This window comes from Tenrec ecaudatus, chromosome 1 (genome assembly GCF_050624435.1).
Source record: "Tenrec ecaudatus isolate mTenEca1 chromosome 1, mTenEca1.hap1, whole genome shotgun sequence".
Classification (NCBI taxonomy): domain Eukaryota; kingdom Metazoa; phylum Chordata; class Mammalia; order Afrosoricida; family Tenrecidae; genus Tenrec; species Tenrec ecaudatus.
Window position 1 is genome coordinate 22,550,151 of NC_134530.1, and position 227,996 is coordinate 22,778,146.

The 227,996-nt window shown below is 56.4% G+C and overlaps 8 protein-coding genes across 17 annotated transcripts; 5 read left to right on the plus strand and 3 right to left on the minus strand.

The window, feature by feature from the left end:
* Window positions 1-529: 529 nt before the first annotated feature.
* On the plus strand, window positions 530-23,175 carry SIN3B (SIN3 transcription regulator family member B). 2 transcript variants are annotated; one of them, XM_075548653.1, is made up of 19 exons: window positions 530-658; window positions 910-1,016; window positions 2,754-2,907; window positions 8,430-8,630; window positions 10,020-10,163; window positions 11,872-11,994; window positions 12,597-12,686; window positions 13,008-13,126; window positions 14,525-14,732; window positions 15,918-16,034; window positions 17,178-17,416; window positions 18,092-18,275; window positions 18,542-19,187; window positions 19,470-19,639; window positions 20,708-20,881; window positions 21,043-21,135; window positions 21,219-21,313; window positions 21,690-21,894; window positions 22,001-23,175. In XM_075548653.1, the coding sequence occupies exons 1-19, from the start codon at window positions 551-553 to the stop codon at window positions 22,229-22,231; spliced, it is 3,408 nt and encodes a 1,135-aa protein (XP_075404768.1). In that variant the 5' UTR covers window positions 530-550; the 3' UTR covers window positions 22,232-23,175. The 2 variants fall into 2 exon arrangements, with proteins under 2 accessions (XP_075404768.1, XP_075404771.1); XM_075548656.1 differs by having other exon boundaries at window positions 18,542-19,130.
* Window positions 23,176-28,118: 4,943 nt separating this feature from the next.
* F2RL3 (F2R like thrombin or trypsin receptor 3) lies at window positions 28,119-30,082 on the plus strand. The gene is made up of 2 exons (XM_075537772.1): window positions 28,119-28,236; window positions 28,752-30,082. Exons 1-2 carry the CDS (start codon window positions 28,119-28,121, stop codon window positions 29,813-29,815), a joined length of 1,182 nt encoding a protein of 393 aa, XP_075393887.1. The 3' UTR covers window positions 29,816-30,082.
* Window positions 30,083-49,376: 19,294 nt separating this feature from the next.
* Window positions 49,377-80,348, minus strand: HAUS8 (HAUS augmin like complex subunit 8). The gene is made up of 11 exons (XM_075548664.1): window positions 80,201-80,348; window positions 73,653-73,717; window positions 72,919-72,974; window positions 57,228-57,315; window positions 56,281-56,373; window positions 56,088-56,182; window positions 55,079-55,144; window positions 54,747-54,905; window positions 53,587-53,728; window positions 51,701-51,842; window positions 49,377-49,755 (listed from the first exon to the last, which is right to left on the minus strand). Exons 1-11 carry the CDS (start codon window positions 80,227-80,229, stop codon window positions 49,551-49,553), a joined length of 1,140 nt encoding a protein of 379 aa, XP_075404779.1. The 5' UTR covers window positions 80,230-80,348; the 3' UTR covers window positions 49,377-49,550.
* A 162-nt stretch (window positions 80,349-80,510) lies between these two features.
* Window positions 80,511-180,910, plus strand: MYO9B (myosin IXB). 9 transcript variants are annotated; one of them, XM_075548672.1, is made up of 42 exons: window positions 80,511-80,634; window positions 105,823-106,727; window positions 128,594-128,688; window positions 133,068-133,130; window positions 134,165-134,264; window positions 138,527-138,627; window positions 141,513-141,642; window positions 143,015-143,104; window positions 144,479-144,595; window positions 145,003-145,137; window positions 148,506-148,627; window positions 151,608-151,749; window positions 152,433-152,637; window positions 153,420-153,501; window positions 155,177-155,266; window positions 156,356-156,469; window positions 159,342-159,381; window positions 160,247-160,369; window positions 162,298-162,378; window positions 162,811-162,921; window positions 164,029-164,151; window positions 165,323-165,472; window positions 165,554-165,720; window positions 166,348-167,187; window positions 168,455-168,518; window positions 168,646-168,770; window positions 172,103-172,224; window positions 172,377-172,567; window positions 174,560-174,658; window positions 174,741-174,914; window positions 175,064-175,105; window positions 175,243-175,354; window positions 175,672-175,745; window positions 176,158-176,350; window positions 176,458-176,586; window positions 176,883-176,988; window positions 177,176-177,307; window positions 177,465-177,588; window positions 178,079-178,126; window positions 178,529-178,690; window positions 179,512-179,635; window positions 179,737-180,910. In XM_075548672.1, exons 2-42 carry the CDS (start codon window positions 105,885-105,887, stop codon window positions 180,147-180,149), a joined length of 6,498 nt encoding a protein of 2,165 aa, XP_075404787.1. In that variant the 5' UTR covers window positions 80,511-80,634; window positions 105,823-105,884; the 3' UTR covers window positions 180,150-180,910. The 9 variants fall into 9 exon arrangements, with proteins under 9 accessions (XP_075404787.1, XP_075404790.1, XP_075404795.1 ...); XM_075548675.1 differs by having other exon boundaries at window positions 175,067-175,105; XM_075548680.1 differs by having other exon boundaries at window positions 153,423-153,501.
* Window positions 180,911-188,878: 7,968 nt separating this feature from the next.
* On the plus strand, window positions 188,879-192,425 carry USE1 (unconventional SNARE in the ER 1). Its single transcript, XM_075548723.1, has 8 exons — window positions 188,879-189,425; window positions 189,695-189,744; window positions 189,844-189,922; window positions 190,022-190,174; window positions 190,593-190,605; window positions 191,010-191,037; window positions 191,293-191,467; window positions 191,717-192,425. The coding sequence occupies exons 1-8, from the start codon at window positions 189,180-189,182 to the stop codon at window positions 191,897-191,899; spliced, it is 927 nt and encodes a 308-aa protein (XP_075404838.1). The 5' UTR covers window positions 188,879-189,179; the 3' UTR covers window positions 191,900-192,425.
* A 2,481-nt stretch (window positions 192,426-194,906) lies between these two features.
* Window positions 194,907-197,802, plus strand: OCEL1 (occludin/ELL domain containing 1). Its single transcript, XM_075555766.1, has 7 exons — window positions 194,907-194,912; window positions 195,612-195,785; window positions 196,135-196,311; window positions 196,447-196,655; window positions 196,810-196,975; window positions 197,199-197,252; window positions 197,398-197,802. Exons 1-7 carry the CDS (start codon window positions 194,907-194,909, stop codon window positions 197,518-197,520), a joined length of 909 nt encoding a protein of 302 aa, XP_075411881.1. The 3' UTR covers window positions 197,521-197,802.
* Window positions 197,803-200,072: 2,270 nt separating this feature from the next.
* NR2F6 (nuclear receptor subfamily 2 group F member 6) lies at window positions 200,073-209,022 on the minus strand. Its single transcript, XM_075548731.1, has 4 exons — window positions 208,494-209,022; window positions 205,265-205,359; window positions 201,697-202,275; window positions 200,073-200,670 (listed from the first exon to the last, which is right to left on the minus strand). Exons 1-4 carry the CDS (start codon window positions 208,775-208,777, stop codon window positions 200,396-200,398), a joined length of 1,233 nt encoding a protein of 410 aa, XP_075404846.1. The 5' UTR covers window positions 208,778-209,022; the 3' UTR covers window positions 200,073-200,395.
* Window positions 209,023-213,869: 4,847 nt separating this feature from the next.
* Window positions 213,870-226,422, minus strand: USHBP1 (USH1 protein network component harmonin binding protein 1). Its single transcript, XM_075537774.1, has 12 exons — window positions 226,200-226,422; window positions 225,948-226,102; window positions 224,890-225,325; window positions 222,843-222,968; window positions 222,536-222,678; window positions 222,244-222,384; window positions 221,689-221,862; window positions 218,400-218,649; window positions 216,544-216,765; window positions 214,629-214,726; window positions 214,345-214,467; window positions 213,870-214,116 (listed from the first exon to the last, which is right to left on the minus strand). The coding sequence occupies exons 1-12, from the start codon at window positions 226,251-226,253 to the stop codon at window positions 213,927-213,929; spliced, it is 2,112 nt and encodes a 703-aa protein (XP_075393889.1). The 5' UTR covers window positions 226,254-226,422; the 3' UTR covers window positions 213,870-213,926.
* Between the last annotated feature and the right edge of the window lie 1,574 nt (window positions 226,423-227,996).

Here is a 227,996-nt window from a genome sequence, read left to right on the forward strand (position 1 = left end):
TGCTCAGCTCTGCTCTTCCCGCCACGGGCGGAGGATAAACGAACAGGCTTGGCATCCCACAATGTCCCCGCGTCACAAAATACTCTTCTTCATTGCGTGCCCTACGAAGGGCTTGACCAGGTGGTGGGAACTGGAATGAGAGGCTACCGAACACTTCCACGATTGTCTTGCAGCCGCTTCCATCTGAGCATTCCAAACCCCTGCTGAGGGCAAAAGCAGAGGGTGGGGTCTCGGTTCACCCAAACTCCCTGCCAGCGGGTCAAGGTCCGCGTCTACACAGCAGGGTTTCCGAGCCGCAAACGCCCTTCAAGGGCGTCGAAAGCCCCACCGTTCTCCCACCGAGCAGCGGGGGGTTTCGAACAGCCGCCCACCCGACGGCCAGCGGAGGGATTAACCGAGACGCCGCCCCGCGGAGAGCCCCAGCCTCGCCCCACCCCCGGCCCCCTTAGTCCTGACGTCACGCGTTCACGCCCCGGGGCGGGGCCACGCATGCGCGGCCGGGGCTGGTCCGGGGGAGGGGGCGGGGCGGGCCGCGGCTCTGACTTCCAACATGGCGCACGCTGGCGGCGGCGGCGGCGGCCCCCCCGCGGGCCGGGGGCTGAGTGGCGCCCGCTGGGGCCGCTCGAGCTCCGCAGGCCACGAGAAGCTGCCGGTGCACGTGAGTGGCGCCCGCCCGCCCGCCCGCCCTCGGGACCCCGTGTCTCCGGCCCCCGCAGGCCGGCTCCCCCTCACCAGGGCCCCGCCCGGCCCGGGCCCCCGCCCCGACTCCGCTTCACCCCCGGAGCCCCCGCACCCAAGACCCCCTTGCCTCTCACCTCGGCCCCGCGCAGGGTGCCCGACAGGGACCCCCAGCGTCGGTCCCCTTCCTCCTCTGACCCTGGCCCCCCGGGACCCTCCCCTCCCTGGCAGGTGGAGGACGCCCTCACCTACCTGGACCAGGTGAAAATCCGCTTCGGCAGTGACCCTGCCACCTACAACGGCTTTCTGGAGATCATGAAGGAGTTCAAAAGCCAGAGGTACCCGCGGGACCCCTCCCCACCCCGGGGGCCGCCCCGGAGCCGAATCGGGGGCTGCTGGGGTGCGAGACCCCGGCTCGTCCGCAGCCCCTCAGCCAGGTGACCTTGCGAGGGCCGTTGAACTCCCGAAGCCACCGTTTCTTCGCGGACTGCAAACTGGGAATGGGGTTGGAGCAGCCTTGTGGAGGGGCGGTGGGAGTCTCGGAAGCCAGCTGGTGGGCGGGAGATGAGGGGCTCCGGCCTGAGAGATGACGGAGGGCAGGTGCAGGGTCGGGCCTGCCTTGCTCCAAAGTGCGGCTTTTCAGGAAAGTTTTTCCTCAGGCTTGATTAATATTGATGACTGAGTTGTCTGGGTGCCCCTCCCCCTGAAATTGTGCATCCCAGTCGACGGGCCTCCCTTGTGTCTGCAGTGTTGAGCGAGGAGGGACTGAGTGACACAGCAAGTGTTGGAAGACTTTCCCCTAGTTTTGTAGGGCGGACATGGAGCACGGACACCTCCAACCGTGAAATAAATTCCTGCTTGACGCCGGCCGACCCCTCTCAGGAGGTGGCCGAGCTGGCTTGCTCTCGAAGGTCCCTGGGTGTCACAAACGGTCTGCATTTGACTACTAACCTAGAGGGGGTGGGGTGAGGGTGGTTGGAACCCACAGGGCACCCACAGGGAAGAAAGGCCTGCCGTCTGCTTCCATAAGGAGTACTAGCGTCGGTGCACAGTCCCACGTGTCGGCCTTGACTTAACAGCAAGTTTGGGGGTGATTTTGGTGGGGAGGAGGGGACCTGGCTTCCACCCACAAGTATTCCTTACTATCAGCCCGTGCTGGGGACACAGTGATGAAGGAGGACACACACGCACTCACTCAGCCCTCATGTTTGCATGATCTTTGGCATGGACACCTTGCTATCCGCTCCTTAGATCAAAACCCATGTCCTGGTTGGTCCTAGGTTAATGCATTGCTTGGAGAGGGTGGGCCTCCTGCCACTTGCGGGGGGCGGGGGGGAGGGAAGTGCAGTGCTTGCAGTCTAAGCTTCTGACATTTTCAGGAATTGCTAGGTGGCACTGACAGTTACACCCTCATTCAGTAACCAAAGGTTGGAGGTTGAGGGGCGCCTCAGAAGACAGGCCTGGTGATCGACTTATATTGAGGTGCCCTCTGGAGCACAGTTCTATTCTGACACACAAGGCGGTTGCCATGAATTGACTTCAGCTCAATGACAACTTTGAGTTTGGGGGGTTGATATCTCTCGTACCTGGCACAGGTTCCTAGAGCTTTTGGGGAGCCCGGCTGGGTAAATGTCGAGCAGTTCTCAGCAGGAGGGTCCAGGGAGCCCAGACCCCGAGGCTCGGGGCAATGGTGGTTGTCTGATGTTGTCCAGTTGATTCCGATTCTCTTTGTGGTCCCATGTGATAGTAGAACAGCCAACGTAGAAAACCGGATGCTGAGTTTGCTTACCTGTGTCTCTGCAGTGGGGGATTGCCAGGCCTCCCTTCTAAAGAACCACTGGGTGGGCGATAACCATCAACCTTTTGGTTAATAGCTGAGTGCTTAGCCAGTGTACTTCTGGGCCGCCTTCCTGGCCACTCTGGAAATTGACACTGGCCCAGAGGAGTCCATGTTAGGTCGCCTGTTGCCAGTCAGCGGCTGCATTAGGTGACCCTGTCCAGAGACTGGAAAGTACACTTTGCTTCTGCTTTGTTCCCCAAGACCCTCCTGCCCACTGCGTCCCACTTTGTTGTAGCATCGATACCCCTGGAGTCATTAGACGCGTGTCCCAGCTGTTTCACGAGCACCCGGACCTCATCGTTGGATTCAACGCGTTCCTCCCCCTTGGGTACAGGATAGACATCCCTAAGAATGGCAAGCTGAACATACAGTCGCCGCTGACCAGCCAGGTAGGCCCTGTCCACCCCCCACCCCCCAGGTTCAGTTCCTGGGTGTTCCTGCGCGGGTCCCGGGACCTGGGAGGGATGTGTTGCATCCTGCAGCCTTCCAGGCAGGCCGTTCACTGTTTCTGCCACAAACCAGACTAGATCACAGCCTGCCAGTCGGGGAAGCGGGGTTCTGTCTGTGTGGATTTAGAAAATCCGCAGTGGGTCGTGGTCATGGTTGCCTAACAGGACTGGTGGAATCGGTGCCACCAAATTGTACACAGGGAACACAAGGAATCAGCAAACGTGTCATCTGAAAGCTCTGGTAGCTGAGAGAACCGAGGTTCAAGCCCATTGGCTGCTTCTCGGGAGAAAGGTGTGCCAGCGCGCTGCTATAGAGCCTTCTAGAGGCTTAGAAACCCTCGGGGTCAGTGCGTGTCCATGGTGGCTGTCGGCCGAGAGCCAGCCCGGGCGTTCCCTGAATCTTTACACATATGTCAACAGTGACAGTGACATCGGCGTTGGCAAAGATCTGGGCGGGGGCTCTCCCTGAGGGTGTTGCAGGCAGCCCCCCGTTTGTGTCTGAGCCATTGTGGGCGAGATGAGGGTACACAGAGCTGTTTTCGTGGTGACGTTTCACAGCCGCCCCGCTCAGGCTCGCGTTTTGTGGTCACCACCCTTCTTTGGCTTCAGGCAGCTGCTTCCTTTCCCTCCGCTGCCACTTTGCCCCTTCCTGTCAGCGCCTCGCCATGCTGCTCTCCTCTCCCTGTTGTGACCCATGGTCACCCTGGGGACTGTCTCAGCTGTCATCGGCACAGAAGCAGATTGCTAGGCCTCTCTTCTGCGGGGAGGCTGAGTGAGTTCAGACCGCTCGCCCTTCAGGTGAGCAGTGAAGCTGGTCACTGTTGACCCCAGCAGGGCTCCTTGGGCTTTGCTGCCGCACTGCCCGACCCGGACCAGCCCTCATGTCCTGCTGCTTCTGCAGATGAGCCCTGATCCAGTTGCCCCACGTCTGGGCCCAGGGGTGTAGGCGGGATATGGAGGCTCCTTGCAGCCAGCCCCCAGCTGCTTCCAGTTCCTTTTGAACGTGGAGATGAGCCCTGGGCTTTGAGGGGCCCCGTGCTGATGGCAGACCTTTCCTCAAGGGGAGACAAGGCACTGGCTGCCCCAAAGAGGGAGGCCAGCCACTCCCACAGCACCTGCCTCTGACCCTTTGCTTGCTGATCCCTAAAGCGGTGATTCTCAACCTTCCTCACGCCGTGACCCTTTCATACAGTTCCTCATGCTGTGCTGACCCCCTTCCAACCATATTATTATTTTCATTGCTACTTCATCACTGGAATTTTGCTACTGTTATGAATCGGGCGACCCCTGTGAAAGGGTCGTTCAACCCCCAAAGGGGTTGTGACGCACAGATTAAGAACAGTCCTAAAGCCTGCCCCCTGCTTGCCCCCACACCCAACTTGGAGATCACTGGGAGACCCCCTCCATCAAAGGAGGCCCCTCCACGGCACTTTTTCCACAACTGATGTTTACTAGCCTGCTTGCCACCTCTGGCAACCTAATACAGGCGAGCAGTCGGCGCCTGCCCTGAGGCACCAGGAAGGAGGCCTGGTAATCTGCTTCCATCGAGATGCTAACTCGTCTGTAGTGCATAGACCAGCAACGGGTTAGCCCAGTGGCCGAGTGGGTTACAGGTTGGGCTGCTAACCTCAAACAAGATCAGCAGTTCAAACCCAGCAGCGCCTCTGAGGGACAAGGATGAGACTTCCTTAAGCTCACAGGCAGTTCTACTCTGCCCGACAGCATTGCTGCCTAGGGCGGCGAGCTGGGTCTGGGTTTGTGGCGTGTGTTGTTTGCGCTAATCCTAGGGGAAGGGGAACTTCAGGGCACGGAGGAACTGGGTGACTAGACCGGAGCCCAGATGGCATCACCAGCCTGGTGGGATTGTGGGTTACAAGTTGGGGTGCTAGCTGTAAGGTCAGCACTTGGAGCCCACAAACCACTCCTTACAAGAAAGGTGAGGCTTTCTGTACCTGTAAGCAGTTGGAAACCCAAAGAGGCATTTAAGCTGGCCTTGGAGGACCATGCACTGAGAGGTGAGAAATGGCCTGGCCCTGTGCTTTCAGATTGATGACAGCCCAGAACGCCCTGTAAGACATTTCTGTTTTGTCCCTGGGATGGCTGGGCCTCAGAATTCACTTGGTGGCATATAGCCCCGGCAGCATCTCATTTGCCATAAAAGACCAATTGCTCTCCCAGGCCTAGAGCTTCTGCAGCCCGGCCTGCTGACGGAGGCACTGGGCACAGGGACCCAGAGTGGGCTCGGGAGAAGACACTGCAGTCAGTAGTGATGGTCTGGACGGGGTGACTGGTGCCCCCTAAAGTCCCTGATAGAAACTTCCGTTGAGCAGGGGTGCCAGGCTCCATTGAGCCAGGTGGGCACTCGGCTGGGGACCAGGTGAGCAAATTGGAAAGGCATGTGGGAGCTTAGGGGCCGGCTCTGAATGGCCTCAGGGGTGCCAAGGGCAGGTGTGCTGCAGAGGACGGGGGAGGGCCAGAGGGCTAGGGGCTGTGAGGCAGGCGGTAGGGAGCCCAGGGAGGTCCTGAGTGGTCGGCAAGGGGTGGGCAGCGGTGGTGAGGGGGTGCAATGAGAGAGGAGAAAGGTGAGCTGGGGTGGAAAGTTTAGGGAGGGTTTGGCAAATGACAGCCCACAGGTCAGTGCTGGCCAGATGTGGGGCATAGCGTTTCCAGTGGATCCATGAAAACACAGCTTGTCCCCGAGACAAGAAGGACCCCGTCCACTTTGGCGGCCTTTGTGAAGGGCCAGTGCGCCCTTCCCTAGGGCCGCCCCCTGACCCCTCCTCTCAGGCCTTGCTCTTGGCAGCTTGGCTTAGGACTCATCATGTGCCCACGCGCCGTGCCGTGTGTAGGTGGGCTCAGTGTCCCTTTGTGACCGGATTCTCGCACTGAGCATCAGGGTTCAAAGTGCATCCACTGCCTGGCCGGCCATGTCGTGTGTGTCACCCACCCTGGGCTGCTGACCCGTGGCCCTGTGAGGGCTGCGCAGTCATGTTGGGGTCCCGTGCTCCTGGCTCTCCAGTGGGCTGCCAGGAGGGGACCACTCTGTCCAGCTGTGCCGTGCGAGTGTGAGGAAGCCCCGGGCGCTGCTCCAGGCGGGTGTCGGGCTTGTTGGTCCCCCCCTAGGGACAAGGTGGCTGGGTCTCCACTGCCTCAGCCACACGTGGGCCGCCCTGCTGGTGGACAGGCGGGTCTGAATGGAGTTGTCTGGTGTCCGTAGTTCTGAGCACCTGCTGCACTCTGCCTATTTCAGAGAAGGGTGGGTGGAGCAGAAAGACTGAGTCCCCCCCCCAAAGCAGCCATAACCCCCCTGCCATTTCTCTTCACCCGGGGGTGCACCTTGGACTGGAGTGGGGGCCAATCTTGCTGACCCCCTTGCTTCAGGTCTCAGCCCCCGGGCTGTGTGTGAACTGAAGCCACCCTGAGGGAGGGTGGGGTGGGGTGGGGTGGAAGCGCCCGTCTAAGAACAGGAAGTGCTTGTCTCTTGGCGCTGGATCACAGCTGGGCTGTTCCCTTGGGGATTGAGTGGGCAACTGTCCGGCTAGGGTGGCATGGGGGGGTCTTTTCTGGTTTGTCACTGGCGTACTTGTGATGCTAAGGCACCCCCACCACTCCAGGGCACTGAAATGCAGACCCCCTAGAGGCTCCGTGTCATGGGGAGACCAAAACACTCATCTACAGCCTAGCCCCCTGCACCTGTGAAGGTGACCGTGCCAGGTGGGCCTGAGTCATCCGAGTGCTGTCAACCTGGAATGGGGCGGGGCCTAGCCCTTGCCCTTGGAGAGGTGGTGTGCTAGGGAGACTGCAGTCACAGTAGTCACCCGGGGAAGACAGCACAACGGGATGCAGGTTGAAAGGACACCAGGACTGCCACCAGATGTGGGGAGGGGCGGCCCCCAGAGGGAACAGCCCAGCCAAGATGCAGCACTAATAGGGACCTCCTTTTGTTAGCGCCCCCCCCCCCCAGACATGTGAACTTCAGGTCACAGCCCCAGGGACCTGAGGTGCTCAGCAGGGCATCAGCAAGAGTAGCCCCCCAAGTCTAGGGTGGACCCCACTGAGGAGAAATGGCAGGGGGGTTTCGGTTGCTGGGGTCTCTGTCTCTCTACCTCTGTGGGTCAGACTGTTCAGAGGGGCCTCAAAAAGCACCCAGACAGCCAGTTGGCATGGAGCCCCGCATCACAGGCTGGCATCTGGGTGGGGCCGGGCCGCAAATCGCGCAGCGCAGGCCCACTGGCAGACCGCTGGCTCACCTTCTCGTGGAGTGGGGGCAGGCAGCAGATGCACCAGTAAAGGGCCTCCCTCCCAAGTGCAGAGGCGGGGAGGGCAGATCATGCGCTTTGACACAGGACGTCCCGGAAGGCTCACGGAGACAGTGGCCTTGAGCAGGGCTAAGCTGGGAGGGGCCCGGATGCTGGGGACTGGGCACTGGGGACAGTACAGTCTGTAACCTGTCGGGGGAGACTGGTGACCACTGTTTCAGGTCAGAGAGCTGCAGGGCCGTCTGTGGTCCTGCCCTGGCTGGAGTTGGAACTCCCAGTGCACAGGAAAGGGCACTTGTTCCGTTTTTATTAGTGGTGAGCAGAGGGAGTATTTGGGTGCTACACGTGCTTCACAAACAAGGTGCGCTGGAAGAAAGGCCCGGCCATCTACTTCTGAGAGGCCACAGCCCTGAAAGCTCACGGAGGAGTTCTGCTCTGCTCTCCTGGGGCCCCGGGCATCAGAATTGACTGACAGGACAGTGCACAGGCAGAGGACCGTCCTGGGTGCTCAAGTGGCTGACTTCTGCTGTCCTTTAAGATGACCACCTCTTCCCAGTGGGCAGGGTCAGCACTCAAAAGCCCCATGTCTTTCGAACCCTTGCGGTTCCAGGCAGCTGGATGATGGGTTGAACCTCCCACCCCCCATCACCATTGTATAGCAAACCAGTTGCGGTGCATCCATCCAGGGTGGGGCGACCCCGTGTGTATCAGTACAGGTGCGCCCCTTAGGTGGTCAGTGACTAGTTGAGGGAGGAGGCCATCACGCCTTTCCACAGCTGAGTGTGCTCCCCGTTATACCACCCAGGGGCTACCATCATTGGAACTGAGCTCAGCCCCTCCCAGCTCTGCTGGGAGCAGGGGCTTGCCCACCCACAAACCAGCCTCTGAGCTGGCATCTCAAACAGTGAGTGCTGGGCTTTGGAAGTACCTCATTAGTTACTCAGTCCCCCTCCTTTGCTTTCCGTCGCTGAGGAAGGAGCTGTTGGGGGCGCTGAGAGGTGCTTGCTTCCCAGGGGTGCGCAGGGACTCAGAGTGCTGGGGGAGGGGGCAGTTGTGTGTGCTCCCAGTGCTCTTCAGGCCCCAGAAGCAGCTCCTGAGCCCTGGCTGTCCAGGACAAGCTCTTCTCTGTTCTCATCCGGTGGCAGTTTTCCCATCTGTCCCCAGTGTCCCTGGTCCGCCCGTGACCTGTCTCTTTCCTCCCAGGAGAACTCGCACAACCACAGTGACTGCTCGGACTCCTTCAGGCAGCAAGTGCTGTACAAGGAGGACAAGCCCCAGGTGCCCCTGGAGTCGGACTCCGTGGAGTTCAACAACGCCATCAGCTACGTGAACAAGATCAAGACCCGTTTCCTGGACCACCCGGAGATCTACCGCTCGTTCCTGGAGATCCTGCACACGTACCAGGTGGGAGCTGCTGGTGCCAGGGGCACCAAACGCGTCCAGATTGCCTAGTCCTGACTCGGGGGGGTTGTGTGAAGTCCCCTCGTGTCCCGGAGGAGCTCTGTATTAGAGCGCAGGAGGAGGGAGCGCTGTCCCTGGCGTCACTGTTGGCCATCGAGTGAAGCTCTGTCCTGTCCTGCTCTCTCCCTGTAATTGACCTTGGACCGTCGGACCATTGTGTTCCATACAGTCTTCCTGGGCTAATTTTCAGAAGTTGGTGGCCAGGCCTTCTTTCCTAGTTCTTCTCAATCTGGAAGCTCCCTTGAAACCTGTTCAGCATCCTAAGAGCCGCTGAGCCCCATGCCTGGGGCATGTTTTCTGGGAGTGAAGCCTAGGTCTCCTGTGTGGTTCGGGGTTCTCCCACCCAGCCACCGCTGTGTCTCATGTCTAACGTGGACAGCTCCTGGAATGCCATCACCCCGGCAGGGACTAGTGTGGTCACCATGCACAGTAGCACTGGCCGCACGTTACCAAAAGGGTGGAGGGTGGAGCTTTCCCAGAAGTGCCTTGTAAGAAAGGCCTGGCAGTCTCCTTCTGGAGAAACCAGCCATTGCAACTGCGGGCGCTGGCTCTAGTCTGCACACTGGTTGACGAGCATGTGTATGCTCCCCACGGCGAGGCTGCGCCTCCTTGGAGGACAACTGATCTCTCCCCCACCCTCACCCCCCAACGTCAGGGATGCTGGTGGTGTTTTGGTTGCGTGTTGGGCTGCGATCCAGATGGTCGGCAGTTCGAAACCACCAGCAGCTCAGCGGGAGAAAGATGAGGCGGTTACTCCTGGAAGAGTCCGTTTCAGAAACCCACAAGGGCTGTTCTGGGCTGTCTTGGAGGGGCCCTGCATGTCGGCGGCCGCTCTGTTACAGTGAGTTGAGAGAGAGAGGAGTTCAGTGGTACCAGTAGGATTTCAACCCTGGCTCGTCATTCATCCTCTGAGGCTGCACTGGGCAGCCCTGGGATGTGAAATAAGGAACTGGCCAGGCCTCCTCCACCCTGACCCCAGCTCCATCACTTGCTGGCTGGCACACTGACCCAGACGGCGTCAGCAGCTGCCTGGTGCACTGTCACTGCGCCAGGTCCCGCTGCAATTGTCCTCATTTCGCCCTGGATGCCCCGGGGACCCCGGCACCAGCGGAAAGTGCTACCCACCTGTACAGCTGCTTAAGGGGCCCCACGCTGCACGGCCCTGTGCTCATGTGTGAGCCCTTAGGCATGCTGGGAGCAGAGTCAGACACAGCAGCCCGGGATTGTGGCCAGGCCTTGAGGCCCAGGTGCTTTGAGGGGAACCGTGGGCACAGGGGGACCCTCTGTGCTCTGCCGTCCTGTGCTGACCTTGTGTCCCCTCCCACCGCGCAGAAGGAGCAGCTGAGCACGAAAGGCCGGCCGTTGCGAGGCATGTCCGAGGAGGAGGTTTTCACCGAGGTGGCCAACCTCTTCCGGGGCCAGGAGGACCTGCTCTCCGAATTTGGCCAGTTCCTGCCTGAGGCAAAGCGGTCCCTGGTGAGTGTGGGGCCTGGCCCCCAGGCCAACAGCTCCCTGAGCTGACTGCCCTGCAGCAGGAAGGCCAGGCCTTCAGAGCCCTGAGACCCCCAACTTGGAAGTAACCTTTGACCAAGGCTAGGAGGTACAGGAGGGCGGTCAGACCAGGGCTCCAGCAGGTGGGGCTGCAGGGGTCGGTGGGGTCGGTGCGGGGAGCTGTGAGGTGGGTGAGAAGGGCCTGATCAGGGGCACTGCTCCCGTGTATTCCCACCCTCACCCCACCTCCTTAGGGCCCCAACTGCCCGCCCCACTCCCCTGGTCTTTCCTTTCCTGGGAACTTGGGGTTTTAAAGTTTTTATGTAACATAAAATTAGCCGTTTTGAAGTGAACACATTTTGGTCTTAAAGGAACTCATAGTGTTGTGTGGGTACCAGTTGTTCCAGAATGTTCTCCTCAGCTCCAAAGGAGACCCTTCTCCCAATACTGTTAGCAGTCACTGCGCACACCACTCATCCCTACCCTGGCCCCAGCCTCAGGTCTCAATCCTGTCTCTGGGAAGCCCTGCTCCGCCCCGGGGCATTGCCCTGTGCTGGCCTCTCACTTGACTTCAGGGCACGGGGTTCATCCACACCCTAACGGGAGCCTTGTTCCACTGCCGGGTCCCTTTACATTGTATTTGGTCATTACACGTTCTTTTAACAATTTTGACACATGCCGTTCAGTGACATGGATTCGATTTTTAAACTCTTGACATGTCATAGTAAATGGTCTCTATTTCACTCCTTTGGGTTCTGTCCCTACACTGACAGGCGAGACAAAATCAGTGGTTAGAGGTGTGTTAAGGAGGTGGTAGGAGCCCTGGGGGTGTAGAGGTTACACACACGTTAGGCTGAAGTCATTGTGTGGCCAGCATTTCAAACCACCAGCAGCTCCACGGGAGAAAACTGGGCTTTTAACTCCGGTAAACGGCGACGGTCTCGGAGGCCCACAGGGACTGTGGGCATTGTCCCGATGGGAGTCTCTTAAGGAAGGTCATAAGCCGCAATGCCGTAGGAGGCAGTGGAAAGTACCGTGGCTTGGGTCAGGCGCATCTTAGTCCTCAACATGACATGCTCGCTCCTCAACACTAAGGGGATCCTGGGCAGCAGATGTACTCCGCGCAGTGCATCATTTGATCTTGATTGCCGCCGCCACGAGCATGGGTCGTGGATCGAGCAAGACGAACTCCTTCACAACGCCAGGGTTTCAGGGCTTTCTAAATCTAAGGCCGTGCCATGTGCAAAAAGAGAGTCACCTGTCTGCCATTCTCTCTGCCTGCTGGCTGGCACTTCCAGGTGATGGTGGGTCGCGGTGGTAAGAGGCAGGCCCCACCTTTTTCCGATCTTGGGGAGGGGGCTCCCTCCCTGTGGAGGGAGTGTGGCCTGAGCTGTGGGATTTGACCTGCGTCATCCTCAGAACTGTTGGTGTCTTTCGGCCCCTTGGCCTGGCTGTGGGGTCGCCCCGCATTTCCACAGACCTTCCTTGACTAGCCGTGAAGCCCTTTTCTGGAGATCGGTCTTTTCTAACAACGGACCAGGGTCTGGAAGTCAGAATCTCGCGTCTCTTTTGAGGAGCACACGGGCTGTGTTTCCCCTTCTCGGCGTGCTCACTCACCTGTCCCACTCCACCAGGACCTGGAGCTCCGCACGCTCCGGAGAGTCCTGGCCGCTGAGCCCTTATCTGTGATCAGTTCACAGGAAATGGGCCCTGCAGCATGAACAGCACCCCAAAGGGTGAGCCAGAGAAGATTCCAGAACACAGCAAGAAGCGTGCCCGGCCCTCACTGCTCCGCCCCGTGTCTGGGCCAGCCAAGGTAGGCAGACAGACATCCATTGAGCGCAGACACAGACCCCTGCTGCCCCTCCTCCGCTGCTATAGACCTCACTGGAAGCCTCTCTGGCCTGGCCTCAGGTTCCCCAGCTAAGCCGCCACTCATTCCCCTCCCTCATGAGACGGTGGCATGAGAGGAGAAGGGCAAGACTGCCATGTGCTTGGGCCCAGTGTCAGCACATCAGTCCCTCACCCTGCAGGGACCACCATATCCAGAGGCGAGGACAGAAACCGGAGAAGGCCAGAGGAGAGGAGGCTGCGTGTCAGCACCAGAACAGGGGACGGGGTGGGGGTAGTGGACTTGAGGGGTCAGGTGAGCATCCACTGGGCTTTGGGCCACCATCCTACAGGTTGGGGCTGGGCTGGGGCACTGCAGTCTCCAGAGTCCCATCCCTCATACTGAGGCCCAGTGTCCAGTCTATAAAGTGAGGGTCACTGCACAGTCACTGGGGGGCCCCTTGAAGCACATCCCCTGGTGGTGCTGGGACCAGGCCACCTATAGGGCCCTGGCTGCCGTGCTGGGTGTGCACCTGGTTGGCACAGGAGTGCCAGGGGAGCAGAGGGCGACTCCGGTTCTCATCGCAGAAGAAGATGAAGCTCCGTGGGACCAAGGACCTGTCGGTCGCGGCCGTGGGCAAGTACGGCACCCTGCAGGAGTTCTCCTTCTTCGACAAGGTGAGGACCTGTCCTGGGGCCCATCTTGAGGACAGGGTGATGCCCTCACCCTGCCCAGGCCGGGCAGCCACATGGAGTGCAGTGCAGAAGCTGGGGGGCAAGGGAGCAGCATGAAGCAGGAGTCCGGGCAGGCCTGGGGACCATCTGTATCTGCAGGGACGTTTCACACTCCCCCCCCCCCCCACTGCCCAAGTGGTCAGTGGGCAGGAAGACGAGCACACCCAGCCGTGCCTCAGACCACAGCTGGCCACAGGGGGGCGGGGGCTCAGGAGGTGCAGGGGTGGTGGTTTGCCGGACAGGCTCTGAGTTGTGCTCCTGCAGGTGCGCCGCGTCCTGAAGAGCCAGGAGGTCTACGAGAATTTCCTCCGCTGCATCGCACTCTTCAACCAGGAGCTGGTGTCGGGCGCCGAGCTCCTGCAGCTGGTCAGCCCGTTCCTGGGGTGAGGCCCTGCTGGCGGGACTGGGCGGGACTTTGGGGCATTTGTATGAGAGCGTTGTAGTTGAAGTGCTGTCATGAGAAGCGATGCAGGATGCCCCCCTCCAGCCCTCGGAGTTGAAGCCCCTAGGAGGTGCAGTGACCGTGCTTGGCCCCCTGCCGGGGAAGCTGGAAATTCAGAGGCACTTGAGAGAAAGGCCTGGCAACCCACTTCCCAAAGCACAGCCGCGTGTGACCCTGTGTGTGACCAGTGACGGCCACGCTGCGCTGAGACCCACCGGTCAGCCACTTCGAGGCAATGGACCCGGGTGTGTTGGCATCCTAATCCTGCCCGGTGGCTCAGATCCCCATGAGGAGCGGGACTTCCTCCGATAGGGGAAGGTGGCTGCAGCAGGGCCAGGTGGGGGTGGAGCCCCCTTGGCTCTGGGCAGCCTAAGGAGCTAGAGACCCAGAGACGGGCAAGCACGCAGGGCAAGAGAGAAGCAGGAGCAGTGTGCCCCCGCTGGCAGGAAGATCAGGTTTGGAAGCAGCCAGGAGCCAGGCCTGCCCTCCAAGGCGCTGCTAGGAGCTGGGTCATGGGTACCACCCAGGGACTCCTACCTACCAAAGAGGGGAGGAGCTGGGGGCGGGGGGTCAGGACCTGGCCTCTCCTGGCTCTTTGAAGGTGATGTCCTAGCTCGGCAGTGGTCCCCTCAGGGCCCTCTCCATGTTTGTCCCTGGACACTCTAGTTGGGGACTTTCTCCACCGCTTTTGTATACCGAGCAGGCTCAGTGTCCCCCAAGGATGAAAGCAGGCCCCCACTGCAGAGGGGTCGAATGGATATGGGAGAGGCCTTACTGGGGCCCGGCAGGACAGCCCTGAGACTGCCCCCCTATCTGTGGGCTGACTGTTAGTAATCGCAGGTCCAGGTCACAGGCTGCACGGCGAGTCCCCGCAGGCCTGCTGATGACCTGTCTGCCGACTGAGAGTCTGTCTCCTGGGGGATTCCAGGACGGGGGCCCTCGGGATTTGGGCCATGGAGAGCAGGGGTAACAAGTTTCTATTGGGAGGGCCACACAACCGCCTCATGCCACGTGAAAGCAGACAGTGCGTGTGCGTGCTCAGGAAGCTTTATTGACAGAGGGCGACATTCAGTTCCAGGTCTGTTTGCTAACCCCTGGCCTCGTATTCTGCCTGTTCTTTTCCTAGAAGGTCACCCTCTGACCCCAGCAGACCCCCTGGAGCCCTGACTCTTACTGAGCTGGCTCACCTGGGTGGCATCTCTCAAGGTCTTCCTGTGAGACAGGAACTGAGGAAGGGTCCCCACTGGGCCCATGGGGGGCAGCTCACCCAGGAGCTGCCCTGATGCCTTGCTCTCCGAAGCCTGAGGTGCTGACTTACCGCTGACCCTTGCCTTTGAAGGAAGTTTCCAGAACTCTTTGCCCAGTTCAAGTCCTTCCTGGGCGTAAAGGAGCTGTCGTTTGCCCCGCCCTTGAGTGACCGGTCCGGGGATGGCATCAGTCGGGAGATCGACTACGCATCCTGCAAACGCATTGGGTCCAGCTACCGGGCGCTGCCCAAAACCTACCAACAGCCCAAGTGCAGCGGGAGGACGGCCATATGCAAAGAGGTAGTGCTGCCCGGGCCTGAGGGAAGTGTGCCCCGAGGACAGGGAGTGCTTCTGGGCCACTCACCCCTCCCCTGTCCAAAATGCCCCTGGGGTCTAAGGTGGGCTTGTCCCCAGATTGTCCCAGGCAGGGAGCGGGGCATGGCTGGGGCAGGGGAGCTCGGAGCGGCGCCCTGCAGTGCTCATGTGTTCAGTGTGTGTCTGCTCAGCTTCACCAGGGACTGATGTTCAGAGTGGGAGTGTGCCCATGCCCAGTGGTGCTCAGCTAATACCACTTGAAGGTTGAACCCCCCAGTGGCTCCCCAGAGTCGCTCTGAGGACCTGCTCCCTAAGGGGCCTGTCCGGTGCAGCACTTCTGTTCTGCACCACATGAGGTTGCTGTGAGTCTGAACCGCACACAGCACTACTGCCCCGCCGCAGCCGGGCTCCGAGGGGGTGGGGGGCCAGTGGCTGTTGGGCACACTTCCCCCCCTCTGTCAGAGGAGGTGGAGGTGCAGCTGCAGTACAGACCAGGAAGAAAGTCCTGGTGCTGATTTCCTAGCGAACTCTCCGTGGATGACAGTAGTCCATCTGCAGCCCCTCATGGGGCTTGCGCAGAATCCAGACCGAGGGACACTGGCCGAATTCAGACATGCTGCTTGGTACAGGGTATACTTCAGGGGCTGCAGACCACGGCCCTGGGCCAAACCCAGATGACCAACTTGCGTTTGTAAAGAAAGCTTTGGGGGTGCAGTGACACCCCTTTATCTGTTGTCAACGGCCATCTTCTAGCTCTAAGGGCAGAGCTGAGTGGATGGGACAGAGCCTGGCAGGCCTCAAAGCCTAGAATGCTTCCCATCTGCCCTTTACAGAGAACAATCCCTGGCCCTTGAAATACTGTGCCCATTTGGCCATAATCCGCTGCCTTCTAATCAATTCCAACTCATAGTGACTCTCTAGGACAGAGCAGAACAACCTATCCAATGAGCTGGCAGCCTCTTTCTCCCACGGAGTGGCTGGTGGCTTTGAACCACCGACCTTTCAGCAGCCCAGTGTGCTTTATGTGAAAGCTCGTTTCACTGGCATGTGACATAGGGGTTTTCCCTAAAGTCAGGTGACCTTGCTTGTGCGGGTGTCTGCCACACCGATTAAGGCAGGAAGGTGGTACGATCGGCGGGGCCTCGGCTGCTCACCGTCTCTCCGGCACAGGTACTGAACGACACCTGGGTCTCCTTCCCCTCCTGGTCCGAGGACTCTACGTTCGTCAGCTCCAAGAAGACACCCTACGAGGAGCAGCTACACCGCTGTGAGGACGAGCGCTTCGAGGTGCGAGGGGGCCGGGGGGGTCTCCTCTGAGAAAGGGGGTTTCTCAGCAGCAGGCCACGCTGAGGTGCTTGCTCTTGCCCGTCCTGTGCCCCGACATCTGCTGAGATGGCTCTAGGTTCCCACGCCAGCTGTAAAATAACCCCGAGAGAAAGTGGCCCCCCTCAGTCCCCCAGGGGGCTTCTGCCACACTCTAGTGCCCTCACAACCAGGACCCGATCCAGTGGCCTGACTCATGGCTCCTGGCTGTGATGTGTACCTGTGTGTGTGCGTGTGTCTGACTCATGGCTCCTGGCTGTGATGTGTACCTGTGTGTGTGTGTGTGTGTGTGTGTGTGTGTGTGTGTGTGTGTGTGTGACTCATGGCTCCTGGCTGTGATGTGTACCTGTATGTGTGTGTGTGTGTGTGTGTGTGTGTGTGTCTGGCTCCTGGCTGTGATGTGTACCTGTGTGTGTGTGTGTGTGTGTGTGTGTGTGTCTGACTCATGGCTCCTGACTGTGATGTGTTCCTGTGTGTGTGTGTGTGTGTGTGTGTGTGTGTCTGACTCATGGCTCCTGGCTGTGATGTGTTCCTGTGTGTGTGTGTGTGTGTGTGTGTGTGTGTGTGTGTGTCTGACTCATGGCTCCTGGCTGTGATGTGTACCTGTGTGCGTGCGTGTGTGTGAAGTGATAGAGTGAGGAGAAGCATGGGTGTGGGCATGTGTACACGTGGTGTTCCTCTGGGAGCCCGATTAAAGCGTGTGAGGCTTCACAAGCTTGTGGTCAGGTAGAGTTTAAAAGGTGTGAGAATTTTTCCACAAAATTTTTGGAGCCCCTGTATGTACACATTTGTGTGTATGAGGATGGGATCGCGCGTGTGCGCCTGTGTGTGTGTGGCCCTCTGTGTTACCAGAGGTCCCACCGTGCACCCAGCAAGGCCTTGTGTGCACGGAGGAAGGTTTGGTCTGGCTAAAGGCCACCGTCTCCTCTCCCCTGCCAGTGCTTGCTGGTCTCAGTACACCCCTGCCCCACCACCCCACCACCCCCAGGCTCTGTCCCCACTCCCATGTCCACACTGCATGCCGCCTCAAAGCCTGGGGTCCTGCCCTGCTCCCCATCCTGCCCCACGGCCCTGTGTCCCTGCAAGGCTGACGCTTCCTGCCAATAGCTGGACGTCGTCCTGGAGACCAACCTAGCCACCATCCGCGTGCTGGAGAGCGTACAGAAGAAGCTGTCGCGCATGGCCCCCGAGGACCAAGACAAGTTCCGCCTGGACGACTGCCTGGGGGGGGCCTCCGAGGTCATCCAGCGGCGTGCCATCTACCGCATCTACGGCGACAAGGCCCCCGAGATCATCGAGAGCCTCAAGAAGAACCCCGCTACCGCAGTGCCCGTCGTCCTCAAAAGGTGGCCTGTCCATGGGCCTCGTCCACTCGGGGGAGGGGGGGAAGGACGGGGGATGGGGCGGGACAGGAACAGCTGCCTGTGCCCTCCTAGAACCTTCCTCGTGTGTGTTTACACGCACACACAGGCAGATCACTCCTCTCCAGCACAGAGCAGCCCCACGTGGCACCCAGCTCCCTCTCTTTCTATCTCTCTCTCCCCACCTTGTTTCTACCGCCCTGCAATTGTGATAATGGTTCTGTGTTTGAACTTCACGGGCTCACCGGGTGCTGTCCTGCCCTGGCCACCATTACAGCAGCAGAATCATGTCGCCAACCTAAAAGTGCCCTTGTCTGCACGGAACATCCATCCCTCTCGCCATCTCCAGCACATGCTGTGGGGGGCTCTTGGGCCTCTCACAGGGCAGCACGTGGCCATGTCCCCCTTCCCCGGCGGGCCAGCCTGTCTGCCCTGTGCTCCATCCCAGCTTGCTTTTTTTTATCAGACGGCCCGCCTGGGCTCTTTCCCTGCTTTGCGCAGGGCTCAGCCAAGGGCCCCCCAAGGTCCACGGGGTGGTCGGCACAGGACTGGGGTAAGAGGGGCTAAGGAGGCCCCACCCACTGTGGCCCTGTGGGGTGGGCACTGTCAGGGCTTCCCATGCCCAGGGTGGCCCTGCTGAGCCCAGCCCTTGGCCCGCAGGCTGAAAGCCAAGGAGGAGGAGTGGCGGGAGGCACAGCGCGGCTTCAACAAGGTGTGGCGGGAGCAGTACGAGAAGGCCTACCTCAAGTCCCTCGACCACCAGGCCGTGAACTTCAAGCAAAATGACACCAAAGCCCTGCGCTCCAAGAGCCTGCTCAACGAGATCGAGAGTGTCTACGACGAGGTGGGCCGCAGCGACTGCCTGTCCGTGCAGACCACAGAGCTCTGTCCCCGTGCGTGCTCGCATGCCATCCCTCTCAGTGTCTGTCTGTCAGGTTCTCTGGGTGACTTTCTGTCTCCTCTCTCCCTGTCCCCTGCTCCCCTGCCATCTCTCCCTGTGTCTCTGTAGGTAGAGACTGGGTGGGTGGCCGTTGTGGGCGCTGCACTCGGGTCCTGCCGGTCACTGGCTGCTGGCCTGCCTCATACCGCCCTCCCTACCCCACTCCCCAGCACCAGGAGCAGCACTCAGAGGGCCGGAGCGCCCCCGCCAGCGAGCCCCACCTCATCTTCGTGTATGAGGACCGGCAGATCCTGGAGGATGCCGCGGCTCTGGTCAGCTACTACGTGGCACGGCAGCCAGCCATCCAGAAAGAGGACCAGGCCACCATCCAACAGCTGCTGCACCAGTTCGTGCCTGGCCTCTTCTTCTCACAGCCGCTGGAGACTGGCGCCTCCGAGGAGTCAGCTGATGAGGACCGAGAGGCCGCCCGGGGCCCAGGGGCCGAGCCCGGTGAGCGGAAGCGGCCTGGGGCGCCCAGCGGCCCCCCCGAGGAGAAGGGCCCCCCTGGGGACAGCTCAGCGGCAGGGCCCCAGCCAACAGCCCTGGACGATGTGTACAGCCTCTTCTTTGCCAACAACAACTGGTACTTCTTCCTGCGCCTGCACCAGACGCTGTGTGCCCGGCTGCTCCGGCTCTACCGCCAGGCGCAGAAGCAGCTGCTGGAGTACCGGGCCGAGAAGGAGCGCGAGCAGCTGCTGTGCGAGGGCCGGCGTGAGCGGGGCAGCGACCCTGCCATGGAGCTGCGGCTGAAGCAGCCCAGTGAGCAGGGCCCAGGCCTGGCAGGCCGGGGTGCCCCTGGGAGGCCCTGGCCATTGGGTAGCTTACTTCAGAAGTGGTTACTTGACCTTGAGCTCAAATCATGGGGCATCTGGAGGGTACATGATCCTCAGGGTGGGGACAGACCGGCTGCCCTAGGTGGGCACTGTGTCCCGGGTGTTGGTCAGGTCATTTTCCCCCAGCCGGCGGCCCTGGCTGGTCCACATAGGTCCCAGTCATTGATCATATCACCACCACCTCGGGCAACTGCTGGATGGCCCGGCCAAGGGGGGGTGGGGGAGCACTGGCCCCAGCTGACCAAGGACGACATGGCTTTCCCAGGTGAGGTGGAGCTGGAAGAGTACTACCCGGCCTTCCTGGACATGGTGCGGAGCCTGCTGGAGGGCAACATGGACCCCACGCAATACGAGGACACGCTGCGAGAGATGTTCACCATCCACGCCTACATCGGTTTCACCATGGACAAGCTGGTGCAGAATATCGCGCGCCAGGTGCGGGCCCGGCTGGTGGCCACACGCCCCTTCCCAAACCTCACGTGAACCACAGGACCACTGCCGTGGGGTGCCTCCACTGCCTCTGTTCAGGTCCAGAACTTTCTTAGTAGCCCTCAGCATGAGACCCAGTTGTTAGCATTCACTCCCCTCCCCCGCCAACCCCCAGCAGCTCGGACTCCCCTTCTCTCTGGATCCGTCTGTTCTGGATGAGCCATGCCGCTTGCGCTCCATGTGGGGGTTTCAGGGTTCCTCCACATTGAAGCTCGGCCCCCAACACCGTGACTTTTTAAAACTGTAGTGTCACCTCTCAGCCTCGGGCTAAGATCGAGTGCTAAGCACAGCATTCCATGGTGTAAATGACGCGCTGGGCATCACCACTGTCTGTGTCTGAACCTTTCCTTCACCTTCCCCCGGTCACCTTCCCGTGGCAGGCCGACTCCGTGTTTAAAGTCAGTGGACAGGCCTTCGCCTCTGCTGCGTGCTTCCTTCGTAAAAAGCCTCACGGCCCGAGTGTCAGTGCTTCACCCCTCTCTGTGGCTGAGCACTACTCCATTGTTGGCCCCGGTGGCATAGTGCCAACCTCAAGATCAGCCGTTCAGGCCCAGGAGCCTCTCTCGGGTACGGGGGGTCGGGGGAGAAGAAGTTTCCGGCTCCCATGAAGAGTCATGGTCTCTCAAACCCTCAGGGACAGCTCCGTCCTGTCCGGTAGGGCTGCTGAGAGTTGGAATCAACTTGTTGGCCGTGAACTGGGTTTGGGGTTTGACTGCTCCTTCGGGACCCCTGGGGCATAGTGGGGGCGTGTTGAGCTACCATGAGGTCAGCAGTTCACAGCCACTGGCCAGTCTGCTCTTGAAAGATGAGGCTTTCTGCTCTCACTAACCTGACAGCACAGGGCAGTTCTACACCGCTCTTACGTTGGGTGGCCTGGATGGCAGGGGATTGTTGGTGCTGTTCTGGTCCAGTTTGTGGACGAGCCACATTGTGTTTGTCCATCTGCTGTGGGTGCCGGCTACGTGGCCCTGTGGCCCCCTGTGGCTGTTATGACGTATCCTCTCTGCCCCGCAGCTGCACCATCTGGTTAGTGACGACGTGTGTCTGAAGGTGGTGGAGCTCTACCTGAACGAGAAGAAGCGCGGGGCCGCCGGCGGCAACCTCTCCTCACGATGTGTGCGTGCCGCCCGGGAGACCAGCTACCAGTGGCGGGCAGAGCGGTGCATGGCTGACGAGAACTGCTTCAAGGTGGGCAGGGAGCAGGGGTCAGGGTGGGGATGGACCTAGCCAGTGGGACCCTGTGCTCCCCGTGTCTGGATGATAACCGCCTTGGGTGGTCTCAGGAGGACAGGGTGGGCCCTTGTGCTGCCCAATCTGGGGGCTTCAGCAGGCTTGGGTGGCCCCGCCAGGTGATGTTCCTCCAGCGCAAAGGGCAGGTGATCATGACCATCGAGCTGCTGGACACAGAGGAGGCCCAGACGGATGACCCCGTGGAGGTGCAGGTCAGCACAACACACTGGGTCCGCCAGGAGGGTCGGAGCCCTGGCCGGGGAGTCACATGCACCTTCCCACCTCCCTCCCACAGCACCTGTCCAGCTACGTGGAGCAGTATGTGGGCACGGAGGGGACTGCCAGCTCGCCGAGTGAGGGCTTCCTGCTGAAGCCAGTGTTCCTGCAGAGGTGAGAGCCGGAGGGACAGGAGACAGCAAGTAGAGGGAGGACAGGCTAGCAAGGGATCCGTGGGGCCTCCGTGCCAGGGGTCCCACAGGTGAGAGGGTAGAGGAGACGCCAAGGGGCTGGGGAGAAACGTGTGCTGGGGCAGAGGCATGGGGCATTGGGGGTGTGGGGCTGAGGTCCCAGTGACTGGGGGCAGGAGCGATAGTAGGGCTTTGCTTGCGTTTTCTTGACTCCTGATGTTGGGCGTTTGACGTGTCTTACGGTGGCGAGGTCCGCAGCCCTGCCCCTCCCTTGGTGAGACCTCGTGTGTTGTGGGGGTGGGGGGCGGGGGTAAGCTGGGAGGCACTGGCACCGCCCCCCTGAGTGCCTCCCATTGCAGGAACCTTCGGAAGTTCCGGCGGTGGCAGTGTGCGCAGGTGCGGGCCCTGCGGGGCGACGCCAAGGGTTCGTGGAAGCGGCTGGTGGGCGTGGAGAGCGCCTGCAGTGTGGACTGCCGCTTCCGGCTCAGCACCCACAAGATGCTCTTCATCGTCAACTCGGAGGACTACATGTACCGCCGCGGCGCCCTCGGCCGCGCCAAGCAGGTGCCCGCCTCGCGCCTCCGGGGCCCTGCCCAGCCTTCTCTCGCCTAACCCCCCTCCACTTCGGGCCGGTGCCCTGCTGCCCTGACCTGGTCGCCTCCCCCTGCAGGTGCAGCCCCTGGTGCTGCTGCGGCACCACCGGCACTTCGAGGCATGGCACGGGCGCTGGCTGGAGGAGCACGTGCCGGTGGAGGCAGCCAGCCTGGTGCAGGACTGGCTGATGGGCGAGGACGACGAAGACCTGGTGCCCTGCAAGACGCTGTGCGAGACTGTGCGCGTGCACGGGCTTCCCGTGACCCGCTACCGCGTGCAGTACAGCCGGCGCCCCGCCTCGCCCTGACGGCCTGGGGACACCGCCCGGGCGTCTCCACAGCCACTTGCCCCAGCAAGGGATCCAGACTGTGCCAAACCAGAGGGGGCCCCACCCTGGGGGTGTCGGGTGACTGCCTGAGGGGAGGAGACCCCAGAGCGACTGCGGGCTGAGCCGGGGCCCAGTCACACGGATGCCAAAAGTGGGGAGGGCAGCGCCGACTCCCTGCAGCTGGCCTGCTGGGCCTAGCAGCTCGACCTGCTAAGCATCTGCTGTGCGTGGGAGACCCAGCCGGCGAGGTGCAGCTAGCGCCCCCCCCCCACCCCCCTGCCGTGCACTTAACGTGGGTCTTACTGAAAGATGCACAGGAGCACGGGTCTTCTTCCCGGTCTGCCGAGCGCGGGCGCCCTGGGGCTGAAAGCCATCGGTGGCAACTGCTGCCTGCCCTGCAGCCCCTTCCTGGAAAGCCCCCCGGGGGGGGGAGGGGGGAACGGACCCTGAAGGGGGCGGGCCAGTTCCCTGAGTGCCCCACGCTCGTGCACTCTGCCCCCAGTCTCTAGACTCCCACAGCAGAGCTGTGCCAAACGCGGTTCCGGGAAGCGGACTTGTATTTCTAGAAGCTTCCTGTGGAACTTTGCAATGCCTTTGACTGGAGGCCCGAGGGTTCCAAGGCCAGCAAGTCCCCACCTGAGGTCTGGTGGCCCCTGTGTCCCGAGTGCAGTGGGCACGTTGTGAGCCCATGGTTCTCTGGAAGAAGTTTGCCGTCTGGGTTCCTGCCGGCTGGGCCTGCTCTGCCAACTCCACCCTGGGCAGGTGGGAGGGGGTGCCCACCCTGCATGCTCTGAGGGGCATTTGCCCCTCCTGGACACCTTCCCCCCGGGCTCATCCTTCCTTTGCAGCTGTTTTGAATGTATATTTCCTTTTCTATTTATTTGCACATTAAAGGTAAAAATTAAATATTGCTGTAAAGCCCAGAGCTCTGCGAGTCATTCTCTGCAAGGAAGTCAGATGAGTCTGTATACTCCTCGGGCCCACACAGCCCTCCCTTTATGGCAGGGAGTGGGGGTAGGGTGGCCTCTGTTTCCTCAGGCCTCTGGGATGGCATCCATCCTACATAGGGCAGGATAGAACTGCCCCTGGGAGTTTGAGACTGATTATTCAGGGGAGTAGAAAGCCCCATATTTCTCCCTGGAGCCCCAGTTGGGTTCAAACTGCCAACCTTGCATTTAACAGCCCAATGCGTAACCACAATGCCATCAGCACCCCTCCCCTAGGTGGTCTTGCCCAAATGTCCCTCTGTTGGGTAAGGGCGGGTGACTGCTGAGCACCGAGTAGGGCAGGTTTCCAGGGACCAGCCCTGGGTGTAGCTGACCAGATTCCACATGCCCATCCCCCCAAGACTACCACATCTGTGCCCCTGTGTTCTGCCCTGTGACCCCCAGCCAGGGGCCAACCCTGCCTCCTCCTCTGCCACTGGGTTGGTGCCCGTTGGGGGACCTGTCCCTGTTGCTGTCCTTTGGGGCAGGACACTCCTGAGATCGCAGGCATCATCCCCTGTGCTGCCTCTGCCCAGCTCACCCCGACTGCTTCCAAGAACCCTGCACCCTGTGCTTCCCTGCCCTCTCCGCCTCCGGCATCGCATGCCCCCCAGACCACTGGGTGGGCAGCCAGGACTTGGGGTGACTGGGACTCCAGCCACCCTCGATTCTACTTCAACCGAGATGTAGACACAGCAGCCACCAGGGGAGGTGCCAGGCTCATGGGGCAGACGTGGGTGACAGTCCAATGTGTCCCCAAGATCCCCTCTCCCAGGTGGGCCAGGCCTGTGACCTGACGGTGCCCCAGAGACGAGACCCATCTGAGTGGCAGGAGGAGCTGGTTTCCAAGCCGCCTCGGTAAAAGGGCTGCAGGGCCATGAGAGCAAGGGACCCTCACAGGGACCCAAGATTGCCAGCCGCCCTGGAGAGAGCGAGCCCAGAGGGACCCTGAACAGAGGCCGCTGCTCAGCCTGCGCGACCCCTGAGCCACAGCAACTTGACAGAGAAGTGGTGCCGTGCTTCGCGCTGCTTGGTTCCTTTCATCAGCCTCATACAACAGGGGGTGGGGACACCCTCTGCCGGACACGCGCCTGCCTCCCACCAGAGGCGCCCCTCGCGGCAGGCTCGGGGAGGACATGGGGCACTCCGCTGGACCACCGGTCCTGCAGATGGAAGGGTTTTACAAAAGCGGTCATGTGGGGCTGACAAAGCGGGGTCACTTGAGTCCGGGGTGAGCGACAGACTGCAAAGGGCGCTTCCGCCCCGTCCAGCGAGCCCGGGGCCTCGGGGCTGGGTAGCAGGAGGCAAGGGGCCCAAAGCGTGGGGGGTGCGGGCAGGCGTCGCTGACTCCGGAAAGGTGCACCCTCCAGGCTACGTGACATGTGGCTGAGATGGCTGACGCCTTGCCTCTCGGATGGTCGCGGTGTTGCTAAGAGCTGCACAGCAAGGCCCCTGGCTCGCGCCTAGTGGAGAGTCCGGAAGCGCAGCGGCCGCACGCTGCCTGCGGGCGCCTTTCCGGCTTCAGCCACGGCGCTGACGACGGGAGCGGTTTCCACAGCAACCGCGAGGCGCCGGGCGGGCGGGGACCGGTCGCTAACTCCTCCAGGTCCAGAGCTGTCTCGGGAAAGCGGAGGAACCAGGGCCGGGGGCGGGGCCAGGCCGGGGCGGGGTTACAGCTGGGGGCGTGTCCGTGGGAGGAGCCAGCGCCGGGGGAGGCCCAAGTTAGGTCAAGGAAGGTGCCCGGAAGGGCCAGGGCGAGGTGGCCAGAGCTGCAGTGACTGAGAAGCAAGGGAATTCAGGGCGTGCTGCCAGCCCTGTGGGTTTGCCCATCTTTGTTTTTGTTTCTTAGAATGTTTACAGACAGTACTTTGGCTTGAATTTTTTCCGCAAAGGGATGTGCTCACACCCACGTTCACCGTTAATAGCAAGGAGATAGCCCCACCCAAATGCCCATCCCAGGGGGAACGGCCTCCGGCACTTTGGTGCGGACAGGAGCCCGGGCACCCTTCAAGCATGATGACGAAACTGCCCACCTCTGACATGGATGGACTTCGAGGACATCGTGCTGGGGACCCTGCACAGCAGAAGGAGACTGCCGGTCCCGCTCCATCCTCACCATTTTCTTAGGTTTGATCCCGGTGTCCGCAGCTACTGCGTCCACCCACGGCCCAGGGTCTTCCTCTTTTCGCCTGTCCACTATGCTCCCAAGCATGATGTCCTTCTCAACCACAAAAGGACAAATACTGTATGAGATCATTTTGTTTTTTACATTATAAAATTATACGTATGATATCACGCTATATTTATGGACTTGTATCATATTTTTTAAATCAAGAAAAGGTTTTCTTTCCTTTTTTGTATTCATTTTATTGGGGGCTCTTACAGAGGGAAAGGTTTTCATACCAGAAGAAACAGATTTTGATGACGACATCTAGATGTGGGAGGGGAGGGGAAACAGGTTCAAAACTCACCGCCATCGAGTCAATTGATTCAAAGTCACCCTCCAGGACAGGGCAGAACTGTCCTGAGTTTCCAGGAGTAGAAAGCCCCATCTTTCTCCTGAGGAAGCAGCTGGTGGTTTCAAACTGCTGACCTTGAAGTTAGCAGCGCAATGTGTAACCACTACCCCACGAGTGTAGCAATACACTAGACAGGTGTGAACTTGGGTGATAATATCCTAACAGAAAGAAATGGGGAAGAAAAGCGGGGGTGGGGGGCTGGGAGGGGTTGGGGGGGGTTAGGGACCATGGGGCAAGCCACTGGGAGATCTGTTACATTGTTTACATTGTTGAATGGAAAAATGATGAACTGATATGGAAACCCCAACTTAATTCACAATAAGAAGTTTGAGATGGGGGGGGGGAATGTGCTCAGATCCTACCCCACAATCTGATACTGTGGCCTTTTTTAGAAATAAGGTGCCTGGAGTTCTCATCCAGCTAAAATGGAGTGGCACCAGCCTCGGGGGAGCCCTAAGTTGAGTGTCCTTTTAAGAAGAGGGACATTCGGACACCAAGATTCAGCCACAGTGAAGGCCACGGGATGACGGAGGCAGACTGGAGTGAGCCAGCCACCAGGGCAGTCCAGGCTCCAGCCTGGAGGCCCCAGAAGCTGGAGACGGTGAGGAAGGCTCCTCCCCAAAAGGAAGCCTCATATGTGAACCTGGTCCTGCCAACACCATGAGCTTGAACTTCCAGTCTCCAGAATTTAGGGAGACGAGATGGCTGCTGTCTTAAGTCCCGGACCTGTGGTTCTTAGGAGCCCTGGTGGCACAGTAGTTAAGAATTGGGCTGCTAACCAGAAAGTCAGCGGTTTGAAACCACCAGCTGCTCCTCCGGAGAAAGCCGGGACTTTCTGCTCCGGAGAAAGCCAGGACACTGACCATCTTGGAAACCCATAGGGATAGCTCTACTCTGCCCTAGAGGGCTGCTGCGTGTCAGCACTGACCCGACGGCAGTGAAGTGTGGCAGGCCCAGACCTCAGGACCTCCCGGCAGCGCACGGGGAGAACCTGTGCCCAAGAAGCTCCCCCTCCCACCAGCCAGTGACCTGGGAGAGGGGTGGGGGCTGGTCACCCACGAGACCCCCTGATCCCAGTGTCTTTAAGCCTTTCTCTGCTGTCTGGGGACACACACACACACACACACACACACACCACCACCACCCCCACCACCCCCCACCCCCGGCACAGTAACAGTCCCCGTGGGAGGGGCTGGCGGCCCACTTTGTGCTGCAGCAATGTCCTGCACAAACATCTTCCCATGGATGTCCAGGATGTGAGTCAGGAGAAGATACCAGCCACTCCCCCCGCCTGCAGACGGTGGCCAGCAGTCTCCGGCGGCATGTGTGCCGGAGTCTACACGACATGGGCGTGAACTGCCCTTGTGTGACTGGAGGCAGGGCCTGCCTATCTCCACCTGGGCTGGCAGATCGGCCACTGCATGGATACTGTCCAGGCCTCTGCTTCATCATTTCCTGGCTGGTCGTCAGGACCCCAGCTGTTTGCCTAGATAGAGCTGCCCCTGGGGGAAACGGTTCCCTCTGACCCCAGGCCCCCACCTCCATCCGCTAGGCCCTCCTGCCACCAGTCCCTTGGTGGCCTAGCCCTGACCACAGGGCTCTTGGGCCAGGAGAGACACTGAGCACCCCCATTTCTGCCTCTGCACAGAGGACATCTCCCACCCCAGGTAATGCGTATCCCATCCCCACAGGGACCTGGCTGCCAGTGAGGGGTGGGGGGTGGGGCACTGGTGCAGGAAGGGACTCCCTTAGTCTGACACCCAGCTCTGAGCCCCACCGCCACCCAGGGGCTAGCGTTCTGTCAGTCCCCAGGGCTCACTCAGCAGACCCCAGACTCACCAGGTGTCCCCTACCCCGCACTGGCCTGGTGCAGGGCAGACACGAGGGGCCCCCAGAGACCTGGGGGCTATGGGGGCCCCTCCCTGACCTTCAGCCCAGAGAGGGGGAAGGGAGGCTTCAGGAAAAGCCCCTGACGCAGGGGTGGGCCTGTGGGACTCGGCCCTCAGGAAAGCAGGGACTACAGACAGAAGTGTTGGGCAGGAAGCAACCAACCACTTGAACCACAGATGCTTCCTGGCTCGCAGTAGTGAAGTGGAGGCAGCAGTCTCGGTGGGTCACTAGAAGAACTTCAGTCTTTGAAGTGACTTGGGCTAGCCAGGGGTGGTTGGGGCAAGGGGTGTCCTGGCCCTCCTTCATTCAGGATTGGGACCAGGGGACAGCAAGGGGTCTTCCTGGTCAATCTCCCAGCCAACGCCTTCCAAGGCCCTCCAAGGCCAGCCCAGGAAGCTGGGGTGGTGGTGGGGGGCTCTTGGGGCAGGCAGGAACTGCAAGGTTCAGAGCACCGAGCCTGTCAGCAGGGACATGTTTGGCCTCCTGCTGCTCGGGGCCCTGGTGCTGGGGCTCATCCCTGCTGGCAGCACCCGCACCCCCAGCATCTACGACGAGCTCTTGGAGAATGGGAGTGCCAGCGGGACGGACGGTGAGTGAGGGGCACAGAGAGACTGGGGGCAGAGGGAGAAGGGGAGCCCCCAGGGCAATCACCCACCCTAGGGAGGTGGGGACAGCTGGAGCCTGAACTGCAGTCTTTGGGGAACCAGGTCCCCCTGCAGATACAGGTGGGGGGTGGGCAGCTGGCACAAGGGAGTCACTAGAGGTGGACTCCGAGGGCAGTTGAGGGATCCATGGGGATGCAAGGGACAGACGGCAGGGAGTAATGAGAGGTGATATGAAGGGGAGCCAGGGGGCAGCTGAGAGACTCAGGGGGACACAAGGGACAGGAAACGGGTTCAAGGCCACTCTAAAGAGGGCAGCTGAGGGGTCTTGGCCGAGGCTTGGACAGCTGGAAGGCAGGGTGAAATGGGGGGACACCGGGGCAAGCCCCAGGGAAGGGGGCAGGAAGGGCAGACATTTGAGTCCCACAGCCTTCCCTCCCACTGGGGCTGATGCTGCTCTCCCCTCCAGGTCTCCAGCCGGGGCCAGAGGTCAGACCAGCAGATAAGACAGTGGGGCCTCGCCCCTGCCCTCGGAGCTTCGCGGGCCAAGTCTGCGCCAATGACTCCACCATCCTGCTCCTGCCCAACAGCTCAAAGGCACTGTTGCTGGGTTGGGTGCCCACGTGCCTGGTGCCCGCCATCTACTCGTTGGCTTTGGTGCTGGGCCTGCCGGCCAACGGGCTGGCACTTTGGGTGCTGGCCACTCGGGTGCCCCGCCTGCCCTCCACACTGCTGCTCATTAACCTGGCGGCGGCCGACCTGATGCTGGGCCTGGCGCTGCCGCCGCGCATCGCCTACCATGTGCGCGGCCAGCGCTGGCCCTTCGGCGAGACCGCCTGCCGCCTGGCCACCAGCGCGCTCTACGGCCACATGTACTGCTCGCTGCTGCTGCTGACGGCCGTCGCGCTGGACCGCTACCTGGCCGTGGTGCACCCGCTGCGCTCGCGCGCCCTGCGCGGCCTGAGGCTGGCCACGGCGCTCTGTGCCACCGCCTGGCTGGTGGCCGCCGCGCTGGCGCTGCCGCTGGCCCTGCAGCGCCAGACCTTCTGGCTGGCGGGCGACGGGGCCGCGGGCCGCCTGCTGTGCCACGACGCGCTGCCCCTGGACGCGCAGCTCTCGCACTCGCGGCCCGCCTTCGCCTGCCTGGCGCTGCTCGGCTGCTTCGCGCCGCTGCTGGTGGTGACGCTGTGCTACGGCGCCATGCTGCGCGCGCTGGCCGCCAGCGGGCGGCCACACAGCCACGCGCTGCGCCTGGCCGCCCTGGTGCTGGCCTCGGCGCTGGCCTTCTTCGTGCCCAGCAACGTGCTGCTGCTGCTGCACTACTCCGACCCCCGGCCGGGCGCGCGCGGCGACCTCTACGCCGCCTACCTGCCCAGCCTGGCGCTCAGCACCCTCAACAGCTGCGTGGACCCCTTCATCTACTACTACGTGTCCGCCGACTTCCGCGAGAAGGTGCGCCGCGCGCTCGGCCGCCCGGCGCAGGGACTCGCGGGCCACACCTCCAAGGCCTCGGGGGAGGAGGGGGCCGGCGCGGGGTCCCACACCCGCTCCACCTCGCAGGTGTAACGGCCTGCTGATGAGCCCCGCAACCAGCTTTGTGGCCCCGTTAGTCAGGTCCCCTGGCCCTGCTGCACTCCGGGCCCAGGCGCAGGCCCCAGACCAGCTCCCGTTAAGCCTCTGGGGTCCAGAGATCAAGGTCCCTGGCCTCGACCAGGGGCCTGTGGGGGAGGAGGCGTGCCGCCCCACCCCGCATGGCCCCCGTAGCTGCTCTCTCCCCCAGATTCCTCATGCCAAATGTGGGGTGGGTGCAGCGTGGGGGGAGTCTGGGGAGCAGCCAAAGCGGAGCGTGGACACTGCCACCACTGTCGCTGGGCAGTGCCTTCGAATGCCACGATGGGACGCTGGTGATCCCGTGTGGGTGTTTGCCCCTGAATAAATACAAACATCCAAAGCTCCTCCCTCCCAACCTCCACTGCAGTGCATCAGAAGCGTCACGGGGACACAGGACCCAGACTTCCCCTCCTGCCTGCTCCAGGACCCCAGGGATTTCTGCACTTGAAGTGAACATTAGGTGGGGGCCCTGGGCAGCCTTCTTCCCCTATGTGCCTGTCTTCTAGGCAGCCCCTGCCCCATCCACCCCAACACAGGGAGCAGCCCAGACTACTGTGCCTAGGGTGCCCGCCCTCAGGGGCGGGTTCTTTCTGAGCTGTGTCTTTGCAATCAGGGAATGGAGTGACCCTGGGCCAGGGGATGAGGGCGACTGAGGGCACACATGCACACACGCTCCTTCTCAGGCTGGCCCGCCGCCCTACCCCCACCACCGGCACAAGCCCATCTGTGAGAAACTAACTCTGAGGGAGATGTGACGAAGACCATATTCCCTAACTTCCAGAACCTGGAAAGCTGGCATTCCACAGTAGGAAAGCCTCCACTGTGGTAAGTTAGAGATAAAGTCCAAGTACATTATCCTGCTTTAAATATCATCCCCACAGATTCTCCCCATAACAGCGATGCTGCCTTAAACTGAGCACGTGGTTGATTTTATCTCCCTATAGAAGGGGACATTATTTTATTATCTCCTCCCACCCCTTCATACCTTCCTCCAATGCAGGTATTAGGTTTCCTCACCTGTGAGTTCAGGGACCTTACTATAGCTACCACCCACCTTATGATGTATGTAACTACTGAATATGCATGTCTTGTGCCTACCTATAAATATCCCAAGATAGTAAAGACTCCCTCTCTCCCACCTCCACGTGGACCCTCAAGAGGGACTGAGGTGAGCATGCTACTATGAAATGAGTCTGACTCCTTTATTTTAGCCCTCTCCTCTCTCGCCTATTGTCTATGAGTTTACTATAACCTTTATATAGTATTGCCATACAGTTGCGCCTACGGACCCTGTGGTTGTTAGAGGCTGGTTTCCTCTGACACCCATCGGAGTAGGCTGCCATTGGGTGGACGCTGATTTGCGGCAACCCCAGCCACACCTGCTCCTCATTGGTCAACCGGGTTCATCTCCAAAGACCAAGTCACTATGGGAGATGCGATCAGCATGCCCTCTGCCTCCAGGGACTTCCATCTCCAGCCTCAGGCAGGGCTGGTGGGGTTCAGACTTGCAGCCTGGAAGAGGGCACCCTCCTGAGTTCTTGCTTTCCCCGGAGACCTTGCCCGCCCAGCGCCCAGCGCCTCAGGAGCTCACAGCTGGTCTCAGAGGCTGCAGCGCATGACTGCCGCTGCGGGTCTCTCCTGAGCTCCTGGGCCGCCTTCCAGAAATGCAGCTCAGGGGCACAGCTCAGCTCCATCTCAGTGGGCAGGGGAGGAGTGGGGCTTTCACGTGGAGCCCTGATGGCATAGTGGTTACACATGGAGCTGCTAACGAAAGGGTGGCAGTTTGAAACCACCAGCTGCTCCAGAGGAGAAAAGCGAGGCTTTCAGCTACTCAAGAGTTGGAAACTCATAGGGGTTGTTCTACCCTGTCCTACAGAGTCGCTGAGCCGGCATCCCCTCGGTGGCAGTGAGTGGAGGTGGTGGACTGAGGTCTGTTACAGAGGACGGTGCAGATCCACAGGTCACCAGGGCCTTGGCCCGAGACCTTGTGGGTTGGTCCACACAGCCAACCTTGCCACTAAGCAAGCAAAACACTCACTCACTGCCATCCAGTGGAGTCCAATTCATAGCCCCTGGGTCAGTTACGTCATCTGTTGTCCATTGGAGGATTCAGAGTGAAGGGGTGGGGTTTAGCCTGTCAATCAGATCGTAGCTTGATGACCTCATATGCAGGCACTAAGGAGATAAATAGCTTGCTGGGGGTGGGACACATGCTCAGTCCCTGGGAGACATTGCGGCTGACAAACCACATGGAGACTCCAGGCTGATGCAGCCAGAGCCTCAGAGCTGGAGGAGCATGTGGAGACCCCCTGGCCAGCGCTGAGATGTTTCCACTGCCACTGGATCCACAAGACTTCCCACCCACTGGCCTGTGGTCTTCCTGCATTCAGCGTCATTGCATGTGTTTCATAAGTCTGAAGAGGAATTTATAGATTGGTATCAGACATACGGGCTAATATGGAATTTCTGAACTCGATCTGGACTGGGATGTTGTCTCAATATTCAGTGGCTCTTGTATATAAAGCTCTTTCCTATATACACATGAGTGTCTATGAATTTGTTTCTCTAGTCTACCCGGATTAACACAGTCACCCTATAGGACAGGGTAGAACTGCCTCTGTGGGTTTCCAAGGCTGTAAATGTTCACAGGAGTAGAAAACTAGGCGGCTTCTCATAAATCGAAAAGGACCCACAGCATTGGAAGGGGATAGAGCTCTCCAGAGCTACAGCAGTGGGCCTGTCCTGGGCCTGGAGACCACGTGCCTCCCAGCTTGCCCCTGTACAGCTACAGCCAAACGGTGGGGGTAGGGGGATCCAGGAGAGAGAGAGAGAGAAGGGGAGGGGAGAGGAGGGCAACTCAGGTGATGGTGAAGTAGAGATGGAGGCTGTAGTGAATGAAGGTAGGGAGTGCCCATGGTGGGTGGAGGTGGCAGACTTGGGGCAGTCCGGGTGCCCCGCTGTGGAGGGAGGCAGCATATTGAATTTCAAAGCCTGCTGGTGGTGTGGAGAGATGGTGCTGGCTCCTGAACCTGGCCCAGTGCTGTGAGCACTCTACAGAAGTTCCTCTTCCTGGGGCAGACTCCGGTTTGGCAGCTGCCAGCTCCCGCCAGGGACCACGGAGCGCCAGGGCTGGAGGGGCCAGGAGCCCCACCTGGAAGGAGTGGGGTGCCCACCCCCAACCAGCCCCTGCACTCTCAGTGCCTTGCTTCCACCAGGCCAGAGCAAGGAGTCCTGGGCTCAGCTTCTCCTAACAGCTCAGCCGCTTATATGGGACAGATCCTCCCATGGCGGATCATTGGGCAACTCCAGATAGAAGCAAAGCCCACCTGCAGAAAACTCCTCCCTTGCCCTGTGTCCCGGCGGGTGGGGGCATGCATGGAAGCTCAGCCTGGCTCGCAGCACTTACTGCCTGTGTGGTAGTTCCATGGTTTGCCATCAAGGGCATAGAAGAGTTCAGGGGTGGTATTTAACCTGTCGGGTCACAGCCTGAGGGTGGCCTTCTCGTCAGGAGGGCCCTGGGAGCCTCCCCTGGTCTCTCTGCCCTCACCTGCACATGGGCAAGCCACTCTGGGACCTGCCGGAGCCCTGGAGGTACGTCCACTACCATTGCATCCATGGGACTTGGTGCCCACCGGCCTGTGACTGTCCTGCATTCAGTATCATTGCATGTGGCTTCCTGAGTCTGCGGAGGGACTAACGGGCTAGTATTGGACTCGTGAACTTGAGTCGGACAGTGCTGGGATGGTTTCCTGATATACAATCACTTCTTAAACTAAAGCTCTTTCTTACACTCTCTGAGTGTCCCTGGATTTGTTTCTCTGGTCAACCGGGCCTAACGCAGCTCTCAACCCGAAGAAAATTCCTCACAACTGGACCGAGAACCAGCATCATGATCCACGGAGAAACGGCGGACACTGCCCAGGATGCTGTTCCACCTGGATCCACCGCCAGTGCTCCTGGAAGCAGCAGGCAAGAAATCAGACGGCGCACTGCACTGGGCAGATCCACTGCATAAGATCTCTTCCAAGTGCTTATTTTTAAAAAAGGTGCCATTATTGTGCTGGACCTGACTCAGGCCAGGGTATTTCCAGTTGCCTCGCCTGCATGCATATGAAGTCACCTCACCTGGCATTGGTGCATTTAAGCCAGCAGTTCTCAACCTGTGGGTCGTGACCCACTTGGGGGTCGAATGATCCTTTCAGAGGAGTCGACTGATTCATAACAGTAGCAAAATGACAGTGATGAAATAGCAACAGAAATAATTTTATGGTTGGGGGTCCCCACCACATGAGGAACTAGATGAAAGGGTGGCGGCATGAGGAAGGTTGAGAACCACTGATTTAAACGATGATGTTCACAAAGAATATTGACTGGCCCATGGACTTGCAGAAGCGGAAACACATGTCTCTTAGAAGTCCGACCACGGTGTGAGACATGAACAAATAATAATAATAATTTATAAATTATCAAGGGTTCACGAGGAAGGGAGGGAGGGGGGAAATGAGGAGCTGATACCAAGGCTCAAGCAGAAAGCAAATGTTTTGATTATGATGAGGGCAACCAATGTACAAATGTGCTTGACACCATGGATGGACAGATGGATGGATTATGGTAAGAGTTGTGTGAGCCCCCAATAAAGCGATTAAAAAAGAAGTCCGGCCAGAAAGCTCTTTAGAAGGGAGGCTGATGAGACTGGTCTCACATCCTTTGGGCGTGTTATCAGGAGAGACCAGTTCCCAGGGGAAGGGCTTCGTGCTTGGTAAAGTAGAGGGGGCAGCACAGCAGAGGAAGACACCCCCCCCCCAGATAGACTGACCCAGGGGCTGCAAGGATGGCCTCCAACAGCCCCCCTGTGAGGCGGGGGCGGGCCAGGGTGGGGCAGTTGCGCCCCTCTGTGCCAAGGGTGGCAGTGGACTGGATCCCACTCAATGGTGCCTGACCACGGACACTTCCACGGCTGGGACACTGTGTGACCCGGCCTGCGGCCACGTGTGCCACCTCACCAGCCAGCCTCTCCTGGTTGGCCTGTGAGCCACACAGCTTGGGCACCTGGATGACAGTCCTGTCGGAGGACCTACCGTAAGGGGGCCATGGCCCCTGCCATCCCAGCAGCTTGCCCCCCACTGCCAGACTGGCCCCTGTGCACATCCAGCACCGTGCCCCCAGCCGTGGTTGGCCTGTTTGTAGATAGGCCACTGTAGCCCCAGGAGAAGGGTCTGTCCCCGACACCGTGTCCCCACTGTGGTCCAAGCTTGGGGCCTGGCTCCCGGGGAACCCTTGGTTGGAGCTGCCCACAGTTTATCCTTCCGTGATATAGGGGGTTGGTCTTTGGGTCAGGGGTGTAGCAGGCCCTCCCTGAGCTGCGTGTTGGGGAGACATATGGGGCGGGTAGAAGCTGTGGGCTGGAGGAGTCCCATGTATGGCCCACATCTGGGGGCCCATAAACCTCCCTCCCTATCTTCCAGCTGGCATGCCATCCTCTGGGCAGCAGGAGCTATGCCCCCATGGCCCCCTCAGGGCCTCTGGCCAGCCTTCCTCTGTTTTCCTCCTCCCCAGAGACCTTGGACTTCCGGAACCAGAAGCTTACAGACTGAGGGCAGCTCCAGGGACCCATGCTTCCTGTGGCTACTGCCCCTCTCCACCTCCGCTCTGGGCAGCAGTCACGCCTCCCAAGGCCCAAGGCCGGTCTGGTTCCTTCCTTCCGGGAAACCAAAAGATCTTCTGAGTCAAGGCTGGTGTGTGGGCCCAGTGTCAGGCAGGCAGCCACTCTGGCCATCCCCGCCCTGTCCGCGGGACTGGCTGTGCCCACGCAAAAGTGTCCCCATTTCCACCCTCGCTTCGTAACGTGTCCTCAGGCTCCTGGCCCCTGGAGTCCTACCCTTCTCCTAAACCACTCCCAGAGCAGTCCAACCGGGGTCAGGCAGAGGGGCCGGTGGCCTCACTGGGTATATGCCTCCAGTGCCACCTCGTGCATCCTCCAAGTAATGCGGGTTGGCCCTCCCTGGTGGCTCCTGGGGACTGGGCAGGGGCTCTGGGATGGGCTGCTGGGGCAGGTGGGTCCCCAAGTCAGGCGGTGTCCCTGCCTCCAGGCTCTGGCACTCCGGTCCGCTGGTTTAAGGAAAGGATGTCCCGGGGGCCTGGGGGACCCCCCAGATCAGCTATATCACACACACACACACACACACACACACACACGAGGCCCAGGGACTGGCATCTGACAGACATGCAGATGGGTGTGCACCAAGCATGCGCAGTAGCATGAGGTTTCTTGAGTGGGTAATGCCCCAGTTCCTGGCCTCCAGTGAGAAAGAATTCACACCGAAGCCTGTTTTGTAATCCAAGGGAGTTTTGGGGGGGGTTTTTTGTTTCTATGAAGGATGGGAGAAGTGTCAGGCTTTACACGCTATCTCAGGGAACTGTGCTGACTGGACAGGAGCTACCTCGTGGGACAGTGGCCCCACGTGCGGCACTGAGACCAGAGGTGGCCCAGGAACAGGGTAAAAGAGGCCGGCCTTCCTGTTGCCAAGGCATTTCAAACCTCATGCTGGGGGGCCGTGGTTGAGGGTATTGGCTGACCCCCCCCCCCATTGGCCGTGCTAATCCCTCCTGAGTGGGGTCACAAGCCTGGGCCTCGTTTGGACCACCCAGGTGTACCGCCCACTATGGGAGCCTGAAGTCTGAATTTGAGTATGTCCAGTTTTGTTGGGGGGGGGGGTTGTCTTCATTGGAGTTTAATGATCACCTGAGTCCCTTCCAACCTCCTTATTGGGGGTCTTCGCAGGCATGGGAGGGCCAACCCCCTGTTTCTTGTCTCTAGCTACCTACCAGTAGATGGTTCACAGAAGCCTAATTCTTTTTTTTAATAAATCATTTTATTGGGGCTCATACAACTCTTATCACAATCCATACATACATCAATTGAGTAAAGCACCCTTATACATCCGTTGCCCTCATCATTCTCAGAATTTGCCTTCCACTTGGGTTCCTGGAATCAGCTCATTTTCCTTTTTCCCCTCCCCCTCTTTCCCCGCTCCCTCACGAACCCTTAATACCATATAAATTATTACTCTGTCCTATCTTACACTGCCCGGTGTCTCCCCTCACCCACTTTCCTGCTGCCCATCCCCCAGAGAGGAGGTTACATGTAGATCCCCAAGATCGGTTCCGAAGCCAAATTCTAAACGGCTCCCATAGTCACCAACAGAGACGCAGACACGCCGACTGGGGTTCTCTGACACGGGTGGGCATGAGCGAACCATGCTCCCCAGAGCTTCGAGGGCAGAGCCTACAGCCACAGCCCAGACAGGGGTACCCGCTCTAGGGCACCATTTCTCAGTTGGTCGCCACCATCACAGCTGTGCTGCCACAAGGCGGGAGACGGAGCCCCAAAGCCGACCCTGACCGGGGCTCTAGGCAATGGTCTTCTGACTCTAATATGCATTTTTATGACATTGTCGTGAAAAGAAACGGCATTTGAAAAATACTGCTCCTCTTCCAGCAGGGGGCCCGCTCCCATCAGGCATTGAAGAGAGACTCCTCTCCAGTGGTCTGTTGTGCCCACTTCCTCCTCGGCCTCTCCCCCTCTCCTCCCCTCCCCCAGAAGCTGTGTTGGCATCTTAACCCACCGGTGCCTGTGAATGCGCTGGACAGTCAGGGTCACTCCCTCCAGATTGCTCTTCCCGCTTCTGATCCGTTCGCATTGCTAGGAATGTTTTCATCCGATCCGACTGGTGGTGTGCATGTGTGTCACAGTAGAGCCAGGCTGGGGCGGTTTCTTCATGTGCAGTTGCTCTTGTAGATAAAGCTCTTTCTTAGACACATGTGAGTGCCTATGAATTTGTTTCTCTAGTCGACCCGGACTGACGCACCAGGTTAGCCATTGCACTGATGGTCGTCCCAGGATCTTCCTTCCACCCCCACCCGACCCCCGCGTCACCACCCCCCCGCACCCAGTCTTCATAGGTCAGCCTCTGGGATATACGTCAAGCTGTACTGAAGACAGAAATGTGTAGCTTTAGAAGCACCTCCTCGGGGTGAGGTGGGAGGAAGGGGAGGCAGAAGCTGGGGTCTGTAAGCCATGTGGTGGTTGGTTGGTTGGCTGGTTTTTTAAGTGGACTTTCTCTCAAGGAGTCTCTAAATAGACTCGAACCACCAACCTTTGGGTTAGCTTCCAAGGACCTCATAGTTTGCCCCACCCAGGAGCTTCTGAAAAGGTTCTCTTCTCTTTGATTTCTGACTTCCTGTACTTACCTCCCTTGCTGGGCCATCTCCTGGAGCTTGCTGCTCACAGATGCTGCTCAGGGGCCCTCAGGGCCTCTGCTGTCCCCCAAGCACGCCTCCCATGCGTCCTCAGCCCAGCCTCTCTTGATGCAGCCACCCTGCCACTGTTCCTGCCAGCTCCTCCCGTGGCAGGGCCTGCTTGCCTGCCTGGGTCCTATCGCCCTCCTGTGGGTTTCCCAGGCTTCTTCATAGCCCTTCCGCCCAACGCCCGGCAAGTCCCAGCTTCGGCCTCCCCTTCAGGTGGATTCCGCCTCATAGTGACCATCTAAGAGCGAAACGGCCCCTCTGGGTTTCCCAGACTGTCAATCTTCACGAAAGTAGAAAGCGTCACCTTCCTCCCCTCAATCCCTGGTGGATTCCAAGGCACCAAATTCAAAACTCTCTGCTGCCGAGTCGATTCCAACTCACAGTGACCCTGCAGGACAGGAGAGAACCTCCCCTGTGGGCGTCTGAGATTATAGCTCTTTACAGGAGTGGACAGCCTCATCCTCCTCCCTCCGAGCCGCTGGCGGTTTCAAACGGCTGACCTGGCAGCCAACAGCCGAAGGCGTAGCCCACAGAGGAAACAATGGTTGTAACCGTGAAGTCAGCCCAGCACGCGGCGGACACGTGGAGAAACCACAGTTTGCTGAGCCAGGGCCTTGTTTCGAGCACGGAACAGGACAGGCGCAGGACAGACACAACACAGGACAGACACGGTGAAGTAACGTGTGGCCCAGTTAGCTCCCTGAGGACCAGCCACCGGAGAGATCACGTGCTGCTTCTCGGAACCATGAAGTGACCAAATATGACGGTTCCCATCCTAACTCGGCGGAGTTCGAAGAATAAAGGAGTTGGGCTCCTGTCCAACTAGTTATAGTAGGTTTCTGGAGTGGTTTTTCTCAGTTCTGGCTTCTCAAGGCTGAAAGAATTCACGCGCAGAAGCACGTTTGCAAACCCAAGTAACTTCTACGAGGGAAAGGGAAGTTTCGGGATGGAGTCTCGACACACGCTATTTCTGGAACGCTTGCAAGGCTGCGTGGGGGGACCTGGGGAGAGTTGGAGACTGAGAATGGCTGCTTTGGGGGATTGGGAAAAAGTCCACTGAGCCAAAAGAGTACCTGAACCCAGAGCAGGGAAATCCAAGAGGGGCGGGCCCTAGAGGGCATGTAGGTGCCTGCACCCAGCACACCTGGAGAAATCTCACCCTCGGGCCTGAAAGAGATCACCTGAACAAGAAGGGGCCTGAGAGAAAGTGAGGGAGAGAGAGAGAGAGACAGCCCTGAGTGGGCACGGGGCCTGTGTGCACCCCACCCTCCAACCTGCAAGAGAGCACCCCAGCAAGAAGCGTGGCTGGCCCTCCGTCTGCTGCCCATCCCCTCCTGGCCCCACTGGCTGGGGAGGCGTGGTTGAGGGTACTGGCCGACCTTAGTGGCTGAGTTTAGGTGCCCCTGTGTGTTGTCATGTGCCTAGGTTGTGGCCAGGTTTATCTTCACCTGTGCCTCGGTGGCCTGCCTTTCCCATAGGCGTCCAATGCGTGTGCCTGATTTCTTTCCGACCCCTCCTTTCTTGTGGCAGTGACAGCTGATTTTTATTTTGGGCAAGCATTTGGTGGAGACAAACACCCCCCCCCCCTTATCTCTAATTGGCTACCTGGCACAAGAACATTTACTAGAATACTGCTCCCTCGCTTCTGCTTAATCATGTGCCCCAGAGACCAGTCAGCCTGTCGAGTCAAAGAACAAGCCTGGTCGGTCCCTGAAATGTGCACCATCTCCCAGGTTTCTTTTCCCAGAGCAGAGAGCACAGAGGGTCTTTGCTTGTCCCTGGGACGAGCGTCTGCCTCGGCCTCCAGCTCAGGTGCAGGGACGTCCCTTCCTGCGCAGCCCTCTTTGCCCAGCGCGCCCCTGAGGTTGCCCGCACCTCTGGCCGCATGCCCCAGTCACAGGGGCCTCCTCTCCTAACGCCCTCCTCCTCCCAGATCCCCCCCACCCCCCCCGCAAACCCTGCCATGTGTGCATGAAATATGAAACGAGGTTCCCTCCGGCCTCATACAACCCCTCCGGGGGTAACTCTATCCCCTCTGGTTTCCACTGTGAGCTCGTTACAGCCACTGCAGTTCCTTGGAACATGACACCAGGCTCCTCTCCCCTGACTCCTCGGCACGTTTTCTTTGCCTCCACATTTCCCCTTTCTTCCTCCTTATAGCTGGCACACTGGCTCCACACGTCTGCAGGACGCAGCATGACGGCTTTCTTGTCTCAGTCCCTGGCCCAGAAGGCCAAGGGCACTGCCGGAGGTTGGGGTGGTCTGCTCTGGTGACACCAGATGGGCACAGAAGTTCTGAACAACCCCCGTGCCCCCAGCTTCCCGAGCCCTGCAGGGCCAGCGGGCAGGCCAGTAGATGCAGAACAGGCTTCTCCTTCAGGTGCCAGGCCCCAGGTCTGTGCTCAGGGCAGAACCAGGCAGGCAGAGGTGTCCCCCGAAGCCTCATTATGGGCAGGTGGGAAGCCTGATACAGCAGTTTCTGGATTATTGCTTGGATGCGTGCTACACATGCACAAAGTTCAGTAAAAAACAAACAAACAACAACAGCATGGCTACCCAAACCACAGAAACCTTTATTAAACCAAAGTAATCTGAATGTCAAGGGGCCTGGTGGTGCAGTGGTTAAGCACTGGGCTGCCATCTGCGTGGTGGGCAGTTTGAAACCACCAGCTGCTCTTTGGGAGAAAGACGAGGCTTTCTGCTCCCGTAGTTACCGCATTGGAAACCCACAGGGGTCCCTCTGAGTCAGCGTTGACTGGATGGCAGGGAGTTTGGTCTTGGGCTGTCAACACGTGAAGTTATCGCATCTCCACACCTGCTCCATCTGACTCTATGCGCCCACAGGAGGCATTGTTCGCACAGACAGGTGTGGACCAGAAGACTGGAAAATCAAAATTGCTCTAAGGCATTTATTAAAGAGTAGACTCCTGCAGGTCTTTGTAGAAAAGATAGGTGGGATAAATAAGCTGGAGGAGAAAACAATGGGCCGGACAATTCAGGGGGAACATGAGAAAGGGGGAGATGGGGGAAAGGAAGTGGGTGTTAACAAACCCAGGGACAAAGGAACAAGTGATCTAAAATTGATGTCGAGGAAGGTGTAGGAGGCCTGTAGGGCTTGATCAAGGGCAATGTAACCAAGAGGAATTACTGAAACCCAAATGAAGGCTGAACATGACAGTGGGACAAGAAGAAAATAAAAGGAAATAGAGGAAACTAGGAGGTAAAGGACATTTCCAATTGCCTATAGATGGGCTTTGGGTCTCCACTCCACACTCTCCCTCATTCACGATGATATGATTTTTTTGTTCTGGTCTTTGATGCCTGATACCTGATCCCTTTGACACCTCGTGATCACACAGACTGGTGTGCTTCTTCTATGTGGGTTTTGTTTCTTCTCAGCTAGATGGCTGCTGTTTATCTTCAAACCTTTAAGACCCCAGATGCTATATCCTTTGATAGCCAGGCACCATCAGCTTTCTTCACCACATTTGCTTATGCACCCGCTTTGCCTTCAGTGATCGTGTTGGGAAGGGGAGCATCATGGAACCTGCACGTGATTCCTAATTAAAGTCCAGTCATGTAAGGTTTCATTATCTGGATAAGGGGTTACACCAAGTTGTGTAGTGTTCCAGTCACATGCTAGCATCCGTTGATGCTGCAAGTCCATGATCTTGATCTTCTAGCCAGTGAACAGTCTGCAGTAGCGCAGCCCCTTCTGCATAAACGTTCCCTTTTGATGGAGTCCTGGAGTTCCCCTCCGGCAAAACCAACAATGGCGGAAATGATTGTGAGTCTCAGAAAGGCAACAATTGCCATTCTTATGAATCATCAGTATATTTGTGATGTTTCTGACCTCATGTCTGTAACAGGAAAGAGGTCTCTGGGCTGTCTTCCCAAGCCCCGTGTCACACTCACACTGTCTGTTCCTCTTTCCCTCCTGGGACGGATTCTCTGAAGGGAAATTCTTTACCTGAGAAAATACAAAGCAAATGGCCCTTCCAATGGCGGTTTGCAGACCTGGATTCCAAAGGCCACTCATTCTTCCATCAGATCATCCCTGGATTAGCTTTCTCTGCAGGGGTACAAAAGTGTTTCTCTTACCTACTTATTTTAGAAGCTTTCGGTAGAGAGAAAACACTTAGGAGTTAACAAAGCCGAGTGAAATTTATTATGTATGGTATTGCCCTTCCTCTCCCCCTTCTGTTTTCATCTTTGAGATTCTAAAATGCTGTGAGCAATTGTGGCGTTTGGCCTGAAACCAGTCGAACCTGCTACGGGCTGCATTGTTATGCAAATTTAGGCAACAGCCCCAGGAGAACTGGGAGAGCAACACCTGCTGAGCTAGCCCCCCCCCCCCACCAAAACTGACACAAGATGGCGCTGTTGAGCTTTCTTGACTCATGGAAGTCCTAGGGCCCAACGTTTTCTCAATCCGTTTGTTCAGCTGTTTTTAACTCATTCATGTGACAGATCTTTCCCATGAGTGTTTAAGTGTGATTAGGGGCTTAATTAAGCCGGACTGCCCTTCAGGCTCTGTGCCCGGTAGGATTTTACCAGTTTGCCACACCTTTTTCTGGTTAACTTCTAACCCCTCCAGGTCGACAGCAGGGGCAGTTAGTGGTCACGACTTTGCATATTGTTGACGACTCACCACAGTGAGGTCAGCTCCTGAATCTGAAAGTTTTTCTTTTCATTCTTAGCTCCACCTGGGGGTGCTGTTGCCGGTGCAGAACAGCCTTCCAAAATACTCCAGGACCCACGGGGCCTTTCCCAAGCGGTGTTTATTCTGCCAATAGGAATGTAAGAAAATAAAAGTAATTGGCCTACACAATCTCACTTCTTTATTTATTTACAGCTTTTAAGTTCCCTTCATCGTCCTGATCGACAACTCCAGTAGCGATTTGAATATCTGAGGCTAGATTTCCCTAATAAAAGTTCTACGTCTCTTTCTGGCAGGGGGCCCCCAATCCCGTTTTAACAGACTGCTGGGACACTCTGGAACCTTTTTTAGCGTCATTATGTTTCCAGAACACAGACTGGGCACATTGAAACTGGTTCCTTGCTGCCAACACACTTTATGAAACTGTCAGCTCTTTCTACAATGAACATTTTCCCTTTGGTCCAGGTTCGAAGTCTTTTTAGGGCTACCCCTCTCTCTATTCTTGAAAGCGAAGGCTACTTTGGGGTTTGTTTAACAGCAGTGATCTTATCTTTAGAATAAAGACTTCTCATTAGACTGATGATCCCTTTTCTTTCTCCCTCTCTTATCTGCAGAGTTCTAGAACCACTTTACCTAGTGCCCACGGTCCCTGGAGTGCCATCCTGCTGGGTATAAAATGAGCCACCACCCCCCGCCCCCCAAGCAGAAGGGATCTCAGGACCAGCAGGAGCCAGGAGTGGAGTGATTCCTGGGTAGTGAAACCTCCGGATCCAGATGACAGCTACACCATCAGAGGAGCAGTGGCAGAACCAGCTCACAGAGCAAATTAAGATGAGTGCTTGTGGGCAGGAGGCTGGCTTGTGGAGTGGGGTGCCCCTGGGCTTGTAACTGGGGAAGTTGGACTTGCTGATCCACTGGAAATAGAGCTGAGGGCCTCTGGGCAGTTACCCCAGGGAGCTGTGTTAGCTGACCCAAGGAGCCTGGGCTGAATGCCTCCAGGTTGAGGCTGAGAGCAGGGTGGTGTGCTGGGCGTTTATCAGCAGACCTAAACTCTGTACCATGCCCTGGGAAACAACTGCCCTGAGCATTTTCCCCTGGCATCGTTATGTGTTACATTACCACTTGTTAACTTCCTAATCGACCCTTTAATCATGACTTTTGTCTGTGAGTTCTGCATATCCATTTCAATGGATATTACAATCCAGGGATCACGGAGAGGAGCACAGCATGGCAATTAAACCAGGCCCGCTATACTCTGGGACAGACCTCAGTAGTACGCCAAATCTGGTGCCAAATCCCTATGAATTCTCAGTTCCTCACAACAACGGCGACTGCCCGCCTTACCCTTCAATGCCCGCCTTGCCCTTGAGGCGTGGGAGTACACGGTCCCTGGCTGAGCCAAAGGTGTGAGATGTTTTAGGGCTCGCTGGTCATCAGGGTTGTGGCTATGGTCTTCAGCCGTGAAGAGTGGACTTGGCAGGATCTTGTTCAGAAGAAAAAAAAAAAACCCTCTACAGGGAGTAAAACTGGAAACTTTCAGAAAGCTGGGTGAGAATAGCATTTGAAATGTTTTACTTCAAGAACAAAAAGATTTTCCGTGTCTGCATTGCTCCGGGATCCGGACTGAGGAAGAGGAAGGCATCCAACAAAACAGGCATGCCCCCTGGTCTGTACGACCTCCCGGAGCCAGGTACCCCACGAACATTAAAGTGCATTAAAGTTTTCACTTCTCTTGGATGGAAACCCCTGAGGCTTGTGAAGTGGTGTAAGCAAGCACTGACTTCAGGGGTCCCTTTGGGGGCAGTAAGATATGTGTGCTTTTGACCTGGTAGGGTGTTTTACTGTTGGGCCTGGTTCTCTTGCTGCACATAAGCAGTACCTCTAGGGTGGCTGGGCTGCAATGAAGAAGCTGATGGCAGAGTTTGGGTGGGGTCTTGGTCCATCCTCAGAGACCCCGGGGAGCAGAAGGCTGGCTCAGTGTCAGGGGAGTGGTCACTGCTTTGTACTGTCTTCCAGGAGCACCAGGCCAGGGCCATCATGTAGTCACCAACACGCAGCGACAGTGGACACAGCACTCATTCAGGATTTTACTTATTTTTTTCAAAGCACGGAAAGCAAGCATTTTTGGAATGCCCAGTCCTGCACAGAGGAAATTACATTAAAAACCAGCCAGTAAGAAAATCTCTCTTGGGTTGAGGATACAACTTCCCAGACGCCTAGACTTACTCTTCAGCCTTTAGCATGTGTGTTGTGTTCAATTATCTTCTAATTCCCCCATTTTTATTTTTTTTAATTCCACGGATTTCTGTCACCGTCCCTCTCAATCCTCTGGGAAGCATTTCCTAGCAAACGGTGTTGTAACCGTTGCCAACGTGCGGAAACAGCAGCATGTCAGGAAGTCTTCCTTTGTACACAGTAGCTTTTGTCCCAGAATGATTCCTGTTTCATATGTAAACCTCGCTGTGAATGATCGAGTCAGCCTCTGGAGACCTGAGTGATGGACAAAAGTCCTCCAGGGAACCTGTAATGGTGTGATTCCTGAAGAACTCCTGGCCTCTCTGTTAGGAGAAATCTCAGGATGTGCTGGCAGTCAAGATCGGCGTTTGAGCTGCCTGTCATTCATAAAAGAGAAAACCAGGAGAAAGTCCTACGGTGTGTCAGGACATCACACACGCGTTTGTATATGGAAAATAGTATGTGCATATACTATTTTGTTCCATGTTTTTCTCCTAGTCTATCCAGGACCTTCTAGTGAGATCTTCTTCAGAGTAGTTCATAGTAACTGGGTGCCATTTGGTCCTAGTCTCAGGGCCTTGGAGAATGAGGGTCCATTAGTCCATTGGACTGTTTCTTGCTTTTTTTGGTTTTCTTTTTAATCATTTTATTTGGAGCTCATACAACTTTTTAAAAATAGTTTTATTAGGGGCTCATACAACGCTTATCACAATCCAAATATACATCAATTGTGTAAAGCACATTTGTACATTCATTACCCTCATCATTCTCAAAACATTTGCTTTCCATTTAATCACCTGGCATCAGGTCCTCATTTTTTCCCCTTTCCCTGCTGCCCCCTCCCTCTTGAACCCTTGATAATTTATAAATTATGATTTGTCATATCTTACACTGTCTGACATCTCCCTTCACCCCCTTTTCTGTTGTCCGTCCCCCAGGGAGGAGGTCACATGTAGATCCTTGTAATCGGTTCCCTTTTTCCAACCCACTCTCCCTCTACCCTCCCAATATCGCCACTCACACCACTGGTCCTGAAGGGATCATCTGTCCTGGATTCCCTGTTTCCAGTTCCCCTCTGTACCAGTGTACATCCTCTGGTCTAGCCAGACTTGCAAGGTAGGATCCGGATCATGATAGTGGGTGGGGTGGGGGGCATTTAGGAACTAGAGGAAAGTTGTATTTTTCATTGTTGCTACATCTCACTCTGACTGGCTCGTCTCCTCCCCAAGACCCCTCTGCAAGGGGATCTCCAGTGGTCTACAAATGGGCTTTGGGTCTCCACTTGGGACTCTCCACCTCATTCACTATGGTAAGTTTTTTGTTTTGATGATGCCTGATACCTGATCCCTTCAACACCTTGTGCTTCTTCCATGTAGGCTTCTGAGCTAGATGGCCACTTGTTTACCCATACAACTCTTATCACAATGAATACATCCATCCATTGTGTCAAGCACATCTGTACATTTGTTGCCATCATCATTCTCAAAACATTTGCTTCCTACTTGAGCCCTTGGTATCAGCTCATTTCCCCCTTCCACATGAACCCTTGATAATTTAAATTACTTTTCCTTATCTTACACTGTCCGATGTCTCCCTTCACCCACTTTTCTGTTGTCCGGCCCCCAGGGAGAAGGTTATATGTAGATCTTTGTAATCAGTTCCCCCTTTCTACCCCAACTTCTCTCCACCCTCCTGGTATCAGCACTCTCGGCACTGGTCCTGAAGGGATCATCTGTCCTGGATTCCCTGGGTCTCCAGTTCCTATCTGTACCAATGTACATCCTCAGGTCTAGCTGGATTTGTTTGGCAGAACTGGGATTACGATAGTGGGGGAGGGAGAGGAAGCGTTTAAGAACCAGAGGAAAGGTGTATGTTTGATCGTTGCTACCCTGCACCCTGTTAGTCTTCCAAAGTTCGTCACTGTTCTTTCCTCTGGATGGGAAGAGACCAATGGGTGCACGATGTACTGGACAGCTGCTGGTGAACTTTTAAGGCCCCGTCACCTGTCACCAAAAAAGGATGTACAACAGTCTATGTGTAGTTATACCAATTGATCTTGGTGTCCCCAGAGACTGTGGCCCTGACCCCCAGGACCAGTGATTCATTCCATTAAGGTGTCGAGTCACGTCAAACCGTTCTCATAAGCTTCCCTCCTGTGTGCCCCACCACTTCCAGATACATTTGCAGCAAAGGTAGAGGCAAGTATCCTTTGTCAGATTCACATGGTTTTGTGAGTCCCACAGCTATTGAGCTTGCCCGACTATCCAAGCAACTACCGGGAGATCATCACTATGTCAACTTGGCCTCGGTGTTATCTGCCGCTGTTGTCTTCAACTCTGGTATGTCTTCCTTTACCCAAAGGAACGGCAATCTACCCTCTAGCCAGTTACTCTCGCTTCCCATCCCATCCCACCCCTGAGGATCATCAAAGCATGTTTCTTTTAGTGTGAAAGCCCTTTCCCCCAACTTTTATATAATGGTGGCCTCATACCATATTTGCTCCTTTATGATTGATAAGTCTCATTCAGCATAATGTCTTCCAGGTTCATCCATGTTATGTTTCAAAAATTCATTATTCTTCAACATTGTGTAGTCTTCATTCATTCTTCCACTAATGGATATTTGTTGTTTCTTCCCTGGACTTTTTGAAGATCCCTCATTTAACTCTTGATAGAGGGTCAATAAAAATAGAAAGACCCTTGGTGGTTCTCATAGACTTGTTTTAATTTTTAATCTGAACATACATATAAGCCAGTGGTTCTCAGCCTTCCTAATGCCATGACCCTTTAATGCAGTTTCTCATGTTGTGGTGCCCCGCCCCCCCCAACCATAAAATTATTTGCGTTGCTACTTCACTACTGTCATTTTGCTACTGTCAGGATTCGGGTGACCCCTGTGAAAGGGTCGTTCGACCACCAATTGATGGCCTGTTTCACAGTCGGTCCCTGGCCTCATTTTAGCAGCTGATCTCGAGCTTCTCCGTCATCAATTCCCACAGGTGGAGCCAAATTGATTTCTGTGTATTCTATCTAGAGAAGTCCATGTGTGCGGTTGTTTGTTGTCGAGTAAAGGTATTTGCGATGAAGAGGGAGGTGGTGTGTCTTGAGAAAATCTGTCCTGTGATCTCCAGGTTAATTTCTATCACCAAGGCCCTATTTCCCTACGACTGTTCCTTCGTTTCCAACTTTTGCATTCTAACCACCACTAATTACCAATGCATCTTGACTACATGCTTGATTAATCTCAGACTGAAGACGCTGGCGGAGTCCTTCGATTTCTGCATCACTCGTTGAATAGTTGTACTGGCTGGAGTTCCTTGCACACGGACAGTTACTGTCCTGCTACAGAGAGGCGTCCGCTTAAGGTGGATCTTGAAATGTCCTCTTTGAGGATGAACGCAACTCCATGCCTCTCGAGCCTGTCATTCCCGACACAGTGAACCACATGGCTTACTAAAAAATGGCCAATACAAGTCCATTTCGGCTCACCAATGCCCAGGATATCGATCTTCATGTGCTCCATTTCATGTTTGACAACTTCCAATTTTCTGAGACTCATACTTTGTATATTCCACGTTCAAATTGTTAACAGTTGTTCGCAGCTGTTCCTTCTCATTTTGAGCTGTGCGCCATCAGCGAAAGATTATGATGATCGAGTCCACCTTGAGAAGGCAGTGAGTGCGTCCTCAGTCAGTTTGAGCGGCTTCAGGCCCCGGGCTCATCTGCGGGGCTCTCTCTCTTAAAGTGTTCTGCTGCTGCTCGTGAGGCTGCAGCATCTGCCCGTGTTTCGTGTTATCTAGAAGGGCTTCAGGGGCTGATCCTCTGAAGTGCACAGCCCAGTCCTTCCTCATTCAGTTCTGAGTCCAGCACTCGGCGGACACCTGTTTGCTTTGGGTCGTCTGCTGGTGTTTGAAAACAGCAGTGCCATAGCTTCCAGAGACAGCTACACTCAAGCCACCAGAGGACAACGAACTGCCACACAAAAGGTGTTGCATCCTCGTGGCACATAGGTCTTAAAGTCTCTCCCCTGCAACTGTTTCTCCTCCTGCCTTCTGATTCCCTGACTGCGACAGTCCTTTCTCCCGTGGCTCAGCCTAGCAGTGTCAGGGAGTGAAAACGCACAAGTGGATGTGGGCACCCTGCCGGTTCAGGGGGGTCTCCTGCCTCTCAGCCTTCATCCCGACAGGAGCAAGTGCAAACTCGCTCCAGAGCAGAGTGGCCACCCTCGAACCCCCAAACTGAGGCTCAGGGCTGGCTGTCCAGATCCGCAGACAACCTGTGCCCCCACCGCCCCTGTAGAGAAGCAGACCAAGGCTGCAACTACAAAATAGCTTTATTTTAAAAGACAGGACAACACAGAGAAGCAGCCACAACAAGTAGATAAAGAGCTCGAGTTCCCGGGGCAGCTTCGTGTCTCCCAAGGGGAGCAGCACAGGATGTATTTCTTCCCAGCGAGCCTTGGGGCGCCGCCGCTGCTTAGCACAGGAGCTTACGGTGCACATGGCTCAGCGTCGATGAGGAGCGGCCGGCTCTGAGGCGCTCCCCCACAGGGTTCCTCCACACCGTCACCCTCACGTTGGAAGTACCACTGGCTCGGTGCCACAGGGCCCTGGGCCTCTTCCCACACGTCCTGGTTGATTAAGGCTGCCTCCTTGCTGGCTTCAGCGGAAAGTTCCAGCACCTGGGTGAAGCTCCTGGGGACACAACAGAACCCGTGAGCACTGCTACCCTCCACCCCAAGACCCGTGTGATCTGCGGGTCCAAGAGCTTCAACACGTCTGTGGGAAACCAAGTAAAAAGCGAATGGGGCTTTTCCATCAAGGCTTTACAAGCTCCTTCTTGTGAGAGACCCCAGGTTGGCACAGTGGTCTGAAGCCTGACAGCTCTGTCTCGAAACTGAGAACACACCCACAGTCGTCACGACCAGCCTGGTACTGCTACAGTGACAGACACACAGAGAAGACCTGCGAGCCCAGAGGGAACAATTCATCCTCGCCCCGGCAGCTCCTCTTTGCCAAAGGCCCCAAACCCATTCAATGGGGCAGGGAGTCTCTTGAACAAGTGAATGGGACTGGTACAACGGGACAGCCACGTGCAGGAAGATGAAGCCGGATCCCGAGTCCCCACACACAAACCTAAACGTCCCCAGAGACCACCTACAGCGTTCTCAAAAGCTGTGAACAGCCACCTGTGCCGCCACCCCTGGTCTGGCCCAGCCCCGAGCAAAGTGACGCAAACAGAAGACGCGTGAAAGCAACGAGTCCAACGGACCACGCAGCCTTCAGTCTCCCGGACGCCAGAGCAGAAGGGCTCGAGGGTGCCTGGCTGCCACCACAGGCTCTGACAGGGAGCCCATGGGAAGGTCCTGGGTAGAGTCAGAGGAAACTGTGAACTAAAACTCAAGGTTGTAGAAAAGGTCTGGCTTACTAGTCAGCTAGAGACTGCTGGGACCCCAGGGTCAAGGGGCCGACCTCATCTCTGGGGCTCAGGCTCCAGCCAAACAGAGCAGGTCTGTGCGGGCGGTGGACGGTCACACTAGAGAGGAGCGCTTGCTGGAACCAGCAACCACTAGCGATCAGAGGGACAGCATCTGTCCAGGGACAGAGCTCAGAAGGCAGGCAGGCTCAGGACAGGAGGAGGCAGGAAAAGTGGGGTCAGTGGTATTACCATGTGGGGACTGCGGGCAAACATGAAGCAGCACGGCTCTAAGCTGCTGAATGGAACACGGACTTGCCCTGCAAACCTTCACCCAATCCACCACACATTAAACAGGAGACAAACCATCCCTGCACGCTCACCCGTATGGGCCCAGCATGCCATCAACTTCTCAGCATAAAGGTGAGAGGCACGTATTTCCTTGGAAAAGGCCAAGACTGACGAAGACTGGTGTCTTCAAACAGAGGAGAAGCCCTGGGCACCAGAAGCATGCGTAGACAGCCCGCCGCACCAGAGCTGTACGCAGACCGCTCCTCTGAAGGGGGCCTGACAAGACCTGGACGGCCGTCAGGGAAGACCAGTTGCCAGAGAAGGGCATCCTAAGTCATGGGTCAACAAAAATGGAGGTGACCCTTAATGAAGTGGGCTGAGACAAGTGGTGACAACAGCAGATTCGAGCATGACGACAGGGCGGGAACAGGCAAGGCTTTGTCCTGTTGTCCCTAAGGAGGCTGGCGCTGACTTGAAACAAGGAACCACCACCACTTAGCTGCCCAGGGAAGGGAGACAAGCCAGACACACAGGCGGGCTCTGCAAACAGGAGGAGGCGGAGTCAGGATAGCAAAGAATGGACTTAGGGTTCGACAGATATTGAGGGAGCCCCGAGGCCCACTCAGAGGCCCTGTGTGGGGTGGTCAATTCTTAGGCGCAGCAGTGCTAACAAAAAGGCTGGAGGTTCAAGTCCACCCAGAGGCACCTGGTCACTTAGAAACTTCAGTCATTAAAATCCTACAGCGAGCAGCTCTGACGCCCGGCAAGTCAAGTCGACAGTGACCAGCCACCACCCGTAAGCACACCGCAGGGTCTTCGTCTGCTCCCAGCTGTCTGAGGGAGCCCCGATCCCCGGGCTGATGGTGCCTGAGTACCTAAGCGAGGTTCCAACCAGCCCCGTGAGGCCCGAGCAGGCCTCCGTCTCTGAAATACCTTTGGAGCTCCACGTCCTTCTTCACAGTCACGTCTTTGAGCTCGCTCAGGAGGCCCAGGGCCTTCATGCTCTCCTCCGATTGGCTGACCCCGAGGTCGCCCAGCAGACAGTGTGTGGTGGCCAGCTCCTTGTGCAGGTCATCTGCGGGGAGGGAGGCTCGTGAGCAGTGGGTTGGGAGCATTGGCGGCAGTCCAGGTTTCACTGGAATGCACTGATACTGAAGGAGGAAATTCCTGGGTGTCCCTCGCCTGAGATGAGGATGGCTAATCTCGTGGGACAGGCGTGTCGTAGCCTGGGAGTCATCAGGACAGACACTGGCCACCATTCAGTACCTTCAACAGACTCAAAAAGGCAAAAAAGCCTTGTGGAGAAAGGGCGGGGGTGGGGTGGGGTGTGTCTCTGTCTGTCTCCACAGCGCTTCTGCTCCGGGGTCTCTCGAGCCATACACAGTTTGGGAATTACAAACGTGCAGCCTCCTGTACTCCTGGTGGGCCTGCGTGTTGTCCTCTCTTAGTCATCCAGAGCTGCTCTAACCGAAATACACAAGTGAGTGCCCATACCACAGAGCAATGTGTTTTTTCTAAATCACAGGCTCTCAAACACACTACCTACTAGTAACAAGCCAGGCAGGAACCTGCCCTGGGCCTGTGGACAAGCCCAAGGCTGGCCTTTGGGCCTCTGACCTGAGTTCAAGCCTGATCGAGCCACCAAACTCCAGACACACGGGCGCACAGGCAGCCCTGGCACATTGAGGGTGGGGCTGGTCGATCAGTAAGTTCAACACAGAATCACACCAACTCAGAAAGGCCGCTCCTAGGCCCAGGCCCAAAGGAACCAGAAGCAGGGACTTGAAGGGACGCAGGTCGGTCCACAGAGGACAGAGCAACACCAGGTGGAGCTCAGCCATGAAAAGGACGCTGCCTGACACGTAGGGCAACATGGACCAATCTGGAAAACAGTCCAGCGAGAGGGAGGCGCCAGAGAGAAAAGGACAGATGCGGCACGCCCCCACTTCATGAACTACCCAGAGCAGGGGCAGGTGAGGGCCGCCATGTGCAGTTAGCTGCCAGGCTCAAGGTGGGAAGTTCACACCCACGCCGTGGCCACCAGAAAGAGAGGCCTAGCAATCTGCTGTGTACAGATGGCAGCCAAGAAAAGCCCACGGAGCAGCTCACGGGGCCAATGGGAGCCAGAACCAACTTGCCGGCAATGGGTGTGTTTGCTTTCACCAAGAGGAAGACTGTGGGGACCGGGGCTGGGGGAGTGGAGGGGAGTCACTGCTTAGCGGGCACTGGGTTTTTGTTTGTAGGCGAGACAACACTTGGGAACAGGGAGTGGGGGTGGCTGCAGCCCAGCGTGGACGTCACTCACAGCACTAATTGTACCGGCAAAACAGTCAACTGCCGTCTAGAGAAGCAGTTCCCCAGCGCCGGGGACCTCGCTTTTTATTTGTATGATTCACTTCAACATCAGCCAGGAGCTCTGATGGACTAGTGGTGATGTGCTGAGCTGTGACCTGTAGGGTCAGCAGTTCAAAACCACCAGCCACTCTGTGGGAGAAGGACAGAGCTTTCTACTCCGGTTCCCAGTCACTGTCTCGGGTGGTTCGACCTTGTAAGGAGTTGAGTGTGGCTCTCTTTCTCATGATCAGTCTCTTTATAAAGAGCGAACCTTTGTGCACGAACAGCTGAGCACGAGACCAGCAGGTTGAGTGTTGTGACGCTGTATGTAGCACACACAAGGTGGACAAGCCTAGTTTCTGCCAATTCCATTTTCCCACGAACTCTTTGAATACAGAAATAAGATGTGAAAAGGAGACCCAGATGGCCGTAAGTGTGGGTCGTCATAACCTGAGAACACTGTATTTGACCACAAAGAAGGGTACCCAGAAAGCATTGGCTGCCACCCTCCAGGTGGATGGCCGTCACCGGTAGCTCGTGTCGCGTGGAGTCCAGGGCTGTGGCAAAGGTCTTGTACTGCTCCTTGAAGCTTCCGGCCACTGCTGTGAAGGGAGCCAGCAGCTCAGCCTGCAGCAGGGGGGAGAGGGCTGCTAAGGAGAGGCCCAGGGACCCTGCCCTTCTCACATGGGAGAATGGCCAGGGCTCCCCTGCCACCTGCCCATGACAAAGCAGCCAGCACTAGACAGCAGAGGCCGCCTGCTCTCCATGAGCATGCTGTTGATTTCCAGCACGTGCCGGGGCCGGGCCCTGCCTGGGATCATGCTGGCCCACCAGCATGAATATGGCTGGCCCACTGCCTGCCTTCCTCCACGCCAGCTGCTCTGACCCTGGTCTGGGTTTAATAGGCATTTCTTCACTGGAGTTCCTGGCAGTGCAAATGGTCAATGTGCCCCTGGACAGGCTAGAGTAGAGGGCCCTGGGAAGAAAGGCCTGGCGATCTGCTTCTAAAACATCAGCCCTGGACAACCCTATGCCATGCGTTCTACAGTGATGCACGTGAGGCTGCCGTGAGTTGCAGGCGACTCGGCGGCACCTGGCTTAGGTGGGGAGAGGCGGGACAGGGAGGGGGACCCAGCAGTATAGCCAAGCTGTGTGTAGCACCCATTTATTTCTCCATACCGCTCGGTCATCTGCTTAACCTGCTACATTTACCTTTATCTTCTATAAAGGAGCTGGTGCTGCTGCCAGGCCAGGGTCGGACCACTAGTCACGAGGCCAGTGGTTCAAAGTCACCAGCCATTCCTTGGAGCAAGACAAGCCTGTCTGCTCAGATCAAGAGTTACAGCCTCAGAAATTATAGTCACTCTGGGTCATAATCAACTCAATAGATTATCTACAGGGACAATCAAAAAGTTCACAAGTGGAATGAAAAAGTAGTCATATTTCCCCATAAATGTTTCAAAGACCCCTCATTATCTAGCTACCTACCGACTGACCTGTCAGCCACTGCTCTCTCTCCCCGGCTGTTTCCTGCAGACCCGAGGCCACCTGCGCAGCAGCCTCCACAGCCAGCCCAGGGGCGCAGGAGTGAGGAGGCCGCCAGCCCGCCCCCTAGTGGCTGAGTCCTCATGTGCTGCCCACTGACCTGCGTGTCCAGGGTGCCTGCCAGCTCCCGGGTCCTCTGCCCGACCAGCCGCCTACGCCGCAGTGCCTGCACCTTCTTCTGCAGAGTCTCCTGCTCTCGGCACATGGCCAGCAGACAGCGCTCGGCCTTCTCCTCCAGCCGAGCCAGGCTGTTCTCCATCTGGGACAGGCGGAGGGTAGAGCCACTCAGGCCACAGTCTCACTGCCCGCCCCACGGTCTCCCGGTCCACAGCCCGCTTCTAAGGCCCACCAGCCCACTCCAGAATCTCACTGCCCATCCCACGGTCCCACAGCCACTCTTAGGCCCCTCCCACTGGGGTGGGGAGGTTTCACCTTAACGGTCAGCAGCATGAAGAGCAGCGTCTGTGACTCCATCATCTCCATCGATTCAGACAAATCCTTAAAAACAAAGACCCTCTCAGGTGGTCTGAACCCAGCTCCCTAACCTGCATGTATTTCTTGTCTCAATTAAAGCACTCAGTACTTCACCCAGTCCCTGCCGGCTGCTTCTCTGGTCTCACCTAGTCTTGTCTGAGATGGGCCCCTTCCTGCACCATGCAGAGGAGGTGGGCACGTGCAGGTGAAGGGCCAGAGCTGGGGGTGGCCAGTGAGTCAGAGCTGAGCCAGACCTCAGCCCTCCCACCCTGGTCCTACCTCGTCCCAGGGAGAGCACAGCCACCCCGGCCGGGAAAGTCCCAGGTCTCTATCTAAAGCTCTTGGGAAGTGCCAACGACCAGCACCAAGTGACTAACCTAAAGGTTGGCAGTTTGAATCCCCAGCGAGACCATGGTGGGAAGATGTGGCGGTCTGTTTCCACAGAAATCACTTCCCCAGGTGCCCCTCCCCACAGAGCAGTTCTCCAACACCTGGAGTGGCCATGACCGAGTTGAGTCAAGTTCATGGCAACAGGCTTGGTTCAGGTGTTTGTCTACTCCTGTGGGTGCGCCCAGGCAAGTTTCAGCTCCACGAACGACTGAGAAACGTGCGTCCTCTTGGCTCGTCTCACAGGGAGCGGCTGTCTCACTGCTTTTAGACCCAGGGCCTTCAGCTCACCGCCCCGGAGCGAGCATCCTGTCTCCTCACACACAGCTGCTGACGATTCAGCCCCGACCCCACAATGGATAAAGCACTGCCTGTTCCCAGGTCACCCCTGTGGTCAACTGCAGGGCGAGCCATCAGGATTCCTGGGATTTTCAGAATTCCATGGCCAGGCCTTTCTGCCCAGTCGGCTCAGTCTGGAAGCTCTGCTGGCACCATCCGTCAGCAGCTGGACACAAGCCCCCAGGGGCAGACTGCGCGAGTGGAAGCTGAGACCCCCACTGGTCCCTTTTCAGACACTTACCGGTGTCCTTTTCCGAGAGGAAGAAAAGGAGCCGGACTCGTTTTTCTGTAGCATCGTCCTCTCTAACTGCGGCGCCTTTTTGACCACACTCTTATCTGACAGACAGAAAAGCCTTTCAGCAGAGAAGAGACTTTGAGGCCACAGAGGCCGTGTGCCAGGGCCGCTGCTCTAGGGAGGCTAAGGCGTCCCTCACCATTGATGGCGGAGAGATCCAGGTCCGGTGGGGCAACCCCATGCCCTTCCAGCAAGGTGGACTGCAGGTCGCCCTTGGCAACACCACTCAGATCTGCGGACCGAGCAAGAATTCCCACAGGTCAACACAAGAGGACTTTGAGGGACTCCACTGGTAGCCAGGAAATATGCATGTCTGTGCACGCACCAAGTGTCTTATATGAACATCAGGAAATATGGATGGGCCCTGACACATGTCAACTACATAGGACTATCGCCTTCCCCTGGGCATACCAGGCTTCAGACACATACCCGCCAGTCTGGGACAGACAGACAGTGTCAGAGGGGCACTCCCATGAAGGACACGAACTTGCCATCCAGCTCACCAGGGGGCCCAGCAGACGTGCCCTCCTGGGGCCTTCCCCAGGGCACGGCGGCCACGAGGGGAGGATGTGGCCCTCCTCGGAGTCCTCCAGAGAGGACACTGGGGGCCCCAGAGTGGCCCCATTGAAATGACATGGAGCATCCCGTCCATGGCCATCGTGAACGGAATGTCTCCCAGGATATGTGGGGGCGATGCTGAGCCCCAGGCCCATGCCTCAGTGAGTGAGGCAGGATGAGTGTGGGGCATTTGTAGTGGGTTTCGCACGAGTGTAAAACAGACGGAGAAGCAGAGAGGAAGGGAGGGAGGGAGAGATGGGGTAGGACAGATGCCGAGCCATGTCGTGATTTCTAAGGAGACGTGGAAGCTGCAGAAACAAGGACCTTTTCCCCAGAGCCTGCCCCTCGCACCGATGCCTGAAGCTGGACTGGTAGAAAGTGCGTGCTGCAGCTCAGCCTGAAGCGCTCCTGTGCTGCAGCACTGGCAGTGGATGGCGAAGACCAGCACGTGTCAACTATCACAACAGCACGCGGCCCTTCAGTGGGCCCAGCAGGGCTCCGCGCCACCCGCCCTCGGCGGTCACACACCTGCAGTGCCTCGGCTTCTATGCAGCAGGGTCTTCTTTCCGCCTTCCGGCATCTTCCCTCCAGCTTTCGATGCATCTGCTGCAGGAACCTGTCAGGGGACACGTGACAGAACCAGGAACAAGGTGCTGGGCTTGATGCATTGTGAAAACAGACAGGCAAATGAGCCCATCACCATCAACCAACCCCGACTCCGGCGGCCATGCACGTTGCAGGAGAACCGTGCCACTGGATAGCCACAACTGTAAATGCCACTGAAGCCAACTGCCTCCTCTCCCTCTCACGGAGGGATCAAAACACCGCGCTGTCCTTCTGTGTCCAGTGCTTACGACTGGGCTCCGTATTTTAAAAAAAATCAATCATATTTCTAGCAACAAGCAATCTTGAAAATTGAAGTTTAAAAGGATGGCAGACCATCTCTGGGTGGTGAAAACTGTTACCATGCTTGCCTCATTACCAAGAGGTGCCTTGGAAGCAAGGCCTGGTGATCTGCTTCTGAAAACTCAACCCTTACAAATGCAGGTAACCTGCCACCCCACCAGGACCCCAACACACACCCCAACTGATTGTCAGTCAAAGAGCAGTGCCGCACAAGGAAAGGCCTTCCAACAGTGCTGGGAGAACTGACCGTCCATGTGAGTACCAATTCCGACCTCACCCCAGACACAAAAAGTAGCTTAAAACGGGCCACCAACCTACACACAAAACCCCAAATTCAAACTCCTAGAAGCAAACCTTCAGAGTCTGGCGCTAGGCAAAGACCTGGGTCAACCCCAAAAGCACAAATCAGGGAAGAGCACAGTCACAAGCTGGCTTCCTTCAAACCAAGTCCAAAGAGACGGAGGGGCTGGAGAGACAGGTCACTGCCTGGGGGACAGGGTGTGGAAATCTATGTGAAGGGTTGGGGTGAAAATCCCTGAAAGACTTCCCTAACTCAGTAACAAGAAAACAAATGATCCAGTTTAAAAAAAGAGCAGGGGGGGGGGGGGTGGGAACAACACAGAAATGTGAAAGGAGACATCCCAAGCCACAGGGAGGATGCTCCCAGGGCCCAGGAATGAAGAGTTTGGTAACACAGCACTGCACACCCAGGGGACTTCCAGTGTATCTTTAAATCCCGTGGGAACCCTGGAATGTACACTGGTATGGCCCCGCTGAATGGGGTTGGCAGATTCTTATAAAGGTGAACACACGTCTGCTAAGGTCCAATATCCTTCTCCAGGGTTATCTACACGAGAGAAGAAAGCCCACGTCCCCCAACAGCCCCACTAGGCGTGGGCCTGACAACTGTCCTTCCACCATGACGGACACAGTAAACCGCGGTCCCTCAATCTGGAACAACGTCTGGAAAGAAGTATGGCCAGGGTGCTGCTCAGAGGCAAAGCGAGCAAGCCTCTGTTGTACTACTGTGGACCTGTTGTCGAGAGCAGTCCCTGGAGGACAGCATGCTCGGTAAAGCAGCGGGATGGCCAAGGAGAGGAAGGCCCTCAAGGAGCTGGGTCGACACTGGCTGCGTCCATGGGCTCCGTCCGGCACAGGGACAGGGGTGAGGACGGTGCAGGACCGGGCACCATCAACAACATCCAATGGAACATTCGGTAGCTGGGACGTGTGGCACACATATCGTGGATGAGCCTCAGATTGCAGGTTGAAGACCACCCTGCTTCGCAGTCTGCCGTACTGAGATGGTTTACATGCTGCTGTGATCCTGGAAACTGCCGGCGGCACGCCAGATACCAGCAGGCTCGCTTGTGGGGGACAAGTTTTAGGGGCCCCTCCAGACTAAGACACAGAAGAAAGGCCTGGCAATGTCCTTCTTAAAATCAGCCAGTGACCCCCCACAACTATCACAATCCGAATTCTATCTTACAAGTCTGGATAGAGCAGAGGATGTACACTGGTGCAGATAGGAGCTGGAGGCACAGGGAATCCAGGGCAGATGATACCTTTAGGACCAGGAGTGTGAGGGGCGATACTGGGAGAGTGGAGGGTGAGTGGGTTGGAAAGAGGGAACTGATTACAAGGATCTACATGTGACCTCCTCCCTGGGGGATGGACAACAGAAAAGGGGGTGAAGGGAGACGTCGGACAAGGTAAAATATGAAAAAATAATAATTTATAAATTATTAAGGGCTCATGAGGGGGGAAAAAAGAGGACTTGATGCCAAGGGCTTAAGTGGAGAGCAAATGCTTTGAAAATGATGAGGGCAAAGAATGTACAGATGTGCTTTACGCAATTGATGTATGTATGGATTGTGATAAGAATTGCATGAGTCCCTAATAAAATGTTTAAAAAAGAAAAAATAAATCAGCCAGTGACCCCCCTATGGAGCACAGGAGACCCCTGTGCACTGACGGCTTGCTCTAGACCTGTCATCAGGAGGGTCCATGGCTCGAAGAGGCCATCCTGTTTGGTGGAGTAGAGGGTAGGTGAGGGGGAGGGGGAGTCTTGTGGCTGAGAGGGGCTGGCAAAAAAGCTGCAATGATGATGGAAACCTCCGGCAGGGAGGGGAAGGCGCAGGTGCGGCTTCATGCGGCTGTGGATGAAGTCGCTATGCGCAAGTCCAAAAAGGCATATGCAGAGGTGGTTCACTGAGCGGTCCAACCTACATGGCACTTTGGAAAAGACAAAAGCACAGGGACATAAAAGAGGTGAGTGGTCACCTACGGCTGGCAGTATCTCAGCCTAAGGAGACTTGGGGCACGAGGGGAGTGTACATACTGTGATTGCACCCGTTTGTCAAAAGGCACAGAACTAGCTGATGGTGCCCCGCTGTCAAGATACAGCGTCGGGGGTCTTAAAGGCTTGAAGGTAAACAAGCGGCCATCTAGCTCAGAAGCAACAAAACCCACATGGAAAAGCACATCAGCCTGTGCGATCATGAGGTGTCGAAGAGACCAGGTATCAGGCATGAAAGAAAAATCAAATCATTGTGAATGAGGTGGAGTGCAGATTGAGAACCCAAGACCCATCTGTAAGCAACTGGACACCCCTTACTGAAGGGTTGTGGGGAGGAAATGAGCCAGTCAGGGTGCAGTGTAGCAACAATAAAACATACAACTTTCCTCTAGTTCCTAAATGCTTCCCCGCCTCCCCACTATCATGAACCCAATTCTACCTTACAAATCTTGCTAGACCAGAGGATGTACACTGGTACAGATAGGAAGTGGAAACACAGTGAATCAAGGACAGATGATCCCTTCAGGACCAGTGCTGAGAGTGGGGATACCTGGAGGGTGGAGGGAGGGTGGGGTAGAAAGGGTGAACTGATTACAAGGATCTACATATAACTTCCTCCCTGAGGGATGGACAACAGAAAAGTGAGTGAAGGGAGACGTCAGACAGTCTAAGATATGACAAAATAATAATAATTTACAAATTATCAAGGGTTCATGAGGGAGAGGGGAGCGGGGAGAGAGGGGGAAAAATGAGGAGCTGATACCAAGGGATCAAGTAGAAAAGCAAATGTTTTGAGAATGCTGATGGCAACGAATGTACAAATGTGCTTGACACAATGGATGTATGTATAGATTGTGATGAGTTGTACGAGGCCCAATAAAATAAATTTAAAAAAACCCACAGAACTGTATACTCACAAGGGTGAGGCGCAGTCCCTGTAGGCAGAAAACAAACAGGAAAGCCCTATACCTAGCAGAAAGGCAGGCACACACTCAGACAGAGACTTCCACAGCACTGTGCACTGCAGCGCTTTCTACAACAATCCAAGGGTCCATCCACACATGAACAACTGCCCAGTGGCCCGTCTGTACCATGGAATATCGTTCTGCGGCCAACCCTACCGCCATCGAGCCCACTGCGATTCATGAGACCTCGCAGGACAGAGTGGGACTGCGCCTCAAGGGCTTCCCAGACTGCAAATTGTTTCTCTCACGGGTCAGACAGGGTGAACTGTCCGCCCTGCGGGGTCAGTCCAACAACAGGTGGCCCGCTGAGTCACCGGGGCTCTTTTGCCATTACTGTTAGGTGCCATCAAGTTGTTTCTGTCACAGCGACCCTACGTACGCCTGAAAGAAACACGGCTGGTCCAGTCCCGAGCCGCATCACTGCTGTCACAGCCCATCGCTGCGGCCACTGTCACTCTAGCTCACCGAAGGTCCTCTTCTCCGCTGACCGACACGATCTAGCAGGATGTCCTTTTCCAGGTGCCATCCCTCCTGATAGATAACACAGGAGGCAAAGCCTCACCACCCTTGCCTCCAAGGTGCATTCTTCCAAGACAGATGGACTCGTTCTGCAACCACGCATGCTCAGTGCCCCTTGCCAAGCCCATCACTAACAGGCACCGAGTCCTGCTCGTCCTCCTCACCCACTGCCCAGCCCTCACACGCCCAGCAGACCACTGAAAATACTGTGCTCAGCCTGCACAGCAAGAGCGGCCACGCTTCAGAGCAGTGGTTCTCGACCTTCCTCATGCAGCGGCCTCATGTGGTGGGGACACCCCCCAACCATAACATTATTTTCGTTGCTACTTCATCACGGTCATTTTGCTGTTATGAATCGTCAAGTCAATATCTGATATACAGAATAGATTAAGCAATCCTGTGAAAGGGTCGTTCGACCCACAAAGGAGTCACGACCCACAGGTTGAGAACCACTGCCTTAGGGAGACCCGTTCTAGATCTGCCTGGCTGCTGCATCATGTCCTCTTTACCTGCCTGTTGCAGTTTGGTGAGCCTTCTTCCTGTCCTGATACTACATTCCTCATCTAGCTTCTTGGCTGATTTGCTCAGGGTATAGCTTGAATAAATACTTCATCGTTAGTGCACACCTTGTCTGATTTTTAACAACATGCTATCCCCCTGCTCTGTTGTTTGCACGGTCGACGTGAGTCTAAGTGCTACAGGAGCACAAAGCGTTGTTGGATCGGAACTCCAGCTGTTCTTCTCAGTGTTATTCACAGCTGGTCACGATCCAGTCGAGTGCCTCTGCATAATCAATAAAACCCAGGTCAAGTTATCTTTCTGGGATCCTCTGCCTTCAGCCAGGATCGGCCTGACAACAGCGATGACAGCCCTCAGCCTAGGTCCTCTCTAAAGCCGGAGTGACTCTTCGCAGTTACCCGTCAGTGTGCTGCTGCAGCTGCTTTTGAAATGACCTTCATCAAAGTTTTACTTGCATGCAAAATTAATATTGCTCTATCGCTGATGCCATCTGTTGGATCACCTTTCTTTGGAATGGGCGTAGAGATGGATCTTTCCCAACTGGCTGGTCAACTTTCTCAGCACAGATGCGGGAGCACCTGCAGTACGGTGTCCGTTTCTTCAAATGTTCCGAATGCAGCCCTAGTTCAGTTCCGGGAGCTTTGCTGTTACAGGCCCGAGGGCAGCGCGGCTGGACACTCTCCTTCAGAACCATTAATTCAGGGTCGGGGAATTCTGACGCATGCCACGGCATGGACAAGCTTGGAAAGGGCGGTACTGAGAGAAATCAGTCACAAAACAGCAAAAACTGGAAGATCTCACGTGTACTACAAAGCCAAACAGAAGGACAGGGTCTTCTTCAGGTTAATGAGCCTTCCTCCTGGCCTGGCACTACATTCTTTTTCTTTTTATTCTTAAAAAAAATTATTTTTGCATTCTTCATATAGCTGCTCAGAGGATTTTCTCAGGCTGTAGGTGAGTAAATAGGATCACACCCCTAGTGCACACTTTTCCCAATTCTAACGCACACACTATCCCCGTGTTCTGTTTGGACGACTGCCTCGTAGTCACTGCAGAAGGCAGGCAGAGAATGCAGAAAGTCATTGCAGGGGGCAAAGGGGAGGTCTTGCTAAGGGTGGGTGGACGGCAGAGACAGTGGTGGAAGGATTTGGAAAAGGAGACAGAGAAGGGCTGCATAACCTGAGGACGACGGTCACCAAGGGCAAGGGCTGGGACGTGTCTGTTTCCTGTCCATCTCCCCCTATTTATGCATGACTTTGTCTCACATACGTTGGACATCTTGCCAGGAGGGACAGTCCCCAGAGAGGGGCCTCTATGTACGGTCAAGATGGAAGGGCAACGAGAAGGAGGAAGGCTCTTGACGATATGGAGCGACCCCGTGGCTGCAGGCGTAGTGTTTCCTTCTGCTATGCAGCATCGCTGTGGGTCTGAGCCGACTCGATGGCACCCGACCACATGCACAGGAGAGCCTGCAAAAGCCAGAATACCCCCCCACCCGCCCCCCCGTGAAAGCGGAATCCTGTCGGAGCAGAAGAATGTTGAGCCAGCGTCCTGGCACAGGGGAAACGAGGGCCCTGGGAGACAAGGCTGTTACACAGGGTGCAGTCAGACTACGGCTCCACCTGTTGTAGGTTTGAGACATGCAGCAAATCCAGAGGAGTGTCTGATTACACAGTGCCGTCGCCAGGCGGTGGCGCTGTAGCCCAGCTCTCACGGCAAAGTTAGGAAGGGAGGCAGGCAGGCAGGCAGGCGCTCCCTCGGAGGGGGATCCTGGGGGAAGTTCAGCCCAGCCAGGAGTCCTCTCCCTGAAGCTGGGTCTCTGGTCACCTTCACCAGAAGCCACTGCCTGCCCCACTCGGAGGATAAGGCAAGAGGTAGCAGAACTGAATACACCATCGAATTGCCTGAAACACACGATGAATTGGGAAAGAAATGGAGTAACCATGCCCTGTCCTCAGGGCGTAATCAAGGAAACAAACAGGAAACGTTTTTTTTTCTCAAGTTACTCTTTCAAGTTATTCCTGGCTTTTTTTTTTAAAGTGGGCTCTGAGTTCTGACACTTGTGCACAGCACCCTCTTAATTAGGACACAGAACACTCCCAACAAACACATCCACGTGCCATCCAGTCGTCTGCCCCTTTCTTGGCTGCTATCTTGAAGGAAGCAGATTGCCAGACTTTTCTTCCGCATTCCACTGGACGGGTTGTCACCCAAGAAGCTCTTAGAATGTTACCTTGCTCCAGAAAGTGCCTGCGTGCTTCCTCCCAATCGCTGCTTGACACACAGACCCCGCCCCGCTCGTTCTCACCCAGTGTGGGTGGCTTCCTTCAGAACCCCTGCAGCCCACGCCGTCCTTGAAGGGCTCTTCAAATGTGAGGCATGGGTGGCCTACCAAACGCACAGTCAGTCACAGTTACAGCACTACATTGACAGGGAGCTGCCAGAGCTTCAGGCTGGATTCTGAAGGGGACGACAGGGAGCGAGGGTGTGGACTCAACTGCCGAGGTCTGGTGGATGTAGACTCAAAGCACAGAACACCAGAAGGATGTTTATTTGTTTTATTGACTATGCTAAGCCATCTGACTGTTGGGGTCAGCACAAACTTGGCATTCCGGAACACATGGTTGTGCTCAGGGGGAACCTGTCCGTGGGTCAAGAGCCAGGTGCATGAACACAGCGATGGCATACTGTCTGGTTTAAAATCAGGAAGGGTGTGCATCAGGGTTGTGTCCTCTTCGTCAATCCGTGTGCTAAACAAATAACCAGGGAAGCTGGATACTATGAAGGAGAATGTGGCATCAGGATTAGAGGAAGGCTTATTAACCACCTGCCGTATATGAGTACAGATGACACAACCTTGCTCGCTGAAAGTGAGGGAGAATCGAAGCACTTGCTGATGGAGACCAAGGATGGCAGCCTTCACGGGTCTAGGACTCAATATGAAAAGACCCAAATCCTCACAACGGCATCAGTGGGCAACAGTTGTCAAGGATTTGGAATTAATGCTCATGGAAGCAGCAGTCAAGAGATCAAAAAACGCGTTGTATTGGGTAAATCTGCTGCCGCAGACCCTTCTAGTGTACTGAAAAGCAAGGCTGCTACTTCGAGGACTAAGGGGCACCTGACCCAAGCCATGGCATTTTCAATTGCCTTTCAGTGTGAAAGGTGGACATTGAATATGGCAGGCTGAAGTGATGCAGTGGATGGTGGTGCTGGAGGAGACGGAGAGTACCATGGACTGACCAATCTGTCCTGGAGGCAGTAAGGCAGAGTGCTCCTTAGAGGAAAGGATAGCAGGACTTTGTCTTACACGACTTTGGACATGTTGACCAGTCCTTGGAGAAGGACGTCATGCTTGGTAAAGTGGGGCAGTGAAGAGGGGAAGGCCCTCAACGAGAAGGACGGACACAGTAACTAACAATGGGCCTGCTAGAGTTTATTGTGCCAGCCTGGCCGATAAACACAAGTCGGATTAACTGAAGGGCAGAGGGATAAATGGCTCGGTGAGCCTCACCTTGGTTGTTCTGTGCCTCAGTTTAAAGGGGTACACTACCTGTGGGATGCCTAGCCTGTGGACTGTGTCGCTGTAAGTTGAGGTCCCTTTAAGCCCACACGATTGGAATGTTCATCTCTGGAGCTGGGGACTGACAGTTGATGACAGCTGGGGACCTGCCTTGCTGCTGTTTGCTGCCTGAGTATCTATAGCCCAGCTCTCTCTACAGAAGGGGACTGGCACCTGGCAGCTCTCAAAACTTGAAGGACTGCTAGTATCTCACTGCTTTATAATTTAACTGTTAATTTCTTGTATTATCTATCTGTATATTATTTAACGGTTTATTTCTTGAATTATATATCTATCTTTATAAATATATTTATATATAATTACTAGCAATCTGGTTTGTCTCTCTAGAGAATCCTGTTGAATACATTTTGGTACCAGGAGTGCTTCTAGAGAAATAAACTATAAATATGGATTTCTTAAATTGGTTTTCCAACCTATTTAGTCTTGACGGGGATACGTCTGCTACCCTTACTAATCCATGGTGTGAAACAGCAAAGAAAATACCTAAAGTAGCACCTAAAGTAGATGGCGTGCTGGATAAAGGAGATGCTCTAGGCAATCGTATATTTGATATTTTCCAGGAGTTTTGTGATAATGACAAGTATAGGGAAGCTGGTTGGCTGGTCCTTCGTATAACAGACAGTGTGATTAAGGAGAGGGATGATCTCAGAGCCTCAAAAGCACGCCTCAGGTGCAGACTAACAGATTTGAAAACTTCCATCTGTGCTACAAAGGAGCGCCTTCTCTCCTCTAGTAAAAGAGCTGACATTGCTGAGAACCAGGTCCAGAGTCTCATTATACGAGTGGCTGAATTACAATGGCAGCTGAATTACAGATCTAGAGCAGTGTCTGATACCAAAGTAAGGGCATTAATTGGGAAAAGTTGGGACCCTGAAACATGGGATGGGAACATATGGGCTGATGATTCATAAGAAGAGGATATTGAGCCCTTAGAAACACCTGAGCAGATTAGCCAAACTATTCAAGTTGATATGCCAGGTGGGGCTGCATCAGTAGCATTACTGAGGAAGATGCCTCGCAAGATATTACTGAGAGCACCCAGGAAACACCCTCACCACCCATTATTTCCGCTAGACCTGTCACTAAAATTAACCTCAGAAACCTCCTAAAGGTGAGGTTGAGAGGATTATCCAAGAAGTGCGCTACACACATAAAGACCTGCTCGAGTTCTCAAATACGTACAAGCAAAAGCCTGGAGAGTACCCCTGGGAATGGTTACTCAGGGTGTGGGATACTGGTGCACGAAATGTAATATTAGACCAGTCTGAGTTTCTGGATATGGGACCCCTAAGCACAGACTCTTCTTTCAATGTCTCTGCGAGACAGGCTAAAAAAGGATCTAAGTCTTTATTTGGTTGGTTCAATGAAGCATGGACTGCCAGATGGCCTAGATTAGACCAACTTGAAGTACCTGACCTACCTTGGTACACTGTAGAGGAAGGCATCTAAAAGCTTAGAGAAATTGGTAATGTTAGAATGGATCTATCAAGATATTCCCATAGATCCAAAAAGGGGGTGTCCTGAAGGCATACCCTTTACCACAACCATAAGGAACAGGTTTGTGAAGTGGGCCCCAGCATCTCTTAAGACTCCTGTAATTGCTATTCTATGTGCACCAGGATTAACAGTGGGCTCTGCCCTAAGCGAACTCCGACATTTGCCCACAATGGGGCTGATTGGTCCCCGTGATGGTAGAGGGCAGGTGTCAGCACTGAATCAACAGAGACAGGGTGGGCGTGGTTATAATAGACAACAAGTTTTCAATAATAATCAAAGCAACCTGTCTTGTGTGGAATTATGGCACTGGCTACTTAGCCACCGTGTCCCTAGGAATGAAATAGATGGGAAGCCTACTAAATATTTACGTGATCTGTACAGGCAAAAGAATGGTAGATCAGGTGAACAGCAGAAAAGACAGTCACGATCGCTCAATTCCCAGACCTGAGCCAGTTTACAGACCCACAACCCCTTGAATGAAGGGGAGGCCGGGTCCCTTGTAAGGAGGACCCTGCTACATCACTGAAGGTTTATACTGTTAGTCTTTCTTCTAACCTTCCCCAAAGGGACCTGCGGCCTTTCACGAGAGTGACTGTTCATTGGGGGAAAGGAAATAATCAAACTTTTCGGGGATTACTAGACACCGGCTCAGAACTGACACTAATTCCAGGAGACCCAAAATGTTTTGAAGGCCCACCAATCAGAGTGGGGGCTTATGGAGGTCAAGTTATCAATGGAGTTTTAGCTCAAGTATGCCTCACTGTGGGTCCTGTGGGGCCCGGGACCCATCCTGTTGTTACTTCCCCAGTTCCAGAATGCATCATTGGAATAGACATACTTAGTAACTGGCAGAACCCCCATATCAGATCCCTACAATGTGGAATAAGAGACTATCATGGTAGGAAAGGCCAAGTGGACACCATTAGAATTGCCATTACCTAGAAAAATAGTAAACCAAAAGCAATACCGCATTCCTGGAGGGATTGCAGAGATCAGTGCCACCATCAAAGACTTGAAAGATGCAGGGGTGGTGATTCCTACTACATCCCCATTTAATTCACCAATTTGTCCTGTGAAGAAGACACATGGATGCTGGAGAATGACAGTGGATTATAGTAAACTTAACCAGGTGGTGACTCCAATTGCAGCTGCTGTCCCAGATGTGATTACATTGCTTGAGCAAATTAATACTTCTCCTGGTACATGGTATGCAGCTATTGATCTGGCTAATGCCTTCTTCTCCATACCAGTCTCAAAGGACCACCAGAAGCAGTTTGCCTTCACCTGGCAGGGGCAACAATATACTTTCACAACTCTCCCCCAGGGGTATATCAACTCTTCTGCCCTGTGCCATAATTTAGTCCGAAGGGACCTTGACCACCTGTCTATTCCACAAAATGTCACACTGGTCCATTATATTGATGACATTATGCTGATTGGACCCACTAAGGAGGATGTATTAAAGACTCTAGATTCATTGGTACAATATCTGCGTACAAGGGGTTGGGAAATTAACCCAACAAAGATTCAGGTACCCTCCGCATCAGTAAAATGTCTAGGGGTCCAGTGGTATGGGGCATGTAGAGATATTCCTACTAAAGTGAAGGATAAGCTATTCCACTTAGCTCCCCCAGCGACTAAAAAAGAGGCACAACGCCTAGTGGGCCTCTTCGGATTTTGGAGGCAACATATTCCTCACTTGGGTGTTCTACTTCGACCTATTTATCAAGTGACACGAAAAGCCTCCAATCTTGAGTGGGGCCCAGAACAAGAAAAGGCTCTTTAACAAGTTTAGGCTGCTGTGCAAGCTGCTTTGCCCTGAGACCATATGATCCAGTTGACCCAATGGTGCTAGAGGTGTCAGTTGTAGATAAAGATGCAGTGTGGAGTCTTTGGCAGACCCCTATTGGTGAATCACAGCGTAGACCGTTGGGATTTTGGAGTAAAGTCTTGCCATCCTCTGCAAACAACTACTCCCCCTTTGAAAAACAGCTGTTGGCATGTTACTGGGCCTTGGTGGAGACTGAACGCCTCACCATGGGCCACCAAGTCACCATGAGGCCTGAATTACCTATCATGAACTGGGTATTGTCTGACCCACGTAATCATAAAGTTGGATGTGCGCAGCAACACTCCATTGTTAAATGGAAGTGGTATATCTGAGATCGGGCCAAAGCAGGACCTGAAGGAACAAGTAAGCTGCATGAAGAAGTGGCCCAAATGCCAACAATCTCCACTCCTGTCACATTGCCTCCTTTCTCCCAGTCTGCACCTATGGCCTCCTGGGGAGTTCCTTACCATATTTTAAGTGAAGACCAAAAAAGGCATGCTTGGTTTACTGATGGCTCTGCACGATATGCAGGTGCCACTCGTAAGTGGACAGCAGCAGCACTACAGCCCCTTTCTGGGATCTCACTAAAGGACAGTGGTGAAGGGAAATCTTCCCAATGGGCAGAACTTCGAGCAGTGCACCTGGCCGTTCAGTTTGCATATAAGGAAAAATGGCCAAATGTGAGATTATATACTGATTCATGGGCTGTGGCTAATGGCTTGGCTGGATGGTCAGGGAACTGGAAGGACCATGATTGGAAAATTGGTGACAAGGAGGTGTGGGGAAGAGGTATGTGGATAGACCTCTCTGAATGGGCCAAGAAAGTAAAGTTAATTGTATCTCACGTGAACGCTCACCAAAGGTATTACCTCTGAAGAGGAGGACTTTAATAATCAAGTGGATAAGATGACACGCAATGTGGAGACTGGTCCTCCTCTTTCCTCTGCCACCCGTTATCGCCCAATGGGCACGTGAACAAAGTGGACATGGCGGCAGGGATGGAGGTTATGCATGAGCACAGCAACCTGGACTTCCACTCACCAAGGCTGACTTGGCCACTGCCACTGCTAAGTGTCCCATTTGCCAGCAACAGAAACCAACATTAAGTCCAAGATATGGGACAATTCCTCGGGGAGATCAACCAGCAACTTGGTGGCAGGTTGATTACATAGGGCCACTTCCATCATGGAGGGGACAGAGTTTGTTCTTACTGGAATAGACACATACTCTGGATATGGATTTGCCTTCCCTGCATGTGATGCTTCTGCCAAAACTACTATTCGTGGACTTACAGAATGCCTCATCCAACAGCATGGCATCCCACACAGCATTGCTTCAGATCAAGGAACACACTTTACAGCAAATACAGTGCAGCAATGGGCCCATTCCCATGGAATCCACTGGTCGTATCATGTTCCTCATCATCCTGAAGCTGCCGGCTTGATAGAACGATGGAATGGGATCCTAAAGACACAATTACGGCGCCAACTAGGTGGCAACAACTTGCGGGGTTGGGGCAATGTTCTCCAGGAAGCTGTATACGCTCTAAACCAGCGGCCAATATATGGTGCTGTGTCTCCAATAGCCAGAATTCATGGGTCCAGGAACCAAGGGGTGGAAGCTGGAGTGGCACCACTCACTATTACTCCTAGTGATCCCCTTGCAGCACTTTTGCTTCCTGTCCCAGCAACCCTGTGCTCCTCAGGCCTGGAGGTCCTGGTCCCGAAGAAAGGAACTCTCCCACCTGGAAACACAGCATGGATTCCACTGAACTGGCAGCTGAGAATGCCCCCTGGGCACTTTGGACTTCTCATGCCTTTGGATCAACAGGTCAGGAAGAGTGTCACCGTACTAAGTGGTGTGATTGATCCTGATTACCAAGGAGAAATTGGACTGGTACTACATAATGGAGGTAAAGAAGAATATGTCTGGAATCCAGGAGATCCCATAGGCCGACTCTTAGTGTTACCATGCCCTGTTATTAAAGTAAATGGTAAGTTGCAGCAACCCAATCCTAACAGGACTTATAATGACCCAGACCCTTCAGGAATGAAGGTCTGGGTCACCCCACCAGGCCAAAAACCACAGCCAGCTGATGTGCTTGCTGAGGGCAAAGGTAATACAGAATGGGTAGCAGTAGAAGGAAGTTCTACCTATGAATTACGACCACGTGATCAATTGCAAAAGCGAGGCTTGTAATTGTCAATGTATTTTCTTTGTATGTGATTATTGCATATATTTCCTTTGTTCAAGTATGTTATATCAGATATAATTTGACTCAGTGTGTTTTCATCTATATGTATGATAGATGATTGATGATAAGTATAAGTTGATTACATTAATATCTGGAAATTATATAAGTATGTATTGGTAAAGAATTGTGTACAGGTGCCAGGCTAGCAAGGGGTGGATTGCTATAGTTTATTGTGCCAGCCTGGCTGATAAACACAAGTAGGATTAACTGAAGGGCAGAGGGATAAATGGCTCGGTGAGCCTCACCTTGGTTGTTCTGTGCCTCAGTTTAAAGGGGTACACTACCTGTGGGATGCCTAGCCTATGGACTGTGTCACTGTAAATTGAGGTCCCTTTAAGCCCACACGATTGGAATGTTCATCTCTGGAGCTGGAAACTGACAGTTGATGACAGTTTGGGACCTGCCTTGCTGTTTGCTGCCTGGGTATATATAGCCCAGCTCTCTCTACAGAAGGGTACTGGCACCTGGCAGCTCTCAAAACTTGAAGGACTGCTAGTGTCTCACTGCTTTATAATTTAACTGTTAATTTCTTGTATTATCTATCTGTATATTATTTAACGGTTTATTTCTTGAATTATATATCTATCTTTATAAATATATATATATATATATAATTATTAGCAATCTGGTTTGTCTCTCTAGAGAACCCTGTCCAATACAGGGCCCAAGCACAGGAACAATGGTGAGGCTGGCACAGGACCAGGAAGTGTTTCGTTCTGTCGCACAGAGGGTCGCTGTGGGTCAGAGCTTACTCGATGGGACCTAACAACAACAAGAATTGGATTCATTCAACTGTGTGGAGCACAGAAATATTGAGTAGCACTTTAGAAAGAGAATTCTAGAGCACTTGGTGGTGCTGGGGTGGAAGCTGTACATGGGTCAAGAGGTTGTTATATGAACAGAACGAGGGAATACTACATGGTTTAAAACAGGAAAGCTCTCGTCACACGTATTCAATCTGTAATGCCGAATAAACAACTAGAGCAGCTGGAGTATATGAAGAACACCGGCGTCAGGGGCCGAAGAAAGCTTCTACCATCACCTTCAATACGCAGACGGCGCAACCTTACTCACTGAAAGCAAGGTGTTGATGGAGATCAAGCAGTGCAGCCTTCAGTGAGGAAGACCATCAATGTAACGAGAACCCAAATCCTCACAACCGGGCCACCGGTAACATCATGATTATCTAGGATTTCAATTTGCTTGGGTCCACCATCGATGTTCTGGCAACAACAGTCAGCAGATGGAATGACGTACGTCGCCACACCGGGCACGCCTGCTGCTCAGGACCCCTAATGTGCTGAGAAGCAAGGGCTCTCTTGGAAGATAACCCAAACCATGCTTTTCTGTAACCATGCTAGTCGATCACCTCACATGCGTGTGACAGGCGGACGCTGAATAAGAATGGAGGCGTTGGAATTCTGGGCTGGACAAGAACAAAGAGGTCTGTCTCGGCAGAGGTACAGTCAGAAAGCTCCTTAGACACGGCTGGTGGGATTTTGCCGCATGCACTTTGGACAGGTTATCTGGGGGGACCGGCGCTGTTGTTCCCATTGCCTCTGCTGAAAACGCCAAACCCGTGCCAAGTGCGGTCAAACGCTGAAGCACCGGGTAGACTGTCTCCTGCTGAATTACTGGGGTGAGAAGAGGATCGAGGTTGGGTTTCAGTTGGGGCGGCAGCCTTGACAGTGCAATGTTTACTCCTCAGCATGAAGGGCTGATGCCTCAAAGGTGCTGGAGCAGAGAATCCGTGCCCCCCATCCAGCCCACCCCATGCTGCGCCTGGCCCTGCGGACTTTTCTGGGACCCACTTTAAGAACCGTTTTCAACTGACACTGAGGGTTACCTTTCTGGTTGTTTTCTTCTCATACTGCAAATACCGGGGCTCAACTATTCTTCCACCTGAGGGAAACACACACAATCCATTTGTGATACAAACCATAAAAGAATGACCCTGCCCACTAAGGAAAGAGTGAACACTTTCTCCCAGACACCTTGTCTGTCCTTTCAGCAGCCTCAGGCGTTTATAGGTCCGCCTACATGGGTCACCAGGTGTATGCAAAGAGTCCCTGGTAAAGCACACTGCAGCTCTCAGCTCCTAAATAAAAGGTCGGCGACCTTGAACCACCCAGGGATGCCTAGGAAGACAGACCTGGTGATCTGGTTCCAAAAGGTCACAGTCCGTAAGTCCCGGTCACCCTGACTCCAGATGAACCGACAGCGGCAGGTCTGACATACGTACGCATGTTATAAAGCATCTCCCGCAGGGATAACCTGAGCCAGGAGCCCAGTTAGGTCAACAGGGAGCCCCTTGAAAGAGATTAACTGGAAGGCAAATCTGAAAGCAGACTTGGGACAAGGCCAGGGGGGACTGGATGCCTTTGCCCCGCCCCGCCCCACCCCACAGCAGGAGCCCCTCACCTAGCACACTTCAATTTTCCTCACCTGGCCTTGCCCACTTCCCTGCTAACCTGCCACCTGGTCTACGTGGGATGCCCACCAGGCAGCAGTGAACGAAAAGCCACCTTTTAAATAAAAAAAAGCAACGGGGGTCTCAAAACAGACCCTGGCTCTGCTTACCTTGGACTCGTTTGCTTTTTGGTTTAGCGCCACTGGGGGTGCTGGGGCCTGCAGCATGCGACTTCCTAGAGAGAGAGAGAGAGAGAGAGAGAGAGAGAGAGAGAGAGAGAGAGAGAGAGAGAGAGAGAGAGAGAGAGAGGTGCGTACATCTCATTAGGATGAAACTGTGTGCCCCACAGGCTAGGCTGAAGTCCTGACCCCTGTACCAGGAGTGCGAGCCTGTCCGGAAGCCATGACTTTTGCTGTTACCTAGCTCACACCTGAGTGGGGGGTGCCCTATAAAAATGGTCAAGCAGACCAGCGTCCGAGACACAGGGCCACACAGGGAAGCAGCCACTCAAGGGCCAAGAGGGATGTGTGTACAAGCCAGGAGCTCCACAGCCGATGGCCAGCCCGCCCCTACAGTCCCACCCTGAATGTGGTTGATGGCCTCCCTGAGGTACAGTTCTGTCCTGTAAAGCCACCACGAGGCCCGGTACAGCAGCCCCAGGAGACTAAGGCCGACCAAGTGAAGGGCCTCTACCATCCCAAAGCTTGCTTCTCAGGACCCTGTCCTGATGCACTGGTCTCTATGGGGTTCCACCTGACAAGAACAGCGCCCCCCTCCCCCCGGGGCAACCTGAATGCCCTAAGTTGAACAAAGATATGTTCCCATTCTCACTTCTGATGCCTGTTTGGAAACGGGACTAGACCACCACCCTCTCTCCCCGTGTGTCGGTGGAGGCTTGTGCGCTGGGGTGCTGAGCAGGTTTCAGCAGAGGGACTAGGAAGAGAGGCCTGGTGCTCTTACTTCTCTACTAGGCTGGGTTGCCTAGAGAAACAAAAGCAGAGACACTCGGCCACGGCTAAGAAGGAGCTTTAGATCCAGAAGCAATCCTACAATGAAAAGACATCCTGGCTAACTCAGGTCCATGGCTCCAAGGCTAGCCAGAGCCATCTGCAGACTCTCGCAGCTGCGGGCCGAGGGCACAGTCAGGTGAAGCAGACTCAGGGTCAGTGGAGACATGGCAGGGCACCAATAGTTCTCAGGGTCTCATGGCCCACCAAGGGCCATCCCTGGAGGCAGACAGAGTCCCAGTGGGCAGGAAGGCGAAAGGGCAGAGAGGAAAGAGGGGCTCCCGGTGTGTATCTCGGGAGGCATCACCAAGCTGACAGATCAGACTGCATGCACCTCCACACTTTCACACAATCCACGTTGAAATAACATCAAATGACAACTTCCAAAAGCCAGCCCATGACGACACTAGGGATCACATGGGCGATGGCGCACAGCCAGTGGAGTTTCATCTGCCCGGCACAGGGACGCATGAATCAGGTGCCAGCTTGATGACAACTAACAACAACAAGCGTTTGGCTGGAGAAGGTGGCTGTGGGGGAGGAGGAGGAAGCTGGGTCAAGCCAAAATAGTCCTGACCTGCTTAACACTAAGGTTATGGACGAAACCTCACGTTTTCTTTAAAAACTCATTTTACAGCATTTGACGTAAAATATCGTAAGAGTCACTTGGCTTGGCATCAATGCTAGGAGGTAAAAGTGAACGCTGCTCTAATGTTTGTTGAGAAAACCGAAATGAGTCCAAATGCCACGTCCTATAAACCTCGAGTTAAGGAAGGGCTCCGATCCATTTCTCTAGCCCAGGGGCCGGCACTGTTTCGAAAGTCTGGGGCCAAGAATCAGTACCAGGGAACCACAGGCTGTGCTGTGACCTCTCAGCTCTGTCCTCAGTCTGACCAAAAGGGCGTGGTTCCGTGCAGCCACATCTGAAGTCCATATGTGTTCCACGTGTCGCTACGCCATCTTCTTTTGATTTCTTCACACCCCTCTGAGTACGCCAACACAGTTCTCAGCTCATGGATGACATGAAACCAGGAGATGTCCCTGCTCCCTGCTCCAGGCAGTGGGGACCAGGAGGGCTTGTCACAGGAGACAGATACAGTGGGCTGGTCTTCAGAAGCCCTGGAACGGTCAGCAGGAAGCCAGGCTCCCTCAGTCTGGACAAGCAGGCACCCTGGTTGAAGCCTGCTCTGTTCACTGCAGCATGCCTGCCACCTGCACGGGGTGAAAGCCTAGTCACCATCCAGCCAATCCCACCTCTTGGCAACCCCTGTGTGCCAGAGCAGGCTTGGGCTCCACAGACAGGGCTTTCAGTGGCTGGCTTTTAATCAATAGCACACCAGGCCTATCTTCTGAAGCACCTGGAGGTGGGGTGGATTTTAACCTCCAACTCTTCAGTCAGTATCCAAACATAAGTCTCTGCGCCCCCTCCTCGAACTCCTCAACCAGTTGCCTCTGAGTTGACTCTGCCCCCCCCCCCGCATCATGGTAGAGCTGGCTCCATCGGGGTGGTCCACGGTGGAGTGTCCACACAATCACCAGGCCTTTCTTTCAAAGCAGGGTCAGAGCTGGGTGTCTGCAGAGTGGGGAGGACTCTGTGGACACTAATGGGGGCATTTGTCAGCATCCCCTCTTCACTGATGTGCTCCCAAGCTTGACTGGTATCTCTCATGGGAGGTCTCAAGCCTGGAGGAGGAAGAGGAGGAGGAGAGGGAAGAGGAGGAGGAGAGGGAAGAGGAGGAGGAGAGGGAGGAGAAGGAGAGAGAGGAGGAGAGGGAGGAGGAGGGGGAGGGGGAAGGGGAGGAGGAGAGGGTGAAAGGGAGGAGGAGGAAGGGGAGGGGGAGAAGGAAAGGGAGGAGGAGGCAGCAGGCAGGAGGCAGCAGGGCTGCTCTGAGGGGACTCCCTTTGCTGTAATGCCTGAGGCTGCATGCAGTGCAGCGGGCCGGGTGAAAGTGCCAGGCTTGGTCCCCACCCTGGGCCTGCCCTGCCCTCGCTGTGGCTGTGTGTCCTTGGCATCCTCCCTGCCCACTCGGCCCGCCCGGACTCTCCCGCAGCCACTGGTGACTCAGAAGTCTCTCTCCGAGTCCGAGTCCTGGAACCACAGTATAGTGGAACGATTGGCAAGAGGGCAGCGAGGAGGGTTGCATGGCGTGGAGCTCAGAATCCACGGCACCGAGTCGGACACGTGGAAAGTGTTGAATCAGCACTTCACGATGTATCACTGCACAGCCAGACACCAAGCAACTCACCCGCTTACAGTGAATGATCCCATGGCATTTAGGGCATGCATTATGTTGTGCCACCCCCGACTCCCCTTATAGTTAGTTCCAGAACATTCTTCCCACCCACACAGAAACCCTACACCCAGAAGCAGTCAGTCCCCTCCCTGCTCGAGATAGGGCTTGTGCAGGAGGTGGCTGGACAACCATCAGTCCACTTCCCGTGTCTGGATTCACCAGTTCTGCACATCACCCATCAATGGACTCAGTCGGGGGTGGGGTGGTGTTGTGTCTGGCTTCCTGCACTGAGCAACTGTCTAAAGCAGTGGTCCTCAACCTTACTAATACTGCGACCCTTTCATACAGTTCCTCATGTTGTGGTGACCCCAAGCCAAAACATTATTTTCCTTGCTACTTCATCACTGTCATTTTGCTACTGTTATGAATTGGGCGACCCCTGTGATAGGGCCATTGGACCCCCAAAGGGGCCACGACCCACAAGTTGAGAACTGCTGATCTAAAGCTTCAGCCACATTGTAGCATGTGGCTGTTATGTGGTGCCACCCAACTCCACTCGACCTCATGTGCAACAGAATGAAATATTGCCCCGTCCTGGGTCATCCTCACAATCCCCTGTTGCGGCCACTAAGTCAGTCCACTGACCCTGTTCCACTTGACCAGGTACAAGCTCCTTCTCTAGGGGCTGGTCCCTCCTGAAAATGCCCACAATTCATCAGACCAAGTCTTGTCCTGGTCACCTGTAAGGAGCATTCGGGCTGTACTTCTTCAGAGACAGAGCTGTTTGTTCTGGCAGTCCGCGGTACTTCCAGTACTGCTCATCAGCACTGAAATTTAAACGCACTGATTCTTCCGGGACCTTCCACACATGTGTCAGGCTTGATGCCTTTTTTTCCTTTTTTTACATTTTATTAGGGGCTCATACAACTCTTATCACAATCCATACATATACATACATCAATTGTATAAAGCACATCTGCACATTCCCTGCCCCAATCATTCTCAAACCATTTGCTCTCCACTTAAGCTCTTTGCATCAGGTCCTCTTTTTTTTCCCCCTCCCTCCCCGCTCCCCCATCCCTCATGTGCCCTTGGTAATTTATACATTGTTATTTTGTCCTATCTTGCCCTATCTGGAGTCTCCCTTCCCCCCTTCTCTGCTGTCCATCTCCCAGGGAAGAGGTCACATGTGGATCCTTGTAATCAGTTCCCCCTTTCCAACCCACTCACCCTCCACTCTCCCAGCATCGTCCCTCACACCCTTGGTCCTGAAGGTATCATCCACCCTGGATTCCCTGTGCCTCCAGCCCCCATATGCACCAGTGTACAACCTCTGCCCTATCTAGTCCTGCAAAGTAGAATTCGGATCATGGTAGTTGGGGGGAGGCAGGCTTGATGCCTTTACTGAGATTTCTTTCATGACAGTTTGCATCAGCCTTCTGTCTTCAGGCCCATGCTTCTAGCCATGGCCTGTGTTACTCCCACCCAAACCACCTGCAGTTTCCTGGTGGATCTGGGCAAGAGGTGGGGGTGGGAGGAGATACTGATGGGAGGTTATGACTCAGCTGGGAGTAACTGCCATCTTGCTGGGTATAAAGTGAGCAACCTGAGCAGAAGGCAGGGGGATTCCCTAGGAGAGAGAAAAGAGAGAGAAGAGCCAGGATCAGAACGTACCTTTCACACCCCAAAATCTCTGCTCAGTGACCCTCCTTGATCCAGGAGACAGCTGTACACCTGAGTGGCAGAGGAGCAGCAGCAGACAAGGCAGGAGACAGAGCACTGGGCTTTCCAGCCCATAGAGCAAGTTAAACTGAGTCCTTTTAAGGAGGCTGGCTTGTGTACTGGGATTCCTCTGAGCACTTAATTGGGAGAGCTAGGTTTGCTGACCCACAGAACAGGAGCTGAGTGGCTTCAAGTTGAGGCCTATAGAACCCTGTGGCCATTTCTTGGCAGCCCTAAGAGAGCTTTATAATATTGCCTGTAGGGCAGTGGCCAGGTCAAGTGGCTGAGGCCCCGAGAAAGAGATAGGTCTGCCTGCGGGCAGGGCAGAGATGAGGCTGTCCTAACTAAACAATTGTATCCTGAGCATCTCTCGCCTGAATTGTAGCTCATTAACTGCCCCTAATAAACCTCCTAGTGGCGAGTACGACCTATGATTTTTGTGTGACCACAGCAATGGATTACAGAACCCAGTAGAAAAACCAGAACTGTAGGACGGTTAATGTCAAAAATGGGTACAAGGGGATGGAAAATGGAAGCACATCTGACCTCGGCCTTGGGAGCTGGAGGTTGTCCATGGTCCCCAGTTTCTTCAGGGAGTTAGCAAGATCACAAGTGAGCCCCTGGATGGGGCACAGTGGAGTATTTGGTGACCAACCAAAGGTTGGAGGTTCAAATCCACCACCAGAGTGTCTAGGAAGAAAGGCCTGGCAAACACTTTTGGGAAATCAGCCCCTGAAAAACCCAAGAGAGCACCGCTCTACTCCCTCCACATGGGATCTGTGCCACCCACAGGGTCCCTGTGAACATGTAAAACCAAACTAGCTGCCACTGAGTCAATTCTGACACTGTCATGGGCCCTGTAAGGCAGGGTGGAACTACCCCATTGGGTTTTGGAGACTAAATCTTTAAGGGAATAAAAAGCCTCATCTTTCTCTGGAAACGTGGTGGCTATCTTGGGTTGCTAACTATAAGGTCATCAGTTCAAAACCACCAGCAGCTCCTGGGCACAAGAGGTGGCTTTCTACTCTCTGCAAAGGACTGGACACATTTCAGGTGCTTAATACACCGTGGCCACATGAACGAACTTGGCAAACGCCAGAACTCGACTTTAAGGTGCTTATCTTTCTCATTTGCAAATGATTTCCCTAAACCTTGATCTTTGAATCTGTTAACGGTTATAGAATTACGGGGTTGGGCGGATCAAAAGAGAGCGATAAAAAATAATTTTACTGATAACTACCAGACGCATTTTCCGGGCCAGTGCAACTCTTCACAAGAGCCCTGGGAAATGAAGCGGCTTCATCAGTCCGATTTCGCAGGAGAGAAAAGCGAGGCAGAGAGCGTGGAAGCAGAGCCTCAGCAAGCCTGGGATTCGAACTCGCACCGCTGTATTCGTATTCGCGGACCGCGGATATGAACTCACGACCCGGGATCCCAATCTATGGACCTGAGGCATGAGCTCGCGGCGAAGGATGCCAACTTGCGGCACCGGCAGTCGAACGCCCTCGGGATTCGAACTCGCGGTCCTGCAGGAGGGTCTCGGCGCCCCGGAACATGCGCAGAAAGTGCAAGACGGCCTGGGCCTGCGCGTACCAGATGGCCCCTGAGAGGGCCGCAGTGGCCTTGCCTCGGGGACGCCCCCTACTACCAGACTCTACAGCACACACACGCACGCGCGCGCGCGCGCTCCCAGCTCTCGGATGCAGCCGTCCCACCGAGCCCCCCAAAATCCCATCCAGCGGCGCCTCCACTCACCCGCCACCGCGGCCTGAGGAGTCCGCCATTTTCCCGCCCTCAGCTCGAAGGCCCGCTCCGGGCGGCCCGGCACGCCCCCACGCCCATCGCGGAGCCGCCAGAGGGGTGGCTGTGCAGCCCTCCGCCGGGAAGCACGAGCCGCAGGCGCAGTTCACGGCCTCCACGTGCGCATCCCCCCCCGCCGTCCTTACCACTTGGTCTGGCCCTGGAGGAAGGGAGGCCGCGCCGGAGGGGGCGGGGCTGTCGGGGGCGGGGCTTATTTCGCCCCGCCCGGAGGTGCGCTGGCGACCGCCCCCCCGGAACCCGGAAGCGGGCGCCCGCGGGGGAGCGGCGGGCGCGGCGGGGCGGAGCGGCCGAGGAACGGCGGGCGGCCGGCGGCGGCCGGCGGGCGGGGAGCGGGCCCGGGACCACGGCGCGCGGCGGCCGAGGCCCAGGTGAGTGCCGCGCGCGCGCGCGGGGCGGCGGATCTAGTGCGGGCGCGCGCCAGCCGCGGGAGAATGGCCAGTGATGGGGCCAAGGCTACGCGCCGCGGGAGGACGTGGAAGCCGAGGCTGGGGGCGGGAACGAGACCGGGGGTCGCGGAGGGGCTGTGGGGTTCACGGAGCGACCAGGGGGGGAAGGAGGAAGTTGGTGGGGACCGGGGTGGCTCCGATGGAAGTGGGGGCGGGAGCTGAAAGGTGGGGAGGGCTGTGGCTTTGAGCAGTTTGGGGAGGAGGACGTGGCTTGAGGGGGGAGTCGGAGGGTCGCAGGAAACGGGGCTGGGAGGAGGAGGCAAGGAGGCGGGGTGGAGAGGCCCGGGTTGGGGGCGAGGTACTTGGCGACCGGGGGAAACAGCCGGGGTGCTAGGGGGAAGGGGGACAGGAACAGCCTGAGGGCACTGCCGCAGTGCAAAACTGGAGGCTGGGTGAAAGAGGCTGAGGGCGGCGCCTGCACCCCGGAGGTGCGCAAATACGGGAGGTCCCGCGCCTACTGGGGTGGCCTGCTGTTCACCGGGACGGGACAAGTTAGGTAGGGGTCGGTAGGAAGGAAAGGGTAGAAGCTGCGTGGGGAAGAAAGAGAAGGGCTAACGTGCTCCTAGAATTTGGGTGCAGCCCCGGGGGATCGGACCCCTCCCCTCTTGATTCATCCTCCACCTCCGCATGATTGGGGTGCCGGGAACTTGAGTGGCCACGCCATTCCGCTCCTGAGACAGTTCTGGCCGGAGACTAGGCTTCCAGTCTGGCTGCAGAGGGAAAAAGCAGCCCCAGGCAGAGGGACGGATCCGGCTGATCTGGGGTTCCAGTCTCGCCGGCGGTGAGAAGGGAGCTGCGCCCCCCCTCCTCCCCCCACGGAAGGGCCGGAAGTGGGTTTCAGAATGGGGGGGAGCGGGCGTGTCTTTACCTCCATGTGGTTGCATCCTTGGACTTAAATGGGCAAAATGTCAGAGACAGGAAATGTGTCCCTGGTGTGAGGGCCAAGCTCCCCAAGACTCAGCGGCCAAGCCTGCCTTCCCGGGTGCCTACTGAGGCAAGGGGGTCCAAGTGGGAGCTGGCAGGGACAGACACTGCCTTCAAGAGGGACGGTCTCACCTTCCCCACGTTGTCTTCAGGAGCCCAGGAAGAGCAGTTAGTGGCCCAAACAACTTGAAAAAAGTTGTCGTCTCTCCCGGGATAAGCCCCTGTGGGTTACAAGACATCCTCAGATTTTCCTTGCTGGGGCCTGGCTGGCTCTGGCTGGGGGCTTTGTGGGCTCCCTGTGAATGTCTCTTTCCTTGCCTGTGGGGATCTTGGGTAGAGCACATTGTCAAAGTGTTCAACAACTCACCCAAAGGTTGGCAGTTCGAGCCCACCCTTGAAGACAAGTGTGGCTATTTGCTTTCTGAAAGATCACAGCCTTGAGAGCCCGTGGAACAGATCTCCCCTGTACACATGGAGTCACTAGGAGTCGCAGTGGGCTCCACGGCTAATTAATAGCAACAGAAAAGAGAACTTGGAGGACTTGAACCTGGATCCTTGAGTGTGAATCGCTCCCCCTTCCCCCCACCAGGAGGTGACTAACTAGACACCTGTTTCCCAAGTCCTGTGGCTCTGGGATGCATGGTCAGCCTTGAATCGTGCGTTCTGCACATACTTGAGTATAGAGCAGGACACCGTGGAAAACATGACCTATGAGCTTTCTGCCTTCACCAACCTCATCTTCTCATCCAACAACACCCCCTCTCCCAGCGCCACCGGGAGCGTGGTCTGGTGGGGGCCCTGAGGAACCACTGTGCGGAGAGTCCACGTGTTGTACTTGTGTGCCATCAAGTCAATTCCAACGCATGGTGGCCCTCTACGATGACAGTTGGAGCCCTGGTGGTGTCGCGGTTACTCGTTGGGCTGCTAACCACAAGGTCAGCAGTTCAAAACCACCAGCACTCAGCAGGAGAAAGATGAGGCTTTCGGATCCCTTAAATAGTCTCCTAAACCCGCGGGGGCAAGTTCTGCCCTGGCCTAAGGACTCACTGAGCAAGAATCAACGCTCTAGTGGTGGTTGGCTTCTTTTGTTTGGGGTGAGCCTTGACCGGTGAGTAGAACGACCCCTTAGCGTTTCCAGGGCTGTGATCTTGGCCAGAGCAGATGCCCAGTCTTTTCTCTGTGGGGTCCCTGGGTCGGTTCAAACCGCCAGCCTATCAGTGAGCAGCAGAGCGCTTGACCACTGAGCCATCGTGGCATCCTTGGGAGATGCTGGCCACGGGCAGACCTCTTAGGCTGTTCTTTGCCTGGAAACCATGTGGCTTGGCCTTGATCCGTGTTTCTCACCTTTGCAACCCAGTCACAGAGAATGTCTCTCAGCCAGCCCCCTCTCTCCGGTTCAGCAGCCCCTCACCCACCAATCACCGAATTGCTGATACAAACGATCCCAGGTCGGTTCAGCTACCGGTTCTAGAGTGAATGTGCCAACAATGGATTTTTATATTGCTTCTGACGTTTCCCAAGTAGAAAATCGCCCCGTTGAACATGGGTTTTGTTTTTGTTTTTGGCAAATTGCACCTGCTGCTAATGCTAGGCTGTTTCTTGCTGGCTGGAAATCCCTGGGTCAGACCCTCCCAGGGGCCTTTCCAGCCTCCGTTCTCAGCGCCGTGGGGAAGCAGGCTGGGGCCCAGGAATCTCCCTTCACTCTTTGGCTGTCGGAGGTGGTGTTTCTCCCCTGTGGGGGGGCCTGTTAAGATGCATCTTCTCTGTCATCCTCTGCCCAAAGGGCCATGATGTGCCTCAGAGGCTCCCTAAGGTCAGTGAAGCAAGGGTTGGTTGCACCTGAACCTGGGTCTCCAGGACACTGATGGGCCCTCCAAAGGAGGGACATTTAGATGGAGACCCCCTGGGAAATCATCGAATTTCCAGAGATGGCTCAAGGTGATGTGAGGGCCAGGCTGGGATGCCCAATGCAAGCATCAGGGCAAGGGAGATTCCAGCAGGTTTCCCCGGAAGAGGTGGCTGGCTCCAAGCCAGGCCTGGAATGATAAACTTGTCCTTTGAGTCCCTTGACGCTTGGTGTCATGTGTTACAGAGGAGACCCAAACTCCATGGGGTTTGACTGACAACAGTCACCAGGATTGTCTCCTGAGACACCCCCCACCCTGTGTTAGTTCTTGAGTGTAAACCATTAAGGGCCACACCAGGGCTTTAATCCTGTTGCTGCTAAATCAGTCGTGGGGCAGTGCTTTGTGTTAAGAGGACCGGCTGTAATCTTTACACAATGCATATTTCCAGACCTTTCCTCCGTGCAGCTACTGAGTGGGTTTGAACTGCTGACGCTTCAGTTAGTGGTCAAGCCTTGAAGGATCACCGGAACCACCCCTGCCGTCAAATCGCTTCCAAGTTCTAGTAACGAACAGGACAGAGTAGGACCACCCCCACTGCCTGACCATCCAGGGTTGTGCATCTTCTGTACGGAAGCAGACTCACATCTTTCCCTTGGAGCGGTTAGTGCGTTTGAACCACCAACCTTTTGATTAGCTGCCAAGCACTTAAGCATTGCACTCACAGCCCTCCTCCCCTTGTCTGTAGGGTTCCTTCCTTGAGGGAGAAGGAGAGGTTCACTAGTACGTGGCACTAACCCCTTACAATGCCACATTTCTCCAGTGCATTCTGTAGGGTAGCTTCAGTAATTCTTATCTGTAGGGAGTGTATCTTGATGAAGCCAAAACAAGAAAACAAACTCACTGCCATCGAGTCAATTCCAACACATAGTAACCTATAGGACAGAGGAGAACTGCCCTTGTAGGTGTTTGAGACTATAACTCTTTACAGGAGTTGAAAGCCTCACTGTTCACCCACAGAGTGGCTGGTGGTTTCAAACTGCTGACCTTGTTACATAGCCCAGTGTGTTACCGCTATGCTATAAAGGAACCATCAACACAAACTGCCTTTAAGTCAGTCTGATCCACCTACAGGCCAGAGTTGAGTTGGCCCTTTGGGTTTCCAAGGATGCAAATCTTAGCAGGAGCATCATCTTCCCCCCTTGGATTCAAACTGCTAACCTTGACCTGTGACCCATGGTCTTTTATACCCAGCTCTTTGATCCTGCCAACCACCCAGCAAAGGGGCACAGTCCCAAACATCAGAGAACAAGGCCCAGGCAGCAGTGGCTTCAGAGACGGCTGCTCAGGCCTTCTGGAAATGTGGTGATCACCAGCAGCCATCAGGTTGACTCCTACTGGGGCAAACCCCCATGGGTGTAACGTTTTCAGTGGCTGTGACGTTTCAGATGTTGATTGCCACGTATTTCTTTTGAGGTGCTCCCGGGGGCTTCAAACTGCCACCTTTTAGGTTAGCAGGAGAGCGCTTAGCTGTTTCCACCACCCAGGGACTCCTGAAGGCCTGTGGTTGTGGGTCGTAACTGTCGAATAGAGTGAAACAGGCCAGTCCTCGCCACCGCTACATCCTTTGGTCTCCTTTGGGGCCCATTGTTGCAGCCAAGCCAGTGCAGTCATCAAGGGCCTTGCTCGTCCTTTTCTAGCGATTGGTCTCTCCTGAACCCTGGTGGCGTTGTGGGTTACACGTGGTTATGCATTGGGCTGGTAACCCCAAGGTCAGCAGTTCAAAACTACCAGCCACTCTGAGGGAAAGATGGTACAGTTACGGAAACCCGTAGGGGCAGTTCTACACTGCCCCATGGGGTCACCAGGAGTCGGCATGGACTTGATGGCAGAGTTTGGTCTGCTTTGGCCTCTCCTGAAGGGGTAGCCCAGTAAGCAAGGTGAAGTTTTGCTGCCCTTGCTTCTAAGGAGAGTCCCGACTAGACGGTCTTGGCAAACTGCTGAGGTTTGTGCAGCATGCATGTTGCCCATGACTCCACTGACAGTTGGTTCCAGAACGTTCTCTGTGGTGCGGGGAGGGGTGAGCCCTGCACACTGTGGGATGTTGAGCAGTGCCCCTGGTCTCCACTCCATCACCCCCCCCCGCCTCCCTGATGCCAGTAGTAGGCCACCACCCCTAGGCATGACACCCTCTAAATGTCTCCAGGTGTGGCCCAGTGTCCCCTGAGTACAGACTCACACCTCCAAGAGACCACGCTCTGTGATCAGTGCTGGGTCTCTTCTCAGTCCCACTGTGGCTCAGCAGGTCTCCAGGGAGTCCCTGATGTTGCAAACGCTTAAGTGCTCGGCGGCGGTGTCGGCGAACGAAAGGCTGGCCGTTTGAACCCATCTAGAGGTGCCTCAGAAGAAAGGGCGGGCAAGCCATGTCTCAAAGGTCAGCCCTCAAAGCCCTGTGGAGCAGTGCTGCTCTGAAGACCGGGGTCTTCATGAATGGGAGTTGTCGGGGAGGCTCCTGGCCAAATGCCTTCTCTGGGCCATCTTTAATCTTCAGGGCGCGTCTTGATAAAGAGGACCGTTAGGAGCAGGCCACGGCGGAGTTCGGCAGCCGGTGCAGAGAGAAGAACTGGGGGGACCCGGCTGGGCCCTCCTCCTCGAGGACAGTGGGGACCATTGTGTCTCTTGCCTTTGTGCTGGGCCTGACCTGGATTTGGAGAAGGTCTGTCCTTGCCCCTCATCTTGGAATGAATTGTTGCTTTTTCCTTCTGAGATTAGAGGTATTCGATTCTCTCCGCCAGAGCCACCCCAGAGGGCGCAAGGAATAAATGCGGCTTTGTGCACCGGGCTATCGCCTCTTGGGAGCCCAAGCTGCCCACGGGCACTGACTGTCCCGTGTCTGCCCCTCCAGCCTTCCCTGCGACATTGCTACTTACCTGATAAGGAGCATACCCCACGTTCGGGGGCTGTGGGAGTCCCCAGCCCACTGTACCAGGCAGCCCCTTCCCTGCCCCATGGCCCAGACACCTAACAAGGACCCAGTCTGCGCCCCGAAGGGGCCTTAGCGGCCCACCCCTGCTGCTGTCCAGGGGCCACCTCCCCAGCACCTTCTGCCTTTTGTTCCAGAACACAGAGGGCTCTGGGAATTAGCTGTGGTCCCGCAGATGAGTTGGGGTTTTATCATTTCCTAGTGGAGACCTTTGAATCCTGGCCCAATGAGAAAGAAAGTAGTGATTCAGGTTAGCGAGGCTGGTGGGTTAGTCAGCGTTCTGAATAAACTGTCCTCATCTGACTCACATATTGGAGGGGGTGGTGTGTGTGTGTGTGTGTGTGTGTGTGTGTGTGTGTCTGTCTGTCTGTCTGTCTGTGAGAGGGAGTGAGAGAGAGAGGGCTAGTACTACTGCTGGTGCTAGGCCCTGGACAGATTCCGATTGTACACCATGAAGGAATGGGCCTGGTGTTCCACTTCTGGGGTGATGCCGGCCGAGAAAACCCTGTGGGGCAGGTGTGCTCCGTCACTTGGAGACACTGCGAGCCAGAAGCAGCTCAATGGCACCACCACCAACAGCCAGGCCCTTGTCCAGCTCCTGGCGACCCCTCATGTCACAGCGAGTGCCCAGCAGTTTCCCAGAAGCAGATCACCAGGCCTTTCTTCCGTGCCACCACTGGGTAGTCTCCAGCCACCCACCTTGTGGTCACCGGCCATGAGTCAGGTGGACGAAGAGACGACAAATCCTCCTCCTCACAGTTGATTTTGTTTCAACCCCCAGAGTGTCTAAATCAGCACTAGAAGGGGTGGGCCAATTGGGAAGCACACTGCCAGGTAATTTTCCAGGTGCCTGCTTAGTTGGAGAGGGGCAGGGATCCAGCTCAGAGAGTAGTGGAGCTTGTGGAATTTTCCAGTGGTTGTACCTGAGAGCTCTTCACGGGAGTAGAAATCCTCTTTGTCCCAAAGAGTGGCTGGTGGTTTCGAACTGCTGACCTTACGCACCTCAGCCTGATGGATAACCAGCCACTAGAGCTATCGTCTCAGAAACCCACAGAGGCAGTTCTGTCCTGTCCTCTAGGGTGGTCATGAGTTGGAATCGACTGGACGGCACTACGTTTGGTTTGGTTCGGTTCGGTTTGGTTCTGAGAGCTGGGTCTCTGAGCAGCACACACAGTTTTGTGGTACTCTGAGCCCGACGCAGTGCCACAGGAGAAAGACCTGGTGGTCGGCTTTCGCATACAGATTACCGCTCAGAAAGCCCTGTGGAACGGTCCTTCCCGGCGACACACAGGGTGCCCATGAACCAGACTCAACCTGGCAGCAACGGGTCTGGTTGCTCGGTTGACTTTGAGGTTTTAGAGCTGAGCCTGGCCGGCTAAGACACTGCCACTTGGTCCTGCCCAGGGAGCTGATGACATCTAAAGCAGGGTATGCCAGGGCCTCTGTCCTTCATGTTCCCTAATTAAGGGCCAACATCAATAAACCAGGCCTGTAGCCTTGGAGTAGGTGCTGATTCGGGTGACCCGGCTGAGGCCAGAGAAGAAGGGTGCTGTGCAGGGTCTCCTCTTGGGGCTGACTTTTTGCAGGGTCTGTGAACCACCAGCCTTTCAGCAGCCAAGGGTGATTACAGCACCCAGAGCCTCCAGGCCCCCTTGAGGGTAGGTGAATCTGCCCCGTCAGGCTGGGAGGTAGTGCTTGGGGTTCGTACCCAGCCCCGGAATGTGTACCTCATTTCCCAAAGCCCTGGGACGGCAGATTCAGGGAGAGTTGTGACCTCTAGGTACCAAAAGAAGCACTTGACTTCCTTGTCCCTTGTGGGCACTGCGGTTTATTGAGGGTGGGTGTGGGTGTAGGCAGGACCCAATAATGCTTTGGAGCCCAGCCTCCCTCCTGGTCCTAGGGTACACATGAAGGGTGGGGGAGGGGTGCTGTGACGGGGGCCAGGTACCTGAGGAGCATGAGCTGGGCCCTTCCTTGGGACTCAGAGGCCTCAAGACTGGGGAGACCCTCCAGTCTGTGAGCGTTGGTTTCTTGTTGATGTAAAGCCAGCTGTCTCCACTCAACCCAGCTGACACTTGGTTCTGGACCCTTCTATCCCGTGCCCTCCAGGATGTGTGTGTGTGCGCGCGCGTGCGTATGTGTGTGTGTAGGAGGGCATCCCAGCCGCCACCCACTAGATGCCAGCAGCAACCCCTCCCAGACATGGTGACCCGACAAGGGCCCTAGATATTTCCTGGGGGTGGGCTCGCCCTGATTGTAGAACAGCCCCCAAGCTGGTGGGGTGCAGGGGGTGTCCTGTGGCTGCTGTGACAAAGGACCCCAGGCTCGGGGGCTACACAATGTTGGCACTCTCACACCCAACACGGGGGTGGGCAGGACAGCGCTCCTGTGGTTGGCTCCGGAGGAGGATGCACTGACTGGAACGTGTGAGGGCGGGCGTCCGGGACATCTCTGGTGAGTGGGGCACTCCAGCAGGAAGAGAGCCGGAAGTGTGGGGTGTGTGGCTCCGTGCAGTGTGGTGACTGCGTCCTTTCAACAGGCTGAGGGCGGCAGGGAGCACCGTCCTGTGCATTGCGTGCAGGCTCACTGAGCCCATCATCATCCTCTTCAGCAGTTTGGACCCGTATGGTTGCCTTTCCTTTGTTGTTGCCCCCGCCACGGAGCATCGAGCATCGCTCGCCTCTTACTCCCGTTGCCCGCCCTCCTCAGCCCTCGGAGCTGTGTCCTGGGGGAAGTGTTCACTATTCTGTGGGGCACGTGACTCCTTGGTTAGATTCTAATTTCTTCTCAGACCTGAAGGGTCGGGGGAAGGGGGAAGTCTTTCTGACCAGTCAGCTTGCTTGTTATGTCGTTGGTTGTGATTTTGAGTTTTGCTCCACGTTTTTCTCTCACTCAATCCAAGACCTTCCATCGGGAGCCCTCTCAGAGCAGTTGGTGGTAGGTGGTCTCCAGGCGCCCTCTGGTTAGCTCTTGTGGCCTCGGGGTCGTGGAGACTGATATCCGCATGGTCCATGGGTCCACCAGCTTCGGCTTGCGTGGCTGGCCTTTCCTCCAGGCTGGGAGAGGCCAAAGGCTGCGCTGAGCTTTGAAGACCCCGGTCTCTGCTCACTGCAGCCAGATGCAGGACATTGTCTTTGTGGAGTGGCCACCTCTCAGAGGGTAGCGCCAGGTTCTGGGGGCTGCCCAGACCCTGCCTGGGGGTGTCGCAGAGGGGCCATTATTGCAGAACACTGAAAGGGCCATGGGCACAAGGCACTGAAGAGACATCGACAGGGTCAGCCCATGCTCAGAGAAGCCACGTTTGCCTCTCTCCTGACTGGGCAGTGGGAGGATCCCATTCCCGGCCAGCGTACCTTATGCTCAGTCTGCCTGGCTGTCTGCAGAGGTGTATACACACGTGGCCGTGAGGCTCAGCAGATTCAGCAGAGCTTCTAGGCGAAGGGAGACCAAGGAGAAAGGCCTGAAATTGACTTTGGGCATCAGCCCGTGAAAGCCCTACAGGGCATACTGCGGGGATACAGGACTGGCAGCATCTCGTTCCATTATGTCAGGGTCCTCAGGAGTCCGAGCAGGCCCACTTCCTTCCAGAAGCCTGAGTGACAGCTCTGTGGGGCTCCGCCACCAGACAGGACCCGCTCAGGAGAGGTTTCTAGGGACAGGGCAGGAAAGCTGCTTGGGGCCTCTGCCACCACGTGCCTTTCTCTGCTGTCCGCATCAGTCTTACCAGGATGCCTATCTTTGGATTCAGACAAGAATGGCTGGTGCTCTGAGTGCCCAGGTATTGGCTTGTGACCCAGACAGTCCAGGTGCCTCCCGGAACCTTCCTGGAATCCCCATTGACCCACCTCCCACCAAGGGTGGCTTCTCCAAGCAATATTTTCCTGCTTTTCCCAACGGTAGATGGTTTTCAGTGGCTCCTTCCACCGAAGTGAGCACCCGACTCCTTCCTTAGAGTCTGTTCTTAGTCCGGAAGCGCTGCTGAAACCTGTTCACTTTCAGTGACCCTGCTGAGACTTGAAAGATCAGAGACAACGCTTCCGGCATCACAGCCCATACACGAGCTGCCGCCGTCCGACAGACTGGCAGATGGACTGCTGAAGTAGACCGCTAGAAGGACTAACCACTCGGTCTCCGAGGAAGCATGGCCAGAGCCCTCCTTAGAGGCAAGAATGGCCAGCCTTCGTCGTACTTGCTTTGGACCTGTCATCAGGAGAGAGCAGTCCTTGGAGAAGGACATTGTGCTTGGTGACGTGGAGCAGCAGCCAGCCAGACAGAGAAAAGTCCTCAAGGAGATAGATGGAGCCCGTGGAATGCCCTGGGTCCCACAGGGGCCGAGAGAGGCTGCAACGAGCAGCTCACAAGGACCTCTGGGCCATTTGGTTGGAAGAGGGCGACCCGAAGGGCATATCAGTCACCATCCAGAACCCTCACCCTGACCAGCTACCCCAATGCCCCGACCCTTTAGTACAGTTCCTCCTGTTGTGGTGACCCCCCAACCATAACATTTTCATTGCTATTTCATCACTGTAATGTTGCTACTGTTATGAATTGGGTGACCCCTGCAAAAGGGTCCTTCTACCCCCAAAGGGGTCGCAACCCACAGGCTGAGAACTGCTGGCCTACCCCGTCTTTGTTGACAAGCCCACCCTTCGCCTCAGAAAGTTCCAGAGCCTGGGCTTCTCGGCTCTCCCTCCCCTTTGCTACGTGACCAGAACTCACGCTTCTCACAGGCCTGATCTGAACTGCCGGCATCTTCCCGACGGGCTGGACGGGACATCCCCTCCCCCACCCCCTGTCCACCAGGACCCCTATACACACACACAGTGTCCCTTCTGAAACCCACCAGGACCTGGTGCCCCTGCCCCATGACTCCCACGCCCTTGCATGAAAAGCCACACACACGTTTACAAAGCCAGGTGTATCTAACCTTCCCTGACTGGGCAGCTGCTCCCTATCCCCATCTCACGGCACCAGCCATCTGGCCACGGTGCCCTCCCTGTGCTTCCCCCCCACCCTGTCCCAGGCTCTGTACCAATGGTCCCATTCTGTCCTGGCTTCCCCGTGTCTGCGTGGCTGTTCTTTGCTCAGGTTGGGGTGGCCCTGTGCCCTGTGGGGTGTTAAGCAGCAGCCCTGGCATCCACCTCCCAGATGCCAGTAGTAGCAGCTCTTCCCCTCCACCCCCCAGGGGTGGCAACCCCAAAACATCTCCAGATGTTTCCAGAACCGCTACTAGAGAACCACTGCCCTGACTAATCCTACTGGGCTTTCTCCCTGAAGTGCCACTGCCTGCCGGCCAGGTGCTGTCCATCTCCCACCACCTCCTAATGGCCCAGACCCCACTGGCCCCTCCTTGTCCACATGTGCTCCCTCCTATGGCTGGACCAGGGGAGCAGTCACGGGAACAGAGACCAGCCAGCTGATGGACTTTGGTGTCTGGGAAGATGTGCTGTGCCCCCCAGACCTGGACTGTGCCAGAGCTATAGGGAAGGGAGAGGTGGGGGGAGCACCTAGGGGGAGGAGATGGGAAGAAAGGGGTATCTCCAACGCTGGGAACTAACAAAACCTTGGCCAGCGAGTCCATCCCAACTCAGGGCAGCCCCACATGAGTCAGAGCGGATGGTGCCCCCGGGGCTTTCCTGGCTGTGTTCTGCAGGGAAGAGATTGCCAGGCCTTTCTTCAGCAGCACCACTGGGCGGGCTCACATCACGAGCCTCTTGGTTCGGAGCTGAGAGCAAAGCAGTGTGCCCCACTAAGGGACCTACCAGGCTCACAGGCTTACCAGGCCTGTGCTGATCGCTCACGTAAGGCAGAGAAATGTCTCCTGTGACCAAAGGACGGCCCCCAGGACCTTCCTCGGCCCAACGAAAGCCCCTTTAAGGAAGGCAGGAGCAAATGACCATCTTCTCATAGCCCGGAGGCCCACATCAAGGGGTCCTGAGCTCCCTCCTAAGGCTCCGCATCCCGTTTAATATCAGATGGTCCCAGGCATGCCTGGGTTTCTAGCTGCATTACTTAATCCAATCCCTGCCTCTGGGCACATGACCTCAGGACCTTCTCTGTGTCTGCTCGAAAGGATGGCCCTCACCAGGTTTAGGGCCCCACCCTACTCCAGTGTGACCTCATCCTAAATTGTCCTATCTGCCAAGAGCCCACATTCCCAGGTTCCACATGGACATCACTTCCTTCGGGGACACTCCTCCCTCCACCCAGCACAAACCCATGCACAGACCCACTGACTGATACAGTGACTGATTCAGGGCCAACGCGCAGCTCCTGAGTGTCACCCGACGGAGCTGAGCTTGCTGCAGCCTGCTCGGCAGCGATCTTGATGGACGGATGCAGATTGCCAGGAGTTTTTTCCCACAGTGTGGCCGGCCAGGTTCAGACCACCAGCCTCTAGGTTAGGACTCAAGGGCAAATTATGTGGCCCAGCACCCACCATTACAAGCCCACAGCCACCTGCCTGCCGCCACACTGATTCCGCCTCATAGAGCTGCTCCAGAGACCTTCGGAGACCCTGAACCTTCCTGGAAGAAAGACCGCCTCCCCTTTCTCCCGAGGAGCAGCTGAGGGGTTCGGACTGCCGACCTTTCACTTAGCAGCCACAGGCCTGACCCAGGCCCCCTTTGCCACTTTCCCCACAGACTTTCTGAAAGAGCAGGCTGTTACGGCTGCCTGTTTCTGCTCCATCCCAGCCCTGTGACCAGCGTCCTAGGATGTCACCGTATGGCCATGACATCCAGCTCCTGACACGGGCCCTCAGTACAGGGACACGGTGCTGTCAGACTCTGGAAAATGCAAAATAATTGGATAGGTAGATAGACAAACCCACCCCAGGCCCAGCCTGGCCCCCTCCCGGCAGCCCCTGGAGGGCAGTAGAACTCCTAGTGAAGAGCCCTGGCATTGTTTTCTCCTGGGCACGCACTCCTCCCCTCCTGGCTTGGCCCAAGTCTCATTTTGAAGTCATTCGGTGGCCCTCCGACAGCCTCAGGATGCCACAAACTCCCATGCAAACGCAGCGAGTGTGGCCAGCAGCTGGGCGAAAGGTTGGCGGCTCGAGGATTTTGAGGTACCTCGAAAGAAAGGCCTGGTGAGCTGCCTCCCCAACCCCACGGAGCACCGTTCCGACTTGACCCTCGTGCCCACTGCAGGGTCAACTCGACGACAGACAGACAGCCACTCGTCCTCCTACAGCTTCCTCCTTAAAAATCTATACCGAGCACAGCCTGGCCAGGTCTGGGAGGCGTACGTGCACATGAAAAGTGGAATCGTGCAGCAAGACAAGCGGCAGCCCCCAGAGGAGGCCGCCGTCATGCCAGCCTTCTCCTTTTAGCCGAGGAATGATTTCATCCGACAAACATGTGGCTTCAAATTATGGCCTTGCCGAAATGGAACAGCTACACTGCCCTCCAGGGAGGCCCCCCACTCGCCTCGTGCTCCGGATCCACAGAGCCCTGCAATTCATCCCACCAGAAGCCTCCACCAGGGCCAACTATGAAGGAGTCCCAACTCCAAACCGCGTCAGAGCCTAGTTTCTGGCCGCCGCTCCTTTCCCTGCGCGCCCCCTTCTCCCCCCCACTGGAGAGCCTGAGGCAAGGCCCATGAACTGAGACCTTTCTGTGTTCAGCGGGACGAGGGGCCACGGCATCATTTCAGAGAGCCTTCGAGCCCAGGGGCTTTTCAAGCACTGTACAGCCACTGTTCCCCACTGTCCAGATGTTGCACGTTACGCGTTGTCCCTGCAAAGTGGGCAGTCCGGTAGCATCGAGTGCCTTCGCTGTGTGCTGCAGCCACTACCCCCGTCTGAGCCCCCTCCAGCTCCCAGTGACCCCCTGGACAACGGACAAACGCGCTCCCGGTCCTCTGGCACCTTCCTGCATGACCATTGGCTGGATGCAGCCGCTGTGCCCATCCACCTCACAGAGGGTGGCCTGACCCTCGACTTCATCCGCCATGGTGCCCTTTCTCGCAATCCGGGTGTCTGTCCTGGGGACGCATCCAAAGTGAGCGAGCGAGCTGAGAACCTGTCATCTTTGTCCTTGTAAAGAACGCTTCACCGGGAATTGGATGAACGTCGACGAACAGACCATCAGTTTTACTCCGTTCATCCCATCCCCTGAGGGTGACATTGCTTGTCCCATTTCCTTTCTTCCACCCCTCCTCTTTCCCTTGCTTTGCCGAACTTTGCCCTCGAAGACCTGCGGCCCTGAGGGCCTCCAATGGTTGATTATTCTAATGAGCGCCTACCTCACTGGTGTTATTATCCCCCTTACACACCTGTCTGCTGTTGGGCTTACAGTTGAGCCACTGGGGTAAGGACGTTTCCAGATCTAAAGAGTGACGAAAGTCTGTCTTGGCCTTGTATGCCCCACTAGTCTCTATCTGACCAGTGAGCCTCTTCTCTTTCCTGACTTGGAGTTGTATTCCACAGTTCGCTCCCACTCTACCCAGGACCTTCTGATGCCGATCCTTTTGGAGCAGTTGGTAGTGGTGGCGGCTGGGCACCATCTAGTTCTTCTGGTTTCTGGGTCGTAGAGACTAGTGTTCTTGGTCGGGACCCATTAACCCACTGGGCTTAATTGTTCTCATGGGTCTTTGGTTTTCTCCACTCTTCTTCCCCCCGGTTGGAGAGACCAAAACTTCCCGTTAGATGGCTGCTCGTAGGTTTTTAAGCCCCCCAGTCTCTACTCAACAAAGTGGGATGTAAATGCGTTTTTCTTGTCTTTTGGGGTCTGTTATAGACCGCGGTGCCCCCAGAAACCATGATCCTCAATCCCCAGACCCCACTCTTCCCTCTGGTGACATTCCTTCTAGGATAGATTTACCCGGCTCGCCACAGTAGAGTCCGTATTCTTGGCCAACATCCCAGGTCCAACACATCGAATCTTTCTGTCTTCCTTTTTCCACCCGACCCTTTGCATTCCTGAACAATGGAAATGACCTTTACCTAGCTCCGCAACATTTTAACCACTCACAGAGGAGAACCCCACCCCCACCCAGCCCTGGAACCAGGAATCCGCTTTCTGTGTCTGTGCACATGCCTGCTTGGGGCATCTCGTGTCAGCGGGATCACACACCCCGTGGCCTCTCCAGTTTTGAGTGTCCTGGAGTCCTAGCATCTAGCAGAGCTCCGTTGTTTCTTTTTACAACCAAATACTGCTCCGCCATGTGGAAAGACCAGACTATGTTTATTCCCCTTTGGCCATGGTGAAGCGTGCGGAGAGGAGTGCTTCTGTACCGGGTTTGTGTGGATTTGTGTCCTCCTTTAGCTCGAGGCCCCGTAGCAGAATGGGTTGCACATTGGGTCACTAACCTCAAGGTCAGCAGTTCAAAACCACTAGGAGAAGGATGAGGCTTTCTACTCCCATACCAAGGAGTGACAGTCTCGGAAACCCACAGGGGCAATGCTGCCCTGTCCTGTAGGGGTTGCTCTGAATGAGCATCAAGCCAGTGTCAGGGAGTGTGAATATGTATCTAGGGGTGGAATGTCTGGCTCATCAGCCAGGCTGCCTTCCAGGAGGCTGCTCCAGTTTACATTCCCCACCCCACCCCTGCCCCCAGGGCAATGGCAGGAGATTTCCAGTTTCTCCACATACTGGTCAGCACTTGTCACTCTTTCTGATTCCTGCCACCATCACCATCCTCCCACCCCCTCCCCTCCCCTCCCGGGTGTCCAGTGGTCTCTCTCTGGCTCTGGTGGTCATTGGCAGCTGACGTGTTGTGGCTCCTTGCATGGGCTTGCTGGCCCTTTGTGTCTCTCCTTGGGGGAAATGCCGGTTCGGATCCATTCCCTGCCTTCTAGCTTAGGTTGTCTGTCTTTATAGTTGGATTGTAAGGGTGCTTTGTATATTCCAGGCACAAGTCCCTTCGAGGCTATGTGATCCGAGCCGGGTGTGCCTGTTGGAGACATGTGATCCTAGACTGGCGTGGAGCCTGTGGGAGCCTCGGGACGCCCCTTTGTGGGTCTCCCCCATTTTTTCACCTCTGGCAGGGTGGGGTCTGTCACACCTCGTTGATGGGAAAGACGCCTTTCCATCTCAGGCTGGCTCCCACCTTTCACAGAGCACAGTGTTCTCCATCTCCATCCACGTTGTGGCTGGTGTCTCGACTCCATTTCTCTTTGTGGCTGGATGGGCCACACAGGGGCTATCCGTCCCTCCTCGGTGGACACTGGGTGGTCTCTGCCATGTGACCCTCAGTGGGGATCTTCAGCATCTGCCGGAGTGCTTGCCCTGCGCTGGTGGAGACGGCTCCTCTTACACAAGCCCTGGGTGGGCTGATTGTATCAGGCAGGGGTAAGGGTGGGGGCTTTGTTCACCACACACAGGAGGGCAGGTTGGGTGTGCCCACTCCTGAGCAGCTGGTAGGAGTTAGGATTAAAGGACACCCATGGTTTCCAGACCTGCTGCCCAGACCTTGCCTCTCAAAGGCCTCTAATTCCCAACGCCCCCTGGCATCCAGGGGCCTGGCTCCTCAGCATGCCCTCAGCCTTCTTCCCAGCCAGCTGCTTTGAAAGCCCCTCTCCACGCTGGCTCGCCCCCTCCCCAGTGTGCAGCAGGTTCTGGCCCACAGGATGCACACCCACATGGAAACAGGATCATGAACCAAGGAACTGAGCACAGCCCGGTAAGAACAGAAGCGAAAGACTCCGAAGATGGCTGTGTGAGGGTGGGGGCAGATTGGAGTGATGTGGCTACAAGCCCAGGACACCTGGGGCCCCCAGACCGCTGGGACGGACAAGGAAGGATCCGTCCTAGAACTGAGGGAGAAGAGATCTCCGTGGATTTTTTTTTAAGCTATCCACTTTGTGGTCAGTTGTTTACAGCACCAAAATCACTTCCTGATGGGGAAAAGCGTCGATCCAAAGACCATACCGGGATGGGGGATGGGAACAGAAAGTATAGATTGGCAGGGAATGTTTTGGTGTGTATGTTTACACTGTGTTAAAAAAATGAAGGAAGGGGTGGGGCTATATAGATTGGTATTTGAATTCCTGATAGGAAGAAGCTTCTGGACCCCCTAAAGGAATGCCCCCACGGGTCTCCCTGCCTGAAATGCAACACTTGCATCAGAAAAGTACCATATGATCACACTGGTGTGGATTCGTTTTGGCAGAGGCAGCAGCGCATTAACATCGGCTTTAGCTATCTAGCGCTGGTGTGGATTCGTTTTGGCAGAGGCAGCAGCGCATTAACATCGGCTTTAGCTATCTAGCGCTGATGGCATGGTGGGGATGCACCGGGCTGCTAACAGCAAGGTTCAAAACCACCATTCGCTCTACAGGAGAAAAATGAGGCTTCCTACTCCTGTCGACAGTTAGTTACACTTGGAAGCCCACCGGGGCAGTTCTGCCCTGCCCAAGGTAGGTTGTCGTGCGTGGTCCTCGACGCCATGGCAGCGAGCATGGGTTTGGTTTGGTTTGGTTTGGTTTTGGAATTTTTCGAGTGCTGCTATGGCAGAGATACCACCAGTGGGTGACATTAGCAGACAGATTTGTCTCCCACCGTTTGGGAGGCTAGTAATTCAAATGCAGGGTGTCAGCTCTGGGGCAGGCCGCCCCTCTCTGTTGCTCTGGGGGAACATGCTTGTCTAGTTTCAGCATCTGTGCACTTGGCTCTCCTCAGGAACCTCCATGTGTCTTGGCATCAGTCTTGCTCTGCTTGGGGCTCAGAGGCACATGTGGCCCCCGGCTCTGCTTATTTGGTGGGCCTGGCGTCCCTGAGATCTCTCCTGTGTGGTTAATCTCTTCTCTGTCTCCAAAGAGATCCACTCAAGATTCCACCTCACCTGGAGATTATATCTTCCTCTTAGCACAACTTCCCGATAGCCTTGCCTCATTAGCATCATAGATATTAGGCTTCATAACACATAGGATAATTAAATCAGATAATTACATGATGCTGAGAAGCAGAGTACAGCCAAATTGACATACATGCTTGGGAGACACAATTCAACACATAAGAATGTCTTTTTTTTTTAAACATTTTATTAGGGGCTCATACAACTCTTATCACAATCCATACATATACATACATCAATTGTATAAAGCACATCTGTACATTCTTTTCCCTAATCATTTTCAAAGCATTTGCTCTCCACTTAAGCCCTTTGCATCAGGTCCTCTTTTTTTTCCCCCTCCCTCCCCGCTCCCCCCTCCCTCATGAGCCCTTGATAATTTATAGATTGTTATTTTGTCATATCTTGCCCCATCCGGAGTCTCCCTTCACCCCTTCTCTGCTGTCCTTCTCCCCGGGAGGAGGTCACCTGTAGATCCTTGTAATTGGTTCCCAAGGATCTCTTTCTTATATAAAGAGTTCTTCTGAAACAACAAGATAAACCAGCCAGTGGGTCAACAGAAAAGAAGAGGGGGGCCCAACCAAATGAACAGGTTTTTTAAAAATCATTTTATTGGGGGCTTGTACAACTCTTAGCACAATCCATCCATCCATTGTGTCCAGCACACCAAATGAACAGTTTACTGAAAAGTGAAATATGGATTCTCAGGAATCTTTTATGTGTATAATATATTTGTTGTTGGGAATACGCACAGTCCACCTGCAGAACATACTTCTACACACTAACTCCGTGGCGTGGATGACATTCAAGTTGTATAGTTGGGCTCTCCCTCCTTGCTAAGTGATTCCTCCCCCATAGACTCGGGCCTCCTGTTCTACCCCTCGTTTGCCAAGCAGTGCCTGGGACTTCAAATGCTAGCCAAAAACCAAACTCACTGCCATCCAGCCGATTCTGACCATACAGGACTGCCCTTCTGGGTTTCCAAGAAGGTCACTGTTTATGTGCGGAACCAGCCATGACTTTCTCCCACGGAGCAGCTGGTGGATTTGAACTGCTGGCCACATAGTTAGCAGCCCAGTGCATAACCCATTCCGCCCCCGGGACTCCCCTGTCAGTCTCTTCACCTGGAACCACCAAGGAAGGAGAATTGGGAGGAGGAATGACTGCCTCCTTTGCCATGAGACCAGAAGATCTGGATGGTGCCCAGTTCTTGTGCCTGGGGCCCAATGGGCAGCTGCCACCTTTCATGTCATCCAGTCAAGGGCTCTGAGGCCTGGAAGGATGGAGTTGGCAGCAGGGTTCTCCTGGGCACGCTGTGTGGCCTCCCACATCTAGAATGTGCTGAGAGAATGGAGGCCCGGCTGGCTGGCGGTGACAGGGTTGGCTGTCATAGGGACACTGATGGCAGTCCAGAAATGGTGCATGGTCCTGGGAAGGGTCCTTGCTTCCAGGATCAGGCAGGGGCTGGAAACAAGTGGGCTGACCAGGCTGTGGCAGGGGCTTGTTGAGCATTGGTGGGGAAAGGGGGAACGGGCAATAGGGTTGGTCTTAAGGTGACCTGGGGAGGAAACTGCCAGGTGGAAGTGTGCGAAGGCCCCAGGAGAGTTTTGAGGCCAGTTGTGATCGAGCAGTTCTCAGTGTTTGTTGTTTGTCACATTGGGAGTGCCCGCTCCTGAGCTCCGCTATTCTGTGGAGGTGTGTTGGCCGTCAGCCTTCCAGGTGCAGATGGAAGACCTTTCTCCTGAGGGGTGGGCTAGAACTGCCAACTGTTAGCAGCCCAAGGGCAGAGACCCTCTTTTATCCCTAGTTCTAAAGTGAGGGGCACAAGAGCCATTTCCAGGAGGGCACCTGCCCCAGGCGAATCTGGGCCTCCGCCTCTGTGGCCCAGGAGCCAAGGAAAAGGATTCTGGGGAGAAGCTGGGGCGAGGCGTCCGTGCACACCCTCTAACCTTAATGCTCCCCACCACCAGAAAGAGCCATGGTCTTGCAGGGTAGCTGGAGCAGGTGGGTCTGGGAGCCTGCAGGCCAAGCCCCGGGGCTCCTGCGCGTGGCTTCCAGCTGACCCTGCCCCAGTCATGATGGGGGAAGTGCCTACTCATCACCCCTCTCCCCGAAGTCCGGAAGGTCAGCCCTCCTTGAGCAAGGCTTATCCACTTCCTCCTGTACTGGGGGTGGACGAGGCTACAGCCTTGTGGGGCCAGGCATGTGCCGGGCTGGTCCTGTGACTGCCCCCAGCCCCCAGAGCTCACACAGGGGCCTCTGTAGGAAACCCTGGAGGCACAGCGCCCCCCCCCCCCCCCGTGCCATGCTCCTCCTGCCCAGCCAGGGAGCCTGGGGCTGGGGCACTTCAGGGCAGCTATGGGGGGACCACAGAGGCCTGTGAAATCAGGACAGGCCAACATAGGTCGAGGAGCAGGTGTGTGATCTGAACCTCATAAGACAATGAAGCCTGCCTGCAGCTATGTGTCTGCACGCGTGCACACACACAATCCCATGTGCTCAGCCCCAGAGGCTGAGTCTGAAGTCTGCCTGTGCGTGTGAGCACACACTGTTCACATTTGTGTATGTGTAGTTGCAGATGCGTGTGCATATGTGTATCCATGTGTGTTGGATGTGTGTATGTATGAGCATGTGTGCTTCTGCACTTGTGAGCATGGGGTGCATTATGTGTGTACATATGTACGTATATGTGTGAGCAGGTAGATATGCTGCTGTGCACAGGGGTGTTGTGTGTGCATTTATTTGTGTGTCTGCATGAGCATGTACTCTTACTTACACCCGCGTGCACATGTGTTTCCATGTTGTTTATGCATGCCTGTATCTCTACATAGTCCAGCTGCATGGGTCACCGTGCGTATGTGTGTCTGCGCATGTGTCTGCATGAGTATCTGCACACATATATTTGTGTACTGGCACAGGAGTCTTATGTTCTCCAGTGTGCATACATGAAGTGCGTGCGCATGTTGTGTGTGTGTGCTTCGGCATGTGCCTTCATGGATGTGCACACAAACATGGATTTCTGTGGCTATAGCCAGGGTGTGGCTCTGAAGCCCCATGGTGTCTGCAGATGCCTCGGGCCCCGCAGTGTCCCCCACGGTGTGCCACAGCTTACTCACGTGGCTCCTTACTATACTGACCCCGTCACAGATTTCAGACCATTTCCTCGGATTGGTGTCCTAGCAACAGAGAGAGCTTCACGTTTTGAAAATAAGAGACATATACATAGAATCTTACAAACACACACACGTGTGTGTATATATGCTTTTCTCTTTTTTACTGAACTCCAGGGGGAATGAGTCTCAGATCCACATGAAAAACCAAACTCACTGCCATTGAGTTGATGCTGACCCCTAGGGACCCCTAGAGGACAGGGCAGGACTGTACCCTATGAGTTTCTGAACCTGTAGCTCCCTTTACTGAAGTGGAAAGTACCATCTTTCTCCCAGGAGTGGCTGGTGGTTTCAAACTGCCGGCCTTGCAGATTACAGCCCAAGGCATAACCACTACACCACCAGGGCTCCTCGCAACCCACGTCGTGTTTATTTTAAACCGTTTTAATGGCACTTCATCCGCATACCGTGCAATGCCATAGTTCAACCATTTCAAAAAGAGTTGTACAGTCTTCACCACAATCCGCTTTAGAACTCTCTCTTTTCCTCCGTACTCATTCTTATCGCATAGTTATTTTTAAGCCGCTTTCAAACACAAAAACAAGACTCGCTGTCATTGAGTCGACTCTGACTCATGGCAACCCTGCAGAACAGGGTAGAACTGTTCCCTGGGACTTTCCGAGTCTGTCATTCTTCACAGGCGTTCCTTAAGGAGGTGTCACTGCTGCACAAGAGTCCTGGTGGCGCACTGGCTAAGCACTCAGCTGGTAACCGCAAGGTCAGTGGTTTGGGCTCACTCAGTGGTGCCAAGGAAGGAAAGCCCGGCAATCTGCTGTGGTAAAGGTCACCACCTAGTAAACCCTGTGGTGCGGCTCCCCTGTGTCCCATGGGTGTGCGTAGTCTAAATCCGCGGCACCTGACGCTGATGATTTGGTGGCATTTAGTCCATCAGTGTTGTGCAGCCACTATTTCTATCTGATTCCACAGCATCCTCATCCCCCAAAGGAAGGCCCACGCCCATTAGCATTCACTCTCCACCCCACTCGTTTCTTCCCTTCCCCAAGCCGCGCACCCATTCTCGGAGGATTGGGATACGGTGCTGCCTCTTCTGCCTGCTGCTTCCGCCAAGCATTGCCCTCTCCAGGCTCCTCCCAGGGAAGCGGAGTCTGGGCCTCGTTCCCCTTTCGGCCTGAGTTGGGGGCCATTAGGAGCCTTGGTGGTGTGGGAGCTGTCTGCTCACTGCTAACCCCATGGTCAGTTCTGCGGGAGAAAGACGTGGCAGCCTTCCCTCGGGGGCAGTTCTAGTCCGCCCCGTAGGGTCGCTGTGAATCAGCATCCACTCCTCGACAGTGGCTAGTGTGTGGACCTTTGGGGTGTCGCACTGTGGGGGAACACTTTGTTGGCTGTCCCCACCTTGTGCTGCTGTGGACACTGGTGGACACACATACCTGAGTCTTTGGGTACACATGCCTCCTCCCAGAGGAGGGCCGGCCTGTGGGCCTCGCTGCAGCTGTTCTAGCACAGCTGGGAAGGGGGAAATAGGTACATGGTGATATGTAAATGAAGGAAAGGGGCTGCACGTAAAGCTCTGAGGACAACTGATGAACCTGCCACAGCCTTCCCCCACTCCTGTGTGCTCACCTGCTGCACAAACTCCTCTTCATCCTTCAGAACCCCTGTGAGATGTCCCTGCTCCCCTGAAGCCTTCTCCAGCATTTATTGGCCTATTTGACTTCACTCTCATGCTGGGCCCTGAGCCCTAGGAGTGATTCTCTCAGGGCTCTTGAAGAGTTCTCCCCAGCCCTGCCTTACACCCCCAGGAGCCTGGCAGTTCTCCCATCTCGGGACCTCTCCAGCACGGTCCTCTTCCTTGCAGGTAACAGGGCAGGCTTTGGTCTGGCTTGCAGGACTAGGACCTTTAGGTGAAGTCCCAGGAGTCCTGCTGTCATTTCCAGCCTCGGGGAAGTGTTTGGCCAAGGCAGGGCCTTCCAACCCAGGGCCCCATGTCTGCAGGACCTGCAGCTCATTCAGGGGCTGGCATCAGGGTCACCTCTTCCTCCACTGTCTCAGTCTCTCTCTGCTCTGCGACTTTAAAAAACAGACCCATTGTCCCATGTCCTGGACACACTCAGAGCACGGCCCCTGTGTCTATTTCAGCTGCCATTAGCAGTTAGTCCTAGGCTCCTTGACTTCTGGACACGGCATCTGCCCTGCCCACTTTGCCCCCGCGTATGTCTCTGTGTCTAGTCAGCGTTTTTTTCTGAAGTGACTGGCTTGAGTACCCGCCCTCTCCTGGCTTGGCCTTCTTAATGCCACAAGGAAACCCTTATTTCCCAGTAACCTTAGCACTGCGCAGTGCCCGAGTCTCCTGGAGCTGCCGGAACATGCACGCCACATGTGGGTGGCTTTGAGGAACAGAAATTCACTTCCTTGCAGCTCAGAGGTCCTGATTCCGGGCCCCAGCCCTCTGTCTGCTGGGGCGGGGGTGAGGCCCACTCAGCCTGGCCTCCCCATCACTCCCCACGTGGCATGTGCCCTCCTGTCCAGGGCAGCTGGCATCTCCGGCTTGGTCTGTTCTTTGTGTATCTTGAAAGTCACAGGTTTGGGGCGAGAACTAGAAGGGCAGGAGGGGCCTCACCGTAGTCTGACATGTCCAGTTCTCAGAGGTCTGTTGCCTGTGCTCTTGTTGCTTGTATGTACCTGTGCTTAACCTACCTTGGCACCCACCGTCCTGGGCAGAAATAAAACCGGAATGTCGGGTAGGTATGTTTTGGAAGCCTTGCCAGTTTGGGGGTGACTGGAAGAACCCTTCGGTTTCAGGGTGCTGTATAGTGATGGCCTACAGAATCCTGTTCACACACTAGCTTGGGAAAACCCCAGAGAGATTTCAATATGAATAAAAAGCATGTGGCAGCGGAATATAATGGGAAGAATGGTTAACCCTTTGTCTCCCTAAACGCTGAGTGAGGTTTGTTTCCAGCTACTAGCTCCCCTTCTAGAGTATCGACCCAAGGTTCTGTGTAAATAAGACTCGAAGAGTTCTACATGTCTACAACAGTCAGCCTCAGCATTGTCACTACCAAAGGGAGGAATCAGCCAGTGGCTTAAGGTGCGCCCTGTAAGGCTGCTATGAATGGGCTCGATAGCATCTGTGCTGATGATGATGTCACCAACAGAGCCAAGGAAACCACTTACCAAACAGGATTATGCCCACAGATACAAAATCCCCTTCCGACGCTTGGCAACCCTGTGTTCCAGAGTAGGACTGGACTGCCTCATGGCTTCCTTGGCCGTAGTTGTTCTGAGTGCCCGGCCTTTCTTCCACAGCATTGCTGAGTGGGCTCACACTGCCAGCATGTAGGTTAATACCCATTTCTGTCAAGTCGGTTCTGATGCACGGTCACCTCAAGTGCTCCAGAACAGACCTGCACTTGGTTAGGGTGTTTTTGGCCATCATCTTGCCAGAACCAGGTTGTCAGCCCTTTCTTCCGCTGCAGCTTCAAACCACCAACCTTTGGTTTAGTCCAGCCCAAACCTTCTATTCTTCCCCAGAACCTTCCATAGGTAGAGAGCGCAGGAGTCCTGCCCCAGTTATATTTTTACTGTTGAGAGTTTCCATTGATCGGAATCTGGCGTGTGGCCACCCTGCGTGTGAGAGAGTAGAGCTGCCCTCCGGGGTTTGCCGAGTAGCAGTTGGTACACGATAACCAACAGCGTGACAGATGCAGATGACCAGTCCTTTTTTCTAGACACCCTGCCATCCGGTTGATGCCAACTCACAGGGACCCCATGCCACAGTGTCGAACTGCCCCGTGCATATCTGAGACTGTCGCTCTTTTTTTATTTTTAACAGTTTTATTAGCACTTCCCTCACAAATCATACAAATTCAAAATAGCTCAACCAGATCAAGAAGAGTTGTATAATCTTTACCATGGTCACTTTTAGAACCTACCACCACCCCCCCACCCCCGTTGTTATTAGTGGCCTTTTTTTTCCTATGGTGGCAAAAATATACACAACAAAACATTCACCAATTGAACAACTTCTTGTACAATTCAGTGCCATTGATAACACTCTTCGTGGTGTACAACCATTGATGTTATCCCTCTCCACATTGCCCCACCCCTGTTAAAAGGAGCGCAGTGCCCCTCAGCAAGACTATAACCCTTTGCAGGACTAGACAGCCTCTTCTTTCTCCCTCGGAGCTGCTGGCGGTTTGGAACTGCTGACCTTGCTGTTAGCAGCCCCCTGCACCCACCACCCGCGGAGTGGTTTTAAACCAATCTCCAGGCGGACAGCTGGGCGCAAGCCCTTTTCTCCAACTGGGAACTGCTGCAGAATGCTACACCCGTCTTTGGGAGGGGACCCACACTTCAAGCCCTAATACAGGTTGGAGGCCAGGGTTTTACAGGTGAACACGCCCTAACCCCGCCCCTGCTCGCTTCCCTGCAGATCCCGGGAGGCGCGCCCCGAGCCCTGAGGCATGCGGAGGCCAGGCCGGCGGCCGCAGCAGGATGAGCGCCAGCGAGGCGGACGGCCGGGCCGCCCCCGGAGCGGAGCAGACGGCCTACCACCTGCACATCTACCCGCAGCTGTCTGCCGAGAGCCAGGCCTCCTGCCGCGTGACCGCCACCAAGGACACCACCACGTCCGACGTCATCCGCGCCGCCATCGCCACCTTGCGCCTGGACGGCTCCAAGCGCTACGTGCTGGTGGAGGTGAAGGAGTCGGGTGGCGAGGAGTGGGTGCTCGACGCCAATGACTCGCCTGTGCACCGCGTGCTGCTGTGGCCGCGCCGCGCCCAGGACGAGCACCCGCGCGGCGACGGCTACTACTTCCTGCTGCAGGAGCGCAATGCCGACGGCACCATCAAGTACCTGCACATGCAGCTGGTGGCGCAGGCGGCGGCCGCGCGGCGCCTGGTGCAGCGCGGCTTCCTGCCCTGGCAGCAGGCCGACTTCGACGACCTGTGCGACCTGCCCGAGCTGACCGAGGCCAACCTGCTGCACAACCTCAAGCGGCGCTTCCTGCAGCAGAAGATCTACACCTACGCCGGCAGCATCCTGGTGGCCATCAACCCCTTCAAGTTCCTGCCCATCTACAACCCCAAGTACGTGAAGCTGTATGAGAACCAGCAGCTGGGCCGCCTGGAGCCGCACATCTTCGCCATCGCCGACGCCGCGTACCACGCCATGCTACGCAAGCGCCTCAACCAGTGCATCGTCATCTCGGGCGAGAGCGGCTCGGGCAAGACGCAGAGCACCAACTTCCTCATCCACTGCCTCACCGCGCTCAGCCAGAAGGGCTACGCCTGCGGCGTGGAGCGCACCATCCTGGGCGCCGGGCCCGTGCTCGAGGTAAGGGCGGCCTGGGGGAAGGGCGAGCGCTGAGGCCCGACAAACCTGGGCACGCCAGTAGGGTGGCGTAAGAAAACGAGCAGGGGGAGCCGGGAGAGAACACCCTAGGCAGGTAGGGTTGGGCCCTGGATTCTATAGAGGCAGCGGGCAAAAACACCCCAGCTCCTGGGCCCTCTGGCTGGTGCCCCAATCTCCCTGGGCACTGTGGATGCCCTCCCAGGAGAGCATTTCGGGTGTGGTTCTAGAAGAGCCCACCCAGCATCTGTTACTTATCAGGGGTCGGAGGACACGGTCAATTGTATACCACCTTCACCTGGGAAGGGCTGTGGGTAGTGGGTTGGCCAAACCCTTGGGAGCTATTGGTGTGTTGTTGAGGGTGAACCTTCTGAATGTGGTCTTCCAAATGAGGGTGGGGTGGGGGCAGGCCTTAGGATGAGCTACTTGTATATTTCAGAACAGCTGTGCAGGGTCACTTGGTGATGGCTGGGGTGTTGTGTTAGCCAAATGCCTGGAAGCCATTCATGTCTTTGGGGGTCAGCCTTCTGAAGACTGATCTGGGAGAGACCATTCTGCATCCCTCATTCAGAGAGGTTTTAGGGCAAGGCGTGTTGTGTGTTGAGCCCTGTGGGCATAGTGGTCATGCATGGGACTGCTAACCTTGAGGGCAGCAGTTCAGAACCATCAGCAGCTCCGTGGGATCAATACAAGGCTTTCTACTCCCATAAAGAGTTTGAGTCTCGGAACCCCACAGGGGCAGTGCCACCTTGCCTTGTATAATCCCCATGAGTCAAGAATCGCTTTGATGACAGGGAGTTTGGTTTTGGGTTGTGGTGTTTGAGAATAGTGTCGTAGGCCGTCACCTAGTGAGGCCCAGGGGTGATGGACTGGCTCAGGGTCTGGGTGTGGAGTCCTAGTCGCAGACTGCGCTAGCGGGTGGGGGGTGGGGGTGGTAGTGTGTGTGTGTGTGTATGTGTTTTGTATACACACCCCAGATGCTCTGAGACCCTCAGCAGAGTGGACACAGTGGGTGTAGAGTGACCACATTATTCCCTGGCTGCCTTTGACTTCAAGCCTTCCCTGGACCCTGGGCTCGGGGATAGACAGACAGCCGGAAGGCTGCCGTGAGAGTCCCTGAGACTAACCAGGCCACACCTGCTGTACACCTTTCTGTTCCTCTGCGTCTCTAGGCTCGTTTTCAAAAATGAATGGGGAACGTAGGATTTGGACCTGAGCCAGCATTCGGAGACTAGTTTTCACTTCTGTATGCTGTTGTCAGCGGTCATCTGGCCGGCTGTGATTGTTTGGGTTGGCCCCCGTGCACAGTGGTGTAAAATGTCGGGTCCTGCGCCATCCCCATAGATCGGTTGCAGATCAGACCGTTGGAGTCCGTGGGGTTTCCATTGTCTGGTTCTGGGATGTGGCTTGCCAGGCTTTTCTTCCTCGTCTGTCTCAATCTGGAAGCACTACTGAAACATGTTTAGCAACCTAGCAACATGCCAGCCTCAGCGTGAGCATGGGTGCACCAGCCGGGAATTGAGCCTGGGTACCACAGGTGGGCAGCTTCTAAGAACAGCTGAGAGTCCCATGCACCGGCTTGCATTCCACAGCGAGAGGCAGTGGAAACAAAGATGTACTCTCTCCCAGGCCTGCAAACCAGAACTCTGAATTCTCCCTCAGGCTACCCCCACCCCCACCCCGTGGCTCCCGGTCGGTATCCCTAAACTCACGACCTCTGCCTCGGTCCTCACATGGCTTCCACTTCTGGTCTCTGACTTCTCATTTCCTTTTTTAATTAGGAAAAAAGTAACAACAATGTTCATTATATGGACCTAAAATTCACACATAGCCTGCAATTCAGTGGTGTGAATATATGAAAAAGAGCTGGGCAGTCGTGACCGCGGTCGATCCTGGAACCTTCTTCATTCTTGTGCTCATTGTCGGCACCCCAGGGCCCTTTTTCTCCTAGAAGGACACTTGTCACTGGGTCTGGTCCCAGAATGAGCTCTTCTAAGAATCCTCAACTCGACCCGAACAAGGTCGCCCCCACAGGCTGCAGGGGTCAGGACGCCCCGGCCCTGCCTTCAGAGGACACCACTCGGCTCTCCCCATCACCCAGAAAGCATAACAGCTGGGGGGGTTAGGTGTTGCCCACCTCAAGGGCTGTCTCCCAGTGGAACTCGTGACTGCTCTGGGGACACAGGCACAGCTTCCCCACCTGGCTCCCTTGGGAATCTGGAGTCTCACTGGTTGCTCACTGGTTGCTCTGCTACCACTGTCCGAGCTGAGCTCTAAACCCAGAGACTGAGTTCATCCCATGGGGCATCCTTTTAATTGGACTGAGGTGATTTTAACTCAAAGCAGTGCTGCTTAGCTTTCTCTAGCTCTCTCTCTGCTGTGGAGCTGATTCTGACTCAGTGACCCTGTGGACAGAACATTGCTGCCCCTGTGGGTTTCTGAGTCAGCACATTTTTCTAGGAGCAGAAAGCCTCATCTTTCTCTCAAGGAGCAGCAGGTGGGTTTGACCTACTGGCCTTGTGGTTGGCAGCGCAATGCATGACCTCTAAATCTCCAGGGCTGCTTCTCAACCTTGTTAGGTTCCAACTCATGGTGACCCTGGAGCAGCAGAACCAAGCACCGCCCAGTCCTGGGCTATCCTCACCATTGTCTGTACGTCTGAGCCCCTCGATGCGGCCACTGTGTCAGTCCGTCTTGTTGAGGGTCTTCCGTGTTCTCACTCTACCAAGCAGGATGTCCTCTCCCAGGGACCGGTCCTTCTCTGCTACACGTCCAGAGACACTGATGAGACAGAGTCTCATCAGAAGAGACTTTGCATTCCCCTCCTGTAAAGAGTGACAGAAACCCACAGCGGCGGTCCTACCCTGTCCTAAGGGTTGAGATGAGTCAGAATCGATTCCATGGTTCTGGGTTTTAGGTTTCTCCTTAGCCTTATTAGCACCATTGCTATTTCGTTCCAGAATGTTCCCTGTGATGGGACTACCCTGTGTTCTGCAGGATGTTAAGCATCCCTGGTCCCCTCCATTCAGAGCCACTAGCACCACCCCACCCCCTTTATGATAGCCACACATGTCACCAGACATCACCCAGTGCCCTTAACACACTAGAGCTCACTCGTGCGGACGCTCACAGGAACATGTGTCCCACGTGGGGCCGTTCAGGCATGGCCTTTACCCCCCAACTCTAGCAGCAGGTCTGCATGCAGGGAGCCAGCAGGGCTCCTTGGAACCCTTTATCCAGCATCCTAGCCTCAGCACTGCGCCAGCATTCGGTTCTAGAACGTTCTCAGGGTGGACCTGTCGTGTGCACCTGGGGTGTTGATCAGCATGCCTGCCTGCCTCTGTCTGCTCAGAACCAGCAGCACCTCTTCACCCAAGTGCTACCACCAGAAAGTGTCCCCAGACATTGCCCAGGGTCCCCACCCCTCCAGTGAGGACCCCGCCCCCAGGTGTTGTCGACCTCAGGCACGCACCTCTTAGATGTGGTCTTAAGGGAGCTCCCGGGATTCTGAGATGAGCCACTCCCAGGTCTCCACTCCTGAGAGGGCCTCATTCTCAGCGAGGTCAGACCGTGGGTCCCGAGGCACTGATCCATCCTCTCTGAGCCGCCCACAGCCCTGCCCATTACACAGATGAGAACACCGGAGGCGCCTGGTGTGTTCACTTCCTGTGGCTGCCTTAGCAAATGACCACAAACCACGCGGTTCACGACAACAGGCATCTGCTCTCAGCGTTCTGGGGACCAGAGGCCTGAAGCAAGGTGGTGGCAGGGGTACCCGGAATAGGGCCCTTCCTTGCTTCTCCCCTCCTGGTGGCTGTCGTGGGTCTGGCCGCAGCTCTCCGGTCTCTTCCTCTGCTCCTACAGAGCCTTCTCTTCATTCTTCTTAGGTCTGTTATAAGGACGCTGGCTTTGGGCTTAACGCCCACCCAGCATCAGCCCTGGGTGCTTTGGGTTAAACCGTAGACTCCCCACCTTACTTGATCTACTGTCCACTTTACAGGAAAAAGTACTCAATGCTCCCTGCTCCTGACCCTGAAACTCGGTTACACACATAACCCAGGATAAAGTGTAGGTATCCGCTTTGCATTTCCCCACCCCATCCCCCAGTCGGTCCAGCACCCCTCAGGAAATACTGCCTCCCCATTTGGGAACATACTGAGTTAATTAGTCCTGTTCCTAACTTCTAGAAGCCCTGGTGGCATGGTGGTTGCACGTTGGCCTACTAACAACAAGGTCAGCAGTTTAAAACCAACAGCCCCTCCGCGGGAGAAAGTTGAGGCTTTCTACTCCCTTAAAGAGTTACAGCCCTGGAAGCCCACAGGAGCAGTTCTACACTGCCCTACTGGATTGCTATGAGTCACAATCGACTCATCGCCGTGAGGTTTTGTTTTGTTCGGTGACTTCTGTGAGGTCCCTGTATGGTCAAACAGATGCTGCTCCATTAATCCAGAAGCTGGCAGTCAGTGTGAGCCAACACAGCAGCACTGCAGAAGCAAGACCTGACAGTCTGCTGCTCTAAAGGCTTCAGCCAAGGATGCCTGATGGAGGCAACCTAGTTGGTAGCACACAGGGTCAGTCACGAGTCAGAACCCACGTGAGTGACAGCCATGGACTTCCAATCCAATGGGGACTCATCTTAATTTGATCACATGCACAGACCCTCTCTCACAAGAAGGTCCCGCTCACAGGTTCAGGACACAACCATGGACATGTCTTTTTTTTGGGGGGGGGGGGCAAGTTTCATTGCTGCGGTGGGGTTGTCCCATACCACACCGCAGGCAGCGGTGGCAGAGCCGGGGTTTGGACCCAGTGTACCCCAGGCCTGCCCATTGTCCATCCCCGGGCCCCATGGAAGATTCCTCGGAGCTCTGCACAGCCCTCAGCTTCTGGGACTTTATTCAGCTCTGCAAAAGGAGAAGTTTTGTGGTGGGGAGGCCAGGCGCGGTGGACGCCCGGCCGGTGTGCAGCCCTCACCAGAAAACAGGAAGGGGCACATACGGAGCCTGCTGGGGTCAGCTGATGACAGTGGGGCCATCCCCCACACCCCGCCAGGCTGGTGCCAGCTCACTCCCCATGGGGGGGGGGGTGCCCTCTGTCTTGGTTACTTATTGCTGTTCTAACAGAATGACCACAAGTGGTTGGGGGGGGGGCGGTTTAAGAGACAGAAGTGTATTTTCTCAGTGTGGAGTCTGAATGTGAAGCCTTGTTTTCTGGGAAGGCTTTTTCTCCTTGTCAGCTGGGGGCTGGGGGGCAGGGTTCCTGTCTCGTTTGAGCTTCTGTTCCTTGAGGGGGCAGGGGCTGCCACACGACATCCCGCTTTCGCCATTGTCCTTGCTCCAGTGCCCCCTGCCTCTGCTCTTCCCCGGCTCCAGAGCTTTGGCTTGAGACACACCCACCTCCAGGACGACCTCTTTGACAAAGCAAGCCCTGTTTCCACATGGGCTCGGAGCCCACAGGTCTGTTGCTGCTGCTGTTGCTGGGCCCATTGTGTAGACTCAGGCATGACGACTACACACCCCCACACCCCCACCCCCGGGTACAGAACAGCTCCACGGGGGTTTCCAAGCCATGACTCTCCGGAAGGGGACAGGCAGGCAGGTCTGTCTTCCGCTGCACCTCTGGATGGACTTGCACCGCCAGCCTTCCGTCAGAGCTAAGGGAACTGCCCGTGGGTGTGTGCTGTCGGTGAGTACTGTCCAGGACAGAGCTAGAACTGCCATACCTTTGTCCCACGGGGCAGCTGGTGAGACTGGACAGACAAGCACAGCAGCTGCTGTGGCCCCAGGGCTCCTGGCCTCGTGGACTGGGGTTAGGAGGCCACCCACGCCCGGAGAGCACCTTTCAATCCATCGCGGCCTGGAGAGCACCTTCCTCACCCCCGCTTGCCACCCAGAAGCCTTGCTTTCAGGGCTGTTGTTTAGCTGAGGAGCCCAGGTGGCTTAGTGGTGCCACACTGGCCTGCTGACAGCAAGGCCCATGGTTCTACATCATCAGTGGCCCTGTGGGAGAAGGACAGGCTTTCTACTCCTATAAAGTGTCTGTCCAGGAAACCCACAGAGGCAGCTCTGCCCTGCCCTGTGGGCGTCGCTGTGAGTCAGAATCGACTCATAGCAGTGAGTGTGGTTTCCTTGTTTAGCTGGAGTCCCTTGGTGATGCAGTCTGTTAAGCGCAGCATTGTCAACAGAGTGATCGGAGCTCTGACTTCACCCAGAGGCACATGGGAAAACAGGCACCTGTGGAGCACAGTCCTACGCTGCACCCATCCTCCTTAAGCTCCCAAAGTACCTGGGATCCGGAAAGCACGTTTCCCAGCATGTTGCCGGGCCCAGGCCCCAGCCTCTGCAATAACCCAGAATCTACCATTGACTGAGGGTCCTCAGTGTACCACACAGCGCCACTCAGCACCCATTCCTCCGGTGGCCCCTACACCAAGATGAGCTCAGCAGGTGCTGAGGGGCTGGGTGGGGGGGGTCTTTCCAAGCCAAGAGCCCATCCCCTGGGTACGTAGGTCCCCATTCGGAGTTCCACTTGGAAAGCCGAAATGAAACATGGCTCCCTCTCACCAGCTATTTTTCTAGTGGGAGGGGGGCAGCTGGGGGTCGCAGCCCCACATCGCTAAGGTCCATCAGCGTAAGCTGCTCAAGACCCAGCAGAGCCGAGGAGCAGCGCCCAGGGGCCAGAGCGAGCCTGCCTGCAGCCTGGTCCAAGACCTGCCCGAGCTACTGCCTTCCTCAGCCCCATGGATCCTCCCGCCTCAGGCAGTCATGAGAAAGTACCATGAAGGGTGGGCGTGCTTGAAGAACTGGGGCTGTTTTCTTTTCAGTCTGGAGGCTGGGAGTTTCACAGAGCGCCTCAGGCTTCCGGATTCTTCCTGAGGCTCCAGGAGGAACTGACCATGCCTCTCTCCCAGCTTCTGGCAGCTTCCGGTGAGCTGTGGGTTGTAGACAAGCCTTCCCATAGCCGTGGTGCCCCTCTGCCCAGGTTTCTCTCATCTCTGTTTATGATGACACCTGTCAGGCTGGATTAGGGCCTACCCTCTCCGTGACTAATCTAAAGTTGGCCGTTCAGATGTACCTCCACTGCACCAAGGAAAAAAGGCCTGGCTAGCTGAACCCTGGGAAGCAGTCCTGCTCCGTAACATAGGAGGTCGCCATGAATCAGAGTTGACTCTGGCGAGGGGGCTGGTTCTCTTGATTTCTTCTCCAGGGCGACCTCCTGTAAGCTTCACTGGTAATGCCTTTAAAGACCCTCTCTCCAGAGAAGGCCGTTCTCACGGGTGTCAGAACAAGGACTTCACTGTGCCTTTGAGGGGCCCTGGATTCAACCAGAGCGCCCTTCCTTCCTCTGCATCCGGGCTGTTGGTCTACTCCCACTCCCCTCAGCCAGCACAGGGCCACCCCCACACTGGGCAGACCAGCCTGAACTGTGATACCCACCTGGGCTGGACCCTCAGGAACACCTGCCCATGCCACATCAGCCCCTCCTGAGTCTGAGAGGTGGGACGCGTCCAGATGTCCACAGACGGCCCACTCCCGCCTGACCTACAGGGAACCCTGGTAGCCGAGTGAAGCCACTCAGCTGAGGTGACAAAGAGAAGGTCCCTGAGTGTGGCAGCCTCCCGTGGCATCGTTTGAACAGCTTAACTGAGATGAAGTTCACACATAGCAATTCACCCACGTGAACAGGACATTCCTGTGACTCTCAGTATGCCTACAGAAGCTGTACAACCAGTTAACTTCAGACTATCGTTCTTAACACCTTGGAGAGAAAACCACCCCTAAGCCATCGTCCCTCAACCCCTCCCCAGCCCTAGACAGCTATTCATGACTTTGTTTAAATCTCCGTCATTGGTTCAGCATCTGCCCACCCCCACCCCCGCCACGAGCTGCTAGTGAGTTCTCTCCGGCTCCCAGCCACCCCGTATGGGTCAGCACGAAACTGTCCAGGGGCTGATTTTTCAGAAGGTGCTCACCGGGCCTTTCTTCCAAGGCACCTCTAGTCCGCCGCCCCCACCCCCGACAGCCTTATAGAATGAACGTCAGCGTGTGCCCCCGTGGAGCGCCCTCTCCTTTTCTGCCTGGCCCCCCCCTTCCCACATCTAGCAAAATGGGCTCATCACCCTTGCTTCCGGCCCACCAGGATTGCCACCGTCCATCTGTCTGCATCTGTGACCACATGACGTATGTCATCGTCATCATTCTTAGCTGCCATTGGGCCCCTGCCTCAACAGAAGGAAGCCCCCCTCCGCCCCCTCCTCTGCCGGCACTGTCAACCAGACAGCATTCTCTGCCGCCCATTGCATTCCCATGGGCCGATTTTCAGAGAAGGTTGCCAGACCTTGCTCCCTAATAAGTCTTGGGCTAGAAATTCACTGAAACCTTTCCGCTGTGGGTGACCGCCTGCTGGTGTTTGAAATACCGGTGGCCTAACTCCTGGCAAGCAGTGAGGTACACCGAACCACAAGATGGCCAGCCGGAGCCTACCACCCGCTTCTTAGGGGCAAGAAGAGCCTTTCTGCTCCCAAAGACTCGCAACTCCAAAAACCCAAAGGGGAAGTCCTGCCCTGTCCTGTAGGGTCGCTCTGAGTCAACGTCGACTCTGTGGCAGTGAGGTCAGTCTTTCGGTTTAGCTTCCGGTGTCACAGCAACCTGACACAATGACCAAACCAAACCCACTGTCCTTGAGCCGAGGCCGGCTCACAGCCACTATAAATAAGACAGGGCAGAACTGCCCCTGTGTGCTTCCGAGACTAACTCTGTACCAGAGTAGAAAGCTGCGTCTCGCTCACTCGGAGCCGCGTGTGGTTTTGAACTGCAGACCTTGTGGCTAGCAGCCCCATGTGTAACCACTATGCCACCAGGGCTCCCGACACTGACAGACTATGTTTGCTCACAAGCACACGCTCCCCTGCAGGGGGTCTGCTGGGGAGCTTCGGCAAGCAGGACTTGGGTGTGATGATCGGGGGAAGAGGGCGGTGGCTCAAGGCTCTTTGCCTGCCAGTTCTGTACCGGGCTTACCCTCTGAATCCACAGGCAGCTGGGACATAGGTTGTTTTTGTTTTGTTTCCTAAATCTGCTTCATCTTGTTGCTGATGTTGAACGTATACACAGTACAGCAGTCACCAGTCTGTCCGTTTCCACGTGTAGTGTCACGGCATGGACTGCATGCTTTGAGTCGTGCAGCCGTTCCCACGCACCTCTTCTGAGCTGGCCCTCCCCACCACACACACACACACACACACACACACACACACACACTCCCTGTCCTCAAAGTTCTCATCTAGTCTTTTGAGTTGCCTGTGGCCCATCAGTGGGATCCCATGCAAATAGTGCTTCAAAAAAGGGCGAGGTTCTCAAGGCAATCTTTACCAGTCAAGCTCCACTGCCATTCAGTTTTTAAAAGACCCCGCGGGATCTTTCTGTTTAAGGTTTAAAGATTCTTCAGGGCAATCGTGCCAGGGGTAGGAAGTGGTTTTGCAGCCAACACAGATCCGGCTGAGTGATGCCCCCCCCCCCTTGCTCTGTCTTGCATTGTCATGGGGTGGACCTGGGCATTTGGCCACCTGCATGCTGCCTGCCAGGCACAGGGTCAACTAGGGGCACAGTGGAGTGAGGAGCCGGCCAGCAGGACCCCATTGCCCTGGGACCCACCACTCAAGACCTGCATTCGCAGAGCTCACCTCCAAGTTCTGCTTGGGTGGCAGTGGCAGGGGGTATAAATGGGCAGATAGGGCTGCGTGCCCAGGACGGGCAGCAATAAGATAAAGGGATGCCAGAAGTGCCCATCCCCAACACCAAAGACAAGCTAGCTGGGGCCCTACCTGCAAGGAAACACTCCTCAGGGGTAACAGCCATGAGACCGAAAAGTAGGGCCAGACCTGGGCCAAGGGCGATCCAAGGACAAGAGGGGAAGTAGAGGAGGCCAAAGAGTTAAGTAGGGCTCCACAGGACATCAGGGAGAAGACGGTCACTTGGTAGCGGGGAGGCCAGCCTGGGAGCTGGGACTCGCCCTGTTAGAACCTCCCAATGCCTCCTTCCTCCCTGGTCCTCCCCAGAAACCCTGTGGCTGCCTCCCGGACTCTGACATCAGCATGCAGCAGAGCCCTGGGATGACTTCAGCCTATTTCAGGCCCCGGGGAGGTTATATTTTGGGGAACAGTGATTCTAAGGGCAGAGCAAAATTACGGGGTATATTTTAAGCTCCCAAAAGTCGGCACCAGGCTTTGGAGAAAGTTGATTACAAGCTGGAGGCCGCTCTGGCACCATTTCTAAATGCTCGGGTTGGCCTGGGGAGAGTTAAGGGCCTGGTGTTTCTGCTACTGGGAAGCCCCCTAGGTAGGGCCAGTGTTGAATGTGTTCAGCTGCTGCCCAGAAGGGTAGGGGTTGGAGCCCCGGGGCGCCCAGTTCAGCTGTGCACACCTAGGGCACCGTGGGTCAGAATGAACTCAGGAGCCACCAGCACCAGAATTCACTGCGATTAGAAGCAGGGAGGACACTCCTGACTTGTCAAGTCAAAATGGTTTATTGACCCACGTGTGTATCCAGGCCCAGGTGGCAGCTGATCCCAGGCCCTCACCTCGCGTCCTCTGCTCACGCCTCCTGGCCTCCCTCCCCACCCACCGCTGTCCCCACTTCCCCATTTGGTCAGCGCACCGCAGCGAGTGCTCTTGGGTACTTTCCTCCCGTTCTGCATGCTCACTGTCACCATATCCTGTCTCTTCTTTTGAAAGATTTCCCACCGCCACCCTACCCCTGCATGCTGGGACCCAGCGTGAGAGGGTGGGGGGTGGAGCACTGACTTCCACATTGGAACAGGGCACTGCCCCCCGGTGCCAAGGCTGCTTCCCCATCTTCTCAATAGTCAGGCAAGCGAGCCCTCTCTTCTCAGGGCTGCGGGGTGCAGTCAGATGAGGTGTACCTCCTTGTGTAATCTTCGCTACCCCATATGTTACAGAGTGGAGCTCCTCCCGAGCATGCGCTTGGCCAGAAAGTGCCGGCAATTTGTTCCCATGAAGACTGCAGCCTAATTTTGGAAATGTTGATGGCAACATAGGTGAAATTATACTTAATATAATAGAATGATGGATTGTTAAAAGATTTTTAAGAGCCCACTCTCACAAAATGTTTTTTAAAAAAAAAAAAAAACCAACCTGTAGCCTAAGACACCCTAAGGGGACAGTTCTGCTGTCAGGTGGTGACAATGTGGCTCAGAATCAACAGCAACGATAATCTGTCCATCCATCCAGAAGGAGACTGCCAGGCCTTTCTTCTGCAGCACAGTGCCCAGTGGGTGGGTTCAAACCGCCTACCTTTAGGTTCGTAGTTGAGCACAAACCATTTGCGCTGCCCAGGGACCCCATACAAGGAGCTGGCTCTCCACCACGATTGCCTCTTACATGCCTGCTCAGACACCAGCCCCGGGGCTGCCTCTGTGGTCTTGGGTCTTAACGGCACCTGGTGGGACAGGGCAGTGAAGCAGCCGGAATGGTGCTTGGACCTGCCTGGAGTAAGGGTGCTGGTGCAGAGGGGAAAACTCTAGGTGAAGCTCTGGAGTATTTTCTCAGGACTCTAGAGAAACAAAATCACTAAGAGGATATAGGAGGGGGTGGGGTACCAAAAAAACCTGCATTGCACCGGACGGAGTGGAGCTTTCGTAGTACACATTTTTCCTGCTAGGCAAGCAATGAGCTACTCACTGAGTTGGTGTACCCGGTGGCGTTGCCTGGGAAGGTTCTCTCTGGTCACAGTGAATTTTTTCGTAAAAGCTGTGTGCTTGAACCTTGTTTTTGTGATGGCCAATTTAAGAGAGCAGCATGTTGCTATGAAGTTCTGTTTCCTACTCGGCAAAAATGCCGCAGAAACGGTTGTGATGTTGAGCAACGCTTACAAGGACAGCGCTATGGGAAAAACTGGTGTACGAGTGGTTTTCTCGTTTCCAAACCGGTGAAATGTCGATTGATGACAAACCTCGTTCTGGAGGTCATCAGCTTCCCGAAAGACATGGATTTCTCATTCCACCAGGTCAGACTGTTAATCAAGCTTTATGTTTAGAAGGTTCTGAAAAGATTGCATAACAATGTGTCCCCCAAAAGGCCTGGTTTGTGGCAGATGGGGACCTGGTTTTGCCAACACGACAATGGACCTGCTCACACAGCCATCTCAGTGCACCGGTTTTTTGGCAGAAAACATCATGCCTCTCTTGCCCCACATGCCTGACTCGCCTGACCTCACTCCAGGCAACTTCTTTTTGTTTCCGCCAGTAAAGTGGGACATGAAAGGACAGTGATTTGATGACGTAGAAGAGGTAAAGAGGTGCTATCAGCCATCCAAACAGATGAGTTTGAAAAAGGTTTCCAAGAATGGAATCACAGATTTGACAAATGTATTACTATATGTACTCATGTATAAGTCGAGCTTTTTAGCACATTTTTAATGCAGTTTTTGTGGTAAAATTAGGTGCCTCAGCTGACATTCAGGTCAGCTTATACTCAAGTATATACGGTAGGTGTACTGGAGAACATTTTGGAGGTGATTAGGTTGTTCTGTTAAAATTCTTAAAAAGTAAATCTATAGCTTTGAAAAAAAATTCTGGTTTTATTTTTGGTACCTACTTGTATGTAAGGGAGCTTCAAGAAATTCATGGGAAATTTTCCTTTTTATTCCACTTTTTGACTGCCAGTAACTTTTTGAAGCCCCCTTGGACGTGTTATTGGCAATCTAGTCGATCCTGACTCCTGGCAACCCCATGGGACCGAGTAAGGCCAGGCAGGTCTCTCTCCCAAGTTTGAACTGCCAGTCTATCCTTCCGTGACTGAGCACTTACCCATTGCACCGTTAGACTCGGTGTATAGAAGAGAGGAAAGGTCAGTTTCTTTAAAGCATGGACCCTCTGTCTTAAGCTGAGTTCTCCGGAGAAGCAAAAATCAAAGTCAGCGACACGATACACCTAAAGAAACACAGATGATGCCCACTGCTATCAGGTCAAGTGCAAGTCCTAGTAGATCCCAGCGGTGTAGAGCTAACTGCTCCTGAAGGTCTCCAAGACTGTGACTCTTCACAGCAGCAGACAGCCTCATCTTCCTCCTGCAGAGTGGCTGCTGGGTTTGAACCACCAACATTGGGTAGCATGCCGGAGCTTAACTCCCTTCTCCAACCAACCCCCCCCCCCTTATTTATCTCATGGAAATGGCTCACACCGTTGGTGAGGTGGCAGGCCGTTAGTTCACAAGGTGCAGGAGGTGACGGTCCTCAACGTCAGCAGATAGTCGAGCAGGCTGCTGGCTCACGTCTATAGAGAACCAGCGGTCAGATGATGAGGTGCCAGGAGCAGGATCCAGATCAGGCAAACACCCAGACAGTTCGTCAGAGTGTCCGTATATACCGGATGCAGTCACTCCCTAAGGAAGCTTTCCTCCAACTGATTGACAGCTCAGCGCAGATCTCATCGTGGAGATGTCTGTATTATGTCGCATCTCATCATGCGGGGTGACTGCAAGCTCATGCCAGCCTCCTGAGCATGATGGCTCAGCCATGTTGACACACAACCTTAGTCATCACACCCTCCCTTTCCTTACCTGTGTAGCTGTCTAGCTGTGCCACATACAGAAAAAACAAGTTCTCACTCTTCTTTTCAGTATATTAGATACCAGGCAGCTTGAGAATTGTGTAGGGAAGTAGATGACATCACAGTGGGAACACTCATAATGAAATGACCCCTTATAGAACTAGTTCCCACGTAAACTCCGCTCCCTGCTCAGCCTGAGGGTGGCTCTTTCCCACCCTCCCTCCGGTATCCATCTCACCACACCAGTCCAATACAGTAAGACGTAAAATCTTAAAAAGCACAGGGTTTCAGGAAGTCAGCCAGAGTGAGTGCTGGGTGGTCGCTCCGCTCACCAGCACTCAGAGCTGAAGGTGAGCCTGGTCAGGAGCTTAGCAGGTAGGAGGGGGAGGAGGGTGGCAGGCTGAGGTTCAAAGGGGTGCATCCATCATGCCGTAGGTTGCAGACAGGCCGAACTCACCAACTTACAAAGGAATTTGCACCTGACTCACAAGGCCTGGCTAAGGCCACGCTTTAGATTCAAGGATCACAACGTGGTTCAGAAAACTAAAAATACACAGGATACCAGGTGTGCCCGTTGACAGGAACAGGCGAGAACAGGGCTACAGTTAGGACGTCAGAGAAGGCATGTTGTCAGCTGCCAAGCATCACTCCATGGGACAAAAGAGGGTCTTTGTAATGCCAAAGCCTCAATTTACAGTGAAAGGACGGTAGTTGGGGACAGCTATGCACCAAACAACATAGCCACTTCCCTTAAGAGCAAAAACTACAGGATATATGAGAAGAAATAGATAAAGACACACAGTATAAAGAGGCCAGTCAAGTGGATGGAAAATAGGCAAGGAAATAAGATACTCAAGCCATATACTTAAGGGAAACCTGTAGGCATATATATGGTGAGGCTTTCACTCTGATACTAGAGAGTAACTTGCTTAAGTACCTCCATCAGACATGCACAAAAATTACATGCCCAATCACAGAAAAAGTATCCATTTCAAAAGCAGGAATATTACAAGCAGCACTCTGACAACACAGTAAATCTCAGGGGTGGGGGTGGGAGGGGGAAATGCAAGACTTTTTCCAAAAGATTTTTTTAAGGTAATGTCTTAACAGTTCTTGGATTAAGAAGGATATACCCAAATCTAGGCCGCTGCATCAATTCCAAATCACAGTGACCCTCTAGGGCAGAGTAGAACTGCGGCATAGGGTTTTCAAGGCTGTGCAGCTTGATGAAAGCAGATTGTTACCATTCTCTTCCCAGGCAGCCGGTAGATCCAAACCACCGACTCTTTCTTGAGCCACTGTGTCACCAGGGCTCCTAAGGGGATATGTAAACAAGAAATATAGGGTTCCCCCCATAATTTAATAGTAAAAACAATATGCATAAGAATCTATAAAAAACAAGCTCCCATGGGATCGGCCCTGACGACTCATAGGGACCTTGTATGGGTTTCTAGCACTGTAAGTCTGTACAGTTACAGACAGCCTCTTCTTTCTCCCCTGGAGCAGCAGGTGGGTTTGAGTTGGTGGGCCCATGGCATCACCAGGCTCCGCAGGAGCTGGGTGGGATGCATCTAAAGCAGTAGTCAGAGGAAGATTCGTAGCCGTAAATGCTTTGCTATTCATAGATATGAGAGTTGAAAGAGTTAAGTTTCCAACTCAAAAAAAAAGTTTTAAGAACAAAATAGAGGGGGGCTTCAAAAAGTTTATGGGAAATTTAGTTAAAAGATAATGTTTCCTTGAACTTTTGGAAGTCCTCATAAATCCAAAAGAGAATGATTTGGAAAGTGATGCATTCCTCTAATATAGTCCCCCTCCATCAGAACTGGATTTGTTCTTGATTCTTCCTATGAGCAATCACTTGGTTTCTTTATAACCAAAACTGAAATTTTGTGAAAAGATGAGATCCAACTCACTGGTTTTATAACGGTGCTTATCTTTTTAAGACCCACCCTCATGTTCCCCCTCCCCCCCCGCCCCAACACACACATACACGCACACACACTGGGGTTATTCTGAGACTAGCCCTGGGTGGGCATCTGCCTGTTTCAGGGGGCTTTGGCTTGGCCCCAGAAGAACTCGGCGGTACAAACAGGTTGCTCTTGCCCACGAACTAAGAGGCTCAGCTCCACCCATCAGACCACAGAAGAAAGACCTTGGCCTTTTACTTCTGTAAAAAGGACCTAAAAAATATTTATATATAAAAAACACCTCCATCCAGTCTATTCTGACTCCCATGGGCCCTTTAGGACAGGGTAGAGCCACCGCTGTGAGTACCCAAGACTGTATCTCTTTACAGGAGTTAAAAAGCCCCATCTTTCTTCCACGGGGTGGCCGGTGGTTTCGAACTGCAGATGTTGCAGTTAGCAGCCCAGCACATCACCACCCAGGCTCCTCTCTCACGCAAACCCTGTGGAGAGCACAGTTCTTTGACACATGGACTGACTTGCTAGCATCGGGTTTGGCTTGGGGTTTGTCCTGCTCCCAGAAGCCCTGGCCGCGTGACCCAGGTTTCCTCCTCGGCTGCGGCTGACACTTCTGCTGTTCGAGCTCTGAGTGACGATGATGTCTCTTGTGCTCCAGGACCCAGGGAAGGGGAACGAGCTCAACATCCTGCCTCTGCTCGGGGCGCGCCTGCTCTGTACACACCTGCCCCCACCCAACTGACTGTACCGCGGGGCAGCAGACCCTGGAGGCTGGGTTTGTGCCAGGGCCCCCAGAGCCTCCGCCTCCCCATCTGTGGAATGGGGAGCAGTGGGGGTGGGTGTGACAGCTCCACTTCCTCCTCCCTCACCCTCATTCCACCCCCCTGCACCTACCAAGAGTGCAGGGTGCAGGGAGGGGGGTGTCTCATTTCCCACCCAAGGCTGCTGCCCCTTTCCCATCATACCCCTTCCCCTGTCCTCAGCTTCTCCATACACACACACACACCCCCTTCACTTCTGATCATGACCTCTGGCCCCCTTCCCAGTCCAGCAGCTCAGCCAATCAGAAGGCAATGTTCTCACTTCCTCCCCTTCTTCCTCCACTGTCTGCTCCCAGCCCCCATGTGGTAAGCCCCCGGGGTCCCGGTCATCTTTCTCTAGACTAGAGAAACAGGACAAGTGAGATCTAGCCTGAAGTGACCTCCAAGTTGCTGGCTCACAGGACTGTGAACCAGGAGGCAGGCTAGAGACCTCCGCAGGCTCCAGGCTCGCCTCCTAAGGTCAGGTGACAGGAAGAGAGCCGCGAGAGGAGGGAAAGGGAGGGGGCAGGAGGGTAGAACAAGCACTGCCACATTATCTATAGGCCGAAGCCTTCAGACCCCCCCACCCCCACCCCGTCAGCTGGGTGCGTGCGTGAGGTTGCATTTTGGGAAGTAGCGACGTGAGAGGTGACGTTACAGAGCAGTGACTCCTCTGACTGCTCAGCCAAACCACGGAAAAGGAGCTCAGCCAAGTTGACACATAGAATTAGCCGTCACCTCCCCCACATCCCCCAATGGGGTTTTCTGTTCTTGCTCAGTCCCATGCCTCGGGGTCCTGCTTCTCCAGGCCACACCCACTGCCCTGGCTTCAAGAGACCCAAGCCAGTCACCCCCAAGTCAAGTTCGACTTAACCCGTGCCCCACAGACTTTTCAGTGTCTGGATTTCGCAAAAGTAGATCCCCAGATCTTGCCTCCAAAGCGCCCCTGAGTGAACTCAAACTTACGACCTGCTAGTTCACCACTGAGCCTGTTCATCACTTGTGCCTGCGTTCAAACAAACCCAGCGGTGTGTTGGCCACCCACTCTGCAGTCTAAGGAGAGGGTCCCCAGGATTCTCAGTGCCTCCGTTTCCTTGCCTTTGGCAAGGAAAAATGGTGATCGTGAGCCTGCCTCTTAGGGGAGCATCGTGGAGCCAGGGGAGGACGGCGTGTCCTTACACGTCTGTGTCTCCTCCCGTAAGCTGGCCGCTTCAGAAAGCCACCTAACTGCAGGTGGGAGAGGGATCTAGTTCCTCCCATGGGGGATTCCTGTGCAGCCGAGGGTCAGGCTCGCCTCCTGTCTCCCATTGTTTGCACCAGTTCTAGCACCGAGGAACCCTGGTGCCATAGAAAGCACAAGGTCAGCAGTTGGAAATTACCCGCTGCTCCAAGGGGAAAGGGTGAGTACCCACGGGTGTGCCCATAGGGCCACTGCGAGTCAGACTGGACTCGGTGGCAGTGAGTTTATTTTGCCCTGATGCCCGCTGGCCCCCCTGTTGCCCTTTATGTCTCTAATGAATTCAGTCATTTGTTGTTGAGGACACAGAACTCTGGAGACCACACTCTCCATTACGTGGTTTGTAAGGGAAGCCGTTCCGAGTCAGGACTAACTTGCAGATAATTGGATACAAGTCAGGAAACAATACTCTTCAACCAGCAGAGCTTCCAACCTGGACCATTCCCAACTTTTCTCTTTGCCATGCCCCCAGGTAGGCCTCGCTCTGGGCCAGCTAGCGTAGGCCCTTCTCTTGGCATGGTAGCCTCCTCACAGCCTCTGCCCTGCCCTGGCAACAATGACAGCCCTTTCGCTCTGCCAACCAACGCCTGGAGGCGCACGACTCCGCCAGAAGCTTCCGGCCCCACAACGCTATGGGCCCTCCCTGCGAGGGCCAGCAAGTTGGTCTCTGGGTTTGTTAACGGTATTGCCCCTCCTCTTGTACCACCTCCTCCTGTCTCGTGTCATCTGCAGTGGTGCAGCTCTCTGGCTGCGGGGTGTCGGAGGTCCTCAGCACAGGGGCCCCAGCTTCAGTCCACTTTAGGCTCGTTATGGTCATGAGGTCCCATTCCACCTCTTAGGGATCAGCTCATTTATAAGACTGCTTCTCTCACCAAAGCCACAAACTAGCCCATCCATTTGATAGTCCACAGTCACCTCATTTGCTTAACAATCAGCCAATCCTCACAGGAGTTTTACACACCTCATTTGCATATAATGACGGTCCAATCCCTTTTGCAAGCTTGTGATTGACACCTGGCACCACAAACACAATGCTGTCCCTTCTGACCCAGAGAGACTGGAGAACACTCGCGTGTCGGGAGCTGTCATCCTGGGAGCTCTGCCATCAGGAGCCATTCTGCTGCGGGTCGCAGTCAGATGTAGCGCATGGCGACCCACAGACAACGGAAGGAAAGGCCAGCCCGGCCTGTGCTGAGCGTGCTATCTTCAGATCAGTGTTGGGGGCACGTGTGTGCGTGCGTGCGCTCAAAACCACCAGGTGCTCCATGGTAGAAAGATGAGGCTTTCTACCCTGGGAAGATCGACAGTCTCAAACCCCCAGGGGCAGTTCTGCCTTGCCCTGTAGGGTGCAGAGAGTTGGAATCTACTTGACAGTGAGGCTTTTTCAATTGGGGTAGGAGGCTTGTCTTCCAGCACAGCGTGAGACAATATTCTCTCACTCTGGCATGTGCGCGCACATGTGTGTGTGTTCAGGTGTGGGATGTATGTACTAGCCCCTTCCAGTATGTGTGTGTGTGTGTGTGTGTGTCCAGGTGTGGGTGGCAGGTACGGGATGTATGTGCTAGTCCCTTCCAGTGCCTCCCTGCTTTACAACTGCCAGTGTTCTCGTGGGATCCAGGTCAGCGGCTGGTATTCGGAAACAGACCACTAGGCCTCCCCTCGGAGTCTGCCTGGCTCAATCCGTAAACTACTGAGCCCTGCCCACCGTGGGTCGCCCAGTCTGTACCTGGGCCTAAGTGTACCTAGAGCCCATGGCCAGAGCAGGGCTCAATCATGGGGTCATTTTTGTGTATGCCTTGTCCCCTCCCTTCTGTAACTCTTTGGTCACCAAAACACCAGTGGCCACGGCAACAGCCCCCCATTCAGGTAGAGGACAGCTGCTTCGTGGGGTTTCTGGGACTGGTGTCCAGGGAGCGGGTTGCCAGGCCTTTCTTCTAAGGTGCCTCTGGAAGGACGCAAGCCTCCGAGCTCGGTTTCACCGTTTGCAACCACTCAGCGACTCCCAAAGCCTTTAGGCAGGTTCAGTTTGGTTTCATTCCGATTTGTGTTCCAAGGAGTACAGCTTAAGCTGCAAACATAATTTTTTTAAATTGTGCTTGATATTCTGGAAGAGGAAGAACAGGTTGCCTGGCCGTCTCCTGCAGGAGCATTTTGCCAGAGCCCTGCGGAGATGGCGTTGCTGGCACCTGGCCCTCCCCAACCTCACACCCGGGCCACTTCCTCCCGCCGCACCCCACTGCTCCATCAGGGTCTGGTGGCTCCCCCGCAGCCCACTTGGGAAGGACGATAGCTCCCCTCGCCGTGCGCCCCGGGGCCAGCCTTTCCTCGCTGGCTGAGACATGTAATCATACAAACCGGATATTTTTAGACCAGCTGTTGAGACACGCTGCGTGCTGGGACCAAATACCAGACGTGTGAGGTCACCCCTCCTGGGAGCAGTCCTTGAACTCGGAGCCAGAGCCCAAAAGGGACCATGACTGTTGGCCACACCTCCCTTCCACCCCCACCCCTGCTACATGCCTCCAGCCCCCAATGCCCCCTGGTGTTGTAGAAATCGCTGCTCAGGCCCATCCCCAGGGTGGACGGCTAGCCAGACAGGAGCCATCACCACAGAAATCCCACCCGGGCAGCCTCGCAGCTCAGGGGCCTGGTGAGCTGCTTCCCCTGGGTCACAGCCATTGACAGTTGGCCCCGAGCGCTGGGGACACCAGGATAAGGCAGACAGTGCACAGCACCGAGCGGAAACCGGCCTCGTTGTTTGGTTTTTCTTTGCGGTGATCTGTGAGGTCAGGAGTTCTAAGCCACGCCAGCCGCTCCAAGGGAGAAAAATGAAGCTTTCTACTCCTGCAAAGAGTTACAGACTCAGAAACACGGGCAGTTCTAAGCTGCCCTGCATGGTCACTGAATCAGAATTGATGGCAGTGAGTTTGAGTTGAGCTTTGTGTCCCTGGAGTGGCGGAGGCCACGCCCCCCAGCCTATCTCCTGGTTTCACCATCCAGACGGACTCCTTCCCTGTCTGAGTCCCCGCCAGGACCCTGCCACATCCTGTGCTCTTAAACCCCCTGGGGTGGTGGGTGCTGGCAGGGATGGGGCTGGCGGGAGATGGGAAGGTCTATGTTGTATCCAGTCTCAGGTTGGTTGGCTTCTGGGGGTAGTGGCAGGGATGAGGCTAGCCATACTCTACCCAGCACTTGGGTTTATAAAACCTGCCCTGCTTGTCTTTCTGCTGAATCTCAGGACTCTGGCGGGAGGGGGGAAGGTAGGGGGTAGGGGAGCTTCACTTCCGCACCCCTCAACCAACCACATCTTGAACTGGGACCAGGCCCCAGGCAGCCAACTCCTATCAGGAGCGCAGGGATTAAGTGGGCAGGCTCTGCAGGCCCAGCACCCTCTCTCACAGTAACTGTCTGCCATCGGGGAAACACCCACAGACCACACGTGAATCGATGGGCGTGACTGTGTGCCGATCGAACGTTACTGACAGGCAGCCACATTTCACAGGAGTTCTCATGGACACATTGTGCTAGTTTTTGTTTTCTTGCAAAAGAGTCGCGTGTGACCCTTGAAAGCAGGGACCGAGACGCATGCTTGTCCACCGGTGTGGTGCAGCACTGTCTACCATGGTGATCCCAACCCAGTGCCTGTCCTAAGGTAGTGGGTAAGCACACAAGGCCCATTTCCACAGTGGAATATGAAGAAGTCAGGCTCATGGCCTCCGAGTTCACCCCGACTCACAGCAACCCTACAGGACAGGGTAGAACTGTCCCCGTGAGTGTCCGAGACTGTCACACTGGACAAGAGTTGAAAGCCTGTCTCTTTGGCAGAGCTGCTGGTGGTTTTGAACTGCCAACCTTGTGGTTAGCAGCTCCACGCGTGACCCAGCACACCGTCATCACTCAGCCCTAAAGTGAAGGGGTGTCCTGGAAAGCAGGAGCTTGAGTGAGCAAAGGGCCAGGCACAAAAGGTCCCATGGGACCTCAGGACGGTCCAGCACAGGCAAATCCAGAGACAGAAAGTGGCTTCGTGTTTGGCAGGGGCTGCTAAGTGGCCCAGGTTCCCTTTTGGGTGGTGAGAATGTTCTGGAATATCTAGAGAGGTGGTGGGCGCACAGCACAGCCACTGAGTCTTACATTTATAAGAATGGTTTCAACGGCAACCGTTAGACTGCGTGTCCATCTTCACCGCAATAAGCCTTCAAAGGAAAGAGTTCCGGGCACTGCACCCCGCCCTCCCCTGCACCTGGGGTGACCGGCCATGGCCCACGGGGACACGTGATGTTGACTGCTCAGACGGGGCACTGTCTGACCCCCTGCTTCTGTTTCCCGCAGGCTTTCGGCAACGCAAAGACGGCCCACAACAACAACTCCAGCCGCTTCGGGAAGTTCATCCAAGTCAACTATCTGGAGAGCGGCATCGTGCGAGGGTGAGGGCGGGCCCTGCGGGGGTCACCTTCCCCGGGTGCCTTGCAGGTGGAGGTGCAAGGGGGGACAGCTTGGTTGGGCCCCCAGCCTCGGTTTGGAGTCTAGGGGCCAGGGCCCTGTAGGTGGAAGCCAGCCCTGAGTGGGTGTTCAGGGGTCAGACGGTGGCCTCATGAACATTTAAGAATCGCACAGTGAACCAGCCAAGTGTGGTGTTAAGCCTTAGACTTGAAGGTCTGAGCCAGGTGTCTGTGTCAGACATTTGATGGGTGGGGCAGCTCTCTATGAACCTGTCCCAGAGGTCATCTGGAGACCCGGGAGCCCAGGCTATGTTGGAATAGGTATACCCAGGCTGAGGCATGTGTATGTCCAAGATTCGCCAAGAACAGGCAAAGACAGCTAGCTTCCTCTCGTCTCAATGTGATCTCCCGTCCGGTCTGTCTGGGGTACCACAGACATCTGGTGTCTTACTGAGCATGTGCCCTTTACCAGGGAGACCTAACCCTGGGCAGCAGAGTGAAATAGATGTCCACGGAAGTGCTGAAGAATTCGAGGGTGGAGTCATGAGTGGGCGGATGAGTGGGGTGAATGGGTCATGAGTGGATGGGTGCATTCATAAGTGGGTGGATGGGTGGATAATGTACGGATGGTTGGCTCCATGAGAAGATGGATAGATGGGTGGGTGGGAGGTAGATGATTGAATTTTGAGTAGATGGATGGATCATGAGATAATGGATGGATGATTGGATTCATGGGTGGGTGGGTGGATGGGTATATAATGACTGGAAGGGTAGATTGCCCAGGATGGTGTCGGGGAGACTACCAAGGGGGTGTGTTCTGGCTTATTGGGGGCATAGAACTGGCAGGTGTTCTCACGGAGTAGCTAAGAGTCTGGAGGGACTTGGCATGGGTTGATGGCCACCATCCTTGACCAGGGCACGAGGGTGAGGATCAAGAGTCGGGTTTTAACTTGCTGCATTTGGGGTGCCCTCAGGCCACAGGCAGGGCCAGGAACAAAACATGTGGGGTGTCGTGTTTTCATCATATTTAGAGCCATAGGATTTCCGGGCACCGCCCTCCCCCCCCCACCCGCTGAAGAGAGGCAGCTGCAGTGGGAGTCAGGTGTTCTGGAAGGTTTGTCCGCCTGGCCACACACAGGAGTGCCTTGTACCCACCTTCCCCTGACCCCCATTGGGTTAAGTTTCTTGATTGTGGTTTGGATGGAGGTTTACGGAGAAAACTAGTTTTCCGTTCAACAGTTTATGCACCCTGTGTTTCACGATGTTAACTGGCTCCCCTTGGCCTAACAGCCCTATCCCTTCTTCCCTGGGTTCCCAGGGCATCTGTCCCTCGGTCTGTCCATCTCTCCTGCCCCTGCCTGCCTCCTGAGCTCTGTTTTCGGGCAAACGCTCCTTTTGGCACACGTGGTGGTGGTTGCGAGGACCGCATCACTGTTCACTCCTCAGGCCGGAAGAAGACCCCGAAACTTGGGCTTGACTCCAAGTTTGAAGGTGTCTCAGGTCCCACTAGTTTCTCCCAGACCAGTTAGTCTAGGCTCTTGTGATTCTGAGTCGTTTCCCCAACTCTATCTGCGACCTTCCGACATGCCCCCTTGAAAAGCTGTCGGCCCTGGTAGCTGGGCAGCGTCTGGTTATGGTCTCAGGATCGCAAAGGCCAGATCATGGTTTACCTGGTCTGTCTGCCCTCTGGGCTAATCGTCTCCCTTCGCCTTGGGTGCTCTTGACCCTGCCTTGCCCTGAATGGGAGAGGCCAATGGTTGCATGGAGATGGCCAGCCCAGAGCTCTGAAGGTCCCGGACAACGCTGTAGCCAGGTACAGCAGGGCACGGAACACCCACTCTCAGCAGCTGGGCAGCAGCCCTTCCGGAAGGAAGAGGAGACCGTCAAGGGCAAGAAACGGAAAATTGATCCAGATTCTTCAAGATTCTTCTCCCTTGCTTCAGCACACTATTTATACTCACAGCATGACAGGAAGTTTGTTTCCTGAGTCCTACAGCCTCTGGCCACCACCCAGCTATCAGTGTGTCATACTGTGTGACTGGTGCCTTGCTTGCCGGAGGTTACCCCATCAGTATTCAAAAATAGCAGCAGGCGGCCACTGAGCTGCCGGAAGGAGACGAGGAAGCAAGGGCTGGCGCTCTCCTTCCAACAATGTAGAAAGAGACCACAACGGGACGTTGCCCAGCTCGCGTGCTTTGGGCCTGTCCACAGGAGGGAGTCTTCGCTGGCGGAGACCCTCATGCTTGGCATTAGCCATAGTCAAGAGTGGTACTGGGCCCCTTAAGGTCTTCAATGGCTGGTGAGCAACAAAAATCCGTGTAAGAAAGAGCTTTATACTCAGAAGTGACTTCATGTCAGGAAGGCAGCCCAGTCTAGTCCAACGGGCCGATGCTCCCCAAGACCCCCTTCGGAGTCACCTGGCTGCAGGCCGGCACGTCTGGAGGCTTTTGGATCCAACGTTGGTGGACACCAGACAGGGTGCCGACGGCTAGCTCCCAGAGTCCTCGGCCCACTTGGAGGGCGACACAGTCCCAGCAAGCAGGGAAGGTGACGGGGCAAAAGAAGGAAGCGCACGTCTGTCTTCCTCAGGGAAATGTGACCACACATTGGTTCAAAACCACCTGCTGCGAAAGATGGGGCTTTCTAGTCCCATCAAGTTCTCAGAAACTCACGGGGGCAGTTCTTCCCTGACCTCTAGGGTCATGATGAGTCGGCATCAATTTGATGGCAGTGAATTTGGGGTGTTTTTAGCAGCCACGGCTGTCCGTACCCCCTGCCCACCCCCCAGCCCCCACCACCGTCAATGCGAACGATCACCAGACCTTTCTTCCAAGGTGCCTCTGCGTGGGCAGGGACCTCCAGCCTTTCCGTGGGCAGCCCATCTCATTCCCCATTTGCACGGCCCAGGCACTGTCTCCTCCTTCCAGCTCCTGCCTTTTCCTTGTGTGTAGCCACAGTCTGAAGTGCCCTGGGACCTACTGAACCAAGTTCCACGCACTGGGGGGCTCCGACAGCAGTGGGAATTGTCTCTCAGTTCTGGAGGCCAAGTCCAAAGTCAAGGTGCCAACAGGGCCAAGCTGCCTCCAACACTCCATTTCTGGGGGCCTCAGGCGGCCTGGGCTTGCTCACCTCACCCCCAGTCTCTGCTTTCATCCCTTGCGTGTGTCTCTGTGTCCTCTCCGTCCGCCTCTCATAAGGACACGGGACCTCACACCCATCCGATAAGCTAGGGCAGCGGTTCTCAACCTATGGGTCAAGACCCTTTTGGGGGTCGAATGACCCTTTCACAGGGTCTCCCAATTCATGACAGTGATGAAGTAACAGCGAAAGTAATGTTATGGCTGGGGGGTCCCCACAGTGTGAGGAGCTGTATTCAAGGGTTGCAGCATGAGGAAGCTTGAGAACCACTGATCTAGGGTGAGCTCCTCTCTAGGTTCCTAATTACATCTGCATAGACCCCGTTTCCAAAGAAGGCCCCATTCACAAGTGTCAGAACACAGACCTGTCCTGGGAGGGTCGCCATTCACCCGACCGGGAGTCCCTAGGTAGTACAAGTGATTAAGCATCAGCCGCAGCTCTCTGGAGGCTGGCAGTTCCACCAAGTGCCGTGGAAGAAAGGCCCGGCTACTGAAGGCCCCATGCAGCCCAGGGGTACTTTAGGGGAGGTTCTCCCCGTGGGCTTTGGAAGGCCTTGGTCTGAGCTGTTTTCATGGCTTGGAGCTTGGTCTGCCCCTGGGTTTCAGAGCGCTTCGTCTCCCCCCACTTGTCTGCCGCTTCTGCGCCTGCTCTGCCTGTCCAGGGCCCAGAAGTGATCGGCTTAAGACCTACCCCGCACCAGGTTACTCGTTGGGCTGTGCCCCCAATCCACTCTGCAGGAGAAAAATGAGGCTTTCCACTCCCACGGGGGCAGTTCTACCCTGTCCCGTAGGGTCGCTCTGAGGCAGAATCGACTCAGTGGCAGTGAGTTCAGTGTTGCTCTTCCCAGGCCATGGCCCAATGAGCCGAACAAATTAAATGGGATTCCATCCCACGGGCATAAGGGTCCAGGCTGCAGCCCGTATTTTATGGGAGGAGCACAATTGAATCCATCCCACGTGGTCACCAAGACACCAGACCCAAACTGCCATCGGGTCAGTGCGCACTCGGCGTGTCCCTGCAGGACAGGGTGGAACTGCTGAAGGGAGCAGAAAGCCCCGTCCCCCAGCCCCGCAGAGCGGCGGGTGGTTTCAAACTGCTGGACTTGCACGTCTTGTGGATCACAGCCCAAGGTGACCAGGGCGGGGCGGGCGGGCGAGTTAAGAGTTCTTTTTCCATCAAGAAAGCAATAAGAGAGCCTGAACATTTGCCTCCCTTTCTTTTCACAGAGCTATTGTCGAAAAGTACCTGCTGGAGAAATCCCGCCTGGTCTCCCAGGAGAAGGATGAGAGGTAGGAGGAGACCGCGCCCTCACTGGCTCCTGTCCGAGTGCTGTGCCCCCACGCCTGCCTTGGTCTGTGCCGGGGTAGAGGTGGGCGCTCCGCTACAGGCCGAAAGGTCAGCGGTTCAAACCCATCCAGGGGCACGTCGGACAGGAGGCAGGTCACCGTGTGCCGGGACGGGCTCACCCACAGTGGGATGGGTGGGGGGCAGTGGGGGTGTACAACTGCTCTTTTGTCGTTTTCTTTTTCTGTTTTTGGCGCCACAACCCTTTCTTAGAAGGGGGGTGAGGATGGGGTAGCCTCCCCCACCACCACCCCCCGTCTCCCCTGGGACGTGAGCTCTGTGCTCACCCTGCCTGCGCCACCTTCTCTCCCGGGGTTCTGTGTGCCCAAGCCCAGTGAGGTCAGACACAGGCGATCCAGGGGACCTAAGACACCCGTCTCTTGTTAAACTAACGAGCATCTCCATAGAAAACGCACGCTGTGACCACTTCCACACTGGGCCGTCCTCCACCCGTGCAGCCCCTCGCTCCCTACTTTCCCCAGTCGCCCAGAGGGTCTCGGTGCCCCTACGCACATGCGCCCTCCCCCCAGGGGCCCTCGGCTCTCTGTCCGTCTGTGGGTTGTGTGTATGTTTGGCTGCCCTGTCTGGCTCCCTGTGGTGACTTCAGGGTTCGTCCAGGCTGATACAGGGTTTCATCTGGCTTGTTTTGGGGCGGGGTTTTTTTTGGGGGGGTAAGACAAACAAGGACCCACCGGCGCTCTTAAATGCGCCCCCATTCGCGCTCCCTGCCATCGAACCTGAGCAGCACAGACCAATGGCACTCAGCCTCAAATGTGCAGGCTAGTGGTTGGGTTCCGCCTGGAGGCGCAGCAGAGTCAAGGCCTGGCGATCCTGTGCCCAAAATAGTCCGGCCGAGAAAACAACCCCACACAGAGTTCTAGCTGTGTAACGGACAGGGCCCCAGCAGCTGGCTGAGGGCTTGGCCTCGGGGGCTCAGCCCCACCCAGCGCCCGTCATTCTCCCCCCTCGTGGCCCACAGGAACTACCACGTGTTCTATTACTTGTTGCTCGGGGTCAGCAAGGAAGAGCGCCAAGAATTCCAGCTCAAGCAACCGGAAGATTACTTCTACCTCAACCAGGTAAACAGCTCCCTCTGCCCAGCCACAAACGGCCTTTCTGTTCCCCGCCTGCTGCTTCTGGGCTGCCGGGAGCCCAGAGGTCATCCGCCCTGGCCATCCTTGGCTCCCAGGCCGGCTCCTCGGAGCCAGAGGAGGCGGCACAAAGGACCCATTGAGTCCCAAGTCCCGGCCCCACCCACGGGCTCCCGCCAGAATCTTTCCACACGCTGCCCACGCCCCTCCAGCAACGCCATGCGTCCCGAGACTGGCCAAGCTGCAGAGACGAGGGAACAGCCCCCACCAAACTTCTCACCCTGAACACCCCCCCCCCGCAGGTTCAGTAGCACCCCCCCACCCCGTTACCAGCTGGCTGCAAACTTGTGGCACTCTCTGGCCACTTTGGCTGCATCCTTTCCTGGACACCAGGGAAGCCCTGCCTATAATGACGGGTGCATTTCAGCCCCAGGAATGGGTGCTGGGGCAGGGTCTGGGCGGGTCCCCACGAAGAACTTCCCATTGGCTCCTCCTTGGGGACCCTGGACAGGGTGACTTTGAGCACATGGGTCAAGCTCCCCCGAGCCTGGGTGTTCTGGGATCTCACTGCGTCACAGTCAGCGCCTTGATGTGATTGGCTCCCGGTGTGGTGGCCCTCTGCTTTCTTTTTACCTTTTCTTGTTGACTCTTCATTGTGAATGGAGGGAAGGTGTACAGAGCAGATCATGAGTCTCAGCTCAGCAGTCTGTACATGTTCTGTAGCATCTCACGCTTCGCAGAACTTCTTACCCCGAGCCCGTCTCTAGTCTCCTGGTTTCCGTTACTCCTCCTGACCCTTCTGGGCGTTGTTCTGTGGTAAATGCTTCCCTTTGAATCTCAGACCAGATGGCGGATTTTCCGAAGGTGTTCAAACCTTCTCCATGAAAAGGCAACCTCACTGCCATCTAGTGGATTCCAGCTCACCTGGCTGCAGTTCCGGTTCCCCTTAGCCAAAACCAGGAGCCCTGTTGGCAGGGTGGTGACTTGTCGGCTGCTAACTGCAAGGTCAGCAGTTCAGTACCACCAGATGGTGCTTTCTACTCCTGTCGACAGTTGCCAACTTGGGAGCTCTCAGAGGCACTTCTGCCCTGTGACTCGATGGCAGTGAGTTTGGTTTGGTTTTTAATCCATTGAGTGTGGGTTCCAAGTCAGAGCAACTGCCCCCTGGGGTCTCGGCACCCCAATCTACCCAGCAATAAAAAGCCGAATCATTCTCCCGAAGAGTGGCTGGTGATTTCAAACAGCTTAGGGCTGTCCCTTATACAGGCCTACTGTTTGCCTGAACAGTTGAGCCACGGGGTGAGTTCAAGGCCAGACCTGCAGGTGACTAAGGGCCACAAGCCTCAGGGATGCTATACCAGTCCCCAGCCGGCCAGTGGTTTGTTCTCTCCTTTGACCTGGAGTTTTGTGGCGGACTGACCTTTCATCTTCGTTCCCTGGAGACCTGGGACCTGCTGCTGAGTGGCCCAGAGCCCCCGCCATCTCTCAGGCCCCAGAGCTGCCGTCACAGAAACGCCATCAAACGGGCGCCTGTGAGAAATGTGTTTTTGTTAAATTCCTTGGATGGGGACCGCCTCGGTCCTTAGCTTCACACGAGGAAGAATCCACACCAAAGCCTGGTTTGTGATCCAAGTGGGTTTCTATCAAGGACCGAGGAAGTTTCAGGTTTTACAGTTAACTGAACACAGGATTGCACCCCTCACACACAGTGACCTGAGGCCTGAGAGAGAGAGAGAGAGAGAGAGAGAGAGAGAGAGAGCGCAAGCGCAGAGGAGCAGCGGGAAGAAGGTGGTGGCCTCCATATTCCAGCCTTTGGGGCCTGCTGCTGGGAGGTGTGGTCAGCAGTACTGGCTGACCCCATTGGCTGGATTAAGCCCACCTGGCTCAAGGTCCTGAATTGGCACATGCCCTTTAGCCTTTATCAGCTTCCAACTTCCTATAGGGGGCCCTGTAGGCACAGAGAGGAACAAACCCCTATCTTGCTACCTAACATTTTCTCATAACTCTGGGCCCCGCGGGGACAGGGCCTTCCAGGTCTATTTCACTAACTAGCAGCTGCTTGCGATAGGCTGGTGGCCTCGGCTCCCCGCATCCCCCTCCCACTCCCTTTCCTCCTCTAACTGCATGTCTGTCCAGTCTGGTACAGAAGCAGGTAGTGTTAGGTCTCAACAGTGGAGTCTTACTCATCCCCCGAAGACACCCAGCTCCCACCCAGGATGACCAGGGACAGGAGTCAGGGTGCCAGTTCAGCTCGCAACAATTGCCAAGCCCCCAGGCAAGGCCAGTTCTTCACTGGGGCCCTGGTAGCCTTGTGGCTTGTGCTTTGCGCTGCTAAGTGCAAGGTCGGCAGTTCAAACCCACCAGCTTCACTAAGGGAGACAGATGAGACTTTCTGCTCCTGTGAAGGTTTTGTGCTTCTGACCCAGGTGGGAGCAGTTCTGCCCTGCCCTAGGGGTGTCTTTTATATATTTATCTATTTTTGGTTGGAAAGAATGCCAATTCGTCACTGCTGTCTGAGTTTCCAGAAGTGGCTGTGGCAGAAATAGGGGTGACTATGAAGAACAGGACTGTGTGGCCTCACAGCTCCAGAGGGAGACCACTTGGCTGTCTGTCTGTCTGCCTGCTACCTCAGAGCCACGCTGCCTCTAGTTACCTGCATAGTGCTTGGCGTTGCCGGCTCCTGGGCCGATTGTCCCGCTCCTGCCTTCCCCTGAACCTCTCTCCCAGCCTGTTTGGTTTTCTCCCCCTTCCTGGGTTAGTTTTTGTTTCACTCTGGCTCGTCCTCTCCTAGAGCTGTGGGCGCCCATCGGCCGGGGCGTCCCAGGTTCCATGCCTAAAGGTGCAGCGTGGCCCTGTCCCTTCTTGCACCCTGGGTGGTTGGTAGGATCCCATGCTCCTAACCCAGTGTTTCCAGGCTGGGCGACGTCGCCCCCTAGGGCTGGGGCACTGGAAGGCTCCCCAGGCCTGCAAAAGCAGATATCCACACTTTATCCCAGCTTACGGGCTAGCATACAAAAGCTTTTAATGGCGGGCATGGGGTGGGGGCAGTGAGACAAGCTTCATTATCTGTGTCAGACCACTCAGCACTGCTGGGCCCATCGCACCTCCACCTGCTCCCTACTGCCCACAGTCAGGTCAGACGAGCCTCCAGCCCCTGTGTGCCTTCACCTGTTCTGACAGCGACCCTTCCTCCCAGGCACTCTCCTGCTGCCAGGCGTGGTCACTTGCTACAGGAGCCACACTGACCCCCTTCCCGGACAGCACGCAGGATTAAGGGGGCTTACTCAGGGCGTTCAGGAGCCCTGGTGGCGTAGTGGTTACACCGCACTGAGCTGTTCACCACAAGGTCAACAGTTCGAAACTACCATCTTGGTTTGAGAGCTGGGAGAAGGGCTTTCTACTCCTATACAGAGTGACAGCCTGGAAGCCCACAGAGGCGGTTCTACCCTATCCTGCAGGGCCGTTGTGAGTCGGCGTGGACTCAGGACAGTGAATTGGGGCTGGGTTAGTGTAGCTGACCAGTCACCAAGATCAGAAAGCAGCAGGCCAGTCATTGGTTCACAGTCACACCCCTCCTCAGCCTGCAGCTAAATCTATCTCTGGACCTCAGCTTCTCAGCCACATGGCGCCTTGGCCTCTGCCCCACAGGTCAGCCAGCCGGCTGCTGCTCGGCCTCTAGTCTAGGCTCTCATCCTCTGCTCCGTCTCAGGATCTTTCAGCCGCCTCCTCCTCCCCTTCACACAGAGTTCGCAGTATGCTCCCCTGACGTGCTCTGGGATCTTTCTCTCTCCTCCGGAGAAGGCTCATCTCTACAGCCAGAGGAGTGGCAGCTAAAACCGACCGGTCCCTTCGATCGGTGTTACGCACACCCTGTTTCATGCTGTTGCTGCCGTTGGGTTCGTCTGGCTCATCTCGGCCCGACGTAACTGCCTAATGAACACGGCCTGGTGTTGCGCCATCCTCGCTGCCACCATGGCATCTGAGCACACCCTTGCAGCCGCTGTGCCAGGCTATCTGGTCGAGGGTCTTTCCCCTTTGGGCTGCCCTGCTGCTTTACCAAGCATGGCATCCTTCTCCAGGTCCAGGCACTGGGCTCTCCAAAGCCCGTAGCCTTGGCAGGCCCCAGAGTCTCAGGACCTGACCCAACCCGTCACCTCCACCCAGAGCAGCCGGTGCTGGGGCCGCAGTCCCCAGTGGAGTGAGGGGGCAGGGGGCACGCTCCGCTCTGACACCCCCCCCCCATGTTTCAGCATACCTTGAAGATTGAGGACTCGGAGGACCTGAAGCATGACTTCGAGCGGCTCAAACAGGCCATGGAGATGGTGGGCTTCCTGCCGGCCACCAAGAAACAGTGAGTGTCTGTGCCCGCCCCCGCCCCACCCCCGCACCAGCCCATCCGCTTTGCTCTCCGGTCAGACAGTGGGCACAGCACCCAGACGCCGGCCCAGTGACAGTGAACGCAGGAAAGGGGCTCACGCCATGAGCCACAAGCCCCGGGTGTGCATGTCAAAACCACCACCCCTTCCAGGAGGGTGCAGGTGGTTATCCCACGTTGAGAAACAGGGTGGCATGTTTACTACAGTCGGGCATCGCAAACCAAACACACACACCCCACACCAAAGATGCCCACGGATGCCCACAGCAGCCTCAGCTAGAGCCATCGGGACACTGTGGGTGTGGGGGGCAGGGAGTGTCAGGTTCACCCCAAAGTACCTCGGAAGAATGCCTGCAGATCTGTGTCCCAAAATAATCAACCTCGGTCGTTGACAACTCCATCAAGAACCACACGGGGTCACCTTGCAGCGGAATTGGCTCCACAGTGATACTAAAGTCAAATCACAGGCCCCCTCGTCGGGCTCTAGGTTCGCTGTGACAAGTGGTCCCACGTAGGCAGCCTGTAAGAGTAGGTGTGTATTGTGGAGGTCCAGATCAAGGTGTCATCAGGACCTTGAGCTGGTGTGCTTAGGTCCCCATCCCCTTGGTGGCCCCAGACATTCCCTGGCTCGGACACGTATCTTCACAGGATGCCTGTCTGCTGCCTGTGGGCTTCTTGCTGTGTCTCTTTGGCTCTTTTTATGAGTCCCCTCTCCAAAGTGATTAGATTTAGGACCCACCCTCCTGTGGGACGAGCTCACAGCTCCCCCCACGAACACCCCACCATCTTCGTCTCTCAGAGCTGCTGGGACAGCTCCCGATGGGGACCTTCAAAGTGGCAGAAACATGTGTTCTCGAAGCCCAGGGTCCAGAGCAGCGCTTCAGGCGTGTTGGTCCCTTGTCCGGTGCCCAGGGCATTTCTTGGTTCTTTGGCTCGCAGATGCTCCCCAGGTGGCATGGGTGGCATGTCTTCCTGCTGCAGTAATCCAGCGTATGTCCTGCCTGGAATGTGGACTCAGCTGTGAGCGCATTAGCATCCCTAAAGCGGTATGGCCTCTCCCATCTGGGGCTGAGGACTCTTCACCAGCAGATACCAGCTCCCCAGGGGGATTTTCTCTGGAAAGGGCCAGAAAGTTAGAGTTCAGACTTTGCATACCAGGCAGCCTCTTGCGTTTTCTTCCTTGTTTGGGTTTTTCTTTTTAATACTCCTTTAAAAGTTCAGAGATGCCCTGCTGGTGCTGGGCTACGAACTGCAAGGAGAGCTGTTCAGACCCACCAGCCGCTTCTCAGGAGAACAACCGGGCTGTCTGCTCCCAGAAAGATTTACAAAGCCTTGGAAACCCAGCTCAGGGTCGCGGTAGGTTTGATTGGTTTGGGGTAAAACCCTAAGAGTCAAAATGGAAGACGGAAACTCACTGCCATCCAGTCGGTTCCGATTTAGAGGGGCCCTCCCTCCAGGGCAGAGCAGCACTGCCTTGTGGGTGCTGGCACTGAGACTAGGGGAGCAAAGAGATGCCCCTTCTACCACAGAGCGGATGGCAGCCCAACACGTAACCACAATGCCACCTGGGTGCCTCCGCCTAGCTTTAGGACCCCCCCTATAAGATCCATCTGCAGCTAGGTGGGACCCCAGCCCAGGCAGCCCGGGGGGGTCTGCAGGCGTTTGGGGTTGGCAATGTTGAAGGATGGAGACCAGCAGAGGGTGGCGGCCATCACAGAGGAGGTTCCAGAACCAAAAGTCAGCAGTGCCCAGAGGGGAAAACTGCTCGCCGGCATGAGACTTGGCAAACTTGGTTCCCTGGAGTGTGTGTGTGTGGGGGGGGGGGGGTGCTGGGGGAGTCCCTGGGTGGCACAAACAATTTGCATTCGCCTCCTAACCACACCCACCCAATGTCGTGGGGAGGAAGGAAGGCCTGGTGACCTACTCCAGGAAAGCTGCCAGGGGGCTCAGGGGTCACTGAAACGCCAGTGACCTTAACATTGATGACACCGCCCCAACACAGATGCACACGGCCTCCCAGACGGTGGTGCTGTGTGGACAGTGGTCTTCTGGGGTGGAAGGAGGGAAGTAGGCACCTCTGGGTCCAACTGAATACCGGGTACTGGGATCTGTACCCACTGTGTTCACACCTGAGGATCGAGTGCGTGTGAGGAACCCCCCCACCCCCATCGCCCGCCCCTGGGAGAGTGAAAAAAAGCCTTATATTTTCCTTTTCCTGCAATTATGAAACACCGTTTCTCTTCCACCCTGAAAACCAAGCCGGTGGACTGGAGAGCACTGGGCTGGCTCCCGGGATGGTGCCCGCAGTTGCATGCTCTCTGGGTGTGGGTTCAACCTGCCCAGGGCGCCTCGGAAGAAAGGCCTGGCAATCTGCTCCCCAGGGGGCCAGCAGTTGGCATGCATCACGATGGCCATGGTATTGGGGTCTGGATGGGGGTCTCATCTTTCAAAGGGATGTGCCTGACCCTGCCCGCCGTTCCGCCCACGCTTTCTCCCCTCGGGACGGTCTCGGCATGGTCCATTCCCGCAGGTTCTACAGAACTGACTGGAAAAGCACCTCCAGGGTCTGACAGCCCTCGCTGTCCAACAGTCATAACTATATTCCAAGGACTATATTGTGTCCGTGTCTAACAGTTACACTCAGTAGACATTCTTCCAGAATTCAGTAGAGACGGCTTTTTGTTAGGTCTCCCCACCCCCCAGCAAGTGTCCAGAGGGCCTCACGTGAAGCCGTGTCCCGCAGGGTGCCCAAGCCCTTGGCGGGAGGAGCCGAGTGGCTCTTCTGATGGGAGGCGCCGGTTTTCTGGAAGTTTCTGTGGCCTGGCTGGCATCCTCCCAACACAGCCCTTTCTTTCCCCCAGGATTTTCTCGGTGCTCTCGGCCATCCTGTACCTGGGTAACGTCACCTACAAGAAGAGGCCCACAGGCCGCGACGAGGGGCTGGAGGTCGGGCCCCCAGAAGTGCTGGACACACTCTCCCAGCTCCTCAAGGTACCAGCTGGCCCAACCGGTGCTTCCTGCCGGCACCATGTCCCTCCCTCATTTCTGGCGGCCAGCCCTATATCCCCCTGGCATAGTCCTCATGTGAGACCCTCCTAGGCGACTGCCCGTAGGCTACATTGATGGCTCTCGGAACCAGGCCAGAAACCTGGCTTTAGCAGAAGTTTAACATAAGAGATTTTGTCTAGCTATCTTCCTATGTGCCTTCTTGCTTACCTGTCTGCTGACCTGCCTATCCATCTACCTGCCTACCATCTGTCTGCCTATCCATCTACCTGCCTACCATCTGTCTGCCTATCCATCTACCTGTCTATCCATCTACCTGTCTACCATCTACCTGTCTACCATCTTTCTGCCTATCCATCTACCTGTCTACCATCTACCTGCCTATCCATCTACCTGTCTATCTACCTGTCTATCCATCTACCTGCCTATCCATCTACCTGTCTACCATCTACCTGCCTATCCATCTACCTGTCTATCTACCTGCCTATCCATCTACCTGCCTATCCATCTACCTGTCTATCCATCTACCTGCCTATCCATCTACCTGTCTACCATCTACCTGTCTACCATCTTTCTGCCTATCCATCTACCTGCCTATCCATCTACCTGTCTACCATCTTTCTGCCTATCCATCTACCTGTCTACCATCTTTCTGCCTATCCATCTACCTGCCTATCCATCTACCTATCTATCCATCTACCTGTCTACCATCTGTCTGCATACCTACTTACCTACCTGCCTGCCTCTCTGTTCCATTGCTTCTCGGGTGACTGGGGTTCTGTCTCACCCCTCAGGGTGCTCAGCAATATCTAGGGGACAAATCTGGGGCTGGGTGCTACCGGCATTGAGGGCCTGGGGGCGGGGGAGACGACTCCATACTCCGCAGTGCCCACCACAGAGAATGAGCTAGAGTCAGGTGTCACGGTGCACAGTTCGTGGATCCCTGGCCACACTCATGTTCCCAGTGGGACCCGTGAGTTCTCGGCTGCTCCCTGCTCCCCCTCTGCTGCAGGCAGCGAGACACTACTACACCAGGGAGGGGGCTTGGTCCAAGCCCAGGTTCAAGCAGCAGTGGTTTTGAGAGCAGCCGCCAGGGGTGACAAGGCCCAGTGCTGCCCTCACCCCCACGATTCTGTGGCCATACCCTCAGCTGTCAGCCTGGGGAGCGAGAAGTCGACAGCACCCCCAGTGTAGCACGGGTCGCGGGTTGGCTGACCTGAGGTGGGGGGGGTCTCAACTGCCCTCTGGCACAGCCTCTCTGGGTCCCATTGCCCTTCCCTCCAGGCCCAGCAGGGAATGCTGCCTCTCCGACCCCTCCTCACACCTCTCCTCTCCCCTCCTCCCCGCGGGGAAACAGGTGAAGCGAGAGATCCTGGTGGAGGTCCTCACCAAGAGAAAAGCAGTGACCGTCAACGACAAGCTCATCTTGCCCTACAGCTTCAACGAGGTGAGCACAGCCTCGGGCCCCTGCCCTCTTACTGATCAGGTGGGTGGGCACAGGGTGGTAGAGTAGAACGTGGCAGTGTCACTGGTCCTCCTGTGCACATGGGCACGGCACCCACCTGCTGAGATGGCTAACAGCAGCCCAAGGGCCAAATCTGGTCCCCCAGTTGGGAGTGTCAATAAAGTTTCATTTTGCACACTGTCGGTGGTGGCTCTTGTAGCCTCTAGGTGGTGCACATGTTCAGGCGCTGGGCTGCTGGCCAAATATCTGAGGTTCCAGACACCCAGAGGCACTTTGGAAGAAAGGCCTGATGAGGAACATCTCCAACAATCAGCCCCTGAGAACTGTGACACCGTGTGGGGTCAGCAGGGCGGGTCTGGGTCCACAGCAGAGCCCAGCGGTGACCATAGAGGGGGCTGGCCACCAGCACCACAGCGTCTCGCTGTTGGGCCTTTGAAGAAAAGGGTGCCCACCCCTGGGCTCCACGTGGCCTGAGACACCGCTTCCTGGACTCCTAGTCCAAGGGGCTCAAGCCAGACCTCCTTAGCCTTGAAACGGCCACCCCCCCACCGCCTCCGCCCCAGCCAGGTTGTTTTCTTGCTGGAGTGTATTGCAATTTTCACACGGATACAGCTGATCACCAGCGTGACAGAGAGGTGCCCAAGGGGGCAGCTCCTAGTCCGGGCCGGTTTGCTCCCTCAAAGGCTGACTGGGCATTTTAAATAGGCCTCAGGGAGTGGCCCTGGTGGTGGAATGGTTGTGCACTGGGCTGCTAACTACAGGTCAGCTGTTCGAATCCACCAGCAGCTCCTGGGGAGAGAGGTGAGGCCTTCTAGTCCCTTAAAGAGACAGCTTCTCAGAAGCTCCCAGGGGCAGTTCCACCCTGTCCCTGTAGGTCCCTGTGAGCGACCATGAGTCTCATTTGGTCTCGTGGACAACGTAGAGCCCGGGGGTGCGGATGGTGAGTGCATTCCACTGGAGGTGTGGGTGCCCCCCACAGAGGCCCCCCAAGACAGGCCTGGCAAGTTTCCAGGTGGCACACAGCCTTGCAAACTAGGAGCATGGCTCTGCCCTAGACCCACATAGGCTCACCTCAATTGTGGTCGACCACAGCAACAGACTGGACCCCTGGGTGGGACAGGCCTTTAACACGCCCGGCTGCTGACCGCAAGGTGGGGAGCTCGAGTTCACCCAGAGGCCCCTCGGAAGAAGGCCTGGTGACCTTGTGAACAAGCAGCCGTGGAAAACCCCACTGTGACACGGAGCACCCCCACACACACACCCTGCTGCATGGCGGACACAGGGGCCGACCAGACGCTTAGAGGTCCAGGACCACCTGTGACCCCTGTCTGCATGGCGCCCCTCCCCTGTGTCCAGGCCATCACCGCACGTGACTCCATGGCCAAGTCCCTGTACAGCGCACTGTTCGACTGGATCGTGCTGCGGATCAACCACGCCCTCCTCAACAAGCGGGACATGGAGGAGTCCGTGTCGGTGAGCGCCCCCGCCAGGAGACTCAGGGGAGGGGGGAGTCACTGCCACCCACCGGCAGGCCCAGGGTGGGGTAGGGGTGGGAGGGCAGGCTCTGTGATTTGAGGGACCTCCGCCCAGAGTGGACACGAGGGTAAGGTGACCAGACGTCCCAAATTTTAACAATTTTTCCTGCGTCCCGCGGCATTTTTTAAAAATCCCAATCTTTGGAAAGAATGCATGACGAGCTAGGGTATATGGTTTTCGGTTGCCATGTGGCTATTTCGCCAGGATATGAATCTTATCAATGGTGCCCCACCATACCAATGTTGAAATCTGGTCACCTTACATGAGGGGCCTCACAGCAGCCCGGGTCGGTGCCCACTCCCTCTGAGAGCCTTGCAGTCACCCCGCCGCCCCGGTTTGCACAGTGTCTGTCCATTGGGGTGCTGGACATCTTCGGGTTCGAGGACTTCGAGAGGAACAGCTTTGAGCAGTTCTGCATCAACTACGCCAACGAGCAGCTGCAGTACTACTTCAACCAGCACATCTTCAAGCTGGAGCAGGTGAGCCCGTGTGCACGCGCTGCCGCTGCCTCCTCCCACGGAGGGCCGCCCCCACAAGGCCTCTGCCCGCAGAGCGGTCCTCAAGTGCTTCCTCTGCTCCCAAGTTCCAGGCGGGTTTGAGATGTTAAGAGATGGGCGTTGAGAACCCACCACAAGGACCCTCAGAAGACAGAGCTGCTCCGGGAAGGCCACAGCTCGGGAACAACCCCCCCACCACCTGCCTTCAGCACACGGGGGGTGGCCGGGAGTTAGATCTGCCCCCGCTGCCAGCCACCCTTGAATGTGCAGGTGGTTTCCATGGGACTGACCACAGGGACGTGGGAGGGATCCGTCCTGGCCGGTGCGTATTGTCGTCTCTGTGACCGGGTCTTCCTTGACAGGGACAATTCTCAGAAACCAGGAGGTGGGGGGTGAGTGGGGGCTGCCCACAAAGCCAAACAATGGATTTATGTGACCGTTCCCCCAGTTTTAGTCCCAAGCCTTCCGGCTGTGGCCTGATCCCAAGTGAGATCTGTCGCGAGGACACGCGTCTGTCAGGTGCGGTCAGCTGGTCCCGCTGTGGTTAGTTGCCCGCCGTTTAATTGGCTTCAGCTGTGGCCACTCCACACCTCCCATGCCATCCTCACGGTGACCAGCAGAGCAGTCTTCGGTCAGCAGATGTTCTGATGGCCCTCCAGCCAGGGGGCCGTCCCGAGTGCTGTGTGAGACACCATGCGTGGGGAGCCCTGGGGTTTCCGGACTGGATCGCCAGTCTTTCCTCCGAGTCGGCCTCAGTCTGGAAGCTCTGCTGACACTCATCCCCCAGGGGTGACCCCGCTTCCAGCCCCAGTGCAGTACAACTGAGGACAGGTGGTGGCTCACAGACTGGAGCTGGAGGGGGGGAAAAGTACGTGAACTATCCAGTGGATCAGTATCTTTTACACAGACCGAGTGTTAAAATTAATTTTCTATTAATCAGCTGGAAACTTTTCCTTTTTATTTTTTAACATGGCTCTTAGAAAGTTTAGACTTCGTGCCTCCCACATGGGAGGCCCCTGTTCAGTTCCCACCCAGAGGCAGCCCTAACCCACCCAGCAGGTGGAGGCTCACCTGCTGCCAGGATGCTGAGCAAGTGTCAGCAATTTCCAGAGGCAGACAGACGCGGCAGAAAGGGCTGGCGATCGGCTTCTGCAAACCAGCCAGGGACACTCTGGGGATCCCAGTGGGCCTACCCAGAGCTGGTGGGGAGGCCGGTGCAGGAACCAGCGGCATTCCCTTCCACCATGCCTGGGGTCCATTGTGAGTAAGAGGGAGGCCAGCTAGCAATGACTATTTTAAATAAATTTTTAAAAAGACCCCAGGGAGGGGCAGTCTCCCTCAGGGACTCACCTGGGTGTGTCCTTGGTGGAAATCACCGACCTGGGGGCCACATGGTCCCCAGTCACACCCTGGTGACATCAGGGGAGCCCCTGGGCAAGTACTGTAAGCACCTCTCCATCTAACCTACTGCCCACACCCCAGTGATAGCCCCTGACCCCGCCCTGGGGGCCCCGAGGTAACTAGGAGGGACTGCTGTGTCCCCAACCCTGCTTTGGGTGGGCTTCCTTGGACCTCCCGTGTCCAAGCTCCAGCTCAGTGAACCCTGGGCCACCCTGATGACCGCCGGCTAACGGTTTCCCTCCTCGGGTGACCCGTCTGTTTGTGTCTTGTCCCTGAAGGAATGCTCTCTTTAAACAAAGGAAATCCATTGCCATTATGGCAGTTCCAACTCACAGTGACCTAGGGAGGGCTCCCAAGGCTCAATCTTGATGAGACAGCCCCATCGTTCTCCCTGAGTTGGCTGGTGGGTTTGAACTCTCAGCCTCACGGTTAGCAGTCCAGTGGTTGACCCTCCAAGCCAGGCTGGAACAAAAAGCCAAACTCACTGCATGGCGTCAGTGCCGACGCCTGGCGACGCTCATAGGACAGGGTGGAATGCTCCCGGTGAGTTTCCTGAGGCTGGTACTGCTGATGGGGGTAGAAAGCCCCCGTCTTTCTCCCGGAGTGGCTGGTGGTTTCGAACAGCTGACCTTTCAGATGGCAGCCCAACTCATGACCACCAGGCCTCCTCGTTGTCGGCAGCACCTTTTAAATCATTATAATGGCAACAGACGGTGCCTCTCTGCATCAGGGGTCGGCAAACACTGACTCAGGGGCCAAATCCAGCCACACCCTTTTATCAGTGTGTTGGCAACAGTCACTTGAGGGCGACAAGTGGCCCCACAGAGAAGAGTTTCTGGAGCCCTGGCGGCCCAGCGGGCTAAGCGATGGGCTGCTGGCTGAGAGGTTAGAAGTTCAAGCCCACCAGTGCCCTGAATCCAGACACAGGAGAGAGCTGAGCCACCGTCTCGGAAACCCTGGAAACAGGCCTCTGCCCTGTCCGGTCGCCATGAGTCGGCACAGAGTGCAGCAGTGGGTTTGGTTGTTGTTCACAATCAACTTTGTTTGTGTAAATAAATAAGATCATTTTATTGGGGCTCTTACAGCTCCCAGGCATCAGTTGTATCGAGCACATTTGTAATATGTTGCCGTCGTTATTTCCTGAACATTTACTTTCTATTGGACCCTGGTTTTCAGCTTCTCTTTTTACCCTTCCCCCCACCCTTGTGACCCCTTGATAAGTTATAAATCATGATTCATTTCCTATCTTACACTGACCGCCATCTCCCTTCCCCTGTGGTTTCTCCCCGCCTTCCCCCTACCCTCCTGGTATTGCGACTCCCATCTCTGTTCCTGAGGGGTCAATTATCTGACCAGGGTTCCGTGTGTCCTGAGCTCTTATCTCTACCTGTACACGCGCTCCGCTCTGGCCCAGAGTGAGAGACATCACTGGGGTCACGGTAGTGGGAGGTGAGGAAGCCTCAAGGAACAGAGGAACATTGTGTGTTTCATCAGTGCTGGACTGCACCCTGGTTGACTCATCCCTTCCTTGCGACCCTTCTGAGAGGGGATGTCCTGCTGTCCCCAGTGCAATTGCGGTTATGGTTCTTTCAGCCCCTGCTGTGGGAGAAAGATGGGGCTTTCTGGTCCCGTAAAAACTTGCCGTCTTGGAAGCCCACGTGAGCAGCTCTACCCTGTTTCCTGGGGTCCCTGTGAGTCAGTCACCTAATACCAGTGAGTGTGGTGTCTCAGAGCAGATAGTGAACCCCGCCTCTGCTACGAACAGAAAGGTCCAAAAAATCAGTGCCCTAGAACCCCGAAGGAGCACACTGCTCTGATGCCCACGGGTGGGGGTGGGGGGTGTCACCGGGATCGGGTCGCTCTGCCCCCAGCTGGCAGAGAGACTGGCTTTCACCCCCCCACTCTGCTCAGCCTTGGCAGGCTACTCACTGCCCCACGTCCACCCGCAGGAGGAGTACCAGAGCGAGGGCATCAGCTGGCACAACATCGACTACACGGACAACGTGGGCTGCATCCACCTCATCAGCAGAAAGCCCACTGGCCTCTTCTACCTGCTGGATGAGGAGAGCAGGTGAGGGAGGACCTGGCTCTGGGTGGGGAGCCCCCCAGTGGGCAGCGTTATGGTACCGAGGAGACGTGGGCCGCCCAGTGTATGAGACCCACTATAGGGACGGGCACGCGTTCTGTCAGTTGGCTCCAGGGAGGATCTTGGGCAAACTTCTGGGCATTCCACATCGGTGCCTAATCTGTTCCACGAGTGGATGGGTTTAGGGCCTCTGGAACATCACTATACCCAGCCACCCCCATGTGACTCCCGGAGCCCAGGAAGCTGGGTGAGCCTCTGTAAGCATTGGCCAAGAATCTTCTGTCCACCGCACCCCACCAGACCTCCCCAGAAGCCTCCCTCGAGCAAGCAGTGGCTTAGCTTCACTAGAAAAGTGCCTCTGCCTGGGCTCTGTTCCGTGTTAAAGAACCACCTGCAGGGACCCTGGTAGCGTAGTGGGTACGCACTGGGCTACTAACCGCAGGGTCAGCAGCTCGAAACCACCAGCCGCTCCTCAGGAGAAGGATGAGGCTCTGTGCTCCTGTAAGGGTTTCAAGCCTGAGAAACCCATGGGGGCAGCTCTACTGTAATTCGAGATTGACTTGATGGCAGTCACTTTGGTTGGTTGGTTTTCTACGAGACCACATCAGCTTGACCACAACCACTGAAAGGTTAGATAAGAGCCTTGCCTGTGGGTGTACATGTTTTGGGTGTGGGGGGGAATGATGACCCCTGGGTGTCATGGGTGTGTGTGGTTGAATTAGATGCATGGAGACTGGGGTGCTCTGTATTCTCGACCACAGTAAAACCAGACCACAACACATCAGCCTTCCTGGCCTTGGGGTTCAGAGAGAGCTAGCTGGCAGAAAAATCATTTAAAAAGCCGTTGATTAGGGTTTCACTGACAGGACTTCCAACAGAGGGAAACCCTCTCCCCAGGGGACCATGCCCGCAGCCAGAGCGGCTCAGGGCTCCAGCATGCACTCAGCAGACAGTTCCACCCACAGAGCTCTGCCCGGCTCATGGGGGCCATGGGGTCTCAAACTGCTTCCCCTGGCTGCCAGCGGCGGTAAGGCCAACAGGCATTGGTAAAGTGCCTCACTCACATCACCAGCTGCAGGCCTGATGTAGGGGTCACCATGATCAGGTCTCCAGGGCTAGGGGCATCTTGGGTGAACCAGACACAGCTCCTACCCCGTCCCCACCCGTGACAGAAAGCCCCAGGTAGGGAACCTTCTGATGCAAGAAAGGGCGGGCAGGTGGGAAGCCCCCAGGTTCACATGGGGCCGAGCACCCCGGACGGGACCTGGTTGCATTTAAAACACAGCTGTCTGTAAAGTTGGGCAAACAGTTGCAGGCCACCCTGGGCCAGGTGTCCCATTGCTCACCTATAAGGTCATAACTCACAGCTGTGGGACGGCGCGTCTCAGGTGTGCATCGGCCAGTGGGAAAGGGGCCCCTGGGCGCTGCACAAGGGGGGCTGGTGACATTGGGGGTGACCCATCAGGCTGCTAACCGCAAGGTCAGCAGTTCGGACCCACCCGCTGCTCCGAGGGAGAAACCCACAGGGGCAGCTCTGCCCTGCCCTGCAGGCCTCGGTGCCAGGCGTTTGGTTGGAGAGAAGTGCACTGAGTGTGTTCGGTGGGGGGGGCACACGGACAGTACGCTCGGCCACGAACTTGGAGTTCAAGGCCCCCCAGAAGTGCCTCAGAAGAAAGACTTGCTGACCGCTTTCCGAAAGCCAAGCCACGGGGGCACCCGCCGGAGCACAGTCCAGCTCTGACCCGCCCCGGGGTCACCCAGCGCCAGGGTCTGCCCGGCGGCAGCCACCGCTGGGGTGTCTTTGAAGCGTTTCCGACTGCAGGGTTCTGTAGCGCCTGCAGGCCAGCGTCTCACTCCCAGCTCACGCTGCCTGTAAGCCAGGCCTGGACATTGGCCCTCGCAGCCACAGAGCCTTCACACACGCACACCCTGCTGCCCCACGCCCCCTCCAAGCCGGGTCCACCCAGAGGCTCAGACACTGCCTCTCCCCCTCCTCTCCACTCCCCCGTCTGGGGTGAGCTTGGCAGAATGGGGGCTGGGCAAGGCTGCCGTGACATTTCCCTCCAGGGTGGCGGCACCACCAGGTACAGGAGCCCTTGATTCTGGCCCCACCAGCCCTCCCCCTGGACAGAACAGAATGAGTCTACCTCTCGGCCACACCCTCAATCTGCAGCCAGATGGCCCCTCCCAGGACAGTCGAGGGACAGGTGGGCCTAAGGCCAAAAGCAGGCCTCTAGAAAATAATGGGGACCCCCCACAAACCAGGCACTCATCTGTCCAGCATCTCTGAGGTCTCCAGATGGAGCCTCGTCCCCCAACCCCAACGGGGGTCCCTGAGTTTTCAGCTCTGGACCATCTGTGTCCGGGAGACCTGACACCATGTCTCTGGCTTCTCTCACAGGCCGAGGTGGCTGCATAGTCCGCTGCCTCAGGCATGTTGTACAGTTCAGGCCTCTGCTGGCTGCAGGGGGTCCCCCGTGTGGACAGACCACACTGTTCCACCGTCACCTATGCAGGGACACAGGGTCATCTCTGAACCCAGCTGCTGTGCACCATTTTCAGTTCTTGGGGGGGGAGACAACTAGGCTGGGAGTTGGGGCAGGGGCTCAGAGTAGTTTTGTATTCTTTGGGGAAACTGAGCCCCCCCCCCCCCAGCAGCTGTTCCATGTTACAGTCATGGAGGAGGGGTTCACAGACTTGGAAATGCCCACCTCGTCCCCTCCAGCCTCTTCCTAGCAGGTTGGCAGATGCAGCCGTAGGCCCAGCCAGCAGACCTCCACATGCTCACCGCGGGCAGCACTGCCCACCCACTGTTCATTTCCCTGCCTGTTGTCCTTCACAAGAGCGCCCCACCCACTGCATGGAGTGTTCTGGCATCCGCATGCCCGCCCAGGCACCCGAGCATGAAGGCCAGATCACAGACCCGCTGGCCCTGGCCACTGACCTCCTTGCGTTCCGACCCCAGCTTCCCGCACGCCACCAGCCAGACCCTGCTGGCCAAGTTCAAGCAGCAGCATGAGGACAACAAGTACTTCCTGGGCACGCCCGTCCTGCAGCCTGCCTTCATCATCCAGCACTTCGCCGGCCGCGTCAAGTACCACGTCAAGGTGGGTGCCCAGGCTGGGCGGCGGGGCATGTGCTGGGCACCTGACTGGAAACGTGGGCGGTTGGATAATGTCCATCAGAAGAGAGGCCCCATGATCCAAAAGTCCTGCAGAGCATAGCTCTGCTCTGATGCCCAGGGGCCCGCTCCGTGTCAGGCCTGCCGTGGGTGACGGTTCCAGTATCCAGGATGACTGCCTGAGCCCTGGTGGCACAGTGGTTGAGGTCGGTTGCCGGTTCAGAATCACCTGTGGCTCGATGGAGGAAAGAGCTGGTAGCTTGGGAAACCCCGCAGCGCGGTGCTTCTCTGCCCTGTGGGGCCGTGGTGAGCAGGGTCGCCAACTCAATAGGTTGAGTGCAGTCCCCAAGTGGTGCAGACAGCGAACTTGCCCGCTTGCTAGGCGAACAGTTGGGAGTCCACCCACAGGAGCCACGGAAGAAAGGCCTGACCACCTGCTCCCCAGAACTTGGCCCTTGAAAAGCTGTGGCACTCAGTCCTACTCTGACGTACATACCTGGGGTCCAAGTCCAGAGCAGCAGTTTTGGGGGGCATTTTGTTGTTTGTTCCCCATGTTAGATTCCGGGCAAGCTTCCGGGGCCACTGACCCTGCACCATCCCCTCACATGACTGTCAGAGGCCCCTGTGTGGCCCTGCCCACAGCCACCCCATCTCGTCCTCCCCCACCAGGACTTCCGGGAGAAGAACATGGACTACATGCGGCCGGACATCGTGGCGCTGCTGCGGGGCAGCGACAGCTCCTACGTGCGGGAGCTCATTGGCATGGACCCTGTGGCCGTCTTCCGCTGGGCGGTGCTGCGGGCCGCCGTGCGTGCCATGGCCGTGCTGCGGGAGGCTGGGCGGCTGCGGGCCGAGAGGGCTGAGCAGGCTGCAGGTGAGTGAGCAGGGAGCCCAGCTCCGGGGAGAGTTGTCAGCTGATGCCGGGCAGCGGCCTCACACACCTTGGGCCAAAACACCACCAGGGCCTGTGCCCTCCCCACGATCGGGTCCCTGGAGCTCTTTCTGGAGTCGGTCACAGGCCTTTCTTCCCAGTCCAACCTGGCCTGGAAGCTCCACTGAAACCCGCCCAGCATCAGGGCCGCACACCACCCCGCTTTCCACCCACCCCTCTCCCCAGGCCCCGCCAGCCAGAGTCCACTTTGTGCGGTTTGCCTGCTCTGGAGTCCAGTGTGGCCCGTTTTCAAGGTTCACCCGCAGTGCCTGTTCGCACGTGTTCCGTTTGGGCACTGGGTTGTGACCTTTGGTTTTCCCTGACAGTTTGGATGGTTCTCGATCTGCCGCACGCTCCTGACAGCACGTGCAGCCTCGCCATCCTTGCTTTTAGCACGCACTCTGGCTGGACCTCTCCCCCGAGCAGTCCGCGGTCTCTGACTGCCTCACCAGCGCTACAGTTCAGTCGTGTCTATTCTCCGGCCTTCCTTAGGCGGCGTCCCACCTTCCCGTGCACAGGAGGCACGGGAAACATCGGGGCTTGGGTCAGGCACACCTCAGTCTTCGAAGTAACATCCTAGCTTTTCCAAACCCTATGGGACCATTTCCTTCAACCACCACGGGCCCACCGGGAGCCGGTGTCCACGCGGTGGCAGTTGGTGAAGGCTCACAGCCCCCTCTGCAGAGACCAGGCAACTGGCCCTACTATGTCCACTCTGTCCCCAGCAGGCGCAGGCAGCTCCAGCGTCCGGAATGCCCCAGGAGAAGCATCGAGAACGGCCAGCACACCGTCAGAAAAGCTGTACCGGTGAGCAAGACGTCCGCCCGTCCACCCTAATCCTCGCAGGGACACTGGTGCCACACAGGGTTAAGTGCTCGGCTGCCAGCCGAAAGCAGGGCTGCGGTCCAATTCTGCAGACCCCGGAGCAGCTCACCCACACCCCCGGGGTGGCCTGAATCGGCAAGGCTCTGCAGCGCCAACAGCCATTTCCTGTTGGAAGCCTCCAGGTTCCCACGCAGATTTGGCCTATCATTTCAGACAAAGTTACTCAGCGCCCGCCTGGCCATGAGAAAGGTTCTTAATCTTGCCCCGATGTAGCATGAAGTGCGGGTGTCTGCGCTTGCAGGCCCCCCTAGATGGTCCCAAGGAGCCCTGGTGGTGGACTGGCTGTGCTTTGTTGGGCTGCTAACCCCAAGGTCAGCACTACGAGACCCCCAGCCCCTCCCCCGGAGAAAGAGGAGGCTTTCTGTTCCCATCCACAGCTAGTCTCAGGAACTCACCGGGGCAGTTCCTGTCCTGCCCTGCAGGGGTCACTGTGTCTGCCTCGACTCCGTGGCTTTGTTTTTAGGTTTGAGTCCTTCCAGCACCCTGTCCCTAGGCCAGGGGTTCTCAAACTTCCTCAAGCCACGGCCCTTTCAGACAGTCCCTCGTGTGGTCCTGACCCCCCCCCCCCACCATAACATTATTTTTGTTGCTACTTATCGCTGTCATTTTTGCTACTTTTATGAATCAGGCAACCCCTGTGAAAGGGTTGTTTGCCCCCCAAAGGTGTCGCAACCCACAGGTTGAGAACTGCTGCCCTAGGGGGACACGTGGCCCACGCCTCTAGACAGACAGCAACTCTTAACACGACCCCACCTAAAGCCCACCTTCCGCACCAAGGCAGGCTCTGCACCCCAAGTGACAGGTGGCATTTGAACAAGCCCACCTCCACACAGCCCACCAGGGAGGCAGGGCGTGCTCACCATTAGCTGGGGTGATCTTTCCCGTGGCCGTGGGGCCGCCGTGAGGATGTCAAGGGGCTAAGACCTCCTCCCCTCTGTCAGAAGTCCCTGGGCAGCACAAACTGTTTGCACTCAACTACCAAAGGTTGAGAGTTCAAATCCACCCAGCAGTGCCTTGGAAGAAAGGCCTGGCAGTCTGCATCCACTAAGATTTCAGGCAAGGAGACCGTTTGGACGGTTCCGCCCTATCACTCACGGGGGCGCCATAGGTCAGAACCCTTCCAATGGACCTGCCCCCATGTACCCAAGGACATACTGGTGCCTGGAGATACGGGACCAGCGCACGTGAGGTAGGACCCCCTCAGTGCAGTGAAGCAAGGCCACACTGGACAGATGCCCACGTTGCAAAGCCGGGGAAGAGACGCTGCCCACATCCCTGTAGAGCTGGGCAGGCTGAGTTGGAGCCAGGCAAGGAGGGCAGGTGGGGTCAGCCAACCACGGGAAGGTCAGAAGCGAAGGCCCTAAGGCCGGCCTCGTGCCTGTGTCCTTTCTCAAGACCCCCGGGACTCCTGCTCTGAAGGCACACGGGGTCATTGTCCTGCTTTTAATAGGTGTGTTATTTCTAAGTTGGCTTTTTCACCCCAAAACAGACAGACACACCCACACCCACTCCCCGGCCTCTCCCGGGCCTGAGGACCACCCCATCCCCGCCCTGGGGGGGGGAGGGGCCTCCATTTGACACAGCTCCTCCCTTTCAGCGGCTCAGTGCTAGATTTCTCACTTGACGGCTCTGAGGAGTTCGATATTAATGCTTTCGAAGACATCATTGCTTTCTATGAAAGCAAGAAGTAAGTGTGCTCCGGCCTCTGAGCCCGAGCCCAGGGAGGCACAGGAGGGGCCGGCCCACCGCCCGGGCAAGGAGAGAGCAGAATGGGCAGCAGCGGGGTGCAACGTGCTGGCCAGATTTGGCCCTGGTGGGAGGGGGAGGGGCTTAGCGACAGTGACCCCGGGCACGGAGGAGGCGTCCACTCACGGCGCAAAGCGTGATGCCTCTCTTGTCTTTGCTCTGTGCCTCCCTGGAGAAGGAGGGCCTGGAGGTAAGTGTGGCCCCGGGCCGGGCACGCCATCTGGATCACGCCGCCTGGTGCATGGAACACAGATGGGGGGTGGGGGCCACGCTCAGGCCTTCCCCCCCGCCGCCTTGAGCTCAAACGTGCACGTGAAGCAGTCCACCCCAACACTCGGGGGTCCTTCCAGAAAAGTCCTACCAAGGCCTTCCTGGTCCCTGTAGTCTAGCAACTCCCTTGGAAAGCATCCGATTTTCCTCTCTGAACGCCCATCAGGCATTGGAGTGGTCAGCTCTGGCCAGCAGCAGCGGTTGGACACAATGAAACTCATCAGATAGATTCATTTCAAACAGGCTCTAGTCCCCCACCCCTGCCCCCCACGGCACTGCCGCCCTCCACCTCCGGGTCATCCCCTGGTGTGAGGCCACCCTGTGTGCTGGGTGTTGAGCAGCCTCTCAATAGCACCCCTTCCCCTGTGTCCCCCAGGTGCGACAGCCACAAATGTCCCCAGACCTGGCCAGCATCTGCTAGGCGCAGATCGGCTGTAGCTGAGAAGCACCCTGTTAAACTCTGGCCTGGATGTCCAAAATTACCTCCCTCCCAAGCTCCCAGACATAACCACACGGGTGACTGGGAGCGGCCTCTGGTTCCCAGCAGACCCTCGGTCTCAACTCTGCTGGCAGCTGCTCTCAGAGAGGGGGTCAGCCCCCCTCCAGGCCGATTCCCCTCCAGGCCCAGGAGGAAGGTGCCAATCACACTTGCATGTTTCAGCTCCGGCAGCCCGGGGAACGGCATGGGACCCCGTGGTGGCGGGCCTGCCGCTCTAACTCGGTCTTCTCTCTGTCACTGAACTCACCCCTCACCCCCCAGAGATTTGCATGACCAAATCATCAAGACCATCAAGGGGCTGCCCTGGCAGGGCGAGGACCCCCGGCGGCTGCTCCAGTCCCTCAGCCGGTTCCAGAAACCCAGGGCCTTCATCCCGTGAGTCCCGCCCAGAGCTGCAAGGCCCCCCCCCTCCTCCCAAACACCCCGAAAGTGCAACAACTGCCCCGCCATGCCTGTGGCCAGCTCGCCCGTACGCGCCCTCCAGCTGCTAAACACTACACCCAGCGCTCACGTCTGCAAAGCAGCTCCCAGCTAACCCACTTCATCGCCGGCGGGGTGCCTACCTGCCCGCCCGCACGTGTCCCCGTGGCAGGCAGAGCGAACAAAGCTTGCTCCTGCTGCTATCTGAGCCGGGCTTTCCCAGAGAAGCCGAACCACAGGGAGCTTCTATGTGGATGCGCAGGGAGAGTGGGGTCTGCCTCATGGGCTTGGCCACGCACTGTTGTGGGGACTGGCAAATCCAAAACCCCTCAGTCAGACCTCAGGCTCTGGGAGAGTCCTGCAGGCTCGAGTCCTGAGACCCCAAGGTCAGAGGTCAAGGGACAGGATGAAAGCGGGCTGAGAGAGAGAACAAGTTCCGATAGAATCAACCCATACCCTGAGGGAGCTCCCCTTTCTAACCGATGGGTGAATTATCCGGGCGACTTGATGGAAAGTGACTAGGTCCCATTGTAAAAAAGCAGCCACAGATGAGCCTAGTCACACCTGGGCCTTCGTGAGCATCTAAGGAAGTCTTTCTGCAAGGAGCGAGGGAAATTTAGGGGTCTCCACCCAAGGCAAGCTTGGAAAAGTAGAGGGGCAGTCAGGAGGAGGAAGGCCCTTCAGGTAAACTGACCAGCGGCCTCATCGGGGCCACACACAGCAGAGGGTGTGAGGGCAGCCTGGGCCGGGCTGTCGCCTTCTTTCCTGCACGGGGTCGCTGAGTCGGAACCGACCCAACAGCCACCACGCAGGCCGCGGCTCCATTTGCAGATAACAGTAGACTAGGACCCCAGGTTGGTCCTGATGCCCAACTGCCAACTTGCCGAGGGACGTGACCCGGAAATCACCGAGGGCGCACTTGGCATGAGCATGGTGGTCCTCAATGCCTGTGTGGCACCAGCCCAGTGCCAGGTCAGGCAGCTCAACCAGAAGGCTCCCACGGTCATGGCCGGACCTGTAGGGGCCACTCTGGGCTCAGACCAGCCAGGAGCCAGCCTTGTCCCCGCCAGGGAGCCAGTTTGAAAGTGTGGGTTGCGGTACCTTTCTCAGCCCCACGCAAGCTCCACTCTGAACAGAGCGTCGGAAGTTCAAGCCTACCCAGAGGCAGCACAGAGAAAGGCGGGGTGGAGGGGAGGGAGGGAATCAGCCGCAGCCACCCCAGTTCTTGTGTGTTTGCCCCCAAAGGGGTGGAGAGGCAGCCTCACACCCCAGGGCCTCTCGGGTTCTGGGGGGGGGGCACCTGGCGCTGGCATCTGCGCTGCTGCTTGGGTCCCTCAGCCAGTCTGTAACCCGAGCCAAGCTGCTCTTTCGTGAAATTGCTTTGTGTACAAGGTTCAGTGGCATGTCTCAGCACATGGGTGGGGAGGGCGCAAAGGTACTGACCCCCCTCCCTCCCTCAGCCCCAGGACCAACTTCCGTCTCTCCCACCAAGGCCGTCCCAGTCCACCCACACCATGCACAGCAGAATAAACGCCGCCCAGACCCTCCCCGGGTTGCTGTGGATCAGACCTTGCCATCCACAGGGCTTTCCTGGGCTGGTCTTCAGAAGGTCGCCAGGCCTTTCTTCCTAGTGCATCTTAGCCAGGAAGCTCCACTGGCACCTTCTCCTCGCTGGCGGGCACGTAGGCAGTGCCTGCCGGGAAACCGAGCCCCTTGGACATCTTTCCCAAGTGTAGCAATGGAGCGGGGACACCCGCTGGGCAGACACACTGCTCTGGCCTGCCGTGTGCTTGTTTTTGCATGTGTGGCAACGTCAGATGCAGGCAGTACTCCCAGCTCACGACGACGGGCTTCCTTCCGTTCCAACAAGTCGTCTTGAGCCAGTCCACTCATACCCGCCCCCGCCCCCCGTGCATACCTTTTTTATTTTAGGTGTCCATCATCATTGCCCTTAATTTAGCAGCGACTTTGTAAGTCCTACCCTTATTTATCTTTAGGGACTGAAGACGTTACATGTTAACTAAGAGAGAAACATGTCCCTTAAAAAAAACAGACAAGGCTGGCATTTTGTCCGTTGCCATGGTGACATCCCTCCCACACCCCCGTGCAAGGTTCCGGATTATCCCTGGGAGTGAAGGTCAGAGTACGTGGAGAGATTTGTATGGATGGTCCCTTTGGGTGCCCCAATGCGACATGGGGTATGCGTTACTGGCCGCATGTACCCACTCACCCACCCCCAGGTAAAGATGGCACGCGTGTGTTCCACCATGAATGCCAGGGACAAACGACATTTCCCACGCCAGCCTGTCCTCCACGTCTGCAGCTCGGAGCTGCACAGATTTTCACCTCTGTTTGTCCCTGAGCTCACGGCCTCGGAATTCTGCTGTGGGCCCATCCCGTCGACCCAGCTCCCCTCTCACCGGGGAGACCATCGACAACTAGCCTAATGATTGGCTGTTGGAACCCATCCGTGGTGCTGCGGAAGAAAGGCCTGGCTCTCTTGTGTATGAGGATGAGCTTTTCCAGCCCATTGTTGGTCAGTCAGCCCCTCTTCCCCCTGATAACCTAAGGGACATACACACTCACAGAGAGAGAGAGGCCCTACCCGTCTACCAGAAGCAGAGGTCAGCCCCTGAGAGGAAGCCTCCCACCCACCCCGCTCCTTCCCCGGGGTCCCCACGGCCTGGCAGTGGCAGCCTTGTTGCACTTCCTCTTCCTTCCACTCTGCTCTCGCCTGGTCTAACCCGCAGAGCGCGGCTTGCTCTACTAACTCCAACACCGCGCTGCCTTCCTCTCATTCACGAAACCATTTTTAATATTTCGACAGGAAAAGTAAAGGTATCAAACAAAAGCAGACCATTCCCAAGGTAAACACTCGCGGCTCCCCCAAAGACGAACTCTCTCGACCTTGCTCCTTGGGGGAGGGGGGAGCACCTGGCTGGAGGCGGTGTCCCAGAGAAGGACAGACAGATGAGGCGGGTGGGGAAGTGACTCTAACTTCCAGAGCTTCTTGGAGACCTTCCCCCTCACAAGTCACCTCTCCCCACCCTCACTACACCCCCTTTTTTTATTCCTTAAATGTTGAAATTACTTGTGAGCTGCCTTTGGGCTCTCGGCAGCAGATGCCAAGGAAGGGACTCATGCATGATGTGGGTACTGGGGAGCTCCTGAACCTGGGGCGTGGGGAGGATGGGCAGGAGAGCATGCGCCCCACTGGCTGAGCCCACTCCTCAGCCTGGTCTGTAGGGAGCCCTGGAGCATAAGCAGACCTCAACTTGCCCAGTCCAGTGGCAAGGGGCTTGCGGTTAGACCTCCCACATGGACCCATCATGAGCTACAGGACACGGCCCCTCAGTGAAGGCAGTTCTGCCAGGAAGGAGAGAGAACGGGGTCCAGCCCCACAGCTGGGAGCGCTCCCCAGCTGCTTCTCCTTCTGGAAACTTCAGGAAGTTTCTAGATGCACGAGGACAGTCTCAGTCTGGCCAGCCACTGGGAGGGAGTCGGGGGTCAGCTGGGCAGCCCGTGGGTAGCACAGAAGGGGAAGACCCAGTAGCCATGGGTCACCCACATGACCCTGGGAGGGAGGTAGCGACTAAGCCTGACAAGAGGACACTGCTGCCGAGGGCCAACCTCGGGACTGAGACGGTGAACCTTTGCGTCCTTGGGGGAGGGCCACGCCCGTTGGTGCTGGGCAGGGCAAGCCAGACCCCAGACCCTGCCCATTTGTCCTAGAACCTGTTGGACTCCAAGTCCCTGAAGCTCATCATCAGCATGACGCTGCACGACCGCACCACCAAGTCGCTCCTGCACCTGCACAAGAAGAAGAAGCCCCCCAGCATCAGTGCACAGTTCCAGGTGGGCCGCGGGGGTGGAGGCACGGGGGCAGGGTAGCGAAGCAGACTTCAACACAGACTTACCTGGGATCCCGAGCATGTCCCACGGCGACTCGGCTGGCGTTTGTGCTGGAACATTCTCTGTGCCGTGTAGGATGTTGCGCAGCATTCCTGATCCCCACTCACTCGGTGCCCCCAGTTGTGGCACCCCAGAAAGGCCCCCAGGTATCCCCCGTGTCACTCGGGAAGTGGGGAGCTGGGGTCGCAGGGGTGGGAGAACCACCGGGCCATGGGCCTTATAGTCCGCACATTGTTTAGTGGATTCAAGACTGCATAGACGTTCTCAGGTGCTGCACACCTTTAAATGCACAAACTGAGTGGAGAGGGGTGAGGCAGGAGGGCTCCTCAGGGGGAATTTACTCTGGTGTGTGGTGTGAGGGAGGGAACACCTCCGTTGCTTCCGCCCCCACAGAGGGCAGCAGCATGTCCTCACCGCCGCACCTCGAACGTCTGGTTCCAGATCATTCTCTGTGGTGGGGCCATGCTGTGTCCTGTTGGCTGTTGAGCACTGCCCCTGGTCTCTGTCCATGTGTATTAGTCTGGGCTGACTAAGAACCAGATTCATGGACACTCGTGTATAAGAAAGAGCAGTTGAATATGGAGACAACATCGGAGCCTAGTCCAGATCAAGTCCATGAGTCCGATATTAGCCCATGTGTCTGACAGCAACCTAGAAAGTGCCCTTCAGACTCACGAAACACATGCAGTGACGCTGAATGCAGGAAGATCGCAAGCCAGTGGGTGGGAAGTCTTGTGGATCCAGTGGCACTATAAGTATCTCAGCTCTAGCAGGGGTCTCCATGTGGCTTCTCCAGCCCCAGAGTTCTGGCTCTATCAGCCTCTCCCCATATGTCTTCTCAAAAGGGGTACCTTGCGGGCGTGGGGGGGGGATCTCCCACCTCCCAGGAGGAAGACAGGAGTTCCCAGAATCCTCAGGAGAAGGCCATGCCCTCACAGGCCTCACTGGCTCTGACCTGATTGACAGGCTAGACTCCACCCCTTCCCTCTTAATCCTCTCAAATTGACAAGCGGTTATATAACTACCACACCATTAGATGCCAGAAACCCGCACACAGAGGCTCCTACACCACACGCGTGTTCTCTCCACCCCCATGGCGACCATGGCACCCACAAACCCCTACAGTGACCTCCCAATGTCCTCTGGGGCGGAAGTGCTCTGGGCAAGGACCAGTGGGCCACAGGCCGCGTGGCCAGCACATTGGTTGACCCAGCGCCCAGCTGGATCACTGGTCCCATCCGGCCTTTTCCTGGCTTCCAGGAAGGAGGACAGGCTTAGAGGGAGGCCACAGCTGTCCACCTCACCATTTGTCTTCTCGTTCCTTCACCGTCTCCCGTCTGAGTGCCATTCCCACCCATGCTGTTAGGAGACCTTCAGGGCACACCTGCAAGGTTGGGGAGCGTCACTGTCCACCGCAAGACACACACCAGCCCAGTGGTTCCCACGCCTGCCATTCGGTCACCTAGATCGTTCTCGGAGCAACAGCCTGCTCCCCTCGCTGCTCTCACCGAGCCTCGCGGGTTGCCGTTGCCACTCCTTAAAGAAGCACAGGGCTCAGGCAGGGCGACTACTCAGCCGCTCGTGAGCGTCTGTGTGAATCCAGAAGCCTGGCTGGGTCTGAATTCCCAGGACGCACTTGGCCCTTCCACGTGTGTTTCCGACAAGCAGCACGCGGGAGGTGGCTCTTGGCTCTCAAGGGCGGCAAGGGCCCCTAGGGACTCCCCAGCACGGGGCCACCTCTTGACCATAACCTGTGACTTCAAGTGCTGCGGCCTAGGGCCTGTGTTGTGACTCATATCCCCTGTGGCAAGTGGCATGCTCCGGGCACTGTCAACGCTCCCGGCTCAGCAGTCTTCTCCGTCTCTCCCTAGACGTCCCTGAACAAGCTCCTCGAGGCGCTGGGAAAAGCAGAGCCCTTTTTCATCCGCTGCGTCCGCTCCAACGCAGAGAAGGTGAGGGTCCGGGGGTGTTGGCCTTGGCACTGACCCAGTTCCCTGGGTGTCCCCCCTGACGGCCCAGGGCGGACAGGCACAGCCTTAATGTCCCGTGCGTGTGGCTCATTACAACCACTTTGAAGGCAAGACCATGGGGGCGTCCGGTGGGGAAGGGGCTCAGAGCCACAGACAAGGCACTGGCAGGTCAGAGCTCAGGGGTGGGGAACAGGCAGAGGGTTGGCAGGATGTCTGTGTGGAGGATCACAGACGAACGATGGGCAGTGTGGGGAGAGAATGGAGTGGACGAAGCTGGAGACGCTCCTGCCTCCCCAGCACAGGTGACAGTCGGGCTGGGTGGTCAGACAGGTTCTGGGTGACGATCAGGCTGGGGCTGTGGGTGAGGGCACCCTGGAAACGAGCGCCTGGGCGCCCGCCCACCCGCCATTTCAGAAGGAGCTGTGCTTCGACGAGGAGCTGGTGCTGCAGCAGCTGCGCTACACGGGCATGCTGGAGACGGTGCGCATCCGGAGGTCGGGCTACAGCGCCAAGTACACGTTCCAGGTACGGCACGTGCCCACACACAAGTGGATGCTCACACGTGCAGGCGCACGCAGACACGCACCGTCAGAATAAACCGTGTCCCGTCCATGCCCTCCTGAGCCCAGCGTGGCAGCCACCATGTGGACCCAGCTCGTGAGGGCCTTCTTCTTTCTCACGGTCCGTGTGCTTCGCCGGGCAGACGTCCCGCACCGGAGACCGTTCCAGCTCCAGGCGAGCCCGCAGGGCAGGAACAGGCCTGACCAGCCGTGTGCTCGCGGCCACTGTGGCCACCACTGCGCCAGTCCAGCTCAGTGAGGTGCCTGCTTTTCTTGGCCGATTGCCCACTTTACCAGTTTTCCGTTGGTTTGTTTTTAGTACAAGCAAAGCCAGTGTCACATTACTGGGCACAACCAGGACCAAAGCTGGGGTGCAGGCAGAGAGGGCCACGAATGTCCACACCACGGTGCTGAGTGCCATAAATCAGTGCTTCCTCCATCTCGTTCACAGGAGCTCTCTAGACCAGGCGCACGTCCGCGGGTCCCGGGGCAAGAGGAGGCGTGTTTAGGGGGCCATGGTGTGTTTATGGGGTGGGAACAAAGGCAATGCGTCGTGTGTTCCCATCCCGCCGATGCCGACCCTCTAGGACAGGGTAGAACTGCCCCTGTGGGTTTCCGAGACTGGAGCTCTTTACCAGAGTAGAAGGCCCCCGTCTTTCTTCCTCGGAGCTGATTGACATCCAGCAGAACTTAGTATCCCTGGTATTGCAAAATCGTACCCCCGGGAGTGTTTCATCGGGAGAGGGAACCAGGGCACCCTGTGTTCACGGACAGTTCGTGGTTTTGGTGAGGAAACAGAAAGGCAGACCCACGTGTGGCCCAGCCTCAAGGAAGCCACACATCGTGAGCTCCCGGGCAGCCTGTCTCCTGGGCCCCCCTCACCTGTGTCGGCTCCAAATCAGCATTGCCCAGGGAACACCCGAGGACAGAAGATGGTGGCACTGCGCGCCTACAGTGAAGCTGAGCCAGGTGATGCTCTCGCAAAGACCGTCCACGCTCCAGGAAGCCTTGGAACGAGGCCCGGCCCCAGGATCACTCTTTCTGGGGCTCACCTCTCCTCCCCGTTCCCTAGGACTTCACGGAGCAGTTCCAGGTGCTGCTGCCCAAGAACGCCCAGCCCTGCCGAGAGGTCATCTCCGCACTGCTCGAGAAGATGGCCGTGGACAAGAAGAACTACCAGATCGGGAAAACCAAGGTCAGCCCCAAGCCACTGGGCCTCCCTGAGCAGTGAGGCCCTGTGTGGAAGTGGGCTTCCTGGGGCCCGGCACTGTTACCCAGCAGGGAGGTGGACGAAGGCACAGGGGCTTAGGGCTCAGACAAGCTGCCACGTGTCCGATCCCCGTCTCCCCTTACTCGGGACGGGCCAGCCTGCTAGTGGACGGGGCACTCACGGTGATCAGCGGCTGCAGGTCATCGGCCCTGACTGCAACACTGTGCAAGCATGTGCCGCCGGCGATCGCTGCAGATCAGAATGAAGTCTCCCCGCCCAGGGGCGGGGGGGGGGGGTTGAAAACTGACCACCAGGCCTTGGTGTGCAGGCCGGGTATTTCTGTTGTCTGACAACTTTCCTTCACCTGCCCACTCCTGAGATGAATCTCGAATCCGCCATCTCCTTTCTGTGTGTGTGCGCTTAACAGGAACAAACTGCCACCTGTGTTTTCAATAACTGGTGAGCTCAGCTCCCCATTAGGGCCTCACCTGGCCTTTTAAATCTCCCACAGCCCCTACAAACATTTGAAAAGTTAAGCCTAGAATTACCATATAGCCCAGCAATTCTGCTCCCCAGTTACCTTTCCAAAAGAGTTAAGAACAGGCATCCAAACCAAACAGTGCACACCAGGTTAGAGCAGACACGGCCGCGAGAACCCAAGGGCAGGCACCGCCCACGTGCCCGGCAGCAGGTGGTGGGTAGACCCAGTGCGGCCCACCCTGCCGTGGAATCTCATTCGGCCATCACAAGGAATGACGTGCCAATTCGGGTGACAACCTCAAAGCATGGCCGTGTGGAATGCACCAGCCACAGCTGGTCACAAGCCGGGGCCCCGCTAGGATGAGCGAGCAGAGAGACCGCGATTAGTGGTTGCCCGGGGCTGGGAGCCGAGTGAACAACAGCTAAGAGCAGCGGGGTGCGGGGTTTTCATGTGGGGTGATGAGAATGTTTGGAAACTTGAGAGAGGTGGCGGTCACCAAACATGAATGGACTAAATGCCCCTGAAGGGGGCCCCTTCAAACGGTGAATGGTTGCTAAATTTCACCTCCACGCATTTAGAACAAAGGCCCCTCACCTTCCCCCATGGACTGTGCACAGAGGAGTTTAGGGTGGGCCTCCCCGCTGACCATCTCTGCCCACCACCCGCCATGACCAGGTGTTCCTGAAGGAGCTGGAGAGGCAGGCCCTGCAGGAGACGCTGCACAGGGAGGTCGTGCGGAAGATCCTGCTGCTGCAGAGCTGGTTCCGGATGGTTCTGGAACGTCGCCACTTCCTGCAGATGAAGCGCGCAGCTGTCACCATCCAGGTACCATGGAAAGCCGGAGGTCTGTGGCGGAGCAGCAGGGCCACCAACACCCGGCCTTGACTGTGTCCTCCGGCCCCCCAGGCCTATTGGCGTTCCTACCGAGTCCGGCGAGCATTGGAGAGAACACAGGCAGCCGTGTTCCTCCAGGCTGCGTGGCGGGGCTGCCGGCAGCGCACAGCCTACCAGCAGCAGAGACGAGCCATCATCCACCTCCAGAGCCTCTGCCGGGGCCACCTGCAGCGCAAGCGGTGAGCAGAACATTCCGAAATGTTCCAGAAGCTGGAACCAATGAGCAACCTGAAACACTCCAGAGGCCATTCTGGAGGCTGCGGAGTGCTGGCAGGCCAGGGGACATCAGGTGGCAAGAACCAGACATCTGGGGAGGAAGCCTCATGTTGGATACGGTCAGGGGGCCCCCTGCAGCTGACCCACCCTGGGCCAGGCAGCGAAACATCCCCACCCTCACACCCACACAGCCCTGGGCATTCACCAGGTGGACAGTGGGGTCTACCACATCCACAGGCTCCAAGACCAGCCCTGTCCCCTGACCTACTCCCCCTCTGGCCTATCCTGTGACTCCTACCAGCATTCAGCCACAGGACCCCGCCTCGAACCAACACACACACACACACACACACACACACACACGCCAGAGCTCACAGCCAGGGCGGTGGCCCCAAACAGTCCCAGAAAGAACCCCAGAGGTCTTCTCTCAGGACCCCCTGCAGAGCAGAGTTCCCGAGGGCCCCTTCCTAGATGACAGATCTGCTCATGCCCCTGCCCTGGTCAAGCTTATTCCCAGCTCCCCTCCGACCTTGCTCTGAAGTGGGTGGGCACCTGTGTCTGAGGCAGGCTCATCTCGCACCTCCCCGCAGCTTCAGCCAGATGGTCTCGGAGAAGCGGAAGGCGGATGAGGAGAGGGAAGCACAGCGGACCGCACAGGAGCCCCCCGCGGAGGCCAGCGGGGAGCAGGAGCCAGAGCTGATGCCCCCTGAGGACCCTGAGCCCCTGGCCGAGCCCGAGCCTGAGCCTGAGCTGCAGCCCAGTGACGGGCCGCCTGCAGCAGGCTTCCCCAAAGAGACAGAGGCCCCCGACCCAGAGAAGCCCACGCCAACCCAGAGACTGCTGGCTGACAGTCAGGAACGAGCCCCCAGCAGCCGCGAGAAGCGGGAGTCCCGGCGGCAGAGGGGCCTGGAGCACGTGCAGTTCCAGAACAAGCACATCCAGACCCATAAGGAGGAGGAGGGGGCCCTCCAGGGAGCTTCCGGAAAGGCAGGGCCAGAGCTGGGGGAGAACCTTCCAGAAGAGCAGAAAGAAAGCCGGGAAGAGGGCACTTCCTTGGAGACAGAACTCGAGGCCAAGGGCGGGTCTCCCCCCACACCAGCCCCAGAGCAGTCACAGGCCACGGTAGCCGGGGAGACCCCCCAGGACACCCTGGAGGGAAGCCCAAGCTCCAGCCCTGTGGAGCGGCCCACCAGCCTGGCCCTGGACAGTAGAGCCGGTGCCCCAGAGACCCCCAGGGACAGGAGCAGGTCAGGCGACAGCTCCAGCGGCTCGGCCCAGATCCAGCGGCACCGCGACGCGGACACGGAGCGTCTGGCCAATGCGGTAGAACAGTGGCGTGGCAAGAAGCTCCTGGCCACCATGCCCTGCCCTGTGCTCAGCCAGTCCCTGGACCTCAGCGAGCGCTACCGGCCTGCGTCCACGCCCACCGAGTAAGCCCGCGCCTGCCCATGTCTGAGCCCTGGGGCCCCTTAGTGTTCAGGGGTTAAGGGGCACCAGGGGGCTGCACCCAGGCCCAGCTCCGAAACCCTCAAGCAGCTCCACCCTCAGGCTCCACCAGGTGTGGGGCCCCCAAGAAAGTGGGGTGAGAGGGGCAGGCAAGAGGCTCAGAGCCAGGTGGAGGCCCCAGCCTAGAACTCAGGGGCACCTGTGGAAACAGCAGATCATACGCACACAGGAGAATCACCCTAGTCTAGAGGGAAGTGCACCCCAGGGTGAGGGGTCCCAGACCCACCACCCTCTGTGCGGTCCTCAGTTGCCTCATCGACTAAAGTGCCGACACATACCATGTGTATCCGGGAAGGACAGGGTGACAGGGCTTCTAAGGGCTGATGTGTCATAACTAGGCCACCGGAGCTTTCTTCTGAGCCACCGATGAGTGGGCTTAAAACTGACACTTGTCGCTCAGCCCAGCACAGTCACCGTCCCCAGCCCAGGGCAATGGGGCTGATCCGCCTGAAGTTCGGGGAGCACAGAACTTGGCACACCGTGACCACCCCAAAACAGTACGACTCCAGGTGTCGGGCCCTGTCCCAGAGTGCCTTCCCGAGCAAAGAACGTTAGAGGATGGACGTGGGCCTTCCGGGAGGACACTGCGTTCCAGATACTTCTCTGTGTACCGGAGCCGGTGGAGCAGCCTCGCCAGCCTCCACCACCTGATGCTATTAGTCATGGCCAGGGCTCCCCACTGGCCAGAGCTGCCCTGTGGTTAGATGATTCCACTGACCTCTCCCATATACACACACGACTCTGTACCATGATCACCTGGCCTACTGAAGCCCTAAGGTGCTTCCCATTTAAACCCACACACTGAGTGGGAAGGAGGGGGGGCAAGTCACAGAGCTCATGGCTACTGTGCCATGTGTACAGTGACCTCAACTGACGATACAGTCTAACTTTTTCAGAATAGTACTCAATCATAGGTTGTGAGGCAGGGATCGAACCCAAGGTCCCCCATCCTCCCCTCCCCCCCCCCAGATCATTGTGGACATTTAATTCTAGAACATTTTCTGTGGTGCAGACCACCCTAGGGGTATAGGGCGTTGGACTGCATCCCTGGCCTCTAACCATCTGTGCCAGCAGCATCCGACATATCCCCCGATATTGCCAGTGTCCCCGGGGAGCGGAGTCACTCCAGGTCAGACTCAGCACCCTGAGGCTCACACCTGCGCACTCACGCCCATTTCGGTGGTCTTCCAGGGAGAGGCGGAGTTCCTTATCCACAAGCGACATCTCCAGACTCACATGTCCGGCCAGGACCCAGGTACAGTGTCCAGCACGGCGCACACCCGGGGTCTCCTCCATAACCCTGCATGGAGGGAGGGAGCGAAGGCCAGGGCACAGGGGCTGGGGGCCACTCTTCCTCCACTGACCCAGCTGTCCCCTCACAGCCCTTGGCAGAAACCGTGGACGGAGAGCCCAGCTCTAAGAAGCCAGTGGTCCAGAAAAAGAAGTCGGGTGACCTGGCCTCCAGCACAGACTCGGGGCTGTCCCCAGGCTCCCAGGTTGATTCCAAGTGAGTGACTGGAGCGTGGCGGGTACGATCGGGCACTCTGCGCCTCGGGCAGTGCAGCCTGCCTTCCCCCACCTGTGTGCCGTGCACTGACTGAAGCTGCAGCATGGCTATGGCCAGCAAGTGTGCCCCGCTGAGACCTGGGTCTGGTGGGGCTGCCACCTTTGGACCTGCTGACACGCTGTCCGGTCCTGCAGAGCACTGTTCCAAGGGCTTCAGTGGTGATTGTTTTTCAAGGATATATCCCCAGGCCTTTTCTCCCGGGTACCTCTAGGTGGATTAGAGCCCCCAAGCTTTAAGATGCCAAGCGCTTAATTTTCTGCACCATGCCCAGCACGGAGAGTCGGATCCGACTCAGCGACCCTGTGGGACTGAGTAGAGGGGCCCCATAGGGTTGTGGAGCCTTATTCCCAGTGTCCTGGCCTGGCGACACATCCATCCGTCCCCACATGGCCTTCTCCCCGTGTGTGTCGGTGCCAAGGTTGGAGGTCCACCCAGATCATCAGGATGGGCTCTTGCGCGTCTTAGCTAGTTACATCTACCAGGACCCTGTTGGCAAAGGTCTTGGTTTCCTTGGGTAGCGGGCACAAATAACCCCTGTGAGGGCATCGGAGGACAGATTCCTTTTCCCGTGGGGTCAGTGGCTGGAGCTCCAAGCCAGAGTTGTGACCATGACAAGTCCACGTGTGGGCCTCTTCCTGCCCCATATGCGCTAGTGTGTCCGTCAGGTAGACTAGAGAAACAAATCCACGCACACTCCTGTGTGGATAAGGAAGAGTGAGCTTCATGTACAAGAACAATGGAACACTGAGCAAACATCCCAGCCCAGTCCAGATCAAGTCCATAAGTCTGACATTAGGCCATATGGCCGATACCAGTCTATAAATTCCTCTTGAGACTCACGCAACACAGGCAGTGACGCCGAGTGCAGGAAGATCACAGGTCAGTAGGTGGAAACTCTTGTGGGTGCAGTGGCGGTAGAAGCATCTCAGCACTGACGTGGGTCTCCACGTGGCTCCTCCAGCTCCAAGGCTCTGGCTGCCTTCAGCATAGCTCCATGTGGCTTGTCAACAGGAATGTCTCTCAGGGAGTGTCTGGGTCCTGCCTCCAGCGAGCTATTTATCTCCGTAGCACCTCCAAATTGAGGTCATCAAGCTGCGACCTGGTTGACAGGCTGACCCCCACCCCTTCACTCTAAGTCTAAAGTTGACACCAGATTACGTAGCTTCCACAGCTAGCAACCCTTGGTGATACTTGGCGTACAGACGGGTCCTCATGTTGCTTCCCGGGGGGCAGGGGGGGGGGATAGAGAGAGAGAGAGAGTGTGTGTCTGTGTGTGTGTGTGTGTGTGTGTGTGTGTTTTCGCCCTGTTTATAAAACAGCGTGATCTTATTACCATCACAAAGAAAACTTGTTCCCAAACAGGGCCACGTTCACAGGAACGGGTGAGGACCGCGAGAGAGCTTTTGTTGTTAGGTTGTTAGGTGCCATTGACTCACTTTTGACCCACCGTGACCCTGGCACGACAGAATGGAACGAGGCACCGTCCTAACTGTTCCCACTGTCGCAGCCGTGGTGCCCGTCCATCTCGTCGAGGGCCTTCCTCGCCCTCACCGCCCCTCCGCTTCACCAAGCGCGCTGTCCTGACAGCACGCCCAGAGTACTGAGACAGCGTCTCACCAGCCTCGCTCCGAAGGAGCACTCCGGCTGTGTTTCACCCACCACACTGAAAAAGGGCGCATCCAGGTTTGAGATCCCAGGTCGTGCACACAGTCAGCCCTCTGCAGTTCCGTGGCCACAGCACGTGGTGGGTGGTTCTTCTCACCCTGGTGGACCTTCTCCAGCCCCTCTCTGTAGCCCGCACCGACGCTCAGCCATCTGCAGCGACAGAACAGAAGGGACCGTCCCCCACCCAGTCTGCCATCGCCCGGTGGCCCCGGGCGGGTCCCTCTCACTGAGGGTGTCCCTCGTGGTCCCTGACCAGTCCCTACAGCGCACTTGCTCTGCCCTGAAACTGGGAAGGTATCTCACCAGTCTGGCTTCCGAGGAGCATCCCGTCGTCTGTCTCTTGGGACAGGTTTGTTGGATCTGCCGGCAGCCCTGCAACATGCTGTGGGGACAAGTTACACTCCGTGATTCACACAGGTCACATTCTCTCTCACTGGGATCTGGTAGTTCCACTTCCTGGACTCTAGTCGACCGCGCCCCAGGCTCCTCCTGGTTGAGAGAATTCTTTGGCCTTTTGGTCTCAGAGCTGGTCCTTGAAGGAACGCCGCACTCATGGGTCGCATGCTTCACCTTGTGAGCTGTCCATTCACTCCTGGAAAAGTTCTCGGTCAGAGTTTACCGAGTGACTCAGGGCACTCATCTCCGCGGGTCCGCAGTCTCAGCCGAGCCACTCCATGGAGCTTTGTGAAGGATCTGGGTCCTGTTTACATTGGTCTCGGTTCTGGTCTGTCTCTTGAGGCCCAGGCCAGAGCAGCAGGTAGGCGGTTGAGCTGGCAGAGTTCTCCCGGTCTCTGAGACGGCCGACGGTGACTCGCGTGGGCCGTTAGCCCTCTGGACCGATGTCCCTGTCCTGGGCCAACACTGCAGCGCGTCTCATTCTCCTCCGTCTTCCCTCGGCATTGCCCGATCGTGTCGGGTCCCTGCGGAACCAGCTCTCTCTCGTTCTGGTAGTTTTACATGAACCAGGGGTCCCGCTCGAACTGCTGCACTTGCCTTTTCAGTCACTCCTGGGAGCCCCTCCAAGTGAACGCTCGCTCTCTCCTTAGTGAGGCAGCTCCTGATGATTTTCAGAACTGTCCGCCTTCAGAAGAGCCTGTGGCACAGTGGCGAAGGGCTCAGCTGCTAACCAAAAGGTCACTGATTCGAACCTACCAGCTGAGCCACGGGAGAAAGACGTGGCAGGCTGCTTCTGTAAAGAGCACTCTTATGGTTTGAGATGGAGTGTTCATGTACGTAGTGGAATTCTCCTTCTAGACGGGGCCCCAGCGTCCCCTCCTGGCCAGCTCACCTCGCCTGTGGAAGAGTGTGTGTGGCCAGGATGCCGAGCAGGTTTCAGCTGATTGCAGACGAGGCAGGAAGGCCAGGTGACCATCCATGGGACTCATGCCGGACCAGGCAGCATTTTGTCCCAGTGTACCTGGGGTCACCAGCCACTCCTTGGGAGAGAGCCGGGGCTGTCCACTCCCATAGTGACCGCCTCGGAAACCCCAGCGCCCGTTCTAACCTGCCCTCTAGGGTCGCTGTGAGTGGGCAGTGAGTTGGAGTGATTGCTTTGGTCCGGGGGGAGCCAGGCCTCGACACCACGTCCCTGCCCCCTCCTCCTGCAGGTCCGCCTTCAAGAGGCTCTTCCAGCACAAGAACAAGGACAAGAAGTACAGTCTGGAGGGCGTGGAGGACACGGAGAGCACAGCTGGCCTGGAAGCCACCATGGCCAAGAAGAATCCAGAAGGTCAGGCACCTGCAGCCTCAGGCCAGCGACCCCGTGGACAACTGACCCTGGGCTGAGGGCATAGAGGGGCTCCTGGGGCAGGAGGGGTGTCTCTAGACCTTGCTACCCCCTCTGCTCCACCGTGCCCTCACCCGTGGGCCTCCCTCCCACAGCGCCCTCCAGTCACCAGCACCGCCACCCAGCAGCCGAGAAGGCCCCCAAAGAGCCCGGGGGCAAAGGCAAGAAGAACCGGAACCTTAAGATCGGCAAGATCACCGTGTCGGAGAAGTGGCGGGAGTCGGTCTTCCGCAAGATCACCAACGCCAACGAGCTCAAGTACCTGGACGAGTTCCTGCTCAACAAGGTGGGGCCGCGGGCCATGGGCAGATCCAACCACCTGCCCACAGCAGACCCTCCCCACACCCACTCCCCCACCCCCACCGGGTGCCCAGCGCTGGGTCTGAAGCCAGGTTTGGGCAGCCTGGCGTAGTACACGCAGCTGCTTACCAGCTAAACAGTGGGCCGGTTTCAGCCACCAGGAAGTGCCGCAGCAGAAAGGCCTGGCCATCTGCCTCTGAAAACCAGCCTGGGAGCGCTGGCGCATGCATGGCGCTGACAGCGTGTGGGCTGGACACGGCTCCAGGGCAACTGGTGCAGGTGCTTGGTTGGTAAAACCTGAGCCAGGTTCCTGAGAGGTCATCTAGGTCCCTGGTCCCCCATGTGAGTTTTCCTACTTTATAAAATGTCAGTGGGCCTTCTCCTGGGTCACCTCGAGCTGCTGTACCAGGTACCTCCAGCAGGTGGCTGTAGACTCCGCTCAGTTCTGCAAGCAGGACTTTGAGCTAGCAGGTCAGCAGGGTGTCCTGCACCTGCTTTCTCTGCCAGATGCTCGCCTCCCCCAGCTTCTGAAAGCCCCGGCCATCCTGAGCTTCCAGTGTGCGCTTCACCCTGTGATCCCAAGTCAGCTTCCTACTTAGAAGTCGGGGGGGGGGGGGGAAAGCCCTGTTACCTCCTGGTTAGGTGTTGGGCCAAGATCCACACGGTCAGCAGTTTGAAACTACCGTCCACTCTTCTGGAGAAAGATGGGGCTTTCTACTCCCATAAACAGTTACAGTTTCCGTTCCACCCTGCCCCATTGGGTCGCTGTAAGTCGGCATCAACTCAATAGCGAGTTTTGAGAATCAAGTCCATGTTCACACATGCCGGGCCAGGGCGGGGACGCATCTTGGCAGGGGCACAATCCCAGAGCAAGTACGACAATGGTGGCCGGCATTCAGGCTGGCCCCATCCAGCTGGAGGAAGGCTCTCAGCTCGGCCTGTGCCGGCAGCAGAGCACTGGAAAAGGTGCCCCGCTGGCCGAGGGCTCACCATGGAGGCTCCAGGTCAGGGGCCCTGCAGACAGCAGACACCCCACAGCACCGATCAGCCTGTTTGATAGTAGTTTGGTCTCTGGTGTGGGCCCCCACACGGCGATTCTGCCCACAGGGATACTGAGCCGCACCTGGGGGATGTCTTGGTTGTCATGACCCTCCGAGGGTCAGCGCTCCTCGCATCAAGCCTGTGGAGACCAGCCTGCTGCAGCTCAGTAGCCCCCAGTGCACAGCACGGTCCCCACCCCCAGAGAGAGATCAAGGACACAATGTCCGTGGGCACCACGTGCCGCCACATCACCACCACCTCACGGCAACCCATCCGTGTCGGAGTAGAGCTGGACCCCACAGGTTGGCAAGGGCAGGGTTTTCGAAGGTGGATCACCTTTCTTCCACTGCTGGGCACACCTGACTGGTCCGGCCACAGCCTTCCAGTTAACAGCCAAGCACTGACTCCACACATCAACTAGAGTTAACATCCAGACCATTTAAAGACCAGTATCCCCCTACCCCATCTCACTCCTCCCCCACCCCCCAAAAAATGGGCAAAGAACTTAAACAGCCATTTCCCTAAAGAGGATTGAGCGTCCGTGGTAAAACAGAACTAAAAGGCACTGGCGTTCTCAATCTTTCTGACACCCCCTGGTTCAGATGACCAACCTGCCCAATAAAGTTGGTAACAAACTGAAGCCACAGCCATCTGAGCGGATCCTGACACGGGGTTCTCAGTGGGGGGCAGAAGGCCTAGGCCTTTCTTCTGAGGCCTCTTCCAGTGGACTCACACTGCCAGCCGTCCAGTGGGAAGCCGAGCATGCCGGCCATCTGCACCCCTTGGGAGTCCATCAGTAGTTGAAATCCTGGATTTAAAGCCTGGGCAGTGCTCCCGACAGGCCGGAGGGGCTAGATTTTTGTCCCTGTGAGGCCAGAGCTTGCCAGAGTCCCTTGAGCAAGCGATGATGTGCGGCCCACCTGTCCACTCCCCTCAGATCAATGACCTGCGCTCCCAGAAGACCCCCATCGAGAGCTTATTCATCGAGGCAACTGAGAAGTTCCGCAGCAACCTCAAAACCATGTACTCTGTGCCGGTGAGTGACCCCGACCCCGCGCAGCCCTTGTCCCCGCCACCCTGAGCCTAGGAGCTCACACCCACGCGACGGCTCCTTCCAGAACGGGAAGATCCACGTGGGTTACAAGGACCTGATGGAGAACTACCAGATCGTGGTGAACAACCTGGCAGCCGAGCGCGGCGAGAAGGACACCAACCTGGTGCTCAACCTCTTCCAGTCCCTGCTGGACGAGTTCACCCGCGGGCACTCCAAGAGTGACTTCGAGGCCCCCAAGGTGCCAGCACCTGCTGGGGCTGCTCTCCCAGGGCTGGGGGACTGGGGGATTGAGATCCCTGGAGGAGTATGTTGGGACTGCTGTCCCTCCGACACCGTGGATAAGCCTCTCTGCTTCCCCGACCCTTCTCCCCCACTCCCTCCCCCCAGCAGAGCAAGTCTCAGAAGAAGAAGCGGAAGCAGGAACGTGCTGTGAGTGTGTGTGCCCCAGGCGGCCTGAGCCCCAGAGTCCCAAATGCTTGGTCTGGGGGCCATGAGCTGGGGGTGGGGCTGCCTGGAGGGAGCAGCAGGTGGGCCTTGCTCAGCTCCTTCCCTGTGTTCCCGCCCAGGTGCAGCAGCACAACGGGCATGTGTTTGCCAGCTACCAGGTCAGCATCCCCCAGTCCTGCGAGCACTGCCTCTCCTACATCTGGCTCATGGATAAGGCCCTGCTGTGCAGCGGTGAGCGCTCCCAGGCTCCCACCCACCCACCCATTGTGCAGCATCCACTGTGTCACCAAACACCTCCACCTTACTGTATGCCCCCACTGTGTGCTACATAACCTGCCCCCCCATGCTGTGCACCTTCCACCACTGCATTGCCAGCCCCTGCCTGCCCCCCAGGATGCACCCAACACCCCCACTGAGTGCTCCTGAGGGACCACAGTACCCCCCCCACCCTCGAGCCACCCCTCTAGCCCCACAGTGTCTGCCCAACCTCTGCCCTTGGTGTCCCGTCCCCCCCGACCCCTGTGGTGACCCATACGCTGTCTTCCTAGTGTGCAAAATGACCTGCCACAAGAAGTGTGTGCACAAGATCCAGACCTACTGCTCCTACACGTGCGGGCGGAAGGTGAGGGCCGCAGGCACAGAACCTTCCAGAAGGAGGCGCATTCCACTCAGGGCACCAGAGAGGGGCGTGTTCAGAAAGGCCACGTGAGCTGGAGCCCAGGTCCCCGGTCAGGAGGGCCGCTCGCTCCTGTGGTTGCCTCCTCCTGGGCCCCATCTGTCTGCCGCACATACGCACACATGTACATCTCAGACTCTGCCTGGGGAACCCTGACTGAGCACACAGAGTGGGGGGATCACTAGTGGGGGGAGCAGGTGCCCCCTCCCCAGGAAGTGCCCACCACCACCTCCAGGAGCTCTTGTAGGAAGGGCAGTCACAATGGGGCAAGGAGGGGGAAGCTGGAGGGTGGAATGTAGAGGTGGCTGCTGTGGGCTGCAGAGGACACACCTGGGCACCCCTCGGACCCATGCTGCAGGTGGAGCCAGGCGCCGAGCCAGGTCACTTCGGTGTGTGCGTGGACAGCCTGACCAGCGACAAGGCCTCAGTCCCTGTCGTGCTGGAGAAGCTTCTAGAACATGTGGAGATGCATGGCCTATACACTGAAGGCCTCTACCGAAAATCGGGCGCCGCCAACCGCCAGCGGGAGCTCCGGCAGGCGCTGCAGGCAGGTGAGCGTGCCCAGCCGCACTAGCGCTGAAGCCGCTGGGTATGGCGACCAGGAGGGGCTGGTGGGGAGTTGTCACCGCCTTCACCCAGTCCCCCCCTGCCCCTGCAGACCCCACCGTGGTCAAGCTGGAGAACTACCCCATCCACGCCATCACGGGGGTCCTGAAGCAGTGGCTTCGAGAACTGCCCGAGCCCCTCATGACGTTTGCGCAGTACAATGACTTCCTCCGAGCCGTCGGTGCGTCACTGGGGGCCGGGGATGCAGCTGGTGACTGTAGGAGCCGGGCCAGTCCCCAGGGAAAGGGCGGACACTGAGTGTGGGCAGTTCGGACAGCAGCAGCGAGCGGGGCTCTTGGGGCAAGGTCCCTCCCTGGAGACCCTGTGGCACAGGCACTGGGCAGCTCCCTAGCTACAGTCAGCTTGGCAAACCTCCCATACAAACCCCGGATCGGGCCGCTCGCTATGAGTGGGAATCGCCTGGGTGTCCTGGGGTTGGTTTGGGGTTTTGAGGGCCCCACCGCTATACCCCCGCAGAGCTGCCCGAACACGCGGAGCAGCTGGCTGCCATCTACGCAGCCCTGGACCATCTGCCAGAGGCCAACCACAACTCCCTGGAGCGCCTCATCTTCCACCTGGTCAAGCAAGTGCCCTTCCCCACCCGGGGAGGTCTGGGCCCTGCCCACCTGCCTGCCTGAGGCGTACTGGGTGCAATTGGGAAGGGGGCGCTTGCGGGCTTTGAGCACAGCCCCAAGCCCAAGGGTGACCGCAGGGTTTGTGTCCCGACGCGGCACACTGGGCAGCAGCCTTCATGCTGCCCACCCCCACAGGGTGACGCTGCTGGAGGATGTCAACCGCATGTCACCCAGCGCCTTGGCCATCATCTTCGCTCCCTGCCTGCTGCGCTGCCCTGACACGTCAGACCCGCTAACCAGCGTGAAGGACGTGCTGAAGATTACCACGTGAGTGCCGGGGACACGGCCCCCAGGTGGGGTCCTAGCAGCCAGGTTGCACTAAACTCACAGGCCCAAGGGGAACTAGGGGTCTTCTCCCAGAGGCCCTGGCCAAGTTCAAGTCAGTGCCCACCTCCACCACGCCCCCTTGTGGCCCCGCACACAGGTGCGTGGAGATGCTGATCAAGGAGCAGATGCGAAAGTACAAGGTGAAGATGGATGAGATTAACCAGCTGGAGGCTGCAGAGAGCATCGCCTTCCGCAGGCTCTCCCTGCTGCGGCAGAACACTGTAAGCCTGCGCACGCCGGCGGGGGGGGGGGGGGTGCTGGGGAGGAATGGAAGAAAGTTGGTCTGGCTGGTGTGTCACCAGCCCCGCTGTATCAGGAAGGGGTGGGAAGACCCCGGCTCCCTCTGCGTGACTGAGTGCTGATCTGTGACTGGGCCTTGGGGACTGAATCAGGGCTGGTCAGTGACAGGGGCCTGGGGCGCTGGGGTGGGGTGGGGGCAGCCCTGGGCTGCCTGGCTGGAAGCATCTACTCCCTACCACTTCCAGCCTTACTCAGCCCCAAGGGACACTCCCTGGCCGCTGCAGGGAGCAGCGCCTCCTTCTGATGACCAGGTTCACGGCCCCCCCACCCAGTCTTGCTGGCCAGGCCCCACCCACAGGGGAACCTTATGCAGTATAGGGCAGGGGCAGGTGGAACCGCCCTGACACCCAGGCAGCTGGCTCAGCCCCTGCCTCATGCCTTGTAGTCACCCCGCCTTCATCTCTCTCCCAGCCGTGGCTTCTCAAGCTGGGGTTCTCATCACCGTACGAGGGGGTCCTGGTAGGTACGGGCTGGGGAGATCACTTGCATGCCTCTCTGACATGGGGTGCATGCTGAACTCCCCTCACTGCCCTCCCAAGTCCTCTAGGCTAGACTGCACCCTCACCTTCCGGAAGTGCATGCTGGGAGTGGCCCCTCACCACCCCGGTGAAGAGTCCTTGCTCAAGCCTCACACATCACAACTAACCAGCCGCTCCCACTCCCCTCTAGCCAGCTCAGCCACTAACCTCACCCACGGAGGCACTAGCCAACTGGCAAACAGTCAAGTGCTCTGCTACTGGCCCAGAGGTCGGCAGTTTGAGCCTCTGAAACACCACGCCCTGGAAACCCTGGGGCCAGTCTCACTCTGCACACACGGGCATGCCACGTGTCCCTCCTGACTCGACACTAACACTCTTCCAGAACAAGAGCCCCAGAACCCAGGCAAGTGGCAGTGGCCTGGAGGAGCTGGGGGTGTTACCTGAGGAGGAGGAGGCGGCGGTGGCGGCAGCAGCTGGCGATGAGGAGGACCGTGAGAAGGAGCTCCTCCTGGAACGCATCCAGTCCATCAAGGAGGAGAAGCAAGTGTCCTTGGGGCGGCGGGTGGCTGGGTCCCACAGCAGTCTCCACTGCCCTGACAGGTCCACGGGGACAGGAGCAGGCGGCAGCAGCAGGGCCCAGCTTCTCTTTAAGCTGGTTTCAGCCCAGGCGGCAGATTGTCCCCCAAATCAAAGAGTAAGGGGACATGCTGGGGAGGCTTCAGACCCCGTAGACCATCAAGCACCCAGCTACTAACAAAAGATTAAGTTGCAAACCCTCCAGAGGCACCATGGAAGAAAGACCTGACAATGCCCTGCCCCATACAGCCAAGAAAAACGCTAGGGGGAGGTCCTGACACTGAGCTGGTGGCTAGGGGTCTTGAGTTGACATGCTCTTCCAGGAGACAGAAGTGCCCTTAGGACGACTGGTTATCGAAAGTGAATTCTGAGCACAGGCGAGGCGGGAACCTCAAGGAAGTCGGAATCTACTGGAAGGCAGTTGGGTAGGGGTTGGGTGGGGTCAGCATGGCTGCATAGGACCAGGGGGAAAAGGCCGAGAATTCAGACCCCCCCACAGCCCTGCAAGTCCCTGGGACGGAGAGGGGTTTGGCAAACGGGCAAGTGCTTCAGCTGCTGCTAGCCAAAAGGTGGGCAGTTCAAACTGACACAGTTTGAAGAGAGACCTGGTGATCAGTTTTCCAAAAAGGTGGCAGCCAATCTGACACAGGAGGGACGCTCAGGACAACCGTCAGGAATTGTACTGGGGGAGAGGGGGCGGGGCCCGGCTCCTGCCATAGGACCACCTTGAACTCCACCCCGGCCCCTCCCTTCGCCCGCTCACCCCTCCCACCCCCCACCCCCAGGGAGGACATCACCTACCGCCTGCCAGAGCTGGACCCACGTGGCTCCGATGAGGAGAACTTGGATTCGGAGACGTCTGCCAGTACCGAGAGCTTGCTGGAGGAGCGGGCTGGGCGGGGGGCCGCGGAAGGTCAGTATTAAGGTAGCGTGCACTTTTCTTTCCTTCCTGTCCTCCCGGGCAAGGTGGGGGCCACAGCAGAGCGTCGCTGACCCTGCCGTCTGTCTCCCAAGGATCCCCCGCGCCTGCTCTCCCCTGCCCTGGCACACCCACCCCGAGCCCCCTCCCCACGGTGACCGCGGTGGCAGCCCCTCCGCGACGCAGGCCGTCGTCCTTCGCGACGGTCCGAGTGAAGACCCCCAGGCGTACACCGGTCATGCCCACGGCCAATATCAAGCTGCCACCTGGGCTGCCCAGCTGGGCGTCCGGAACCCGGGAGCCCGGGGTCCCCGTGCGGCGCCGTGAGCCGCCCGCCCGCCGCCCGGATCTGGTGCACTCGGTGTACGGGGCTCCCGGCGCTGAACTGCCCGCGCAGGCTGCCTACGAGACCCTGGGCGAAGAGGAGCCGCCCCCCGGGGCCAAGCGGAGGTACTCAGACCCCCCGACCTACTGCCTGCCTCCTGCCCGGGGCCAGACCAACAGCTGAGGGTGCAGCTGGCCAACCCCAGGCATCCACCAGCTCCAGCACCGACTATAGAAGGATCCAGAAGAGCTCCGAGATTGGTCGGTTAACGCAGGACCAGCCCTTCGCCTCTAGGCAGGGCCGCCTGGCGGGAGGGACTTCTTTGTACGTAACTTTCTGTGTACGTCGTTTACAGAACTTGAAACTGTAATAGCCTTAATGGGAAGACCAAATTGTTTTGTTTGTTTCTTTTTTTATAAATATGTTTATGTAAAAACTTGTACTTTAACCCCATGCATCTTCCTTTAACCTGGACGCGAGTCGTCCGGCAACAGACAGAACCAGAACCGCTGGCCCTTGTCAGGCCTTCCAGAGGAGTGGGACACTTGGGGCATCTGGCTGGGTTACAGATGTGCCCTGGCGCCGAGCGTCCTCCTGGACTGGTGGGGCCAAGTGTGGGTGGGGGTCAGGGATCTTGGAGATCCAGGGCACCAGGCAAGGGTAGCCTCTGCCTGCGGCACCACCAGGCCTCAGCTCCCCCGGAGTCAGGTCCCGGTGGGACAGACGTGGTCAGGACCCCTCTACCCACCATGCCCCATCTCGCACCCAGCACCCGTGGTACAAAGGGACTGGTCTGCCACTGGGAACCTGTGTGGGCAAGGCATGGGTTCCACCCCCACTGGCAGTCAACAGTGGCAACTTGGGGGCGGGTCGCCCTCTCCCAGGATCAGCACCCTCCCCAAGACTCCTGGACACGTGAAATAAAAAGTGCCTGAGACCTGTTTTTTATGTGACTCTGTCTTTGGGACTGGGCTGCCGAAGGGTGGGGTCAAAGTGAACCAGGGCAGTAGGTGGTGCGAAGCCCACCAAGACCCTTCCTTGCACGGCTCCCACAGGAAGACCTCTGTGGGGCTGGGGGTGGGGCGCCTCCAGATCCACCCTGGAACTTGGAGGAGCTGTGGAGCTCCATCTGGTGAGCTGTGTCTCCTGTTGCCCCATTTAACCAGTGCCAGAGGGGAAACTGAGGCTCAGCACGCAAGCCTCGGCCTGGCAAGGCTTGTTGCCCTTATCATCTGCAGGGTCCACGCACACTTCTGAGGGACCAGTTCCTGGGTGAGCCCCTCGGAGCTGCAGCTAGAAGCCACCCCACTGCGGAAGGACTATCAGGCTACAATTGGCTGCTGGGGTTGGGTGGATATGATAGATTTTGTGGCAGGTTGGCTGGGCCAGGATCCTCGCTTTGGCCATTGATGGCTCACCCAGCATGTGACCTCACAGTGTAATCAACTCCGTGACAGGATCTTCAGTTGCGGCAAGATTAAGGTGGAGTGTTCTCATTGTTAGGTGCCATCTGGTTGCTTCCCACCCGACCACAGAAGGAAACCGCACGGTCCCATGCCATCCTCACAATTGTTTCCATGTCTCAGCCCGTGGACACAGCCACTGTGTCCATCCATCTTGTCAAGGGCCTTCCTCTTTTTCGCCACCCCTCCACTTTACCAAACGTGATCTCCAGGGGCTGGTCTTTCCTGACAACCTGTCCAAATATATAAAACAAAGTGGTTGCCATCCTTACCTCTGAGGGGCACCCTGGCCATACTTCTTCCAAATACAAATGGGTCTGCCCTTCCCACTTCCCACGGCACTTTCAATATTCTTCACCACCTCAATCCAAATGCGATTCTTCGACGGTCTTCTACATTCAGTGTCTGACTTTCACATGCATATGAAATGGAGAGTAAATCCCAGTAAGACAAAACCCTTGACAACTTCAATCTCTTCTCCATTTATCACAATGTTACCCATTGGTCCACTTGTGAAGATTTTGGTCTTTACAGTTATAATCCATACAGCAGGCTACAATCCTTGATCTTCATCAGCAAGGGCTTCAAGTCCTCCTCGCTTTCCAGCCAGCAAGGCTGTGTCAACTGCATAGCACAGGCTGTTACTAAGCGTGCCTCCAATCCCGACGCCACACACTTCTTCATATAACCCAGCTTGGTTTCCTCTTCATACGGGCTGAACAAGTGTGGTGAGGATGCACACACCTTTCCTGATTTCAACCATGCTGTTGCCCCGTGTTCTGTTCACCCACCTGTCTCGATCCATGTACAATTAGGTAACAGCCCTGATCCAACTAGTTTCCTCGAGGTGGGGCCTACTCCTATTTAAGAGACTATTCTTGCTGCCTTGGATCCTGCATCTGTCTCACCTACTTCTGGTGCTTTGGACTTGAACCAACAGCTTGCCATACTGCCTGTGATCCTGCCAACCTTGGATTCAATTGAGTCAACTGACCTTGGCTTCTCCATCACTGCTTCTACTAGCCTATGTCCTTCCAGCTTCCTGGTTCATCAACCCCTGGCAGCTACATGATTTAAGAAAAAAAACCCAGCTTTACATCTGACCCATTTTGGACATCTTGTCAGGAGGGACCGGTCTCTGAAGAAGGACATCGTGCATGGTAAAGTAGTTGGACAGCAAAAACAAGACGATGTTAGGGCGGAGTTAAACCAGTGGGAAGACAAAAGAACAATGCAAAAGATTAACGCAACTAGAAACTGGTTCTATGAAAGAATCAATAAAATTGACAGTCCTCTTGCAAAGCTTACCAAGGATGTAAAGAAGCAAACATCAATAGCCAGGATGAGGGATGAATCGGGGGTAATAACAACAGACCCCAATGATATAAAAAGGATAATCACAAAGTACTATGAAGGTTTGTATTCTAATGAATTCAGAAACTTGGAAGACATGGATAAATATTTAGAAAAACAATCTCTCCCTAGATTATCTCAGAGATCGAGAACCTCAACAAACCCATAGCAAAGGAAGAAATAGGGTCATAAAAAGCCTACCAAGGAAAAAGGCCCCAGGGCCAGATGGCTACACAGCAGAATCTTACCAAGCGTTCAGGGAAGAGCTGACACCGATCCTCCACAAAGTATTCCATAACATAGAAGAGAACGGCAAGCTCCCAAACTCATTTTACGAAGCCAGCATTACTTTGATACCCAAACAGGGCAAAGAGCCCACAGGTATAGAGAATTATAGACCAGTATCTCTAATGAACATAGATGCAAAAATCCTTAACAAAATATTGGCCAATAGAATACAAAGGTTTATAAAACCTATCATCCACCATGACCAGGTAGGATTCATCCCAGGGATGCAGGGATGGTTTAACATCCGAAAATCCATCAATATCATACACCACATCGAGAAGAAAAAGAATAAAAACTATATGATAATATCCATAGATGCAGAAAAAGCATTTGACAACATCCAGCACCCATTCCTAATCAAAACACTCATGAAGATAGGATTGGAAGGTAAGTTCCTCAAGCTGACACAAGCTATCTATGAAAGACCAACGACCAACATCATAGTCAACAGAGAAAAGACAAGAACAATCCCACTGAAAAAGGGTACAAGACAAGGATGCCCCCTGTCCCCACTTCTGTTCAATATCGTTTTGGAGGTTCTGGCTAACAACATAAGACAGCGGAAGGACATCAAAGAGATCCAACTGGGAGAGGAGGAGGTGAAACTATCACTATTTGCAGACGACATGACCCTGTACATTGAAAACCCCAAAAGCTCCACAGCTGGAGTACTTAAAGCGATAGAGGAATACGGAAGAGTAGCAGGATACAAGATCAATAAACAGAAGTCGGTAGGGTTTCTATACACATCAGACAGGGCCATGGAAGAGGCGATTAAGAGGGAAGTACCCTTCACAATAGCCAAGAACAAACTGAAATACCTAGGAATATATTTAACAAAAAATACTAAAGACCTTTATAAGCATAATTATAAAACCCTATTACAGGAAACCAAAAGTGACCTCCACAAATGTATGACCCTCCCCTACTCATGGATAGGTAGGCTTAACATAGTAAAGATGACAGTTCTTCCTAAAGCACTCTACAAGTTCAATGCTATACCAATTCAAATACCATCAACCTTCTTCAAAGAATTGGAAAAACCACCAACTTCATATGGAGAGGGAAGAAACCCAAAATTAGCAGAGAACTCAAGAAGAAGGACACAATTGGAGGACTCGCCCTACCTGATTTTAATGCCTATTACACAGCTACAGTGGTCAAAACAGCATGGTACTAGCACAACGATAGACACTCAGACCAGTGGAAAAGAATAGAAAGCCCGAGGGAGGGGGAAAAAAAAGAGGACCTGATACAAAGGGAGAGCAAATGCTTTGAAAATGATTAGGGCAAAGAATGTATGGATGTGCTTTATACAATTGATGTATGTATATGTATGGATTGTGGTAAGAGTTGTATGAGCCCCTAATAAAATGTTTTTTTTTTAAGAATAGAAAGCCCAGGAGTATAATCATCAGCATATAGACAACTGATCTTCAACAAGGGTCCCAAAAACGTCAAGTGGAAAACGGATGCCCTCTTGAATAAGTGGTGCTGGAAACAATGGATATCCACATGTAGAAAGATGAAACAAGATGTTTACCTCACCCCATGCACAAGAATACACTCAAGTGGATCACAGACCTAGAAGTTAAACCCCAAGCCATCAGGACCATCAAGGAGGGAATCGGGACTAATCTCAGAGCACTGGCCCAGGGAGCTCATAGGCTCACTGCAACAGGGAAGGGTACACACACATGTGAACTGGAAATCAACAAATGGAATCTAATAAGAATAAAGCACCTGTGCACCTCAAAAGACTTCACCAAGAGGGTGACAAGACAACCCACAGACTGGGAGAGGATTTTTAGTAATGACACATCGGACAAAGGGCTCATTACTAAAATCTACAACACCATCGTGACCTGCAAAAAGAGGAAAACTGTTAACCCCCTAAGGAAGTGGGCAAAAGAACTGAAAAGAACTTTCACAAGAGAAGAGACCCATATGGTCAATAAGCATATGAGAAAGTCCTCGAAGTCCCTAGCCATAAGAGAAATGCAAATCAAAACAACCATGAGATACCACCTAACACCCCTGAGGCTAGCCCAGATCAGCAAATCAGAGAGCAACAAGTGTTGGAGGGGCTGTGGTGAAAATAAGAACCCTCCTCCACTGTTGGTGGTCGTGTAGATTTGTACAGCCACTGTGGAAAGCAATCTGGCGATACTTAAAGAAGATGGAAATTGATCTACCTTATGACCCAGCCATCCCTCTACTGGGCATATACCCAGTAGAAGCAGCAAATAAAACACGACCAGTCATATGTGCTCCAATGTTTATTGCGGCACAATTCACAATCACAAAGACTTGGAAACAGCCTAAGCTTCCATCGATAGACGAGTGGATTAGTAAACTTTGGCACATACACACAATGGAGTACTATGCAGCACTGAAAAGCACGGATGAACACATGAAACACGTTATTTCATGGGAAGAGCTGGAAGGAATTATGTTAAGCAAGGTAAGCCAGACACAAAGGGACAGGTACAACATGAGTCCCTTGAGGTAAGTACAATCAGCATGATAGAAATAGAAGAATAAACATCCATCTCACAATAAACGGGGGGGAAGCATAGATAGTTGGAGGGCAGGCCACACTTAGGGAGGTACATGAGAACCCAGCATAAAGAAGGAGTAGTGGGGTAGGGAGAGGGAGAACCGGGAGGGGTAGAATCCGAGTGGATGATATGGGGGGGGGGGGGGGAACAGGGTACTAACCCACCCAGGGAGAGTATTGTGTCCCCACAGAACTGGAACATGCATATGGATCCCACTATGACACACCAAACAAGGAGGGCAAACTAAAGTACAGAGGATAACACAGAGGCTGGACAACACGCTGGCCCAAACCAGAATTAGCCCGACCCCCACATTCGAAGGGAATACCACAGAAAATGAAAATAGATGGTCTGGTGTGGGAAAGGAACTGACCCACCACACCACACCCAGAAGGAAGCTGAAACAAAGGAAGGAGAAAGGACGTAGTGAAGTACACCTGGGTCCACCAAGCCCAAGGTCGATAGACGAGCTAGAAGGGCCCATCATACAGAGAGGACCATTCAGCTGGCCACACTACGAGATGCGACATCCTGCACCAACCCATGGCCCGACACGGGACAGCACCTGAGACGCAGTGGGGGATGTGCGATTGAGCTGACCCCGCCACACTGAGGCAAACACTGGGAGCGTGCAATGGAGCAGCGAGGGAAGAAGAGCAAAGAGATCCCGAGGGAGTATAAAGGATGGGCTTTAGGGCCAGGACGTGGCACCACACAAGTTTCATCTGGAAAACACTCCTAAAGGCCAACAAACAGACCTTGAACTACTAGCAATTTTTTTTCTTTTTTTGCTATCTTTTTGTTTGTTTGTTTTTTAATCTTGTAAATTTTGTATGTAAGTGGCTTTTCTGCTTATCAGCGTGTCGGTGTTGCTGCTGTCGAAGCCATGTTCATATGTGCCACTTAAGCACTGTCAAAGTCATCTGCATTTGTATGCACATATTACTATATCAGCAGGTCCACCTAGACAAGATAGGCTGGACAAACAATGAGAGAAGAAAATAACGGGACAAATGGTCCTGGAGGGACATGGAGGTAGGGGAAGGGAGGAGGTGTTGGCCAACACAGGGACAAAGGAACAGCGAGTGGTTCAAAACCAGAGGAGAGAGGGGAGGGGAGGACTGGTAGGGAGTGACCAAGGGCAAGGTAACTGAGAGGAATTACTGAAACCAGAATGAAGGCTGAACATGGCAGTGGGATGGGAAAGTGAAAGGAAATGGAGGAAAGGAGTAGGAGGCAAAGTGCATACAGAGAAACCTAAATACAGACATGTAGATATGTAAATATATTTATGATTATGGGGAACTAGACAATGTGTATATATTTATAGGTTCAGTAGCAGGGTAGCAGATGGACATTGGGCCTCCTCACGCATACTCCCCCAATACAATAGCACCTCGCCCAGCTAAACGGTCATTGCATGATACCCACCTTCCCGACATGATCACTGAAGACAGACGTGTGTGTAAGCAAACGTGGTGAAGAAAGCTGATGGTGCCCGGCTATCAAAAAGATATAGTGTCTGGGGTCTTAAAGGCTTGAAGGCAAACAAGCAGCCATCTAGCTCAGAAGCAACAAAGCACACAGAGAAGAAGCACACAGCCTAAGCGAATACAAGGTGTTGAACGGACCAGGTAGCAGACACCAAGGAACAAAAACAATCATTGTGTGATCACCTTCCTCACATAAATGCTGAAGACGAAGGTGTTCATTAGCAAGTGTGGTGAAGAAGGCTGATGGTGCCCGGCTACTGAGGATATAGTGTCTGGGGACTTAAAGGCTTGAAAGCAAACAGGCGGCCATCTAGCTCAGAAGCAACAAAGCCCACACGGAAGCAGCACACCAACATGGGTGATCGTGAAGGGCAGAGGAGACCAGGTCTCAAACAACAAAGGCGGGGGGGGGGGGGGGGAATCGCATCACTGTGAATGAGGGGGAGTGCGTGATGGGGACCCAATGCTCATCTGCAGACAGGTGGACATCCCTTGCAGAGGGGTAGTGGGGAGGAGATGAGTCACTCAGTGTTCATTGTAGCAACAATGAAACTCAAAACCTTCTTCTAGTTCCTGAACGCTTCCTCCCCTCCCAATTATCATGACCCCAATTCTACCTTGCGGACCTGGATATACCAGAGGATGTACAGCGGTGCAGTGGGGATCTGGAAACACAGGGAATCTAGGACGGACGAACCCCTCAACACCCACGGTAGGAGTGGCGACACCCGGATGGAAGGGGGTGTAGAAGGGAGAACCGATCTTGGAGATCTATGTGTAACCTCCTCTCTAGGAGATGGGCAATGGGAAGGTGGGTGAGGGGAGACACCACGCAGTATAAGATAATTATTTAAAAACTGTTAAGGGAGCAGGGGGGAGCGGGGAGGGAGGGGGAGGGAAAAAATGGGAAACCGAGCTGATTCCAGGAACCCAAGTGGAAAGCGAATTTTGAGAATGACAAGTGCAACAAATGTATTAGGGTGCTTTGCTCAATTGATGTATGAATGGCTTGTGATAAGAGTTGTAATGAGCACTAATAAAAAGATTTATTAAAAAAAAACAAGGCGATGCGTTCAAATTTGACAACTGTTTGAGCCACTTTATCTCTATATTTTTATCTATACATTAACTATACATCAACCTTCCTAATGCCGTGACCCTTTAATACAGTTCCTCATGTTGTGGTGACCCCCCCCCCAAGCATAAAATTATTTTCTTTTTTCTTAATCATTTTATTTGGGGGCTCTTACAACTCTTGTTACAAACTATACATTAATTGTATCCAACATATTCGTACATATATTCCATCGTTCCTTTCTAGACATTTACTTTCCATTGTGCCCTTGGGATCAGCCCCTCCCTTCCCCACCCCCACATAAAATTAATTTCGTTGCTACTTCATAACTACTTTTGCTAGTGTTATGAATCAGGCGACCCCTATGAAAGGGTCGTTCGACCCCCAGGTTGAGAACCGTAGCTCTAGACAATCCAGTCGAATGCAGTGGACTGTCCAGCGAAGGGGCAGGCGGAAACAGCCTTATAGACCCTGACTCAGCAGCCCTACGGGAGAGTAAAACGGCCTGAAACCCAAATCTTTAGGGAAGCAGGCGGCTAGGCCTGATCCTCCTCCCTCTGAGCAGCTCGCGGGTTTTCCCGCCTGCTTTTCAGTTTCCCTTAGTCGTTCAGCATTTAAGCGGCTGCTCGCCCAGCTCTCCACTGCACCCAGGGGCCTCTTCCCTGGGCTCCTCCCAGAGGCTCTGCCCGTTAGCAGTCTCGACGGGGTTTCTTCCCAGGTGGAGGAGACCCGCCCCGGGGTCCAGGACTCGGTGAGAAAAGGGGGCCGCCCCGCCTGGCTCTGAAGCCCCCGTTTGCGCAGCTTGGTCTCCTAGCTCGGCGTGGGGGCAGGGAGGGCAGTGGGCAACGCAACCAAAGGCGGGTGCTGAGGAAGCCTTTGGAGCAAGGGGCACGGAGGGACCCGCCCGCGGGGCTGACCACCGGGATCGGGCCCCCTCCAGCCCCAGGGGAAGGGCTCACACACGCCCGCAGGAGCTCAGGATGGCGGGCGCCTGGCCTGGAAACCAGGAGTCACTTCCGCCCGTAACAAACGTGGGCCGGCCCACGAACACTGACGGAAGGAAGGCACTTCCGCCCTCCTTCAAAATGGCCCCGGCGGAAACGGCAGGGCGTCGTCCGGTGGCGATGGCCGCGTCAAGGCTAGAGCTTAACCTGGTGCGGCTGCTGTGCCGCTGCGAGGCGATGGCGGCGGAGAAACGGGGCCCGGACGAGTGGCGCCTGGAGAAGGTGAGAGTCCCACGTTGCCGTCACGTCAACCGCTACGTTCAGAGGCCGCTCTCTGGAGCTGACCGCCCCCCGCCCGGCCTCCCCGCCCCCACTGTCTCCTTGGCCACGCCCCTCGGGCCCCGCCTCTTCCTGTCACGCCCCCGCCCGCCACGTAACTCCGTTCCCATCATTGAGACCACGCCCACCGCCTGGCCACGCCTCCGCTTGGTGTTTGACTCCTCCCCGGGCCCGCCCCTCACCCTGCCTCTTAACCCATTTGATCTCCTTAGTACGTGGGCGCCCTGGAGGACATGCTGCTGGCCTTGAAGGGCCAGACCAGGTGAGTACGGGCCACCCACAAGGGTTTCACACCCAAGGGGCCCAAGAGAACTGACTGGGACCCTCCCCTGGGCTTTTTTTTCCTCCTACCCATCCCCAGTAAGCCAGCCTCCGAGGTCATCAACGAATACTCTCGCAAAGTGGACTTTCTGAAGGGGATGCTGCAGGCAGAGAAGCTGGTGAGCCAGGACCTCTTTGTGGGTGACCCCCACTCTACCCTCCTGTGTCTCTGAGACCCACTCCATCCATGTGTGACCCCTGCGCCTTTCTCTCTGCAGACCTCCTCCTCGGAGAAGGCGCTAGCCAACCAGTTCCTCGCCCCAGGCCGTGTGCCCACCACCACCCGGGAGCGCGTGCCTGCCACCAAAACAGTGCACCTGCAGTCGCGGGCGAGGTACACCGGTGAGATGCGCAGCGAGCTGCTAGGCATGGTGAGGCCCCTTGCAGGTCCTGGGAGCCCTTTGGGGTGTGCACTGCAGAATAAATACTGTCAGGTCCAGGGATCCTGGAACACTTGACGGCCTCTTCTCTGGGCCTATCACCAAGTACTGTGGACAGGGCTCTGCTGGATAAATAGGAGCGCAAATAGAAGGTGAATGTGGTACATGCCCTGGTAAACCTCAAACTACTGGCCACAAGAACTGCCAAGTGCCTTTCCGAGCATTTTACACGAGTTAGTTTAACTCCACAGTGTCAGCGTTGTAGCTGCTGCCCGTTTGTAATTGAAGAAATCAGAGGTAACAGGGCTTACCCAGGGCCCTGACTGAGGTTAGGAAGGTTCAGAGAGCATGAAGGATAGTTTGGGAGCAGAACAAAATGGGTGAGTTTATGTCCCTCTCTTCCCTGCAGGACTCTACAGAGGGTGAGTGTACCTATACAAAACAGGATTCAAGACCCAGCCTGGGACAAGACCTTACTGCTCCAGGTTCTGGGGCCCAACCTGGTTCCCACAGTAATATCCCCCATCTAGAGATGGTGGCCAAGGGCATCGTTCAGTCAGACCTCGCATAGGGGTCTGAGAGAGAAGAAGCGGCCCCTGGAGGAGACAAGACCGAGCTCGAGAGAGGGTGGTGAGGAGCCCAGGTGGGAGTGGAAAATACTTTGAAGCCATGGGGGCATTCAAGCTGGGGCTTCGAAGCATAGTTAGGAGCCTGCCAGGCAACAGAAAAGATGGGGAGACGGCACAGCACAAGCAAAGGCCAAAAGGTTGGAGAGCTGGAGACCAATCCTCTCCCTTCTCTCCTCTTCCTTCTTCCTGTATGGCAGAGCCCGGACTGGATGTAAGGAAGCGAACGTGAGTGTCGCTGGGTCCCCTGGGCAGTGTGTGTATGGGGGGCGGGGAGGGCTGGGTGATCCAGGGAATACCTATCAGAAGCCACTCTCTGGAGATACTTTTCCCGAAACTGAAGCCAAGAAGGGGAAACTAAGGTGCCCAAGGGTGATGCAGTGGCTATAGCTGTGGCCTCTGGGCCCCCAGCAGACATGGCAGTCTCTTCCCATCTCACACCTCATCTCCCACGCCCACCTGCCCACCCATGTGTGGGATCAGTGGGCTCGCAGGGTCCAGGCCAGTGGATGAGAAGCAGTCGGCAGCTGACCTTGACCTTGCCCTCCAACGACACCAGAATCTCCAGGAGAAGCTAGCAGAAGAGATGCTAGGCCTCGCCCGCAGTCTCAAGACCAACACTCTGGCTGCACAGAGCGTGATCAAGAAGGACAACCAGGTCTGGAGACCCTGGGGTTCCTTCGGCCACTGTCTTAGTGGTCTCCCAGAAGAAGACTTCCCAGCAGAGGGGCATTGTAGCCAGGGCTTTGGTGGGTGGATAGGAGTTCGGAAACAGCCAGAAATGGCATTCCCAGTTCAGGGCACACAGCACCAACAAGTGCCAAGAGGTGCATACCTGGCTCGGGGCAGTCCAGGTAAGTGAGCTTTGCCCCCTGTCCTGTTGATGTCCTCTCCACCCTGCCCACAGACCCTGTCGCACTCGCTCAGAATGGCCGACCAGAACCTGGAGAAGTTGAAGACGGAATCAGAACGACTAGAGCAACACACGCAAAAGTCGGTCAACTGGCTGCTCTGGGCGATGCTCATCATTGTCTGTTTCATCTTCATCAGTATGATCCTCTTCATCCGCATCATGCCCAAACTCAAATAAAGGCCTGGCCCTGTCCACTCGTCTGCCTCTGCCTGCCCCCTACCCCTAGTCCCCGATGGGATGGACAGCAAGATGGGACAGTGTCGGGTAGTCCCTGGGAGCCACAGGGATCGTGTGAGCGTGGTGAAGGGGAAGTTTGCGCTCTGAGCCCCGTGTTCCTTGAGACACCAGGGAAGCCCACCCCCATCCCCATGTCTTGGAGAGCCATGGGTCAACGTGATCCTTTTAGCCTTGTGGGGCCGGAGGATGGAACAGGGCCCAGTGGTGCTAGTGGGTAAAGCAGAGCAGGGCTAGGCCCGGAGGACTGCCTGAAGGAGGAGGCATCAAGGCAGGGTCCTCCTTGGGATCAAAGGCCCGCATTCTGGGAAAGCTCATGCTGGCACCAGCCACAGCCAAAGCTCTCCCTCAGCACGCTGGGTCCTTTGCATAGTCCGACGCTCATGTCCAAACAGCACCGGGCACGGTGGCTCAGCAGAGGCCTCCCTGTCACCATATGACCAGTCCAGAGGAGAGCTGGGTAGGAGGTTGGAGTCAGGACCAAGGTAGAGGGGTGGGAGTGGGGGGTCGTGGAGGGAAGCTGGGGGGCAGGGAGTCCTGGGGACGAGCTGGGAAGCTCCATGCTTGGAATGACAGAGGGTTGGGGCATGTGGGTGCCAGGCTCTCTCTGCCCCCACTTCAGATGACCCAGATCTGTGGGAGTTTGGGTGGGGCCTGTGGAGACAGGTACTGCTGATGGAGGTGTCTCGTCAACAGGAGAGCAAACCGGCCAGGGAGTTTTCTGAAAACACTGGTGGGAGTTTTCATCGTCGTCTCATTGTTTATAAAAACAGGCGACTTGTGCCTCCAGCAATAGTGAATGTCAGCATCAAGAGGCCTGTTCATCAAAGTAAGCACATTAACGCACCTGAGGACAAGGTCGCAAGCGCTGAAAGGGCTTCTTACGCGCTTCAGCATCCATTACTCTGCATCCACGAGTGAAGGAGAAATAAATACAGCGACTTGTTTGCTGCCACCAATCTGGCCCCAACTCGTGGCCTCACACACCAGAGTGCAGCTGCCTGGCCCGTCACCATGCCCTGTTGCAGCAGGGACCAGGGGCTCCTTAAGGTGCTCGTGGGCTAGTTTTGGGAACTTGGTTGCTTGCCAAGCCTTCTCGGTCCATCTTAGAGCACACCGCTGAAAGCTGTGCGGCACCCTAGCAATGTGTCAGGTGGGTGATGGGCATGCGGAAGTGCACCGGTTGAGACTCAAACGTAGATGCCCTGGACTCAACACTGGAGAAGCCACTGCCCCTATTATCACCTCAGCAACCAGACGGGAGAACTGCCTCTTGAGTCTCCAAGACTTGAACTCTTCACGGAAGTAGCAAGCCCGTCTCTCCAGATCTCCTACCCAGGAGGTGAAAAGTCTATGACTGAGTCACCACTGTTCCCATTAAGAAATCATGAGAAAGGCCTGTGTTCCTTGAGGGAAAAAGCCCAAAGACTGAATGCAAACACGGACTTCCGGCCATTGCCTCACAACTTAAAATCCTTCTAGAGCTACTAGCTAATGCCATCGGAATCGAGAGAGAAATGAGCTTGAAAATCTCAAATCCGGACTAACAAGCCATCTCAAAGAGAATTCAGTGCCCTAGCAAACAACATAAGGAATATTCTTTAAAATAATTTTATATGAATAAAAACTGCACAGAGTATTGGCAGATCTCATTATGAGCACAAAAGTAGAGAGGCCCATCTTTCTCCCCTGGAGCAGCTGGTGGCTTCGAACTGCTGATCTTGGGGTTAGCCGTCCAGCCGAGGAACCACAGCCCAGCACCACCAGGGCTCCACTGAACATGCAGGGGGCAATGTGTTAGCCTGGGTACATTAGAAAACAAATCCACAGAAACTCATATAAGAGTTTTTGTTTTCTTTTTTAAAAAATCACTTTACTGGAGGTTCTTACAGCTCTTATAACATTCCACACAACTGTATCAAGCATGTTGGTACAAATGTTGCCATCATTTTGTAAACATTTACTTTCTATTTGAGCCCTTGGTATTCACTCCTCTTTTTTCCCTCCATACCCCACTCTCACTTTTTAAAGGTTTTTTTTTAATCATTGTATTGGGGGCTTGTACAACTCTTTTAAAAAATTTATTGGCTCATACAAATCACAATCCATACATATGTCAATTGTGTAAAGCAAATTTGCACATTTGTTGCCCTCATCATTCTCAAAACATTTGCTCTTCAGTTTAATATAAGAGTTTTATAGAAAGGGTAAGTGTACATTAAGAAAGCATCCCAACCCCGTGCTGTCCAAACCCGTAAGTCCAACATTAGCCCATATTTCCAACCGATCTACAAAGTCCTCCTCCATCTCACAAAACACACAATGATGCTGACTGCAGGAGGAAAGCCGAATCAGTGAGCGTGTAAGCATCTCAAGGCTGGCAGGGGTCTCCACACGGCTGCTCCAGCACCCAGGGCTGCATCAGTGTAGGTCCATGTGGCTTCTCAGGGATGTATTCCAGGAAGTGAGCCTTGCCAGCTGAAGCAGGGAACTGGCTAAGGCAGCTACACCCTGGCCCATCAGAAAGCAAGAGACCCGAGAACTAGAAAGGCTAGGCTCACTGAGCCATTTATCTCTCCGCCTTTCAATTAATCCCACATGTGTTTATCTATCTTGGACGTCAAGAAGTTCCTAAACAAAGAAGCGAGAAGTTCCTAAACAAAGAAGCGAGAAGTTCCTAAACAAAGAAGCGAGAAGTTCCTAAACAAAGAAGCGAGAAGTTCCTAAACAAACAAGCGAGAAGTTCCTAAACAATTTCCAGGATCTCTTCATTCCTTGTTCCACAATTTTTTTGAAGCTCACTGATACACCTAAGGATGGTCTGTGAGGATACAGTGTTTCTCTGGACAAAGATGAGGCTTTCTACTTCTGAAAAGAGTTACAGTCTCAGAAACGCACAGGGGCAGCTCTACCCTATCCTATAGGGTCACTAGGAGTCAGAATTGACTCCATGGAAGTGAGACTGATTTTAGTTGGGTTTCAGATGTAAAATTCCCAGGTTCCCTTGCCCAGTGAGCCCATTTCCAGAACGTTACACCCAACAGATAATCCTACCTTGTGTCCAAAGAAATTAGCCCATTGATATTTTCTGCAACATGGCTTGGAGTGAGGAAATTATACACACACACACACACACGTATGTCTGCCAAATAAAGGTCTCTTTGGGAGGAGACAAATTAACTGCTGTCATCCGCTGTCTCTGCTTTCTACTCCCAATAATGAGTTGGATTCTTGGAAACCCAATTTTACCCTGTCCTATATGACGGCTGGGTCAGAATGGACCTTGTGGCAGCGAGTTTGGCTTTGGTTTGGTCTTTTCTAGCGTTTGAAGTCTTTGCTTTGCCTCCATTGATTATTTTTTTAAGTATTTAAGTGTAATGTCTGAACAAAAAACTGAGTACACACTCACCGAAAACAGCCCCGTATTCCGACAAATAAACCGAGGGTCTCAAAACTCACTGCCATCGAGTGGATGCGGACTCACAGGGACCCTACAGGGCAGGGTGGGACTGCCCCCTGTGAGTTTCTGAGACTGTCACTCTTCGCACGGGAGTAGGGAAAGGTTACATCCACGTGGACACACGCAGGACCTGGAGGGAGGTTCGACTCCCCTGTGTACGCTGCAGCACCCGATCCCTCCGGGGCTCGCTCTCAGACGCCGGGCCACGCCCACGCGCACCTGGCCCCGCCCCTCGGGGCTCGGCCCCGCCCCGCCTGCCCAGCGACCTCCGCCGTCGTGTGCAAGCTCCTGTTAAAGCTCAACCGGAGGGCCGGACGTTCTGTCCTGGAGCTCCGGACCCCAGACTCGGAGCCCCGGACGCTGGGACAGGTGACTCTGTGCGCGAGCGGCCAGTGTGGCCTGCAACCAGGGCGGGCGACCGGGCGTGCTTCCCCGGGGCGGGGACCGGGGAACTGCGTGGGTCGCGGGAGACTCCGGCCCTGCGGGGGTTAAACCGAGCCCGGCCCCGCTTACGCGGTGACGTCATGTTTGTTTGCATAGGGCTTTTCCTACGTACGCGATCAGAGGCGGGGTCTGGGCTGCGCTTCGGGGCCAATCGGGTGGCCTATGCAAATAGAGGCGGGGTCCCGGAAGCCGCTCGGGGCGCAGAGTGAGGGATTCCGTGGCTGGTCTGCGGGCCTGGCCTGCCTCCAGGTGCACCTTTCTGCCCTGCCCTCAGGCTGCCCGCCGACCACCCCCGCCTTGCGCGGGCCGCGCCGCCACCCGTAGGTCCCGCCCGCCGCCCAGGGGACCCCCTCACGGCGCCGTCCCGAGGTCAATGCCCATCCGGGAGACTCCCCAGACCCACCGTTCCCAGAGGGACCCCCAGCTCCGCCCACCTGGCCCCGGGCCTCCTGTGAGTAAGAAGTCAAGCCCCAGGCTGGGACCTGTGCCAGGAGTTCAGCCCCACAACTTAAGAGAGCTCCATTTCTCCGTAGCCCCCGGGTCGCCCCTGTCTCTTCCGGGTAACCCCAAACCATGGTTCTTGCAGTGTTTGCGGCGACACGACCCTCGAGCACTGGAAGCCAGCTCTCCACGCAGTCTGTGCCAACCTCAGTCTGGAGCCCACAGGGCACGGCCCAAGAAGATTGTGTTTGAGGACGAGCTGCCTCCCCAGCCTTTCCTGGAGACCAGGAGGCCTCTCGGAGCCACCCCTGGGGTTTATAAACCCAGTCCCCGCCCATTGCCCGATTATGAGCTGTGAGTGCCTCTCCAGATGCCTGGGGGGAGGGCCACTGGGGCTGGGGCTTTGACGGGTGGAGAGGAGTATACCAAGGAACCCAAAGGAGGAAATCAAGCGTTTCAGGCCGCGGAGTTTAGCACCTACCCACTCTGACCCACATTGCCCTGGCAGGAAATACCCCCCTGTGAGCAGTGAGAGGGAGCGGAGCCGCTACGTAGCTGTGTTCCAGGACCAGTACTCAGAATTCAGGGAGCTGCAGCAGGAGGTGGCCACCGCACAGGAGAAGCTCAGGCATCTGCAAACTCAGCTGAACTCGCTGCCCTCACCCCGCAGCCAGGTCAGTGCTGGGCGGAAAGCCCTGCCTGTAGCCGCCCCAGGCCTGGTCATGTGTGGGGGGTCGGGGAGTGCTTCCTTCTCCAGGCTGGCCCAGCACCTCCACACGTGGGGCCAAGGTCCACCCTGGAGGGTCTCTTTAGGCCAGCCTCTATTTGTCTGCGCCGGTTTCCCTATCCCCCCTGGGGTCCAGCATCCTGAGTCTTCTACCCCCCCTCCCTCCATAGAAGGAGGCCCAGGTCACCGCCCGAGTCTGGAGGAAATTTGAGAAGAAGCAGATGGTGAGTCTTGATGCCTGGGTCCTTCTGGGCCCTGATCCTGTGCCCATGTTAAAGGAGAGGAAACTGGGGCACGGGGAGACAAAGCCTCAAACAGCAGGAGAGAGCTGGGTTGCCATAGGCCCTCCCTGATTCTCACCCTACCCAGGACCCCAGCTTTCTAGACAAGCAGGCGCGCTACTGCTACCTGAAGGGCAAATTGAGGCACCTCAAGGCACAGATCCAGAAATATGACGACCAGGAGGACAGCGAGGGCTCCGTCTACTTCTGAGCATGCTGGCAGGCCGGGGAAGGCACGCTCGAGTGGGGACCCCCTCTGCCCTGGCTTCTCTTCGGTTTCCCATCGCTGGGTTTTCTGTGTCTTCCCTCTGCCTGGAATAGCTTCCCTGGGCTGCACACGTTTGTTGTCACAGAGCTCTGAGGATCTCGATACCCAGCCTTCCCAGGACCACCTCTGGGACCTGGGGCCCAGACTCTAATACTCAGCACTGTCCCCCAGGCCCTGCTCGCCATCTCAATGAAGGAAATGGCTATTAAACGTTGACTGTATGCAGCTGCTTAACCCTCGTTTCACCTGTCACCCCAAAGTGGTTCTCCCCACTCTCAGAAGGAAGCACCAGCTGGCAGTTCCAAGAGGCTTGCCCACGGTCTCCAAACCCTCCGATAGCCAGGGCTTTCCATCTCCTTCAAGACCCGAGCTCAGGTGGCCTCTGGTTGGAAATTTCTGGACTGACATCAGTTTCACCTCCTTGCCTAGCCTTGGTGGGGGGCTCCCACAGGCAGCTTCAGTAATACATGGAGGCCTTAGGGTTAGGGGAAAAAAAATTTTATAAAAAAAAAATACATGGAGGCCAGGGCCAATGGAAGCCTGGCGGTGGTGGTTAGGTACCTTCTGAGACCCGTTCCGACTCCAGTGCCCTGTGGACCAGAGAGCGAAACACCTCCCGGTCTTGCACCAGCCTCACAATTGTTAAGCGTGCACCACTTGTTGCAGTCACTGTCAGTCCTGCTCCCGGCCTTTCTCTTTTTTGCTGCTTCTCCACTTTAGCAAGCAGGATGTCTTCCAGGGAATGGTACCTGGAGTCCAGTTGATACTGTGGGTGTAGTGCTAGAAAACGCCTGGAGGGGGCAGACTGGGCCCAAGGACATTGAGTAGGCTGACACACACCCACCACCCCCACCACGGTGGCACCAACCCCCTCCATTTTCCTGTGATCCTTGGCCCCTTTGACTCAAGACAATGATTGACATGAAGTGCTGTGTGGCTTTCATGCATATGCAGGGCCCTGAGGGCCTCCCGTGTTCTGGGGAGGGTAGGTAGGGCAGGCCCAGGCTGCCTGCTAGGCTGTGTGACCTTGAACTCACTGCTGCCCTCTGATTCGTGGTCTCCCAGAGAAGTCTCAGGAGAATGGAAGGATCAGTGTGGCAGGCAGATAAGGCGGTGCCAGTCACAAGTGTAGCCATGGCCACCACACAGCCCCTGGGTTAACCCTTGAGCCCCTTGTCTGGGGAGACAGCTGCGGATCGTGTGTGATACTGTAACGATGGAGAGATCAATAGCAACAATTTATGACAACCACCAGGGAGGCTGATGAGATACATCTTCCTGCAGGAGGGGCTGTGTGGGTGGGGTATTGTAGGAGCGGTTACTTCATTCAGTTGTCAGGTGTAGACAGACATCCAGTCTCCAGCAGGACAGCCCCTCCATGCTCACTCGGTCCTGAGTTAGCCTTGGTTTGTGAATCTGAGAAATGGGCCTTCTTCTAGCCCCTGCCAGACGGACAGGCACCCACTTACCCTCAGCTGAATCTAGAGCCCTTGACGCAGTACAGGGCCCAGTTCAGCCTTTAAAAAAGTCCAGGGCCCTCCCTTGAGGGGCTAGGACATGGCCTTAGGCCTCATTCATTCCATGGAAAGGGGTATCATCTCCCATTTCAAAGACTTCCTAGACAGGTGCTGGGAGCGTCTCAGAGGGATAGGGCTGCCAGGGTGACATGGCATCGAGGGCATCCTTTGCTGCAGGCTCCCGTGAGTCTGAGGTACCAGCTTTACAGCCATCATCCAAGTCCCTGTTAGCACTCCAGTCCTGTCAGTACAGCCCCACCTTTCCCACCAAGGGCACAGGGCTCCATGACCTGTTACCGCCCCCACCCCCCATCCCTTCTCCACTCAGCCAGGTCTGTTTCAGCCTTACCTCACAGTGGTCCCGAACACCAATCTGCAGGGGGTTTATCACCAAACTCAAACTGGCTTGGGCAAGAGGGGAAATTTGATCTTATAAACTTCAGTGTCTGAAAACTTCAGGTATGGCTTCATCAAGGGGCTCCAGAGGCACGCTGGGATATTGATTTTCCTCTGTAGGGGTTGCCTCACTGATTCTATCATCAAGGTGGTAATTCCTCCCACCAGGTCCCATTGGTCTGCTCTGGGTCACATGACCTTCCTGAACCAATCACTGTGGCCAGGATAGCAAAAGGCTGATTGCCTGGACTGTTATCAGGACAGGTCAGGGCCTCATGGGCTCTGAGGGAGTCCTTGAAGGAAGAGAGTTCTAAGGACTCTAAGGAGCCCAAATACCAAGATTAAGAGCCGACTTTTAGTTGCTTAAAGTATGATTGCTCCAGGGCTTGACTCTGTCATGCTCAACTGCCTCAGCTAATACAAAGTACCGCTTGAACCCAGGGGCCATCTGCAGGGCTCAACACGTGGGGACCCCCTGCCTCCCACCCTTAGCTTGTTTCTGTGTACACAGGGCTGGGGTGGGCACCAAGACAGTGAGACCCCTGGATATCCCTGGACTAAGACACACAGGGCAGGTTGGCATGTAGGAAACATCTGTATTACTGTATCCCCCTGCTCATTCCTCATGTAGTGTCCATGCCCACCCCACTCCTGCAGTCCCAAAAGTTCATCCTGGGCTCCGAGGGATGGGTTGTGAAAGGATGGGAACGTGCCATGCCTCCCTACATCTTTGTCAGGGCACCGGAAGACGCGGCTGGAATCTGCAGACGATCCGTCTCTTTTTGGTTTCATGATCATTTTAAAAACAAAGTCAAACATTTCACAGTCTTTAAAAAAGAAGAGTCTGAGAAAGGGCCAAGGTCCTTGGCCTGGGGACCCCGAGCATCTGTGTCCCTGGAGGTTGGTCACTGGCCGGAGCCGTAAGGCCAGTTGAAAGTACTCCCCGAGAGCAGCATGTCTCGGATCAGCGTCTCAATGGGTGTCTTGCCCACCAGGCGCATGAAGAACAGCTGAGAGATGAGTGAGGCTGGGACGGCGCGCAGGGCAGGCAGACGCAGCAGCAGGCGGCCGAAGCGCTGGGGCTGGGCTGGGTACTGGGCCCGCACGTACTCGGTCAGGGCCACCTGCGCCTTCTCCTGCAGGCTCTCCACGTGTGCTGGGTCTGAGAGGCCACAGGCGTCTGGAGAAATAAGGTGCCATCAGGTGGGAAGAGTCCACACCCAGGTGATGTTAAGCACAGCTCGGGGCGCTGGGATGGTTGGTGAGGGGGCTCCTGGGGCACAAACGAGGCTACTATGGCAGTGTGGACTGGGGTAAAGGCAGTGATATGCTGAGGATGGGCAGGGCTCCCCTACAAAGGTGGCTTTAGTAGTCAGATTACAGACTGCCTGGAGAATCAACAGGCTGGGAAGGGACAGGACCCCCACTCCCAGCAGGGCAGGTCATCTGGCCACACCTCTGGGGGAGGGGCACCACAACCCTACTCAGAGCAAGGCTGGAGGCTGGCATCTTGTAGGAAGGAATCCTAGGCTGAGTGCCCAAGAATCCAGAGGCCCCAGAACCAAATGTCAGGGCATCCCTTATCTGGCACACTTCCATGACGGCACTGACCTGGGGGGGTGGGGTCAAAGGGCTAAGAAGCAGGGGTCCTCAAATTTTTTAAACAGGAGGCCAGTAGTACACTGTCCATCAGACCCACTGGAGAGCCGGACTATAGTTTAAAAAAAAAACTGAACAAATTCCTATGCACACTGCACATATCTTATTTTGAAGTGAAAAACAAAAAGTGGCAAAAACATCGGGCGGACCGGATAAATGTCCTAGGCTGGCCGGATGTGGCCTGCGGGCCGTAGTTTGAGGACCCCTGGGAGACCAGTGGGCCTGGAGGCAGGGGGATTGGCCTGCAGGTGGGCTTGGCTACACCCTGAGATGGAGGCTGGGTGGAGTGTTCTTAGGGAGTCCTGGGGTGAAAGCTCCAATTGTCACCCCTGCTGCTCCCTCACTGCCCCACCCCCACCCCCCTTCGGTGCTCACTTGGGGCAGGGGTTCCAGTCTGACTGGCTGGGGCTACAGTGGGGCCACACTCAACTGCTGTCCTCTTAGCCCTTCCTTACTAGGTGCACAGCCTGCTGTGGCTGGCTTTGGGGACTTCGTGGGGGCCGGAATCCCCCCTGCCCCCTCCCCCGCACCCGCGGCGGGCTCTCACCAGGAGTAAAGAGCGCGATGGCCTTGAGGCAGCCATACTCGGCCGAGTCCACCTGCAGGCGGCCCAGCTTGTCCACTTGCTCCTGGAAGGCGCGCACCTGGTCCATGAAGGCCACCGCCCGCTCGGCGGCCATGGGCGCGGCGTGCAGCCCGGCGGCGGCCAGCAGCGGCGCAGTGTGCAGGGGCAGGGCGGCCTGCGCCGCGTTCAGCACGAACAGCTCGCTCCAGCTGAGCCGCAGCAGGGCCACCTGGTCGGCCACCGGCAGCTCGGGGAAGAAGGGCGCGTGGCGCGCCCACTCCACGGTGCTGAAGAGCAGCCGCGCCGCCAGCTCGCACACGTTATCGATGCCCAGCACCGCGCCCGCGCCGCCCGGGCCGAAGGCGCCCGCCGCGCCCGTGCCAAAGCGGCCGGCCGCCGCCGGGTAGGGCTCGGCGCGCAGCAGCTGTGCGATCAGCTCCGACACCGGCTGGCCCGGGAAGAGGTCGCCGCCCGCCGCCGCCAGCGCCGAGCCCGGGGGGCTGCCCGAAGACGCGGCGCCCGGGCCGGGCAGCGAGTGGGGGATGCGGCCGCGCTGCACGGCTGCGGGGAGGGAGGCGGGGGAGAGGGGGGCAGGAAATGGAGACGGAACGAGGGATAGAAGGGCAGAGGGGAGAAGCAGAAGATGGAGTAGGGGTAACGAGAAAGGGTGAGCAGAGAACGGCCACCCACAGGTTATGGGGGACGGGAGAAGTGTGGAGAAGTAGGAGGGAGGGGGTGCAAGTGGGGAAGAGATAGGGGGAGTCGAGGGGCCAGGGAAGCCCGGGCAGGGAGGGAGAAGGAAGTAAGAAAGTAGAGAGGGGGGCAGGGAAGGTGAGAGAGACGAAGGGGTGGGGCAGGGAGGGAAATTAGGAGAGATTAGGGGGAGGGGGGAAATACTGGTCAACCAGAGGGTCACTCAGTGCCTCCTTCCAACCCCCCAGACTGCTTTTTCCCACCTCCTGTGTTCACAGGATGCTGGAGAGGGGGGTTCCTGTAAGCCCCCCACCCCCTCTGGTCACCCCACCACTCTAAAGGCAGGTGTGTCTAGGTCCCTGGGACCCCAGTGCCAGCCACTAGCTGTCATCAGCTCCAGGAAGAGACAGGGAACCCGGAAATGGAGGTGACCTAGGACACCATCCATCCCCCCCTGGCTGGCCTGGACCCCAAGAAGGGCCCTTGTCTCAGTGGGGGAGGAAAAAACACTGAGGCACAAAGAAGAGGTGGCTGCAGGCCCGCCCAGCCAAGGCTGCAGACAGCCAGCGGTGGTGGGGCAGGAGGAGGGCAGGAAGGCTGGGTGCCAGGCGGGGACTAATTAATGAGGGTTAATGAGCTGGCACGCGCTGCCCTGGCACCTCAGTGAACTCCTGGTCAACCCTCATGGTGTAGGCAGGGGAGGGGAAGCTTGGGCAGGAGCCCAAAGCTGGCAGAGCCCAGCAGAAAGCCAGGGCCTGGGTTCATGCCTACATGTAGCCTCTGGGGCATCTGCCCAACAGGAGTACCAGGAAAGGCCCCCGGGGTGATCCCAGCTGGACCCAGTTCTCTCTGCTTACCCCACACCCGGTTCCTCCCTCAGCCTGCAACCTCTGACCTCAAGGCCTTGGCACTGGTTGTTCCCTCCTCCCCACCCCTACTCCTCCTCCACCCCCCAGGGTCCCAAGTTCAAATCCCAACCACAAGTCTTTTGCTCTCAGACCTTGGGTAAGTGGCCTGACCTGTTTGCCTTCTATGTCTCAGTGCAGGAAAGCATAATTATCACACAGGCAACCATTGTGGAATTGAAAGTAACCTGCGTCGGTCACTTAAAGCAGCACCCAGCAAACGCCAGGCGCTACCCGAAACGGGCAGACAAAACCCACTGCCATCGAGTCGATTCGGCTCACGAACCTAGACAGGGTTCCCAAGGTTGGGCTGCTTCACTGAGGCCAACAACTAGCTACATCGTTCTCTCCAAGAGCACTTGATGGATGTCAACCTCTGCCTTCGCAGTTCGCACGCAGGCCAACGCTTACACGTCAGCACCACCAGGGCTAAGTGAATGCTCACTCAGGGCATCAGAACACTGACTAAGTGCCTACTGTGTGCCTGACTCTGATCTGGAAGCTAGAGATATCCGGCAAGGAACCAGACAAAAAGCCCTGCCCTCAGGAAGCGGGTTCTTCCGGCAGGGGAGTCAGGTAATTACAGAGCGGGGTCAAGTGTGTTGCACTCCGAGTTAATTCTGACTCAAGTGGAAATCAAGGCAGAGCAGCCCTGGGGTCATCTCGGTGAAGCGCCCAACTGCTAACAAACAGGACTGGCGGCTTGAGTCCCGGGGAGCCTCGGTGGAGAAAGGGGTGGCAGTCGGGCTTCCACGGATGACAGCCTTGGGAACCCTGTTGGGGAGTCCGACTCCATCCTGCAGGCCTGCTCTGGGTCAGAACAGAGGGCTGCGGAGCAGAGGGTTCGGGATTTGGTGAAGGCAGGCAGGCAGGGCTTCTCTGAGGAAGTGAGGTTTGAGCACCTCTTGAGGGAGGTGGGGGAGCAGCTACACACAAGGCTATCTATCTGGGGTGGGGGCGTTCAGACAGTGCAAACAGGCCCTGAAGTAGGAACAGGCTTGGGAGATAAATGATGATGGATTCTGTCCATCTAGAGAGATTTGGAGCCCTGGTGTGAGGCATGGGGGGTGGGGGGGTGTGCCTGGGGTCACCCTCACACTCAGGGGAGACGCGTGTCTACAAAGAAACCCTGAACAGGTTCGCCCACAGAGGCCTGATGGCGAAGAAGTCAACTTCCAAGGCTAGACACAGGGAAGAACTACCAGGGGACTCAGGACAGCGCCACACAGGAGGGCTCTCGAGAACCCTTTGGGACCCAGCGGGAACCTCTGGGCTCTAGCTTGCAGGTTACAGGCAGAGTTCCAGGCACAGCCGCCCACCACCTGTCACCAGGTGCTTCCATCTCCGCCACCCAGAGGTCAAGAGAACGGGTGTGCTGACCTTTGCCTTAATTGGGCTGTGTTTCTACCTTGGGCAAACATGAAAAGGGGGTGGAGAGTGGAAGGTGAAAGGACAACAAGTCACAGAAGAAAAAAAGGTCCTTGTTCACATAAATTGGGAGGGCAGGCTTGGGGACCAGAAGGTCACCAGGAATGGGGGCTGTAGACAACCCTGAAGAAGCTGCCACCAGAGGCTGTGGTAGAGAGATAGCTGGCAAAGGTGTGGGGGGGGGGGGTAAGGAGGGGTGGAATACAGGTGGCTAGAGGACCCCCCAAGTCAGAGATGCCCCCTGCCTCCCTGTGTCCTAACTGGACTCTTTCCATCACAGGGCGCAACCCAGGAATCTGGGTGGTATAGTGGGTTAGGAACTGCACTGCTAACCACAAGGCTGGCGGTTCAAGCCCAGCAGGCTCTCTTGAGAGAAAGATTAGGCTTTTTTGCTCCCATGAAGATTGACAGCCTTGTAAAAACAAAGGGACAGTTCTGTCCTGTCCTAAGGATAGTCCACTCCATGGCAGTCAGTTTGGTCTATTTTGTAGGGCGCAGCCCCCCTGACCATTGCCTCCACTCACCCTCTTTGCGCATGCCGACCCGGAAGCACTTCTTGAGGCGACAGTACTGACACTGGTTCCGGTGGTGCTGGTCAATCTGGCAGTCACGGTTGGACCTGGGGGCACACAGGTTGGGTTGACCTTAGCACCAATACCAGTCACCTGTATGTGGCCTTTGGAGGTAGCACCTGAGATAAATGGGGACCCCTAGAAAGGGGGGTGCAGCTGGGGCTCAGGCTGCAGAGGCAAAAGGACAATTGGGGTGGAGCGATAACGGATGACTCGGGAGTCGGCGGAGAAGTAGGAGCCGCACTACAAGGAGGGTTTGTTAGAACCGGGTTTTGAGGGATGAGGAGTTCCCTAGGTGAACGGAGAAACCAATCACAGCAGATGCTTGGAAATGAGGCACAGAGGGTCTATTTGGTCATTGACATGATAAAGGACAGGACCTTTGTCTCAGGCAATGTGAGAGCAGGAAGGGGACATGGTCAGGGAGTGGGGCTGTGTGTGCTGACTCAGGGGATGAGGTGCCAGTCTCTACTGGACCCCAGCACCACCCTGCATGAGGCCAGCACCAAGGGTCAAATCAATCAAAGAATGAAACCTTTCTTTTTTTTAAAAATCATTTTATTGGGGGCTCCTATCTTCTTTAAGGTTCCCCACATCCACTCCTCTGACTGAGTTAACTCTCCTCCTCTGACCAGTCCCTGGGAATCATTCTTGTCTCTCAGAGGGATGGACCAGGTATTTGCCCCCCACGCCCCTAGGTAATGAACTCCCCTCCCCATCCAGGGCTGGTCCCAAGCAGGGAGGGTCTGATGCTTTCTTTGCAAATGCCCCTTTTACCCTTGACCCCACCCCTGTGCTGTCCTCCACCCTGGGTGTGGATTCTCCAAGGCCTGGGGGTCAAGTGTAGATTAGCCAAATGGATGACCCAAGGCAGTCATGATGGAAAATAAACATGCCACAAAGAAGTCAACCAAAACCCTTCTCCAAAAGCAACTCCCCCCCCCCCATGCCACCTCCAGCCTCAGTTTCTCATCAGGAAAGGAGAGGGAAGATGTCGACCCTTATATGGGGCTCTGGGGTAGGACGTCAAGAGACAGATTAGAGGTCTCAGGGAGGGCTGGGTAAGCGGACAATCTGCGCCCGCCATCACTGCCCCCACCTCACCCCCTGACCAGCCACGGCTCTGCCTCCACCGGACCCTGGGAAGAGGCCCTGCCAGGGCAGAGGCAGCTCAGGCAGAACCAGAACAAAGCCCAGCGGGTGGTGGGAGGGACCAGGGCAGCCGGGTGGAAACAGCCAGCCTGGGCCAGAGGGCAGGTGGGGGCCCCCTGCTCACGAGGCTGACCTCAGGAGAGGCAGAGGCCCTGCTACCTTTCGCCTTCATTTCTCCAGCTACGGAACTGGGACAGATTTCCTGTTCGCCCAGGTTGGGTTCCTGAGATGGGGAAACGGAATGTTCTATGAGCTGACCTTCAGAAGACATGACTTGCCTTACCCTGGATGGAGCCTCCTCCTCGTGCCCATGATTCTGACCATGGCCCTCCCCTGCCTACAGGACCCCATGGCCCTCAGTCCCATGTTGCAGGCCCGAAGAGCTCTAATTCCTCCATGTCTGCTGGGGGGGCCACCTCCCAGACAGCCCTTCTTGACCTGCCCCCAGGGGGTATTATCTACCTGGGCCAGGCCTAGGGTTAAAATCTCCACAGGGTTCTGCCCAGGCCAGGTCCCCAGGGAACGTCCTGCCTTAAACTGAGGCACAGAGAGGGGGGGGGGGGTTGACTGTAGCAGGTCACACAGCACAGACACTGAAGAAGCTGCCAGCTCCCTCCCCTCCAATGGTCCCTGGCCCCCACCTCAGGACACTACTGGGGACCCTGGAACTGCCTGAGCCCTGTCCTGCCCTCCCCAAAGGCTGGGCAAGAGAGTCAGCATCTATTCCTGCCCCAGAAATGAGGCCAAAGTCGGCTGGCCCAGATAGCACAAGGGCCCCCTCCCACTTGCCCCGGGCAGGCCCTGACCCTGGACCTGGGGCCAAACTCCAGTTCATGGCCAGCTCTGACCAGTGGCCAGCAAGCTCTCTCTTCCTTCGTCAGCAGTGCTCCCTGGGAACATCCTGACCCCAACTTGGCTCTCCACCCCCCATTCCTGTCCCCAAAGCTCTTTAGTGCTGATTGGCGGGGCAGAGGTGAGGGTCCCCTGGCTGGGAGACCCAGGGCAGGTGCTGGGACATCCCTAACCTCATTGTGCACCCTGGAAACGTGACTCTGGCAGAGGCAAGTGTTCATCAATAAAGATAACAAGAGGATCTCAGCTGGGTCTTCTTCTCCTGGGGGCCTTCTGGTCTTCTAAGACCAAGCAGAAAAAAACAGACCACACCCAGCTGCTCCGAACCGGGGCCCGGGGCAGCCCAGGACCACCCCTCTGAGACACACTACTCCAGCAGGGTCTCAGAGGTACCCGGTGATTTAGGAATTTTCCAGGGCCACATGGCTACATCTAGGATATATGTGTGGGGGGAGTGTGAAATCTGGCCCCTGTCCCAGCAGCTGTGGTTTCCGGAGACCCAAGGTCCTGGGTAAACCCAGGGGTCCCCCTCCTCGATGGGGCAGGCCCTACCCCTACTCCAGGAGGGCCTCCAAGCGAAAGAAGCCGCCCTATGCCACCCCAGCCTCCCTTGCGCCGTGGCTCTACTCGGCCGCCAGAGCGACTTTGGAAGTGATATTTGACCCCAAGGGCGCGCCGTATCGATCCGCGCGGCCGCAGACAATGGTCCCTGGACGCTGCAAGCGCCACGGTCCAAGTTCCACGTTCGATTCCCGCGAGATTGCCCCCTCCTCTCCGTGAGCCAGAATTCTCCGAGCGAAGGGACTTGGCTGGGGGAAGCGTGGAGGGAGGGGCGGGGGCAGAGGCTAGGGTTAGGCTCACAGCCATGACAGCATCTCTAAGCCCCAGGGCCAACCCCCTGATGCAGATGACCCTGGGGGAGGGGGGGAAGGAGAGGAGGAGGAGGAGCAAACAACTGGGGCGAAGACGCCAGGGACCACCTGATGGGGGCCCTGCAACGCTGCAGCGCCGACTGTATACATCATCCTAAGACTGAAAGGGGAGCTCGTACCCCGATCTCAAAAGGCGTGAGAGGCCCAAGGAATGTCAGCGCCAGGTCCAAGGTGACCGAACGGGTCAGAGGCCCGCCCAGGCCGGGGCCGGACACGCGGAAACCGCTGCGCTCATGGGGGCTCACCTGCAGGTGTAGCTGAGGTTGCGGCGTATGCTCCGCTTGAAGAAGCTCTTGCAGCCCTCGCAGGTGAAGACGCCGTAGTGCTTGCCGCTCGACTTGTCCCCGCACACCACACAGTCCACCTGCAGCCCCGGCCGCTCCTCGTCGCCCGGCTCGGCGTCGCTGGCGGCGCCCGGGGGCGAGGCCGAGTCCTCCTCGGTGGCGCGCGGGTAGCCACCCGCCTTGTCCACGCCATTCGTGTCTCCACCGCCGCCGGGGCCGCCCCAGCCTCCGGCCACCATGGCCATAGCCCCCGGGCCGCGGGGCCGGGGCGCCCCCGCTGCGCGTCGCTCTGGGGGTACCCCTCTCGGCCCAGGGGTCGCTAGCCGGCGCGCATCCGGCCCCGACGCACGGGGGGCTCCCGCGGCACCCCCCAAAAAAGTTTTGCAGCACCAACTTCCTGCGGCCGGTCCGCGCGCCCCGGCGGAACTGGTCGGGCCGGTTCCAGGCCAACTTTCCCACGCGTGCGCGGGCCCGGGGCCGGGGGAGGCGCACTAGCGGCGAGGCCCGGGGGCCCCGGGGGCAGGCGCCCGGCCGCCCGGGGGCCCCGGCGGGGGCGCGCGGGCCATGGGCCGGCCCGAGCCGCGCCGGGGGCCGCAGCCAACTTCGCGGGCCGCCCCGCGCACGCCGGAGGCTGGGGCCAAACTTTGGCCGCAAGTTGCGCGGGCGGCCGCGGCGCGGGGGAGGGGCGGCGGGCGCGCGCCGGGGCCGGACGCTGCGCCTCCCGGGACCCCCCGCGCCCGCTGCCGCCGCCGCCGCCGCTCGCGGCCTGCAGGGCAGCGGGCCTCCGCCCTCCCAGCCGCCGCCCGGCCTGGGCCTGCGCCGGGGCCGGAGCCTCGCTCTCACGCTGGCCTCGCCACCGCCGCCGCCGCCCCCGCGCCCGGCCTCGCGCTGCGGCCGGTTTGACACACAACGTTCCATCCGCGGGGCGGGGGGCGGGCGCCGGGCGCGCGCCGCGGGCTGGGGGCGGGCGCTCGTTGCCCCGGCGACGGCCGCCCTTATAAGGGCATGGGTGGCCGCGCGCGGCGCCCTGGCCAGCAGAGTGAGGGGGGGGAGTGGGGAGGGAAGGCGAGGGCGGGGCGCGGCCGCGCGGCCTGGACCTCCCCTCCCCCGCCCGTCCCGCCCCCGCCCCCGCCCCCGCCCGCGCCGCCCTTAACCCCTGCCGGCCCAAGATCCACCGTGCCCTCCTCCAGATGTCTTGCGTAGGTCTTCCTTTCTGTCGCCGCGCTCGGACGCTGCGTCTCCGGCCGCCCTCGAGGCTCCCCTCGCAACCCCCCTCAGGCCTTCCTGGCAGAGCAATAATGGGGGTCCGGTTGCACGAGAGCTGGGGAACATGCCCCTGCGCTAAAGATACACACACACACACACACACACACACATTCTCTCTCATAGGCACATGCACACACACGCGCGCGCACACACGCGCACATCTGGGGCATTTGCACAGCTGCATGATGGATTGAGTGTGCTGGCTGCCGCTTCCAGAAAGTCGCCGCGGCTGCCCCCCACCCCCCATCTTTCTTTAGCATCTCCAAAGGGAAGGGAGGTTGTGGTTTGCACAGACTGGGGAGGTGGGTGTGCAGAGGTCAGAGGGAGGCCCCCCACCAGGGGCAGGACGCCCACCCTCTTGGCGGGGCTGGGGGCTCAGCAAGTCACTGCCCACCCACCAACCCTTGTGGGGGCAGGAGGCTCCCTCTCAGCTCTTTAATTTCCTTTTCTTTCTGCGCTTAACAGAAAGGGCTGGGCCACACTAGGCCAGACTGCAGCTGCCTCTTCCGACCTGGCCAGCCCGCATTTATTAGGCACCCTTGGTTCCGGACAGGCCAGGGTCAAAGAAGGCAAGCCTCTCCCTCGGGACCTGTTAACGTTTAACTGGCTATCAAGCCCTCCCATGGTGACCTTTCTCCTGAGGTCCAGTGCCTGGCCTTATCTCCTGATTGGCACTAGACCCAGCCTGACACCACGGGGGGCACAGGGCTGGGTTTCCAAGGTGGCAGCTGCATATGCTGAGCCCTCTTCCTGCTGCTGCTGCCCCTAGTCCTTGCCAAGATCCACGAAGCAGCCTTCACTAAGGCCGAGGTACTTGGAGATCCTGCAACACTTGGTGGGAAACTGAGGCTCAGGGAGAACTCAGCCTTCCCAGTCCCAAGCTTCTTACGCCCCAGCAAAGGCCTGGCTGCATTCCTGGGGGAGGGGAGCTTTCCCCCAAACCCAGTTGCCGTGGTGTGTGTGTTCGGTGTGTGTCAGAGACGGACGCTCCGTAGGGTTTCAAGGTGCTGACCCTTCAGTAGCAGATCGCCGGGCCTGTCTTTGGAGGCTCCTCTGGGTGCCTTTGAACTGCTAAACTTCCAGCTGGTAGATGAACCCTGTTTGAGCCACCCAGGGACCCCTGGGGAAGCCTAAAGTCCCCAAAGCAGTTAGGACACATACAAGTAAGGGCTGCCGACCTGAAGTAGGGGTTTGGCCAGTCTGATGTAGGGGTGGGCCTTTTGGTTCTGGGCGGACTGGCTATTTGGTGAGAAGCCCAGGGTCCCATGCCAGTGGCCTGGACCTGCTCAGGGACACAGATGGGCGATCCAAAGGAGGCATTTAGTAAGGAGAGACGGCTCCTGGAGGAATCTTGGGGCTGAAGAAGTAGGGATCTAAGAGGGACTAACCTAGGGTTCAAGAGGGAAGGGTTGGGCTGGGCTGGGCTGGGGGCCAAACCCAGGAGCCTTCAGTCGGTCCAGCCCCTGGTGGCCACCCTGCCCCCTCCCAGTAGCCCTCTGGCCCCCTGGTGCCCTCCTGGGGGTGTGTTGAGGCCCAGTCCCGCCTCACTGACCCCTGCCCGCGGCCCCGCGGTGACATTTGACCTTGCAGGGGCCGCAAACCTGGGACAAAGAGTCCTAGGCCCATCTGCTGAAGGGGTGCCCGTGGGAACTGCCAGCCCATGCTGGGGGAAGCCTGGGAACCGTCCCCCAGCCCCAACAATGACCCCAGGGCACTTCCCCACCCCCCTTATGCATATGCTTTCCCATCCTCCTATGGATGACCTTGGCCCCCTCCACCCACCGGCAACCTGAAGGGGTGAGCTCACTCTTGGACTCTTACAAAACGGACAAGGTCAACTCGTGGGCTCCCCCTCCTCCCCTATAGGCAGCCTTGTCTGCCTCAGTTTCCCTGGCTTGTGTCCCCATGGAATGGATCCAGAGACATGGAAGTTAGAGAAGACTATCCCGCCTTCTTTGACCTCTATAGTCAGGTGGGGCTCTAGAGTCAGGCGGACAGCTCTGATACTGACCACAGCCACCTGCTCCTTCCCCCTCCTGCCCTAGAAAGAGGTAGCAACCAACCAGCAGGCACACACACACCTGTGCAGGTGGGGCCCAGACCCTCCTCTCTAAGACTGGACACAAAACACTTTCTAATCCGTGTCTTGGGTTTCAGGGACCGCCCAAGAGAGGACAGCTGGCCACTAATCCCACCAGGCTGGGTCAAAGCCCACCCCGGCTTTTAGGGCCCAACTAACCCAGTCTGCAGAGGCTGACAGGGTGGTCTTTGCATAGGAAGGCTAGTTAGTTGCCCACTATTCAAAACTAGACAAAACAAACCCCGAAACCCACTGTCGTGGTGTGTGTTTGGATTCCTAGGGACCCCATGTGCGTCAGAGTAGAACCGCCCCCAAGTCTCGGCTGAAGCACGTTGCCAGGCCTTTCTTCCTTGGCACCCACTGGATGGGTTCAAACCACCCGTCTCAGACTTGGTGCACACACATTCCCAAAGCTCCCATCAGCGGTAGGAAAAAGACAAGCTTCTCAGTCTGGTCAGGAGCACTGCTGACCCTGGAGGTCACAAATATGCCCCACTGCCATCTGTCCACAGTCTAAGGCCCCCAAGTCCCAGCTTCACCCAGAAGCCCTCTGCTTCCGCAGGTTCTCGGCCCTCTCTGGTTCCCTCCCCTGCCCCTCTCGTCTCCAGCCTGGAACCAGGCGCTGCTCTGAGCTGACGGTCTTCCATGTACACCCGGAATGGTTGTGGCCTCTTCCTCTTGGGGAACATCTCCCAGACCAGACCCAGCATCTCCTTGGAAACGTGCCGGCTCCTCTCCTTTACTCCCCAGAGCCCCCTCCCAGATGGGAGCTGGAATTTTAGCTTTCGCTATGTAACTTCAGAATCTCATTTGTCCCCCTGGGTCCCCAGTTCCAGTGGGAGAGCTTTACCTCTGGCTCCCTAGGGACCCTGTCCTCACAGCCCGGTCAGCTTCCTGCCCAAGCCCAATGACAAGCCAGGCTTCTACTCCAGGTGGGCCCTAAAACATCGTTTGTTGTTTTAAATATGTCATTTGAAGAAAAAAATATATATATATCATTGCTTCCAGTCGATTTCAACTTATGGCACCGCCCTATCTCCCAGAGGAGACCAGCTTCATAGGTTTGTCATGGCGCCCTGGTGGGCTGCTAGTCGCCAGGTCAACAGTTCAAAACCACCAGCCTCTCCATGGGAGAAAGAGGAGGCCTGTTACTACCATAGAGATGTATAATCATAGAAACAGCCCTACTCTGTTCCCAAAGGGTCGCTGTGAATCTAAATCTACTCGCTGGCAGTGAGAGGATCTTTGCATGAGGAGCCCTGGTGGTAAAGGGGGGCTATGCTTTGGGCTATGAGTTGGAAGAAAGACCGGCAGTTCGGATCCACTAGCCACACCACAGCGAAAAGATGAAACAGGCGGCTTCAATAAACATAGCGGGCAGGGGTGGGGAACCGTTTCCCAGCGCATTCGTGGGCCATGCAACACTTAAAAACCAGCCTGTGTTTGGGAAAAAGACGAGGATTTCTCCTCCTGTAAAGAGTTACGGTCTTGGAAACCCACAGGGGCGGCTCCAATCTGTCCAAGAGGGTCACTGTGATTCAGAATCCACTTGATGTCAGTGAGTTTGGCTTTTTGTGTGATGTTCCGTGGTATCGACGGGATAAGGCTCGTGGGTCTGACATCTCCACCCTCAGAAAATTCTACTCTGAGGCCACTGGAGTCCAAACTGAGTGGACAGCAGGGGGCGGGGGGAGTGAATGATTTCCGGCAGATCGCAGCTGCGCCTCCGTTTCCTTAATGGCTGACCTGTTGTTAACTGCCATCAGGGTGTATGTAGACTGGGAGGGGGTAGCGCTAATTGTTTGGGAAGCAGATGCCTGAACCTTTCTGCTTCGGCACCACTGCGTTTGAACTGCACACTCTTCTTTTAGTACTGAGTGCAAACTGACCCCCAGAGACCTCTCAGACAGGAAGTCACCCTGCACCAGGTCACCCCGTGCCAGACATGTCCCCACGCGACACGTCACATAAAGAAATTCAAGGGAGTTTATAATGTCACCAGCCACCACGCTGCGGTGCCTCCAGACACGACCCCACTGCAGAATGGCCTACAGAAGGGTCTCCCCCAGCTGGGGCAGCTGGTGGGCCCGCCGGGGCCTTCCCAAAGCCCGTGCAGTGGCGTCCAGCAGGGCCAGCTCCTCTGCCTGCCGGGCCTCCATGAATGCCACCTGCTGCTCCAGTGACCGCTGCTGTTCCTCCTGCTTCTGATGCGCACCTCGGAAGGCCAGGACCAGGGCCCTGGAGGGTAGGGGACCAGTCAGGAAGCCGCACCCACCCCTCACCGTGCCCAGGCAGGAGACCCCTGGGATTGGGATTGGTTGTCCTGAGGTCCCACTTGGAATCAGGGGAGGTATGAGATGGATTGACTGTGTTGCCCACCTCACAGGGGGAAACTGAGACTCGGAGAAAGCCAGGGATGCTGTTGACGTGACCAGGCAGGACAGGGACACGGGGCAGGGGACCCACCTGTGAGCTTTGCACAAGTCACGGTTCAGCTTGGCACTCTGAGCATGTCTGGCTCGGGCCTTCCGAGCCACCTGTTCCAGCTCTTCCCGAAGATTCCGCAGCTGCCCCCGCAGGTCCTCAGCCCTAGTGCAGGGGTGTGGAGAGAGGCTCAGAGTCATGGCCATTCACTCACCCTCCCCTCCTCCTGACACCTCATGGGTTTCCAGGTGAACACACCTATACACAGGGGTGCACCTTCCCTCCCCGAGCCCACCCATTTCCCAGCCCAGACCCCAGGCACACACCGGCTTAGTGACGCCTCCAGCTCCCGGGCTAGTTCATCTGGGTCCCGTGCTCTGCCCACCTGACCTCCACCAGTGCCACCAGAGACAGCAAGAGGGCCCTAAGACGGGCAGAAGAGAGGAAGGTGACATTGGTTAAAGTGGGTGCGAAGTTCGAGGGGAGCACCCCAGACACCCAGATGGTGGGGGCCACAGCTCTGTCCTTACTGAGCACCCTGATAATGCTAAGATGATTCTCTGAGAAAGGAAATCAGAAACTGGATCCAAGGGCAACCCAGGAGGGCTTTCTTGAGGAGGTGATGTCTGATTTGCGATCTGCAGGAGGTCAGGTAGAGAATTAGTCGAAGAGAGGGTTTTAGGCAGAGCCCAGCAGGTGCCAAGGTGAGGAGGTGGGGAGAGTTATTCGCAGAGCTACATTAAGAGGCTGGATTCTCAAGGTCTGGAAAGCTGTGTGGAAGACTAAGCAGAGGCTAGGCAAGGTTAGGCAGGAAGAAACCCAAACCCCACTGTGGCATCGGGTCCCCTGCGGAGGAAGCCTTCAGCAAATCTCCTTGGACTGGGGAGCACACATGGGAATGGGCTTGTCATCAGAGTTCCCGGAAGCCTAGACGTCTGCCGCTATAGTCAGGTTAAAAGATGACACCTTGTCACTTGATACCCCCTTTTGACCCGATAAATATGTGTTGCCGTTTTTCATATTTTCCGCCTCCCTTTCAATCAAGGGTCTTCTCTGCCTTATTCTTTGCAGTGGTCCGGTTTGGTTGGGATTTTTGTATATGAAACCCAGGTTAGGCAAAGCTATAGAGACAGGAACTGTATTCACGGTTTCCTAGGAGCCTTGGTGGCATCGTGGTTATGCACAGGGCTGTAATGCAAAAGCTCAACAGTTTGAAACCGCCAGCCGCCCCTCTGGAGAACGATAGGGCTTTCCACTCCCATCAAGAGTGGCAGCCTCGGAAACCCACAGAGGCAGTTCTCCCTGGTCCTCAGGTCACCGAGTCGGCAGTGACTCAGTGGCTGTGAGTTTGGTTTGAGGGGGAGTGAGCAACATGAGTACAAGGGAGAAGAAAAGGTCCTGAAATGGATTGTGCTGATGACCACAACACTCCGGAAGAGGATTGGACTACTGGAATGTATGCTGTGCGAATTCTATGTCACCCAAACCGTTTGCAAAACTCTTAAATAGGGAGAGGCAGAGGGGCTCCCCAAAGAGGAGGCTGGAGCACAGTTTTAGGAGGTGAGTGTGGACGTTAGGTGAGTGTGGACGTTACATCATCTGGTGTCAATTTGAGGATTCAGAGTGAAGGGGTGAGTTTAGCCTGTCAATCAGATATAGCCAATGAGGTCTCTGTGTGGGCATGGCCTTCTCTTGAGGATTCTGGGAACTCTGGTATTCCTCCTTGGAAGCGGGAGACACTCTCTCTCTGCTCACTCCCTAGGAGACTTTGTAGCTGACAAGCCACATAGAACTGCGCTAGAGCCCTGGAGCTGGAGGAGCTACGTGGAGACCCCTGCCAGCGCTGAGATGCTTCCACCATCCCTGGATCCACAAAATTTCCCACCTATTGGCCTGTGATCTTCCTGCATTCAGCATCATTGCATGGCTGCGTGAGTCTGAAGAGGAATTTATAGATTGGTATCAGACACACGGACTAATATCGGACTTATGGACTTGACCTGGACTGGGCTGGGATGTTTTCGCTAAATTCAACTGCTCTGGTATATAAACCTCGTTCTTATACACACATGAGCATATCTATGAATTTGTTTCTCTAGTCTCCCCAGACTAGCACAGTGAGGGGTGGGGATGGAGAGCACAGACGAGTCTGGGGTGTCTGTCTAAGATGATGCTGAAATCCCTGGAGGTTGTTGGCTTGCAGGTAGCATACTGCTGCCCTGGACAAGCACAGGTGCTTACCTGGGGCCACTCCTCCTCGTCCCCGCTGCTCCCGCCTCCACTGCTGTCTTCACCGCTGCTGCCCTCCCCGCCAGCCCGGAGCTGGGCTTGCTCCCACCGCAGCTGCTGCAGCAGAAGCAGGTGAGCAGGTCCTACAGCTCGCAGGGTGGCCTCTCGCAATTCCAGGCCGCGCTTCTCCCGGCGTGCCAGCTGTAGCTGCAATGCCAGATGTGCCAGGCTCTCCTGAGGGGCCAAGGACAGGACAGAGAGTTTGCGGGCCACGAGGGCAGCAGCGGCTCCACGGCAGAAGCTCTGTCTTCCGTGTGGGGGTGCCAGGTTCGAGTCCCAGCCAGTTCACTGTAAGCGCAGCCACCACTGGGCTGTCCACGAGGCTTGCCTGTTGCCTGGATGCTGAACCAGTTTCAGCGACGCCTTCACACGCAGACCGGTTAAAAAGGCCTGGCATACGTAGCAGGAGAGAACGTTGGTCACTGAACGCTCCGTGGACCATGAGAGTCCAGACTTGCGTGGTGACTTGGGCTGAACAGACAGCTGCTGCTGAAAGCAGGATCAACCACCAGAGAAAGAGTGGGCTGGCCAGGCAATAAGGCTGCACCCCAATGCGATCGGATCTGGTGAGGCAGGAAATGCCATCTTGACCCCTTCAAAGAGCCCTGGTGAAGCCACAGTGAGTCACTCAGCTGCTAACTGGAAGGCCAGCAGTTGAACCCAGTGGTTCGATGGGAGAAAGGCCTGCCCGTCTCTACCCATAACATTTCTAGCATAATTTGAAAGTTGGAAATCTACCGGAGAGCCCCTAACTGCAATAAAAGCTATGGCGGTGTGGAGATCGCTGACATGTCTTGTTTGGTCTTGGTGGACAATGGTGCCCACTGGGAATGTGTGATGATGCCCACATGTTGCCTGTTATGTATTTACTCCAACCTACTGAAGATGACCACATATACATGAATATATATTACTCACTGCCATTGAGTTGATGCTGACTCTTAGCAAACCTACAGGACAGAGTAGACCTGCCCCTGTGGGTTTCCCAGGCAGAAATCTTTGCCGGGGCAGAAAGCCTCATTGTTCTCCTAAGGAGCAGCTGGTGGGTTTGAACTGCTGACCTCATAGTTAGAAGCCCCATACATAACTCATTATGCCTCTAGAGCTCTATCGCCTGCTTTCTCTCACTCGCTCTCGCGACAGAAATATAGATAGGAGTCTCAAAAAATGTGTGGTTAAATAGAATGACAAGATAATAGAATCTTTGTAAGAAGTTCTTGAAATTCCCTTGTATATGATATGAGCTTTGGTGGGACAGTGGTTAAACCACTTGACCACTAACCACAGGGCCAGCAGTTCAAGCCCACCAGCCACTTCCCAGGAGAAAGAAGGAACCGCTTCTGTAAAGATTTCCAGGCTCTGATACCCACAGGGGCAGTTGTACTCCAGAGGGTCCCCATGAGTCAGAACTAACTCTCGGGCAGTGGGTTGGCTTTGGGGATGGCTGCAGAATGGCAGTTCAGAGAGGACACGTGTTTTAGACAAGGTCACGGCCCAGCTGGGGGGAAGTATCTGAGTCAGAAGTATTTCATGCAGTGAACCCCAGATGATGTCATCTTCTTCCCATAGGAAGAATATTTCGTAAAGCCAGAATGAGAGTCTAATGAAAACCTGAAAGCCGAGGACAAACTTCTGTTCACCTCTCAAAGTCCCGGTTCTAATTCATCTCCCTCCAGGAAGTCGGCTCCCAGCCGAAAGAACCTCCCTTACTCCTGGGTCCCTATCTGCCTTAAGCAACAAACAGCAAAACCCAAACCCAAATTGCCTTGGCAGTAATAATGGACTGGGCGACCATAGCCCATGAGTACCCGTGTGGCCTCTCGCCTCTGCTGGATCTGCGTCTTCTCCAACCGGGGCAGACGGGGACCAGTCTGGGCCCCCATCATGGTCGGCAGCATGGCTTCAGCCCGGGGCACATTGGGTACGGGTTCCAGGGTGGGGCCGGGCTCCGGGGGAATTTTCACCAGAGCTCGGTACTCCTGGAGACGCTGTTTATAGCCTCGGAGCTGCACGGTCATCTCCTGCAACGTGGGTCTGTCCACGCTGCTTCCCTGCGGGCTGCAGGGAACAGAAGAAGGCTGGTGCCAACACTGGGGAGCAGGGTGGTTCTAGCCCATGGCAAAGCAGTGGGCACCATCCTCCTCCATCCCCCCTGCCCCCATGGGTCCTAGGCCATTTGTGGTGGTCCCTCTGGTACCAAAACCCCATCAGGCCAACCTGCTGGGTAACATCATGCCAAACCAGGGGGCGCCATCATCCATACAGACTACTTGGTGGACCATTACACTAGGCCAAGGGGCATGGTTAGGAATTGAGTTGTGTGTTTCCCCCTGGTATGTGGTATAAATCTAAGCTTTCTGACTGCGGCTATAACCTCATTTTGGAGTGGGTTGTCTTCGTTAAAAGAGCCCTGATGACTGAGTGGTCAGAGGGCTTAGCCGCCAATCCGAAGGTGGCTGCTTCAACCCCACCAGCTGCTCCAAGAAGGAGAGATGAGACCCTCTGGTTTCTTAAAGACTTACAGCCCTGGAAACCTGATGGGGAAGATCCACTCTGTCCTATGGGCTCACCAGGATTTGGAACTGACTTCCCCGGCAGTGGTTTCTGTTTGCTTGTTTGTTTTGTCTTTGTTATGCTAATGAAGCAGGATCCTAAGAGGGTCTATCTTGAACCAATCTCTTTTGAGGCTTCTCACTCACCACCATCCAGTCAACACGGATTCACAAGGACAGTAGAGGACAGGGTAGAACTGCCCCTGTGAATTTCTGAGACTGTAACACTTTAAGGGAGTAGAGAGCCTCATCTGGCTCCCACGAAGAGGTTGGTGGTATCAAACCTCTGACCTTGCAGTGAGCAGGGTTCAAACCCAAGCTAGCAACCTGAGAAGTGGGGAGATGCCAAGCCACATGAAGATCGCCATGGAGTAGAAGCTCAAAGAAACAAGACATCCTCCAGAACAGAGAGAGCGAGAGCCTTTCCCTAGAGCTGGCACCCTGAATCTGGACTTCCACCTCCGAAACGACGAGAGAGCGCATTTCTGTTGGTTACAGACACCCATTTGTGGTATGCCTGTTGAGCTGCTCGAGATGACTAAGACAGACGCCATCATCCAACGAGACATCATGCCCCGCCAGTGAGCACCGTCATCAAGCAGGGCCGCCTGGTGAACCACCTCATGACTGCCCAGTGGACACTATCACCCCAATCCAGTGGCGGGGGAGGGGTATCCTGGATGTGGCCCTTTGCTTTGCTTCTTTGTGAAGAAACAGCTTGAGAGATGTTTCCCCTCAGCCCGGAGGCTTTGCCCTTGCCCTGGTGGTCTACCTGGGGAGGAGGGGGGGATCCGGGTTTGTCCATTGGTCCCCGTCGATGGGCACTTCCCGATAAACCCATACACCATTTGGTTCTGTACTGTTCGTCCCAGTTCTGGGCTGCTACCTCCCCTGTGATTGGTAGGCACCTTCCAGGAGCCTGGTGACTTCGTGGGTTACTCTGTGTGCTGCTGACTGCAAGGTCAACCATTCAAGTCCACCAGCCGCTCCTTGTGAGAAAGACGAGGCTTTTTATGCTCATAAGCAGTTACAGTCTTGGGAAGCCGCAGGGCCAGTTCTACCCTGTTCTGTTGGGTGGCAATGAGTCACGGTGACTGGATGACAGTGAGTCTGTAAGGGTCGGTCACTAGGCGTGTCTGTCATGGAACACGCGATAAGCAGCCCCAGACCCAGAGATTTCCCAGGACAAGGAATTAGGAAGAGAGGCAGCAGGTGGAATGAGAGAGAGAAGGATGGACAGAGAGGAGCTTAGGAATCTCCATAAAGTGCGGTCACACAGGCCAAGGAATAAAACACTGCAGACAGCGAGGAGGCCCAGCGGCAGAGCTGGTGACAACTGGAACCTAGTGGCAGAGTTGACAGTGACAGGCAGCGGTCCCAAGGGAGGGCCTGTCCCCGGGGTTTGAGAGAGCTGCCCTGTACTGAAGGAGGGCGACTTTGCCTACCTGCTGCCTGATCCTGAGCTACAGCTGCTCATCAGGGTCCCCAGTGGTCCCCTTCATAAACCTTCATAAGCCAATGAGGCGTCCCTGTGATCTATTTTGCAGTGGACCGTGGACCCCCGAATGGAAGTAAAGACTGCCATGGAGCAGGGTGGACAGTGGCTATGCGGACTGACAAGCAGGTTGGCAGGCAGGGGCAGGTCTGAACCGCCACCTCCTAGGAATTAGCCTTGGGCTGGTGCTGACCTTTGGTCCCAACATTTGCACCCATGAGCACCAGCACTCCGCCTACCAGTCCTCTTTGGCAGGTTTGTGCCGACCGCTGTGCGTAGCCTCATTCTGCGCCATCATCCACCTGTGTGCCAACCAGGGGGAGGCCCCTGCCAACGCAATCAGCTGCCATGCCGACCTTGCTGAGCAGCAGTTGTGGGTCCTGCGGTCCTCACCTAATCTGGTGTCAACTTCAGAATTCAGAGTGTAGGGGTGGAGTCTAGGCTGTTAATCTGGAGATAGCCAATGAGACTTCTGTGTGGGCATGGCCTTCTCCTGGGAAGTCTGGGAAATCTGGGAATTCCTTCTTGGAGGCAGGAGACACTATCTCAGTTCATTCCTTTGGAGCCTCTACTGACAAGGCTGCCTTCCTGCGAGGCATCCCTGAGGAGATGCCACATGGACCCGCCCTAATGCAGCCCTGGGTGCTGGAATGGCCATGTGGAGACCCCTGCCAGCGCTGAGATGCTTCTCCCACCACTGACTTTGCAACCACTGGCCTATGATCATTCTGCATTTGGCATCATGCATGTGTTTTGTGAGTCTGAAAAGGACTTTATGGATTGGTGTCACATGTATGGGCTAATATTGGACTTGACTTTGGATTGGATTGGGATGTTTTCTCAAAGTTCAATTGCTCTTGTATATAAAGCTCTTTCTTCTACATATATGTGAGTCCATGGATTTGTGTCTCTAGTCTGTCCAGACTAACACAGGTCCTTACTGGACACAACCAAACATGCCAAACACCACAAGGCCATCATGGGAGCCCCTCCATGAACCAAGGCTGCCCTTCCTGCACCATCCACCCACCCCCAGGGCCCCAGGCTCACCTTGGCTGCACCTCCCCTGGTGCTCCTCCAGCCAGCGCAGCCTCCTCATGTGCCAGCAGTCTCCAAATGGTCTTCTCAGCGGCCTGCAGGGCACCCACAGCAGCGCCTTCCCCTGCAGCCCGGGCAGCCTGCTGTAGAGCAAGCAGGGCCCCGCACGCCTCCTCACAGTCCTCACTGCAGGACAAGGGTCCCCAGAGTGCCAGGGCATCCAGCTCTCAGTCTCCTCTCGGAGGGCAAACCTCTATTCACCCCTCAAAAACCCAGTGCCCATCTGCTCCCACTAGGGAGCCTGCCCCATCCAGCTGCGTGAGTTCTAGTCTCTGCTAGCTCCCAGTACCCTGACTTTGCTCCTTGTCCCCACCCCAGGGAGAACTCAGACTCCCTCGGCACCCTGGGACTCAGCCTATCTGAAATGAATTCCTACTCACAGATAGGGCAGTGGGGGAAGTTGTTTTCCAGCGAGGGCCCAGCTTGCCTCTGTGAATGGGGCCACCACCTGGCTGCCCAGTTCCTCCCTCCCCCGCCTGTGGCACATCATGGCTGGATTGTACTGACCTGTACTGCAAAGCCAGATGCAGGGCTGTGGCCTGGGCCTCCCGTTGGTGCAGCTGCATGCTGAGACCCTCACAGCGGCTCTTGTAGCCCTGCAGCACGGCTGACAGCAGCCGGTTGAAGCATTTGAGCTTCTCGATGTTCCTGCCCTCGAGGGGGGGGAGAGAGGAAAGGATAGCCACCACCTGGAGCAGTCTGGACCTGATTTCCAATCCCTCTCCTTCCTCTTGCTCCAACTCCAGCCTCCTGAGAGGGGTGATGGTGCCCTTAAAAGCTCAGCAGGGATAGCTCTTACCCCTGGAGCTGGTCAAGTTGGGCTTCCATTATGTGCAGTTCAGGGCCAAAGGGCTGGGAGGAGGGCGGTCCGGGTCCAAGGATCTCAGTGCTGGAGTTGCTCCGGAAGCGCCGGAGCAGAGGGTGAGGCAGGGGGAAGGGGTCCTGCTAAGAAGAAGGGGCTTAATTAGCCCCTGTTGGCACAGAGGAGCAGGATCTGGGCATTAGGTCTTTCCCAGCCCTAGGAGCTGTCGGAGACCAGGATCCGGATCTGAATCTCAAGCCCTTACCCTATCTAAAGATTATGGGCTCTTCATCCTCACACGTACCTGAGCCCTCCAGGGCTCTCCATCTGGCCCTGGGCTGCTGGAGCCGCTGGCCGAGCTGCCCACTCTGCTGGGAGAGGGAGGTGGGAAGGGCTTGAGTCTCAGCAGAGAATCCTGCAGCTCCTGGACCTGGGAGAGGGGATGGGAATATCAGACCCGGGTGCTTTACTCACCTGCCATCCCTCCCTAAAACCTGTTCTTGGGGAACGGTGACAAGAACCCGAGTTAGAGGGCAGTCGCCCAGCTACCAGCTCCACCACAGCCCTCATCCTGCGACCTTGGGGGAGTCACTTAGCCAATCACTGCTCCGGTATTTTTTTCTTGAAGGAAAATGATGCTCAATCCTTGTTCTAGGTTCCTGAGGCCCTAGGCCAGTGGTTCCCAACCTTCCTCAGGCTGTGGCCCTTTCATACAGTTCCTCATGTGGTAGTGACCCCCAACCATAACAGTATTTTCATTGCTACCTCATCACTGTCATTTTGCTACTGTTAGGAATCATCATGTAACTATCTGATGTGCAGGATGCATTTCCATTGTTACAAACTGAACATAATTAAAGCACAGTGATTAATCACAAGAGCTATGTAATTATATATTATGAAATATTTATTTCGAATGACAAATAAATGAAATATTGTCTTGAAGCAGGCATAGCTATATATGGGTGGACCTGCCTGGAGACAGACAGAGGGGCGGTGTCTCGGTTCCAAAGACCATCGGAAATATGTATTTTCTGATGGTCTTAGGCAACCCCTGTGAAAGGGTCGTTCAGCTCCCAAAGGGGTCGTGACCCACAGGTTGAGAACCACTGGCCTCTCAGCAACCTTATGTACAGGAGAACAAAACACCACCCACTCCTGCATCAGCACCTGAGACGAAGTCGCCCCAGCCTTGCCTCCAAGGACCATCCTGGCTGTACCTTTCCCAAGATAGATTTGTTTGTTCTTTTGGCAGAACCAACAGTTCAGTTAAAAGGTCAGGGGGGCTGCTTCCACACGGATATCGTCCAGCCCCATGGTTCTAAATGCCATCTGCACATGAAGATACCCACATGTCTCCCTCTTGCCCCTAAATCACCCCAAGCTCTGGCTTCAGACCAACACCTACCCCCTGGAAGGTTTCACCTGGGCTTCTGAAGGGGCCCTTGATCTCACCGGAGTCTTCCCACAGGACAAACACCTATCAAGTTCAATCTCTTTCCCTAGAAAGCCTGCCCCCAGCCCAGCTCCCCCCGAGCCTGCCCTGCTCTCTTCAACTCTTCTGACCCCAACTCAGTGGCTCTTAGCAACACCTCCAACAGCATCCAGAACATTCCCTCTGCTCAACCCCTCTACAATTGCCTTCATCGCTCACCTGGACCAGCACAGCTCCTCCCTGCCCCCCACCCCTGTCCCCCACACTCTATCCTCTCCTCACATCCAGGGGCACCTGCCAACACTTGAGTCAGGTCACATCCCTCCTCTGCGTAGGGCCCTCCATGGCTCCCACCTGTCTCAGAACAGAAACCCAAGGGTTCTAGGCAGCCCATCAGGCCCCACTGCAAGCTCTGGTGGGTCATCTCCCTGCCCTCACCCCCCAACCCGCTCTCCCCATCATTTGCTCACTCTCCCTCTGGCCACACTGGCCTCCCTGCTGTCCCTTGAACAGGCCAGGCACGCTCCTGCCTCAGGGCCTTTGCACATGCTGCTCCCTCTGCCTGGCACACTCCTTCCCCCAGCTCCTTGTCAGGCTCCCCCTTATCTCCTAGTCTCTTCCTAAAGCTTTTGTATTGGGTATTCGGTGGTTGACGGAGACCAGAGTTTTCACCCAATAGTTTATACATGTTCTGATTCAACCCGTGCCTTCTCGTCTTTATTCCTGTGACCTCACTAACATGGCAAAGGGTCTTTATTTTGGTCCCAGGGGCTCGGCAGTTCCATGTCTCACACACACACACACACACACACACACACACACACGATGTTCCAGGAAAGCGTGGAAACAAACAAATGCACACATGTTGCCTATGCAGGGTCTGGCCCTCCCCACCCCAGCAGGACCCACCCCTCACCTCTTTCTGCAGCATCTCCTTCTCGGCCCGGATGACCTGCAGGGAGGCCTGTGTGCGGGCCAGCTCAGCCTCCCGGCTGCCCAGGGCCAGCTGCAGCCAGGCGTTCCTCTCCATCAGGCGGGCTGCCTCCCGATGGCACCCCCCAGCCCCCTGCAATCCTGCCAGTGGCCCTGCTGACCCCCAGCCCTCTGCCTCCACCAGCCCTGGACAGCTGGGGGGCTGCTGGCGCCATTCAATAGCTGCTGCCTCCAGGGAGCTCAGAGCATGCTGGAGGGTCTGGAACACGTCGTCGGGGGGGTCGGGCAGGGGGAGGATGCGCTCCCCATCCTGTGGGGCTGCCTCTGAGGCCTGGTGGGCTTCCTCTGCAGGTTCCGGGGGACCCTCAAGGGCTGGGGCCAGTCCTCCTCCAGCGTCTTCATCAAGCGCCATGTCCGTTCTGGGGAGAACATGCCAGGAGACTGAGCCACTAGGCACTTGGTGGGGGATTCTAGGGGCTAAACCTCAGAGGGAAGCTGGGGGTTCCATGCTGGGCTGTGATGTGCAAGGGCCAGCAGTTCAAAGCCACGAGCAAGAACTCGGGAGAGGGAGTTGGAGCTTTCTACTCCTGTAAACACTTGCAGTCTCGGAAACTCACTGGGCAGGTCTACCCCGTCCTGTGGGGTCGCTATGGGTCGGCATCGACTTGGTGGCAGGGAATGAGACCTCAGGGTACCTGGGTTGTGTGGTCCAGGTGTGTATGGGGGGGGCTGGTTGGAGGGGGTGGTGATGGGGCTAGGGAAGCAAAGCAGGGATGTCCACAAGAGGAAGGAGCCTTAGCAAAGGGAAGGAAGGCTCTTAGCAGGGGGTGTGGCCCAGCCAAAGGCCTGGAGGTGAGGGACAGAAGGTTCTGGAAAGATGGTCTGGGCTGATGGATTGCCACCGCCCACCAGGCAGGGTTTTGAAATCAGGTTGAAGAAGGCAAGTGGGAGCCATGTAGGGTGTTGGAGCAGGTGAGGGGTGCAGGCAGGATGGTGGGTGGGAAAGATATACCCGCTGGTGTGAGGGGCACCAGTCCTTACCTGCTCCCTGTGTCCTGCTCCCCGGTCTCTGCCAAGGGACTCAGCAGCTCCGACTCTCCGGGGTTCTCCTGGGGGTTCTCCTGGGGGCACGGCTCGGGGTTCTCAGTAGCTGCTTCCACCTCTTCTGAACTCTCCACTACAGGGTCCAACTCGACCTACAGAGAGCCCCCAACGTTCCTGCTCTGAGCCAGGTAGGGGTGGGCCTTGGGGTCCTGAGGGGCCGGGCACAGCGGGGACCGCGGGGACACTCACAGCTGGAGGATGTCTCCCTCGCCGACTTCGGGGCCGCTTGGCCCGGGGGTTCATTGCTGTCCAGAAATCAGTGCCCTCCGGGACCCCTGCCTTCCTCACCCCCTGAAAGCGGTGCGGCCTTCGCTCCTGCCGGGCTGTCCTGAGCAAATGCCAGCCTCAATAGTCTCTCCTGTGGAATGGTTCCTTGCTCTGAAGAGTTCTTGAGTATCAGCGTTTATCTGGCTCATTTGAATACCTCTCTTGATGGGCAACTCACTACCTCCAGGAGTCCTCTGCTCTCCCCCTTCTCTGCTGCCTTTTTGACTGTCACCACACCTGTGTCTCCCTCCTGCCTCCTTCCCTCCCTGGGCCTGGCACCAGGCTCTCAAAGTGCCCACCCCTCCCCAAGGCAACCTCTGCCCCAGAGATCCCAAACAGGCACGCTACCTCTTTAGCACCCAGCTACCTCTCTGTCCTTCTGGGGGCCTCTTGATCAGATGTCCAAGTTCCCGAACACTCTCGAGGTCACTCTGGCCACAGCTTGCTCGGGCCTGGGCTGAGCAAGGCGGGCCTGGGAGAGGCTGGTAAACAGGAAGCCCCCTCCCCTGGCCATGTGACCTGGTATTGTATCGTTTCCTCCTCGAGGACAGAGCCTTCCTGTAGCCCCTGCGTGGGACACATGGCCGGCTCCTGACACTGGTTTTATTTCCTGGGATGCACACGTTCCCCTGCAATGAGCGCCCCCTCTCTGCACTGAGCTCCAGGGCTGGTGTCCCTCTCCCCCTCCCAGGGTGTCCCAGGCAGGCGCAGGCAGTAGCACCTCAGCGAGAGGTGCCTCCCGCTGAGCTTCCACGCCCTCATATATAAATTAGGGACACTTACAGGAATGTTCACATAGTGACAAGGGAATTTTAATGAGCCTTTTGCCCAGAGTTGTACACATCCGGGACTCAGACCATAACACACCCTCCTCAAAACCCATCTGTCTTGGAAGAAGTCCGGCCTGAGTGCTCCCTGGAGGCAAGCACGGCCAGACTTCATCTCACGTACTCTGGCCATGGGGTTGGGAGAGCCCCGTCCCTGGATAAGGGCATCATGCTTGGTAAGGTAGAGGGGCAGTGAGGAGAGGAAGGCCCTCAGGAGATGGATGGACACAGTGGCTGCATCGATGGGCTCAGACACAGGAGCAAGGCGGGGACGGAGCAACAGGGTCGCTATGGGTCAGAACTGACTCGATGGAACCTAACAGCATGAGCACCTTGCTCCCTTTCCTACCTGGGTGTCCTCTGCCAGCTCCTGCGCCTCTCCTCCCCTACCTTTTTTAGCTGGATTCCCCATAGTCTGGACCGTCTAGTTGGAATGGTCCCCGGGTTTCCATCTCATGATCAGAACCCCAAGGCTTTCTTCCTTTCCCCCTGAAGCCAGCTCAGCTCCCTGCATGGACTTCTGGCTCCTCCTTCCCTCAGATCAGCTGCCTCTCTTCTGTGCACACACTCTCCCTTGCCCTGGGGAGCACCCTGGAAAAGTATGCCGGCCGTCTCCTCCCACATCCAGGCTCAGTTCCAGCCTGTGGTGCCTCCGGGCAGGGTGAAGGGCCTCCACTCTCGCTCGTGCCCCAGGGCCTTTGCCTGTGTGCTGCCTGCCACCTGCTTCCTTCTGCACTCGGGGAACTTCTGGTGTCAAGGTTGGGGGTCTGGTCCCACTGACAGTGTACCCCTGGAGTATCAGGTCTTCCTACCTTTGTGCCTTGGGGAAAAAAGAGCCGAGGGTTGTGGGGAGAGAGTTAACAATTCTCGGGCGTGCTGGGGAGACCTTGCC

Coding starts and splice junctions, on each gene's coding strand:
- SIN3B (XM_075548653.1), top strand. CDS start 551: ATGGCGCACGCTGGCGGCGGCGGCGGCGGCCCCCCCGCGGGCCGGGGG. Junction 659..909: donor ACGAGAAGCTGCCGGTGCAC/GTGAGTGGCGCC, acceptor CCTCCCTGGCAG/GTGGAGGACGCCCTCACCTA. Junction 1,017..2,753: donor AAGGAGTTCAAAAGCCAGAG/GTACCCGCGGGA, acceptor ACTTTGTTGTAG/CATCGATACCCCTGGAGTCA.
- F2RL3 (XM_075537772.1), top strand. CDS start 28,119: ATGTTTGGCCTCCTGCTGCTCGGGGCCCTGGTGCTGGGGCTCATCCCT. Junction 28,237..28,751: donor GAGTGCCAGCGGGACGGACG/GTGAGTGAGGGG, acceptor TCAGACCAGCAG/ATAAGACAGTGGGGCCTCGC.
- HAUS8 (XM_075548664.1), bottom strand. CDS start 80,229: ATGGCGGACTCCTCAGGCCGCGGTGGCGG. Junction 73,718..80,200: donor TCCTCAGGCCGCGGTGGCGG/GTGAGTGGAGGC, acceptor CTCTCTCTCTAG/GAAGTCGCATGCTGCAGGCC. Junction 57,316..72,918: donor AGAAGAAAACAACCAGAAAG/GTAACCCTCAGT, acceptor GTCCCCTGACAG/GTTCCTGCAGCAGATGCATC.
- MYO9B (XM_075548672.1), top strand. CDS start 105,885: ATGAGCGCCAGCGAGGCGGACGGCCGGGCCGCCCCCGGAGCGGAGCAG. Junction 151,750..152,432: donor GCGTCAAGTACCACGTCAAG/GTGGGTGCCCAG, acceptor CTCCCCCACCAG/GACTTCCGGGAGAAGAACAT. Junction 176,587..176,882: donor TGACTTCCTCCGAGCCGTCG/GTGCGTCACTGG, acceptor ATACCCCCGCAG/AGCTGCCCGAACACGCGGAG.
- USE1 (XM_075548723.1), top strand. CDS start 189,180: ATGGCGGGCGCCTGGCCTGGAAACCAGGAGTCACTTCCGCCCGTAACA. Junction 189,745..189,843: donor GCCTTGAAGGGCCAGACCAG/GTGAGTACGGGC, acceptor ACCCATCCCCAG/TAAGCCAGCCTCCGAGGTCA. Junction 189,923..190,021: donor TGCTGCAGGCAGAGAAGCTG/GTGAGCCAGGAC, acceptor TTCTCTCTGCAG/ACCTCCTCCTCGGAGAAGGC.
- OCEL1 (XM_075555766.1), top strand. Junction 195,786..196,134: donor AGCCCCGGACGCTGGGACAG/GTGACTCTGTGC, acceptor CCCTGCCCTCAG/GCTGCCCGCCGACCACCCCC. Junction 196,976..197,198: donor TGCCCTCACCCCGCAGCCAG/GTCAGTGCTGGG, acceptor CTCCCTCCATAG/AAGGAGGCCCAGGTCACCGC.
- NR2F6 (XM_075548731.1), bottom strand. CDS start 208,777: ATGGCCATGGTGGCCGGAGGCTGGGGCGGCCCCGGCGGCGGTGGAGAC. Junction 205,360..208,493: donor AACCTCAGCTACACCTGCAG/GTGAGCCCCCAT, acceptor GTGTGCCCCCAG/GTCCAACCGTGACTGCCAGA. Junction 200,671..201,696: donor CATCGCGCTCTTTACTCCTG/GTGAGAGCCCGC, acceptor TTATTTCTCCAG/ACGCCTGTGGCCTCTCAGAC.
- USHBP1 (XM_075537774.1), bottom strand. CDS start 226,253: ATGAACCCCCGGGCCAAGCGGCCCCGAAGTCGGCGAGGGAGACATCCT. Junction 222,385..222,535: donor CAACTTGACCAGCTCCAGGG/GTAAGAGCTATC, acceptor CCTCGAGGGCAG/GAACATCGAGAAGCTCAAAT. Junction 221,863..222,243: donor CATCTGGCTTTGCAGTACAG/GTCAGTACAATC, acceptor CTTGTCCTGCAG/TGAGGACTGTGAGGAGGCGT.